The sequence below is a fragment of the Podarcis liolepis genome, assembly GCF_965112155.1.
Source record: "Podarcis liolepis genome assembly, chromosome: 4".
Classification (NCBI taxonomy): Eukaryota; Metazoa; Chordata; class Lepidosauria; order Squamata; family Lacertidae; genus Podarcis; species Podarcis liolepis.
The window spans coordinates 97,000,110-97,287,314 of record NC_139558.1 but is presented as its reverse complement, the minus strand read 5'-3'; the positions used below and the strand labels follow the sequence as shown (position 1 = coordinate 97,287,314).

Here is a 287,205-nt window from a genome sequence, read left to right as displayed (position 1 = left end):
CAGATTAAATGCCAAATCTGCAAGCAACTGTGTGTCTCTTTATAGGTATCGTACACTAGGGGTTGGCAGCTGCAGGCCTGGAAACCAAATACAGTCTTTCTCTCTTTTGTTTTGTTTAACCCCCCCCCCCCATTATTAACTATTATTGAAATACTTTATCAAGAAAGTGCCGGCCAGGGTGTGAATCATCCCTGAGAATTTTCCTCACTCTCTTGAGGCAACGTTCTTCCGCGATGTCATCCAGCAGATTCACGGGACAGCCCATAATATCTTGTGCTGTGTTCACCACCCTCTGTCGGCACTTCCTATCTGTTGATGTCAAACCAGTGTACCACACCGTGATGCAGTAGGAAAGGGCACTTTCTATTATGGACCAGTAGAAGGAGATCATCAAATTGACATCGTTCTTCTGCAATACTCTGAGGAGATGGAGTCTCTGTTGGGCTTTCTTTACCACCTGGGTTGTATTTATTTTCCAAGTAAGGTCTTCACTGAGATAAACTCCTAGGAATTTAAAGGAAGAGACTCTCTCCACACAGCCCTCCCTGATGTATAGCGGGGCTAGTTCTCCTCTCTTCCTCCGAAAGTCCAACACCATCTCCTTTGTCTTGCTGATAAGTTGGAAGTTGTTCCCTAGGCACCATGAAGATATTTTTTGGACCTCCCCTCTATACACTGATTCATCTCCACCTGTTATTGAACCCATTATGTCACCATTATGCATATAGTATTATGTATATAGTACAGTGGTACCTCAGGTTAAATATTTAATTCATTCTGGAGGTCCGTTCTTAACCTGAAACTGTTCTTAACCTGAGGTACCACTTTAGCTAATGGGGCCTCCCACTGCTGCTGCGCGATTTCTGTTCTCATCCTGAAGCAAAGTTCTTAACCTGAAGCACTACTTCCATACACCCGCTGTATTAGTATCGCACTATTCTGCCTTGGTCAGACCACACCCGGAATACAGTGGTACCTCTGGTGAAGAACTTAATTCGTTCTGGAGGTCCGTTCCTAACCTGAAACTGTTCTTAACCTGAAGCACCACTTTAGCTAATAGGGCCTCCTGCTGCCGCTGCGCCACCGCCGTGTGATTTCTGTTCTCATCCTGAAGCAAAGTTCTTAACCCGAGGTACTATTTCTGGGTTAGCGGAGTCTGTAACCTGAAGCGTATGTAACCTGAGGTACCACTGTATTATGTATATAGTGGTGCCACCATTACGATGGTGTTATATAGGGGCTTCACTTCTGCTCATGTCATTTGCCAACTCGCTACTATTCCCCCTCATTAATCCCCTAGAACTTCCCTTTCCCGTCTCCTTCAACTACTTCCCAACCCCATTTAAGAACATAAGAGGAGGCTACTGGATCAGGCCCATCTAATCCAGCATCCTGTTCTTGCAGGGGCCAACCGGATGCTTATGGGAAACCAGCAAGCAGGATTTGAACACAAGAGCATCCCTGCGTTGCAAGGGGCTGGACCAGATGGGGTCCCTTCCAACTCTGCAATTCTGTGGTTTTACGATTCCCATCCTGTGGTCTCCAGCAACTGGTGTTTAGAAGCATCGCTGCCTCCAGCTGTGAAGGCAGAGCAAAGCTATGATGCCCAGCAGCCATTTCTGAACCTTTTTCTGCACTCCTTTACGATATGATACAATACGATAATCTTTATTGTCATTCTCCCATACAGAACAACGAAACTGAAAAAAATCTACATCAGACATTCAAAAACCAACAAGCCTGATATCCCAGCTATCCCAACCTGGTTAGCCCCGAAAAACTCTGATACCCCATAATTAAATACAATATACTCGTGGGTGGCGCTGTGGTCTAAACCACATAGCCTAGGGCTTGCCGATCAGAAGGTCGGCAGTTCGAATCCCCGTGACGGGGTGAGCTCCTGTTGCTTGGTCCCTGCTCCTGCCAACCTAGCAGTTTGAAAGCACATCAAAGTGCAAGTAGATAAATAGGTATCACTCTGGTGGGAAGGTAAACGGCGTTTCCGTGTGCTGCTCTGGTTCGCCAGAAGCGGCTTAGTCATGCTGGCCACATGACCCGGAAGTTGAACGCCAGCTCCCTCAGCCAATAAAGCGAGATGAGTGCTGCAACCCCAGAGTCGTCTGTGACTGGACCTAACGGTCAGGGGTCCCTTTACCTTTACTCCCAAAAGAGACTACCTTACACTGTGTTTAAAACCAAAATCACATTTGGATAGAAACTGTTTCTCAGGCGGCTAGTCCTAGTCTTTATAACCCTGGACCTTCTTCCAGGAGGCAGAAGCTGAAAGAGATCATTTCCGGGGTACGCACTATCCTGCACTATCTCTGCAGCTTTCTTATGGCACCTGGCAGCATAGATTTGATCCAAGGTGGGAAGAGTGCACCCAATTATTCTCTCCGCAGTCTTTGCACCCCTATTTACACCTTCAACCCCTTGTCCACGCTTCCTCCCCAGCCTCCTTTTCTGCAAACATCTCTTACCAGTTCTGGGCACCGTCTCTTTCTTTTGTAAGCCATTATATGGGCCTAAGTTGGCTGAAATTCTTTGCTAGGGAAAAAGTATATCAGGAGAGGAGAGGGAAAGAGAGGCTAACAGATGGCCACCCATTGAGTTTTATGGATGAACAGGGACTTGACCCTTGACCTTCCTGGTGTTCTCCCAGTATTCTGATCGCTGTGTCACAAATTTCCCATAGCTTGCAGAGAAGGAGCAGCGAGCCAAGATCTTCTGGAGGAGACACGGCTCCAGGCTGTTGCCAAACAACAGAAAAACACAACTGCATCAGATAAGCTATTTTATTACATGTAAACTGTTGGAAGGGTTCCTGGATCAGTTATATGCACATGTGAGCTGCAAGTGAGCATGACTCACGGCGATTGTTAAACAGCTGGGTGTTCCTCTGGGTGCAATTTGTCGGTGTTGGAAAAGAGATGCACACATTCGTCCAGCAAGCGTTCTGCATCGCTGTCACCTGTGGACTTCATAGCTGTCAACTTCCCCCTTTTTTAAAGGGAAATTCCCTTATTCCGAATAGGATTCCTCGCAAGAAAAGGGAAAAGTTGACAGCTGTGGTGGACTTGGGGGGAGGCAGCCGAACCTAGATCAACCGTCCTCGGGGGAAATGGAGGACTGGTTCCCACCTGCTTGGAAGCTGCTTGGTAACTCATTGATGAATTTCAGAGAAATGCAGGGGAAAGGATTGGATAACAACGTGTAACAGGAAAAGATGCAGAAAGCTGGTTTAAAAGTGTGTGAAAGAAAGTAATAGAAGTGGAAAGAAATTGCAATTGAGTAGATTGGAAGTCTAACACAAGGGTGGGGTGAGGGGTGAGGGGTGGTGGTGGGAAAAGGAAGTACCGTATTTTTTGCACCATAACACTCACTTTTTTCCTCCTAGAAAGTAAGGGGAAATGTCTGTGCGTGTTATGGAGCGAGTGCCTACGGGTGGCGGGGGGGGGGATCTGCTGCAGTTGTGAGCAGAGGATCCATGGTTCCCCTTCCTTCCCTCCTCCGTGGCTCGCTTTAAAACAGTAAAGTGGGAGAAGAGCTGCTGAGTGGGGAGGAGAGAGGGACAGAGAGCCTGCTTGCTTTAAAGGAGCAAAGCACGAGGGGAGGGGAGCCGCTTACATGAGTGTAAGCGGCTCCTGTCCGGTTGGCTCCTTTAAAGCAAGCAGGCTCTCTGTCCCTCTCTCCTCCCCACTCAGCTCGCTAAATAGCATTACTAGCAGCATCCTTCTCCACACACCCCATGCGTGCTCCTTGTCCCTTGAGTGCTTTTCCTTCCCTTCCCACTTAAAACGTGGTTACAAAGCACGGATCCACATGGATCCTCAGGATTTTTGCACTGGGTCACCCCAAATTCACCATCAGATCACATAGCATGTCCATGGCTACATCTTGCACCAAGAAAATCACGCACCCACTGTTCCCTGGGGTCGCAGTGGTGCAAAAACGTGATTACAAAGCATGGATCCACATGGACCCTCAGGATTTTTGCATTGGGCTACTCCAAACTCACTGTCAGATCACATGTCTGTGGCCACAGCATGAACCACAAAAATCATACATCCACTGTTTCATTTAGAATATTTTTTTTCTTGTTTTCCTCCTCTAAAAACTACGTGCGTGTTATGGTCTGGTGCGTGTTATAGAGCGAAAAATACGGAATGTGTGGGATTGCGTGTGGGTATGTATGAATATTTTTAAGGACTGTATGTTTGTATATTTGTAATATGTATGAATTAATGTTGAATTATTTTAATAATAATAATTCTTTTTTAAAAAAGAAAGAAATCGAGAGAGACAGAAATTGGCGTAATTGCCCAACCCTGGAGGGGAAAGGCTGCTTGTAGCTGACCTGTTTATTCATCATTCATTCTGTCTCCTTTGCAGGGAGGTGAGATGATGATGTATGAAGTGTGGTGCAGTGGTTAGAGTGTCAGCTCAGGACTGGGGGGATCCGGGTTCAAATCTCCCGCTCAGCCAGGAAGCTCACTGGTTTTGACCTTGGGGGTCAAATGAAATAAATAACCCCCATGCTTTCTAGGACATTTCCTCGTGTTAACGGAGAAATCTGCAGGCTCCCTTGGACAAAAAAACAAGGACACCAGCCTGGAAAACCAGAGCAAAACAGCAGCCAGTAGGCTTGGTCTTTATTGAAGACTGTCGCAACAGGACTCCCACCTGCCACAAGGTGGAACAAGATGGAAGCCCTGAACAAAAGAAGACCCCAACTTGTATTAGCTACTAATCCCCCATGCTAGGGACGTGGGTGGCGCTGTGGGTTAAACCACAGAGCCTAGGACTTGCCGATCAAAAGGTCAGCGGTTCGAATCCCCTTGATGGGCTGAGCTCCCGTTGCTCAGTCCCTGCTCCTGCCAACCTAGCAGTTCGAAAGCAAGTCAAAATGCAAGTAGATGAAAGGTACCGCTCCGGCAGGAAGGTAAATGGCGTTTCCGTGCGCTGCTCTGGTTCGCCAGAAGCGGCTTAGTCATGCTGGCCACATGACCTGGAAGCTGTACGCCGCCTCCCTTGGCCAATAAAGCGAGATGAGCGCCGCAACCCCAGAGTCGTCCGCGACTGGACCTAATGGTCAGGGGTCCCTTTACCTTTTTAATCCCCCATGCTACACCACTAAGACTACATCATGACTACATCATTGACACATCACAAAGAGGAGGGGTTCAGGGAGGAGTTGTGGTGGTAACCTGAGTGTCTTGTCACCTGCCTGGTTCCTCCTTTGCCCCTCCCCAAGATTACATTCCTGAGGACAAAGAGGAGTTCGCTGTTTCCTGCCCCCAGAGGGAAGGGCTGGTCACTGTCCTATGTTTCAGTCTGTACTGAATCCACTTCAATATGTGGGTCCTTTGTGAGTGTAATGATCTTCTGTCTAGGACCATCAAGGTTGGCATGCCAACTGGGTAGGGCTCTCTGCGGACGTGTCGGCTGCCTTGTGTCAAGTCCCCCCCCCCTTAGATAGTCCTTCCTTCATGGTGTAAAATAAAAGTGGAACGGTACAGATCTGATGTACGGGTGATTTTCTATGAAGCGCCGCGTATGTCGCGTGTGAGTGTGTGTAAGTGGTGTTTGTACAAACTGAATGATTGGGGGGGCGGGTTTCCTGCAACATTCGCCACCTTCCTTACCACCAAAAAAAGCCCACCCTTTGGGCAGAGGAGCAGGTTTGCTGTGCAGCCGCTCTGAACCGACTTTAACCGTGCAACTTGCCTTTGCCGGTGCGCATTCGAATTCCGCGCAAAAATAGGGACAGCCTGGAAGCGCCCGGAGGGGGAAAAGGAGAGAGACACTGAGAGGGAGAGGTAGTTGGCATGGCAACTGTCCAGCTCGATAAATCAGTCTCACCCACCCATTGCAAGGGTGCGGGCGTTGTTGGCGCATACGCGAGATGCCTCTCGCACCTCGGCCGAGCGCCTCCTGCGCGGATTTCGCATGCCGTACGGGGGAAGCATCCGATCCCACCCCACGTGTTCAGAAAGCGAAACATTCCAGATTTAGCCAAAGCCCTGCAAAGCCCCTCCATCGCTTCCTGGCCCTCGCCTGTCTCGCCCGACTTCAAAGAGAAATGGTGACTTAAATAGTCATTACTTCATCAATTGACATGTAAGGCAGCCTCTAGGAGAGCTCGGGTGATTGATGGTGGCCTATACTGACCTTTCCGGGGGGCCCACAAGCCCTGTTCCCCGCTTGACCAGCTGATCGCTCTGGTCAGGGGTCAAGAATCTGAACGGAAAGTCACTTTGATTCCAACAATAGACCATAGTCTGGCGCTTGTTGGTGGCTTATTTTCATTTTTTTTAAAAAAAAATAATACATGTTTAGCTATCTCGATCAAAGCTCAGGCTCTTTCTGATTCTGGCACAAAGTTCCCTGGACAAATTGTCATTCTATGCCACCTGACTTGATTTTTGGGCCATTTTGGCTCTTGACACTCGGGGACATATTTTCTGTTTTCCAAGCCAGTGGCTGGTGTTTTCGTTTTTGAGGGGGACTTGTGAATATGCCTAACGAGGCACGTCACCTGGGAAGCCGGCGGTATTTCATCGGGACAATAGGCCCTCAAAACGCGCCCGTTGAATTAAAATGATACGGGCTCTGAATAGATGCGTTATTGATCACCGAAAACTGCCTTGTGGAGCCAGGAACATAACTTCCAAGTCTTCCTTTAGGAGTCCGGCTGCTCCAGCATGAGAAAATGACAGCCAAGGGCTTCTGAAAATGCATACACAAGACGACTAATAATAATAATAATAATAATAATAATAATAATAATAATTTATTTATACCCCACCTATCTGGCTGGGATTCCCCAGCCACTCTGGGCGGCTTCCAACAAAATATTAAAATACAATAGTGCATCAAACATTAAAAGCTTCCCTAAAGAGGGCTGCCTTCAGATGTCTTCTAATAGTCTGGTGGTTGTTTTTCTCTCTGACATCTGGTGGGAGGATGTTCCACAGGGCGGGTGCCACTACCGAGAAGGCCCTCTGCCTGGTTCCCTGTAACTTGGCTTCTCACAGTGAGGGAACTGCCAGAAGGCCCTCGGCGCTGGACCTCAGTGTCCGGGCAGAACGATGGAGGTGGAGGTGCTCCTTCAGGTATACTGCCTTCGAAAAGTCTAGTGGTTGTTTTTCTCTTTGACATCTGATGGGAGGGCGTTCCACAGGGCGGGCGCCACCACCGAGAAGGCCCTCTCAGCCTAACCTACCTCGCCGGGCTGTTCTGGAGATCAAATAGAGAAAGGGGGAAACCACGTTCGCCGCCGTGAGTTCCCTGGAAGAAAGGTGGACAATGAATGTGATTTTTAAAAGAATTGTGAGAAAGGCCAGATTTGCGGAAGCAGAATGAAATCAATGCCACATGTTTGGCAGATCGGTTCTTCACCGAATGACGCTTTTCGAGCCGTCAACTGGCTTGGGGATTAATTTCCTTCTCTTTTGGCTGATGGCACAATGTTCCACTGTGAGCACATGTTTGTTCATGAGCTGGAGCAAGTTAACATTTTCATTTGGGCTGTTCCAACAGTAAGAAGGAGGGAGGGGGAGGGGATTATTCTCAGCAGAGCTCTTGGACGCTCTGCTAAATGCTGCGGCAGCCAATCATCTGGGCTGGAAGAAATCATTTACTTAACAGAGGTAAGCGCCAGCCAAGCCGTTTCCCCATGCAAAATGAGAACCAGCCCTGGGGTTTGAAAAGGGCGGTGGGGAGGCAGGGCAGGAACCGTGACTGGCAATAAAAAAACAAAACAAAACTGCACTCTTGAAAACCAAGTGAAAAAATTTACAGCCGTTATTGAAATATTCTGTTTATTTATTTCATGAAAATTATATACCACTTGATTGTTTTTTAAAAAAACAACTCAACGCGGTTTACAAAAAATATTATTATTATTCGTTAGCTGCTTTTTCTTGCCCAAGGCAATTAAAATCAATGTACGACCGACCAAATGACAAAACCTACACAGATATATTAAAAACCAAGGAGGGGAATACATTGAAAACATCCCACCCACTCTGAAAACGAACAAAGCAATGAAATTATCAGTAGAAACAACCATTCGGAACAGTTTGAAAAACCAGCAGTAAACTGAAAACACATTAAAACATATGCCAATGTTCAGCATGTCTGGGTAGGCATGTCTAAACAAAAATGCTTTTAGCAGGCACTGAAAATAAAAGTATGCCTCATTTGGGTCTTTTTAATTTAGAGAGGAAAAGCAAGGTGTATGATAAAGGTGAATAAGATTATGGAGAAAATAAGTATCCAAGTGTTCCTATTTTCCAGAGACAGTCCCAGATTTACAGAAGCCAGCCCGGTTTCTGATTTGATCCCAGAATGCCCCGCTTTTCCTTAGGACATCCCTATTTGCATTGGACAAATGTTGGAGGGCTATGGTAAGGTAAAGGTAAAGGGACCCCTGACCATTAGGTCCAGTTGTGGCCGACTCTGGGGTTGGGGCGCTCATCTCGCTTTATTGGCCGAGGGAGCCGGCGTACAGCTTCCGGGTCATGTGGCCAGTATGACTAAGCCGCTTCTGGTGAACCAGAGCAGCGCACGGAAACGCCATTTGCCTTCCTGCTGGAGCGGTACCTATTGATCTACTTGCACTTTGAGGTGCTTTCGAACTGCTAGGTGGGCAGGAGCAGGGACCGAGCAATGGGAGTTCACCCCGTCGTGGGGATTCGAACCGCCGACCTTCTGATCAGAAAGCTCTAGGCTCTGTGGTTTAACTCTCAGCGCCACCCACGTCCCTGGAGGGCTGTGGTAGGATGTTCCTATTTTTATCTGATAGATGTTGGAGGGACATCTCTGTTTTCATGCGAGAAATGTTGGAGAGTACGTATATAGGGCCATGCAGACCACAGCCTGAGCAGAGGTCAAGAAAGTTGGCGTCTGTGAGCCACAGAAACAAAATTATTCACATGCTAGTTTCCAGATATCCAGTTTAACTCGGTCTTTAACTTGGTCTTTAGCAGTAGTTTGGAGGTAATAATGTTTATTTCTGTTATGTACTGAGCTTGGATCCTAGAACAATAGGCAGGTAAGATCCTAGAAGGCAGCAACCTGATTGGTCTGCAGAAGCTGCCCAATCCGGCTCCAGGAGGAAGTGAATCAGCAACCTGATTGGCCTGCAGGAACAGTCCAATCAGGCTCCAGGAGGGGAGTTGAATCAGCCAATCACACGGGACCCATGGTGTAAATAATATACCTCGGGTTACATACGCTTCAGGTTACAGACTCTGCTAACCCAGAAATAGTGCTTCAGGTTAAGAACTTTGCTTCAGGATGAGAACAGAAATTGTGCTCCGGCAGCGCGGCAGCAGCAGGAGGCCCCATTAGCTAAAGTGGTGCTTCAGGTTAAGAACAGTTTCAGGTTAAGTACAGATCTCCGGAACCAATTAAGTACTTAACCCGAGGTACCACTGTATAGCCAGAGGTTTTGGGGGGAAAGCACTCACTCACTGTTTATCACGAGCTGAAATAAAGAGCATGAAATCAGCACTTAACTCCGAGTATATTTCAATTTCCCTGCTGTGAAAAGCCTTACCTGCTGTTTCCTACAAATACCAGAGACGCTCTTAAAAGTTCTCTCATCTTCCAATTTCCCCTCTCCCCTCGCACAATTTGCTCTGGCCGATTACACATGCACACACAGAGAGCCACTATTTTGTGGGGTGGATTAGTGCAGAAGAACTGGGGCTCCTCATGTACCCCTTACATTACAGGGACGGCCCTTTGGGTTCCCACCAACTCATTCCCATGATAATGCCCATGACTGAAATCCATGGGGAAGGACAGTGAATGTGATTGTTACCAATGTTGGATGCCATCTCCACGCTCTGCTGAGCTGCAGCAAGACCCCAGAGGGTCCCAGCAGCTCACCCAGTGTCTGTGTTCCTTTGGAGAACTGAGACATGGCGGAGGCTGTTGTAGCTTTTAAGAAAGATGATCTATTTGCCTATTTACTCCTTCAGTCTGCAAGGAAGGAGTCCAGATCTTACAGCACGGTCCTTCCAAGAGGAGCTTGTTCCCCGCAGCAGTCCAAGGCATCTCTCCCAGACAGCCTGCGGCCAACCTGCCCAAGATGGATCCCAATCTTTCTTCTTCTTTCTTCTTCTCATTACAGGTAGGTAGCCTTGTTAGTTTGCCGTAGTAGAAACAAAATAGAAAAATTCCTTCCAGTAGCGCCTTAGAGACCAGCTAAGTTTGTTATTGGTATGAGCTTTCGTGTGCATGCACACTTCTTCAGATACGTATCCAAACAATGACTATCATCAGTGCAGGTAAGAAAAAAATATTAGTTTTAATTTTTATCATCTACAATATGGTCTTATTTATTTTATAATACGGTACATTGATTATTGGGACGCAGGGGGCGTTGTGGGTTAAACCACAGAGCCTAGGACTTGCTGATCAGAAGGTCGGCGGTTCGAATCCCCACGACCGGGTGAGCTCCCGTTGCTCGGTCCCTGCTCCTGCCCACCTAGCAGTTCAAAAGCACGTCAAAGTGCAAGTAGATAAATAGGTACTGCTCTAGTGGGAAGGTAAACAGTGTTTCCGTGCGCTGCTCTGGTTTGCCAGAAGCGGCTTGGTCATGCTGGCCACATGACCCAGAAGCTGTACGCCGGCTCCCTTGGCCAGTAAAGCAAGATGAGCACCGCAACCTCAGAGTCGGCCACGACTGGACCTAATGGTCAGGGGTCCCTTTACCTTTACATTGATTATTGCTTTCAATTTATGGATCAACGGTCTCATTAGATAGTAAAATTCATGTTAAATTGCTGTTTTAGGGCTAGTTAAAGGTAGGTAGCCGTGTTGGTCTGCCGTAGTCGAAACAAAATAAAAAAATTCTTTCCAGTAGTACCTTAGAGACCAACTAAGTTTGTTATTGGTATGAGCTTTCGTATCTAAAGAAGTGTGCATGCACACGAAAGCTCATACCAATAACAAATGTGGTTGGACTCTAAGGTGCTAACTGGCAGTGGCATAGCGTGGGTTGTCAGCACCCGGGGCAAGGCAAGTAATTTGCGGCCCCTAACCCGTGGATTTGCGCCCCCTAACCCGTGGATTTGCGCCCCCTAACCCTAACCCCCAGATGTTGCGCCTGGTGCGGCCGGCCCCCCCTGCACCCCCCACGCTACGCCACTGCTAACTGGAAACAATTTTTTTATTTTTCTTCCTCTCATCACCCCTTGCTCAAAAACTCTCTCTTCCTGTCACTTCAAACACACATCCCATCACCTTGGCAACATCTGTCTCCCCAGACCAAAGGCTTCCTCTCGTATGACCCCTTTGGTCATGTTAAAAAATTTAGTCTTTGCTAGGCCAGCCAAGCTGGTTTGCAGAAGCCAAGCCAGGGATTCCTTGTCTAGCCTAGCAGCTTGTACTTTCATCCATATCCCAATTAAACAAATTGCTACCATTTATTACTTTCTAAAGTCTGGGGGTCTTTCTCCAAAATCTATAACACCGCCTTAATGGGTGAATAACCAAACTAATGAGGTTTTAAGAGCAAAAAAAAAAACTGAATGGGGGGAGGGACTGCAGATTTTTACCCCAGATTGAAGCAAGGACACATGTATTTGGAAAATGTAACGCCTAGGCGCAAATACCAGCAGTATTTGTCAACCGGATTCCAGCCCAACGAGTACATTGCTCGCATTTATTTGCTGCGGCTCAGATTACAAAGGGAGCCCCATGCCTCAGTGATTTTTGGATTACCGGAGATATCGTCTCACGAGTTTCCTTTACATCCAAAGCCTGCTTAAAGGAAGCTTCTAAAAGGATTTGTTTATTTATCTCAAGGTTTGCTGGCCATTCAAGAAGGGAACCAGCTAATCTCTAGGAAGTACCACACAACCTGGGCCAATTTGTCTTGAGATCGAGTCACAGGCTGGTAACAACTGCCACCTTTTGCCTCGGGACGGTGCATGAAGATAACAACAACAACAACAACAACAACAACAATTTATTATTTATACCCCATCCATCTGGCTGGGTTTCCCCAGCCACTCTGGGTGGTTTCCACCAAAATATTAAAATACAATAGTCCTTCAGATATTAAAAGCTTCCCTAAACAGGGCTGCCTTCAGGTGTCTTCTAAAAGTCTGGTACAGTGGTACCTCGGGTTACAATCGCTTCAGTTTACAGACTCCACTATGCCAGAAATAGTACCTCGGGTTAAAAACTTTGCTTCAGGATGAGAACAGAAATCATGCTCCAGCAGTGCGGCTGCAGCAAGAGGCCCCATTAGCTAAAGTGGTACCTCAGGTTAAGAACAGTTTCAGGTTAAGAACGGACCTCCAGAATGAATTAAGTTCTTAACCTGAGGTACCACTATAGTTGTTTTTTTCCTTTGACATCTGGTGGGAGGGCATTCCACAGGGCAGGTGCCACTACCAAGAAGGCCCTCTGCCTGGTTCCTTGTAACTTCGCGTCTCGCATGGAGGGAACCCCCAGAAGGCCTTCGGCGCTAGACCTCAGTGTCCGGGCACAACGATGGAGGTGGAGATGCTCCTTCAGGTATACTGGGACGAGGCCATTTAGGGCTTTCAAGGTCAGCACCAACACTTTGAATTGTGCTCGGAAACATACTGGGAGCCAATGTGGGTCTTTCAAGACCAGTGTTATATGGTCTCGGCAGCTGCTCCCAATCACCAGTTTAGCTGCCACATTCTGGATTAATTGTAGTTTCTGGGTCACCTGCAAAGGTAGCCCCACATAGATCGCATTGCAGTAGTCCAAGCGAGAGATAACCAGAGCATGCATCACTCTGGGGAGACAGTCTGCAGGGAGGTAGGGTCTCATCCTGCGTATCACATGGAGCTGGTAGAGAGTTGCCCTGGACACAGTATTGACCTGCGCCTCCACGGACAGCTGTGAGTCCAAAATGACTTCTAGGCTGCGCACCTGGTCCTTCAGGGACACAGTTACCCCATTCAGGACCAGGGAGTCCTCCACACCTGCCCGCCTCGTGCCCTGGTGAGGCATTGGCAGTTCTCCGCCTTCTCTTCTTTTCCAGAAGGGTTATCCAGTTTACTAGTGTGTGTCCTGCAGAACAAGAATGTATAAGAACATAAGTCCTACAGGATCAGGCCAGGGGCCCATTCTGGCTCACACATCTGGGCTTTAAAGTTCCATGTAGGTTTTTTAATCCTGGGAAAACCTTTGTTTCCCTACTGAATCACAACAAAGAGCCATCAAGTTTCCCAAAGATTGCTCCAATTCAGGGGCAAAACATGGTTTGGCACCCACGTCTGGCATCGTCTTCTCACAGCGGCCAACCACATGCCCATGGGAAACCCATGAACAGGACCTAAATGCAGTAGAAGTCTCCGCAGTTTCCAGCAGCTGCTATTCTGAAGCATACAAAAGGACCGTTCCAACACTTCTGTCACAATAAGCAGCAGGACAGGATCAAATTTGACAATACTGCAACTTCCAAGCAGCAGCCTTGGGCCGGGACTTGGTCATGAGGTCATGTTTTTAGCCCTGACAGCTGCAGAAATATGACGTTCGCCCTGTCTGGTGACATCCCAGAAGACAGTGGATCGGGGGCGTCTTGCCCATAGAGGCAAGTGGTGCGGGGCGCCAGGGTGCCAAGTTCTGGAGGGCGCCAGGGAAGAGGCGGAGGCTGGGTGCGACACCTCCCGGCATCAGCTTGCCCGCCTCGCTGAAGCAGCGCCACTTTCCCCGTCCTCCAGCTGCCGCCCGCCTCCTCCAGCCCCGCAAAGCTGCTGTCAGCGCCGTAAAAAAGTTGGCAACTCTGGGAAATGGGTGTGTGTGCCAGAGGGATCTTTGCACCACGGCGCCAGATATACTTAAGACGGCCCTGCAGTGGATGAAGGAAAGCAGAGCTTTTCTGAGGTTAAGGAGCAATGGATACTGGCCCCAATCCCCTCCCTATCTCCTAAGCAAATACAGTGGTACCTTGGGTTACATACACTTCAGGTTACATGTGCTTCAGGTTACAGACCACGCTAACCCAGAAATAGTACCTCGGGTTAAGAACTTTGCTTCAGGAGGAGAACAGAACCTGCGTGGCAGCAGCAGGAGGCCCCATTAGCTAAAGTGGTGCTTCAGGTTAAGAACAGTTTCAGGTTAAGAACAGACCTCCGGAATGAATTAAGTACTTAACCCAAGGTACCACTGTTTATAATAATAATAATAATAATGATAATGATAATGATAATGATAATGATAATGATAATGATAATGATAATGATGGGTTATTACTTGTAACCCGCCCATCTGGCTGGGCTTTCCCAGCCACTCTGGGCGGCTTCCAGCAAAGATTAAAAATACATCAAAATGTCACACATGAAAAACTTCCCTGAACAGGGCTGCCTTCAGATGTCTTCTAAATGTCAGATAGTTGTTTATCTCTTTGACATCTGATGGGAGGGCGTTCTGCAGGGCGGGCGCCACTACCGAGAAGGCCCTCAAACAGTACCTCTCAAAACCCTAGAAGATCGAGAAACTCATTACGTCAAACAACGAGGAAGTTTCCAAATTTTGCTCACAAATGTCTGCTGTATTTAGAGAGCCTAGGACTTTTTGAAATAATCTACAGGCAGATGCAAGCCGAATAGACACTGAATTTTATGTTTTGGTTTCTTCCCTCGCACAGAACGGCAAGCAGATTTTTACTCTTCCTTTCAGGCACCAACTGTCCTTCCCATCTACTGAGATGAATTAGACTTTGATTAACTGTGGGCTTTCGGAAATATTGCCCTGGACTTGATAATGGATCTGTCATAAACATAGCATCATCGTTCAACACCCCTTTTCTTAGGGACAGGAAAGTTGCCTTTTGAAATAATATTTCTTTAAAACCAGACGTTCTCGGGATGCAGAAAATTGTGCCTCCAATATCAGTTTCTGCCCTTTGTACTAAGAGAATGCTGTAGTCTACAATTCCCAAACACATGTGTTATGAAACCAGATTCAAAGCGGCAAAGTGGCTTGGTCATGATGACGACTCTGAAGGCAGGTTAATAAAACAAACCAGGCTTATCAGCTTCGGGATTGAAGTCCTGGATCCCAAAGAGGGAATGGTTACCAGATGTCCGTTCTTCTTAGTACAAAAATGATGGTTCCTTTATCCTCAGGCTCATTTCTGATGTTATGCATGTCTATGTTTGTTTGTTTAAAGGTTGCAAAAGGCCCTGGGATCAATGGGCAGGATGAAAAAATGTTGCCGGCAAATAAGTAAAAGTTTAAAGAATGGGGATTACCGTATTTTTCACTCTTTAGGACGGACCCGACCATAGGACGCACCTTGTTTTAGAGGGGGAGAACAAGGGGGAAAAATTCTCCCCCTCTCTGCTCAGCGCCCCTTCAGCAAAGCGGCAGGAGAAACGGGGCCCCTTCCATTTCTCCTCCCTCTTCGCTGAAGGGGGGCTGCGCAGAGAGGGAGAGTTTTTTTCTCCTTGTTCTCCCCCTCTAAAGCAAGGTGCGTTCTGTGCGGTCAAGGTGCGTTCACCCGAAGCCTCCGGAGCACAGTGGGAGTTCCCGCTGCGCTTTGGAGGCTTCAGGCGGCTACCTTGGAAGCCTGGAGAGCGAGAGGGGGCGCTGTGCACTGACCCCTCTCGCTCTCCAGGCTTCAGTGAAGGCAACCCGAAGCCTCAGGAGCGTTGCGGGAGTTCCCACTGGGCTCCGGAGGCTTCGGGTCCTTTCAACCTGCTCTTTGGGGCTGACGGAGGGAAGTGCTGCTTTCCCCCACCGCCAGCCTCAAAGATCCCTGAAGCCTTCAGAGCGCAGCGCGAATTCTTGCTGTGCTCCGCAGGCTTTGGGTTCCTTTTGCTGAACCCGAAGCCTTTGGAGCGCAGGGGGAACTCACGCTGAGCTCCGGAGGCTTCAGGCGGCTATCCCTGAAGCCTGGAGAGCGAGAGGGGTCGGTGTGCACCAACCCCTCTGGCTCTCCAGTCTTCAGCGAAAGCAACGCGAAGCCTCCGGAGCGCGGAGGGAGCGCTCCCTCTGCGCTTCGGTGGCTTTGCGTTGCTATCGCTGAAGCCAAGAAGCCTGCGTTCGCTCCATAGGACACGCACACTTTCCCCCTTAATTTTTGGAGGGGGAAAAGTGTGTCCTATAGAGCGAAAAATACGGTATCCTAGATTGTTGCTAGGTGCTGAAAATATTGGGAGGTGACCCCTGGGTTAGAGATTGGGGCAGGGCATAGCAATATCTTAAAGAGGTCTATATTTGGAATTCTACCTGCCAATGTAGTGGGTAGCGTGTCAGACTCGGACCTGGGAGAGCAGGGTTCAAATCCTGAACTCGGGCCATGAAATGCTCACTGGGTGACCATGGGCCAGCCGCTGCCTCTCAACCTAGCCTTCCTTGCAAGGCTGTTGTTGTTGGTTAAATGAGGAGGGGAAGAAGCATGCATACCACTCCTTGGAGGAAAAGGTAGGCTAGAAATCAGATAAATAAACAAACAAACACCAAGCTGGTATTTTAAGAGAGCGGGAACCTCAGATGAGAAGATGCACACATCTTGCCTGATCACCTGCAGACAGTTCTTATTCAGCATAGAATAATAATAATAATAATAATAATAATAATAATAATAATAATAATTTATTTATACCCCGCCCATCCAACAAAGTATTAAAATACTTTGTTCAAATATATAAAAGGATGTCACATAGAGGAGGGAGAAAGGTTGTTTTCTGCTGCTCCAGAGAAGCGGACACGGAGCAATGCATCCAAACTACAAGAAAGAAGATTCCACCTAAACATTAGGAAGAACTTCCTGACAGTAAGAGCTGTTCGACAGTGGAATTTGCTGCCAAGGAGTGTGGTGGAGTCTCCTTCTTTGGAGGTCTTTAAGCAGAGGCTTGACAACCATATGTCAGGAGTGCTCTGATGGTGTTTCCTGCTTGGCAGGGGGTTGGACTCGATGGCCCTTGTGGTCTCTTCCAACTCTATGATTCTATGATTCTATGAAAATACAGTAATGCATCAAACATTAAAAGCTTCCCTAAACAGGGCTGCCTTCAGATGTCTTCTAAAAGTCTGGTAGTTGTTCTTCTCTTTGACATCTGGTAGGAGGGCATTCCACAGGGCGGGTGCCACCACCGAGAAGGCCCTCTGCCTGGTTCCCTGTAATTTGGCTTCTTGCAGGGAGGGAACCGCCAGAAGGCCCTTGGCGCTGGACCTCAGCGTCCGGGCAGAATGATGGGGGTGGAGATGCTCCTTCAGGTATACTGGACCGAGTCCGTACATATCCTCACACATTTCTCTGATGAAAATATTCCATAATGATAATGTTACTATTTATGCCCCACACATCTTACCGGGTTGCCCCATCCACTCTGGGCAGCTTCCGACATATATAAAAACATAACAAAACATTGAACATTTCAAAAAACCTTCCCTATACAGGATTGCCTTCAGATGTCTCAGGGGTCGGATAACTCCATACCCTCCAACATTTCTCCAATGAAAATAGGGACATCCTAAGGCAGGGGTCAGCAAACTTTTTCAGCAGGGGGCCGGTCCACTGTCCCTCAGACCTTGTGGGGGGCCGGACTATATTGGTGGGGGAATGAACGAATTCCTATGCCCCACAAAGAACCCAGAGATGCATTTTAAATAAGAGGACACATTCTACTCGTGTAAAAACACACTGATTCCTGGACCATCTGCAGGCTGGATTTAGAAGGTGATTGGGCCGGATCCAGCCCCCGGGCCTTAGTTTGCCTACCCATGTTCTACAGAGAAGCAGGACAATTCCAGGATCAAATCAGAAACTGGGGCAGCTTCTCTAAATCAGGGATGTCCCTGGAAAATAGGGATACAGTGGTGCCTCGGGTTAAGTACTTAATTCGTTCCGGAGATTGTTCTTAACCTGAAACTGTTCTTAACCTGAAGCAGCACTTTCGCTAATGGCCTCCTGCTGCCGCCGCGCCACCGGTGCATGATTTCTGTTCTTATGCTGAAGCAAAGTTCTTAACCTGAGGTAATATTTCTGGGTTAGCGGAGCCTGTAACCTGAAGCGTATGTAACCCGAGGTACCACTGTACTTGGAGGGTCTGGAAGCAGTGATATGTAAGCCTTCTGGGAGCACCACAGCTTGCTGGATTCGCAGAACTAAGTAGGCAGAGAATATGCACCTGAAATTCAAGGATCAGGAATCTTTTCCTGATAAGTCCCACTGAGCTTAACGGGGCTGACTCCGAAACAAACATGCACAGGATCGCCTCCTTCGATGCCCGGTTTCAAAGTACCGTAAACAGAGTTTCCAGACACCCCAAAACTCGTGAACCAGCATGCTGGCTAGGATCCGAGAGGGACTGGAAAGGTTTCAGGGAACGCCCGTGGCCAGAGCTCAGCACTTCTGCACATGTGTCTTTGGTATAGGAACGTCTGATGCATTATGAAATCAAGCCACAATAAGTCAAGGCCTAGCTTCCCAGAGTCTCCCCCAGCTGCAAAATCTTCGGCCCCTGCGGGAATAGGAAGGGGAGAGGGAGGAGATGGGTTGAATCAGAGAAACTTAAATCTTGCTGCGTCCCCTCCCTGTTTTATGTAATTGGTGTCATTTTTCTGGGTTTTTTTCTTTTTCTTTTTTTGTGCAATTGCAGCTGGAAAGACTTAAAATGTCAGGCAGGGACAATCGCTGCTATTGAGGCTTGAGGAGCAGCTGTACGGAGAAATCCTAGCCGGCCGAGGGGGGGGGCGAAGCTGGGCTCCATTTAACTGGTAATTAGCCAACGCATTTGGAGAGAGTGAAGGTTTGGGGGGTGTTATGTAGTGAGCTGAATAGGATCCGAAAGGCAGCAGTCTGATTGGTCCTGGAACAATAGGATTCAGAATGCAGCAGTCTGATTGGTCCTGGAACAATAGGATTCAGAATGCAGCAAGTCTGATTGGTCTTAGAACAATAGGATCCACAATGCAGCAAGTCTGACTGGTCCACAGGAGCCACCCAATCCAGCTACAGTTGGAAGTGAATCCGCAACCTGAATTCCCCAGCCACTCTGGGCGGCTTCCAACAAAGATTAAAATACATTAAAAGGTCACACATTAAAAACTTCCCTGAACAGGGCTACCTTCAGATGTCTTCTAAATGTCAGGTAGTTCTTTATCTCCTTGGCATCTGGTGGGAGGGCGTTCCACAGGGCGGGCGCCACTACTGAGAAGGCCCTCTGCCTGGTTCCCTGTAACTTGGCTTCTTGCAGTGAGGGAACCACCAGAAGGCCCTCAGCACTGGACCTCAGCGTCCGGGCAGAATGATGGGGGTGGAGACGCTCCTTCAGGTATACTGGACCGAGGCCGTTTAGGGCTTTCAAGGTCAGCACCAACACTTTGCATTGTGCTCGGAAATGTTAGAGCACCGGATCAGATCATTTTCTTTTGGTTCCATCTTTTGCGTTCGTTCAGGTGTGTCACAAAGGGGGTGCGGGGGTGCGGTCCACCGGGTGGATCATCATTGCGGCGCTCGAACCCCCAGCAGATTTTCGTGATTGGTGCAATCGGCGTCGTAAAAATCCGCCTGTTGATCGCGCAGATATGTCCGGTGATCAGCCTGGCACCCCCTGGCAAGTGCCGTTCTCACCCCCCGGTGGGCATATTTTCGTGATTGGCAGAATGCTAAAAAAAGCTCAAGGGATGCGGGTGGCGCTGTGGGTTAAACCACAGAGTCTAGGGCTTGCTGATCAGAAGGTCGGCAGTTCGAATCCCCGCGACAGGGTGAGCTCCTGTTGCTCGGTCCCTGCTCCTGCCCACCTAGCAGTTCGAAAGCACATCAAAGTGCAAGTAGATAAATAGGTACAGCTCCGGTGGGAAGCTAAACGGCGTTTCCGTGCGTTGCTCTGGTTCGCCAGAAGCGGCTTAGTCATGCTGGCCACGTGACCCAGAAGCTGTACGCCAGCTCCCTCGGCCAGTAAAGCGAGATGAGCGCCACAACCCCAGAGTCGGCCACGACTGGACCTAATGGTCAGGGGTCCCTTTACCTTTAAGTAGTGAGCACACGCACAAGTCTCAGGAATCATCAGCATAAAAGGGGAGTTAGAGAAAGGCAGACTGGAAGAAATGAGTGAGTCGAAAAGGCACATTTGAAGGTCTGTACTGAATGGACCATTTGTAGTTCCATAGGAGCAACCAGAGTGCCACCACTGAAAAGGCCCTGTCACTTGGGTCTGCCTTGATTGACTGGACCTAATGGTCAGGGGTCCCTTTACCTTTTTAAAAAAGCTCCACAACTCTGGGCAATGTTCCCAAAAATTGCAATGTGGGGGGGGGGACCAAAAAAAATGGACCTGACCTTGCTACGCCTCTGTGTATGTTTTGGTGCATTCAGCAAAATGTAAACAACTCAGATAGGGAATCCAGGAAGGATAATAGAATAAGAGACCCTGAGGTCATCTGCTTCAACCACCTGTAATGCGGTTATCACTGATAAAGGATCCCTGACAGATGTCCATCCAGCCTCTGTTACAAAATCTCCAAGGAAGGAGAGTTCTAAGGCTCTCTGTCGAACAGCTCTTACCACCAGAAAGTTACAGATAGGTAGCCGTGTTGGTCTGCCATACCAAACTTAAAACCATGGAGAGACCTGGTTTGAACAAAGACATTGGATTCTTATCCCATTATACATGACTAAGCCATTTCTCACCTTCTCACCCCTTGCCTTTTCCTGTAAGAACTATTACAGTCGTTAAGAGTCGTCAACAGGCTCATCTCAGCTATCTACCTATCTCCCATTCCCACCACCCTTCTGAGTAATACCTCTCCCCACCTTCTCACTATGTAGAAGGATCTGGCAACTTCTGTTTCAGTGTATCTGAAGAAGTGTGCATGCACACGAAAGCTCATACCAAGAACTAACTTAGTTGGTCTTTAAGGTGCTACTGGAAGGAATTTTTTTATTTTGACCAGAAAGTTATTCCTGATGTAGAGTCAGAATCTCCTTGCTTGTCGTTTGAATCCATTCGTTCTGGTCCTCTCTTCTGGAGCAGGAGAAAGCAAGTGTGCTCCATCTCCCATTTGATAGCTCTTCAGAGATTTGAAGATGGCTATCGTATCACCTCTCAGTCTTCTCTTCTCATCTGTGGCTCTCTGGAGTTCTCCTCCCAGAACTGTCATTCCACTTGGCTGCTGCTGAAGGACAAGTGAGATAGTGAGGTCCCCTCCATCTTCTCACCGGGGCCCTCCTTTGGTGGCCATACCACCTGGCCATTATGTAATATTATGCAGGGCCCCAGAATTTCTATGTTTTCCTCCTCCCTCCCCAGGGCTTGGCCAAAAGAGTCCCGGGAACTGTGAGTGTAGACGATAAGCAGTAAAGTTGGCATGTTATATTCAGCTGTAAAGTTTACCTGCTGCATGACTGAGCCCCAAATTAAATCCTTAGATCTGCACCAACTTTCAAGTCAAGTCACGGGGCATCAGTTTCAAGATTTGAGTCCATCCTTTATGCCAAAGTTTCCCACTTGCCTCTCCCTGCTAACTTATTAGGTTTAGAGACAATAACAATAATTTTTATTTCGGTTACAGACCAGTTCCAGCCCACATACAATATCAAGGAAGTCATAAAACACGATAGAGATAGATTTGAATTTGCAATTAGGTATAACAGGACACTTGTTAGGTTTTTATTTTATTTTGCATGGAAGAGATGGCCTGCAATCTGTACAGCCCAGACACAAGCAAACAGCCTAGCATCAGTGAGGACCAAGTCTCCATCTTTGTACTGTGTTCCAGGTGGGTGTCCCCCCCCCCGCAAGGTGCAAACGCCCCTGCTTTCTGTGCAAAATCTCCCAGGTCCAATCCCTGGCACCTGCAGTTTAGGGGGTTTCCATTGTCAAAGCCCTTTGAAAACTGAATGTCAAGCTGTACTGAAAGTGAAGGCAATCTCACCCGGTGCAGCAAGTGTACATTTGCTGCATCATTAACTAAACAGAGATGACTAGCCTAAAAAGATTTCAGTCTGCAAGCCATGACCCAAGTTCCTCCATCCTTATCTTCAGCCCTGTAAACACAACTCTCACGCAGAATAGCTGCCTCTTCTGGAACAAAGGCAAAAACAGCGCGTTCTGGCTTTGTACACCTGAATATTTCTGACCGTAGTTTTAACGCTGGTTGTTGCAATTGCTCGGGACAGGCAGAAATTCAAGGGGTGCAGACAGGAAATTTGGCTTCCAGGTGGAGAAATCAAAATTAGAAACAGAACTGTTAGAACCTAATACTAAGAACTTATCAAGAATGTATAACTTGCTGCTGAAATGGAATACACAAGATGAAACAGTGAAATCAGCTATGATAAAATGGGCACAAGACATTGGTCATAATATTATGTTTGCTGACTGGGAACAGTTGTGGACCACCGGGATAAAATTTAAGGCATGTAATGCCTTAAGAGAGAATATTATGAAAATGATATACAGGTGGTACATGACCCCAGTCAAGCTTGCAAAAATCTATCATTTGCCCGATAATAAATGTTGGAAATGTAAAGAAACTGAAGGTACTTTTTTTCACCTTTGGTGGACATGCCCAAAGATTAAGGCCTTCTGGGAGATGATATATAATGAAATGAAAAAGGTACTTAAATGTACCTTCCCTAAGAAACCAGAGGCTTTTCTCCTGGGCATTGTCGGCCAATTGGTGTCAAAGAAAGATAGAACTTTTTTTATGTGTGCGACAACAGCTGCAAGAATACTCATCGCAAAGTATTGGAAGACACAAGATCTACCCACCATGGAAGAATGGCAGACGAAGGTGATAGACTATATGGGACTGGCCGAAATGACTGGCAGAATCTGGGACCAGGGGAAAGAGACAGCGGAAGAAGATTGGAGGAAATTTAAAATCTATCTTAAGAAATATTGCAAAATTAATGATTGCTAAAATGTTGTGGTTATAGTGAATAGGGGATTATAGAAGTAAAATATCATGTAAAAGAAAAGAATGAGGAAAAAGTAGATAAAATTAAGGGGGAAGAATTTGCTGAAACAATTTGTGAATTGGGATGCAGAAAGGGGAGGTATGGGGAAGTCGGTGAAGTAAGCTTTAAGAAAAAAGGTTTTGAAATTATGCATGTTTGTTTTTGTGTGTGTATTTGTGTATTGTGTATTGTGTATTGTGTGTGTGTTTGTTAAAATTTGTGAAAACCAATAAATATCTTTAATAAAAAAAAAGAAATTCAAGGGGTGCAGGTAGCTTTGTCAAGCCTCAGCTGTGGACTTGCAAAACGTTGGGCTCACTTGCTGCAAGACATTGACCCACCAGGTTAAATCTATTATTTATATAAAATTTTATTAGCTTTTTAACATATCATTTTCAACAGTAATTAAACATACTTTTACATCTTACTCAATGTTTTTTACTTCCATCAATCCTGTCTGAAAATTTTCCAATCTAGTCTCTCAGTATGCATTTCTTATCTTCCCTTTTACATTTCAAACTCATAACCAGTATCTCTCTCTTTTTCTACTTTGTAACACTTTGTATATTTCTCCTTACAAAACTTCTTGTAGTCCTACTCACGTAATTTGTTGATTACAGCTGCTCTTCAAATAGTTCATATACTTCTTCCAATCTTCTGTGAATCTCTGGTCCCGCAGGTTTCGAATCCTTCCTGTAATTTTGTCCAGTTCTGCATAGTCCATTAATTTCATCTGCCATTCTTCTTTCGTCGGAATTTCTTCTTGCTTCCATTTCTGGGCTAACAATACTCTTGCCGCTGTTGTTGCATATAAGAACAGTTTGACATCTTGTCTATTCCCCCCCCCCCCGTCACTGCCCTAAGGAGCTCAAGACAGCATGTGGGGCTGGCCACCCCCTGTCCTAGGACTTGCCGATCAGAAGGTTGGAGGTTCGAATCCCCACGACGAGGTGAGCTTCCGTTGCTCGGTCCCTGCTCCTGCCAACCTAGCAGTTTGAAAGCACGTCAAAGTGCAAGTAGATAAATAGGTCCCGCTCCGGCGGGAAGGTAAACGGTGTTTCCGTGCGCTGCTCTGATTCGCCAGAAGCGGCTTAGTCATGCTGGCCACATGACCTGGAAGCTGTACGCCGGCTCCCTCGGCCAGTAAAGCAAGATGAGTGTCGCAACCCCAGAGTCGGCCACGACTGGACCTCACTAACCAATACAACATTCCTACTCGCTGCCAGGGGTGGGAAGATCTGTTCATTTCAAATTCTCTGTTTCTCATTTCCCCTCCCATCTCAAATTTGGTTCTCCACATGTCACAGCAATTTGTGAATATTATCATTATGTCTTTTCAAAAACTCACCAGCTTTTTTAGTGTGAATTTCTCCCAGTAAACACATTTTTCTATGCGTTCTTGACCACTGTGCCTGCATTTACAAGCCGTTTCCCATAATACAATGCATTTCTCCATGTCGTTTGCTCTCAGATCCTCGTTTCTGTGAACACTTTCCCCAAATAGAATACAGTGGTACGTCAGGTTACATACACTTCAGGTTACAGACTCCACTAACCCAGAAATAGTGCTTCAGGTTAAGAACTTTGCTTCAGGATGAGAACAGAAATTGTGCTCCGGCGGCACGGCGGCAGCAGGAGGCCCCATTAGCTAAAGTGGTGCTTCAGGTTAAGAACAGTTTCAGGTTAAGAACGGACCTCCAGAACGAATTAAATACTTAACCTGAGGTACCACTGTACGTTTTTGCAAACCTTGTTTGCTTGGAGAACTGCTTCGCAAAATTCAGATCCTTGAGAATTCCAAAGGGTGGTTATGTTTCAGCTCAAAAGTTGTTTTGGAAAGTATAAAGTGGACAGATTTTTTGTTTTAATGCATGCTGAATTTTATCTCTCCTCCCTCTCTACTCACCATACACCACACTGACACAATTACACCGCTGATGCTCATTATTACCTAATAGGCCTGAAACCTAATAAGCGCTACACTATGTTGGCTCTGGGACGCAGGTGGCACTGTGGGTTAAACCACAGAGCCTAGGACTTGTCGATCAGAAGGTCGGCGGTTCAAATCCCACAACGGGGTAAGCACCTGTTGCTCGGTCCCTGCTCCTGCCAACCTAGCAGTTCGAAAGCACGTCAGAGTGCAAGTAGATAAATAGGTATCGCTCTGGCGGGAAGCTAAACGGTGTTTCTGTGTGCTGCTCTGGTTCACCAGAAGCGGCTTAGTCATGGTGACCACATGACCCGGAAGCTGTATGCCGGCTCCCTCAGCCAATAAAGCGAGATGAGCGCTGCAACCCCGACTGGGCCTAATGGTCAGGGGTCCCTATACCTTTATGTTGGCTCTCAATAGGCCCTCTTCCCCGCATGATTCTTGCATACTTCTTTTTTTCAGTTTTTATTTACAAGTACCTTTCATCTGATGAAACTGCTCTGAGAAGTTAGGAGAGGTGTCTTTGTGATTGACATAAATAGTAAATAAACTTTCATTTCTACCCCACCTTCCAGGTTCAGAAAACCGGGCTCAGGGCGGCTAACAACAAATTTAAAACGCAAGTGATCATGCTCTTCTGAAGTTTACTATACAGCGGAAAGGAGCAGCCAAGCATACTAGGACTCAATTTCTTGACTTTAAGAAAGCCGACTTCATAAAACTTAGGGAAGTGCTGGGTGAGATCCCATGGACAGTAATACTAAAAGGAAAGGGAGTTCATGATGGCTGGGAGTTTGTTAAGAGGGAGATAGTAAAAGCACAACGTCAGGCAATACCAATGAGACGGAAACATGGAAGGTGCCTAAAGAAGCCAGGGTGGCTATCTAAAGAACTTTTAACTGAGTTAAGATTAAAAAAGGATGTGTACAAAAAATGGAAAAGGGGGGAAACCACCAAAGAGGAATTCAAACAAATAGCCAGCACATGTAGACACAAAGTCAGAAAAGCTAAAGCACAGAATGAACTCAGGCTTGCTAGAGAGGTTAAAAGCAACAAAAAAGGCTTTTATTGGTATGTTCGTAGCAAAAGGAGGAACAAAGAAACAGTGGGGTCACTCAGAGGAGAAGATGGTGAAATGCAAACAGGGGACACAGAAAGGGCTGAACTCCTCAATGCCTTCTTTGCCTCAGTCTTCTCCGATAAAGAAAACAATGCCCGACCTGAAGAATTTGGAGCAAATGATTCAGCAAAGGAAACACAGCCCAGAATAACTAAGGAGATAGTACAAGAATACTTGGCTAGTTTAGATGTATTCAAGTCTCCAGGGCCAGATGAACTGCATCCAAGAGTATTAAAAGAACTGGCAGATGTGATCTCAGAACCACTGGCAGTCATCTTTGAGAATTCCTGGAGAACAGGCGAAGTCCCGGCAGACTGGAGGAGGGCAAATGTTGTCCCTATTTTCAAAAAGGGGAAAAGAGAGGACCCAAATAATTACCGCCCAGTCAGTCTGACATCAATACCAGGGAAGATTCTGGAGCAGATCATTAAGCAAACAGTCTGTGAGCACCTAGAAAGGAATGCTGTGGTCACCAATAGTCAGCATGGATTTCTGAAAAATAAGTCATGTCAGACTAACCTGATCTCGTTTTTTGACAGAATTACAAGCCTGGTAGATGAAGGGAACGCAGTGGATGTAGCCTACCTTGATTTCAGCAAGGCATTTGACAAGGTGCCCCATGATATTCTTGTAAAGAAGCTGGTAAAATGGTCTTGACTATGCTACCACTCAGTGGATTTGTAACTGGCTGACTGACCGAACCCAAAGGGTGCTCATCAATGGTTCCTCTTCATCCTGGAGAAGAGTGACTAGTGGGGTGCCACAGGGTTCTGTCTTGGGCCCGGTCTTATTCAACATCTTTATCAACGACTTGGATGATGGACTCAAGGGCACCCTGATCAAATTTGCAGATGACACCAAACTGGGAGGGGTGGCTAACACCCCAGAGGACAGGATCACACTTCAAAACGACCTTGACAGATTAGAGAACTGGGCAAAAACAAACAAGATGAATTTTAACAGGGAGAAATGTAAAGTATTGCACTTGGGCAAAAAAAATGAGAGGCACAAATACAAGATGGGTGACACCTGGCTTGAGAGCAGTACATGTGAAAAGGATCTAGGAGTCTTGGTTGACCACAAACTTGACATGAGCCAACAGTGTGACGCGGCAGCTAAAAAAGCCAATGCAATTCTGGGCCTCATCAATAGGAGTATAGCATCTAGATCAAGGGAAGTAATAGTGCCACTGTATTCTGCTCTGGTCAGACCTCACCTGGAGTACTGTGTCCAGTTCTGGGCACCACAATTCAAGAAGGACACTGACAAACTGGAACGTGTCCAAAGCAGGGCAACCAAAATGGTCAAAGGCCTGGAAACGATGCCTTCTGAGGAACGGCTAAGGGAGCTGGGCATGTTTAGCCTGGAGAAGAGGAGGTTAAGGGGTGATATGATAGCCATGTTCAAATATATAAAAGGATGTCACATAGAGGAGGGAGAAAGGTTGTTTTCTGCTGCTCCAGAGAAGCGGACACGGAGCAATGGATCCAAACTACAAGAAAGAAGATTCCACCTAAACATTAGGAAGAACTTCCTGACAGTAAGAGCTGTTCGCTAGTGGAATTTGCTGCCAAGGAGTGTGGTGGAGTCTCCTCCTTTGGAGGTCTTTAAGCAGAGGCTTGACAACCATATGTCAGGAGTGCTCTGATGGTGTTTCCTGCTTGGCAGGGGGTTGGACTCGATGGCCCTTGTGGTCTCTTCCAACTCTATGATTCTATGATTCTATAATTGATGCAACAAAAAACAGCATAAAATACAGTATAAAATGTGAATAACAATAAATTCAGAATTCAAAAATCAGTTTAGGGGGGAAATCCATCTAATAAACATTAGATGATCACCAGGGCTAGCTGGCTAAGTTAGTCCTATTTGGGCCAGTGAGGAGACCAGGGGAGAATTAGCTATGGGATCCCAGAGCGGGTAATCTTCATAAAAAGGGGAGGGGGAGGGAAGGAAGGAAGGGGAATAAAAGATCAGGCTAAGTTCAATTTGAAAGCCAGGCGGAATAGCTCTGTCTTACAGGCCCTGCGGAAGGAAGTCAAATCCTACAGGGCCCTGGTCTCATGGGACAGAGCATTCCACCAGGTCGGAGCCATCACTGAGAAGGCCCTGGCCCCGATAGAGGATAATCTAACTTCCTTAGAGCCTGGGACCTCTAAACTATGATTATTCATGGACCTTAAGGTCCTCTGCGGGGCATACCAGGAGAGGCGGTCCTGTAAATACGAGGGCCCTAAGCCACAAAGGGCTTTAAAGGTCAAAACCAGCACCTTAAACCTGACCCGATACTCCACCGGGAGCCAGTGCAACTAGTAAAGCACTTGGTGAATATGCTCCCATGGCAGCATTCTGCCACTCGCTGCAGCATTCTGCACCCGCTGGAGTTTCTGGGACAGTTTCAAGGGCAGCCCTGAAAAACCCGTGTCCAGCGCTGCTCTGACAAAGAAAAATGTGAGTTCAGAATGTGTGTTTGTTGAAGGTGCGCTGCCATCTTTCAAAACAAAGAGTCTCACAACTCCTCAAAGGCTGGCCAATTTGATTCTGGCATCAGCTGCTGTGGGCCAGAGACCCCTTTATCAAAGACATGACGTGTCATTAATCCTCTAATTGCAGGTATATGAATGCTTTATGGTAAACAAACATGAGTTTGACCAAACTGCGGGAGGCAGTGGAAGACAGGAGTGCCTGGTGTGCTCTGGTCCATGGGGTCACGAAGAGTTGGACACGACTAAACAACTAAACAACAACAACATGGTAAACAACAGGTGTGGGGGTGTCGCAAACTGTGGGGTCAGAGGGAGAGGACTTGCAACAAACACAGATTGTAAAAATCAATTAGATCTGAAACTTAGCACAGAGGCCCTTTAAAGTTGAAAGGTGATGAAAGGATCCGCTTGGCAACGCCAAATTAATTCGCATCTGTCATGGGGAAGTAAACCATTGTCTCCATTTAGACGCAAATGAAGAGCAATGGACTTCTTGATGAATTGTCATCCGGCACTTTTTGCCCTTCTGAATTTCCTTTGTTCAAGTGTGACCACCTAAAGATCAGTGGCAGATGGAAGTGTTCTCCTACTGGGGTACAACAGCACCGCTATCTCTGATGCCAGGTTTCAGTCCATTGATTCGGGGCAAAACTGCTGGATGGCAATCCATCAAGAAGTTTGGCTTTATTCAGATGGGCTTGAATGGAGACAATGGTTCTCTTCCTCAAGGCAGACGTTAATTAACTCGGCATGCCTAAGCAAATTGCCTGATCCCCTCTGCCTGCTGTTGCGAAGAGTCGCTGTGCTTTATTTGCATACATCCTGCCTCTAATTGAATTGCTCCTGCCTTGCTTATCATTTCCCTCTGACCTCACCGCTCACAACTTCCCGCACCCTTGGCACTTCATGCTTCTGAAGAAATTTGATGCCACTTTTGTTGTTTAGTTGTTTAGTCGTGTCTGACTCTTCGTGACCCCCTGGACCAGAGCACGCCAGGCACTCCTGTCTTCCACTGCCTCCCGCAGTTTGGTCAAACTCATGCTGGTAGCTTCGAGAACACTGTCCAGCCATCTCGTCCTCTGCCGCCCCCTTCTCCTTGTGCCCTCCATCTTTCCCAACATCAGGGTCTTTTCCAGGGAGTCTTCTCTTCTCATGAGGTGGCCAAAGTTTTGGAGCCTCAGCTTCACGATCTGTCCTTCCAGTGAGCACTCAGGGCTGATTTCCTTCAGAATGGAGAGGTTTGCCTGATGCCACTAAGGTAGTATAAAACACACATACACACAAACACACATCTAAAGCCCATCCACTGGTTGGCATCCATCTGTCCCCAGAGACAACTGTTGGAGAGTTACAGCGCCGGCTGTGACTGTAGATGAAGGAGAGTGCAGCCCTCGCTGAAATGAAAGATGAAATGGAAACAAAATGGAAACATCTGGGGGGGGGGGACCTTCTATAATAATATAGTGGTACCTCGGGTTACATACGCTTCAGGTTACATACACTTCAGGTTACAGACTCTGCTAACCCAGAAATAGTACCTTGGGTTAAATGTTATGTACTGAAGTTCTCACCCTGGGCCAGCAGGAGGATACTGTAGATAGTTTTCACTGAGGTCCACATATGTAAATAAGGAATTGAAAGTGACGTTCAGTGATTGGATAGTTACAGAAAGTTGTTACTGTTGCTTTGTAGTTGAGCTCTATATAAGCAGGTTGGCTGAACCCTTCAGTTCAGTTCTGTTCTTGCCTGTGAATAAACAAGAGCTGTTTGAAGAACTGCTGTGTCGTCTGATATGTTCACCCACAACTTAACATTAAGAACTTTGCTTCAGGATGAGAACAGAAATCGTGCCCCGGCGGCGCGGCAGCAGCAGGAGGCCCCATTAGCTAAAGTGGTGCTTCAGGTTAAGAACAGTTTCAGGTTAAGAACGGACCTCCGGAACGAATTAAGTACTTAACCCAAGGTACCACTGTAATAATAAAATTTTATTTATACCCCCCCCTCCCCGGCCAGAGCCAGGCTCAGGGCGGCTAACACCAGTAAAAATTACAGTAAAAACATAATGGGGGGACCAATTTAAAATGCAGGTTAAAATGCAATTTAAAATGCAGCCTCATTTAAAAAGTAGCCCACAGATCACATAAAGGGAGGGAAACATAAGGGTCAAACTGAGTACAAACCAAAGGCCAGGCGGAACAGCTCTGTCTTGCAGGCCCTGTGGGAAGAAATCAGATCCTGCAGGGCCCTGGTCTCATGAGACAGAGCGTTCCACCACATCGGGGCCAGTGATGAAAGGGCCCTGCTTCTGGTTGAGGCTAATCTGACTTCCTTAGGGCTCGGGACCTCTAGAGTGTTGCTATTTATGGACCTTAAGGTCCTCCGCGGGGCATACCAAGAGAGGCAGTCCCGTAGGTACGAGGGTCCTAGGCCGCATAGGGCTTTAAAGATCAAAACCTGATCCTGTACTCCACCAGGAGCCAGTACAGTTGGTAAAGTACTTGATGAATGTGACCCCGCAGCAAGGACCCTGTAAGGAGCCTCGCGGCGGCATTCTGCACCCACTGAAGTTTCTGGGTCAGCTTCAAGGGCAGCCCCGCATAGAGCGAGTTACAATAATCAAGCAACTTTGTTATTGTTGTTTAGTCGGGTCCAACTCTTCGTGACCCCATGGACCAGAGCACGCCAGGCACTCCTGTTTTCCACTGCGTCCCATAGTTTGGTCAAACTCACGCTGGTAGCTTCGAGAACACTGTCCCACCATCTCGTCCTCTGTCGCCCCTTTCTCCTTGTGCCCTCCATCTTTCCCAACATCAGGGTCTTTTTCAGGGAGTCTTCTCTTCTCCTGAGGTGGCCAAAGTCTTGGAGCCTCAGCTTCAGGATCTGTCCTTCCAGTGAGCACTCAGGGCTGATTTCCTTCAGAATGGATACGTTTGATCTTCTTGCAGTCCATGGGACTCTCAAGAGTCTCCTCCCACACCAGAATTCAAAAGCATCAATTCTTCGGCGATCAGCCTCCTTTATGGTCCAGCTCTCACTTCCATACATCACTACTGGGAAAATCATAGCTTTAACTATCAAGCAACAAGCAAATCTAACTATTGCTAATACTAATAACTGATAAAATGGTTGGTTCAGAAGAGGGCATGGGAAGAAGCACATCAGGAGATGCTGTGGCCATTCATTCAGGGACGAGATTTCCAAGAAGAGAGGAAAGCAGCTTGTCCAAACTCAAAATAACCCAACGTCCCCAAAAAAGCCATACGTATATAATAACAGAGTCGGAAGAATGAGTCCTCCATTTGGGTTAGCTGTATCCTTCTAATCAGATAGTCACTCAGTTACCTCCTCCTACGATTTTCGGTCTAATTTAAAGCATGTGGAGCAATTTTCGCTAGAAATTGGAGATAGCACCAGGAGGGCTGGGAGGAGGAAGAAGATGACAAGAAGCCCCATAACTCAGTGGAAGAGCATCCTCTTTGCCTGCAGAAGGTTCAATTTTCCGCTAGAATCTTTCAGGTGGGGCTGGGAGAGACTCCTGTGGTCTAAAGCACTGAGCCTCTTGGGCCTGCTGAACGGAAGGTCGGCGGTTCGAATCCCCACAATGAAGTGAGCTCCTGTTGCTCTGTCCCAGCTCCTGCCAACCTAGCAGTTTGAAAGCACACCAGTGCAAGTAGATAAATAGGTATCACTGCAGCGGGAAGGTAAATGGTGTTTCTGTGCGCTCTGGTTTCCATCACGGTGTCCCGTTGCGCTGGAAGTGGTTTAGTCCTGCTGGCCACATGACCCGGAAAGCTGCCTGTGGACAAACGCTGGCTCCCTCAGCCTGAAAGCGAGATGAGCGCTGCAACACCAAAGCGGCTAGTAAGCCTGATCTTTATTAACTGTTGCAACAGGGTCCCCACTCGCCACACGCAGGAGGGAGGAGGAACCCAGAACATCGGTGCGCAAGCTCTTATATAGACTTTTGAAATTGCCCACCCTGTAGCCCAAGACCATCCCCTTGAAACATCATGCATACATCACAGAAGGAGGCAGGCCTACAGCAGAGGAGGCGGTCTATAGCTGAAACCCTGTCTGACAGGAAACCTGTTGATGGGTTTAAAGGTAAAGGTAAAGGGACCCCTGACCATTAGGTTCAGTCGTGGCCGACTCTGGGGTTGCGACGCTCATCTCGCTTTATTGGCCGAGGGAGCCGGCGTACAGCTTCCGGGTCATGTGGCCAGCATGACTAAGCCGCTTCTGGCAAACCAGAGCAGCGCATGGAAACGCTGTTTACCTTCCCGTCAGAGCGGTACCTATTGATCTACTTGCACTTTGACGTGCTTTTGAACTGCTAGCTTAGCAGGAGCAGGGACCGAGCAACGGGAGCTCACCCCATCGCAGGGATTCGAATCGCCGACCTTCTGATCGGCAAGCCCTAGGCTATGTGGTTTAACCCACAGCGCCACCCGCGTCTCATTGATGGGTTTTCCTGGCTGTTAATGGGTTTACCTGGATAGCCTGGCCATTCTTTTGTGATGGTAAATAATAACACCCACTGAGCCCTAGTGAGCACTATTTAGTAAGTGAAAATGCCTGACTATTTTGCCTGCCTCTCTCGCGAACACTTTGGTCCCAAACAGTTTGGCTACATTTCATCCTCTTCCCTGTGTTTTTATCAGCATAGGCCAACGTAAGTAAGTCAATAGCCCCTTTCTTGCTGCGTGTTCAGTCATTGCAACAGCGCTATATGTGCCGACAAATGTCACCTCTGCAAGACCCCTGTGTCTGATAACAGCAGAGCTTTCTCTGCCGTCCTTGGCCCCTGTCCTTCCCTCAAGCCACAGTTTCCAGGCCCTCTATCACATCAGGTCTAAACTACACCCTGTGCATACTTATCTATTTCCTGGTGTGCATGTTCTAAAAACAAAACAAAACACAGCCATCCGAGACTGAGGCTGCTTCTGGGCAGTCTGTTTATTGAGCTCAAAACCTGATTTGTTCGCAGGGAGATTACACGGTGCCTGCTATTTAATGAGCATTTGTTCTGATTTGTTTCCGGGGAGGTTAGATGATATTGTGACAAAGCAGGGTGTTATCTCACACTTTCCAGTGTATTTTCTCATCATCACTTTCCTTATTGCAGAAAGGTACAAATAGGTCTAGGATGGCCATATTTCAGAGAGTGAAAATCCAGAGACAAGAGTTGTTGAGCTTTCTTTGGCAAAAAAATCTAGACTTCCGACATGGGTTGTCATACGTCTGGAATTTCTCAGACATTTCATAGATTTTCGCCGGGACACTGTTTCCGACTGCCATATTCTGTCTATTCCATCTATGTCCAGGAAATTCCAGACGTATGACAACCCTAAGATAGGTAGATAGATGGATAGATGGATAGATGGATAGATGAAAGTGGGTTTGCTGTGCAAGATCTCCCAATCAACTATAGTTTCTCAACCTGAATTTATTGCCATGTAACTGAATCCCATTAAGGGGGAATAATGAATGTCTGGAAATGCCCAGAAGCTGTGAGTTTGAATGAGGCACAGAAAGAGAAACTGCCTGATCCTTGTCACCCTCCTCCAGTTTGTTTTCAGCTCATAATCACCCTCCCCAACTGCTCTTTCATCCACAGAAAAAATCCACGATGTATGATCTGTATGAAGTGTGAGGGGAGGAAGGGGAAAATTAATAAAATCTAGACGCCATACAGAGAGAGAAAGAGAATCTTTTGGGTAATAATAATAATAATAATAATAATAATAATAATAATATTTATACCCCACCCATCTGGATGGGTTCCCTCAGTCACTCTGGGTGACTCCCAACAGAATATTAAAAATAGAATCAAACATTAAAATCTTCCCTAAACAGGGCTAGCTTCAGATGTCTTCTAAAAGTCTGATCGTTGTTTATTTCCTTGGCATCTGACGGAAGGGCGTTCCACAGGGCGGGCGCCACCACCGAGAAGGCCTCCTGCCTGGTTCCCTGTAACCTCACTTCTCACAGGGAGGGAACCACCAGAAGGCCCTCAGAGCTGGACCTCAGTGTCCAGGCTGAATGATGGGGATGGATACACGCCTTCAGGTCTACTGGGCAGAGGCCGTTTAGGGCTTTAAAGGTCAGCACCAAAACTCTGAATTGTGCACGGAAATGTACTGGGAGCCAAACCCCCTCTAATTTATGCCCTGCATGAGCTTCCCCATGTCTTTCACACTACCAACAAAAAAAATGTTTATTTATTTTTATTGTATTATATTAATATCCCACCCTCCCTACGTAAGGAGCCCACGGGCAACAAATGCAAGAGGATCAAAAATGAAATGAAAAACATCTAAAAACAATAAACGGCCTCGGCCCAGTATACCTGAAGGAGCACCTCCCGCCAGATGTCAAGGAGATAAAGAACTACCTGACATTTAGAAGACATCTGAAGGCAGCCCTGTTCAGGGAAGTTTTTAATGTGTGACATTTTAATGTATTTTTAATCTTTGTTGGAAGCCGCCCAGAGTGGCTGAGGAAACCCAGCCAAATGGGCAGATTACAAATAATAAATTATTATTATTATTATTATTATTATTATTATTATTATTATTATTACTACTACTACTAGTACTAGTACTACTAGTACTACTATTATATGCAGAATTCATCATGCGAAAGGCTGGATGAATCCCAAGCTGGAATTAAGATTGCCGGAAGAAATATCAACAACCTCAGATATGCAGATGACACAACCTTGATGGCAGAAAGTGAGGAGGAATTAAAGAACCTATTAATGAGGGTGAAAGAGGAGAGCGCAAAATATGGTCTGAAGCTCAACATCAAAAAAACGAAGATCATGGCCACTGGGCCCATCACCTCCTGGCAAATAGAAGGGGAAGAAATGGAGGCAGTGAGAGATTTTACTTTCTTGGGCTCCATGATCACGGCAGATGGTGACAGCAGTCATGAAATTAAAAGACGCCTGCTCCTTGGGAGAAAGGCGATGGCAAACCTAGACAGCATCTTAAAAAGCAGAGACATCACCTTACCAACAAAGGTCCGTCTAGTTAAAGCTATGGTTTTCCCAGTAGTGGTGTATGGAAGTGAGAGCTGGACCCTAAAGAAGGCTGATCACCAAAGAATTGATGCTTTTGAATTCTGGTGCTGGAGGAGACTCTTGAGAGTCCCATGGACTGCAAGAAGATCAAACATATCCATTCTGAAGGAAATCAGCCCTGAGTGCTCACTGGAAGGACAGATCCTGAAGCTGAGGCTCCAAGACTTTGGCCACCTCATGAGAAGAGAAGACTCCCTGGAAAAGACCCTGATGCTGGGAAAGATGGAGGGCACAAGGAGAAGGGGACGACAGAGGACGAGATGGCTGGACAATGTTCTCGAAGCTACCAGCATGAGTCTGACCAAACTGTGGGAGGCAGTGGAAGACAGGAGTGCCTGGCGTGCTCTGGTCCAGGGGGTCACGAAGAGTCGGTCACGACTAAACGACTAAACAACAAATAAACAGAGAAAAACAGTGGAGTCCCTCAGAATGTAGCAGCCTCTCCTTCCTCGGAGGTTTTCAAACAGAGGTTGGGCAGTCATGTGTCAGGGATTCTTCAGCATTGCAGGGGGTTGGAGTAGATGATCTTGGGGGAGCTCCCTCCCAAATCTACAATTCTGTGATTCCAGGGATCCGAACCCACAATGCCCTTCGGCTGAGGAGCTAGGCTTGCCCCCAGAGCCTTACCCAGGGAAACCCCCCCCCTTTGATTTGATTTCCCTTTTGCCTTGAAATAGCGCTCTCCATCACACCTCCTGATTTATCCTGTTTCCAGGGAGGTGGGGCGAAAGAGGTAGGGAGAGAAAGCAGGCTCCTTTGACCGTGGAAAAGGTCACAGCTGGGAAAACACAACCGGAGGGGGGGGGAGTTTGGCGGGGTAGGATTTTCCGGGGACAGAAAGCCGCCCGGGCCTCTCTCGGCACAATCTCTTCTTTATCCAGCCGCTGCTTGACATGGGAGTCAGGAAGTGACGGGAGCAGAGTTCAGGCGCAGACTATGCGCCAGGAATGATAACAGTCCACAGCGGAGGCGGTGGAGCCTTCGGAAACATCACGCACAGCACTTGTGTCACCTCCAGTGCCAGATTTATGTGTAAGCTAAACAAGCTATAGCTTAGGGCCCCATTCTCTTGGGGGCCCCCAAAAATTTAAAGGGGAAGAAAATTGGAGGTACATTTCCAAAATACAATCATACCTCGGGTTAAATATGCTTCAGGTTGAGCGCTTTCGGGTTGTGCTCCGCGGCGAGCCAGAAGTAACGGAATGTGTTACTTCCGGGTTTTGCCGCTCGCGCATACGCAGATGGTCAAAATGACTTCACGCACATGTGCAGAAATGGCGAATCACAACCCACGCAGGTGCACAGACACGGGTTGCATTCACTTCAGGATGTGAACAGGGACCCGGAACAGATCCCGTTCGTATCCAGAGGTACCACTGTATAAGATAAGAAACAAATAAAATAAAACCTACATGCAGCAACAGTGTTTTGTGTTGTGTAGGCTCCTAGGATGTAAGTCATGGGCCCCACCTGCTAGCCTGCTCCCTAAATTATCACTGGTTTGCTCCTTTCTATATATAGGGTGCCTACATTCTGCATGGACTGCTAACATGGCAACATGTGCAAATGGCTTGAGATACCTGTTAGGGCCATAAATTGCCATGTAGCATATATTCAACACAAAAAACAGTGACCATTTGTTGTTGACAAAGGACAGCTGGACATATAAAGGGCCCCACGACCTTCAGTAGGTTAGGGCCTCATCAAACCTAAATCCGGCCCTGGTCACCCCTTCTAGCCAGATCCGATGTAAACAAGCCAAGTGACTGCTAGCCATGGGTGGCACCTTAATGACTGGGGTTGGCACCTGTGCCAGACACAGGTTGTTGTTTTTTTACATGATGAGATCCTCTCTCTAAGCAGACCTCTTCCTGTCAACCTTGGCTCCCTTGCCTTCATATGGTGACCTTGGGTTCATACTGTAGATATATATAATTTTTATTAAACTTGCTGTTTTGCAATTTAGAATACTCATTTAAACAACCTTAAAATATTAATGGCTTCCTGTCTTCTCTTTCCATGGTTGATTTTGCATACAGTGGTACTGTACCTCGGGTTAAGTACTTAATTCGTTCCGGAGGTCCGTTCTTAACCTGAAACTGTTCTTAACCTGAGGTACCACTTTAGCTAATGGGGCCTCCTGCTGCCGCTGTGCCACCGCCGTGTGATTTCTGTTCTCATCCTGAAGCAAAGTTCTTAACCCGAGGTACTATTTCTGGGTTAGCGGAGTCTGTAACCTGAAGCATATGTAACCTGAAGCATATGTAACCCAAGGTACCACTGTATTTTACATAAATTAAACCATTCAGTATTCCATTATTACATCTATCAAAACTGATTCACACTGCTGAATTTATCTTAAGGCTGCCCACGTTTTCAAGTGTACACAATTTCCCCCATATATTCAATAAACATTTTCCAGTCTCCTTCAAATGCATGTTCATCTTGTTCTCTTATTCTATATGTTAAGTCTGAAAACTGCGCATATTCCATCAGTTTAAGTTGCCATTCTCTTTTAGCTGGGACCTCGCTCGTTTTCCAACACCAAAATGCTTTTCCCACAGGGGATTTTCTCCAGCCTTTATTCATTTGAGCTGCCCTTTCCTGAACCTTTTCCAACTCTGCAATATTCTTTTTGGGGATGCTGGCTAGCAAGTCCCAGGAGAGTGGGGGAACGTGCTGGATGACTGACAAGACTGCAAGGATTGCCCAACAACCAGGTTGAATTGCATAGGTAGTGAGGGGAAGAGTTCAATTATACAATTTCTCCCCGGCAGGGAAAGTTCCAAGAGCATTTCTTTATTTATTTACCGTTTGACCTGCCCTTTGTGTAGATTACCTTTGGAAAGAGACTGTTTGTGCTTTGAACTCCGTTGCCCTGTCGTGAGAAGCCTGGGCTGGCAGAGAAATAGCCCGGCTGAGTTGAAGATTGGCTAGGAAGATAATTCAGAATCCTCGGTGTCTGCTTGTAAACAGCTCTTAAGATGACTGCGAAATTTCAAAGGTTATCACAGGGAGATAATGAGGAGCAGATGAAGGTCCATAGGGAATGCGTGAGCGCGCGCGCACACACACACACACACACACACACCAGGCACAAAAATATACCTGAAGGAGCGTCTCCACCCCCATCGTTCAACCTGGACCCTGAGGTCCGGCACCGAGGGCCTTCTGGCGGTTCTCTCCCTGCGAGGTTGCCAGGAACCAGGGCCTTCTCAGTGGTGGCACCCGCCCTGTGGAATGCCCTCCCGTCAGATGTCAAAGGCAGCTCTGTTTAGGGAAGTTTTTAATGACTGATGTTTTAATGTATTTTTTATCTTTTGTTGGAAGCCGCCCAGAGTGGCTGGGGAAACCCAGCCAGATGGGCGGGGTAGAAATAATAAATTAATTATCACCATCATCATCATTATACAAGGAATGCTCTACATGCCCAAGTTGTGGAATATTTATTAGTGGTATAGTCTAAAAGTGTGCAGATAATTGTAAATAAATAGCATGGACCGTGCTCCAAGCCCAGGTAGGCCCTGAAGCAGACAGGGACTGATGTTCGCAGCATAATGAGGTGGTCTGAGGTAATCTTCTTTCTTCTCTGGCGATCCCTCGTAGCCGAGTAAGATTGTCTTCCATGAATGTGGTCTTAACGGTGTGTCTGTAAGTGACTGCGGAGGCCAATTTTGGATCCACACTTCCTTCCACAGTGGGGACGTAGGTTTCTGGGTGGGAGTTCATCACGGTGAGGGTTTGCTAAGCGTGCCTTCCTCTTAGCACATTTCGCCCTTTCGTCCTGAGTTCGAGTGTCTTCAAAGGCTATTCTCCAATCAGAGCGCTCACAGACTGGGGTAGTGCAGTGCATGGGACTGTACCACTTCAGATGCAGTTGGTGGTATGTGAGACTATGCCACTTCAGATATGTGGGACTGGATGTCATGGTTTGCTGCAGACGAAGGGTGGGTGGAACTAGCTGGGGAATCTTCAAGGGAAGAAGCTTCAGAGCCCAGGGAGTGGTGGTGGGAGGACGATGAGGGGTCAGAGGGAGAAGGAGGAGCAGACTGGGAGGAGGAGGTGTCGGAAGATGGAGAGGGAACAGGGATCAGTGAGCGGGGAGAGTCTGTGGCAGAGAGAAGTTCAGAATCAGATGCTGAAGGTGAAGGAGACCAAGAGGCAGAAGTGAAGAGAGGTGGAGAAGCACAAGCTTCCCTCCTCCCCCCCCCCCCCAGTCTCCCAGAACCAGGAGAGGTATGAAGAGGGCAGAGGAGAGGTTGGCTTCATGCAGACACAGTCTCTAATTACTTGGGGAAAACCTTGGAGAGGAGGAGACATAGACAGCTATGAGGAGGCGGGGACTTTTAGTCTCAGCAACTGATCCATAGGGACTGTGAGGTCGAGATAGAGCGTACAGTGGTGCCCCGCAAGACGAATGCCTCGCAAGACGGAAAACCCGCTAGACGAAAGGGTTTTCCGTTTTGGAGGTGCTTCGCAAAACGAATCTCCTATGGGCTTGCTTCGCAAGACGACAATGCCTTGCGAGTTCCTGCAGGTTTTTTTTCCTCCCCCCCCTTTTTTCTAAGCCGCTAATCCGCTTATCAGCTGATCCAATCAGCAGATAAGCCGCTAAAAGCCACTAAAAGCCGCTAATAGCGCTAATCCGCTAATCCGTCAATGGGCTTGCTTCGCAAGACGAAAAAACCGCTAGACAAAGAGAATCACAGAACGGATTCTTTTCGTCTTGCGGGGCACCACTGTACTGGCAATTTGGGTTTTAAAAAAGCAACATGTAGTCTTAGGAGAAGCAGTTGTGGGAGTTGGGGATATATAGTCCAGAAAAGAGGGGACTGAGAGGAGGTACAGTATGATAGACTTGCTGATCAGGTTGGCGGTTTGAATCCCCGCGACGGGGTGAGCTCCCGTTGCTCTGTCCCAGCTCCTGCCAACCTAGCAGTTCGAAAACACACCAGCACAAGTAGATAAACAGGTACCACTGCAGCAGGAAGGTAAACGGAATTTCGTGCGCTCTGGTTTCCGTCACGGTGACCTGTTGCACCAGAAGTGGGTTAGGCCTGCTGGCCCTGTGACCCGGAAAGCTGTCTGTGGACAAACGCTGGCTCCCTCGGCCTGAAAGCAAGATGAGCGCTACAACCCCATAGTCACCTTTGACTGGACTTAACCGTAAAGGGCTCCTTTTCCTTATACCTTTACCTTACAGTATGATAGTTATCTCAAGGGCTGTCACATAGAAGCTTGCTTTCTCCTACCCCGGAGGGTAGGGCCCAAACCAATGGATTCAAGTTATAGGAAAGGAGATTCTGACAAAGGGCTTCCTGACAGTAAGAGCTGTGGAAGAACAGTGGAACAAACTCCCTCAGGAAGTGAGGTGCTAGTGGGGTGCCACAGGGTTCTGTCTTGGGCCCGGTCTTATTCAACATCTTTATCAACAACTTGGATGATGGACTCAAGGGCATCCTGATCAAATTTGCAGATGACACCAAACTGGGAGGGGTGGCTAACACCCCAGAGGACAGGATCACACTTCAAAACGACCTTGACAGATTAGAGAACTGGCCCAAAACAAACAAGATGAACTTTAACAGGGAGAAATGTAAAGTATTGCACTTGGGCAAAAAAAATGAGAGGCACAAATACAAGATGGGTGACACCTGGCTTGAGAGCAGTACATGTGAAAAGGATCTAGGAGTCTTGGTTGACCACAAACTTGACATGAGCCAACAGTGTGACGCGGCAGCTAAAAAAGCCAATGCAATTCTGGGCTACATCAAGAGGAGTATAGCATCTAGATCAAGGGAAGTAATAGTGCCACTGTATTCTGCTCTGGTCAGACCTCACCTGGAGTACTGTGTCCAGTTCTGGGCACCACAGTTCAAGAAGGACCCTGACAAACTGGAACGTGTCCAGAGGAGGGCAACCAAAATGGTCAAACGCCTGGAAATGATGCCTTATGAGGAACGGCTAAGGGAGCTGGGCATGTTTAGCCTGGAGAAGAGGAGGTTAAGGGGTGATATGATAGCCATGTTCAAATATATAAAAGGATGTCACATAGAGGAGGGAGAAAGGTTGTTTTCTGCTGCTCCAGAGAAGCGGACACGGAGCAATGGATCCAAACTACAAGAAAGAAGATTCCACCTAAACATTAGGAAGAACTTCCTGACAGTAAGAGCTGCTCGACAGTGGAATTTGCTGCCAAGGAGTGTGGTGGAGTCTCCTACTTTGGAGGTCTTTAAGCAGAGGCTTGACAACCATATGTCAGGAGTGCTCTGATGGTGTTTCCTGCTTGGCAGGGGGTTGGACTCGATGGCCCTTGTGGTCTCTTCCAACTCTATGATTCTATGATCCTATGATTCTATGATGGGCTCTCCTTCCTTGGAGGTTTCCAAGCAGAAGCTGGATGACCATCTGTTATGGATGCCTCAGCTGAGATTCCTGCATTGCAGGGGGTTGGACTAGATGACCCCGAGGTCCCTTCTGTTGTAAACAAAAATCTGCCCTTTTTCCCTTATGGGGTATCCAAGAGCCCATATAGAGTCCTTACATAGGTTCCCTATTGGTAGGAGAAAATAACAGAGGCCAACCAGGGAATATTGAGAAGCAAAGCAGCTAGTAAGCCTGATCTTTATTAAACTGTCGCAACAGGGTGCTCCCCTCACCTGCAGGAGAGAGGAGGAGGACCCAGAACCCAGGTGTGACCGCCCTTATATAGACATTTTAAATTGCCAGCCCTAGAGTCCAAGACCACCTCCAGATACATCATACCTACATCACAGAAAGGGCGGTCTACAACAGAAATCTGAGTGCATTGTTTACCTCCCATCTGGCAGGTTACCTGTTAATGCGTACTTGATTGGATTGCCTGGGGAGCCAGGCCAGTCTTTTGTAATGATAAATACTTGGTTCCTGAGCCAGGTCACAGGCTCACACCCTATGCATATCTTAAATGTGCCCTTAAGACAGGATTTGTGAAGGAAAAGGTAATGGGGAGGCTTTTCCATTTTCCTTTGACGTTGCAGGGAAAACCTTTGGTCAGTTTGGGAGCCAAAATGGCTTCATGGCTGTTTTCCTGTGCTGCTTCAGACATGTGGTTTATATATTTATGTACGTCTTTGCTTGGTACATTTATGAACATTTATTATATATATAAGACCTTAATATATATATATTATATACGGTATATAAGACCTGTACACGTGAAGGAGCGTCTCCAGCCCCATCATTTAGCCCGGACGCTGAGGTCCAGCTCCGAGGGCCTTCTGGCGGTTCCCTTGTTGCGAGAAGCCAAGTTACAGGGAACCAGGCAGAGGGCCTTCTTGGTGGTGGCGCCCGCCCTGTGGAACACCCTCCCTTCAGATGTGAAGGAAATAAGCAGCTATCCTATCTTTAAAAGACATCTGAAGGCAGCCCTGTTTAGGGAAGTTTTTAATATTTAACGCTGTACTGTTTTTAATATTTGATTGGGAGCCGCCCAGAGTGGCTGGGGAGACTCAGCCAGATGGGCGGGGTATAAATAATAAATTATTATATTATTATTAAATTCTTATAACAATTCCAACACTATGATGCCAACTCCCACCAGCCACTGCTGGCACAAGCACCAGGTAGCATGAGGCTGCTGCAGAAGATGGAAAGTGAGGTTGTACCCCAGAGGCAACGGGCCTCTGACTCAGCGCTATTTTGCTAGATAACCGGCTCATTAAACTGCTTAGTTAATAAGTCGCTAGCAGGTCAAGGAAGGGCAATCCTTTTGACAATCAACATTTCCCAATGCTGCAAAGGCTCTACTTTGATTTGGCTAGGATGAGCCAACAGCTCTGTGACAGGTCAGATGAATTCAGATTGTAGCACCCGACCCAGTCCACACCCAGCGTAAGCAAAAGAGTTTGTATCAATGAGTGACTGAATGGGTTCAGGTTAACTTTGCCCAGATCTTGAAGGGCAAGGGGCAAGCCACAAACTTAGGAGGCATCAAGAAGCTTGTCTGTTTAGTAACATATCTAAGCACCATCACAGGGGCGTCAAAAAATTGTGTGCAATCCCTACTCGGCTGCACACTTTTAAGTAAAAACATAAAAAAGACTTATAAGGAACAAGTAGGCCTTTTGCCTTTTGCCTATCAACATTCTCACCCCCTTGCCCAATATTGTTATCCTGACTGCCAATGGCATGCCCTCCAACATTTCTCCGATGGAAATAGGGATATCCTATTCCATGGGACGCGGGTGGCGCTGTGGGTTAAACCACAGAGCCTAGGACTTGCCAATCAGAAGGTTGGCGGTTCGAATCCCCGTGACAGGGTGAGCTCCCATTGCTCGGTCCCTGCTCCTGCCAACCTAGCAGTTCAAAAGCATGTCAAAGTGCAAGTAGATAAATAGGTACCAGTCCGGTGGGAAGGTAAACGGTGTTTCCGTGCGCTGCTCTGGTTTGCCAGAAGCGGCTTAGTCATGCTGGCCACATGACCCGGAAGCTGTATGCCGGCTCCCTCGGCCAATAAAGCGAGATGAGCACCGCAACCCCAGTCGGCCATGACTGGACCCAATGGTCAGGGGTCCCTTTACGTATTCCATAATACCTTGGTTTTCAAACAGCTTAATTCTCAAACATTTTGGCTCCTGAATGCCGCAAACCCAGAAGTAACTGTTTGGAAGTAACTATTTTTGGAAGCCGAAATCCGACGGGGCTTCCGCGGCTTCCGATTGGCTACAGGAGCTTCCTGCATCCAATCAGAAACCGCGCATTGGTTTCCAAACATTTTTGAAGTCGAACGGACTTCCAGAATGGATTCCATTCGACTTCCAAGGTACGACTGCAGTAATAATAGTAATAATAAATGGGAGGAATGGATTTGTAAAAAGGGAGGAATGGATTTGCAGACTAAATAAATACTTAACTCTGGCAAAACTAACAGCTATTATAAGAAACTAATCGAATCAAAAATTTAAAAAGGAGTGGGAATGTTTTGATGAATATATGGTAAAATGTGGCTCAGAAAAAGATATGCTAATATGCCTGAGGGAAGGTAAATTAGTAAGGAAAGATAATAAGAATATACAGAAGATTTGAGAAGATTGTAAAATGCAAAGATAAATGTAATCTCAGAATGTAGAGGAAATGGAGTGGGGGCGGGGGGCGGGACAAAAGATGTGGTGTGATATGGAAAAAAACCCAATAAAATGTTGTATTGAAATTCAAATTGTTGTTGTTGTTATTTTATTTTTAATAATAATAATAATAATAATAATAATAATAATAATAATTATTATTATTATTATTATTATTATTATTATATTTATATCCCATCCGACTGGGTTGCAGCAGCCACTCTTAGTGGCTTCCAACACATATAAAAACATAATAAAGCATGGAACACTAACAGGCTTCCCTATTCAGGGCTAACTTCAGGTATCTTGTAAAGGCTGTATACAGTAGTTACTTATTTCCTTGGCTCTGGGGTCACATAACTCCATACCCTCCAACATTTCTCTGATGAAAAGAGGGATGTCCTAAGGAAAAGTGGGATATTCCGGGATCAAATCAGAAACTAGGATGGCTTCTGTAAATCCATGACTGTCCTGGAAATAGGGGTATTTTTATGCCTTTTTCCGTTTTAAAAGGGATCTCCCCTACTCCAGGCCTAATTGCTGCAAAGAGGTGTATGCCCCAAGCGTGGGGGCAAAGAGGCTACATTTCAGGGGTTCAGGGGGGCAGAAAGGAGCTATGTACGTTTCCGAGCACAATTCGAAGTGTTGGTGCTGACCTTTAAAGCCCTAAACTGCCTCGGTCCAGTATACCTGAAGGAGCATCTCCACCTCCATCATTCTGCCCGGACACTGAGGTCCAGCACTTGAGGGCCTTCTGGCGGTTCCCTCACTGCGAGAAGCCAAGTTACAGAGAACCAGGCAGAGGGCCTTCTCAGTGGTGGCACCCGCCCTGTGGAACGCCCTCCCACCAGATGTCAAAGAGAACAACAACTACCAGAATTTTAGAAGACATCTGAAGGCAGCCCTGTTTAGGGAAGCTTTTAATGTTTGATGTATTACAGTATTTTAATAAAAAAATTCCTTCCAGTAGCACCTTAAAGACCAACTAAGTTAGTTCTTGGTATGAGCTTTCGTGTGCATGCACACTTCTTCAGATCAAGTATTTTAATGTTTTTTGGGAAACCACCCAGAGTGGCTGGGGAAGCCCAGGCAGATGGGCAGGGTATAAATAAATAAATTATTTATTTATTTATTTATTATTATTATTATTATTATTATTATTATTATTATTATTATTATAAATTATTTATTTATTTATTTATTTATTTATTACTACTACTACTACTACTACTACTACTACTACTACTATGGAACAGGACAGAGGGTAATTATGGTGATGAGAAAATCCTGGTCCGTGGTTTAATTCCCCACGCAGACTTGACCGTTCTTCCCGAGGGCAGAGATTTCTCTTGGCCTGGACCCTCGGCTGCTGGAAGGAAAAAAGGCAGATAAATGGTCGCCATGGTGACCAGGCCTTGGCCAAGCTCTGAGACAATGGACCAGTGTGAAGGAGCCATGGGGTGGGATGCCTCCAGTGGCTCTGAGCCCAGAAGACCCCAGGATCATGTCAGTCTCCCGGAGACAAAATGAAGCTGTCCTTCAGCAGCAAAGTGGCGTCAGGAACTCCTGACCCCACCGCCATTTACAGAGTCCTGAATTTTAGTTATGAGTAAATTTGGAGGCGGGTGCAAAGAAGAGAAACCAGTCAGTGAGCAGAAGAAGAAGAAGAAGAGTTTGGATTTGATATCCCGCCTTTCACTCCCTTTAAGGAGTCTCAAAGCAGCTAACATTCTCCTTTCCCTTCCTCCCCCACAACAAACACTCTGTGAGGTGAGTGGGGCTGAGAGACTTCAGAGAAGTGTGACTGGCCCAAGGTCACCCAGCAGCTGCATGTGGAGGAGCGGGGAAGCGAACCCGGTTCCCCAGGTTACGAGTCCACCGCTCTTAACCACTACACCACACTGGCTCTCAGTTTTTTGGGGGAGGACGTTGGGAAACAGAGGTAAAGCTTCAATTTCTCACCAGACTTCACAGAAGGTCAGATAAATGGATCCCTTAGTTCTGTATTGGTGCCAATAAGTGCAGGGTTCCAATCTTAGAAATGTAGAGTTGCCAGGGATGTGGGGCACAATATCATGATGGTGGATTGGGAGAAATTGTGGAAAAAGGGAATCAAATTTACAGCTTGTAATGTATTAAGAGAAAAATTGATGAAAATGATGTACAGATGGTATTTAACACCAGTGAAGTTAGCAAAAATGTATCATAAGCCGCAGGAGCCGCGCAACCTTTAAAGAGCACCGTCGCTTTGGGGGGATTTTCCCCAAGGAGGGAGAAGGGACTGACTGGCCGAGTCAGTCCCTTCTCCCTCCTGTGGGCTTTTGCGGGAGATGGGGGAATTCCCCCACCACCTGCAAAAGCAGCGCGCTCTTTAAAGGGTGCACGGCTTCTGCTGGCTTTTCTACAAGGTGGGGGAATTCCCCCACCTCGTAAAAAAGCCCGCAGGAGCCGCGCAGCCTTTAAAGAGCGTGCCGCTCTTGGGGGCTTTTCCCCGAGGAGGGACAAGGGACTGACTGGCCGCGTCAGTCCCTTCTCCCTCCTGGTCGAAAAACCTGCAGGAGCCGTGCGCAGCTTCTGTGGGCTTTTTGCGGGAGGTGGGGGAATTCCCCCACCTCCCGCAATAGCAGGGAGAAGGTCTGGGAGAAGGGGAATCATATTTCCCCCCTTGATTTCCCCCTCTGAAAACTAGGTGCGCTCTATGGTCAGGTGCGCCCTATAGAGTGAAAAATACAGTACTTCTGTGAAGCCAGGGGTCTCCCATCTTGTACTTTTGCAGCTGTTTCTTGCTGCTTAAATGTAAAAGCTTACACTTGTCCCTACTGAAATTCATTTTGTTGGCTGTAGACCAAAACAAACAGAGGGCAAACCGAAGGCTGTTGTGCACTTTTATTTGGTTGCTCAGAGTATAAACGGGACAGAATAGAGTGGCTGGGAAATGGAACCAAAACAATCCATGCTGCAACTTTTTGTTTCAGATGCCCTGCTTGTAGATAACATTTCATGAAGCATTTAATGTGCATGCTAGGTGCCGTTAACAGAATATTTTTTTTCAATATGCACAGGATCACAATCTTTTTTTTAAAAAAAAAAGCACAAAACCAAAAAAAGGAGAAAGAGAGACTTTCACAAACAGTGGGGAAAGGTAACAGAAAAGGACCGACAATAAAGTAGGAAAGGCATTTTTGAAAGCCATCAAGAATGGCAGCGCAAAAAGAGAAAAAGTGTCATTTTCATTTCTGCTGTTCTCCTCCTTCCTTTCAGCGTTTTCCCAAAGTGTTTGCAATTAGGAAAGTGCGTTGCGACAGAAGAGGAAGCTACCCGCTGCGGAGAGCTCTCTATACCCCTTCCTGGGTTTTTATTGTCTGAGTCAGCTTCTTCATTCCAGCTGCAAGCTTTTATTATTCCAAGAATTATTGTGCTTTGGCTCAGGCTCCTTGCGGGCTCAGGGGGGAACAGAGACTCTGAAGTCTGCCGTGCAGATGGAGTCCAGCCCAGGGGCTGAAGAGCACCGTTTGAACCAGATCTTTATGAATTTAGCTCCGAGGGGTAGGGCTGAAAACAAAAGAGGAGCTGCGCTTCTATTCCGTTTGCAACTCATTGCGTTAAAAGCATGTAAGAGGAAGGCGACTTATACTGAGTCAGCGGGGGCTAGCAAAGCAGGTCTGACTCAGCATAAGATGCCTTCCTCTACATGTTTTTTAGTCAGACTTAAAAAGCAGAGACATTGCCAACAAAGGTCCGTATAGTTAAAGCTATGGTATCCCAGTAGTGATGTATGGAAGTGAGAGCTGGACCATAAAGAAGGCTGATTGCCAAAGAATGGATGCTTTTGAATTATGGTGCTGGAGGAGACTCTCGAGAGTCCCATGGACTGCAAGAAGATCAAACGCATCCATTCTTAAGGAAATCAGCCCTGAGTGGTCACTAGAAGGACAGATCATGAAGCTGAGGCTCCAATACTTTGGCCACCTCATAAGAAGAGAAGACTCCCTAGAAAAGACCCTGATGTTGGGAAAGATGGAGGGCACAAGGAGAAGGGGATGACAGAGGACGAGATGGTGGGACAGTGTTCTCGAAGCTACAAACATGAGTTTGACCAAACTGCAGGAGGCAGTGGAAGACGTGAGGGCCTGCTCTGGTCCATGGGGCGTGCTCTCGTCCATGGGGTCACGAAAAGACGGACACGACTAAACAACAACAACAACAACTTCGCCAGCCTCTGCCAACCTGCTAGGCCTCTCAGATGTTTGCACAACAACCCTCCATCCATCCCAAGCAGAAGGCATAAATGTGCTGGGCCCGAGGGCAACCCATGAAACGCGGTGCAGGTCTGGTCCAGAATCGGAAGGTTCCGCTGGGAGTCAGTCCGACAGAGCCAAGGCAGGAGACGAGGCAGGAAACCAGGCAAGGACAGGTACAGGATCTCAGACAGGATCTAGCATACAGCAATGTCGCTCCCGCAACCTGGGGCAGGGTTTGACAGCCTTTGTCAGGGTAGCGGCTGGTCCTGATCCCCCAGCGACTCACCTCCCTGTTTCGCCCGAAGGCGAGCACTCCTCCTGCGAGTACTCTGGTCTCTCCTTCTCTCAGACCTCAGTCTCTGCAGCTCAGGAGACTCCGGTGGGTTATTAGACCCAGGGGCCGCCTCAGCCTCCCCTGAGCCAACTGGTAGTGGAGCAGCTGTGAGTGATGGCCCAGCTGGAGGCAACGAGGTCATCCCCGCATCTGGAGCCAGGGCAGGCTCAGGCCCTAGCTGGTGTTTGTTGCAGGGGAACCTGTGCTGACTGCGACTCTTCAGGATCAGGCCCCAGAATTGGTTCAGGTGGTGCCTGAGGCAAAGGATCCGGTGCGGACTGAGACTCCTCTGGTTCCGAGTGTGAGCCCAAGTCCCAGATCATCAAAATAGAGAACTGTTGTCCAAAACATCTGGAGGGTGTCAGGTTGGTGTCGAGTCTGGTCTGCATGTCCTAGCAGCAGTTTTCTGGGGCTTCAGGTAAGGAACATCCCCAGTCCTTACCTGGAGATGCCTGGGACTGGACCTGGGACCTTCTGCTTGCAAGAAAGATGCTCGTCCTCTGAGCTATAGCCCTTTGCCAGCATCAGGAGTAAGCAGATTTGTTAGTGGGTGCAAAGGGGAAGGAGAGGTGGAAACTCCCATTGTGCTAGCATGACTCCTTTTGCACCTACTCATTTGGATTGCAGGGGGTTGGACCAGATGATGCTTTGGGTCCTTCCCATGTCTACATATGTGGAAGGAGAGAGAGAGGGGGGATTTGCGTCCAAAATCCCCCATTACTGCATAATATTTCTCTGCTACTTAGTGTGGGAATTGTCAGGAGTCCAGGTTCCCAGCTTGATAACACAGTAAGCGTAGGTAATTAAAATGGAGGATTTATTGCAAAAACAAACAGATAGCTCCAGACGGCTCTAACAAAGCCTCCGGCACCATACTTAGGATGACCCTTCTGAAGACTCCTTCCAACGTTGGCAGAAGATATTGAACTTACGACCCTTACGTCTCGTTTTGCTTCCTGTCTAACAGCCGTCCTATTTCTCCAACTCTTAGGACTTAGTGAATCAGCTCCAACCTCTTCTTGTTCAGAGGAGCTGTCTCTGAGTTTGTTTGCGCCATTTTGTGCTTCATAGAATCATAGAATCCTAGAGTTGGAAGAGACCACAAGGGCCATCGAGTCCAACCCCCTGCCAAGCAGGAAACACCATCAGAGCACTCCTGACATATGGTTGTCAAGCCTCTGCTTAAAGACCTCCAAAGTAGGAGACTCCACCACACTCCTTGGCAGCAAATTCCACTGTCAAACAGCTCTTACTGTCAGGAAGTTCTTCCTAATGTTTAGGTGGAATCTTCTTTCTTGTAGTTTGGATCCATTGCTCCGTGTCCGCTTCTCTGGAGCAGCAGAAAACAACCTTTCTCCCTCCTCTATGTGACATCCTTTTATATATTTGAACATGGTTATCATATCACCCCTTAGCCTCCTCTTCTCCAGGCTAAACATGCCCAGCTCCCTTAGCCGTTCCTCATAAGGCATCATTTCCAGGCCTTTGACCATTTTGGAGCTTCCTGTGAGCTTTGGCTGTGTTCCAGCCTGCTCTCAGCCACAGCCTTATCAACCCGCCCATCAAGGTCAGGAAGAGCCGAAGTCTGCAGCTGCTGGCTCTCCCCTGCCTGACTAACATCTAAGCCTCTCTGTTCCTGGCTGCTTCCTGCCATTGGCTGCAAACCTTTGCTTGGAGATGGCTCATTCCTGACAGGAATGTTGTAGATATTAGGAGAGGATATATTGATTTAATAGTATCCTTCCTAACTTACGCTTGTGAGTCAGCAGCCGAGCGACACTCCCCAATATATAGCAGGGAGCTAGTTGGTAGATTCGTTTGCATCTCTTTACTTAAGCAATCCAATCTGGCTTTGTTCAGATTGGAGTATATTCCTGGTAAGACCCTTTTTATCCCACCTAAAAAGAATAAAGACACAAGAAACCTCTTTTAAAAGTAACTACAGTGGTGCCTCGCAAGACGAAAATAATCCGTTCCGCGAGTCTCTTCATCTAGCGGTTTTTCCGTCTTGCGAAGCAACCCTATTAGCGGCTTAGCGGATTAGCGCTATTAGCGGTTTAGCGGCTATTAAAGGCTTAGTGGCTTAGCGGCTAAAAGGCTATTAGTGGCTTAGTGGCTTAGCGGCTTAGAAAAAGGGGGGGAGCGAAAAAAAATGGCAAGACTCGTAAGACTTTTTCGTCTTGCGAAGCAAGCCCATAGGGAAATTCGTCTAGCGAAGCAACGCAAAAACGGAAAACCCTTTTGTCTAGCGGGTTTTTCGTCTTGCGAGGCATTCATCTTGCGGGGCACCACTGTAGAAGTTTACTCACATTCAGTTCACAGTGGAGCCCTGAAGGCAGGCTTTAGCTTGTAGTTACAGATACAGTGTGGCTTACATCCTTCCAAGGATAGGCCCATGTGCTGCTGGCAGAGAATAAAAGACATCAAAAGAGGAAGGTGGTTGAGTGACTGGACCTTTTGTGGGGTCTCCCAAGGTCATGCCCACCTACGTTTCTGAGCACAATTCAAAGTGTTGGCGGGGACCTTTAAAGCCCTAAACGGCCTCAGCCCAGTAGACCTGAAGGAGCTTCTCCACCACCCATCGTTCAGCCCGGACACTGAGGTCCAGCGCTGAGGGCCTTCTGGCAGTTCCCTCAGTGTGAGAAGCCAAGTTACAGGGAACCAGGCAGAGGGCCTTCTCGGTGGTGGCTCCTGCCCTGTGGAACGCCCTCCCATCAGATGTCAAGGAGATAAACAACTACCTGACTTTTAGAAGACATCTGAAGGCAGCCCTGTTCAGGGAAGTTTTTAATGTGTGACATTTTAATGTATTTTTAATCTTTGTTGGAAGCCGCCCAGAGTGGCTGGGGAAACCCAGCCAGATGGGTGGGGTACAAATAATAAATTATTATTATTATTATATTTATTATTATTATTATTATTATTATTATTATTATTATTATTATTACTACTACTATTAATATTATATACCTGGTCACATGCAGGGGGAGGATGCTCCAGACCAGGTGTAACAGGAAGTTCAACTGGCTGGATCAACATGCCCCTGTCTGTGTCCACTCTAGGCAAACGAGGAATGTTGTATTTGACTGCTCCACTGGATTACATCCCACACTTTCTAATCCTGAAATATCTCTAAGGTGCCTGAATGGAATCCGCCCTTCGCACCACATGTACACAGTTGGCTGACTTACATAGACGAATACATGAATCTGAGAAGGAGGGGAAAAACTTCCGCAGTTGCCGGCCACAGCATGTGTTAAGCACATCCCAAATATTGATTCAGCAGTTGTTGACAAAGGTAAATGTTGAACTTTGGCCTGACGGATGCCTAATATTTACACAGAAGTACTGTTACACAAAATGCATGGTTTTGATAACAATTCGTTACTGTATAATAATGAAGAAGAAGAATGCCCAATTCCTGTGGGTGAAATTTTAGGAATACCCTCTTCTTTCTCTCTAGTGTGGATTTTGCACAGTTCAGATAAATCAGAACCAGCGGCAGTTTCCCATAGGGGAACTGCAGGATACAACAGAAGTAAGCAATATCACAACACGGATTTATCTCAGAAGTTTCTTCTCAAAGGAGGTAGGTCTCTGAGCACCTAAAGCAGGGGTCAGCGTCTCCACCCCCATCGTTCTACCCGGACACTGAGGTCCAGCACTTGAGGGCCTTCTGGCGGTTCCCTCACTGCAAGAAGCCAAGTTACAGGGAACCAGGCAGAGGGCCTTCTCGGTAGTGGCACCCGCCCTGTGGAACGCCCTCCCAACAGATGTCAAAGAGAACAACAACTACCAGACTTTTTGAAGACATCTGAACGCAGCCCTGTTTAGGGAAGCTTTTAATGTTTGATGCATTGCTGTATTTCAATATTTTGTTGGATGCTGCCCAGAGTGGCTGGGGAAACCCAGCCAGATGGGCGGGGTATAAATATTAAATTATTATTTATTATTAAACCATCTCCTTCCTTCAAGAGCCAACATTTGTAAAGGCTGCAAAACTGCACAGCAACGGTGGCGAAGGGGGAAGGAAGCTGTCATCCACCTCTCTCACTTTGCAGATTGCACTTGGCAGCCAGAAGTGTATACACAGCAAATACTTTCCTAAAGGTTTCCCCCTTTGCCTGGTCCCTTATGTAATCTTGGTTCATCCATCCTTGGCTCCGAACGATGCATAAGGGAAGTCACAGTGACTCACCCTCGGGGTTTTGCGTTGTCAGATTCTTTTCCTGTTTGCAGCTGGAATTGGAATTGCATATGCCTTATTGTTCGTCCAAACCAAACCACTGGCCTGAATGGCAGAAAACCAGCTCGTCTCCCTTTTGGGGCCGGCCGGTGTATAATCCTGATGCAGACCTTCTAAATCTACGCGCAACCAATATCACGAAGACATGGAGCAGCTGAGATTATGGCTGCTGGCCTCGCCCATGGTGACTATGCATTTGATCAGACCTTCCTGATCCTGCATGCAACCAACCTCTCCTTGGCCTTTTCATGCCTCTTTTGGTTCTGGGAGTGTCAGGGGCTGGTCTGGATCGGAAGATTGGGGAATGCAATCTCAGGGAGATCAGCTCCTAACAGAAAAGGAGGGGAGAAATTGGGAAGGGGGGCCCTGCTTCCAGCTTTTCCAGAAGCAGAGAGACAGGCAGAGACAGAAGCTGCACAGTTGAGAGAGGAGCTGTCCAGCTATTAGATAGTAGCTAAGCAACCAGCAGGGAGGGAGCAGCTGGGCGATACATCAATCGAGAGTGGGGGAGGCACCTCCTCCCTCCTCCTGAATTTGGAGGTCCGAGTGTGTCAGAGAACAGGGAGGAAGGGACTTCCCATTGGCATGCTTCTTGCTGCAGAAGTGAGGAGTCAGAGTCTTCTTCTTTAGCGATCCCTCGTAGCCGAGTAAGATTGCCTTCCATCAACACAGTTTTAACAATGAGTCCGTAAGTGACTGTGGAGGCCAATTCTGGATCCACACGTCCTTCCACAGTGGGGACATTGGTTTCCGGGCTGGAGTCGATCACGGTGTGGATTTGCCAAGCGTGCCTTCCTCCTAGCACGTTTCTCCCTTGCGTCCTGAGTTTGAGTGTCTTCAAAACCCAAACACCTTTGGTAAAGGCTGTTCTCCAACTGGAGCGCTCACAGGCCAGTGTTTCCCAGTTGTCAGTGTTTATACTACCATGTTTATGCCTATTTGTGCTTGCAATGAAGCAAGGGTTTTCTGATAAACAACAGACCAATAGAGTTCAAGGAAAATCACCTTTATTTCGTAACTGCAGTTATGGTCCCCAGTCCAGACGGACTGAGGCCATGTGTGCAGCTCAGTCCAGGCTTTTATACATTTCGAAAGGGACGCCCACACGATATAAGAGCCTTTAGAACCATCTCTCTTATGATACCAGATGAGCAACAGGTCAAGAAGGTCATTACAGCATGCAAGCATGTAGTGCCAATTTCTTACATGGCTTTCCATTCTTCCCTTAGATCAGCGGTTCTCAACCTGTGGGTCCCCAGGTGTTGTTGGACTACAACTCCCATCATCCCTGAGCTCTGGCCTTGCTAGCTAGAGGTGATGGGAGTTGTAGTTCAACAACATCTGGGGACCCACAGGTAGAGAAAGGCTGCCATAGATCTCTTGCCAAAGATACCAGTTGGCCAGCTTCCCAGCTTTTCTGGGTTACCCTTAGCATGCAAGCATCTCTAGCTACGCTTAGCATGCAAGCATCTTGAATCACACTGACCTAACTCTGACCTGGGATGCGGTTGGCGCAGTGGGTTAAACCACAGAGCCTAGGACTTGCTGATCAGAAGGTTGGCGGTTCGAATCCCCATGACGGGGTGAGCTCCCATTGCTCAGTCCCTGCCCCTGCCAACCTAGCAGTTTGAAACCACGTCAAAGTGCAAGTAGATAAATAGGTACTGCTCCGGTGGGAAGGTAAACGGTGTTTCCATGTGCTGCTCTGGTTCACCAGAAGCAGCTTAGTCATGCTAGCCACATGACCCTCGGCCAATAAAGCGAGATGAGCGCCGCAACCCCAGAGTCGGCCACGACTGGACCCAACGGTCAGGGGTCCCTTTACCTTTAACTCTGACCTAGCTTGCATGGATTCAATCACTCACTGTTCATTCCTTACAAGTTTCTAACCTGGGTCAGCTTTACCTGTTAGCGAACAGCAAATTACTGCAGAGGGAACATTTCCCTTTGTTTTCAAGCTTAGGTACATCTGTAAACTTGGTTATTTTCTACTCAATTTTGTGGTTCAAAATAAATTTGATTTGGCTCTTCTTTCAGCAACATAACGCTGTAATAAAAGGACTACAAATCTCCCAAATGCCTGTTAATTCTTATTGGTGAGCTACCAGAAGGGAGAGGGGAATCTCTGTACTTGACAGGGAGACAAGGGGGGGGCAACTTGTCACAGCAGGAGGGGGAGACACCTAGGACTCTTCACCCAAACTGACTCATCTCTTGGCCTCCCTCATCCCACACTCCTACTTCAGTTTCTGCCTCCAATTCTGGACTTTTCTGTGCCACAGACTCCTGCTGTTGCCAGGGCTAGAGTCAAACGCACATCAGCAAAAAAGGAAGCAGATCTCCATTGTCAGTGAAGTTAACTCTTTATTCAAGGAAACAGACAGACAACTCGGCCTAGTGGTCTCAGCAATGCTTCCCAGTAAGTGTTGCCCCTGTCAAAAAGATCCCTACTTCCGTCAAAACCAAACGACTTCAGATCCAGTTTTCAGGCACACCTGAAACACTGTACAGGCGCAGCGTCAAACTTTGATGTAGCGTAGACCTACAGAATTTCTGCAAAGGGATCTTTTAGGCTCAGATTGAAAGAAGTTAAAATTTCGCCGCTCTTGCCTTCGGTATCTGGACAGAGTGCATTATGGGAAACCAATGGCTGCCACCTCTGTGACAAACTAGCATCACAACTGAAAGTGAAAGAAGTTGCTTGGTATTCGGCAGGATCGGTGATTGAAATTCCACTGAGAAAAACGGAAGGTTTTGATGTGCAAGAAAAGGAACTCTTTCTCTGATGAAAACATCATTAAAAAAAAAATTTATTGGTTTTACAATTTTTTTATAAACAATACAAACAAATAAAGAAACAAACATGTATAATTTCATATCCTTTTTTCATAAACCTCACTTCCTCCGACTCCCCCAAACCTCCCCTTTCTACATCCCAATTTCCAAAATTGTTTCAGCAAATTCTAAACTTAATTTTATCAACTTTGTTCCTTATTTATTCTTTTCTTTTGCTTAATCTTTTGTCGCTGTAATCTCCTTTTTTTCTAAAAACCTCAACATTTTAGCATTCATCAATTTTATAATATTTCTTAAGATAGATTTTAAATTTCTTCCAATCCTCCTCCGCCGTCTCTTTCCCCTGATCACAGATTCTGCCGGTCATTTCAGCCTGAAAACATCATTTTTTAACAGACAAGAGAAGTTAACGGAACTCTTCTTAACAGGCTCTCAAATTTATGGCCTGGGTGGAAGAATTGCGGTGTCAGGCTTTATGGCCTGTGCTATGGATTTTATAGCTGGCAGGGAGTGTTATGATAATACCATCTGACCTCCTGTACAAAATAAGCCGGAGTATATTACTCAACAGAGCATTTATGGAGCCCGTAACATCTGACTGCTCTGGAAACTGGGCTCAAAAGTGCCTCTCAGCTGTCACATTTAATTCCTTCCCTGTTGCCATTGTGAATCATTTCTTTTTCTTAATTTTCATTTGTATTTAATCCAAACAGCAGAGAAAGTCTCAAGAATCATTGCAGGAAACCATTACTTTCCTTGTTCTGATACCGAGTAAACATGCAGATTTGTCGATTATTAATCTTTATATAATGGATGTTGGAAGTTTGGGGGCAACTCTGCTTGCCGAAAAGGGTTTGTGGGGGGTTTAAGCAGATCGAATAAGGGACCTCCAGATTCCTAGACTACCCCTGTACCTTTAACCTCTATACCAGGGGTCAGCAAGGTTTATCTTGCCTGGGCCGGATTGGTCCCGTGGAGATCCTACCGTGGGCTGGTTCGCACTTGCACCCGCGATTTCCGGCGTCTGCGTGACGCGAATTCCAGCGCCATAGAAGCGAGTCCCCACGCAGAGCCACACCGGTTTAGGGCAGCGCGTGAGTGGGCAGCTCAGTTCGGGGGTGGCTTGTGGGCTGGTCAAACAACCTCTGCGGGCTGCTTCTGGCTAATGGGCCTTAGGTTGCTGACCCCTGTTCCATGCTGACCTCTCTGTCCTTTAAAGTTTAGACTGATACTACTTAGGTTTCATCCAGTTTACAATTTCCTCCTCCTCCTCCTCCTCCTCCTCACACTTTTCCTGGACCTCGAGGTCCAAAGTCATCTTGGATGTGAAATAAAAAATTAAAGTTTTATATACACACACACACACACACAGTGGTACCTCAGGTTAAGTACTTAATTCGTTCCGGAGGTCCGTACTTAACCTGAAACTGTTCTTAACATGAAGCACCACTTTAGCTAATGGGGCTTCCTGCTGCCGCCACACCACCGGAGCATGATTTTTGTTCTCATCTTGAAGCAAAGTTCTTAACCTGAAGCACTATTTCTGGGTTAGCGGAGTCTGTAACCTGAAGTGTATGTAACCTGAGGTACCACTGTGTATGTATATGTATATGTATATGTATATGTATATGTATATGTATATGTATATGTATATGTATATGTATATGTATATGTATATGTATATGTATATGTATATATATGTCCATAAATGTACCAAGCAAACACATACATAAAGATTTAAAGCACATGTCTGAAGCAGCACAGGAAAACAGCCCTGGAACCATTTTGACTCCCAAACTGACCAAATGATTTCTCTGCCAAGCCAAGGAAAATGGAAAAGCCTACCCATTGTCTTTTCATTCACAAATCCTGTCTGAAGGGTATGTCTGTGTATGAATAGGGTGAGCCTGTGACCTGGCTCAGGAACTAAGTATTTATCATTACAAAAGACTGGCCAGGCTCCCCAGGGTATCCAATCAAGTAAGCATTAACAGGTAACCTGCCAGACAGGAGGTAAACAAGGCACTCAGATTTCTGTTGTAGACCACCCTTTCTGTGATGTATGTATGATGTTTCTGGGGGTGGTCTTGGACTCCAGGGCTGGCAATTTAAAATGTTTATATAAGGGTGGACACACCTTGGTTCTGGGTCCTCCTCCTTCTCCTGCATGTGAGGGGAGCACCCTGTTGCAACAGTTCAATAAAGATCAGGCTTACTAGCTGCTTCGCTTCTCAATATTCTCTGGTTGGCCTCTGTTGTTTTCTCCAACCGATGGAGAACCTGCAAAGGACTCTATACGGGCTCTTGTGTCCCCCATAAGGGAATAAGGGCAGATTTACGTTTATTACAGATGTGTCTTCTGAGAACAAAGGGACATTATGGCTTCTCTGTTTCTCCAGAAAATTAGCTCATTAGGACTTTAGAACTCTTCCCAATGCAGAAAGTATTTCTCTAAATAAGCACACTAGGTCTGGTTCTGTATTTGTTTTGACTGAAGTTGGGCTCTGAGCAAGGATTCGTTTCCCTGACTTAACTTCTGCTGTTGCCTACAAACTCTGCACGCTAACAATGGGAGACAGGGCTCAAGGCAGGCAGATCGTGGCTTGTTGGTAGGCTATTGGCCAATCCCTGGGGAACCACAAAGTTACTGACTGTGACTGCTGGCTGCTGGGATTCTTGCTGAGTCAGACAAAAGGATAGAGGTCTTCACATAGCATATCGTTTAACTATGGCATTTGCTTCCTCAAGATGAGCTGATGGCTACTTGGATGGCTTTAAAATGGGGCAAACCCATGGAGGATAAAATGCCATCAGTGGCTGCAAGTTGATATTAGGGATGGGGAGGAAATGAACCTACGCAATTCACACTTTGTGCAGCAATTTGCAGCCGTCCTTCAAAAGCTGCAGTTTTCTGAATTTTGCAAGGACAGTTCCTCCGGCCAAGCAATGTGTACAGAAACTGCGCACATCGCTAGGCGGGCACAAAAATGTTCATGTTTGTGAAACGGCATTATAAATGCATGATGCTCAGGGAAATAGCTTTGCAAAAACACATACCAATCTGTATATGGGGAGAAATTTGTTGACAGGTTTTCACGTGTCCTGTTTTAACAAAATTGCAGATTGGTGCGAAAATGCTAAGAATGGGAGATGGGGGTAAATCAGAAACTGATAGGAACCAAAATTGACCAGTTTGTCCATCCCTAGTTATCATAACTATGTTCTGACTTCTAGTTTTTCTTCATCATTGTCATAATTTATTATTGACATGCCGTCCATCTGAAAGGGTTACCCCACCAACTCTGGATGGCTTCCAACAATAAAACAGTAAAAGCACAAAACAACATCACACCCTTAAAGCTTCCCTGAACAGGGCTGCCTTCAGATGCCTTCTAAAAGTTAGTTGTTTTTCTCTTTGACATCTGATGGGAGGGCATTCCATAGGGCGGGTGCCACCACCGAGAAGGCCCTCTGCCTGGTTCCCTGTAACTCGGCTTCTCGCAGTGAGGGAACTGCCAGAAGACCCTCGGAGCTGGACCTCAGTGTCTGGGCTGAACGATGGGGGTGGAGACGCTCCTTCAATCTACAGCACATGAGCTTCCCTCCTCCCAGCCCACCCTCCTTCCTGTTTGCCATTCCTGCCAATCACTGAGAAGATCTTTGTCTGGATGAGTGGCAATGATCCCCCGGTCTCATTCCTCCTCCAAGCTCAGCAGAGGGCTCAAAGGAGGACCAAGTGAGAGAACTGAGGTTTCAGATCATTTTGCAGGTTTCCTTGCAGAGGCGGCTGAGCTCAGGGACACAGAAACTGCAGAGTGAGTCTTGACGCGCCTTGCAATGAGGCTGCGCTACCCCAGCCGACAGAGCTAGGGCCTTGGCGCACAAGTCTCCTTGCTTCCGACAGCTGTGCTTTTCTTCCAGAGATGTTTTGATATGCTAATCGGTCCCTGTCATATCTCATAAAGGCGTTTTGCAGATGGAGAGGGCCCTTTGCTTGAATGTAATCTGTCTGAGCAGCGCTCTTTTTTTTTTTTTGCCAAATCGTTTTTATAAATTTTCCAAATTTTACCAAATCGGCCACAATTTAAGACAAATCTAATACAATTTCCCCCCAAACCGGTTTCCTGCAATCCGTTCTTGATGCGTCCAAAGTTTCCTCTTGTTGCTGCTTTATTTTCCTAATTGTTCGCATTCCGTTCGTTACAGTTAACCTTATAGTACAATGGTTCCTTGTTGTTTTTATTTATCCTTAGCCATCAGCAATCCACTTGCCACTTCCGGCACGTACAATATTTTAATATTTGCGGGATCTGCAAGTGAGTTACTCCGCAAATTATCAATCCACAATAAACCGGTACTTATCATTTCTAAAATAAATTCCTTTCCTTCCTTCTGCATGCATAAAAGCCCATGCGTTCGCTTTTACTACATGTTTTCCCTTCTTATCTGTGCAGTCCCCTCTATCCAAGATCCTGTCCAGACCTTTTGCTTGGATGTAATCTAAGCGCCACCCTTTCTCCCTCTCTTGAAGATGAAAGGATTTGGTGGTCGGTAGTCGCAACTGTGAAATGGCTGGCATGTGTCATGGGCTGGCTGGACGCAGAGGAAAGGTGGGAGGAAGCAGCTGGGGAACCCCCAAGGGAAACCCCAGAGGAGGAAGGCTCAGAGTTGGAGAATTGGTGGTGGGACACTGAGGAGAGATCAGAGGGAGAAGATTGGAAGGAGGGGCTGGATGCAGCAGGGGAAACAGGGTTTAGTGAGCAGGAAGAGCCTGAGATAGGGAGCAGTTCAGACTCTGGCACTGAAGCAGAGAGGGGACTTCTGAAGAATTCAGGGAGTCTCCCTCTCCTGCTGTGACAATCTCCCCTCTGCTCTGATCTCCAAGAACTCGCAGAGTAATGAGAAGAGCAGAACAGAGGTCAGAGGTGTGCAGGCACCATTGGGAAATATCCAGGAGAGGAGGAGCCCTAGAAAGTGTGGAAGGCAGGGACCTTCTACAAGTTTTTTATTACTATTATTCATTTTCACTTTTAACATTTACCATCAGACACAAATCTTAATCATTTTACAAGTAGGATTCTCGGAATCCCTGGACATCCCTCCACCCATCCCTGGTTTCCCCAAATATTCTTTCCAAACTGCATCTTAACATATTCTCCATATTTTCCTAAATCTCAATTTTTATCATAATTCTCGCTTCATTGCAAGTGCTTTTAAAATGCTGCCAATGTTTCCAATTGCTTACAATGTTCTTTCAAGTAACTTATAAAATTTCCCCGTTCTTTATTAAATTTATTGTCCTCCTGATCTCGGATTTTCCTGGTAATTTTCACCAGTTCGGTGTAGTCCATCATCTTTATCATCTGTTCTTCTATTGTAGGTAAATTGTCCTCCTTCCATCTCTGGGCAAGTAGCATCCGCACAGCGGTAGTGTAGACCGCCTCCTTCTGTGATGTATGTATGATGTTTTTGGGGGTGGTCTTCTTGAGCTACAGGGTCGGCAATTTAAAAAGTCTATATAAGGGCTGGCATACCATTGTTCGGGGTTCCTCCTCCCTCCTGTGTGAGCACCTTGTTGCAACAGCAGTAATAAAGATCAGGCTTAATAGCCGCTTTGCTCCGACTTGACCGTGGTTGATCTCTGTTTCCTTCTTCTGACCAATAGGTAACCTTTTAGGTTCTTATATGGGTTTCCCAGCAAGCCTCCTACAGGCAGGGAAACGGGTTTGCTGAATTCCATTTTCAGAAGGGACCACAAGGGACATCTAGTCCAACCCCCTGAAATGCAGGAGTCACAGCAGAATCATTCATGACAGATGGCCACCCATCATCTGTTTGAAAATCTCCAACAAAAGAGAGCCCAACATTTCTTGTGCCACTCTGTTCCACTGTCATACAGCTCTTGCCGTCAGAAAGTTCTTCCTGATGTTGAGTCAGAATCTCCTTTCTTGTAACTTGAAGCCATTGCTTCGCGTCCTAGCCTCTGAGTCAAGAAAAAAGCAGCTTGCGCCATCTTCCATGTGGCAGCCCTTGAGATATTTGAAGATGGCTATCTCCTCTCAGTCTCTTCTTTTCCGGGCTAAACATGCCCAGCTCCTTCAACTGTTCCTCAAAAGGCTTGGTTTCCAGACCCTTGATTATCTTGGTCACCCTCTCTGCACACGTTCCAGCTTGCCAACATCCTTCTTAAATTGTGCTACCCAGAACTGGACCCAGGACCAGGTGTGGTCTGACCAAGGCAGAATAGAGTTGTACAATTATGTACATTTAAGATGTCTTGCCAACAAAGGTCCGTATAGTTAAAGCTATGGTTTTCCCAGTAGTGATGAATGGAAGTGAGAGCTGGACCATAAAGAAGGCTGATCGCCAGAGAATTGATGCTTTTGAATTATGGTGCTGGAGGAGACTCTTGAGAGTCCCATGGACTGCAAGAAGATCAAACCAATCCATTCTGAAGGAAATCAGCCCTGAGTGCTCACTGGAAGGACAGATCCTGAAGCTGAGGCTCCAAGACTTTGGCCACCTCGTGAGAAGAGAAGACTCCCTGGAAAAGACCATGATGTTGGGAAAGATGGAGGGCACAAGGAGAAGGGGACGACAGAGGACGAGATGGTTGGACAGTGTTCTTGAAGCTACCAGCATGAGTTTGACCAAACTGCGGGAGGCAGTGGAAGACAGGAGTGCCTGGCGTGCTCTGGTCCAGGGGGTCACGAACAGTCGGACACGACTAAACAACAACAACAAGATGTCTTCTGTCAGGAGTGTGTGCAGGAGCCAGGCCCTGTGAGTAGTACGGCTTCGCAGGACTGGGGCCTTCCTAGGTTTGTTCTGGAGAGGCAAGGCGTGGCCACACAGGTGAGGCCACTTGGTAACTCACTGCACCTGGTGGCAAGCGCCGGGAAGGGATATAAGGTCAGCATTTCCCTTTGGTGCTTTGCCACAGCAACACATTTCCTGATCCTCAAACCTCAGCTTCTTGACTCCTTGCTTCTTGACCCTTGGACCCTTGACTTCGTGACTCCCTGTTTCTTGACTCTCGGACCCCTGGCTTCTGGACTCTCATTCCTGCTCCTACCCCGCCATCTTGCCCACAGTCCCGATGTCCTCGGCCGGGATTTCGATCGCCCGTAGACATCTTCCTTTTTTAAAAAACCAAATGAAACGAAATTGGTTTATAGGTTAACAAATAGTGCCACTATTTCCTTTCTTCTTCAGTCTTTGAAACTGAAATTGCTATTTACACTAATGAAGGTCTGCAAGGATTGAACAACCTTTTCTCCACCTCCCAAGTGCTCGCCTCCATTTCCCTCCATTTAATCAGGGTTTACTCTTTCAGTGGAAAACCCAGTAAAACAACTTGTCAGCAACATACTGTTTAGGATATTGGAACAGCATTTTTGCAGCCCCCATCTGGAAACATCCCATTTGTCTTGAATAAAGCGACAAGATTCACATGCTTACACCTAATACAGAAGAAGCCTCTTGCCACCCTACTCATTTTGCCCTGGAGACACAGCAAACAGCTTGACAGTCCATAATAATCCAGGCTGAAAGATGCCAACCTTCTATCTCACAAGTCCCAGGCACCCCAGATGTTTAAACTGCATCCTGGGAAGAGGGCCTTCTCAGTAGTGGTGCCCATCCTGTGGAATGCCCTCCCATCAGATGCCAAGGAAATAAGCAGCTATCTTATTTTTGAAAGACATCTGAAGGCAGCCCTGTTTAGGGAAGTTTTTAATATTTAATGCTGTATTGTTTTTAACACTCGATTGGGAGCCACCCAGAGTGGCTGGGGAAACTCAGCCAGATGGGCGGGGTATAAATAATAAAATTATTATTATTATTATTATTATTGTTATTATTATTATTATTAGTTATTATTACAGGGCTACAGTTCCTAGCGCTCTTAATAAACTACAGATCTCAAGATTTTTTGCGGGAAGCACTGTGTTTAAACAAATAATGTGATGGTGACCACAGACTCTGGGTTGTCAACAGTTCAGCTGAAAATGAAACCAAACCCAATGTGTTTTTGTTATTGTTCTTAATCTACCAGAAACTCCAATTGTTGATGGTGAGCTTCCTATGAACCTCGGGGAAATCTCAGAAGTTGCTCCTTGTTTTTTGAGATACCAAAAAGCAGCTAGCCCTCATGAGGAACCAGGATGCAAATGCCTTCAGGCTTCACCATTCAGGTCAATTTTGCCATGGCTGAATGTGTTTTGTTGTTATAATTCATGTTAGTCCAAGGCAGCAAGGAGGAGGAATGTAAGCTTACATCGTCGGGTGTGCCTCAGATTACAAAATGTCTCAGTGAAGTCACCAGGGTGGGTTCATCTGCGATAGTCTGGGCTGACTAATGTAATTTTCTGTAATGACCTTTCTTGATGCATCAGCTAACCCGCGCCAGCTTAAGCAAGGGTGCAGAGCAGATGTGTTTGTAACAATGGCAACAGCAGTGTTAATATTTGCTGCTGCAAACTTTATTACAGGGATGCCCGGGGAGACTGAAACAAACAAACTTTAGTAAATCTGGTGCAACTGTTAGTACGACTCCAGATGGCGGCTGCCTGAGGCTTCGATACTCTTGCTGGTGTGCCCCTTAAAAGGTAAAGGGACCCCTGACCATTAGGTCCAGTCATGGCCGACTCTGGGGTTGCGGTGCTCATCTCGCTTTATTGGCCGAGGGAGCCGGCGTACAGCTTCCAGGTCATGTGGCCAGCATGACTAAGCCGCTTCTGGCGAACCAGAGCAGCGCACGGAAATGCCGTTTACCTTCCCGCCGGAGTGGTACCTATTTATCTACTTGCACTGGCATGCTTTTGAACTGCTAGGTTGGCAGGAGCAGGGACCGAGCAACGGGAGCTCACCCTATTGCAGGGATTTGAACCGCCGACCTTCTGATCCACAAGTCCTAGGCTCTGTGGTTTAACCCACAGCACCACCCACGTCCCTTGCATGCTACCTATTCATAGAACACTTTGGTCCCTGCTAATATTACAAACACACTGACAATAGAATATGGAAGGTGTGCAGAGGAGGACGACCAAGATGATCACAGGTCTGGAAACCAAGCCTGATGAGGAACGGTTGAAGGAGCTGGACATGTTTAGCCTGGAAGAAGAGGAGATAGCCATCTTCAAATATCTCAAGGGCAGTTTCATGGAGGATGGAGCAAGCTTGTTTTCTCCTGCTCTGGGTGGTAGGACTCGAACCCAGGATCGTTGTCTCCGTTGGGAATTCAGGCATGTTGGAGACTGCTTATTTTACACATGGGTCTCAGTGGAGGAAGAGAGCTTGCAGTATTACACCTTGATCTCCACAGCACTGGAGTCCAAGCAAGACATCATGCACACCATTTCCATGTCTCTGTCCCAGCCTGGCAAGATGGTTCTGCCCCCAAAAGCCTATGCAATCTGTTCTGGCCCTGTCACGGTCTGGTCTATGGGCGATCGAAGTCCCGGCTGAGGATGTTGGGACCGGGGGTAAGATGGCGGGGTGGGAGCAGGAATGAGAGTCCAGAAGCCAGGGGTCCGAGGGTCAGGAAGCAGGGAGTCACGAAGTCAAGGGTCCCAGGATCAAGAAGCAAGGAGTCGTGAAGTCAGGGGTCCAAGGATAAAGAAGCAAGGAGTCACGAAGTCAAGGGTCTGAGGGTCAAGAAGCAAGGAGTCACGAAGTCAGGGGTCCAAGGATAAAGAAGCAAGGAGTCACGAAGTCAAGGGTCCGAGGGTCGAGAAGCAAGGAGTCATGAAGTCAAGGGTCCAAGGATAAAGAAGCAAGGAGTCACGAAGTCAGGGGTCCAAGGATAAAGAAGCAAGGAGTCATGAAGTCAGGGGTCCGAGGGTCGAGAAGCAAGGAGTCATGAAGTCAAGGGTCCAAGGATAAAGAAGCAAGGAGTCACGAAGTCAGGGGTCCAAGGATAAAGAAGCAAGGAGTCACGAAGTCAGGGGTCCAAGGATAAAGAAGCAAGGAGTCACGAAGTCAAGGGTCCGAGGGTCGAGAAGCAAGGAGTCATGAAGTCAAGGGTCCGAGGGTCGAGAAGCAAGGAGTCACGAAGTCAAGGGTCCGAGGATCAAGAAGCAAGGAGTCATGAAGTCAAGGGTCCGAGGATCAAGAAGCAAGGAGTCATGAAGTCAAGGGTCCGAGGATCAAGAAGCAAGGAGTCATGAAGTCAAGGGTCCGAGGATCAAGAAGCAAGGAGTCATGAAGTCAGGGGTCCAAGGGTCGAGAAGCAAGGAGTCGAGGTCTGAGGATCAGGAAGCAAGAAGCCAAACACAGCAAGGCTGGAGGCGTGTTGCTGTGGCAAAAAGCCAAAGGGAAATGCTGACCTTATATCGCTTCTCGGCTCTTGCCACCAGGTGCTGTGAGTTACTAAGTGGTCTCACCTGTGCGGCCACGCCTTGCTTCTCCAGAACAAACTTAGGAAGGCCCCAGTCCTGCAAAGCCCTACTGGTCACAGGGCCTGGCTCATACACGCACTCCTGACAGTCCCAAGAACTTTGGCTAAATGTCCCCTCTCCTTCTCCAAACCTTAAAAGGGACACATCTTTCCTGTGTGATGTCTTCTCCACTCTTTGCTGCAGGGATGGCCAGTTGGCCTTAATGGCCAATTCCTTAATGGCCAATTCCTGGCTCCCTATTGCTTCTCAGTGGCTCGGCACTTATCTCACCTGGCTGGGCTGGTTTGCATGAACTAACTCAGGAAATTCTTTCCCGGTACCCATTCTGCAGCCCCTAACCCCAGCTGTTACTGGGCACCAACAGGAGGCACTTTGCACATGGTCGGAGTCTAGTTGACCCATATCCGTGTAGTGGAAGCCTACCCTGTACAGTGGTACCTCGGGTTAAGAACTTAATTTGTTCTGGAGGTCCATTCTAAACCTGAAACTGTTCTTAACCTGAAGCACCACTTTAGCTAATGGGGCCTCCCACTGCTGCCACTGGAGCACAATTTCTGTTCTCATCCTGAAGCAAAGTTCTTAACTTGAGGTAATATTTCTGGGTTAACGGAATCTGTAACCTGAAGCGTATGTAACCCCAGGTACCACTGTACAGATCTAGGCTGAAAACTCCATTGAATTAGTTATGCTCTGGTGGAGGTTAGCCGGTTTAGGAATATTTAGTATAAATCCACCACTTCCAGGATAAAAAGAAAAGGTAAAGGACCTCTGGATAGCCACAGTGGGTGGATTCAAACTGCCAACCTTCTGATCAGCAAGCCCAGTGCTTTACACCACAGTACCCCCCACTTTGTGGCTGACTCAACCTACGTCCTTAGCAAGCAGCACCAAATTTATCACCAAAATGAAAGAAAGCTGGAATAATTGTTCCACCTCATCCCAACCCGTGTCCCAGGACCTCTCTCTGCCCTCCACCAAGCTGTTACTTGGGGGGGGGGGTGGAAAAGAGCCCAGACCCTCCCCTCCCCCCTCCCACAGATGTTCCCTTCTCTGCATCCATCTGCTGAAACTTTCTACCTCCCCCCCCAACCGCTCGCCACCTCCACCTTATGTCCCTAACATACAAACCCACCCCCTCCGGAGTTGGGTGGGTGGAAAAGGAGTGGGAGCGAGCGAGATCCAGCCACCCCCTGTACAGTGGTACCTCGGGTTACAGACGCTTCAGGTTACAGATGCTTGAGGTCACAGACTTCGCTAATCCAGAAATAGTACCTCGGGTTAAGAACGTTGCTTCAGGATGAGAACAGAAATCACACAGCAGCGGCACGGCAGCAGCAGGAGGCCCCATTAGCTAAAGTGGTACTTCACGTTAAGCACAGTTTCAGGTTAAGAACGGACCTCTGGGACGAGTTAAGTTCTTAACCCAAGATACCACTGTACCTCTGCTTTTGAAAGACTGCCCCCCCCCCTTATCCTTGCCTGCAGTACACACACACACACACACACACACACACACACACACTTATCTCTCCTTGCAAAGTTGCACCCTCATTTCACGGGCATAGCCAGGATTTTTGTTAGGCGGGGGCCCAACGAGTTGATGAGGTGTTTTGAGGAAATCTCCCCCCAAAGCTTTTTTTTGGGGGGGGAGATGGGTGACAGGCTTCTGCGGGGGGGGGGAGCAGAACATCCGTTAATTGCTGTATTTTTTGCTCTATAAGACGCACCAGACCACAATACGCACCTAGAGCTGGACCATAAAGAAGGCTGATCGCCAAAGAATGGATGCTTTTGAATTCTGGTGCTGGAGGAGACTCTTGAGAGTCCCATGGACTGCAAGAAGATCACACCTATCCATTCTGATGGAAATCTGCCCTGAGTGCTCACTGGAAGGACAGATCCTGAAGCTGAGGCTCCAAGACTTTGGCCACCTCATGAGAAGAGAAGACTCTGGAAAAGACCCTGATGCTGGGAAAGATGGAGGGCACAAGGAGAAGGAGATGACAGAGGATGAGATGGTTGGACAGTGTTCTTGAAGCTACCAGCATGAGTTTGACCCAACTGCGGGAGGCAGTGGAAGACAGAAGTGCCTGGCGTGCTCTGGTCCAGGGGGTCACGAAGAGTCGGACACGACTAAACGACTAAACAACAACAACCAAAGCCACCCGCCCAACTCAGAGAGACGATCCCTGTGCGCCTCTCTCCGCGCGCGCGCAGCAGCAGCCCAAGTGCGCGCCCTCTCCAAACCAGCTGGCGGCCGCCTTGGTTGGGCGCGCGGGGCGGAGCTGTGCACTTTGGAGACGCTCCCCGCCCGGGGAAGGCAGGGAAAGAGGAGTTGCAGCCGCCGCCGCCGTTCAGCTGGTGCCTTTGGAGAGGCAGCCGGCACATGCTAGCACAGAGCGCGCGCCCGCCCGCCCGGCCGCTGGAGAGGTGGAGATGCGGGGAAAGAAGGAGGGATTAGTGCACTGAAGGGGGAAGAAGAGGAGGAGGAGGGGTTGCATCGAGCAGAGGTGAAAGGCTGATCCCAGAGGGGTGTGTTTTGTGTGTGTGCGCGGAGAAAAGAGATCCAGTTCTCCTGCTGGGGACTTCCACAAAAAGAGACAAGCCGAGCAGCCGCGATTTTGCAAAGCGCTGGCCGTGGAGGCGGCAGCTGCTTCGGCTACTTCGGAAAGCTGCTTTCCTTGTGGATTCCATTGCAAGCCTCGCTTTTTTCCCTCCCCCTTCTTGCTCCTTTGCCGGTTGGGTTGTATTTTTCTTTTGGAAATTGCGTCTTCCCAGCCCCGGTCTGCTCCGCTTGGCGAGGAGCTTGGCTGCCGAGGAGGAGACGGAAGCAGAGAAACCTCTCCTCCATTGCAAGTCTCCGAAGCCAAAAATTATAAAACAGGAAGGTGAGCGGCCGCCTGTGCTCTTCTTGCAAAACTTTCCGATTTTGGCAACCCTCTCTTGGAAGTCTTTTTGTGAGGGAAGGGGTGGGGGTCGGCGCTGGCTTGCTCTGCCGGCGACCCGAACTTGGGAAAGGGCGGGCGTCAATGCGACTTGGATTCGCATCGTTTGCGGAGAGCAGGCGCGGGGAGGGACTCTTTCCAGGTTGCAAGAGCTGGAGAAAGGCAGACAAAGGTGAGCTTTATGAAAGTTGCGCCGCGTTTTCCCCGGAGCTCGTTTCCCCTGACGGGAAGGCAGGCTCGCCACATCTCCTCCATCATGGGCGCATTCAGACGTGCTGATGTCCTGCATCTTTCCCCCTTTCATTCATTCATTTTTTTAATTTTTTTTACTCGATGCTAAACTACCACGTTGGATACCTGGTCTGTTTCCTATCCATCCATCCATACTTGGGGTGGGGATTTTTAAAGCACCCATTTCTGTCCCCGGGGGTGGAACAAGCGTACACACACACACACACACACACACACACACACACACACGTGCTTTGAAACTTAAAGGGTCGGTTTCCAGAGAAACTGCGATGGAGTGAGCTGATCAAAACCGAGGGACGCCCTTGAAGCCGATCTGTTCAAGAGAGGTGTGTGTGTTTGTTTGTGTTTGTTCCCTTCCTGAAATCAAAGGCATTCATTATTTTCCAGGACTTTTGCAAAGTTCTGGCTTAAGAAAGGATGCTTTCAAATGGAACTGCTTTCTTGCCTGCTGAGTGAGGAGCTTAAAACATTTCACTGCGAAGAAGCTATTATTATTATTATTATTATTATTATTATTATTATTATTATTATTATTATTATTTTGCCTTGCCAGTGTGTTTATTAGCCTTGGATGCAGCTAACACGTGTTAGTGTGTGGAATGAATTCATTGGATTCTTTAGGGCTGATTCCTTAGGTGTTTAGGTAGTTACATACTTAAGACATTTAAAGTGTAGAAGTCAAACATTGTAAGGTGGTGAATGGGTCATTAAAACGAAGGGGCAAATGTGTGTTTGCATGTACACACACTGGCCTGTTGGTCTACTCTGCACGCACCCAGCGATGCCTTGCACATGTGAACGGACCAGGAACAGAACTTCGAAACCCACTATGTAGCTGCGAGGGAACGAGACATGTGGGTAGTAGAATAAGGTGGTGTGGTTCTGAAATGGGGAATGGACTGTACAGCTGGAGGTCAGAGTTCATGTTTTTGGATGCTCCCCGCTTGCAAGTTTCTGCGCAAGGTGCAGGTTCACCTGGAACATTAACCCCCAAATAAGTGGAGCGGTGGGGGAATAATGATTTGAGCGAGCATTTGAAAAATGGCCCCGCCTTATTCCAGTTGTACAATTCGCTCCGCCACTCCAGGATTAGCAGAATTGAGTTTCATGTTGTCCATCTTTCACTAGCCTGGTTCCCTCCAGATGTTTCGGACTGACAGCCTGGAGTGCTCAGTTTGTGAGAGCGTGGTGCTGATAATGGCAACCTTGCAGGTTTGATTCCCATGCAGGACAACTGCATATCATTCTACCCGGACACGGAAGTCCAGCACCAAGGGCCTTCTGACGCTTCCCTCACTGCGAGAAGCCAAGTTACAGGGAACCAGGCAGAGGGCCTTCTCGGTGGTGGCACCCACCCTGTGGAACGCCCTCCCACCAGATGTCAAAGAGAACAACAACTACCAGACTTTTAGAAGACATCTGAAAGCAGCCCTGTTTAGGGAAGCTTTTAATGTTTGATGTATTACAGTATTCTAATTTTTTTTGGAAGCCGCCCAGTGTGGCTGGGGAAGCCCAGCCAGATGGGCGGGGTATAAATACATTATTATTATTATTATTATTATTATTATTATTATTATTATTCCTGCATTGCAAGGGGTTGGGCTGGATGACCCTCGAGGTCCCTTCCGACTCTAGGATTCTTTCATTCTGCAAACCATCTGAAAGCGGGTCTACATTAAATGGAAGGAGCTCCTTTCAGTGTTTCAGACGGGGCAGTTCCCATCCCTACCTGGAAGTGCCAGGGATTGAACCTGGTGCCTTCTGCATGCTAATCAGGTACTCCAGAACCATAAGCTCATAAGAATCCGCCTTCGACTGAGTCAGACATAAGTGGGTCTCCTGAGCTTCAGACAGCTGCCCTTCCCAGCCCTACCATAGATGCTGGGTTTCGAAAATGGGTCTGCACTCCAAGCAGGTGCACTGCCTCTGAGTTGCTGGGACCCTTCTGTTGCCTCACTGAACTGCACGTGTGGAGAAATCGGGTGATACCAATGGGAACCAATTTCTTTCTTCTTTGGCAATCCCTCATAGCCGAGTAAGATCGTCTTCCATAACAGGGTTTTAGTGGCTGTGGAGGCCAATTCTGGATCCCCACGTCCTTCCACAGTGGGGACATTGGTTTCCAGGCGGGAGTTGATCACGGTGTGGATTTGCCAAGCGTGCCTTCCTCTTAGTGCATTTCTCCCTTGCGTCCTGAGTTCGAGTGTCTTCAAATCCCATAACACCTTAAGTAAAGGCTGTTCTCCGTTAGGGAGGAGGTTTCGCCTCCTGTCAAGTCTGAAAGGGAATTCCGCTGGGTGAGGAAACCTGCCTTCCCAAGGCAAATGAAATTGGCTAGACAGTGGTACCTTGGGTTACATATGCTTCAGGTTACATACGCTTTAGGTTACACACTCTGCTAACCCAGAAATAGTACCTCGGGTTAAGAACTTTGCTTCAGGATGAGAACAGAAATCGTGCTCTGGTGGCGCAGCGGCAGCAGGAGGCCCCATTAGCTAAAGTGGTGCTTCAGGTTAAGAACAGTTTCAGGTTAAGAACAGACCTCCGGAATGAATTAAGTACTTAACCCGAGGTACCACTGTACAGTGGTACCTTGGTTCTCAAACGCATTGGTACTCAAGCAACTTGGAACCCAAACACTGCAAACCCAGAAGTAAGTGTCCCGGTTTGCGAACTTTTTTCGGAATCCGAACTTGCTCTGTTTCGAGTATTACGTTTCCGTTTAGAGTGCCGCACTTCTGATTTGAGTGTTACTCTGACGTCTGTCTGTTTCTGCTATTTATTTTGTGCTTTTGTTTTTGCGGCTCTTTTTGTTTTGTTTTGGTGACTGTGTGGAACCCAGGCCAGCTACTGATTGATTGTGTGACTGCAGTACATCGTTTATCGCTTTCATTTTACGGATCAATTGTCTCGTTGGATCGTAAAATTCATGTCAAATTGCTGTTTGAGGGGTTGTTTTTAAAAGTCTGGAACGGATCAATCCGTTTTGCATTGCTTTCTATGGGAAAGCGCGCCTTGGTTTTGGAACGGACTTTTGGAACGGATTAAGTCTGAGAATCAAGGTACCGCTGTATTTCTAGAATCTTGAACTGCTCCTTTCCTTTGGCTCCCTCTTTCCACTGTCTGATCTGGGTTTCTCCTCTTCCTGGAAGTGTGCTAGCAATTGCCACGGTGGCTGCAAGTAATATGATCGGCGGCTGGCGTTCTGGTGCCTGCCTCCAGTGCCCAGTCTTGGCTTTCAAACATTGCCCCCTTCTCTGTTTTCATGACCACCCACCCACCCACAGCAACCCTCCACCTTGCAGTTTACCCTCCTCTCTCTCCCTTCTCCTTCCTCCCCCCACCCCATCCCCCAAACAGGCCAAATTATCGGGAAAAGAGTTGTGTAATTGAGTAGGAGCCTGTTTCTGGGACCTTTGCTGTAAAAACTTCCCTAGTAAGTTATGACAGGATTAAAGGGATTCCTGAATTGAGGGAGGGGGAACCCCCTTCTCTGAACACAAAGCTTGAGAGAGGTTAAAAAGTTTGCTCTTGGGAGATAAGCCCAGACATGTCAATTGCCCTGTCTGGACTGAAATTCCAGGACGTAAAAATAGAGATCTTGGCTGGGTTTGGGTGCAATGCTTGAATGTCTGCGCCAAAGAAGAAAGCAGGAATCGCTCAGAGTTTTAGAATATCCTGTCTTTGATGTAAGAAGAGATCATTGTTTCTGGGTTTTTTACATGGCACATTCCTTGGAGGTTTTTGGGCAGAGGCTGGATGGCCATCTGTCAGGGATGCTTCAGCTGTGATGCTTGCATTGCAGAGGGTTGGACTAGATGATCCCTGAAGGTCCCTTCCAACTCTACAATTCTCTGATTCACTGCCTGTGGTGCCTTGCTGTATTGTGCACAGCCTAGGAGAGGTGGGTCTCTGCTCTCTAGGAATCTACAATCTGAAATTGTCATTGGAGAATGAGGAATAATAATAATAATAATAATACAGTGGTACCTCTGGATGCGAACAGGATCCATTCCGGAGCCCCATTCGCATCCTGAAGCGAACACAACCCGCATCCGTGCGCCTGCACATGCGCAGGTCACAATTCACCGCTTCCGCGCATGCGCGTGACTTCATTTTGACCGTCTGCGCATGGGCGAGCGGTGAAACCCGGAAGTAATGCGCTCCGTTACTTCTGGGTCACCGCAGCGCGCAACCTGAAAATACTCATCCGAAAGCTACTTCGACCTGAGGTATGACTGTACAGTCATGCCTCATGTTACGTCCGCTTCATGTTACGTTTTTTCAGGTTACGTTCCCGCGGCAACCCAGAAGTACCGGAAAGGGTTACTTCTGGGTTTTGCCGCATGCGCAGAAGCACAAAATGACGTCACGCGCATGCGCAGAAGTGGCAAATTGCAACCCGCGTGTTCGCAGATACGCCGCTACGGGTTGCGCTCTTTTCATGTTGTGAACGGGCTTCCAGAACAGATCCCATTCGCAACCAGAGGTACCACTGTAATAATAATAATAATGATATTTTATTTGTACCCCACCCATCCCAGCAGGAGCCAGGCTCAAGGCAGCTAACATAATAAAACTACCGTATCTTTTGCTCCATAAGACACACCTTTTCCCTCCTAAAAGTAAGGGGAAATGTGTGTGCGTCTTATGGAGTGAATGCAGGGGGGAGGCAGGCGGGAAAAGCCCCCAAGAGCCACACACAAGCTCCACGCAGCCAGTCAGTCCCTTCTCCCTCCTCATAGAAAAGGCTGCAGGAGCCGCACGCTCCTTAAAGGGTGCGCGGCTCCTGTGGCCTTTTGCGGGAGGTGGGGGTATTGCCATACCCACTCACAGCTTCTCCCGGCTGGAGAGGTTGCGCGCGTCTAAAGAGGAAGCCAAGACAGCCAGCGAGATGGATCCCGCTGGCTGTCTTGGCTTCTTTGCTCTTTGAGGGGGGGGGGATAATTTTTTTTTCTTGATTTCCCCCTCTAAAAACTAGATGCGCCTTATGGTCCGGTGCGCCTTATGGAGCGAAAAATACGGTAACACAGTATACAAAGAACATAAGAACATAAAAACAGGCAAAGGAAGATGAACAGGCATGAGTGTCAAGTGAGAAAATAGCATGGCATGGCCTTCAAGGTGGGTGGCTCTGCTAGGTTGGACCAGCTGGGCCTTCTCAGTGGTGGCTCCCTGTTTGTGAAATATCCTCTCCAAGGAGGCCCACTTGGCAGAGTCATTGCCTATGTTCAGGCACCAGGCAAAGCCATTTTTATTTACCCAGGACTTTTTTGCCCTCAACTTGGAGGGTTATTGGATAAGTGTATGGTCTCTCATGTGTGGGACGCGGGTGGCGCTGTGGGTTAAACCACAGAGCCTAGGACTTGCCAATCAGAAGGTCGGCGGTTTGAATCCCTGCGATGGGGTGAGCTCCCCTTGCTTGGTCCCTGCTCCTGCCAACCTCGCAGTTCGAAAGCACATCAAAGTGCAAGTAGATAAATAGGTACCGCTCTGGCGGGAAGGTAAACAGAGTTTCCGTGCGCTGCTCTGGTTCGCCAGAAGTGGCTTAGTCATGCTGACCACATGACCCGGAAGCTGTCTGCGGACAAACGCCTGCTCCCTCGGCCCATAGAGCGAGATGAGCGCCGCAACCCCAGAGTCGGTCACAACTGGACCTAATGGTCAGGGGCCCCTTTACCTTTTTTATGGCCTCTCATGCTTTCGGTGGCGTGAGTTGGATATGTCTTTTTGTGACTATTTACGCACTTTTTAGGTTCTGGTTTTATCCTTGTTCCTGCGCACGGTGATATTTGTTGCTATTTCTTGTTTTGCATTGTAAGTCGCTTCGAGACACTTTGAGGTAGCAGTTGATGGGAGCTGGTCAAGTGTCTGGCTGGGCAGCTAGCAGCGAGGGACGAGGACGCCGCTCTGGTTTCTGCGGCGGTAGACAGGGGAAGAAGTCCACCTGAAAAAGTTGTGCCCACGGGTACTAATATGGGTGCCCCCTGCGATCCTATTGCAAGGGGTTGCACTAGATCTGCCCCTCAGTGGTCCCCAGCAACTCTACAGTTCTGCGATCCTATACATGTAGACGAGTCAAGGCCTAGATTTCCAGCATGGACAGAATTCATGCCTCTGCAAGAAAAAAAAATTGTCATATTTAAAGAAAACCTCTGGTGAACTTTGCAACCGGGCAAGAAAATGGGGAAAGGTTTATTAGTCATGCCTTAGTCAAAAGGAAGTCCGAGACAGATGAATCGACTCTGAGCCATTGTGCGTTTGGGGGTTTTTTTTGGGGGGGGGTATTTTAAAAACATAAACAGACGGAAGCCTTATTCTGCTGATTCAGAAACCGAAAACAGGCTGTGCATACCTTTAATGCACATTCTTTCCCTCAAAGAGTTCTGGGCAATGTCAGTTAGTCCTCTCAGGGTTAAGAGGTCCCAGCAGCCCTTAAAGAATTCTTTGAGGGGGGGAGAATATGGTTTAAAGATATATAAAGGTGTACACAGCTTTGGTCTGCGTTAGCCTTAATAGAAGAAGCAAGACAAATTCTGCATAGAGGTGCAAAACCACCACACATTTAGGGCTCCCTTCCATACAATCTATGCATCGCTTCTGCATGGTCTGAAGGAGTCCAGGAAAGACTAACAGGAACAAGAACAGGCAGAATAAAATATATAAATCAAAAATGCATTAAAGCAATTATACTGAAACGGCAATGGGGGCCAGGTTCGTGTTACTATTAGCAGGTAAAGCCCGCCCGCTAAAAGCATTTTTGCTTAAGACAAGCCTACCCAGATATTTAGAAAGTTGGTGTGAGTTTTAATCTGTTTGTTGTTTATTCTTGTTTTAACTTTCCTAAAGTCTTACTGACGATTTTATTGTTTGGTGTTTATACCTGCAAACCGCTTCGAGGTTTCTTTACAATCAAGCTGTGTATGAAATTGATGAAATGAATGAAAACAAAAAGCAGCCTAAAATAACCCCCGCACCCATCCAAACAATAAACCACCCCAAAATGGACTGTTACTTATTTTCCCAGGCATTTGGAGAGACCCATGTTATTTGTCTGTCATCCCTGAGACTGTAATGTTTGCCAAAGAGGCTTTCCTGGGAAGAACATTCCACACTGGGGCCACCCCGGAAGAGACCTCTCATCTCACCACCCTCTGAGCATCTCTTGGGAGTTGGTGCCCCTGGTGAACGTCCGTTCTCCTTGCGGCAACTGAGGATATGTGTCAGACAAAGTTGGAGTCTTGTCTCCCTTGGTCTAGTAGAGCTCTCCTTCCAGACAACTTGGGGAGAGGCAGGTTTCCTGTTCATGATTGTTGTCTTCTTCTTTGGTGATCCCTCGTAAGATTGTCTTCCATGAAGACGAACTTAACAATGAGTCCATAAGTGACTGTGGAGGCCAATTCTGGATCCACACGTCCTTCCACAGTGGGGACATTGGTTTCCAGGCAGGAGTTGATCATGGTGGGGGTTTGCCAAGTGTGCCTTCCTCTTTCTCCCCTTCGTCCTGAATTCAAGCGTCCTCAGAGCCCATGACACCTTTGGTAAAGGCTGTTCTGCAACTGGAGCGCTCGCAGGCCAGTGTTTCACGGTTGTCGGTGTTTATAATACATTTTTAAAGATTTGCCTTGAGAGAGTCTTTGAACCTCTTTTGTTGACCACCAGTATTATGCTTTCCATTTTGGAATAGAGTACAGTGGTACCTGGGGTTACATACGCTTCAGGTTACAGACTCCACTAACCTCGGGTTAAGAACTTTGCTTCAGGATGAGAGCAGAAATTGTGCGGCAGCAGCAGTGGGAGGCCCCATTAGCTAAAGTGGTGCTTCACGTTAAGCACAGTTTCAGGTTAAGAACGGACCTCCGGTACGAATTAAGTACGTAACCAGAGGTACCACTGTAGTTGCTTTGGAAGCCGATAATCAGGCATCCGCAAAACATTGAATTGAACAAAACTGATGTCGAAAAATCATTGCTTTGACATGGGTGATATTTGCTTCTTCCAACACACTGGCATTAGTGAGCCTGTGGATGTTGTAGTGTTGGCTCACTGTGGGATTGGTCATAGCAGAGGATTCCAAGCCATGTTCCTTGGAAAATTCTCTGGGGGGCAATGAATGAGATGATCAATGATGATGGATGAACGTCCTTAAAAGACCAGCTGCCCCACCCTGCTGAACTTCCTTTGCAAATGTGCAGCTACAGAGGAGGGATGGATGTGTCCTGCAAGCCTGGCCGGTAATTATTGCAAGTGGGACTTGCAACAAAATTTTGCAGTGCATCCTTGCCTCCTAACAGGAGTGCTCATCTTCAAGGTACCAGCCAGCTGTGCTCTTCTCCATCAGATCATCACCCCGTCTTCTGTTTTTAGGAGAGCTTGCTGGATCAGGCCAGTGGCCCACCCAGTACAGTGTCCTGTTCTTGCAGTGACCACCCAGATGCCAGTGAGAAACCAGCAAACAGGTCCTGAACACAAGAGCAACTCTCCCCTCTTTCCATCAACTGAAGTATTGCTCTAGCTGTGGGGGCAGAATGTAGCCGCCATAAATGGTCTACAATGTTCATCAGCTCGAGGCTCCGTACAAGTTGCAGCCCATGCTCTTGGCTGCTGTGTTACACCATCTCTTTGCAGGGTGGGGACACAACTAATATTTACATGCAATTGAGGTCACTGTGGCTTCCAGCAACTGCTATTCTGAAGCAAAAGGTAAAGGGACGCGGGTGGCGCTGTGGTCTAAACCACTGAACCTCTTGGGCTTGCTGATCGGAAGATCAGCGGTTTGAATCCCTGTGACGGAGTGAGCTCCTGTTGCTTTGTCCCAGCTCCTGCCAACCTAGCAGTTTGAAAGCACACCAGTGCAAGTAGATAAATAGGTACCGCTGCAGCGGGAAGGTAAACAGCGTTTCCGTGCGCTCTGGCTTCCGTCACTGTGTCCCGTTGCACCAGAAGCGGTTTAGTCCTGCTGGCCACATGACCCGGAAAGCTGTCTGTGGACAAACGCCGGCACCCTCAGCCTGAAAGCAAGATGAGCACCACAACCCCATAGTTACCTTTGACTGGACTTAATCATCCAGGGGTCCTTTACCTTTACCTATTCTGAAGCCTCCAACTGTTGCAGATTCAATCACCTCATGGGCCACATGCCTAGTAGGATGTCTCTTCCAACTCTACGATTCTATAATCCCACTTCAGTTGTTGTCCTCAAAATCTTAGTATTCAACCCTCCCCTGCCCTCAGCTTTCTGAAAACTCCCCTTGTATTTTTAGGCAGCCTCCTTTTCCGTCAGCTGTCACACCTGAGTTTGCTGTTAAGAGGGAGTGATGGTTTTGTTGCAGTGTTTCCTTGATTTACCTGTGGCTGAAAAGAAAAGAAAAGTAAGCATTAAAGCCAAATATCCCATAGCTCACGTCTTGTAGTATTGTCTGTTTGTTGGGGGGCGGGGCGGACATTATAAAAAAATACAGCCAGTTCCGCAGGAGGATACTCCGTGCAACTAAAGGCTTGATCTGGGAGAAGGATTTTTTTGGGGTAACTTAAGTAGCCATGGAAGGACGCAGGTGGCGCTGTGGGTTAAACCACAGAGCCTAGGGCTTGCCGATCAGAAGGCTGGCGGTTCAGATCCGCGCAATGGGGTGAGCTCCCGTTGCTCGGTCCCTGCTCCTGCCCACCTAGCAGTTCGAAAGTACGTCAAAGTGCAAGTAGATAAATAGGTACCACTCCAGCGGGACGGTAAACAGCGTTTCCATGTGCTGCTCTGGTTCGCCAGAAGCGGCTTAGTCATGCTGGCCACATGACCCGGAAGCTGTACACTGGCTCCCTCGATCAATAAAGCAAGATGAGCGCCACAACCGAAGAGTCGGCCACGATTGGACCTAATGGTCAGGGGGCCCTTTACCTTTACCTAAGTAGCCATGGCCTACTGTAAGCTATAAGGGTACTGCAAACTCTACTCTCCCAGCACTGAAGGGTCGTTGTAGGCTTCTGTCTCAGCCCACTTTGCAATGGGATACAGGCAATGGACAACAATGCCCAATTGTACCTTCTCAGGGTGAGTCTAGTCCAGGCCTCCCCAAACTCAGCCCTCCAGATGTTTTTGGGACTACAACTCCCATCACCCCCAGCTAACAGAACCAGTGGCCAAGGATGATGGGAACTGTAGTCGCAAAAACATCTGGAGGGCCAAGTTTGGGGGTGCCTGGTCTAGTCTCTTGCTTCTGCACAGCACAGCAGCATTCTTGAAAACCACTCAGAGCCCGGCCTGCAGTTTTCTGTGTGAACTACACTGCAGGGGTCCTGTTAAGTCACCTCTTCCTGTGACTGTTCCAGTCTTCAGCCTGGAACTGCATTTGCCTTGGCAGGGATTTTATAAAAATTGCACCACAGTGTTACCTTGGTTCTCAAACTTAATCCGTTCTGGAAGTCCGTTCCAAAACCAAAAGCGTTCCAAAACCAAGGCGCACTTTCCCATAGAGAGTAATTCAAAACGGATTAATCCGTTCCAGACTTGTAAAAACAACCCCCAAAACAGCAATTTGACATGAATTTTACTATCTAACAAGACCATTGATCCATAAAATGAAAGCAATAAAGGATGTACTGCAGTCACACAACCAATCAATCAGTAGCTGGACTGGGTTCCACACAGTCACAAAAAAGCCACGAAAACAAAAACGCAAAATAAATAGCAAAAACAGACAGACCTCAGCGTAACACTCAAATCGGAAGTGTAGCACTCAAAACGGAGCACGTTCAGTTTCCGAAAAAAGTTTGCAAACCGGAACACTTCTGGGTTTGCAGCGTTCGGGTTCCAAGTGATTTGAGAGCCAAGGTACCACTGTAAATAATAACTGTGTTGCAGAAGGACCTCTTCTTCCTGCTGCTACATTTTGTGTTCGCAACAACAACAAAACGTTACCAGTTCCAGTTGCATCAAAGTCTTTACTTTTTCTAACTAACCCTCGTTGGTGCCTATAAGCAGCTCTCTTTTCCATCCCTGGGAACATTTAAAAATAGCCTCTCAGTGTGAGCCAGGAAGTGAGACCTATCCAGACAATGAGATTGTTCTTTCCGTATATCTCTGTCTCTGTCCTCCTGTTCCAGCCACCGCAGGGAAGGCTTTGACTTCCACCAGTCTGTCTCATCCTCTTTTCAAACCACCTAAGTTGGTGGCTATCCGTGAAGCACATTCTGCAGATTAACAATGGTCTGTGCCCTCCTTCTTTCTGTCTAGCCTGAATCATCCAACGTTCATTTTTATTATTATTGTATGTTCCTGAGTTCCATTGTTATGTGCGAGGGGAAAGAAATCTCTTTCTCTGCACCATAATTTTATACGCTCCCTGTCATGGTTCCCCCATCTTACCCTCATTTCCCCCAACTTAAAAAGGGAGAATTGCACCTTGATCATTTTTGGATAGCCATTTCTGAACTTTTTCCAGCTCTGCCATTTCCATCTGACACCATCTGAACTTTTTCGAGTCTTCCAAGTGTGGTTGCACAAGGTGATTTCTGTTAGCGGTTTTTTGCTATTGCAATCAAAGCGGCTTGCGAAGGAGAAAAGGAAAGGGAAAGAAAACCAAATTTAAACGTCAAATAGCACTTTAAAATGATAGAAAGCACGACAGTGGCAGTCTTCTCTCTTTGGCGATCACTCATAGCCGAATAAGATTGTCTTCCATGAACACGGTTTTAACAGTGAGTCCGTAAGTGGCTGTGGAGGCCAATTCTGGATCCACACGTCCTTCCACAGTGGGGACAGAGGTTTCTGTCCAGGAGTTGATCACGGTGAGGGTTTGCCGAGCGTGCCTTCCTCCTAGCATGTTTCTCCCTTGCGTCCTGAGTTTGAGCATCTTCAAAACCCGTGGCACCTTTGGTAAAGGCTGTTCTCCAACTGGAGCGTTCGCAGGCCAGTGTTTCCCAGTTGTCAGTGTTTATAATGCATTTTTTTAGATTTGCCTTGAGAGAGTCTTTAAACCTCTGTTGTTGACCACCAGCCTTACGCTTTCCATTTTTAAGTTCTGAATAGAGTAGTTGCTTTGGAAGACGATAATCAGGCATCCACACAACATGACCAGTCCAACAAAGTTGATCTTGAAGAATCATTGCTTCAACACTGGTGATCTTTGCTTCTTTCAGTACACTGGCATTAGTTCACCTGCCTTCCCAGGTGATGTGTAAAAATTTTCGGAGATACGATTGATGGAATCTTTCAAGGAGTTGGAGATGGTGTTTATAAGTGGCAAACCCAGAAGTGTTTCGCTGCTCGCACATGCGCAGAAGTGCTAAACCGCACCATGCACATGCACAGAAGCAGTGCTCCGGTTGCGAAAACTTCGGGATACGGGCGGACCTCCGGAACGGATCCCGTTCAAAACCGGAGGTACCACTGTACGTACTTAATTCGTTCTGGAGGTCCATTCTTAACCTGAAACTGTTCTTAACCTGAAGCACCACTTTAGCTAATGGGGCCTCCTGCTGTCGCCGCTGCATAATTTCTGTTCTCATCCTGAAGCAAAGTTCTGAACCCAAGGTAATATTTCTGGGTTAGCGGAATCTGTAACCTGAAGCGCACGTAACCTGAAGCGTATGTAACCCGAGGTACCACTGTACTTCCCTTGATCTGGATGAGGATTCGCGAACCAGCCTCTGGAGAACTCGGAAAGCGTGTCATTAAAAAAGTGACCTGCGTTTTATTTAAAAGGTGCATCGGCGAGAGGCAACAGTGCTTCCTAACGCCAGCTACTGGAAACCTCAGGAGGAGGAGAGACTGCTTTTGTGATTGAATCCTCCTTGCAGGTTTGCTGCAGTCATCTGCTTGGCCAGGAATAGGACAGGAGGCTGGAGTAGATGAGCCGTTGACCCCATCCATCTGCAGACCTCTTCTTCTCCTGAACTCCTGAATTCCATCTCTCTTCCACGCCACTGAACGCAAGCAGCTTTTCCATGAGGCGTGGGACTTTTCCCACTCTCCCTTAGCTGGTTCCTCCACTGGCCCTCCTGTGGAAGGAGGAGGAGGAGGCAGCGTTTGTGCAAAGGAGGGGCCTGCGCACACTTTTTTGAAGACAAGTATTCCTTTTACATTTGTCTTCGCAGTTTCTTGAGAGTTTCAAGCCAAGCGAGGCAGGACACACAGAGAGAAGGCCGGCCGTGTGTCACTTTTTGGCTGGTTCTTTCTCTCAGTCAATTCCTCACCAATTTTATATATATATATAGTTTTTTAACATATTTAACAATGAAGTTCAAACTCGTTTATGAGAAAATACAAAACACGATTGTACAGAAAAAGGAAAGAGAAAAAAGAACAGAGAAAGAGATCCATTATCACATTATTTTGTGCCAGATTTTGGATGAAGTACAGTGGTACCTCGGGTTACATATGCTTCAGGTTACATACGCTTCAGGTTACATACGCCGCTAACCCAGAAATAGTACCTCGGGTTAAGAACTTTGCTTCAGGATGAGAACAGAAATCGTTCTCTGGTGGCGCGGCAGCAGCAGGAGGCCCCATTAGCTAAAGTGGTGCTTCAGGTTAAGAACGGACCTCCGAACGGACGAATTAAGTACTTAACCCGAGGTACCACTGCATAATGATTTTGGAGCACCAAGACTTATATTTTTTGCAGGGGGGGGCGGTTTGCAGAGGGACAGATACCCCAAAGCGGGTAGGCACGGATATAAGATCGGAAACGTGAAATTCAGACTGCAGTGAGGCCCTCTGACAATCCGAGCCTTGCGACGTGCTTACTCAGAAGTAAGTTCCGCTCGGCAAAGTGAGGTTCCCTTCCTGCTTCGTCTGCTTACAGCCAAGGCTTGATATTTGACTTACCTCTGTGGTTTTGCTATGTAGCTGCTCTGCAAGAGTGCCTGCCTGGCAGAATTTGGCTCAGCAGGCTATTTGAAATAATCCTTCGTTTGGGACTAAAATAGATGTGTGCACGGCTTGAAATGCAGGCCAGGGTCTGCCCTTCCCTGTCGATAAACTTTAATGAGTCCCGCAGAGACAAAAGTTGCTGTTTCTCCGGTGGCATATAGTCATACACTGGGCAGTACGGTATAGTGGATAGAGCAGCCTCCCTCTGCCCCGGCAACCTGGTGTCCTCTAAAGGTTTTGAATCATACTCTCAGCCACAGCCAGGATGCAGTGTTAGAAATTAGCTGGGCGCGTTTTGCTACTGGCACAGGTCCAAATGCAGAGATTCCTGGGCACCAGGTTTGACCCCAGTTTATAAACCCCTCGGCTTTAGTTCATGGTTAATATCATTTCCATTTCCACTGAGAGTGTCTCTCCTTGCACACCAGACAAGTGAATTGTTGTAAGAGCAAGTTGCAGTCAAGCAAGGTACATCTGTACAGTGGTACCTCGGGTTAAGTACTTAATTCATTCCGGAGGTCCGTTCTTAACCTGAAACTGTACTTAACCTGAAGCACCACTTTGGCTAATGGGGCCTCCTGCTGCCGCCGCGCCACTGCTGCAAGATTTCTGTTCTCATCCTGAAGCAAAGTTCTTAACCTGAGGTACTATTTCTGGGTTAGTGGAGTCTGTAACCTGAAGTGTATGCAACCCAAGGTACCACTGTACCTTGGTTGATGAACACCTTGCGAGTTGAATGTTTTGGCTCCCAAACGCCGCAAACCCAGAAGCGACTGTTCCAGTTTTCGAATGTTCTTTTGGAAGCTGAACGTCCGGTGGGGCTTCCGATTGGCTGCAGGAGCTTCCTGCAGCCAATTGGAAACTGGGCTTTGGTTTCCGAATGTTTTGGAAGTCAACCAGACTTCCGGAACGGATTCTGTCCAACTTCCAAGGTACGACTGCAGTTGAGATCATAGAATTGTAGCATGGGGGGGGACACCCCTGAGTTAATCCAACCCCCCTGGTGAAAAGACATTCTGCTGTGGCGACTGCAACCTAGATTTCATGTGCCATCGGGCACCTAGCTTGCATATCTGAGTTTCTAACACCTCCAGCATGCAATACCTAGGATTGATGGGAGTTGTAGTCCAAAACATCTACCAGGCCTCAGGTTGGGGGAGATTGGGCTATAGTGTTGAATTCATAACTCATTCAAGGATTGAGCTTGGATCTGGGCTCTTGAAGTGGCCACATTCCTCCTGAATCTCCTTGGCCAATATCTTGGGGAGCCGATTTCCCCAGTAAATTGGAGTAAAAAGGTAAAGGGACCCCTGACCATTAGGTCCAGTTGTGGCTGACTCTGGGGTTGCGGCGCTCATCTCACTTTATTGGCCAAGGGGAGCCGGCGTACAGCTTGTGGCCAGCATGACTGGTGAACCAGAGCAGCGCACGGAAACGCCGTTTACCTTCCCACCAGAGCAGTACCTATTGATCTACTTGCACATTGACGTGCTTTCGAACTGCTAGGTTGGCAGGAGCAGGGACTGAGCAACGGGAGCTCACCCCATCGCGGGGATTCGAACCGCCGACCTTCTAATCGGCAAGTCCTAGGCTCTGTGGTTTAACCCACAGCTCCACCCGCGTCCCTTCAAAATTAGAGTATTCAAGTATTAAAGCCTGTTGCCTTCTTCCCAAAGCCCGGGAAGCTTCCCAGCTTAGAGAGGGAGACGTGATGCTCATGCTTGTGATGTCAGGATGTCCCAGCGTTGGCCCCGCCCCGCCCCCGCCAATCACCCTCGCAAGCTGGCGCCTCTGCCCTTACAAAAAAATTCACCGCATGCCACTGATCACAAGCTCATTTGTGCAAGACCCATGCAGGTGCTGGGGAACATTTGCAAGGGGCGATGTTCAAGGCAGCCATGCAATTGTCCTGTCGTACGTTGTTTCCAATGTTTCGGCACAGAGACACACTCCCTTGTGTGCATCAGCCCCCCCAAGCCCCTCGTGGCACCACAATAGTCCTTTTGTCTTTTTGAGACGGTGGACCAACGCTTCTGGAATCCTGCCCAGACACCGGCTGGCTTGTTCCACTTCCTTGCCTTGGCAGGTGGTAGCTGTAGGAATCTTTCCCGCAGGTTGGCACCTAGCCTGTGGTCAGCCAGCCGTGCTCAGGGCAGGCAGTTCAGCTTTGGGCACGGACAGGCTCTGGAACGATGTCTATGGGCTGAAGGCATCAGTGTCAGATTGGTTTGCAAAGCGGCACAGCAGATCCCCAATGGGGACACCTCGCAGCTGCAGGAATCTCACCCGTAGATCTTGCAGCATCTGAAACGGCCGTTTGGAAACCCTGCCCTCGGAACCGTTGAGGCTTCTCAACGGTTCCTCGTCGTTAAGATCGCTTGCGGTAAGCAAGCGTCCCTGCAAGCTTGCCGGTTCTTAGCAATGCCCTGTGGTGCAACAGCCACAGGCGAGGGCTTGAGCACATCTCAAGGCGTTCTAGCCCAGTGTTGCGGCCTGGTTGGAAGCAGTGGTGTAGCGTGGGTTGCCAGAGCCCATGGCTGCACAGAAGGGTTGGGTGGAAGGTAAATGGTTGGAATACACACATAATGCAGGCATGGCCAAACTTGCCCTCCAGCTGTTTGGGGACTACAATTCCCATCATCCCATACCCACTGGTCCTGTTAGCTAGGGATGATGGGAGTTGTAGTCCCAAAACATCTGGAGAGCCAAGTTTGGCCATGCCTGGCCTAATGGCATCCATGTCACCCAGGAGATCTCAGTCACAGAGATAAGAAAAGTTGTTCTGTTGTCTGGAGAGGTCATTTGCTTGTTTGCATGGAGAAGACGTTTTCTGTGGATGCATGCAGCTATATTGAGGCAGCACCAGGTGTTGAAATTTTGCATCCCTTTCAATTTTGTGCCCGGAGCAACCACCCCCTTGGACCCCATGCTACACCACTGGTTGGACGCAGAAGAATGGTGGGAGGAACCAGCTGGGGGACCCCCAAGGGAAGAAGGTTCATTGGCCAGAGAGTGATGGTGGGACAACGATGAGAGGTCAGAGGGAGAAGACTGGGGGTGTCGGAAGCTGCGGAGGCCACAGGGTTTAGTGAGCAGGGAGAGTCTGTGGCAGAGAGAAGGCCAGAATCGGAGGCAGAAGCAGAGGCTGGAGAGGAAGGAGGCCAAGAGACGGGTCAGGCTGGTGAAGAGTCACAGGTGTCTCCCTCTCCTGCTGCAACAAGCTCCCCTCCTCGCTTGTCTTCCAGAACCAGAAGAGGCATAAAAAGGGCGGAGGAGAGGTTGGCTGCATGCAGGCGCAGTCTCCGATTGCTTGGGGGGGGGGGACCCTGGAGAGGGAGAGGACTTAGCTGGCTGTGGGAAAGTGGGGACGTTCAGTCTCAGCAACTGATGTATCGGGCAAGACCCACCTGCGATGAGATTCTTGTGCTCATTCGGCCTGACACTCCTTTGCCAATTGTGTTTTTGCTAATAAAGACTTGACTCTTGTTGCATGGTGTGATTTACTGCTGGGAGGAGTAAATCCACTGTTGAACAGGTCCTCCCCTCTGAACATTCTTCCTAATTCAGTGGTACCTCAGGTTAAGTACTTAATTCATTCCGGAGGTCCGTACTTAACCTGAAACTGTTCTTTCCCTGAAGCACCACTTTAGCTAATGGGGCCTCCAGAGCACAATTTCTGTTCTCATCCTGAAACAATGTTCTTAACCTGAAGCACTATTTCTGGGTTAGCGGAGTGTGTAACCTGAAGCGTATGTAACCCGAGGTACCACTGTATTTAGTCAGAATCCTTGTCACCTGAATCCATTGGTTCAGATCCTGCCCTCTGGAGAAACAGAAAGCAAGCTTTCTCCATCTTCCATGGGGAGAGCACTTCCCATATTTCAAGATGGCTCTCGTATCAGTTTCCTTTTCTCTGGGCTAAACCTGCCCGGCAGTCCCAGCCTGCGCTCCAAATAAACAAAAACCGCATCCCAGAAATAGAGACGTTTCCTCAGTTTAATTAACCTGATTAATCGGTTAGAGCCGTGCGTAAATTGCAAAGCAGACTCCTGATTGTCCCTGAGGCCAGCTTATTTTATCTTGGAACATTTTGTCTCTGCTGCGATGCCATGCCCCTCCTATCAGGAACTGGGAGGCTGCAGGAGCTGCTTGAATGATCTGGAGAAGTTGATGGAGTGCCGTCTTTCTATCCCGCTCCTGTGATCTGGGAGACCTGGGTTCAAATCTCCACTCGGCCAGGAACTTACCGTATTTTTCGACCCATAGGACGCACCGGCCCATAGGACGCATCAAGCTTTTTGGGGGGAAAATAAAGGGGAAAAAATTTATTTGCCCCCCAGGCGCTTGTGGGGCCGGCAGCGGGGAGAAGCGCTCTTCTCCCCGCCGCCCGTCTTGAGATCAGGTCCGGGGACAGCGGGGAGACGCGCTGCGCCTCCCAGCTGTCCCCGGAGCTTGTGGGGCAGGCAGCGGGGAGAAGCATTCTTCTCCCCGCCGCCCGCCTTCAGATCAGGTCCGGGGACAGCGGGGAGACGCGCTGCGCCTCCCCACTGTCCCCGGAGCTAGTGGGGCTGGCGGCGGGGTCTCCCCGCCGTCAGCCTCCAAACCACTTTGGGAGACAGCGGGATGGCGGCGTTCCGCCTCCCTCTGTCCCCCGACCTTGTGGGGCTGGCGCTGGGGCTCTCCTGAAGCCTGGAGAGCGAGAGGGGTCGGTGCGCACCGATCCCTCTCGCTCTCCAGGCTTCAGCGAAAGCCTGCATTCGCCCCATAGGATGCACACACATTTCCCCTTCATTTTTGGAGGGGAAAAGGTGCGTCCTATAGGGCGGAAAATACGGTAGTTGGGTAACCTTGGGCCAACCACTCACTCTCAGCCTAGCCTACCTCAGAGGGTTGTTTTCAGGAGAGAATGGAGAGGGGAGAACCACATAAGAGCTCCTTGGAGGAAAGATGGGAGATAAATTCCTAATTTAAGCACATAGGAAAAGCCTTGCTGGTTCTGGCCAATGGGAGCCCATCTAGTTCAACATCCTGTTTTCTCCATGGCCAGCCAGATCACCACAGCAGACCCTCTTCCCTCCTGCAGTTTCCAGCAACCTGATCAAAGGATCAGGTGATGGGGAATGACCTTCTGTGGCTCTGACCCTGAAGGGCAGCTGCCAGCCAGAGTACAGCGTGCTGAGCTAGACGGACCAAACTTGAGGAAGGCATTGCACAAATTCATGGGAGATAAGGGCTATTGATGGATACTATCCACGGGGGAGAGGCTCTGCTTCCACCACCAGAGGTGGGACACCAGAGCCTGATCCAGCAACCTATTCTTTCATTGTTAAGTGTATATTCTCTCTCTCTTAATTCATTCATTTACAACAAGTAAACAAATTGCATGATTTAAATCACATCATTATTATTGACTTCCCTTCTCCCTCCTTCCATGGCTCATTATAATTTTCCCCTTTCTGCTGCATATTCAAAGTACAGTGGTACCTCGGGTTACATACGCTTCAGGTTACAGACTCCGCTAACCCAGAAATAGTGCTTCAGGTTAAGAACTTTGCTTCAGGATGAGAACAGAAATCGTGAGGCGGCAGTGGGAGGCCCCATTAGCTGAAGTGGTCTTCAGGTTAAGAACAGTTTCAGGTTAAGAACGGACCTCCGGAACGAATTAAGTACTTAACCTGAGGTACCACTGTACTCCTTTTTCTTTCTGTTTCACCATCTTACCTTATTTTATTCCCCCGCCACCCCCGCTCCAATTACAGTGGTACCTCAGGTTACATACGCTTCAGGTTACAGACTCCGCTAACCCAGAAATATTACTTAGAGTTAAGAACTTTGCTTCAGGATGAGGACAGAAATCGTGTGGCGGCAGCGGGAGGCCCCATTAGCTAAAGTGGTGCTTCAGCTTAAGAACAGTTTCAGGTTAAGAACGGACCTCCAGAACGAATTAAGTTCTTAACCCGAGGAACCATTGTAGTCTGATCCTGCTAATGTTTCTAGTCGTTTACAATGATTTTTCAAATATTCCACCCATTTCTCCTATTCTTTCTTAAAAACTTCCTTCTCCTGGTCTTGAATTCTACTCGTTAATTCAGCCATTTCAGCATACAGTGGTACCTCAGGTTACGTACTTAATTCGTTCTGGAGGTGTGTTCTTAACCTGAAACTGTTCTTAACCTGAAACACCACTTTAACTAATGGGGTCTCTAGCTGCTGCCGGAGCACGATTTCTGTTCTCATCCTGAAGCAAAGTTCTTAACCCGAGGTACTATTTCTGGGTTAGCGGAGTCTGTAACCTGAAGTGTCAGTAACCTGAAGCGTCTGTAACCCAAAGTACCACTGTATTCTGTCCATTTCATCTGCCAATCCTCCTTCGCTGGAACTGCTCCTTCCTTCCACTTCTAACTGGAGATTCCCCGGCCCTTTCTGGGTGCAAATAAAACCTCTCAAACCCACATCTTAGCTGTGATCCCTCTCCCAGTTGAGGCCAGAGTACCGTTGGCTTGTGCAATAGCGAGTTGGCTGCGGTTGAAGCTGCCCTTCCCCTTTTCTGTGCCTGCTGAGGACGTCTGACAGACCCATCGCCTCTTCCAACTGCTTTGTGTGTTGCAACATAACGTTCACAAGTCTGCCAAGGGCTGTGGGGAGATGAGGCACTTTGGCTAAGGGCTTGTGGCATTGTGGTGTTCAACCCAAGCTCTTCATCCTCCTCCTGTCTGGCGGCGAGGCTGCCTCAAACTGGCGGCTTTCTAAGATTTTCCTTCCCCTTCTAGGGTTTATTTTCTTGGAACTTGACAGCAAAAGGTCCTGGCTGGCGCAATCTGGGAGATGGGAGTTTAGAGGAGTGGGGCAAGTTGGCATTTGCAGGTATATCGTACAAACTACTGTTTATAGCAGGGATAGGCAAGCTAAGGCCCATGGGCTGGATCCGGCCCAATTGCCTTCTCAATCCAGCCCGCGGACAGTCTGGGAATCAGCGTGTTTTTACATGAGTAGAATGTATGCTTTTATTTAAAATGCATCTCTGGGTTATTTGTGGGGCATAGGAATTCATTCATTTTTTTCGTTCATTAGCTAAAGTAGTACCTCAGGTTAAGAACAGTTTCAGGTTAAGAACGGACCTCCGGAACAAATTAAGTTCTTAACCCGAGGTACCACTGTATTCCGGGTGTGGTCTGACCAAGGCAGAATAGTGCGATACTAATACAGTGGATGTATGGAAGTAGTGCTTCAGGTTAAGAACTTTGCTTCAGGATGAGAACAGAAATCATGCTCTGGCGGCGCGGCAGCAGTGGGAGGCCCCATTAGCTAAAGTGCTGCTTTAGGTTAAGAACAGTTTCAGGTTAAGAACGGACCTCCGGGACGAATTAAGTTCCTAACCTGAGGTACCACTGTACAGGGAACCAGGCAAAGGGCCTTCTCGGTGGTGGCGCCCACCCTGTGGAACGCCCTCCCACCAGATGTCAAAGAGATAAACAACTACCTGACATTTAGAAGACATCTGAAGGCTGTTTTTAATGTGTGACATTTTAATGTATTTTTAATCTTTGTTGGAAGCCACCCAGAGTAGCTGGGGAAGCCCAGCCAGATGGGCGAGGTACAAATAAATAATTATTATTATTATTATTATTATTATTATTATTATTATTATTATTATTATTTATTTAATTAATTTACCTGGGCATTACATTCCAAGGAGTTTAAGCAAAATTGCGTATATTGGGGGCACCATTGAAAAAGCCCACAAACAGGACAGCCGCTCCCTCCAAACCTTTTTGCTCACAGTCCCAACTCTCCACGAGCCGCAAGGGCAGTGTTAGAAAGCGCACCTTAAACCCTAGGTTATTGTTGCCGCAACAGAATTCCTAGGCGCCTTTTTTAAAATCGGTGAGGTTTATTTTTTATTCATTTCGTTTTGATTCCACTTTATATTTTAAAGAAAAAAGAATCTCTGTTTTAAAAATATTTTTATTAGGAATTTCAACAAAACATTTTATCAAAAAATATATCATCCTTAATCCCCCCCATTTCCCCCCTCCCCATAAAGTAACCTCCCCTCCCCCCCCCCAGACTTCCCTCAGCTCCTCTCTCTGGTTTATCAACAAATGTTATTCTCTGCATGTTGCAAAGTTGTATAGATCCTTAATTTGTCTGACTAGCTGTTGTCAATAAAAAGTTTGTGGTTGTTTATTCAAAACCTGCCAAGGAGTCCAGTTCATTGTGTTGTTTCTTAAGTACTTTGAAAAGGGTTCCCATTCATCTTTGAAGTCCCAGTTGTCGCATAGTTTGTGTGTCAGTTTTGCCAATTCTGCGTAGTCCATCAGTTTCTCTTGCCATAGTTCGTTAGTCGGGATTTCCTCGTTCTTCCATCCTTGCGCTATTAAGACTCTTGCCGCTGTTGTCGCATACATGAAGATATTTTTCGCTTTCCTTGGCAGGTCTTTTCCTACAATCCCTAACAGAATCTCTTAAGTGTTGTGCAAAACATTAAAACAGAAAAGGAGGGGGACAGGGGGGAATGCAATGAATAAGATGTACCTGCTCCAGAAAACTGGAGGGGCCAGGCAAATTGAGAGGTCCATCGTTCATCTGGCCCCCGGAGATGTCCATGTGGTCACAATTTGAACCCGTGCCAGTAGCAAAACGTGCCCGGCTAATTTCTACCCCTGTGCAAGGGCTCCTGGGATTGAACTCACAAAGGCCCGCGGGATTGCTAGATGACCTTTTTGGGCTATTTTTGCCATTTTTGTGGCGATTCGTGCAAAAGTCCCGCGGAGAATTGAGTCAAACCAAAAGCCCCACCCGCCTGGTGGGATATCAAGAGTCAGTGTGGTGTAGTGGTTAGAGTGTTGGACTAGGACCTTGGGAAACCAGGGTTCGAATCACCACTCAGCTATGAAGTTCACTATATGACCCTGGACCAATCACTTTATCTCTTAGCCTAACCTACTTCACAGGGGGATAAAATGAGGGAGAACTGTGTGGGAAAGGTGGGATACGAATGCAATTAATAATAGTACTAATAATATTGTTTGAACCTGAGAGCCTGCTCTCCCTTTTAAGGTTCTTGTAAAAATATTTCGGCTCCTAACAAACCTGAATTTCAGCTCCCAACAGACCTGAATTTCAGCTCCTAACAAACTGAAGTCTCAAGCAGTGGGTGGTCTTTTTTTGTTCTTTACCTCCTGTTTATAAGACGAAACCTGTCATGAAGAGGTGCCAGGTCTGCAGGTTTAATCCCTTTCCGCTGTCTTCAGGACGTTTTCACCCTGCTGCGACCTAAGTGCTTTCTCTAGACCTGCAAGTGTGTTAGAGAGAAGCTGGGTTTTGTATGTCTTTCTCTCCCCCCTCCTTTTCCCGCCACTGAGTTCCTCTCAATGCGCTCAGAGCCAAAACTTGCAATCAGCTTTTTTTTTTTTCTTTTCATTTGGGGAGTTTAAATAAAAGGCACTGCGTACTGTGATAGGAATTTTGAGGTCTTAGATATATGGTAATGTTCATAAGCATACCAACCAAGCACGTACATAGATCAGTACAGGAAGACCGACCTGGAACCATTTTGATTCCCAAACTGACCAAATGTTTTCTCTGCAAGGTCAAAGTGGGAAACCTCCCCATTGTCTCTTTCCTCACAAATCCTGTCTTAAGGGCACATTTCAGATATGAATGGGGTGTGAGCCTGTGACCTGGCCCAGGAACTAAGTATTTATCATTACAAAAGACTGGCCAGGCTCCCCAGGCAATCCAATCAAGTAACCTGCCAGACAGGAGATATAAACAACAACAGGAGAAACAATATTCAAATTTCTGTTTTAAGACCGCATTTTCTGTGATGTAGGTATGATGTATCTGACGGATGGTCTTAGGATACACCCCTTCTGTGATGTATATATGATGTTTCTGGGGGTGGTTTTGATCTACAGGGTGGCAATTTCAAAAGTCTTTATAAGTCCTTGCGCACCTTTTTTCTGAGTGCTCTTCCTCTCCTGTGGGTGAGGGGAGCACCCTGTTGCAACAGATCAATAAAGATCAAGCTTACTCGCTGCTTTGCTTCTCAATATTCTCTGGTTGGCCTCTGTTATTCTCTCCTACCAATAGGGAACCTACGTAAGGACTCTATATGGGCTCTGCGATACCCCATAAGGGAAAAGGGCAGATTTTTGTTTACAACAGTGCGATGGGGCGAGGTTCAGGTAGGAAAATGATTTTTTGGGTGGGTGGGAAAGCCAATCAGACACAAGCACAGGCAATGCCTGTGTCCCGTTCTGGGTCACTGTCGGATGGAGGAGGGAATGTTTTTGTGTCTTCCACAGTGCGGGGGGGGGGGGGGATGAAAACCATGTGTTAGCTTTTGCAAGATATGTACAAAAGCCCCTTTACAAATGATTTTTTGGTCGGTGGACCCGGAACCAAGAGGGCTAGGTTGCCAACACGGTGCCCTCCAAAAGGTTGTATAAATCTGGAAGTGGAGGAAATAAATCGGAGGCACTGAGGTCCAGTGCTGAGGGCCTTCTGGCTGTTCCCTCGCTGCGCGAAGTGAGGTTACAGGGAACCAGGCAGAGGGCCTTCTCGGTGGTGGCACCCGCCCTGTGGAATGCCCTCCCACCAGATGTCAAAGAGAAAAACAACTACAGTGGTACCTCGGGTTAAGAACGTAATTTGTTCCAGAGGTCCGTTCTTAACCTGAAACTGCTCTTAACCTGAGGTACCACTTTAGCTAATGGGGCTAACAGAATGGGATTTCTGTTCTCATCCTGAAGCAAAGTTCTTAACCCGAGGTACTATTTCTGGGTTAGCGGAGTCTGTAACCTGAAGCGTCTGTAACCCCAGGTACCACTGTACCAGACTTTTAGAAAACATCTGAAGGCAGCCCTCTTTAGGGAAGCTTTTAATGTTGAATAGATTATTGTATTTTAATACAGCGGTACTGCGGGTTACAGACGCTTCAGGTTACAGACACTTCAGGTTACGGACTCCGCTATCCCAGAAATAGTACCTGGGGTTAAGAAGTTTGCTTCAGGATGAGAACAGAAATTGCGCAGATGGCGACAGCAGGAGGCCCCATTAGCTAAAGTGTTGCTTCAGGTTAAGAACAGTTTCAGGTTAAGAACGGACCTCCGGAACGAATTTTATTTTAATTTTTTAATTAAGTTTATTTTAATTATTATTTATTAAATTTGTATACTGCCCTTCAGCCATAGAGTGGTGCCTCGCAAGACGAAATTAATTCGTTCCGCGAGTTTTGTCGTCTTGCGATTTTTTTCGTCTTGCGAAGCACGGTGTCGGGAAAGTTTTGGAAAAGCTTCAAAAATCACCAAAGTCTTTAAAAACCTCAAAAAAGGCTACCACACCGCGTTCTATGAGTTGCTCCTCGAAGTCAAGTCGCAACTGTATTAACGGTGTTAAGAAAAAGGAAACAAACTTGCAAGACATTTCCGTCTTGCGAAGCAAGCCCATAGGGAAAATCGTCTTGCGAAGCAACTCAAAAAACCAAAAATCCTTTCGTCTTGCGAGTTTTTTGTCTTGCGAGGCATTCGTCTTGCGAGGTACCACTGTATATTTTTTTAAACAGCAACACACAAAATACATGATAAAGATAGGAACAAAAACACACCAATAACTCCCTTCTCCCACAAAAACATCATGGGTTGGGCACAAAAAAATCCTGCGTTGTGGGGGATTGGACGAGATGACGCCTGTGGTCTGTTCCAACTCTACAGTTCTATGATTCTGGGATTTTAAAGGGTATCGGAAGTTAATTAGCCAAAGGGTTGGTTGAAGGGGAACTTGAGTTTGTCAGCTTGTAGACAGGGATGTGCTCCTGTTCTAGCTGCTCTGGGAACCTTTTGAAAAAATGTGTTTATTCTTTAAATTCTTTTAAAAATGTATTCTTTACATTTCCCCTGAACACCCCCCCAAAAAAATACAAACTTACCTTTCCATGCATGCACCACGACTTCTGCAACATGTTCTATTCAGTGATTCAGAAGTTAGTACAGTGGTACCTTGGGTTACATACGCTTCAGGTTACAGACTCCCCTAACCCAGAAATAGTACCTCAGGTTAAGAACTTTGTTTCAGGATAAGAACAAAAATCGAGCTCTGGCAGCGTGGCGGCAGCAGGAGGCCTCATTAGCTAAAGTGGTGCTTCAGGTTAAGAACAGTTTCAGGTTAAGAACGGATCTCCGGAACGAATTAAGTTCTTAACCTGAGGTACCACTGTATAAACCTTCAGGACTCGTCTTGGGGATGGGTTTTTGTTTTGGGGGGTTTTTTTTGGAGAATTTGCCTGAGATTTCTTTGTTTTTCCTCTTCCCTCCCTAACCCTTTCCCCTTGTGTGTCGTGCGTTTCAGATTGCAAGCCTGCAGGCGGGGGGACGTCTGGTCTGAATTGATTCTACTCGAGCCGCAATGGGGGGCCTTTTTGAAGCGCAGGGTAGAAACTCTCTAAATAAGTGAAGTTTTGTAGCTGCAGGGACTCGTTCAAGAGGAAGCAGGGATGCCACCCATTTTGGGGGCTAAAAAGCAGGCATCTGGGGTTAATTAAGGGCTGAGCATGAATTTTTTCTTCCTCTCTTGGCGGCTGAGTCTGTGTTTGCTTTTGGTCGGCTTATTTGTCTTCATAGCTTTCTATTTGTTTTCTTGGAGGGATAAAACCACTCCTCTCTCCCCCCCCCCCCAAAAAAAAAGAAGAGCAGGCAAACTCAGGAGAACCGTAAATCGCCCTGAATAATGTTCAGACAGTGAAGGAGATCATTTAGGGCCTGTTTGCCTGGAAAGGGTCGGAAATCTATTCTGAACACAGGACTGCTGAGCTCAGGGGTGTCAGCAGGCAGGTCAGGATGAGATTCACTGAGCTGAGCTTGGATCCTGACAAGACAGAAGTACTGTTTCTGGGGGACAGTGGTCAGGCAGGTGTGGGGGACTCCCCAATCCTGAATGGGGCAACTGTGCCCCTGAATGACCGGGTGCAGAGCCTGGAGTTCATTTTGGGCTCACAGCTGTCCATGGAGGCACAGGTCAGTTCTGTGTCCAGGGCAGGTGTCTACTAGCTCCATCTGGTACGCAGGATGAGACCCTCCCTGCCCGCAGACTGTCTCGCCAGACTGCTCTAGTTATCTCCCGCTTGGACTACTGCAATGCGCTCTACGTGGGGCTACCTTTGAAGGTGACCCGGAAACTACAACTAATCCAGAATGCGACAGTTAGACTGGTGACTGGGAGCGGCTGCCGGGACCATATAACACCGGTCCTGAAAGACCGACATTGGATCCCAGTATGTTTCCGAGCACAATTCAAAGTGTTGGTGCTGACCTTTCAAGCCCTAAACAGCCTCGGCCCAGTATACCTGAAGGAGCGTCTCCACCCCCATTGTTCAGCCCGGACACTGAGGTCCAGCTCCGAGGGCCTTCTGGTGGTTCCCTCCCTGCGAGAAGTGAGGTTACAGGGAACCAGGCAGAGGGCCTTCTCGGTGGTGGCACCCGCCCTGTGGAACGCCCTCCCATCAGATGTAAAGGAAATAAACAACTAGCTGACTTCTAGAAGACATCTGAAGGCAGCCCTGTTTAGGGAAGCTTTTAATGTTTGATGCATTGTTGTTCTTTAGTCGTTTAGTCGTGTCCGACTCTTCGTGACCCCCTGGACCAGAGCACGCCAGGCATGCATTACTGTACAGTGGTGCCTCGCAAGACGAAAAGATTCCGTTCTGTGATTCTCTTCGTCTAGCGGTTTTTTCGTCTTGCGAAGCAAGCCCATTGATGGATTAGCGGATTAGCGCTATTAGCGGCTTGCGGGGCACTACTGATATTCTTGCGGGGCACTACTGTATTTTAATACAGTCATACCTCGGGTTGAAGTAGCTTCGGGATAAGCATTTTCGGTTTGCGCTCCGCGGTGACCCGGAAGTAACGGAGCACGTTACTTCTGGGTTTCACCGCTCACGCATGCGCAGACGCTCAAAATGACGTCATGCACGGAAGCGGCAAATCGCGACCTGCGCGGATGCGGGTTGTGTTCTCTTCAGGATGCGAACTGGGCTCCGTTCGCATCCAGAGGTACCACTGTATTTTGTTGGAAGTCGCCCAGAGTGGCTGGGGAAGCCCAGCCAGATGGATGGGGTATATATTATTATTATTATTATTATTATTATTATTATTATTATTATTATTATATATATATTACCTATGTAAGAGGCTCGTTTATAAGTATATTTTGGGAATGTTCTTATGTTTCATTCTTTCTGCATGCCCCGTGATCATATTATAAAGTAGCTGTGATCTGTGTTATAAATCAAACCCTGCTAGGGGCTGCCTCTTTTTGATTTCTAGTGTATTTCTTATCAATAAGAAATTCAGTGCAGTGTGAACAAAGTGTGGCCTGGGGTGTGTGTGTGTGTGTGTGTGTAGTTTGAGAACCACTGCCCAGGCATATCACTGCTTTGAACGCTCACGGCTTCCCCCAAGGAATGCTGGGAACTGTAGTTTGCTAAAAGGGTGCAGAGAGTTGTTAGGAGACCCCTACATCCACTCACAGAGCTACAATTTCCAGAGCGGTTTACCAGTCAGTCCTTCTTCCTCTGGGATAGCTCAGTTGGTAGAGCATGAGACCTCTGGGTTGCGGGTTCGAGCGCTGCGTTGGGCAAAGCCCGCATTGCAGGTGGTTGGTCTAGATCAAGGGTCAGCAAACTTTTTCAGCAGGGGGAGGGTCCACTGTCCCTCAGTCCTTGTGGGGGGCGGGACTATTTTCTTGGGGGGTGGGGGGGAAATGAACGAATTCCTATGCCCCACAAATAACCTAGAGATGCATTTTAAATAAAAGCACATGTTCTACTCATGTAAAAACACCAGGCAGGACCCACAAATAACCCAGAGATGCAGTTTAATAAAAGGACACATACTCCCGGTATGCCCCACGGAGAGCCTCAAGGTCCATAAATAGCAACACCCTAGAGGTCCCGGGCCCTAAGGAAGTCAGATTAGCCTCAACCAGAGGCAGGGCCTTTTCAACACTGGCCCTGGCTTGGTGGAACGCTCTGTCTCATGAGACCAGGGCCCTGCAGGATCTGATTTCTTTCCGCAGGGCCTGTAAGACAGAGTTGGCCTTTGGCTCGGAGCCAATTTGATTCCCTCCCCCTCTTTCTTTTTCCTTTCTCCTCCTGTGATGAGGCTGCATTTTAATATTTTAATGTTTCAATATTTTAATCTTGTTTTTAAGTTGTATTCATTCAACTTGTTTTTATTATTGTTTGTTAGCCGCCCTGAGTCCCGCCTTGGCTGGGGAGGGCGGAGTATAAATAAAAATTATTATTATTATTATTATTATTATTACTCATGTAAAAACACGCTGATACCCGGACCGTCCACGGGCCGGATTTAGAAGGCGATTGGGCCAGATCTGCCCCCCAGGCCTTAGTTTGCCTACCCATGGACTAGATGGTCATAGAATCATAGAGTTGGAAGAGACCACAAGGGCCATTGAGTCCAACCCCCTGCCAAGCAGGAAACACCATCAGAGCACTCCTGACATATGGTTGTCAAGCCTCTGCTTAAAGACCTCCAAAGTAGGAGACTCCACCACACTCCTTGGCAGCAAATTCCACTGTCAAACAGCTCTTACTGTCAGGAAGTTCTTCCTAATGTTTAGGTGGAAACATTCTTCCTAATGTTCTTCCTAATGTTTAGGTGGAAACATGTCCTCTGGTCCCTTCCGACTCTACAATTCTGATTCTCCACCCTCATCACTTATTAGCTTTTATGGTTGAGCATGATATTTGGCAAGCAGCTTCTTGCTACTCTCCTTGAGGCTTCAGCTTAAAACAGCTAAACGTCTGCGTCCGTCCGTCTCCCCCCCCCCTTTTTTTTTTTTAACATGACCTGCGTCGGAAAAACAAGAGCGGCAGCAAATCTGTGTGTAACTAGCTGTGGAGTCTTGACTTAAATGCAGGTGGACAGATTAATCAGTGCTTTTGGCGGGGGGAGAGAAACCCAACAACCCAGGAGTCTATTAAAACTTGACAAACAGCAGGTACGGTTTTGGGGGGACGTTTTTTAGAAGGGGGATGCTTTAAAGGGCTGGCAAAGCGAGGCTATTAAAACAACATCACTCGAGGTTTGATTTATTTCCTACAGCTTTATTCACTGCTGGGCTGCTGTCTCTCTCTCTTTCCTGTTTAAAAATAGAAGGCCCTAATGATCGTTCCTTTCCTCCCGAGGCTGTGGAATTTATCTCTATTGTCTGCCGTCATTTTCAAATAGCTCTCTCTCCCCCCCTGCCTTCCCTCGATCTCTTTTTTCCTTCCGCTAAACTTTTCCACCTCTGTAAATTCACACTGGGGTCCGACTGCTTCGGTTTTTGAGATCAATCAGGCCAGCTCCAAAGTTTATGGCTGTTAATGGCGCTTGCCAGGGGTATAAACTGCCTTTCCTCACCTCTCCCAGAGAAAAGAAGAGAGCGCTGCGTGGCTATTAGGAAGTATTGACCCCGTTGGGTTCAATTATTTGAAACGGGGAGTGCCATTTGTTTAAGAAAAAAGGGAGAGGAGCCTGATTTTATTGTCAAGCATGCAGAAATGGCATATTTCAAAGTTCAATAGGCTTTAAAAATCCATCCACTCTCATCAGGGAGCCCACAGGGGAAATGTGCCCATTATGGTCACCGCTTTCAGAGAAACAAAAACTTTGGCATAGAACCGTAGATTTGGAAGGGGTTCCGAGGGTCATCTAGTCCAACCCCCTACTGTTAAGTTGTGGGTGAACATATCAGACACAGCGATTCTTCAAACAGCTCTTCTTTATTCAGAGGCCAGAACAGAACTGAACTGAAGGGTTCAGCCAGCCTGCTTATATAGAGCTCCAGTACAACGTTACTGTAACAACTTTCTAAAACTATCCAATCACTGAACGTCACTTTCAATCCCTTATTTGCATAACTATCTACAGTACATAACACCTACAATGCAGGAATGTTTGGCCCACAACCCTGAGATTAAGAGTGAGTCTCATGCTTTGCTGACTGAGCTATCCCAGCTGAATCACTGTGGTAAGAGCATGAGACTCTTAATTTCAGGGTTGTGGGGTGGAAAACCATGGCAAACGGCACTTATGCCAATTCTGAGATTTGTTTCAGAAACTTGGAGGAAGTTGAATCCAGATGGCAGCTTGAGATGAACTCAGGAGAGAGGCACCCGACCAAACAAGCAGAACCAGGGCAAAGATGCAACCAGCCCTGTTTGCAAAGCTTGTTTGAATAAAGGAGTGTATCACGGCGCGAGCGCACGTATTTTCTCAGTGCGTGACACCAGCGCATAGGAGCGTGCTAGACTTTGGCAAGAAGGGCACACGCCAAATTAATATTCCACCTTTCCCCCAGAACTGGGACTCAAGGTGGCTCACGGAAATTAAAACGCCAACCCCGATAAAATGCAGAAAGCTAAAAACGTATAAAAGATAATAGTTGAAAAAAGTTCGATCAACACAACTGGCACTACTATTGCGCCACATAATTCCCGTTCCGCGTTTGTAGGAACTCGTTAACTTTGGAGCTACCTGCCTATTGAGATCAATCACGCGCTTTCACTGTACTCTTTTCGGTGCCTACCAGAATTTTTTTTTGCTTTGACAAGCCTACTCAGATGCATAGGAAGTTGAAGGTAATATTAGTCGGTTTTAGTATTTTAACTTTTGTATGTTTTAAGTCGGGTTGTGAATTTTTCTCGTTTTTATTCTATCTTTGAGGGTGGTGGTTGTTTACAATCAATCAAGCGGTGTATAGATCTCATGAAATAGATAAAAAACTACTTAAACAATTGGAACAAAAAGCAGATTTTGCCAGAAAATGCAGGTGGTGGTTGCCTGGGCACTCAGGTGAAAATTATGGCAAGCAGTGGATATGTGGGAATCCGGACAAAGTCTGGAAACCAAACGCCATCTAGAAACCAGATCACTTCATTTTCAACTTCCAAATCAGGGTAATTTTGTAAGGACCACCCCTGCTTTTGAATATTCTTCTCGGAACTATCCATCTCGCTAATTGTATCTGCTTCACGCTGCCGCTATTTGGTGACTCCTCCTGACGTTCCACTTGTGTTTCCTCTTTGCAGATTCCAGCAATGCCTTTCTTAATCTGGTTCAACCTGCTGCTGCTCTCCCCGAACATTGGCGCTTCGAAGACTTGCTTCCCAGGGTGCCACTGTGAAGTGGAGAGCTTCGGTCTCTTCGACAGCTTCAGCCTAACCAAGGTGGACTGCAGTGGGATCGGGCCCCACATCGTGCCTGTCCCCATTCCTCTGGACACGACCTACTTGGATTTATCGTCAAACAACCTGGACTCCATCAACGAGTCCATGTTGACCGGCCCCGGATATACCACGCTGGTTAGCTTGGACTTGAGCTACAATACGATCTCCAGGATCTTTCCCACCACTTTCTCCAGACTCCGCTATCTGGAATCTTTGGATCTGAGTCACAACTCTTTGGTGGCCCTTCCAGACGAATGCTTCTCGGGATCGCCTTTGGGGGATGTCGACCTCAGCAACAACTTCATCCTGGACATCACCACCAACATCTTTGCATCCAAAGGTCAAGGGAAGCCCATCAACGTGGACCTCTCAAACAACTTGATCAGCCTCGTTTCGAGACACCAGGGCAAAGCCATTCCCAACATCCAGAGCTTGAACCTGTCTGGAAACAGGTTGAAGAGGATCCCCGACCTTCAAGGAATCCCTCTCCGGTTCCTCAACCTTGACGGGAACCCAGTGGTGTCCATTGAGAAAGGGGCATTTCAGGGGCTGAAAGATTTGATCCACTTGTCTCTCAGTGGGATTCCCGACCTGGCGGAGATTTCACCGTACGCCTTCCAAGACCTGCCAGCTCTCCAAGCGCTCGATTTGTCCAACAACCCCAACGTCAAATCCTTGAACGCGGAGGTTTTCTACAGCCTCAATTTTTTGCAGGAGCTCAACCTGTCTGGCACAGGGGTGGCAAACTCTGTATCCAAAACGATGCTGAAATTTCTGCCTTCCATTAAAAGCATCACCCTTGGGAAGGATGTAAAGTGCATTAAGACGATCCGGGAAAGCCAGTACCACAGACAGACCGGGCTGACCAAGAAAGAGATTCTAAGTTGTCACGACAGCCATGGGTCAGTAGCAGCAGCGCCCTATGCTTTGTGACAAGGGTCAAGGAGATTGTGTGGATGCCTGGACTTCAATAAGCCTCAAATGTGCCTTCTGTAAAAACTGTTAATTTATATATTTTGTATAATTCAATACTTGATTACAATGATTGATTGGAGACACAGGTTGTGGTGCGTGAGTTAATTTGATTTCTTCTTCCATCTCCCAAATATCTCCCCTTATTAAGCCTGGCAATATCCCTAACTAGGAACGATGGGAAAGACACACGTCCTCCAGTGGTTGCCTAGATCTACAGGTCTTAGAGGACCACATGCTGAACATGAGTCAACAGAGTGACACAGCAGCCAAAAAAGCTAATGGTATTCTAGGCTGCATCCACAGACGTCTAGTGTCCAGGTCAGGGGAAGTAATAACACTGCTCTATCCTGCCTTAGGGATGCGGGTGGCGCTGTGGGTTAAACCACAGAGCCTAGGACTTGCCGATCAGAAGGTCGGCAGTTTGAATCCCCATGACGGGGTGAGCTCCTGTTGCTCGGTCCCTGCTCCTGCCAACCTAGCAGTTCGAAAGCACGTCAAAGAGCAAGTAGATAAATAGGTACCACTCTGGCGGGAAGGTAAATGGTGTTTCCGTGCGCTGCTCTGGTTTGCCAGAAGTGGCTTAGTCATGCTGGCCATATGACCCGGAAGCTGTACACCGGCTCCCTCGGCCAGTAAAGCGAGATGAACGCCGCAACCCCAGAGATGTTCGCAACTGGACCTAACGGTTAGGGGTTCCTTTACCTTTTTAAGGAGTCTCAAAGCAGTTAACAACCTCCTTTCCCTTCCTCCCCCACAACAAACACTCTGTGAGGTGAGTGAGGCTGAGAGACTTCAGAGAAGTGTGACTGGCCCAAGGTCACCCAGCAGCTGTATGTGGAAGAGCAAGGAAGCGAACCCAGTTCACCAGATTACGAGTCCACCACTCTTAACCACTACACCACACTGGCTCTGTGGATGCAGCAATGACCTGCAAATGAAAACAAAACAAAACAAAAGCCTGCTTCTGTGAATGCCAGGAAGAGACCATCCGTTCCCAACAAGTAGGGCTGAATTTACATGACACGAACGGGAAATGGCCGTGCAGTTATTCCCTTGTGGGAAATGGCCTCCTCTTCCTTCTCTATCATGAAGCAGCAAACATCAAAACAGATTAGAAATCAAGGCTATGGAACAAAAATGGAGGGAAGCCCTTAACACATAGGGCTTTTGTCATGCACCTCTTTACTGTACCCTTTGACACCATACAGAGCCGGCCCTGGGGTTTTCCTGAACCCTTCTTTTAATACGCCATCCCTAATCCTAACGTCCTTCCCTACCAGAACATCAGGGCAGGCCTTAAACGAGTAGGATAAATAAAAGATGACGCCCATTGCTTCCTTTTTAGCAAGGGAAGCTATTGGCACGTTCCCGTTAATTGCCGTTTTGCCGCGCTGGGAGTTCCGGCATGCATTTTGAAAGGACCATTAACCTTTCCTGTTCCTCTTTTGAGTCGCATCTCGGGGCTTGGCCAGCTTGAAGGCAAACATTATGAGCCTCCCCTACTCCTTCTCAAAGGCCTTTGCGATGCCCTGTTCATTTTCAACTGAGCTGACGTTTACGCCCAAGCACTTCCTGCCTCGCTGGTAATTGGCGTCTGGTTGCTACATTCTCCGCAGGCACACTTAAAACTCCAGCCACGAATTCAAACTTGCTGTGATGGCAGAGATTCTGTGTGTGTCCAAACTGCCCCAATAACACAAAGATGGTGGTGGGAGCGAGTAGAGCAGGAGGCTCTTAATCTCAGGGTTCGAGCCCCACGTTGGGCAAAAGATTCCTGCATTGCAGGGGGTTGGACTAGATGACTCACGGTCCCTTCCAGATCTACCATTCTATGATTCTGATGTATAGATTTTGCATCATAGAATCGTAGAATTTTTTTAGGAACCACAAGGGTCTTGAAGATAAGATGGTGTTGTGATGGCCTGGGACTCGGACTCTGAACCAGAGGAGTCTCGGTCTGCACAGGATCCTTTGCCTCAGGCATCATCTGAACCAAGTCTGGGGCCTGATCCTGAAGAGTCCCAGTTTGCACAGGTTCCCCTGCAATAAACACCAGCTGGGCTGAGTCAGGGGCCTGAGCCTGCCCTGGCTCCAGATGCAGGGATGACCTTGTTGCCTCCAGATGGGCCATCACTTACAGCTGCTCCACTACCCGTTGGGTCAGGGGAGGCTGAGGCGGCCCCTGGGTCTAGTAACCCACCGACGTCTCCCGAGCTGCAGAGACTGAGGTCTGAGAGAAGGAGAGACCTGAGTACTCGCAGGAGGAGTGCTCGCCTTCGGGCGAAACAGGGAGGTGAGTCGCCAGGGGATCAGGACCGGCCGCTACCCCAACAGAGATAAAAGGCTGTTGGACCTCGCCCCGGTTTGCGGGAACAACATTGCAGTATGCCTGAGATCCTGTACCTGTCCTTGCCTGGTTTTCTGCCTCGGCCCTGTCAGACTGACTCTTAGCAGAACCTTCGGATTCTGGACCTGTCCTGGACCGTGTTTCACAGGTTACCCCCAGGCCCGGCACAGATGTGCCGAGCCCTCGGTCTCTCAAATACAGCTTACTTCCCCAGAGGACTCTATCTGAGGCTTCTCTGATACCAAAAGTATGCATGGCCCTCTATATATTGCTGGACTATAGCTCCCATCACCCCCAACTAACATGCCCAGTGGTCAAGGATTATGGGAACTGTAGTTCAATTATATTAGGAAGGCATCAGGTTGGGGAAAGCCTACTTTAGAATTTTGTCATTGAGGTGCTTCAACCCCTTGACCGGTTTCCAGAAGCAATTGCCTTGCCTGTTAGTGGCCACTTGACATTTGAGGTCACAGGAGCGTGCCAGTCAGTAATTGCACTCTTCAAAGTTGGAGTTAACTCTTTATTAGCAACAACATGATCTCCACTGACTTGATTGAGTGTCGGGCCTAATGGGAAGAACAGCTCATTGCTGGTGGTCATCCTCCATGAAAATCAGTTGCCGAGACTGAAAGTCCCCAATTCCTCACAGCTGCCTAAGTCCCTTCCTCGCCAGGGCTTTCCCCAAGCAATCGGAGACGGCCTGCATGCAGCCTCTCCTCTGCCCTTTTCATGCCGCGTCTGGTTCTGGGTGACCAGGGGAAAAGGAGCTTGTCGCAGCAGGAGGCGGAGACCCCCCTGGTTTCATTCCTCTCCTGCTTCCACTTCCGATTCTGGACTTCTCTTGGTCACAGAAGCTTCCTGCTCACTAAACTCTGTGACCTCTTCAGTTTCTGACACCGCTTCCCAGTTTTCTCCCTCTAGCCACTCATTGTTGTCCCACCACCTCTAATGGCTTGGGACTCGGACTCGGAACCAGAGGAGACTCAGTCTGCACCAGATCCTTTGCCTCAGGCATCAACTGAACCAATTCTGGGGCCTGATCCTGAAGAGTCCCAGTCTGCATAGGTTCCCCTGCAACAAACACCAGCTGGGCCGAGTCAGGGGCCTGAGCCTGCCCTGGCTCCAGATGCAGGGATGACCTTGTTGCCTTCAGCTGGGCCATCACTTACAGCTGCTCCACTACCGGTTGGGTCAGGGGAGGCTGAGGCGGCCTCTGGGTATAGTAACTCACTGATGTCTCCCGAGCTGCAGAGAGTAAGGTCTGAGAGAAGGAGAGACCCGAGTACAGTGGTACCTTGGGTTACATACACTTCAGGTTACAGACTCCGCTAACCCAGAAATAGTACCTCGGGTTAAGAACTTTGCTTCAGGATGAGAACAGAAATTGCATTCTCCCTCAGCAGGGGGCCCCATTAGCTAAAGTGGTGCTTCAGGTTAAGAACAGTTTCAGGTTAAGAACGGACCTCCGGAATGAATTAAGTACTTAACCAGAGGTACCACTGTACTTGCAGGAGGAGTGCTCTCCTTCGGGCAAAACAGGGAGGTGAGTCGCCGGGGGATCAGGACCGGCCGCTACCCCGACAAAGATAAAAGGCTGTCGGACCCCGCTCCAGGTTGCAGGAGCATCATTGCTGTATGCTAGATCCTGCCTGAGATCCTGTAATTGCCCTTGCCTGGTTTCCTGCCTCGTGCTCTGCCTTGGCCCTGTTGGACTGACTCCCAGAGGAACCTCCGGATTCTGGACCGGTCCTGGACCGCGTTTCATGGGTTACCCCTGGCCCCAGCACACCACCACTCCCTGGGCTTTGAGCCTTCTTCCCTTTCGGGGTTCCCCAACTGGTTCCCCCCACCCTTCCTCTGTGTCCACCCAGTCCATGGCAATTCCACTCGCAGGACCTGTATGTATTTTAGCAAGTGCCAACTTACATGAGGCATTCCCTCCTGCATGAGAAGGAAATGTGCAGAATACTGTAATTATATTGCTTTGTCACTCAAGCAGTGCTGGGTTTAATGAACTTGGGAGTCTCCCATTTCTGCAATAATGCAATAGCACTGGGGAAGCATTGCAGAACCACTCATAATGTGGAAGGTCCACCGCTTAATAAGAATTAATAAATACACCACTAATCCACTAATGGGTCACCGGTGGCGCTGTGGTCTAAACCACAGAGCCTAGGACTTGCCGATCAGAACGTTGGCGGTTCGAATCCCCACGACGGGGTGAGCTCCCGTTGCTCGGTCCCAGCTCCTGCCCACCTAGCAGTTCGAAAGCACGTCAAAGCGCAAGTAGATAAATAGGTACCGCTCCAGTGGGAAGGTAAACGGCGTTTCCGTGCGCTGCTCTGGTTCGCCAGAAGCGGCTTAGTCATGCTGGCCACATGACCCGGAAGCTGTACGCCGGCTCCCTCTGTCAATAAAGCGAGATGAGCCCCAGAGTCGGCCACGACTGGACCTAATGGTCAGGGGTCCCTTTACCTTAATACACTATTGCCACATCAATTACCAATTGCAGAACACACCCACAAAAACAGGGGGAAACCCACTATCAGTCTGGAAGGGACCAATAATGTTCTTCCTTAACCTCCTGACCAAGGCTGGCGCAAGACATTTTGCCACCTGAGGCAAGAGAGAAAATGGAGGCTGCCCTGCTGCCGCTGCCACAAACTCCTGCCGCCTGGGGTGACTGGAGATAGCCCATGGAAGCCCCAGCGTGCTAAAGGCAGTGGGAGGAGGAAAAAAGGAGGCTGGAGAGGAGCAGGTGGTGGCGGGCAGCATGGTATTTGGGGGCGCAAATCTGCCACACCACCCAACTGTCCCCAGGCTGCCACCTGAGGCTAATGGGTGGGCCGGCCCTGCTCTTGACTGGTGTGTCTTCAGAGTTCTATGGCAAGAGTGGGTGCCTCTGTTAAATGTTAGCTATCATTTGCATAGGTAAAGGTAAAGGGACCCCTGACAGTTAGGTCCAGTCGTGGCCAACTCTGGGGTTGCGACGCTCATCTCGCTTTATTGGCCGAGGGAGCCGGCGTACAGCTTCCGGGTCATGTGGCCAGCATGACTAAGCCGCTTCTAGCGAACCAGAGCAGCACACGGAAACACTGTTTACCTTCCTGCCGGAGCGGTACCTATTTATCTACTTGCACTTTGACGTGCTTTCGAACTGCTAGGTTGGTGGGAGCAGGGACCGAGCAACGAGAGCTCACTCCTTTGCAGGGATTTGAACCGCCAACCTTCTGATCGGCAAGCCCTAGGCTCTGTGGTTTAACCCACAGCACCACCCGCACCATTTGCATAGGTACTTATTAAAAACAATTAACATTTTTTAAAAAATGTGTTTCCCACTTAATCAGGGTTGCCGTTTTAGTCAACTGACGGCGCTTTTAATCATGAAACAATTAAGTAATTTACGTTTCCTAACCGACACAGAATTTTTCACTGAATAGTTTTGAGAAAACTATTCAGTGCTACTAAAAAAATCTTTTGTTCTCCTCGTACTTTCTACAGAAAGCCTCTCACTTTTGGGATATTTGAGACTCTCCTTCAGCTTAAATAGAGCTCGCCACGTGTGACACCTTTCCCTTCATTTCTCGCCCCCTCCCCTTTCACAAATGTTTCCTTTGAATGCTGTTTCTGTTCCAAAACAAATACAGGAAAGCCAATTTACTAGCTATAACCATTCTCTTCTTTATAGCAATGTAAATACTCTCTGGGGAATTCCGTTTCTTGGAAGGAAAAGTAAACGGCTTCCTTGGGTTTCTCTTTTGTTGTATTTTCACAGGAGGGTTGGGGGTGGGGTATGGATTTTTTCGTAATAAAAAACAACTAATACCCTTTGTTATAAGAATTTTAAGGTCTTATATATTTAAAGTAAATGTTCATAAATGTACCTAGCAAGCACATACATAAATGTACAGACCACATGTCTGAGACCCACAGAAAAAGTCCTGAAACCATTTGTCACTTCCAAATTGACATCAAATATTTCTCTGCAAGGTCGATGGAAATGGGGAACCTCCCCATTGTCTCTTTGCTCACAAATCTCAAGGGCACATTTAAGATATGAATAGGGTGAGCCTGTGACCTGGATTCAGGGATTGAGTAGTTATCATAACAAAAGAGTGCCCAGGTAATCCAATCAGGTAATCTGGCAGACAGGATAAAAACAATGCACTCAGATTTCTGTTGTAGACCGCCTTTACTGTGATGTAGGTATGATGTATCTGGGGGGTGGTCTTGGGCTACACCCCTTCTGTGATGTATATATGTTGTTTCTGGGGGTGGTCTTGGACTCCAGGGCGGGCAATTTAAAATGTCTATATAAGAGCTTGCACACCTTTGCCCTAGGTCCTCCTCCTTTCTCCTGGGTGTGGGGGGAGCACCCTGTTGCAACAGCTTTAATAAAGATCAGGCTTACTAGCTGCTTTGCTTCTCAATATTCTCTGGTTGGCCTCTGTTACTTTCTCCTACTGATGGACAACCTACAAAGGACTCTGTAAGGGCTCTTGTGTACCCCATAAGGGAAAGGGAGCAGTTTTTGTTTACACCACCTTGCAGTGGTCTAGAATTTCCACTAGTTTAAACAAACTACCATATTTTTCGCTCCATAAGATGCACTTTTTCCTCCTAAAATGTAAGGGGAAATGTCTGTGTGTCTTATGGAGCGAATGTGTGATCCCTGGAGCTGAATTGCCCAGGGGTGAAAAGCAGATCGTGTTTTTTTAGAAAGAGGGAAGAGGGTGTTGAAACAAAGCTGCTGAGTGGCTGATCGGCAAGCGATCGGAGGGAGATAAGGGACGCTAACGATAAAGGAGGCTGCCTGGGAGGAGGGAGGTAAAAGCCCATGGATCCTCAGGATATTTGCATTGAGTCACCCCAAATTCACCATCAGATCACACAGTATGTCCATGGCAACAGCCTGCACCAAAAGAAATCACACATCCACTGTTTCATGGGGCTGCAATGGTGCAAAAACATGGTTACAAAGCACAGAACCACAAGGATCTTCAGGATTTTTACATTGGGCTACCCCAAATTCACCGTCAAATCACATATCATGTCTGTGGCCACAGTATGAACCACAAAAATCATACATACACTGTTTTGTTCAGAATATTTTTTTTCTTGTTTTCCTCCTCTAAAAACTAGGTGCATCTTATGGAGTGAAAAATACAGTTCCAGGAAAATAGCAGCAGAAGCAGTTCTTGACATCAGTTGAGCACTGTGCCCTAGGTTAAACTTTCAGAGTAAATAGTGTAAAGACGGGTGCCATTCTGATTTTCTTCTGGGGTTTATTGCTGTGTAGATCATAGCATCGGTACAGTTGGCCCCAGTATGAACTATCTTTATGGAAGTGAGTCATGGGGAACTTACAACCCCATGTAAGTGGGTTTTTTTTTTGCAAAGATCCACACATATTTTTTTTAAAAAAGAAGTATAAATGCACAGGGTGGCTGTGTTAAGTTCTTAGTGAGGTAATGAGTTGAGCCACATTCTGCCTTTCCTACCTTGTCTCGAAACTGGTGCTCTGAAAGCCCACTCATTCCATGCAATCCTTTTGGGAAGATGCTTATACCGTCCTGTGCCAGTTCCAAGCCCTAACCTATTGCCATGGTCTCCCACTGTACTTCTCCCATGGAAATATGAAGCTTACATAATTATCGGCCACATTGATTTTTGTCTGTTCTGCTCTTGTGACGCTGGTAGTTGAATCAGCAGCAAACAGGGTTCAAAAGGAGTCCATTAGCTTCGTACAAAAGGCGGGCGGGTTGCCAGCTTCCTTTATTAATTTTGTTTAATTTGATCATATTGCTCGATACGTCTTCGCTGAGTCAGTGACTTGGGGTTGCTCCTGAATGGTACTTGTGGGGTTGATGCACAAACTCCCCACGCACGCTGGATTTTGCACGGGACAGCTGCAATTAGGACCAACCCTAGGTTTTGTTTTATCAATTAAGAGCTCCAAGGAGCTGCTCTGAAGGTCAGGGAAGCCTCGCGGAGAGAGAGGCCATTTTAACCTCTTCCTCCTGTAACTGTTCTTTGATTGAAGCCCATTTCCCCCATTGAACCAGCCTGGTTAGCTTCTGCGCCATCTCAGAACAGTGAATTCTTGTCCGATTCAGGCAGCAAAATGCCTTGGGCAGGCCCTGTCCTTTTGCGACTGATTTCTGGAATTTGCCTGCAACAAGGTAGAATGCTGCCGCAGGTTTTTGGCTCAGAACAAGGACCGGTTCAAAGCAGAGGAGAGCATGGTGCATAGATCAGACAGAGATGTGCTGAATCAGGCGCAGCCCTCTCTACAGAGCAACTGGTGTGGGGTCTCTGGTTTGCAAAACACTGACAGCGTAGGTGCAGAATTTCATTTTAACATTCCAAACCAACAAAGGACAATAATGATAATAATAATAATAATATATTATTTATACCCCACCCATCTGGCTGAGTTTCCCCAGCCACTCTGGGCAGCTCCCAATCGAGTGTTAAAAACAATACAGCATTAAATATTAAAAACTTCCCTAAACAGGGCTGCCTTCAGATGTCTTTTAAAGATAGGATAGCTGCTTATTTCCTTCACATCTGAAGGGAGGGTGTTCCACAGGGCGGGTGCCACCATCGAGAAGGCCCTCTGCCTGGTTACCTGTAACCTCACTTCTCGCAATGAGGGAACCGCCAGAAGGTCCTTGGCGCTGGATTTCAGTGACCGGGCTGAACGATGGGGGTGGAGATGCTCCTTCAGGTATACAGGACCGAGGCCATTTAGGGCTTTAAAGGTCAGCACCAACACTTTGAATTGTGCTCGGAAACGTACTGGGAGTCAATGCAGATCTCTCAGGACTGGTGTTATGTGGTCCCGGCGACCACTCCCAGTCACCAGTCTAGCTGCCACATTCTGGATTAATTGCAGCTTCTGGATCACCTTCAAAGGTAGTCCCACATATTGGGGCAAATGGCATTTGACTTGCACTAGAGCTGAGCATTCAAAGCTAGGCAAACTGGTATATCAAACTAGGTGAGGCTGGCCTTACCATGAGACAAAGGTGACAGATATTTGGTTGGGGGTGAAGCAGTGGCAGTCGTCTGACTGCTCCTCCTAAGCACCCCCCCCCAAGACCAGTGCTTCTGTTGGGGGACAGAGTTGTGTACTATATGTCCTGGCCATCCTAAACTAGCTTTGCTGCTGCAGAGGACAACTTACCTGGTCATGAGTCTTGAAATAAGAGTTAATCTCCAGCCCGGTTGGCTTCCGATGTGGTGGAAGACAGTATCTCTTCACAGCTATTGAAAGAAGAGGCAACTTTTATTCCAGCGGGCTTCTGAACAGGCAGGAGACGCCATCTAAGTCCTTGGGCTCAGGCGGCAAAATGTCTTGAGCCAGCCCAGATACCAGTTAATTAATAACTGCAACATCATAGCTAGTGATAAATGTGCTTCTCGTTGCTCAAGAGGACTTGATTTGGAATCTGTTTTATCTCCAAGAAAATGCAGAAAGTTTTTTCAGTTCCTGTTTTTGAAAGGAAGAATAAAACACTGGGATTTCTTTTTAAAAAAGAATTAATTACCTAGATTTATTTACACCCTGGTTTGATGTTGCATTTATCCACAGTTGTTAAATGAGCAGGTTTGAGTCTTTTCTTTCGCTTCCTCTCTTCCATGTGAAAATAGCCGCGTTGATTATTTCTGTCCCTTTGATTTCTCCAAAGGGTTCTGTTCACTCAGCCAATTAAAATTCTCCAAAGGGGAAGCATCCGAAACGTTTTAATGTGCTTGCAAAGCGCGGCAGGAACAGATTTCACGGGGCCAAGCTGTTGTTTGGAAAGGGGCGGGAGGCCTGTCATGCGGAACTTGCAGGAATTTATCAAATTAATTAGAGAATATTTTCTGAGGGTAATCAGAATCATTCCGCGCTGAAACAGGATGACAAAAAAAAATTGTAACAAGCAAATTAGGAAGTCAGAGATGAAAGAACAGTCTTTTGGGATGTTTAAGGGGTGCAGCTCACTGGAGGGACCCATAGCCGGCCCAACCCTTAGGTAGAATGAGGAGACCACCAGAGGCAGCTGAAGAGACAGCAAGTCGTTGATTATTTAAGATGCTAATATTGTATTTTAACTGCCAGGGAGAGGTGCTTGTGGGATGTTAAAAATACCTTGGCTAGGTTTGAGTACTACATACCTTAGCTCTGGGAAGGAGTGTCATACGCTTCTCTGCTTCGGGCAGCAAAATGGCTTGGGCTGGTTAGTGGGGTAATAATAATAATTTATTATTTATACCCTGCCCATCTGGCTGGGTTTTCCCAGCCACTCTGGATGGCTTCCAAAAAAATATTAAAATACTGTAATACATCAGACATTAAAAGCCTCCCTAAACAGGGCTGCCTTCAGATGTCTTCTAAAAGTCTGGTAGTTGTTGTTCTCTTTGACATTTGGTGGGAGGGCGTTCCACAGGGTGGGTGCCACTACCGAGAAGGCCCTCTGCCTGGTTCCCTGTAACTTGGCTTCTTGCAGTGAGGGAACCAGGCAGAAGGCCCTCAAGTGCTGGACCTCAGTGTCCGGGTAGAACGATGGGGGTGGAGACGTTTCTTCAGATATACTGGACCGAAGTCGTTTAGGGCTTTAAAGGTCAGCACCAACACTTTGAATTGTGCTCGGAAATGTACTGGGTAGGAGAGCTGAAAAGAATTCACATCTGGCAACACATGTGCCCCTTTAGTTGCAGATAGTACCTGGGTAGACGAGTCTAAAATGCCTGTAACACACATTTTCACGGCCCTCTAGCCACTATGGTGGCTCATTTCCCAGAAGTAAAGCATTTAGTGTTAACTCTGCAAGTATATACTCAGTTCACAGAGGACCTTAAGGTCCATAAATAGCAACACCCTAGAGGTCCCGGGCCCTAAGGAAGTTAGATTAGCCTCAACCAGAGCCAGGGCCTTTTCAACACTGGCCCCGGCCTGGTGGAACGCTCTGCCCCATGAGACCAGGGCCCTGAGGGATCTGATTTCTTTCCGCAGGCCTGTAAGACAGAGTTGTTCCGCCTGGCCTTTGGCTTAGAATCGGTTTGATTCCCCCCCCTTTCTTTTTCCTTTCTCCTCCTGTGAAGAGGCTGCATCCTAATGTTTTAATGTTGTATTTTAATCTTGTTTTTTTAATTGTATTTTAATCAAATTGTTTTTATTATTGGTTGTTAGCAGCCCTGAGCCCGGTCTTGGCTGGGGAGGGCGGGGTATAAATAAAATGTATTATTGTTAGTTCTGACCATACTAAGCCTACGAGAGCAGAAGCTTAGTTTGGTCAGAATCGAATACAGTGGTACCTCAGGTTGCATACACTTCAGGTTACAGACTCCGCTAACCCCGGGAGCTCACCCCGTTGCGGGGATTCGAACTGCCAACCTTCTGATCAGCAAGTCCTAGGCTCTGTGGCTTAACCCAAAGCGCCACCCGCGCCTAAATCAGATCTCTTCCAAGTCGTATGCCACTTAATGAGAGCTAACCCCAACAGCAGCACATAAATACTTCAAACAAACAAACAAACAGATAAACAGCAGCATTAAGGGACAGGGAAACTCCTCCTCCCTGGAAAAGTCCCATTCCAATGTAAAAGGATAAATTCATTTAATAAGCAAATCCATTTGCAGATGAAGAGATGCAGTTGCTTCCTGCCCTCCTCCCTGAAAGCAAATGCATCGTGCTGAGTGGCGGGAAAGAAATGAAACAGTCACATCACCTATTTACTGAGATGGGAGATGATGGATTGGAAATGACAGCTCTGGCCAATCAAGTCAGCGAGCTGATTACATCCCGAGCCTTTTGCCAATCTCAATAATCCCTGCAGCTATCCTGCCTTAATTATGACAGGGCTTCTACAGAGGTGCCTGCTCATTTGATTCCTGAAATGATGTCAGAGGAGTTGCTATGCTCCCAGCACTGTGGCTGTGACCGTCCTAAGCCAGGGGTGGACAGAAGGTTGATGAAGATCTACCAGTAGGAGTGGTTTGCAGTAGATTAGCAAGGGTGCCCCACCTACATTGGGCTGTGGATTATACTGTGTGAAAGTACAGGGATTGGACTAATGAGCCAGTTCTGAGCTTCTAATGAAAGGACCAGGAGCTCAGCTCAGTTCTGGAACGATAAATCACTAGGTTGCACCATCGCATTAGCTTTGCTCCCTCTTCTGGGAGCAACGCTCTGTTCCGCCAGACTTCCAGAAATGGCTTTTACACCATGTGAAATATCAGATAAAAGGCAGAAACTAACAGGTAGAAGAAACTGCCGTGTGAACGTAGCCCTAGGTTTAGCGTGTGCTCAAAGACGGCCTGTTCTTAGCTTTAATTAAAGAACAGGCTGTCTGTCTTTTGCACCTGGGATCCTCTGCTTTGCATGAGCTCTACAGCTCATCTATGGCCTTAATAAAATCCCGGCTGCTGGCAATGGAGACCAGCCCTAAGTTGCTTGACTAAAAGCTACGGTACTGCCCACTTTGTATTTCATCGAGAAACATCTCTGTTTCCTCTTTGAAAGACTGCCCTTTTTCAAACTAAAAAAATCACAGCCCTACCTACCTCTTCCTTTATCCAAATAGCCCTTTTCATTTCTGCAAAAGTGAAGGATAATGAGGTCTTTTATGGTGCCGTATGAGAGATTTCACTTAAGAACTGTGCACTCTATTGAACTCCATGCCGGTGAACCGTTCAATAGTTCCATTTCCCCCTTTTCTTCTCACAGCGCAAGGAGATGTTGGGGCGGTTTTGTGCGTCCGTCTCCATTTCTCCTGCCAAGTCTCCTGTTGGGAAGTGAAGGCAGCCTGTTTACTCATCTCCGGGCAAGCGCTGCCTTTCCTTGAGGGTCTGATCTGCATTGGCCCACTGCCCTCTACTGGCCTGTCCTTGAATAATAACAACACAACAACAACAAAAACAGAATCTGCTGGTACCTAGGAGCATAAGGCACTGCTTTCTATTAATTCAGAGCATTAGTACATTTAGCTCAATATTGTCAGCACGGACTGGCAGTGGCTCTCCAGGGCTTCAGACAGGTTTCGCACCCACTGCCTGAAGGCACCAGGGCATGAAGGTTCCTTTAAGGCAGTTCCAAAGTTGGGACCCACTGGAGAAGTCCTGAAGCTGTTGGGGAAAGTGGCAGCACCTCAAGAACACAGGTCCAGGAAGAGCAACATCGCTGTTTGACCAGAAAACATAGTGTGACCAGAAATAAGGCAGTTTTCTATGGTATGGATTCTTTCTCTCTTCTTCTGCCATCTCCTGTCTGGGAGGGAAAGTCCTGAAGAATTCTTGTTTAGTCATTTAGTCGTGTCCAACTCTTCGTGACCCCATGGACCAGAGCACGCCAGGCACTCCTGTCTTCCACTGCCTCCCACAGTTTGGTCAAACTCATGCTGGTAGCTTCGAGAACACTGTCCAACCATCTTGTCCTCTGTCGTCTCCTTCTCCTTGTGCCCTCAATCTTTGCAATACAGCAAATACCCAGCAAAGCTCTTTTGGTTCCTCTAGGTGGCACCATCTTAACAGTTTATAACCAGCAGCCTCATCCCTAGGGCTTAAGAGATGTAACCATTCCCATTAAAACCCATCCAAAATCATACAAGCTAGCGTCCCACAAGCAGAAATGTGCAAAAACTCCGCAGAGAAATGACATTCAAGCGTCACCATTTGCATTACTTCAAATGCTGGGGTAGGCAAAAGCCGGAGGGGAGGGAAGTGGGAAACTCCCATAGAAATATTTGCTAGCCTTATCGGAACTGTCCTTGGCTTTCCCTCAAATTCCTCAGATGTTTCTCTCAAGTAGCACCCTACGCAAACATTTCCGAAAGTTTCGCTTTCGGTGAAGGGTGCAAATAGCCAGCCTAAAAGTATCGCTCAACATTTCTGGGAAATGCTCAAGTTTGTTTGGATGTGTGTTTGAGGAATGGAATCCAAAACTGTGCTGCTCCAAAAGCAGCAGATGCTCTTTGGTGCCCAGATTCCATGTGTAGGAAGAGGCCATTCTCAGCTGAATTGAGAAGCCACTTAACATCTGTTTGTGGGAACGGTAGTACAGTGGTGCCCCGCAAGACGAAAAACTCGCTAGACGAAAGGGTTTTTTGGTTTTGCGTTGCTTCGCTAGACGAATTTCCCTATGGGCTTGCTTCGCAAGACGAAAACGTCTTGCGCTTTTTTCTTAAAGCCGCTTGAAGAGACGCAGTTGCGACGGACCGTGCTTCGCAAGACGAAAAGACTCGCGGAACGAATTATTTTCGTCTTGCGAGGCACCACTGTACTGGCTTCTTAACTTCAACCCATAAACTCATTCTGCTCAGCTAATCTGCTTTATATTTATTGATTGTTCTACATATTGTTTTAGAGCAGGTGAATGTGTGGTTCTCTGGGTGTCGCTGAACTTTAGCTCCCATCAACACCACGTTGGACAAAAGATTCTTACATTGCTGAAGGTTAGATGACCCTTGTGGTCCCTTCCAAATTTACTATTCTACAATTCTATACACCTTTTCTGCATTTGTAAGAACTCAACCATTTAGTGTGGGAACTACCTGCCTATTGAGATGAAGCCCTCCAGAGTGACTGAGGCAATCCAGTCAGATGGGCAGGGTATAAATAATCAAATTATTATTATTATTATTATTATTATTATTATTATTATTATTATTAAGCAGGTGGTGCCTGCTCCACTTTTTCCAATGCCTACATCTCTTTTGCAGGCCAATTGCTGTTGCTGTTTGACAACAAGTGGTGCAGAGGGAAGGAACAAATGAATGGATATGAAAGGAAGTAAATAAAATGGAAACAGATTTGACGATAAAGGCATGACAAGAAATAACCTACCCCACGTTTGGGACAGGTAACTATTTTCAAAGAAGGGCAATCTGACCTTTGCTGCAAATAACTAATTACTTTTATTTTAGTAGCAGGATGCCTAGTGGCACAGATTGCAACATCTGTGCATTTCTCCTTGGAAATGGAATGTATGTTCCATCGCTGTATCTGAAATATTAACCAAGAGATTACATATATTGAATAATGCAAATGATGTAGACAATTTTGTTGAAACACGGCATCCTTTTACAAAGGACTTTACTGATAAGCCTTAAGGACAGCTGCTACTGAAGTCACAGACTGAGCTTTGGCACATTTCAATAGACTGATCTAGCCTGGAGCAGGGAACATTGGGATGTTGTCCTTTCATTTTTCTTTTCCGTGTAATTATTGCATTATTAATTATTATTACTACAACGGGTATACCGCCCTATACCCACAGATCTCAGGGTAGTTCAAGTACTAACATGCCATAGAAGAAATCTATTCTGTAGACTGTAATTGTTGTTACGTATTAGGAAACAATAAAACTACCGTATGCTTATAGAAAAAAGGCACTACAAGTTCCAGCAGCACCGCTTTCAAAAGTTCTCCTCATGATCCCCTAAAGGCTGCAGTCTCCACCTCGCCATAAGCCGGTAGGTGGCCACACAGGCCCTCGCCCAGCCCCCCTTCCCAACCTTTTATTATTATTACTATCATCATTATTATTATTTATTCCTCTGCCTTCAGAGCCCACTGTCAATAAGCAGGCCTAGCCCCCCCCCCCCTTCTTCTTCTTTGGAGATCACTCGTAGCCGAGTAAGATTATCTTCCATAAACACGGTTTTAACAATGAGTCCGTAAGTGACTGTAGAAGCCAATTCTGGATCCACATGTCCTTCCACAGTGGGGACATTGGTTTCCGGGCAGGAGTTGATCACGGTGTGGATTTGCCAAGTGTGCCTTCCTCTTAGGACATTTCTCCCTTGTGTCCAGAGTTCGAGTGTCTTCAAAGACCATGACACTTTTTGTAAAGGCTGTTCTCCGACTGGAGCACTTGCAGGCCATTGTTTCCAAGTTGTCAGTGCTTATACAGTGGCACCTCGGGTTAAGAACTTAATTCTTTCTGGAGGTCCGTTCTTAACCTGAAACTGTACTTAACCTGAAGCACCACTTTAGCTAATGGGGTCTCCCGTTGTTGTTGCTGCGCCGCCGCCTCACGATTTCTGTTTCTATGTGAAGTTGTTGTGTAATTTCAATTCCGCCTGCTTTGAAGATTTGGGCAGGTATCCCATCAGATCCACTGGCTTTGTTGTTTTTCATTTGGTTAGTAGCTGTAAACAACTCTCCCAGATTTGGACATACTGCAAGCTCATCTCTAATTTGTTTTTGCGGGATTTGTGAGAGGACTTAAGCAGCTATGGGGTAGTTGTGATTAAGGAGATGTTGGTAATGTACTTTCCAGCGCAATGCAATAACTTCTTTATCTTTTAGAAGTGTGATACCATCTGCTGAGTGTACGCCATGATTTATTGGCCCATAGACGGTCTTTGTGGCTTTAAAGAAACTCTGTGCAACATGAGTTTCGGCTAAGTGCTGGCTCTCTTGAGCTTTTTTTTATCCACCAGGTGTTTTTTAGTTCTCTGGTTCTTCTTTGAACCTCAGCCTTAGCATTGGAATAGGTTTTTTTCTTAGTGGCACAGTTTCTATCTCTTTGCCAGATCTGAAAGGCCTTCCTTTTCTTGTCAATCATGCGTTCAATCTCACTGTCATTCTCATCAAACCAGTCCTGGTGTTTCTTGGTTTGGTATCCTATAGTTTGTTCACAGGCTGCAATAATGGATGTTTTTAGCCTGGTCCAGCGCATTATTATTGTTATTGTTATTATTTCTTTCTCTGCCTCTAGAGCTCCCTGTCAATAAGCAGGCCCTCGCCTAGCCACTCCTTCTCCCTGCTCAGCCTATTATTAATTAAGATGATCTCCGCAGGCAGCTGGATCGAGGCGGGTCGTGGCTGCTGATTATTCTAGACCTGTCAGCAGCCTTCGACATGGTCGATCACGAACTCCTCGACCACCGCCTTGCCGACGTGGGGATCCAGGGCACAGTCCTTCAATGGCTGCGCTCGTTTCTCTCTGGTCGGGGACAGAGGGTGGCGCTTGGGGGGGGGAATTGTCATCGCGCCACTCCTTGGTGTGTGGAGTGCCTCAGGGTGCGATACTCTCCCCGATGCTTTTAAACATCTTTATGCGCCCCCTCGCCCAGCTTGTCCGGAGTTTTGGGTTGGGTCGCCATCAGTATGCCGATGACACCAAACTCTATCTGTTGATGGATGGCCATCCTGACTCGGCCCCAGACACACTGGAAGTGGCTGGTTACGTGGGAGCCGGTTGAAGTTAAATCCTTCGAAGACAGAGGTCCTCTGGCTGGGACGGGACGATATGGGATTGAGGGGGCAACTCCCATCTCTTGCGGGGGTGCAATTAGTGCCAGCACCATCCGTTAAGAGTTTGGGTGTAATCTTCGATACCTCCCTCTCCATGGAGGCGCAGATTGCAGCTATAACAAAGGCGGCATTTTTTCATCTCCGCCAAGCTAAGCAGTTGGCTCCTTATCTCTCTCGCCCTGACCTAGCCACTGTGAGCCACGCAACGGTCACCTCCAGACTGGATTATTGTAACTCGCTGTACGTGGGGCTGCCCTTGAGACTGACCCAGAAACTCCAGCGGGTGCAGAATGCTGCGGCGAGACTCCTTATGGAGTCTTCGCTGCGAGATCACATTCATCCGGTGCTACACCAGCTGCATGGCTTCTGGTGGAGTACAGGATCAGGTTTAAGGTGCTGGTTTTAACCTTTAAAGCCCTACACAGCCTAGGACCCTCATACCTACGGGACTGCCTCTCCTGGTATGTCCCACAGAGGAATGTACGGTCTGCAAATAAAAACATCCTGAAGGTCCCATGCCTCAGAGAGGTTAGGCTGGCCTCAACTAGAGCCAGGGCTTTCTCGGCTGCGGCTCCAATCTGGTGGAACGCTCTGTCACAAGAGACTAGGGCCCTGCCCAGCGCCCCCTCCCTCTGCTTGGCCTACTATTAACTATTAATATTATTATCATCACTATTATTATCATCATTATTAGTTCTTTCTCTGCCTCCAGAGCAGTTCAGCCCTGCTCGGCCTATTATTAATCATCATCACCACCACCACCACCACTATTATTATCATTATTATTATTTCTTTCTGTGCCTCCAGAGCACCCTGTCAATAAGCAGGCCCTCTCCCAGCCCCCCTCCCCCCCTGCTTGGCCTATTATTTAATAATATTAATTAATATTATTATCACCACTATTATTATCATTATTAGTTCTTTCTCTGCCTCCAGAGCCCTCCTGTCAATAAGCAGGCTCTAGCCCAGCCCCCGCTTCCCCCTGCTCGGCCTATTATTAATATATATTATTATCACCACCACTATTATTATTATCATTATTAGTTCTTTCTCAGCCTCCAGAGGCCCCTGTCAGTAAGCAGGCCCTCTCTCAGGCCCCCTTCCCCCTGCTCGGCCTATTATTAATTATTATTATTATTATTACTATTATTACCATTATTAGTTCTTTCTCTGCCTCCAGAGCCCCCTGTCAATAAGCAGGCCCTCTCTCAGGCCCCTTCCCCCTGCTCGGCCTATTATTAATTATTATTATTATTACTATTATTACCATTATTAGTTCTTTCTCTGCCTCCAGAGCCCCCTGTCAATAAGCAGGCCCTCTCTCAGCCCCCCTTCCCCCGCTTGGCCTATTATTAATTAATATTATTATCACCGCCACTATTATTATTATCATTATTAGTTCTTTCTCTGCCTCCAGAGCCCCCTGTCAATAAGCAGGCCCTCTCTCAGCCCCCCTTCCCCCTGCTCGGCCTATTATTAATTATTATTATTATTATTATCTTCATCACTATTATCATCATTATGAATTCTTTCAGTGCCTCTATTCTATCCTCCTCCTCCTCCTTCCCAGTCAGGAGGTCGACGTAGTGAGGCCTCCGTGGCCATTAGTAGTGAGGTCGGCGGCCGCGTAGGCGCGGAAGGCGCGGCGGAGCGCGTAGGCCTCAGCCCGTCTCCATGGCGACGCGGAGGCCGGGCCCCGCTTTCGAGGAGGAGGAGGAGGAGCGGGCCTCCTTCTCCTCCTTGCGAGGCGGGCCTCTCACGCCGCCGCCGCCGAGGGCGGGGCCAGCTCGGCGGACGGCCCATCCGGGGAGCGGCGGCCGCCCTCCTTTTTCTTTTTAACCCCGCCGCCCTCCTTCCCTCGAGCCCGCCGGCCGCCTCTCTCTCTCTCTCCCTCATCCCGCCTCACCCGCCCGGCGTCACGCAGCGCCATGGCTCCCGCCGGCGACCGCGAGGGCTACTGGGGGAAGCCCACCTCCACCCTGGACTGGTGCGAGGAGAACTACGTCGTCTCCCACTACATCGCCGAGTTCTGTGAGTCGACGCGGGTCGGCGCGTTCAGACGTGCGCGGCGGCGGAGACGCACCAGCGCGGCCTCCTTAACGCGCGGCGGGGGGGGGGGGAGGGGGATTGACGGATCCGCTTCTTCCCCGACATCCCCTCAAGGGTTGGGGGTCGGAGGGTTGGGAGGCGTGATTTGGGAAGATCGTGAGCACCGCCCCCCCCCCCCGTGTAAAAGAATTAGGATTATTATCATTCCCTTAACCGTAATTTCGGCCCCCGGGTCCTTAGGGATTAGAGGCGGCTTCCAGAAAAAGAACCTCTAAATGCGTAGATGGGGCGGGAGTGGGAAAACTATGGCTGCAAAAACCACCATACGCGGGGATTTGGTTTTATTTTATTAAATTCGCACGCCGCCCCTCACCCGAAGGTCACGCAGGGCGGTTTGCAATGTAAGAATGCAAACATGCAATAGGTAACGGGGGAAAAGAGGGAAGTAGAATTCAAACCATGTGCATGTATATTATATATGCGCATATATAAAAATCAGTTAAAACCGTGCCAATAATTGCAATAAACCGCGGTGCACGGGCACCAGCCTATTATAATAATTTGTATGTATTTGCTGCATTTGCATCCTGCCCTCCCTGCCACCCTCCAGGGAGCTCAAAAGTGTTTCTCCTTCTCTTCATTGCAAATTTGCCTTGGGCAAAGCAATTATAAATAAATGAATCCCCACAACATCCCTGAAAGGTAGGTTAGGCTGAGAGAAGGCGGCTGGTTTGAAGCCCCATCTTTCCCAGGTCCTAGTCTGACCCTCTGACATCCGCACCACATTGGATCTGATTGATTTAAGAGAGTCACGCTGTGTCAGATAGTTGTGCCATGCATGCATTTTGCATGGGGAAGTAGCAAAAAGGCCCCTTTGCAAATTATTCTTCCCCTTCCGATTAGGGTTATGTTAGATTATTAGGTTGGAGAGAGACCGCACAAAACACCTTGGTGCCTGATGACTACCCCACTGTGGGTATCATAATTATAGACTTATACCAGGGAGGTTAATCCGAGACGCGATTATTCCTAATTGAAAAATTGCAAGGTGTCCTGTGATCCTTGGATGAAGGATCACAGGAATTGCCTCCCCCAGGGCTCAAGGTGGCTTGCAAATAAAATAAGAACAGCTAAAACAATAGGAGACATTAAGAAACAATTAAACATTGATGGATAGCAAATATATTAAAAACCTACAGATCATTACGATAAAAACAGCAGAGCGCCAGCGCTTTCATTAAAAGCAGTCAGTTCCCAAAAGCCTGTTGGAATAAGAGGGTCGTCTTCTTTGGCGATCACTTGTAGCCGTGTAAGATTGTCTTCCATAAACGTGGTTTTAACCTTCCACTTAGCTCACCACACCTGGATGGAGCTTGTAGGGGGTGGAATAGGGATGCCTTTTTGCAGGTGTGAGGAACCTGTTGCTGAACTTCGGTTGGCCACAGCGGCTGGGGCTGGTGGGGTTTTGGAGTCCAGCAGCGCCTGAACACCACAAGTTCCCCAGACTTAGTGGTATCCTATGCAGATGGCCAAGGGGACGTTTTGGAAACGTTCTAAATCAGCCACCCCACCCTATAGAATTTGGCTGGTGTGTCCTGCCAGATAGTGGTAAGAGAAACATTTTGCAGTGTAGATTCTCCGCTGGTTGCTTTTGTTTTAATACCCTGAATGTTGTCTAGTGCCACTTCACAGATAATATTTCAGGAAGGAAATGTTTTAAAGGATGGCACATCTTGTTTATCTGTTTTAGGTATCAGTAGCTTGCCTTTTTTAATAGTAATAATAAAAATACTCTGGGTGACAAGTCACCATAAGCTATAACACGATCAGACTTGTTGCTTTTGGCATCTCCCTGTCTCAAGAGACAGTGGAGTGCATATCCAGGGGTGAAGTCAAACCGCTGTGTTAACAGCACCAAAATGATCTCCCGGGGGCACAAGTCTGGGCAGTGTGTCTAGAGGTCCTGGGCTGCCCAGACAACAAGACCACCCCCCCTCAGCCTCACTGATGTGGCCCAAAGGAAAGCAGAGCAAGGTCAAAGGCCTGGAAACAATGCCTTATGAGGAACGGTTAAGGGAGCTGGGCATGTTTAGCCTGGAGAAGAGGAGGTTAGGGGGTGATATGATAGCCATGTTCAAATATAGAAAAGGATGTCACATAGAGGAGGGAGAAAGGTTGTTTTCTGCTGCTCCAGAGAAGCGGACACAGAGCAATGGATCCAAACTACAAGAAAGAAGATTCCACCTAAACATTAGGAAGAACTTCCTGACAGTAAGAGCTGTTCGACAGTGGAATTTGCTGCCAAGGAGTGTGGTGGAGTCTCCTACTTTGGAGGTCTTTAAGCAGAGGCTTGACAACCATATGTCAGGAGTGCTCTGATGGTGTTTCCTGCTTGGCAGGGGATTGGACTCGATGGCCCTTGTGGTCTCCTCCAACTCTATGATTCTATGATTTGGCACCAGCTTGGCTGCAAGAGTTGCCGGTAGGTGTACAAGGCGCCATCCAACTGTCTTAGGGACTCTGGATTTGTGTGGGGTTTATTCCTTAGCCTTTTCTTCCCCCCTAGGATATCCCGCAAGGCAGCAGAGGTTTAGGATCAGAGTTTTATTTCTCCTAGGTGGCCAACTTCCCAGGTGGACGAGCCCCATCTGCCCCTCAATTCCCTCTACAGCACATGCAGAAACTGCCCTCTTGACGGTTGGACCCACTGTTAAGTCTTGTCTGCTCAATCTGCCAGAGCCTGTTTTTGCATGCAAAGGAAGCCCTCGATGCACTGAGGGTTTGAGACCCATCCAATATCATCACCTGGTTTAACCTGCCAGTGGAAGCCATTCCCAGGGTGTGACTGCTTTCGCCTGCTGACAGCTCTAGACGCCTAATCAAAACTAATACCTGCTTAAAACCACCCAGAACCACAGTAACAACAAAAAAAACCAGATTCCCAAAACCATTCTGAACAACGCGCAGAAGAATCTGATGCGCTGGCAACACCCAGAGAATAGGATGCTGCCTCCAGCAGAGATCAGGATAGGTTAGAAATGCATAATGGTTTATTACAAACTTGAAAGTGAATGGCAAGGGTCGTCAGCACGGTGTCCTCATAATGTTGGATTACAAGTCCCATCATCATTGGCCATGCTGGCTGGAGCTGTTGGGAGGTGTAGTCCAATATGTGGAGGGCACCACATTAATGACCCCTGGTACAGGGCTTGTTCAGCTTTCTTAGTTTCCCTGTGACTCAACGCTGGTTTCATATCTTAGTTTATGCATTTGCATAACTTGAGATTTGAGATTCTTGAATCGCAAGAATGCTGAATTTTGGGGACATTGGTCTGCTCCTGCCAGGCACCTTAGTTCTTAAATAAGGCTGTGCGCTCGATGTCACTTGTTGCCGCTTAGTTGTGAGCTAACTGTTAGAGACCCCAAGGATCCCCATGGGGCACAACACTTTGTGATACTCTCTAGTGCTGTTGTGTGGTAGATGAGTCAGCCTTTCATAAATCCCAGATGATATTCTGCAGTGGAGGTAAATTCATTTCAGTTTCATTTATCGGAAGGATGTCTCGGGGGTATTTTCCAAAGGGCAAAGCATTGCAGTCCCTACATACAGAGATGCTCTAGAGCAGTGTTTCCCAAACGTTTTTGGGCAACGGCACACCTGCTTACCGGAAAAAAATCTCGCGGCACACCACCATTAAAGCCCCGCCCCGTGACGTCAGCGCGCAGCGTCACGCGGGGGGGGGACGCACAAAAGTGAACGTTTTTTCCCTTCCCCTTGCCGGGGTGGGAGGAGGCAGCAGAGCGAGGGCAGCTGAGGCGGCGGCGGCGATAGCGGGCGGAGGAGGAGCCGTCGCCGGGAGTTGCTGCTGCTGCTGTTGCTGCTGCTGCCTGGACATGCCGGCCTCCTCCTCCTCCGCTGTCTCGCGCTCCTCCCTTTTGCGCGAGCTGCCCCGCCGCTCGGCACCACCACCGCGGAGCCGCCCCCGGCTCGACGCAGATCCTCGCCGCCGCCGCCTCTCGCCGCCCGACTCGCCCGCCTCCCTCCCACGGCACACCAGCCGGTGTCTCACGGCACAGTAGTGTGCCGCGGCACACCGGTTGGGAAACACTGCTCTAGAGCCTATGACTTTACAGTGGTGCCTCGCAAGACGAAATTAATCCGTTCCGCGAGTCTCTTCGTCTAGCGGTTTTTTCGTCATGCGAAGCAACCCTATTAGCGGATTAGCGCTATTAGCGGTTTAGCAGCTATTAAAGGCTTAGCGGCTATTAAAGGCTTAGCGGCTATTAAAGGCTTAGCGGCTATTAAAGGCTTAGCGGATTAGCGGCTAAAAGGCTATTAGCGGATTAGAAAAAGGGGGGGAGCGGAAAAAAATCGGAACACTCGCAAGACGTTTTCGTCTTGCAAAGCAAGCCCATAGGGAAAATCGTCTTGCGAAGCAGCTCAAAAACGGAAAACCCTTTCGTCTAGCGGGTTTTCCGTCTTGCGGGGCATTCGTCTTGCGGGGCACCACTGTACTCTTTTGAACAGAGTGCTGGAGCAGATGGAAATTAGCATCTCCCTTTTAAATGTTTGTCAACTTCATATGCATCCCTTCGCATTCCCTAAGGAAAGGATGTCATGGCAGTTAGTTGTCAAATAATGGTCTGGAATTCCCTTCAGGCTCACACACTCCCTCCTCTCCCCATGTGTACGGATTCCCTCATCTCATGCCTGGTTTGTCCTAGTCAAAGTTTGCTGTTCTGCTCCAATTGGGGAAGCTTTGGTCCACACTAACAAGGAATTTAATCCAAACTGTGATGTGAAACACAGTTTCTGCCACAGAGGCAATTCCCAATATGCTGATTGCAGTTCACCTGATTTGGGCGATAGGACAGTTTATAATTTGAGCAAGCAATGAAGTACACTATACCAGAGCCCTGCCTTTGTTAGTGCATTTCCTCAATCCTACTTAATCCCAGGGTGCAAGTCCTTAACCTGATGAACACGTCCTGCCTGTATGGTTCCCTTCTTAATTTTGCTTTTCCCCATCCCACTCTTTGCATAAATTCCCTTCAAAAACTAAATGGATCCATCCAGAGGCCAGGGCAGCCAACAGTCGCAACTATTAGGAGTCATTCAGGGGCCTCTGCACAGATTCCCTTAACACTATTGGAGGTTTTCAACCTTCTTGAGTCCAAGGCTGCCTTGACCAACTACATTCCTTCTGCAGCTCCCCTGTGGAGAAATGTCCTCCGAGCCTCAAAAACCCAGCTATGCCACCCCTTGCCTGCAGAGCTGGCAGCCCCTCACCCCTTTTCAAGCAACCTCCCCTGTGGAGTGTTCATAGAAATATTCATAGAAATATTCATAGAAATATTCATAGAATCATAGAGTTGGAAGAGACCACAAGGGCCATCGAGTCCAACCCCCTGCCAAGCAGGAAACACCATCAGAGCACTCCTGACATATGGTTGTCAAGCCTCTGCTTAAAGACCTCCAAAGAAGGAGACTCCACCACACTCCTTGGCAGCAAATTCCACTGTCGAACAGCTCTTACTGTCAGGAAGTTCTTCCTAAGGTTTAGGTGGAATCTTCTTTCTTGTAGTTTGGATCCATTGCTCCGTGTCCGCTTCTCTGGAGCAGCAGAAAACAACCTTTCTCCCTCCTCTGTGTGACATGCTTTTATATATTTGAACATGGCTATCATATCACCCCTTTACCTCCTCTTCTCCAGGCTAAACATGCCCAGCTCCCTTAGCCGTTCCTCATAAGGCATCGTTTCCAGGCCTTTGACCATTTTGGTTGCCCTCCTCTGGACACGTTCCAGTTTGTCAGTGTCCTTCTTGAATTGTGGTGCCCAGAACTGGACACAGTACTCCAGGTGAGGTCTGACCAGAGCAGAATACAGTGGCACTATTACTTCCCTTGATCTAGATGCTATACTCCTATTGATGCAGCCCAGAATTGCATTGGCTTTTTTAGCTGCCGCGTCACACTGTTGGCTCATGTCAAGTTTGTGGTCAACCAAGACTCCTAGATCCTTTTCACATGTACTGCTCTCAAGCCAGGTGTCACCCATCTTGTATTTGTGCCTCTCATTTTTTTTGCCCAAGTGCAATACTTTACATTTCTCCCTGTTAAAATTCATCTTGTTTGTTCCCTCAGCCTCTTCTATCCCCTTTCCTTGGGAGTCCTCTGAGCAGCCCCTGCCCCTGGTCTCTGAGGGGGCCCCCAACCCCAAAGAGAGGTGCCTCTTGACGTTGCCCCACAGGGGCCTGAGAAGATTCCCCCAGCCTCAGGGACCCGGCAGAGACTGGCCAAAGATGAACATGAGGCAGCAATGGCGGCAGCAGGTGCCATGGGCTTGCATGGTGGAAAGGCTCCCCTTTGGTGCCAGACACTCAGCTCCCAGGCAGGCATTGCACACAGCAAGCACAAGAAAGCCCAGTGTGACGCCTGCCTGCCTGCCTGCCTGCCTGGCGTCCCCCTTACCCATCCATTCCCAACAGCAAGAGCTGGGCTCCTTCACCCACTTGCTTGCTTACCCTGAAGCCGCTTCAGCTCCTGGCAACCAGCACCGCCTGGCCAGCTTCTGCAAGAAACGACCACACAAGCCTTTGAGAGGCGAGAGGGCATCAGAGGAGGGAGGGAAGGAAAGAGGGACGGAGGCCAGAGTTGCCCGCGGCACCCCGACCATCATTCACGGCACCCCAGGGTGCGATGGTTGAAAGCCACTGGCGTACTGAATCACACCCTGCTTAAATAGCCACAGCTTTTTCAAGGAGAAAGGGCTTTGTTGAAAATATGACGCAACTCTGATTTCATATTTAAGTACTGTACAGTCTGTAACTCCTAGCGACTTGCGTTTTAAGAATTGTATTCAGGGCCACATGTGGAAATTTCTTTACTCTGGAAGATAGGATCGGATGTATGGCAGCTGATTGTGGGAGCCCGAAACTGCTGTGCTCAGCGTAAAATTGACACTGTGACATCAGATGATTGAGGAGTAGGTGGCCCTCTTAATTAAACTTGCCCCATGGGGGAGATAAGAATCTGGAACATTGGCCAGATTGGGATCGAGTTCCTGTTCCCGATCCCTACCTTATAAGCACAACCTTCACCCATAGTTACCTGGGGCAATACAAGTTTGGGGTCACGCAGTAAACCTCCCCCCCCCCTTTCTCTCATGGTTGCCATTTACTGCTGTGTGTGTCTTGGTGGTAGGTGACCAGCAAAGTACTGTTTGCCCTCTGCCTCTTCATCACTGGCTTATTTTAAACTATATAACCTGCCCTTTCAGTTTGCAGGGTGGCATACTATACCATAATACTGGATTGGTGAGCATCGGGAGTAGAGATTCACTGCCTCTCCTACGTTAGAGCCGTTTCACCATACGGGCCCTACCTTCACACATGTCCAACAAGTCATAATGCAATAAGTGTTTTGCTTATTGCAATTTACGGCACAGATGGAATTGTTTTAAACACATAACATAGTCTCAGTAATCCTCACAGAAACCCTCCAATGTAGGGCAGCGTTATAATTCCCATAGTGTGGAGGGTGGCATCATCTGAGTTTGTGGCGTGGCTGAGGTCTCACACCCTTATTGTACAATCCTGTTTGTCTACTCGGAAGCAAGCCCCATTGGGTTCAATAAGACTTATTCCCGGTTACATTTGTACAGGATTGCTGCCATGCACTCTGTGCTGCACCACTTTGACCCCAAAGGGGTCCATGGACAAAAGCACACTTTGTTCTGGTCAAACAAGCAGTCAACATTTATAAGAATTATGTACTCTTCTTATAATAAGTTACTAGCTGTAGTCTCATCAAGACCTGTAGCCTAGTTAATGCCGGTAAACTATCAAACCCTTCAATTGTTAAAGTGGAAGTCACAGCTACCCCATAAAAAACAGCCACCTCCGTTACCAGACACAAAGACTGAAATCCAATGTGTGCAATATATAACTATAAATTATGTAAAAAAAATTCCTGCCTTTTCTGATTGGTTGTAGTCTAATAGGTAAATTAGTATAATGTAGCAATGATGTTAGACGCCATCCTTTATATAAGAAATACTTGGACTAGTTAATAAGTTGTATTTGCACCATCTTTTGAAAACAGTTAGGGTCAGGGAATGCCCAGAGGACCTAAATTGCCATTTTGGACTTCTTAGGGGCTCACCTTAATTCGTTTAGCAGTTCAAGCTTTGTCCATGCACAATTTTCAAGCCCGTTCCTGAAAAGGGACTTAAAGTTCAGATTGAATGCTACCCTGTCCAGATTGAATTATTTTATGATTTCCTGTATCCAGATTTTACTTGCAGTTCTAATACAGAATTGAGACATGTAAATGAATACCAGGTGGCGTTGATTAAAGTTTAGAACAGCTGAATATTGGTGCAAATCCCTAGGGAAGCTTTTGTGCAGTTTTGCCATTGCGGAAAGTACAGTAGCTGTACAGGATCCGTGTTGCTAGACTCTTGCAGGTTAGCGGCTTCTCCCACAGTCCTGGAAACCACATCACAAGTTTTGGTCCGAATTGTCAGATCATTATTTCTACCATTCCCCTTTTTACCCAACTATGGCCAACAGCCAAGGGAAAGCGTAGCCTGAACAAGCAGTCGCTCTTCATAAACAGTAAGCATTCTTGCATTCCCTCAGACTAGGTCAGTGGTTCCCAGACTTCTTTTCCCCATGGACCGCTTGAAAATTGGTGAGGGTCCTGGCAGACCACCTGCCTCTTGTGGCAATTGCAATTCGCAGTGCTAGATCATTTTTGTTGCTTTTTTTTTGTTTCTTAAATACTGTATTTTATTGTTGAATTCATCAAATTCAAATTGCAATACAGTAGAATGCAATGTAATAAAATTAGTAAAATACAGTTTAAAAAATCCATATGAATGTGCCATCTTCAACTACGAACCCACACCGTGAAGCAATGAAACCACTGGGTATGTGGGAGAGAGCGAGCAAGGCTGGAGGAGGAGATTTGCAGAACAGATGCTTGGAAAATCCAAGAAACCTTTAGTGAGGCCACATCATCATAGCTTTAGCTAGAACCCCACACGACATACTGCAGAGGCGGCATTTGATATGGTTTGCTAGTAAAAAGAGTAGGAATATGGTTGCTGTAACCGCAGCTGTTGCATGCTGGCACGTGCCTGAATTCAGACCCTTTGTGGCTGGGGAAATTTTGACCCCTGCCCTATTCTCTGAAGGCTGCTCCACTCAACAGAGTGTTATTGTTCTGGTGATTCTAAGCCGACATGCCATTTCTGCTGGTAAAATGACAGCGTTGGGTCTTTGTGACTCAGCCGCACAAGTCTGTCCTAGAGTAATCTTGGGCTGATGTCACTTGGCATTTGCAGAGATCTGAGCAGGTACATGGAGAATAAACGTTGAGCAATTCAAGCATTCCAAGTCTGAAGAGTTAGGTGTGTTAGAGATGCTATCAGGTGCAAGAAGAACAGTTACACCCAATAATTCTTACAAGGACTCAAACCTGTCGTTAAAACCTCCTTGTTAGAGGCCTTGAAATTGGCCAGTGTAACAGCAGTCCCTAAAAAGATACTCGGGGGGGCGGGCAAATTGATGAAAATGACACATCCGTTAACATCTGTCTTGGGAAGGCATTATTTAAACCTGAGATACTCAACATATAGAACAGGGTTTCTGAGCCACATCCTTCACTCGCCCTGCTTCACATTTTCCTCAAGTGTTTTGTCTGACTGAAACACTTTCTTAAGCAGTTTGTGGAGTGGTTAGAGGGTCAGACTAGGACCTGTGAGACCAGGGTTCAAATCCCCCACTCAGCCACCAGTAAACTCAGTGGGTGACCCTGGACCAGTCACAGTCTCCCAGCCTAGCCCACCTCACAGAAGATAAAATGGGGTGGAGGAGAGCCACGTATGTTACTTTGAATTCCTTAGAGGAAAAGTGGGTTTAAATACAACAGTAAATCCTGTGATAATGTCTCTTGCTTTCCTGAGTGGAGGGAGGTGTGTGTTGACATTTTTGACTTTTGTGTGGCTGGAATGTAGCCCACTGTACAAAGCCCATTTCTCTACCCACCCACCCCCTTTGGCTGGCCCCATGCACCGCTGGTATATGTGACCCTGCAAAATATTCCCAGCCCCTGGTAGAGAAGAAGCAGCGTTGCTGAGGAAGGATGAGCATGGCTTCTGCAGAGGGAAGCCTTGCCTTTCCAAGCTTTTAGAATTAATTCTGTATGTCAACAAGTGTGTAGTCAGGGATCATCAACCTTTTTCAGCCTTGGGCCAGTCCACCGTCTCTCAGACTATGTGGGGGGCCGGGCTATATTTTGGAAAAAGAAAAAAAAAGAATGAATTCCTATGCCCCACAAATAACCCAGAGATGCATTTTAAATAAAAGCACACATTCTGCTCATGTAAAAACACCAGGCCGGCCCCACAAATAACCCAGAGATGCATTTTAAATAAAAGCACACATTCTACTCATGTAGAAACACGCTGATTCCCGGACCGTCCATGGGCTGGATTGAGAAGGCGATTGGGCAGCATCCTGCCCCTGGGCCTTAGGTTGCCTACTCCTGAGTGTAGATGGAGCAATTCATTAGACATGGCATTTCAGAGGATTCTGACAGAGTCTGCCACCAAAGCCTTCTGAGTAAGCTTGTAAATCATGGGATAAAAGGACGGGTCTTTTCTTGTAAGGGGTTAACCAACAGGAAGCAGAGGGTATACATAAACAGGCAGTTTTTACAATGGAAGGAAGTAGAGAGCAAGGTCTCCCAAGGATTACATTGAGACCATTTATTTGTATCAAGTTGGGAATGAGTGGCAAGGTAGCAAGGTTTGGTTTCAGGATGGGAAAACTCAAGGTGACTGGACATTTCCAAAAGAATCTCTCCAAACTGGGTGAATGGGCAACATGATAACAAACAGGGCTCAATGTAAGAGACTTCAGAAGTGATGTGCATAGCAGCAAAGAAACCTAATTACACACACACATACATGTTGTTGTTGTTTAGTCGTTTAGTTGTGTCCGACGCTTCGTGACCTCATGGACCAGAGCACACCAGGCACTCCTGTCTTCCACAATTTAGTCAAACTCATGGTGGTAGCTTCGAGACCACTGTCCAACCATCTCGTCCTCTGTCGTCCTCTTCTCCTTGTGCCCTCCATCTTTCCCAGCATCAGGGTCTTTTCCAGAGAGTCTTCTCTTCTCATGAGGTGGCCAAAGTATTGGAGCCTCAGCTTCAGGATCTGTCCTTCCAGTGAGCACTCAGGACTGATTTCCTTAAGAATGGATGGGTTTGATCTTCTTGCAGTCCATGGGACGCTCAAGAGTCTCCTCCAGCAGCATAATTCAAAAGCATCCATGCTTCGGCGATCAACCTTCTTTATAGTCCAGCTCTCACTTCACTACTTGGAAAACCATAGCTTTAACTATATGGACCTTTGTTGGCAAGGTGATGTCTCTGCTTTTTAAGATTATATATATATATATGGTGTGAACTGGTTGTGATTACCCAGGAAATAATTTTTTGGGCTTCTCATTGATAGCTCACTACTCCACAAACAGCAACTTCAGCAAAAGGAACTGCCAAGAAAGGGACTGAAAATGAACTGCCGGTATAATTCTGCCTCTGAATTAGCTGCATTTGGAATGTTTTATGTAGTTATGGTTGCCTCGTCTCACTTAGGGTGTATCAGAGCTGGAAAAGATGTAGAAAAGGGATAACCAAAGGATTTTGAACTGTGTCTTCAAGAGGAAAGGCTAAACTTAGCATTTGGGGCTTTTAGTTTAGAGGGGGGAAATGACAGATATGGGGACGTGACAGACTGCATGGAGTAGGAAAAAGTCTCTTGGGATCATCCAGTGAAATTGCTGGTTGAACAAAAGAAGATTCTTCACACAGTGCATAATTAACTTACGGAATTGATGCTGTGGGATGTTGTGCTTGGTGTTACGTTCGACAGCTTTAGAAAAGGGGATTCATAGAGAATTGATCCATCATTTGCCATCCGCCACGGCATTTAATTAACCTCTGGCTATTGTTGTGGGAGGGTGGAGAATTTTGCATTCATGCCCTGCTTTGGGGCTTCCCGGAAACAGCTGGCTAGGCACTGCTGGAAGCAGGATTCTGGACTAGATTCTCCCTTGGCCATTCAGCAGTCGTCGTCCCCCCCCTCTCTCTGGCCACTGTTCCTTTGGTTCCTCTTCATCCTGGAAGGCATTTCTTCCCCCACAATATTATCAGCTGGACTGCAGTTCTTTGTTTTAATTCCTCGTGCTTTCAGCAATCCACCCTACGAAGGGTTAGTCAGGAAGCATTATGTTCTGTGTCCGACTGATATAGTGGGAGAACCTTGAATGGGCAAAAACTCCGTCACCCGAGCTGGAATCTGTCCAAGGTACAACGCGGGAGTCATCCGTGGTTAAGATCGTGCCCTTGTGGTTTTCAGCCTGCGGCATTTTCTAAACCCAAGGTTAGAACTCTGGGTGCTGTCAGAAGGAAGAAGTACTGTCCAGTTAGTTGTTGTTTAGTATCTGAGGAGGTGCACGAATATCATTCAGAATAATTCCTAAAAATAGTTCTAGCTTGTGGGATCTTCAGCACCATGTAAACATAGTTTACGGTCCAGTGTTAAAAACTCTAGCATTGCAAGAATGTTCCTAATTCTTGAGAAGTAACATCATATGTTTGGATATCAGTACTTCAGATTCCAGAGTACTAACTTCAAGGTTTCAGCTGCCTTTTTGCTTTCCTCCCCCTCCTTTTTTCCTTTCCAGCTTCATTAAATTAATTTTTTGTTGTTGTTTAGTCATTTAGTCGCGTCCGACTCTTCGTGACCCCCTGGACCAGAGCATGCCAGGCACTCCTGTCTTCTACTGCCTCCCGCAGTTTGGTCAAACCCATGCTGGCAGCTTCGAGAACACTGTCCCACCATCTTGTCCTCTGTCGTCCCCTTCTCCTTGTGCCCTCCATCTTTCCCAACATCAGGGTCTTTTCCAGGAATTCTTCTCTTCTCATGAGGTGGCCAAAGTATTGGAGCCTCAGCTTCAGGATCTGTCCTTCCAGCGAGCACTCAGGGCTGATTTCCTTCAGAATGGAGAGGTTTGATCTTCTTGCAGTCCATGGGACTCTCAAGAGTCTCCTCCAGCACCAGAATTCAAAAGCATCAATTCTTCGGTGATCAGCCTTCTTTATGGTCCAGCTCTCACTTCCATACATCACTACTGGGAAAACCATAACTTTAACTATACGGACCTTTGTCGGCAAGGTGGTTTTAAATTTTGCTAAATCTATTATTTTTGTTTCATACACTCATTCACCTGTTGCTTTATTAATTACTATTTAGCTTTGATTTTTCTTCCATTCCCTGTTTAAAAAGGCAAGAAAGCCCTTGTATCATATCAAAGGTCCGGCTGGTCAGCTTCGAAGACCTTTGACATGCCATGAGGGCAAACACACTCTCCTCCTGTTTGCCTCCCAGCAGCTGGCATTTGGTGGCATATAGCCTCTGAACGTTTGTGTGCTTTTATATTTATTTCAGATCTTTATAACCAGCAGTTCTGAGGGAGGCTTACAGGATAAAAACAAACAAGTTAAACTAAACAACAGTGAAATGGATAATACAGCAGCATCTGATGCAGAGTAGAGATCATCTTCTGGCAGCAAATCCAGTACAGTGGTGCCTCGCAAGACGAAAAGAATCCGTTCTGTGATTCTCTTCGTCTAGCGGTTTTTTCGTCTTGCGAAGCAAGCCCATTGAAGGATTAGCGGATTAGCGCTATTAGCGGCTTTTAGCGGCTTATCTGCTGATTGGATCAGCTGATAAGCGGCTTAGCGGCTTAGAAAAAGGGGGGGGAGGGGAAAAAACCCAGCAGGAACTCGCAAGACATTGTCGTCTTGCAAAGCAAGCCCATAGGAAATTCGTTTTGCGAAGCACCTCCAAAACGGAAAACCCGCTTGCGAGGCATTCGTCTTGCGGGGCACCACTGTAAATTAAATACAGTAGTACCTCGGGTTACATACGCTTCAGGTTACAGGCACTTCAGCTTACAGACTCCGCTAACCCAGAAATAGTACCTCGGGTTAAAAACTTTGCTTAAGGATGAGAACAGAAACCGTGCTCCAGCGGCAGCAGGAGGCCCCATTAGCTAACGTGGTTCTTCAGGTTAAGAACAGTTTCCGGTTAAGAACGGACCTCCAGAACGAATTAAGTACTTAACCCGAGGTACCACTGTACATATCATGTGCACATGTGTGGAATCTAGGCATTCCATAGCATTTCCTGCTAAAATATCGACTTATTTGGTGTCCAATGCCATTTCCATTCATATTTTAGTAGATTAAACACTTCAGTAGGGCATGACGTTAGTTTCAACCAACCTGCTTTTGAATATTCTGTCTTGCAGCTAAAAGCGTGGTTGCCATATCCTGATTCTGAAGGCGATATGACACAGCTATGGCCAACCTTTTTGCGGTTGCCCTGCGGGTCACACAGGCAGTGTAGGAGTGTCTGCCGCTCACGCTTGCAAGCGTCCGTGCCTTGGGATCCTTTTGCCTCTTGTCTTCTGAGACAGGGAGCCTTTAGCGGAGTGGTATCCTGAAGGTCCCGGGTTCAATAGCTGGCGTCTCCAGAAGGATCTTGGGTTTGGGAAACAACTGCGTTCTTCTGCATTCTCAGTAACGCGCATGCAGGGGAAAGAGAGCGACGGCAAGAATATGAGGGAGATTGCTGGCTCCTCTCCACCCCACCCAAACCACAAGAAGGGAAATCAGCTGTTGGCTTATTCTGGGGGCATTATTGCAATGTTGTCTTTTTTTAATTAAGATCAAGCAGCACTTTCTGTTTCTCCTGCTGCTGCTGCTTGTGTTGCGATCCGGCCACCTCAGCTGTGCCAGCTATCCTCAGATATACAGGGGTACCTCAGGTTAAGAACTTAATTTGTTCTGGAGGTCCGTTCTTAACCTGAAACTGTTCTTAACCTGAAGCACCACTTTAGCTAATGGGGCCTCCCGCTGCCGTTGCGCCGCTGAAGCACAATTCCTGTTCTCATCCTGAAGCAAACTTCTTAACCCGAGGTACTATTTCTGAGTTAGCGGAGTCCGTAACCTGAAGCATATGTAACCTGAAGCGTCTGTAACCTGAGGCACCACTGTATGCTAATTGCCAAACGGTACCTTAAACCCAGTACCGCCATGATATGTCTAGGCACCACCCCCCTCCCCCCAGTGAGGGGATGAGTTGCTGTTAATTTCATCTTTATACCACTTTGTATTTTATATTTTAAAATCTCAAAGCGGTTTACAGCACATTAAAACAGAAAAGCAGGCGATTCAGAGTAACACAAATTCAAGCTTCTAGGAAAATATTTCAGATCCTTCTCTACGTGACCTTTTGCTTTTCCCATATTTATTTACCGACTCACTTTATAGAGCTGCCTCATGGCAGAAGGACTCTGGGAAGCCCGTGTGGTGTAGTGGTTAGAGTGTCGGACTAGGACCTGGGAGGTCTGGGTTCAAGTCCCCACTGGGTCATGAATCTCACCTTGGAGTCAGTCGCAGCCTCTTAACCTCCATCACAGGGTCGTCGTAGGAATTTACTGGGAGGGGGGGTTTGAACCATGTACTCCTTGGAGAAAGATATGAATGGAGAAAATAAGCTCTTCTGCTGACCTGCTAAAGAAAGCTGGAGGGGTCAGCCAGATGGATATGTCAGTCACCAAAGTGGTATTGTTAATATTCCAGAATGAGCTCCTCCTCTCAGTGTCACCACTACCAGTTACCATACAGGAATACAGTGGTACCTCGTTCCGGAGGTCTGTACTTAACCTGAAACTGTTCTTAACCTGAAGCACCACTTTAGCTAATGGGGCCTCCTGCTGCCGCTGCGCCACCAGAGCACAATTTCTGTTCTCATCCTGAAGCAAAGTTCTTAACCTGTGGTAATATTTCTGGGTTAGCGGAGTCTGTAACCTGAAGCGTATGTAACCTGAAGCGTATGTAGCCCAATGTACCACTGTACGTGCACCCCCATTCCTCATTCACAAAATGTAGTGCCAATTTCCTAAGGCAGTGAGCATTTTTTCTCAGTGCCATTTAAAAATTCCAGGAACCACCATCACCATTCATAAATTCATGTGGATGTGCCAGGTTTTAAAATGGTTCTCTGCACTATTTCACTAAGGTCAGAGAGTGGAAATCTTAAAATTAGAATAAGGAAAGGGGTGAAGGAAAGGAGAAGGGAAGGTAAGACGGCTGCTATGGATATGGTACACTTTTGCTGGCTTCTGGGCGCTAGTGAAGGGAACTGAAGGGAGACCGCATGTTCGAAAGCGTATGCTAACCCAAGGAATAGTGGCATGTGGGTGGCTTGGAGTAAAGAACTGCTTGCCTTCTCTCTCTATCCACCTTAGAAATCCTGGGTGGCGAATTGGCAGCACCTGCAGTGTGAGATTCCTGCCCCCAGCTGTTTGGATGGGAAAAGTTCAGAGACTTGGAAGTAGCAACTGCCACTTAGTGAGCAAAATGAAATTGCATAAAGCTGTATAAAAGCTGGCATGCTTTCGAACCTAGCGAAAGCTTCCTTCTGAACTTCTCTGGTTGCTCCGCCAAAATATTTGGAGGACTCTTTGCCCGACTGCCGATTTCCCTGACGCATAGATGTTGTGTTGCTGCAACATATCATGTGACGTGTGGCGGTGCTTATCCCCTCTTGCGTAACAGCATCCACTGCGGGCAGGCAGTTTTAGAATGTGTTTTTATTATGTACAGGACAAGTGAGCAGCTTAGGAAGAAAGCTAGTTATTCAAATGGCTATGGAAATCCTGATTATTATTTTTCTTGTAATAGAGTGTTTGCATGACGGGTGCTTTATTTAGAACTCGTGCATCTTGTGCAAATACGTGACAAATGATACACCGCCACAACCAGTTGTTCTTCCCATGCGCCATTTAAAAATCACGGTTAAGGAAGCTTAACGGTGGTTTGGTGTGATGCCTGGATCGTTGAACCATAGTGGTGGCTGAGCAATTCACCTCCAGAAGTTGCTATTCCGGAGTCCTTTGTAGAGATTCCAGGTGCCTAGAAAGCTTTCCTGAGTTGTAGCTGGTTACAGATAGGTAGCCGTGTTGGTCTGCCATAGTCAAAATAAAAAAATTCCTTCCAGTAGCACCTTAAAGACCAACTAAGTTAGTTCTTGGTATGAGCTTTCGTGTGCATGCACACTTCTTCAGATACACATGTGATCTGTGTATCTGAAGAAGTGTGCATGCACACGAAAGCTCATACCAAGAACTAACTTAGTTGGTCTTTAAGGTGCTACTGGAAGGAATTTTTTTATTCTGAGTTGTAGCTGTTGGAGCAGTCGGCAGGCACCATGAAGGAAGGTCTCCAGCAAGACCTCCTTGCCGCTGTCATCACCTCTTGTCAAACAGGCTGCGGACACTCGGAGCCACCGCAGGAAAGGCCTGTTCTTGTTTTTCCACCCTCTGTATTCTCATGGAGGGGGTAAACGAGGATTATTGTAGAGTCCAAGAGAGATGATTAGCGTAGAGTCCAAGAGAGGCGGTCCTTGCTGTTCTGGGCTGTTAAGGCTTTATAGGGGAAAACCAGTACAGTGCTACCTCAGGTTACAGACTCTGCTAACCCAGAAATAGTGCTTCAAGTTAAGAACTTTGCTTCAGGATGAGAACAGAAATTGCGAGGTGGCGGCAGCGGGAGGCCCCATTAGCTAAAGTGGTGCTTCAGGTTAAGAACGGACCTCCAGAACGAATTAAGTTCTTAACCCGAGGTATCACTGTACTTTGAATTGGGCCTGGAAACGGACAGTCAGGGCAGTCAGGCCAGGTTCGGTGTAATGCAGTCCAACCTTGGTTGTCGAACGTACCGTATTTTTTGCTCTATAAGACTCACTTTTTCACTCCTAAAAAGTGAGGGGAAATGTGTGTGCGTCGTATGGAGTGAATGCAGGCTGCGCAGCTATCCCAGAAGCCAGAACAGCAAGAGGGATTGCTGCTTTCACTGCGCAGCGATCCCTCTTGCTGTTCTGGCTTCTGAGATTCAGAATAGTTTTTTTCTTGTTTTCCATCTCCAAAAACTAGGTGCGTCATGTCTGGTGCGTCTTATAGAGCGAAAAATACAGTGATCTGTTCCGGAAGCCCGTTCGGCTTCCAAAACGTTCGACAACTGAATCACAGCTTCCGATTGGTTGCAGGAGCTTCCTGCACTCAGCGGAAGCCGTGTCAGACATTTGGCTTCCGAAAAATGTTTGAAAACCGGAGCATTTACTTCTGGGGTTTTCAGCGTTTGGGAGCTGAAATGTTCTGAAACGGAGACGTTCGGCAGCTGAGGTTTGACTGTATGCTTAAACTGTCTTGCTCCAGTGAGCAACCTGGTGATTGATTTCTGAATTCCTTCTAGACCCCCATGCAACCGATTCCCCGAACCCTCTGGTGCAGCTTTTGTGGATATCCAGGACACTTTAGCAAGGAGATGGCCCCTTTGCATGACTAGACCGCAGCTTGTGAAGTGTTGGATCTCAACCAGTATTTTTATCCACATTAAAAAATATAAAAATATCAGCATCATATTTTAAATATCAGTTATCATTACAGTGGTACCTCAGGTTAAGTACTTAATTCGTTCCGGAGGTCCGTTCTTAACCTGAAACTGTTCTTAACCTGAAGACAACTTTAGCTAATGGGGCCGCCCGCTGCTGCCGCGCTGCCAGAGCACAATTTCTGTTCTCATCCTGAAGCAAAGTTCTTAACCCGAGGTGCTATTTCTGGGTTAGCGGAGTATGTAACCTGAAGCGTATGTAACCTGAAGCGTATGTAACCCGAGGTACCACTGTAGTAGCTGAAGCAGAGGTATGCTGCCTTAAAGCGAAGCTAGACAAGCAAAGGTAAAAGTTCATTTGTTTGTGGCCAGGATTTCTTCAGTCTCTGGTTTAGTTGCTGAAACTCTCCCTGCCTAATCCGCCGGCTTCCATTAAGCTGTGCAGAATTGGTTTGCGATACTTCTCTGCCCTTAATAGCACACGCCTGATAACATTGTTTTCAAGAATGAGCTTTCTTCCAGGAACAATGTGGCCATGCCTTGACTCTTTTCCCCCGGGGGTTATGGGGGAATGGCATTTTTATGACGAGAAGCCACCTGTGGGCTATTGTCAGGTTGTGTTCTTGGGTCTGAAAGGTTCCTGTTGAGCGTTCAGAGTTTTTAGGGCAGCGTGAGCCATGCTGCGACTAATGGATGCAGCTAGGCTGGCAGTGCAAAACTGGTACCCTCAAAAGTGTTAACATTTGACCATATACAGTGTGTGTCTGCGTAACAGCATCTTACAGGTGCAGGAAATGGGGGAGTGGGGAGTTAACATATCTCACGAAAGCAGTCAAAGGCAACTTCAGATGATTCAATTTCCTGCACGGAGGTCAGTTTCCATGTAGGAAATGTGTCATTTGTAGATTTCTATGTGTGTGGCAGGGTCCTTTTCACCAAAAGTCACAGAATTGTAGAGTTGGAAGGGACCCGAACATACAGGTATTTCCATAGGCGCCGACTCCATGGGGCCTGAGGGGGCCCGAGCCCCCTCAAAAATTCGTTTGGGGGGGCTCTGCCCCCCCAATAATTTAATAAAATTATTAGGCACCTTGCCAAAAACCGCGCAGGGGACTCCGGCGCGCGCCTCCCAAAGTGACCAGGAGCTCCTGAGAAGGGGCGGGCAGGTCGGTCAGTCAGAGGAAGACCCCCAGCGGCGGGACTTTAGAAAGGAATGGAGCCGCGGGGCCGAGGAACGGCGTATTCGTCGCCGGCGAGGGACCGGGGTGAGGGGAGAATGGAGGGGACGGGAGTTCCCGCCGCCGGAGCGGGCCTTTTGTTCTGGGTTCGGCTAAGGTGACGTTGGTAGGAGGGGGTGGCCGCCTCCCGGCGCGAAGCCTGGGGAGGGCAGGCCAGTTCTTGCATGCAAAAGCACCACTGCCATCCTGCCGCCAGTATGGACCCCGGTATGGGCCCCCCCCAATATTTTTTATAAGTTGGCGCCCTTGGGTATTTCCCATTCTGGCAGAAAATGTTCTCAAGCCATGCTTTAAAGCAGGCACGGGTTTCATGTTGGTAGCTGGATCGTTCTCCCCTCAAGATCTGCTTTAAACCATTGGCCTTCAACTCATGTGTCAGGACCAATTGGGGGTTTGCACCAACCGCAGCACTGCAATTTGGACTCGGGGAGAAAACGTGAGAAGGGTGTTCCATTATGTAAAGGTGGTTCCCAGGTGTGGAAAGCTTTAGGGTGTGTCGCTTGAAATGATGCAGACCATGTAGGGAATAGTTCTCTGCTTAGGAAGGAAAAAAAAGGTAAAGCCTTAGAATGCCCCTGAAAGTGTCTAGTTCAGTTCTGTTGGACATTTAGGTAACCCTTTGAAACCATTCTCCATCTCCTTTTGAGCAGGAAAGTCGGACTGGTGCCCAGGACTGGTGCCCCTTGCAGATTCCCTTGCGCGGAGGGTGGAACTTCTCCGTAAATCCTGCTCTTGGATATAGTCTAGTTAAATGGCCTCCCCACCTCACAAGAAAGTAGTGCATCTTTAAGAACATTTTTAAATAGAGTGGTACCTCTGAATGCAAACAGGATCCGTTCCGGAGCCCCGTTCGCATCCTGAAATGAACATAACACGGATCTACGCGTTTTGCCACTTCTGCACTTGCGTGTGACGTCATTTTGAGCATCTGTGCATGCGCGAGCGGCGAAACCTGGAAGTAATGCGTTCCGTTACTCCCGGGTCACCGCAGAGTGTAACCCGAAAACGCTCAACCTGAAGCGTATTCATCCTGAGGTATGACTGTCTGTTATATAGCAATGTACCTCAAGTAAGTCACCTTTAAAAAAAAGGAATTACAAATTTGTGCTTTTGACTTTCTTACTTCCAAGAAACCAAGAAAGTTTTGAAGACATCTGAAAGCAGTGCTCTATAGTAAAGTTTTTAATGTTTTATCATAGTTTTAATATTCTGTTGGAAGCTGCCCAGAGTGGCTGGGGTAGCCCAGTCAGATGGGTGGCATATAAATTTATTTATTTATTTATTTATTTATTTATTTACAAAGGCCCAACTTTGATAGCCATGTTCAAATATATAAAAGGATGTCACATAGAGGAGGGAGAAAGGTTGTTTTCTGCTGCTCCAGAGAAGCGGACACGGAGCAATGGATCCAAACTACAAGAAAGAAGATTCCACCTAAACATTAGGAAGAACTTCCTGACAGTAAGAGCTGTTCGACAGTGGAATTTGCTGCCAAGGAGTGCGGTGGAGTCTCCTCCTTTGGAGGTCTTTAAGCAGAGGCTTGACAACCATATGTCAGGAGTGCTCTGATGGTGTTTCCTGCTTGGCAGGGGGTTGGAATCGATGGCCCTTGTGGTCTCTTCCAACTCTATGATTCTATGATTCTATAACTTAACAGCAGTCACCATAGGGCATATACCTGCAGAAAACTTAGGTGTATTTTCTATTGGGATAAGTGTATTGGTTTCCCCCAAAGGAGCCAGGAAATTGTAGTTTGTGATGGCGCTGAGATTTTTATTTGAGATACCCTCCCTGAATAACACCTCCGAGCTTTCATCGGAGAGAGCGAGCTTATTTCTACAAAACAATTCGAAAGCTATGGTGTGGCTGTGCCTTCAGTGCTCAGGTGCTCCTGAGGAATAATTGTATATGGCTTGAAATGCAAGTGTTCTCCCCGCCCTTTGTCATGGGGCAAGTTACCCTGCTGCCCCTTATTTACCCGTGCCTGCTTGCAAGGTGAACTATACCTTCCTTTTGAACTTCTTTTCTTTGGGGCGGTTAGTTGTGTGGTGCAAAAGCACCCAAGACGATGGAGCAAGGCAAGTCAAAGAAGCACGCCACGCCACCATGAAATTTTCCTTTGATACATGCCTGTGTTGATGGCATTTAGTAGCACATGGAGAAAGAGAGTTTCTTTCACCCAGCCAGCCACCCTCACGCTTCGGGGCTTACTTGAAGAATGTCTTCTAAGCTACCAAAATACCTTTACCTTGATTCTACTACCTCCAAACAGTTTCATAGTGCCTTTCTCCCCTCCACCTTGAAAGAATGGGCGAGGAAATGTTTACTGCCCAGATTATACATGAAAAATGTTTATTACTACTGAGAGTGGGCAAGCAAACACTTAGTAAGCCACCTGAAAGTGTGCCTTGGAATTGGACATTTTTTCCGGCACTTTAGCCTTGGTGATAATTCTCCTCGGGTCTCCATCTATCAGGGATTCTTTAGCTGCAATTCCTGCATTTCAAGGGGCTGGACTAAAAGACCCTTGAGGTCCCTTTCAACTCTACAGTTCTATGATACTGTGGTTAAGAACACTTTAAAAGATGTGAGTTGCTGGTTGGATGTGGCTTAATAATAATAATAATAATAATAATAATAATAATAATAATAATAATAATAATAATTTATTTGTACCCCGCCCATCTGGCTGGGTTTCCCCAGCCACTCTGGGCGGCTTCCACAGAGACCAAAAATGTCACACATTAAAAACTTCCCTGAACAGGGCTGCCTTAAGATATCTTCTGAATGTCAGGTAGTTGTTTATTGCTTTGACATCTGATGGGAGGGCGTTCCACAGGGTGGGTGCCACCACCGAGAAGGCCCTCTGCCTGGTTCCCTGTCACCCCACTTCTCGCAGGGAGGGAACCGCCAGAAGGCCCTCGGCGCTGGACCTCAGCGTCCGGGCAGAACAATGGGGGTGGAGACGCTCCTTCAGGTATACTGGGCCGAGGCTGTTTAGGGCTTTCAAGGTCAACACCAAAAAAATAAAAAAAATTCCTTCCAGTAGCACCTTAAAGACCAACTAAGTTAGTTCTTGGTATGAGCGTTCGTGTGCATGCACACTTCTTCAGATACACGGCCAACACCGACACTCTGAATTGTGCTCGGAAACGTACTGGGAGCCAATGTAGGTCTTTCAAGACCGGTGTTATGTGGTCTCGGCGGCCACCCCCAGTCACCAGTCTAGCATAATAATGATAAATTTTATTTATACCCCACCCTCCCTGGCCAGAGCTGGGCTCAGGGCAGCTAACACCAGTAAAATTACAATAAAAACATAATGGGGGGGGACCAATTTAAAATACAGGTTAAAATGCAATTTAAAATGCAGCCTCATTTTAAAAGTGGATCAAATCCGTAAGGGGAGGGAAATATAAGGGTCAGACTGAGTCCAAACCAAAGGCCAGGCGGAACAGCTCTGTCTTTCAGGCCCTGCGGAAAGAGATTGCAAAATCTCTTTAGAGATCCTCCTTAATTTCGAGCATAGCAAGGTGGCGATGCTGGACCTCTTGTTACCTGACCCTGACGTCAGGTAACCTGTCTGCTGCCACTGAACATGGTTTTTAGAAATCATTCCTTGAAGCTACTGAGAGATCTTTATCAATAAAACTGTGTTATCTTTTTTCAAATGCCAGTGGCATGATTGTGAGGAGCAGCAATCCCTTCGCTTATTTTAAAGGGAAAATGTTACACTACAAATAAGAGTTATTCTTGCATATCATCTCCTGTGCTAGACCGTAGAAACTCAAGAAAGCTCTTAATAGCCATTTTGAATGTTTCATCAATACCAGCTTGTATGAAAAATAAACCTTTTTCTTCTTAAAAAGGGCAGAGAAGCTTGGGATAACCTCAGTTGTTTTATTCTCTGTATTGTTGGAAGTCTTTTTCTCTTCTTTTTTGCTGAGTAGATTTTAAATCGTCTAAAGTTTGCTCCTTAGTCACTGCTAATCCCTTTTCGCTTTGCTGTTTGTTTTTCTCATGCAGGGAACACCGTTAGTAATTTGATTTTCATTCTACCTCCAATCTATGGTGCAATTCAGAGTTACAGAGATGGCCTCGAAACACGATATATAATAGCTTATTTGTGCGTCGCAGGTAAGTGGGGCAGCTTGTACTTTATATCCTGATGGTGTGGGGAGTCAGGTGACTTTTCGAGTGACAAGCGGTGACAAGTTTTATCCTTGCTTTCCCCAGATTATGTCCCTATGGCAAAGGGAAACCAAGATGCTTTCCTTGGAGCCTGTTTGCTGTTTTTAAAATGGCCTGGTGTGACCATGTCCCTGACTTTCCTCAAGCAAGAATCCCTGTAACTGTGAGGCATTGTTAAGTACTCTTCTGCTGGGAACAGCTTAAAAAGAGTCTTTGGCATTGCACCACTTGTTAAGAAAAGCACACCTTGAATAGTTGTTGCTCCCGAAGGAGAGTTCCTGAGAGCGTTCGCACAATTAAGTCCTAGTAAGGAGATGCCTAAGTGTTGTACATTCACTCCTCTCTTTGCTTGAGTAGAGAAACAAACTAGAAAACTGCAATTAACTGTAGCTTCCCATTCTAGAGGAACCGGAACTACGATTAGTGGCTTTCAAACAAGCCAGGACTTGTTTCAAGGAACAGAGCTTTTTAAAAAAAATCCATAAGAGATGGCTATAAGTATTCTCCAGGTCAGGTCTAATTATTCTTCCACACGAATGTGACTTTATTTTTTAGAGCGCAAGAGGTGGGGGAGTTGCAAAGGTAGCTAGTGTGTGCCAACATTTTCCCAAAAAGGAGGATTAAAATGAGCCTACCCTGCCCTTTGGAGAAGCATGCTTAATGGACTTTGTAACCAAGCGAAAAATTACAGTTGCCAACCTTTCCTGCCCTGGAGCAGGAGAGGTTGTGAGGACTGCCTTGTCTGCACAGCATTGTATCTAATGTTGTGCGAGCATTGTCCCACTTGCACAATGGGATTTCCCTTTCCTGTCCCTGCTTACCCCCCGAAATCTGCTCCAGGGCCCCCCCCCCCCACTGCAGATTTAGAAGATGCACGGCGGGGTGTGGACTGCGTAGGAGAAAAGATGGAATTTCTGTTACACCAGTGGAACGGCACCATTGGGTACACCCTAGGGCAGGCATGGGCAAACTCTGTCCCTCCAGATGTTTTGGGACTACAACTCCCATCATCCCTAGCTAACAGGACCAGTGGTCAGGGATGATGGGAATTGTAGTCCCAGAACATCTGGCGGGCCGAGTTTGCCCATGCTTGCCCTAGGGCCTTCCTTCCAACTTTGGAGCTTGAGATGGGGAGGGGACCACCATGCAATTTCCTGGGTGATCCCTGACCACCTTTGCAGCTTCAGAGCTGGGAGGAAGCACTTAATTTGCTGTTACTTACCTATAATATTTTTGGGTACCGCCTTTCCTAAAACCTCACATGCAACAAATAAAGTTGTAAGCAGCAGCATACTAGCCAGGGCAAATTGAGAATTCCATTTAAAACCAACTGGTATTACCATATTTTTCGCTGTATAAGACGCACGAGACCATAAGATGCACCTAGTTTTTGGAAGAAGAAAACAAGAAGGAAAAAATTCTGAATCCCAGAAGCCAGGACAGCCAGCAGGATCGCTGCGCTGCGATCCCGCTGGCTGTCCTGGCTTCTTGCTTGGCCATGCGCAGCCTCTCCCGGGCAAGGGGAGCCTTCATCCCCTGCCCGGGAGAGGCTGCGCATGGCTAAGGCTCCCCCAAGAACCACGCTCCCTTTAAAGAGCGCGCGGAGTGTGTGTGCGGCTGTTTAAAGGGAGCACTGAGCAGAGCCTCCCGCCTGCATTCACTCCATAAGACGCACACACATTTCCCCTTACTTTTTAGGAGGGGGAAAGAAAGTGCGTCTTATGGAGCGAAAAATACGGTAGCTGCCAGCAAAGACCTGGGGAAATTAACACTTTTTTTTCCCAAGTGCTGGGAGGACACCTGTGTTGACCCTAGACTTAATTTTTTTTGGGGGGGGGTGTTTCACAGAGTAGGTGCCGCAGCAAAAAAATGCCCTTGCCCTGGTCACCTTGAACTGGGTCTCTGCAGCTTGCTTAATAGGCCAGAGAGCCTCATTAGTTGATCTTGCTGACTGGGTCGGTCCATATGGGAGAAGGCGCTCCGTCGGCTCGCCAGGTCCCAACTTGCTTAAGTTAGTATTGAAAACTTTAGGCTTGGTCCGACCGCTTTGACAAGCATAATTGTTGGAGTCTCTTTTTCTTCATTCCCCACCCTTTTTGTGTCTTTATACCTCATTCTTCGTCCAAAGAGCTTGGGGGATCTCGTGGCTAGAAATAGGTTTTCTTGCCAGGCAGCTTGCAAGACCAGGCAGGCTTTGCTTCAGTAGCAGAGCTGCGCGTGTATCCTCCTCCTGTTACCCTCCCTGCTCTCGACAAGAACCCAACATCCTGGACTACACAGAGAGCCAGTGTGCTCCCCGCCTGGTGGACTTCTTTAGCCCATTTTTCGGTTGGCCGTTCAGTTTCTGAAAACTCCTTGGGCGAATAATTTCATAGGACCTGCTGGGAGAGCAAAGAAACCAAGGGAAAAGTTTCCGCAAGTGTTTAATAATGACGTCTCAATTAACTTGTCGGGTGAAACAGCCCCGCCTCCTGAACAGCCATTTTAGGTTTGCTGCCTTTTCTCACTCATCAATACAAAGTTGGTTTGGGTACAAGGAAGACCTTGGTTTATCTAGCCCAGTGTTTCCCAAAGTTGGGTCTCCGGCTGTTTTTGGACCACAGTTCCCATCATCCCTGACCACTGGTCCTTCTAGCTAAGGGTGATGGGATTTGTAGTCTAGAAACAGCTGGAGACCAAAGTTTGGAAAAGCTTGGTCTAGCCCAATATTTTCTATTTTGATTGGCTCCAATCTTGCTGCCCAGTTTCCTCCTTTCACTTTAGGAGCTTGTAGGTCCACATTTGGCGGCAGGAAAAAGGGGGTGTTTGGAATTGTGTGTATTCCATTCAGGAATTCATTTGACTTCCGTGGAAAGGCCCTGAAATGAACTCTGGTAGATTTCTTAGCATAGGTTCCAACTGTGACCAATTCTTGTTGAAGGTCAATGTTACAGTGGCCAAGTATTTTGCCTACAGCATGCCTGCCTTCCCTAACGCTTTCTTCCTTGGATTTCAGCCGTAGGTTTGGGCTCGTGGTGCTTTCACATGACCCTAAAGTATGAAATGCAGGTTAGTACTGCTTTAAAATGTCCACACGCCTTTTATGGGTGTGTGTTTTTTCTTCCTAGAACTCTTTATGGGGTGGTTGGAGCAGTTGTAAGTTTTTACTACAGACAAATCTAAATAAGCAAATACCCTGTCTGCAAAATAATAACAGTACCAAATGGTTAAAATGTACTTTCTGCAAAGTACATTCAGAAATCTTAAAATAAGACAGAAGCCATTTTAAAAACTGAACATCACTGACCTAGAATAAATAAATATGAAGAGCCAGTCTGTGAGCATGTTACTTGGGGAAGAGGAGTGGTCTGTCGAAATTGAGACTAGCTTGGCTGCGAATATGTTTCAGGTCCTGTGTAGCATAGTGACTAAGAGAAATATCCCTAGGTGCTCTTAGGCAAGCCAGTAAGCGTTGCCCAAATGCCGTTGATAACAGGATGCCCAGCTGCTATACTGGGGAGTCTATATCATTGCACAGCTTAGTATCTCCTCTGATAATGGCTCTTGTATTTTTTTATTATTATTATTATGTGATGGTCAGAGTTTATCCAGCCAGCCAGCTTGGCTGGAGCATGTACATTAATTTATCTCTTTGAATATAGCAGTTTCCTCCTGTTGGTGCTTGCTGTCCTCTTAACTGCTGGTTAATTGACCGCTATTGTCTGCCATCGTGGAGCATGGCCTCTTACTAGACCTGGTGGTGCCTTTACAATCCCACGCAGGGAGAGAATCCCGTTCCAGACTGTCTCTGACCTCCTTGATCACTTCACAAAACATTGTGTGTCGCTCTTGACTCAGCGCTGCCATTAAAAAATGCAACCCTAGATCACCTCCTCCTCCCTGAACCTTCTGTGGATTAAATTGTAAATGCTTTTCTGGTTTTTTTCTTTGTAGCTGTTGGATGAGCTGCCCATGATCTACAGTTGTTGCATGTTTGTCTACTGCCTGTAAGTATTTGTCTCGCTAAAACCTAATGCCAATTGCCTCTACTTTGTAGGTAAAATAATCCGTTCCGCGAGTCTCTTCATCTAGTGGTTTTTTCGTCTTGTGAAGCAACCCTATTAGCGGATTAGCACTATTAGCGGTTTAGCGGATTAGCGGCTATTAAAGGCTTAGCGGCTAAAAGGCTATTAGCGGCTTAGAAAAAAGGGGGGAGCGGGGGGGAAACGGAACACTCGCAAGACGTTTTCGTCTTGCGAAGCAAGCCCATAGGGGAATTCGTCTTGCGAAGCAGCTCAAAAACGGAAAACCCTTTCGTCTAGTGGGTTTTCCGTCTTGCGAGGCATTCGTCTTGCGGGGCACCACTGTATGGGGGGGGAGGTGTTAAAATGACCACTGGGCCACAGAGCACTGAACCTGCAGTGCTCATGCCAGACTGCAAGCCATTTCCTCTTACCACCCATTTTTATAGTTGCTGGGAAATTTTAGGATCCCCCCCCCGGCAACATTTGCGGGAAAACTGATGGACACGGGGCATGGAGCATGCAGCCCTTTTCCTATTCACTGGTTCTCCCCTGCAATGTGTGTGTGTGTGTCTCTCTTCCTTTTAAAACCTTTCTGGAAGCACACCTGGCATAGGTGAAAGGTGGAGAATATTTGGGGATGCACGAGTTCCAAGCATCCCTCCTTTGCTGATTCTTCTTTCCGTGCAGGATAGTGTCTACTAGTCCTAACGGTTACATAAAACCTTTTGGTTACAGTGGTGCCCCGCAAGACGAATGCCTCGCAAGACGGAAAACTCGCTAGACGAAAGAGTTTTCCGTTTTGGAGGTGCTTCGCAAAACGAATTTCCTATGGGCTTGCTTGGCAAGACGGCAATGTCTTGCGAGTTCCTGCTGGTTTTTTCCCCTTCCCCCCCTTTTTTCTAAGCCGCTAAGCTGCTTATCAGCTGATCCGATCAGCAGATAAGCCGCTAATAGCGCTAATCCGCTAATCCGTTAATGGGCTTGCTTCGCAAGACGAAAAAACCGCTAGACGAAGAGAATCACAGAACGGATTCTTTTCGTCTTGCGAGGCACCACTGTATATGGTTGTCTGTCTCTTGAGTCCCTACTGCCAGGGAACCATTGACATGGGAGGGATGTTTCTTTCATCAGCTGGTTGTGGGCTTCCAAGAGGCAGTGGTTCCAAGAGGCCACTGTGCTAAACAGCTCGCTTGGCTAGATGGACCTTTGATCTGATTCCACTGCACTCTCGCCGTCCGCATTGCGGAGGTAAATGCAGGCTTGAAAATGCACAGCAGTTGGATATAATCTCAGCTAGGATATTTAAGGTTAGTAGTTTGAATCCCAATGATGGGGTGAGCTCGTGTTGCTCAGTCCCTGCTCCTGCCAACCTAGCAGTTTGAAAGCACGTCAAAGTGCAAGTAGATAAATAGGTACCACTCCGGCGGGAAGGTAAACGGCGTTTCCGTGTGCTGCTCTGGTTTGCCAGAAGCGGCTTAGTCATGCTGGCCACATGACCCAGAAGCCTGTACGCTGGCTCCCTCGGCCAATAAAGCAAGATGAGCTCCAGAGTCAGCCATGACTGGACCTAATGGTCAGGGGTCCCTGTACCTTTACCTAGGATTTTTCTGTCTTGTTTTCAGCAGGACCTAGGAAGTTGTATGAAGGAAAAGAAAGCAGCCATTTTCCAGGAGTTTGGCAAGAGGCCCAATTATGGATGACATGCAGCCTGATTATAGTCAGAACTGTGTGTGTGTTGTGCAGTTTTACAGACTGCGCCATTGGTTCAGAGTTCAGTTTCCCCAAAAAATCTCTGCTTCCCCTTTTCGTAAAGCAACAAATTTCTAACCTTTGTGTTCACAGCGGTGCACTTGAAAGTGACTAGGCACCGGCTGATGAAATCCTGGAAGCTGTAATGGTTGAACAGCTGTTTAGAGCGTGGTGCTGAGAATGCCAAGATCGCAGGTTCCTTTAGGTATCTGAGGATAGCTATCAAATCTCCCGGTCATTTCTTTATCCGGGAAAACATCCCTCCACCATTCCGCATAAGGGTTGGTTAATAATAATAATAATAATAATAATAATAATAATAATAATAAAAAAAAAATTTATTTGTACCCAACCCACCTCTGTGGGCGGCTTCCACAGAGACCCAAAATACACTAAAATGTCACACATTAAAAACTTCCCTGAATAGGGCTACCTTAAGATGTCTTCTGAATGTCAGGTAGTTGTTTATCTCTTTGACATCTGATGGGAGGGCGTTCCACAGGGCGGGCGCCACTACCGAGAAGGCCCTCTGCCTGGTTCCCTGTAGCTTTGCTTCTCACAATGAAGAAACCGGCAGAAGGCCCTCGGCGCTGGACCTCGGCGGTTTACAGACCCTTGATCATCTTGGTCACTCTCCCTGGGACTCTCAGGTGCTGAATCTTGCAAAGCACCATAGTTTGTGCTTTCATGATAGCCCTGTAGACCTGCGGAGTCTGAGCATCACTTAGAACAGAATGACAAAATCTCCATCTTGGAGCAAAACTTGCTGCCTGCAGAACCTACGCAAAGTTTCTGCTCGGCTGCACACCCTGCACAAAGAGCAATTATAACCTGGCCGTGCTACGTAATTTTCATGGCAGTAAGCAGCTGAACGCTCCTGCCCAGCTTAATAGCCGTGTCTTTCTTCACTTCATTTTGTACTCTCTGTTCTTTTCCCCCGCCTCCTCTCACAGGTAAGTTCAGAACACCTGTACCTGCCTCAGTGTCTTCCTCCAAACGATAATGTTTTTCCTTCACCCCATGATGAATTATGTTTATGGTGATGTATTGTTTTTTAGAGAGGAAAATGACACCATGAAATAGTTAACTTAGAATGAGGGCAGGCAGTCCACTTCCAGACTGCCACTGTTTGGCGAGCAGGGTTTAGTTGTGCACTGGCAGATGAAGGTTGCACCGTGAAAGTGGACTTGGCGCTCTTTTGCAACAAACCTGCTTACAGAACGAACAAACAGAACTTTTGTGATGACCAGATTTGGCAGGGAAATGCCCTGGAAAGTGTGGAATAAAGGCACTGACGTCTAACTTCAGTGCAAAGAAATTGTAATGAATGCTCAAGAAACAGGCTGTCTGGAAGAGCCACAAATCCTTTTTTTACAGTTGCCCTACAAGGCTTTGGTTCCTATGGTTGTCCATGCATTTATTTCGTCCCACTGTTCCGTGAAACAGGTCTGGGAGGTTTTTGAAAATGCAGAAACCCATCCCTGCTTCCCAGAACAGATTATGCACTGAGTGCATATTGCACAATCTTTCAAATCATCTTCAGCGTGGAAAAACATTTTCTTTAAAGGACTATATTGTTCCTCCTGCCTTGCGTTAGTATTTAAAAATTAGTGGGGAGGGAGGGAGAGACATACTCCCGAGTTGGGGTGTCGGCCAGTTCTTGCATGTTCCCACCAAGCAAGTGTTGTGAGCTTCTCCCCCTTTCCAGTCACCAACAAAAGAAACTCGACCTGTTCGCCAGCCTTAAAAGACCTTGTAATAAATGCCTTTGTCACTTCTGCCTCTCATCACTGTTCATCTTTGTGTCTGTTTCAGGTATGAATGTTTCAAGTACAAGAAAACAATCAATTATCCCCTCCTGTTTATACTAATAGGCTACAGCATTGGCGTCAGCATAGTAAGCAGCACAGTTTGGTGGTTTCTTTTTTAGATGACTTCTCCTCCTGCTCCTCTGCCCCTGCCCTTTGCAAATTGCATCTGTGAATATCCTACAATAACCCTCTCCTGCGCCCAGTTGCAGATGACTCTGCAGCCATGAGTAGCACAGGGCACTCCTCCTGGCACTGGGAAAAATAGCAGTGGGGGGAAAGGAAGGACAAGGTGCTGCCAATCTGATTTTTGAGTGATTTGCTGCACCCTTTTGTAGTTCAGTGTCAGAGCGCTTGCATTAATAATAATAATTTTATTATTTGTAACCTGCCCATCTGACTGGTTGCCCCAGCCATTCATTTCAACACCTATAAAAACATAACGAAACATTAAAAAGCCTCCCTAAAAAGGCCTCATTCACATGTTTCTAAAGGTTATATAGTTACTCATCTCATTGACATCTGGTGGAAGGGCTTCCCACAGGATGGGTGCCACCACCAAGAAGGCCCTCTGCCTGGTTACCTGTACCTTCAATTCTCGCAGTGAAGGAACCGCCAGAAGGCCCTCGGAGCTGGACCACAGTGTCCGGACTGAACAATGGTGGTGGAGACGCTCCTTCAGGTATACAGGGCAATGGTGAATACAGTGGTACCTTGGTTCTCAAACTTAATCCATTCCGGAAGTCTGTTCCAAAACCAAAGCGTTCCAAAGCCAAGGCACACTTTCCCATAGAAAGTAATGCAAAATGGATTAATCCATTCCAGACTTTTAAAAACCCCTAAAACAGCAATTTAACATCAATTTTACTATCTAATGAGACTATTGATCTATAAAATGAAAGCAATAGCCAATGTACTGTACTATAAAATAAATAAGACCATATTGTAGATGATAAAAATTAAAGTTTTTTATTAATCTGCACTGATGATCGTCATTGTTTGGATGGGGGGCTTTTATCCATTTCCACAGTCACACAATCAATGAATCAGTAGCTGAACTGGGTTCCACATAGTCAAACAAAAACAAATTAACCCAAAAAGCCTCAAAAACAAAAACGCAAAATAAATACCAAAAACAAAAGCGCCAAATACCGTGGTCTCGAACTTAATCCATTCCGGAAGTCCATTTGACTTCCCAAATGTTCGAAAACCAAGGCGCAGCTTCTGATTGGTGCAGGTGCCCTGGAAACAATAGCCAACAGCCGCATGGGCCATTCAGCTTCCGAAAATCATTCGAAAACCAGAACACTTACTTCCCGTTTTCGGGGGTTGGGAACCAAGGCGTTTGAGAACCAAGGTACCACTGTATACATGGCAAACAGAGAATTCCCACAGAGCTGCTATAGATGCATTCAGAGCTGTAGAACCTACAGAGCTACTTTATTCTGAGTCAGGCTGCTAGCCTATCTGGCCAGTGCTGAAGGGCAGCAGCTCAAACAGAAGCCTTTCCTTGTCCCTGAGGGCATTCTAACTGGAGGTGCCAGGGACCGTATACAAAGCATTTGCTGTGCCCTGCAACCCTCCCTTTGCATGCCGCGAGCTGTCTCAGGTATGCCCTGTGGTCATTTGTAGCCTGGGATCTCCTTCCCCAATACAGTGGTACCTCGGGTTAAGTACTTAATTCTTTCCGGAGGTCCGTACTTAACCTGAAACTGTTCTTAACCTGAAGCAACACTTTAGCTAATGGGGCCTCCTGCTGCTGCCGCTGTTCCGCTGGAGCACAATTTCTGTTCTCATCCTGAAGCAAAGTTCTTAACCTGAAGCACTATTTCTGGGTTAGCGGAGTCTGTAACCTGAAGTGTATGTAACCTGAAGCGTATGTAACCCGAGGTACCACTGTAGTCACTTAGAATGAGAGCATTGGGCTAAAATGCCAGCCAAAGCCACAGTCTGACCCAGGAGTGCCACCACACCACACCTGGGCATCACACCTGGGCATTCTCCTGTTCCCATGCCACAGATTGGTCACCTGCGGTACACACCAGCAACAGCTGCCTTATGCATATATTTCTTTGTGTTTCCTTTCTGCAGGTCTACCTAAATTGGAAACAGCCAGTGTTTCATCAGGTAAACAGTTGCTCATTTGTCGGTTTAAACAGAGGGGATGCAATCGGTCATCGTTTCTCGGGCACGACTGGTGGGAAATCAGTGCTTCTTGGCACCGAATCATTTGCCGCACAACCCGTTCTCTCAGGTGCCATGCTAAAGTGATGCTCGGGCCCTGCATTGCAAACCAAAGTCTGTTGGGCGCAAGATCAGAACTAGAGATGTAATACTCAAGCTTGGAGCATCATTTTCTTTTCCTTCCACTCAAAACTGTAGTCAGGCATCTTACCGCATCCTGAGTAGAACGTAAGAGGGCTGCTGTGATTTCCCAGATCCATCACAGCCCAGTTGATCATCCCTTTGCAAAGAAATCAAGTTCTGTAGTGCGCAACTGCCAGCTTAGTCGTATCTGTGGGTGGCTAACATTTGATGATTGGCATACAGCAAGCAGACCTATTTTGTGGCTAAATCTATGGGAGAAAGTCACCCCCATCAAGAAAATATCCCACTCTGTTGCTTCTCTTCCTTTTACATCCTCCAAACTGCTTGGAGCCTCTCCCTTCCACCCCCCGCCAGCTTCCACTGATGTGTAGTACCACCACAGGCATGTGTTCATGCCAACTTTGTTGCACCTGGTGTTGCAACCTGGTTTGGGTAGTTCTGCAGAGAGGAAGGAGAAAGATACATTGTTGTTGTTTAGTCGTGTCCGACTCTTCCTGACCCCATGGGCCAGAGCACGCCAGGCACTCCTGTCTTCCACTGCCTCCCGCAGTTTGGTCAAACTCATGCTGGTAGCTTCGAGAACGCTGTACAACCATCTCGTCCTCTGTCGTCTCTGGTTAAGTCTATGAAGAATGGTTTTGGTACCAGACTGAAGGTGCAATCCTGACTAGGGAGAGGGCTGCACTGAATACAGTGCAGTTTACTTCTGGGAAACATGCATAGAGAAAAATATTTAGATTTCCTAGGCTGCTGCCTCAAATTTCTAAATGCCCAGGCAGCCAGTTAGGTGGGACAGTTTACTATCTCTGCTGCAAGAGACAAAGAACTCAGCCATCTATTCTCCTCTTCCCCAGCAAATGTCTAACATTTCTGAATGGATATGGGTTGGGGTTTTTTTGGGGGGGGGGGTTAAGAGCTACTTTTTGGTGTTAACATACTTGTGTTGGGTAAAATCACACCTGTGTAGACAAGCTGCTGATAATTCAGATGTGCCAAATTAGAGACTGCAGGTCGGGCTGAGAAATTTGCTTAATTGTGAGCAACGTTCAACCCTGCCCTCTGGCGATGTGTTTTTAATAGCAGAAGCTTTGTAAGCTTGATATAAATAACGTACCTTGGCAAGAGAGCAGAAAGCACTCCTCGTTTACTGCAATTAATTGGCAGAACACATGCAGACATGACTGCGTTCCAAGTGCGTCTGGAGTCTCTCATTATGCCGTGCTATTTTTGATTTCCCGTATTTAGATGCATAATTTCTGCATTTTAGAATTGCAGCAACTAGATGCATGAACGTACGTCGCCACAGCATGTCTTCCAAATGGATCAGTATACAATATAATCTGTTACCTGTCTTTTGAAAGAATCTGCTCTCTTGCTGCTGCCTCACCAGCTCCTGCTGGTTCTTCTCCCGCCTCTTCCTAGTTTGACAATCCCTGTTCCTGTGATAAATGTCACAGCGAGCACACTGGCAGATTATACGTTCTGGCTATATTAGAGAACTAACCAGCAAGATACTTCCCTTTTTGTAATTGATATGCACAGGCTAATTTGCACGTTGGTTTAACGTTCTGGAACGTAGTGTATTTTTTAGGGGAAGAGTTTTTTTTCAGCTGTGGAAGACAGTGGAAGCAAAGAAATTTAGCAAAGAGTGAGGTTGACACCGCAAACGTTGAAGGGACAGCTGTAGAGGGGAGCTACAGATATTGGCAGTATACCTGTGAATTGTTGAGGGTCAGGGTCTCTTGACATGTCAATCACAATGCTACTTGGATCAATAAATGGGAGAGAGGGCATTTAAAGTCAGATGACCATTGCAAGCCTACTTTCCAAGTGACGTGGAGGGAGAGGATAGAAGCTTGGGGAAGAAATCCTGGGCATATTTGTGATGATGTTCAGAAGCACAGGTCCAAAGGAGGGCCTGAGCAAGTGGTTTGATGCAGGAACACCAAAGAAGGATGTCAGAATCACAGAATTGTAGAGTTGGAAGGGGAGCTTGACGGTCATCTAGTCCAACCCCCTGCTATGCAGGAATCTTTTGCCCAACATGGGGTTCAAACCCACAACCCTGAGATCAAGTGTCTCATGCTCTACCGACCGAGCTATCCAATAATAAATGTCAATAATATCCAATAATAATCATAATCATAATAATCATAATTTATTATGGTGACAGAAGTCACGAAATTAAAAGACGCCTGCTTCTTGGGAGAAAAGCAATGACAAACCTAGACAGCATCTTAAAAAGCAGAGACATCACCTTGCCAACAAAGGTCCGTATAGTGAAAGCTATGGTTTTCCCAGCAGTGATATATGGAAGTGAGAGCTGGACCATCAAGAAGGCTGATTGCCGAAGAATGGATGCTTTTGAATTATGGTGCTGGAGGAGACTCTTGAGAGTCCCATGGACTGCAAGAAGATCAAACCTCTCCAATCTTAAGGAAATCAGCCCTGAGTGCTCACTGGAAGGACAGATCCTGAAGCTGAGGCTCCAATACCTTGGCCACCTCATGAGAAGAGAAGACTCCCTGGAAAAGACCCTGATGTTGGGAAAGATGGAGGGCACAAGGAGAAGGGGACGACAGAGGACGAGATGGTTGGACAGTGTTCTCGAAGCTACCAGCATGAGTTTGACGAAACTGCGGGAGGCAGTGGAAGACAGGAGTGCCTGGCGTGCTCTGGTCCATGGGGTCACGAGGAGTCGGACACGACTAAACAACAACAACAATTTTATACCCCACCCGTCTGGCTGGGTTTCCCCAGCCACTCTGGGCAGCTTCCAGCAAAATATTAAAATACAATCATTCATCAAATATTGAAAGCTTCCCTAAACAGGGCTGCCTTCTAGATCTTTAGTAAAGAAAGGTGGAGAGGCCCTGATGCCTTTGCCAACGGAGGGAGAACACAGTGGATGTTATGATGGCTTGTCCGCCCCAGGCAAATGTGTATACCATACTTATAGGCAAGACAGTGTACGGCAGTCTGGCCAGAACCTCCCATCAGCCCACCTGACCCACGAAGGCGTAGGTGGCAACTATCCAAGGTTTCTAGAAAGCTCACCTCTCTAGGCCAAGAGCCCAGCACAGATAAACGCAACATCAAAGCAAGCCAGTTAGCATAGATCAGAGCAAGTCAGTGCAAATATATACGAGCTCATCATTGCAACAACTACCAGTTAATTGCGGGGTTATCTTGGCTACCAAGACGGTGCTTGCAGGCCTCCCGGAACAGTTCCCCTTTTGTTCAGCACAGAGTGGGAGGCACAGAAACTGATTTTCACAAAAGCAAAGATGCGGAATGACAGTCCGAGCGTCGGCTTTAGCGGCAAATGGGGTGTTAAGGGGGAAATCGCGATTGATTTCGCAGGAATCGTTGGGTCACACTGCCAACTAACATATTACACGAGCATTTAAAAGCAAAAATTGTCAGGTGCGTGAACTGGAATAACATGGTCTTGGGAGGCAGTGGGGGGGAATCAAAGTCAGTTTATTTCAGTTTTTCTTTTTCCCTCTTGTAAATCTGACTGGTCCCTCCCTCTTGGGCATGCGTTTTCTTAAAGCAATGGAAGGCTAAATTTTAGCTAGCCTTCCATATGTTTGCCGAAGCGCAACACCTTTCATGCAGGGAAGTATAGCATTCTATTCATTTACCTGCAGAGGGGAGAGACCCAGAGAAAATTAAACCTTCTTTCCTTCTGCTTTGTCGTACAGGTTATGTACGGAACGCTGGTGGCTGTTCTAGTACTGCGATCTGTATATATAGTCTTATGGTAAGGAACGGGTTAACATTAAAACGCTTGCACTTGATCATTTGTGGGAGGGGAGTTATTGGGGTTTTTCTTTTTTGTTTATTATGTTTGAATGTTCTCTTTTTTTTTTTCATTTTTAGCCAACAAACAAACCTGAGTCAAAAATAGTATGCAGCCTTCAGGCTAGGCTTGTTCAGCGAGGACATGGGAGAGTTGCGGAGGGATCCAGAACTGCAGGCTAATTCATAGAATCATAGAATTGTGAAGTTGGAAAGGGGCCCCAGGGGTTATCTAGTCCCTCTGCAATGCAGAGAGGGCCCCCACTCTGGCTGGCGTCCACCTGGCTACATATTGACCTCTAACGGCCTAGTACCCACGTACCTATGGGACCGCCTCTCCTGGTATGCCCCGCGGAGGACCTTAAGGTCCACAAAGGACAAAACTTTGGAGGTCCCAGGTCACAAGGTGGTTAGATTGGTCTCAACTAGGGCCAGGGCCTTTTCAGTACTGGCCCCGACGTGGTGGAACGCTCTGTCACAAGAGACCAGGGCCCTGCGGGACTTGACCTCTTTCCGCAGGGCCTGCAAGACAGAGCTGTTCCGCCCGGCCTTTGGTTTGGACTCAGTCTGACCCTTATGTTTCCCTCCCCTTATGGTTTTGATCTATGGGCTACTTTTAAAATGAGGCTGCATTTTAAATTGCATTTTAACCTGTATTTTAAATCCCCCCCCATTATGTTTTTACTGTAATTTTACTGGTTGTTAGTCGCCCTGAGCCTGGCTCTGGCCGGGGAGGGCGGGGTATAAATAAAATTTATTATTATTTTTATTATTGTTAACTAAAACTGAAATGGATAGTCAGAATAAACGGGGGGGGGGTGGAGCAGCTCTATGAGGAAAGGGTTCATCATTTGCGGGTTTTTAGTTTCAAGACAAAGCGAGTGGATGAGGGGACATGATGGAGGTGTGCAGAATTACCCAGAGTTTGGAGAAGGTGGGTAGCGAGATATTTCCCCCCCTCCCCCCAAAAAAACCCTCTGTCCTAGTACCTCGAACCCAGGGACATCCAACCGAGCCAAACGTTGGGAGTTTCAGGACAGACGAAAAGGAAGGGCTTCTTCACATAGTTGAACTGCGGAGTTTGATCCCACAAGAGGCTGTGATGGCTACCAATTTGGATCGATTTAAAAGAAAATTAGGCCAGTCCATGGAGGATAAGAGCATCGGTGTCTTCTAGCCGCAATAGCTGTGTTTCACCTCCACTGCTGGAGGCGGTGCATTTTCTAAATACCAGTTGGTGAGAGCGGCAATTGGGGAGAGGGCTGTTGCTCTCAGGTCCTGCTGGTGGTCTTCCGAGAGCGCAGGAAGCTCCCTTCGCCTGAGTCAGACCACTGGTCTTCCTTTTCAGCATTGCCAACACGACTGGGAGTGGCTCTCCAAGATTTCTGCCATGCCTGGAGAGTCCGGGGATTGAAAATGGGAATTAGATGGGCCTTTGGTCTTGATCCAGCAGGGCTCTTCCCTGTTGTTAAATCTGCTTTAACGTATTGAGAAAAAAATCTCATTTGCTTCTCTCTAGGGTATACCCGTGGCTGAGGGGCCTAGGCTATACGTCCCTGACAGTATTTTTGCTGGGGTTTTTCCTTTGGAACGTAGACAATATTTTCTGCGATAAACTGAGGTAAGTGAACCGCAGCGTGCGATTCTTCTCGTTCACTGACTTTGCGGTTTGGGGGTGGGGATTTAACTCCAAAACCCCATCGTTTTTAATACTGTTTTTGAAATACTGACGCGGGTGGCGCTGTGGGTTAAACTACAGAGCCTAGGACTTGCCGATCAGAAGGTCGGCGGTTCGAATCCCCGTGACGGGGTGAGCTCCCGTTGCTCGGTCCCTGCTCCTGCCAACCTATCAGTTCGAAAGCACGTCAAAGTGCAAGTAGATAATTAGGTACCGCTCCAGCGGGAAGGTAAACGGCTTTTCTGTGCGCTGCTCTGGTTCGCCAGAAGCGGCTTAGTCATGCTGGCCAGATGACCCGGAAGCTGTACGCCGGCTCCCTCAGCCAGTAAAGCGAAATGAGCACCGCAACCCCAGAGTCTGCCACGACTGGACCTAATGGTCAGGGGTCCCTTTACCTTTAACCTGCCCTGAGACCTTGGGGTGAAGGGCTGGTAACAAATCGTCGACGATAATGGTTGTAGTTGGCAACCGTCTGTCTCGAGATATAATAATAATAATAATAATAATAATAATAATAATAATAATAATAATAATAATTTATTATTTGTACCCCGCCCATTTGGCTGGGTTTCCCCAGCCACTCCGGGCGGCTTCCAACAAAGACCAATAATGCACTAAAATGTCACACATTAAAAACTTCCCAGAACAGGGCTGCCGTCAGATGTCTTCTGAACGTCAGGTAGTTGTTTATCGCTTTGACATCTCCTGGAAGGGCGTTCCACAGGGCGGGCGCCACTACCGAGAAGTTCCTCTGCCTGGTTCCCTGTAGCTTTCTTTCTCGCAATGAAGGAACCGCCAGAAGCCCTCGGCGCTGGACCTCAGCGTCCGGGCAGAACAATGGGGGTGGAGACGCTCCTTCAGGTATACAATGGAGTGTGCCTCCGGGGGTGAAGTCAAAGCGCTGTGTTAGCAGCACCAAAGTGACCTCCCTGGAGCGCAAGCCTGGGCAGTGCGTCTGGAGGTCCGGGGCTGACCAGATGAGACTTCCCTCTCGTTCCCCGGGAACGTAACCCCCGCGTAAGTGGAAAATTGCCTATACAACATTCAGTACTAAACCACCCATGGGCCCCTTGGCATTGCGTCACCCTTGTACACTCTGTTCTAAATTGTAGCTCCTAAATCATAGCTTCACTGTCTCAGTCTGTCCAGAACTGTAAAAGGCAAAGGATGGTTAAGTCCAGTCAAAGGTGACTGTGGGGTTGCGGCTCTCATCTCGCTTTCAGGCCGAGGGAGCTGGCGTTTGTCCGCAGACAGCTTTCTGGGTCATGTGGCCAGCAGGACTAAACTGCTTCTGACACGACGGGACACAGTAATGGAAACCAGAGCACACAGAAATGCCGTTTACCCTCCCGCCACAGCAGTACCTATTTATCTACTTGCACTGGTGTGCTTTTGAACTGCTAGGTTGGCAGGAGCTGGGACAGAGCAACGGGAGCTCACCCCGTTGAGGGGATTTGAACCGCTAACCTTCTGATCGGCAAGCCCAAGAGGCTCAGTGGTTTAGACCACAGCGCCAGTCGTGTCCAGAACTGTACTCTTGCAACTCTTGTGGAATTTGCTGCCAAGGAGTGTGGTGGAGTCTCCTACTTTGGAGGTCTTTAAGCAGAGGCTTGACAACCATATGTCAGGAGTGCTCTGATGGTGTTTCCTGCTTGGCAGGGGGTTGGACTCGATGGTCCTTGTGGTCTCTTCCAACTCTATGATTCTATGATTCTATGATTCTATGATTCTAACCGTAGCATTTGAAGGTAGACCACACAGTTGGGAGAACGATAGGGTGCCATCTGTCAGACTGTAGTCAGCATTGACAAACAGTATTGGAAGATTCTGGGTTAGGAGGTTGTGGGGAGAACGTGGTTTTCCCCCCCACCCCCAGTTCTAAGGTTGGGGGGGGGGGAGCTGGGTTTAGGAGGGCAACTGTGTGTGGCCAAGGTCCCCTTGCAGCTGTGGCATTTAGCTTCCATGGTAGAGAATTACAGAGACTTGAAAGTTACCTAAACAACTGGTGCAACAACTGCATGTCTTTGATCCCGCTGCTCCAGCGATTGCATGCGCTCTAGAGACTGTGTTGGACTGAACGCGAGCAGCTGTTTATCAGACAGTCCTGAGCTACATGGAAGATCTAATCTGAGTGAGCTTCAGCCAGAGAGATTGCTTTAGTGACGTTACGTCCACCTCATTGGGCTGCAAATGGGCTGTGAGACGTGCTTTTGTCAGACAAGTCTTTTTCCACGGTCTCTTTCACAGCCACCGGGGGTGGAATAAACTGCCCTGTAACCCACACAAATGTCAAATTGAACATGCGGTTGCAAAAAGCCGTGCTTGTCTCCGCTGACGCAAGGAAGCCTCATTGCACACAGAAAGGTAAACCGGGTGCACCAAAAAAACTACCGACACCTTTGACGCTGGTTCCTGTGCCAGGCAAGCCCACGTTTTCCTCGAGTGTGCAGCTTTGACGAAGGTCGCCTTTTAAACTTGGCCTCCAGTATATATTCTGCAAGAGAACAGAAAGCACTGTTTCAGCAAGCTGCCAGACAAAGAAAATGTTCAGTTAGTATCGCCAGATCTTCCTAGGAAGCAGACACCCAGGAAACCGGACATTTCTGGTCTGACAGGTATATAAATGGAGCGGCTTAGAGGCCCAGGTTGTGACTCTGTCCTCTTTTTTTCTCTCTCCACAGGGGTTTGCGGGAGAGGCTACCTCCGCTTGTGAGCGTCATGACGCAGTTTCATGCCTGGTGGCACATTCTTACAGGCCTCGGCTCCTACCTTCATATCTTGTTCAGGTGAGACAGCCTCCCCTTCTCGTGGGCTCTGGGGAGGGGGGACTCCCGCCCCATGTGCTGCCAACTTCATAGCTGTAAACCATTCCCCTTCCTTCCAGAAGATTAAGAAGCGTGACTGCTTTCTTGGAAAAAAGTTCTGTTAATAAGATTCGGAGCTGCGTCCGGGGCTGTATGCATTGAAGAGGAGCAGCAGTGGGTGACAGGTGGCAAGGGGGTTGGCAGGGAGGAATGGCAGCTACTGGTGCAGCGCCGGCCCTGTCATTAGGCAGAATGGGGCAGCCGCCTCAGGCAGCTGACATGGGACTCTTCTGAAAGCGCAACAGAATAAATAGCAATTTATTCTTATTTTATTTTTCACTGCCAGGAAGGGGAAGAGAAGGCCAGTGTGGTGTAGTGGTTAAGAGCGGTAGTCACGTAACCTGGGAAGCCGGGTTCGTGTCTCCACTCCTCCACATGCAGCTGCTGGGTGACCTTGGGCCAGTCACACTTCTCTGAAGTCTCTCAGCCCCACTCACCTCACAGAGTGTTTGTTGTGGGGGAGGAAGGGAAAGGAGAATGTTAGCCGCTTTGAGACTCCTGAAGGGGAGTGAAAGGCGGGATATCAAATCCAAACTCTTCTTCTTCTTCTTCTTCTTCTTGTGGGTAGGGCAGGGCTGGGCAATATCTGGTTTTCAACTTCTTGATAAATCATTAGCTAAACATCACGATGTGCTGATATATCACAATGTCCGCAATAAGGGTGGAGCTATGTATAGTGGTACCTCTGGTTGCAAACGGGATCCGTTCTGGAGGCCCATTCGCAACATGAAAAGAGCGCAACCCGCAGCCGCACATCTGTGCACGTCATTTTGCGCTTATGTGCATGTGCGAACGGCGAAGCCCGGAAGTAACCCTTTCTGGTACTTCCGGGTTGCCACGGGACGTTACCTGAAAGAACGTAACATGAAGCAGACGTAACATGAGGTATGACTGTAGAGGCATTCGCTGGCTTCATGGTTTTCCCCGCATTGTGATTTTTGCTTAGCACACATGCACGCACATCATGATTTGTGATACGTTGCCAGGTCAAAAAATGAAACTGATGACGCGCTATGGACTTCAAACTGGTTTTGGACGATATATCGCCCAGCCCTACTTGTGGGGTTAACTCATCCAGGTGCCACAATAATTTGACTATACAGCTGGACTCGTGGGGGCAGAGGAGACAATTGCCTTGGGAGGCAAAATGCCTGAACTGGCTCTGGCTATAGCTTTGCCCACCTGCCCTCTGCACCTGAGCTCTGAATACCAGCTGCTGGGAATCGCGAGCTGGGAGAAGGTATTTGCACCCTGCATATTGGCTTCTCATAGACATGTGGTTGGCCAACTGGAAGAGCAGCGTACCAGACAGGGTGGGCCCTTTGGCCTGATCCAGCAGAGCCAGGCTCCTCTTACGATCCCCCACCTCAGTATCACTGCACAAGAGTCCCAGCTTCAATAATAATAATAATAATAATAATAAATTTTATTTATACCCCGCCCTCCCCAGCCAAGACCGGGCTCAGGGCAGCTAACACCAAATATAAAAACAATTGATTGAAATACAGTTTAAGATTAAAATACAACACGAAAACATTAAAATGCTCTCATTTCAGTGGAAACTCAAATCAAAAACTTTTTGGGGGATAAAAACATCAAGTCTTCACCAAGGCCAACTATCTAGGCTGGTCCAACGTGGGCCAGGAAAAAAAGCCAGGAAAGTCCCCAAACAGGAGTTCCAACACAGAAGGAGAAAGGACAAAAGAAAGAAAGAGGGGGAGGGAATAAAATTGATTCCAAGCCAAAGGAAATCAGATCCCGCAGGGCCCTGGTCTCATGAGGTAGAGCGTTCCACCAGGCCGGGGCCAGTGTTGAAAAGGCCCTGGCTCTGGTTGAGGCTAATCTGACTTCCATAGGGCCCAGGACCACTAGGGTGTTGCTATTTATGGACCTTAAGGTCCTCCGTGGGGCATATCGGGAGAGGCAGTCCCGTAGGTACGAGGGTCCTAGGCCGTGAAGGGCTTGAAAGATCAAAACCAGCACCTTAAATCAGAAGCTCCGCTCAGCGGTGGGCTTCCCTGTCCCATCAGATGCTGGCCCAGTTGACCTCCATGGTTCCCTGCCAGGTTCTCTCACAGTCCCAGGTACTCAAAACAGGAAGCTGGCTGCTTTTGCCTTTGTAGAGTTGGAAGGTTACCCCGAGGATCATCTAGTCCAACCCTCTGCAGTGCAGGAATCTTTTGCCCAGCGTGGGGCTCGAACTCCCAACCCTGAGATTTAAGAGTCTTGTGCTCTGCCGACTGAGCTGCCCAGCAGCTCCAGTGTTCATTTGAGTTGGGGCCGTGTTCTGTCGTCTCACCTAAGCGGATGTACCCAATCGCTTGTTTTAATCTTCATTTCCTTCTCTCCACTCTCCTCTCCTCTTTAGCTTATATTCAAGGACACTTTACCTGAAGTACAGGCCAAAGGTCAAGGTAAGGAACTCTACAGTAATTTACGGCTTGTGCAGGTGACGGGGCTTGTTAGGACAGAAGTGTATAAGACTGGTAGTGATGGATTATATTTTTTTTTTCCTTTTTTGATTTGCTTTTCACTGTAGGGAAAAACAAAAGATACGGCATACATAAAATCTGCAGTGTCAATTTAACATTGAGAAAGAAGAGAAAAGGGCACACGCATCCTGAGCTATATTATTCAAAAAACATAATGAACCACTGTCATTCCGCCCCCACCAATAAATTTTATTGAGTTTTAAAACCTGCTTGAGTCCTTTTGTAGTGAGTTAATTTTGTCACCAGCACAATGGTCCACATCTGGAAGGGACCTCTTGAGAAATGAAGGGATCCATAAGCGTTTTCCAGTTAGCTCCTTGTGCCCACCTGCGGCTTTAAGGAGATTTATTGCATCTTCTAAATGCGATTCATCGACCAGGCGATCGAGGTAGCGCCAGCAAAACCACTTCGGGGTCTCAAGCCATTAAGCAGCCAGGCGTTTTAAGCTGAAGCAGTTCTGCAGGAATTTTGGATTAATGGACGCAACCAAATTGCATAGAAGGAAGGTGCAGGTGTTGAGGCACAATTGATCTTGCAGCCTGGCAGGTTACGACGATGTGCTTTCTTTGAAGTAAGATTCTGTAATCTTCAGGCTCAGAGGCTGCGTTCAGGACAAAAATGTTCTTTTGAATTGCTCCAGCAAGGCCCTTAAGTTTCCCCGTCTCCACATGTGTAGACAAGGACCCATAGCTCAGTGGTGGGGCGCATGCTTGCCATGCAGAAGGTTGCCAGTCCCTGACATACCTCTCTTGTTAGCAGGATCAGGCAAGGAGTCCTCTCTCCCTCCCTATTTTTCTCTGAACCTGGAAATTTTTTGATAGCCCTGGAATTCTTTTGCCAGCCACTGGACTTCCCAAACTGTGGTCTGTGGACCACAGGCTTCGTTCAGGCAGACCAAAGCGAGTCTGTGAAGAATGCATACAGTTTGAGTTCTGTGGAATTCAGATTGCCATACAGTAAAATACAATATAGGAGATAAAAGAATGCAGCGTGTGACAACAGGTGCAAAAAAATAATAATTAAATGATCTGCCAAGACCAGCAATTTTCCAGTGGTCCATCGAGGGGGATTTTCAGAACCACCAGGGTAAACAATACCGGGCTGGATGGATAAATGATCTGTTTTCCAACTGCCTCCTTAGTTCCCGCAGCATTTATTACATCCCTGGGTTTTTGATACGGCGCTCATTTTTTCCCCTCTGTTTAAACGAAGCAAAGTTTTCATTGACAAATCAATAAGAACAGTAGGTTCAAAACTTTTGGATCAGTTGAAAAAACATGTATCCCTCGTGGATTTGAACTGCTTTTAAAATCCACCTTAACGTCTTGCAAATCCTTCGTGGCAGCTGGCTGTTTTGCAGAGAGTACCCTCCCTGCTCCCCCTTCACAAGGGGCCCTGCGTGTGTCAGCATAGAACAAGGGGCAATCTTTGACTTCAGAACGATTCGTTTTCTTAGCAAGCGTAACTAATCAATGCACAATCACTTGAATAGCATCTCTGTTTTTGCATGTGTGCATTTATCCCAAACTCTAAGCCAGATGTTAGGCTCTCTAGATGTGGGACTCCCAGCTCCCTTGGTTCTGTTCGCCGGAGCCATTAGCGACAGGACTCCAAGAGCATCTCAAATTTACCATGGTGCAAGTGATTCTGAAGTCTCTCAGAAGCTGCTGCTTGCATTTCAGTGCCTCTACTGGGCAGCAGCACATTGGCTTCCCTTGAAACAAAAGTTCCAGTTTCAGAGATTTAATTTTGTTGGAACCTCAATGGGGGGGAGAGAATGTTAAACACCAACCCCTACACTGCTCTTGCTTCCTATTTACATAAAAAAACAAACCCCAAGCATGTTGCTTGCATTCACATGATTAACTTGACGCCTCGCTTGCCTTTTTTTTTTATTTTATTGATACAGCAAGAAGAAAAAAAAGAAAAAACACAAATACCAAATTACACACAGGAATAACCATAGACACATAATTTTCTTAACGAACAATGAAACATAAATTGGTCTTAACACTAAAGACCCAACCTCCTGTCTATTCCATATTTCGATTTTATATTACTTATTGCCAATAAACACTTTTGCCATAATTAAACTTTTTCTTAATATATCTAATTTCTTACATCTACCTTGCAAGTATGCCTGAAGTTCCTCGAATGCTGCAACAGAATTTAAACTACTATATTTATGTTTCGAATATTCTTTGAAAACCTCCCATTTTGAGACAAATTCCTGTTTTGATTTATTCTTTATTTTTTCCGATAGACCGTCTAATTCGGCATATTCTGTCAGCTTTTGGATCCAAACTTGTATACAAGATTGGACGCCTCGCTTGCCTTGAGGGTTTCTCTTGGGGCCTAAGGCACAAGCCTCTTTAAAAAACCCATCAGAACATGGCTGTTTTGAACATTGTTCTGAAACATTGTTCTGAACCACCAGAACGACGTGTCCCACAACCGTAATGAAACAGTTTGCACCCTTTTTTCGTGTGTGGAGGCAACAAGGACACACTCCGGGCGATAATATTGCTAAGTCTCAATGGGGTGGTTGTCGCTTTCTCCCGTCCCTATTGTTGGGACATGCCTAATTGTCTTGAAAATCTTCCACTTGAAAATGCAGCACTGAACTCACACACAAGGCAGGCATCCAAGCGGGAACCTTTCCAAATACCGTATTTTTTGCTCTATAAGACTCACTTTTTCCCTCCTAAAAAGGAGAAATGTGTGTGCGTCTTATAGAGCGAATGCAGGCTGCACAGCTATCCCAGAAGCCAGAACAGCAAGAGGGATTGCTGCTTTCACTGCGCAGCGATCCCTCTTGCTGTTCTGGCTTCTGGGATTCAGAATATTTTTTTTCTTGTTTTCCTCCTCCAAAAACTAGGTGCGTCTTGTGGTCTGGTGCGTCTTATAGAGCAAAAAATACGGTACTTTAAAATAGGTTTGCCCAGTGCCACAGTTGGAAAAGCTTCCAAGAGACAGCCCCGCTGCTAAGAACTTGCTTCACTTTCGCAGAATGCTCAGTGCTTTCTAGGGCAAACAGAAGGAGGAAGAGCTAAGCTTTGGAAGTCCTTGCCAAGTCATTTGCTTGGACAGACGGAGGGGTCAAGGGGAGTGGGGCAGCGTCTCCAGCATGCAGCACTACAGCATTTTAAAGCTTCGTGTCACTGGGTAGAGATAAAGGATTGTCTTGCTTTCTCGCTTTGCTGTTTTGTTTAGGCTGTTAAGGAATTTTCTGTTTAGTGATTTAACTGGTTTGCTTTTAGATGGGTGATGACTGTTGTTGCTGTTTCCTTGTATTACCCTTGATGTTGTAACCCGCTCTGGCCTTGTGAAATGCATAAAAATATAATAAAGTAAATGTCATTTTTGAAGGTGCCTTTTGATCGAATAACTGCACTACTTTTCATGTACATATTAATTTTCTTAACAAGGTTTGTATAGCAGGTACTCTTAAAGAAAGCATAAGGCGGTATAAAATTCTAAGCAAACGTAGGAATTAAAAACAGACTTTAAAAGCAGCAGACAAAGAAGTATAGAGTTGGAAGGGACCCCAAAAGTCATTCTTGCAATGCCGGAATAACATAATAACATCGTCAAAATGCAAAGAAAATCAACAGTGTGAAAAACAGGTGTACATGTTATAATGATGTGTCTGGGTAGGGTTGCCTAAATGCAACCGTTTTTTGTAGTGCCATGGAGGTGCTTGCACTAATATTAAAAACCCAGAAGTCCATGCACCCCCAGCTGGCAAATGGGGCCACAGGGTGCCGCCCTCCGCAGTCCCTGAAGCAGTTGGAGTAGAGCATTCAGTTTCTGGTAGGGAGGCAAACTTCCTTCAGCAACTGCACTCCTCCTTGGGCTGATGGCTGGGGCCAGGCCCGTCTCCCCTCCTGCCTTAACAAAGGTGCCTTTGTTCTGACGACAAGAGGTCCCTAAATGGCTTTCTCCCAGTGCTAGGGTTTGGGATCCCAGGATTGCAGCAGTGAGAACGCTTCTCTGCCCATAACGGCTGCTCTTGCGCCTATCTCCAGGCCACGTGAATTGCCTCTTCTAACGTGAAGGTTAACATCTTTCCCAAGCCGGCTAAAATTCCTGGTTGCTTGTGCCCTGAGTCCAGGAGATGCCACGGCTCAGTGGGAGAGTATCTGCCTTGTGCATATACATTCAGAAGGTCCCAGGTTCAGTCCTTGCGGGCATCTCTAGGTAGGCTTGGGAGAGACTACCTGCCTGGGACCCTAGAAAGCTGCTGTCAGTGTTGACTATACTGAGCTAAATGGACCAAGGGTTCGACTCAGTATCAGAGTATCAGACATGTACAGTATGACAGCTCTCCATCTTTTTTTGCTTATTAAACCAATAAAAGTTTTTCAGAAGAGAGAGTCACCCGGATGCTCTTGTGTATAAACACTGCGTAAACTGGAATTACTATTTACTAATCATGTTCATTCCCTGGCTCCTGTGTCTTTTAACAGCAGCTTGGTCTGTGGACATTAGCAAGTGACGATCTGCTTGCTTGCGTGCTATGAAAACCCCCTGGCCTCTACAGATCAAGCTGCTTTTAAATGGACAGGAGCAAAAACCAGAACATTTTGTCTGATCAGTTGGCAATCTCCAGGGAGGTATGTGTGTTGTGTTTCTATGTTTCGGCCCAGCAGTCTTAAGAACCCCTTTTCTCCCTTCCTTTCAATAGTTTCTCTTTGGGATTTGGCCTGTTCTCTTAGTAGAATCGACCAATAAGCAAGAATCTGCGAAGAAGCAATGACGAGGACATTTGACCAATGCTGAAGAGACAACTTACCCCAGATGCATCAGGAGAGTCTACAATAAACCACTTGGACTGGCGTGTTGAACGTTCTTGCAAAGGAATATCCCCCTTCCCTTCCCTCTGGAGCTGCAGAGAATCTGTAGAAACAAGAGCCAGCCTATCTACAGAAGCCACGTTTAGAGGTTTTTCTGTGCTTCAGGTATCAAAATGAGGGCGTGGGATTTCTGTATACAATACTTTTGGAGCTGCTGGGCTGGCAGATTGTGCTGCTCACAGAAAGCAAGTGTGCTTTCTGTTCTTGCCGGTGGGTTACAGAGGTTTTCATGTGGCTGGCCAGAATTTTCATTTGTGGGTGAAAACCTAACGCGTCTGAGCATCATTGGAGCTAGACAAGAACAGACAAGACCATCTATTTGATCTTTATAAGGGGTCTCTGTGTTCCCGGGCGCACTCTCTATGTCTGCTGGTACATCCGAACAGTCTGGGGATTTACTCTGGCTTTCCAAAAAATGGTTTCTTTAGCAATTTGCACACGATAAGGGGAGCTGGGGTAGGAGTGTTATTCTCTTAATTGAGTGATATGTCCTGTTTCCTTTACAGACAGTGGGATTTTAATTTGATGGGGGAGTGTCTTTCCACGTGCAAAAGGCTTGTGAAATTTGCTGTTAAGTCAGTGATACTCGCACCATAAACAGAATTCGTCCACCCCAGTGGTTACTTGTGGAACCAATGAAACAGTATTAGCTAGAGAGGTGTGACCCAGGATCCCTTGTGGAACAGTAGAGGATGCTGGGACACATTTCTCTGATCACTGTGCAGCTGCAAAATGTTTTGAACCAGAGTAGGAGAACCACCCCTTCGAAAACCACTCCCTCGCCATGGGATAATTGTAGGCCAAAGGAACAAACCTGCCTTAGCTCTCGCCCTCCGACCAATTGGAGATGTGAACTGTGAAGCTGGACTTTCATGGCAGTCCTAAATAGTTACCTGGAGGTAACCAATCGCCGCTTCTCGTTCCCAAACAAATTTAATTCATACCTGCCTGCCTTCCGGAGTACAAAATCCATGCACAACTGTTCAGATGCGCACGTGACATCTTTTGAGTCTCTTATCTCTCAGCCTAACCTCCCTCACAGGGTTGTTTTGAGAATATTCGGTATGCCACCCTGATCTCCTTGGAGGATGGACAGAATAAAAACGTAGTAAGAAAGTTAGGATTGTGCCTTCCTGAAACGAAGAAAAGTGTCAATTGGCCAGCTGCGCTTTTCTTGACTGTTGCTTCAGAGGTTGTTAAAAAGAGACGTATACCTAATTCGACAGTTATGCTACCTGAAAGCTGATGGGGGTGTGCATGTGTTTTGCCAATTTGTTAGACATCCCTGAATGTTGAGCAGGGATTTTTGCCTTGGGTGCTTCTTACACTGTGAGGAGCTAAGAATTGGGCTGTTCGGCTTCTGGCGGATTCTGCCGGATGGTGAAGGAAATGTGGTTTTGTTGCATTGCTTTTCTTCCCTGCATGCTTTGAGCTCCTTTGTGCTTTGGCTAAAGTCAGCAGCCTCTCTTGAGCTAATGAGGCAGCTCAGTTTGTTTAAGAAGCTCCTGAATGGCACTGGTACCCGAAACCTCCACACCCCTTAAGAAAAAAGGCACAGGCTATTCCTAGCCAGGACACCCAGAACAAACACTCATGCTATTTTTTTGCTCTGCTTTTGCTTCTCTTCGTTTGGAATATTTGCTGCCTTCCTGAGTTTTCCAGCCACTTAAAAGGGGAAGAATCGCAAAAGTGCATTTTTCCACCCACACCTTGTGCTCATGCAATAAGAGTTCCCACGCGGTTGAGATTAGGGGTCACTGCTTCTTAGATTGAACTCCCCATGCATAAGCCGCTCATTGCTATCTCCCCCTCAACCCTGCAAGCTGGCTGACAGGCAAACGCTACAACCACCTGTCAGACACCTGATGCTCTTATGACATCAGATGATTGACAGGTGCATGGTCCCAGCTGACTGACAGCGTTGGCCTGTGGGGGGTGGGGGAAATGGGAGTCAGGGGCCAAAAAGGTTGCCCACCCCTGCTCTGCTGCAAAGGACTGCATTCACAAGATCATTTTCCCTGAAGTCTGAGGAAGGGCATTGATTCGTGTTTGAAATTTGCCAGGTGCATTTTACACCTGGCTATCGGCCTCTAGGGACGCGGGTGGCGCTGTGGGTTAAACCACAGAGCCTAGGACTTGCCGATCAGAAGGTCAGCGGTTTGAATCCCCGCGACGGAGTGAGCTCCCGTTGCTTGGTTCCTGCTCCTGCCAACCTAGCAGTTCGAAAGCACATCAAAGTGCAAGTAGATAAATAGGTACCACTCCGGCGGGAGGGTAAACGGCGTTTCCGTGCACTGCTCTGGTTCACCAGAAGCGGCTTAGTCCTGCTGGCCACATGACCCGGAAGCTGTTCGCCGGCTCCCTCGGCCAATAAAGCGAGATGAGAGCCGCAACCCCAGAGTCGGCCACGACTGGACCTCATGGTCAGGGGTCCCTTTACCTTTACCTATTGACCTCTAGTGACCAAGTTCAGATGCCCACAGCCAGGATGGCTCCTAACGTCTCCCCCTTCTGGAGGCGCATGGCTGGGGATCCTTGGAGCTGGACTGTTTTCACACGCTAGCAACACACCCTGTAGAATCCTACCCGCTATTTTATATCCACAGAATCAGAACGAATTTCAGAAAACAAAAAGCCGCATTGAAAAATACGATATATATTTTTTTAGCCTCCTGGTCCCAAAAATGGCATCTAGGCATTCCGTTTTAGCGACTGGTTTAAGCAGCCACTTGGCTCCTGGCTTATGCACCTGAGTTTCCAACACTGCTCATGGTTGACTTCCCTCTGGCTTTCTTTTGGCTCTTATGTGAATTGGCCAGCCTGCGAATCATGTTTGGTATCTCATCCTTGTATTCGGTTACAGATCAGTGATGTGCAATGTGGCCTCGTGAGTCTCAAGTCTCCAGGCTGTCAGTAGCCAATGGCATTTGCCTCTCTCGGGCCCAAACCCCATCAGCCCAAAAACCCATCTCCCACCCTGTCCTAGCACATTGCTTGTAGGGGCATAGGCACCTGCCTTGTGCTCAGCCTAGATTGCGGGATCCCTATCTAGTTCTGTATTGTCTACACTGACTGGTAGCTGCTTTCCAGGATTCAGGCAAGATCTTGTTTCCCAGTCCTGCCTGGAGATGCTAGGGATTGAACTCTTTTGCATACGTCCTGTACAAATCCACCCAATTGACCATGCTACTCCCACCCCAAAAAGCACATGTTGCAAACACTGCCTATGCCAGGCATGGGCAAACTCGCCCCCCCAGATGTTTTGGGACTACAACTCCCATCATCCCTAGCTAACAGGACCAGCGGTCAGAGATGATGGGAATTGTAGTCCCGAAACATCTGGAGGGCCGAGTTTGCCCATGCCTGGCCTATGCTGTTTCCCCGCAGTTCTAGGTATCTTGGAATCACAGATAGTAATAATAATTATAGCCAAGATCATGAAGGCTTGCAGCTTGCTTTAGGAGTACCAATTCCGCACCAAATAGTGGGTGAATGAAGAAAGTGAAGAGTCTGCCAAGTCACATTTTTCTGCCGTGCAGCTGCCCATCCAGACTTCTTCGTCCTGCGGTTTCCCTCTCAACCTTACTCATATTTGGCATGTTTCTGAGAGCGAGTCGAAATTGCGGGCTCCTGATTTGGAGCTGTTTTGTAGCAGCGTGATAAGCGGTTACGCGGTAAACAGTAAGAAATCCCAGCGTGTCTCTCGCTCTTTGCTGTGCAGAGAAACAGGGCTGGCTCAGCTGCTTTGAGAGCGGCCAATGTTTTGCCCACGCAGGGAGGGCAAAGCCCAGCACAGAGGGAGAGTTGTGTAGGTGCCATTCAGAGCTCTCTGCAGAGAAATTCCATAACTTGCCTACCGCCCACCACAACGTGCCGTAGCTGTTAACGCTTTTTATACCAGAGCAAGACATTCCAGGTGCTGTTTCCGTGGTGATGCCCTGGAGCGGGCAGGTGCCGTGGGCAAACTCCTGGCATCAAGAAATAAAAACACCCGGAGCTATTGCATGGCCCTGCCTCCTTCCCAGCCACCCTTCGTTGGAGGGCTCTACCCCATCTCCCCATTTGGATGTGATTGGAGTGACTGGATTCAGCTGCTCCCAATTTTATTTTATTTTTTTAAAAAGCCCGTCAAAGAAATATTCCTGGTTTTATGGGAGTCACTATTGGGGCCAATCCTCTTTCAGGAGATGTGCTCAGAGCCCACCAGAGTGGCTGGGGACAAATAAATAAATAAAACAAAACTTAATTTGCATTAGCCAATGGCCATAGCAACAGCAAAACATTACAGTTTACACAGAAATAGAAATTTAATATAAAGCACATTTTAAAGTCCTGAATCAGCCGTCAGTTAGTGGCCCTAAATCTGATATTTTTTCATACAAAGGGTGGCAAACGTATACCATCAGCCCTAGAAGTCTTCCAAGCTAAACCCCTAGCCTAGCTACTATACGGGGCTCCAATTTGGACTGGTAACCACCTTAGCACTTTGGAAGCTGTTAAAGTTTCTAAGGCAGTTTTTCCCCCCTGTACCGCCATGTGTCCCAAACGCATAATTGAGACTGGAGGCACGTCTCCCTTCAGTAGAAGTACGGACTTGGCAAAGAACTTTTAACTGGGGCAAATGCCTCTTAAAGTAAGCCTTTTAGGGGTGTAAAATTTGCAGGGGCCGCAATAGAGCTCTGCTAGCTAAGGAAAGGGGCCTGTTTAAAGTGAGTCGTCTTAGCACACCTGTTTGCATCTCCTGTAGCAAAATCTGGCGCGGCTAGGGCATCTTCTTCACTTTATGTAGTCGAAAAGAGCAATGCTTGGTCCAAATGTATTCTAAAAACCGCCGCCGGAAGAAAAGAATGTAATATTTTCAGACCGGGGGTAGCCAACATGGAGCATGGACATTTGACTCCTAACACAGCCGCAACGGTCGGGGATCTGTGTCTACGTGGGCTCCACGTTGGCTACCCCTGCTAAAGACTGTGTGCCTCTGAAATCCCTTCTTGGCTTTACTGAACCTGTGCAATACTGAAAGTTGTGTGTGAATGCTTGGGAGTTTGTCTCTTATCAGGGGGAAACCTAGGCTGCCTTCCCCCAGAAGGAAGATAAATGGCATGGATAAAATAAAAGCGGAATTATGTGTGGTGTCCCTAGAAAATCCGCCCCTCCTGCTCTTTGTGTGTTGAAACTCTGCTTTTTTGGGGTGGGGAGTTAAAGCCTTATTCTGAGTCTTGTTGATGCTCTTCCCTGCCACACACTGTTTGCTGCAACAAGAAAGAGACGCACAACATTAGGAAGCCTATAAATGCTGTGTGCACTTTGCCCCTGAGATGCTGCCAGCTAAAATGTGGAGCCCGGAATTTAAAGGTTGTATTTACTATGATTGTATCTTCCCAACCAGAGGGCCCGTTTTTTAAAAAAGAAATCACTCCCTGTGACCTGCAGCCAGGAGGCGATGAGCTACAATCTCCACCCCAGCTGGAATGTATCTTAAGACTATATCCAATATGGAGCCAAAGGCTGGGGTTGGACCCCTAACGAGGGGAAACAATTCACATCTGCAAGGAGCAAGGTCTTTGCCCCTAACTTGGCCATCCCCAAACTCGGCCCTCCAGCAGTTTTGGGACTGCAACTCCCATCATCCCATTGGTCAGGGATGATGGGAACTGTAGTTCCAAAACAGCTAGAGGGCCAGGTTTGGGGGTGCCTGCCTTGAAACAATCTAGTTCTGCTCTCTCTAGCTGTGTACGGTCTCACCTGTGAAAGATCTGAATCTTCTCCCCAGGTGAACCCAACAGCGGGAACTTGCGGAACTTCTTTCAGTGCCACAAACCGTTGAAATAGTTTTGTGTGGAGGAAAGTGGGACGGTGAACGTTGCCCGTTTATTTGCCAACCTGGATTAGCTGCCCAGTCTAGTCATTAAAAAGAAATCAAGAGGAACATTCCCCATATCTCAAGACTTGTTTGTGGTGTAATGTTTGATTTGGCAATGACAGTAGATGTTGCTGCAGGGATATTTTTTGGGTGACCCCCTGTTTCCAAAGACCAGGCGTTGTGTCACAATATCTGACGGCATCCCTGTGAGGCACACAGATTGTATTCTGCTCTTTTTTAAAAAAAATAGCCTTTTCTCAGTCATAATGACAATGTGGATCATCTGAGGAAGGAACATGGGATACCGCCACATACTGAATCTGAGCATCTGATCTGATGAGCGGCTGAACGTACAGCTAAGCAATTGAAGATTGGGACAATGTTGGTACTTGAATACCCAACAGTATTAAATAAAAGCCCTCCTTAACTTCTGAGAAGTTTGCACAACTGTATGTGCTCCTTAGCGAAGCGTCTTCCCATTCTGCCCGGGGGAGAATCAGGGATGCAGTCGGCCCGTCTTCACAAACCAGGCGGTTTGGCCTGCAGTTTATTCTGGCAACGGCAGTAAAATATTTGCCAGTGACTCTTCTTAGCGGAAGCTGAAAGTGGGGCGTTGGAAGGAGCAGGGGGAGGCAGCTTGGGTTCAAAACGTGCCATGGATGTTCACAGCAAGGCGGTAGTGGTGCACATATCAGACGCGCATGAAATGCAGAAACCTTCCGCACATGATCTTTAGGTGAGGTAGCAAACCTGCTTCTGCTCTGCACCACTTCAGGCTTCTGCGTGGAGAATTAATTTATCCGCGGAGAACCATTTCAGCTATGCAACCTCCTCGCTTGAAGGCTGAAGGGGTTCAGTGCAGGCTCACCTAAACTGCCTTCTCTCCCAATTTTGCTGAGCAAATCCCTGGTTCCTGAGCTTTTCCAGTTTCCGCTTCCTCGGCTCAACTTTCCTTTCCACACCTCCGACTCTGCTCCGTGGGATCTCTGCCTGTTTTATCTGTCCCGTTGCGCCAGGAGTGGGGATCCTTGGGTTTCGGGGAGCTGGTCCTCTGTACCTGGTTCCCTGAATTTTCCCCAGGCTGTACAGTCATACCTCGGGTTACAGACACTTCAGGTTGCGTTTTTTCGGGTTGTGGACCACCAAAACCCGGAAGTACCGGAACGGGTTACTTCCGGGGTTCGGCGGTCGCGCATGCGCAGAAGTGCTAAATCGCACTTTGCGCATGCGCAGACGCACTGAATCGCAACCTGCGCGTGTACAGACACGACGCGGTTTGCGGACATGCATCCCGCACAGATCATGTTCGCAACCCGAGCGTCCACTCTACTCTTAATCCTGCCCTGCTCTATCCCACCCTTGGGTGCTTTTGCCTGGCTGAAATACAGTGGTACCTCGGGTTACATACGCTTCGGGTTACATACGCTTCAGGTTACAGACTCTGCTAACCCAGAAATAGTGCTTCAGGTTAAGAACTTTGCTTCAGGATAAGAACAGAAATCGTGCTCTGGCGGCAGCGGCAGGAGGCCCCATTAGCTAAAGTGGTGCTTCAGGTTAAGAACAGTTTCAGGTTAAGAACGGACCTCCGGAACGAATTAAGTACTTAACCCGAGGTACCACTGTATGTCCTTGAACTCTTGAGACGGATGCCTCTTGCGCTCCTTGCCGAAGAGAGAGTTGGGTGAGCCATGCGTAGAAACTCGTCTGCTTGTACAGTGCTCTGCCCACTTTTGACCCCAGAAGGTCTGGAAAGGAAGGTGATCCTCAGAATGGAAAATGCTCCCCACCCTACCTCTGTATTACACTTTCTGTATTTATTGCTGCTTATCCCTCTGTGCCATTAACGCTTTCCCATGTGCAAAGTACTGCTTTGCTTCCACGTTAAAGAACCAGCATCCAGATTTCCCAGGGCGTGGTAAGGGGGGCGGTCCATTTTTTTCTGGTTTTACTCCTTTACCCAGAAGCCCCCTCTCAGTTTCCTACTGCAGCAGCGGATCTTGCCCGTCAGATTGGCATCTCTTTGGAGTATTCCTCGGACCTCCCTGTTTCCGAAACCCTCTAAAACGAGTATTGCTTCCTTCTTGTCGTGTCAAATGAATGTTTGATTATTGGACACACTTTTTAATGCACTGATTTTAAGATGTCGCTTATTATTATTTTGTTTAAAATGGAAATGGAACCGGGCTGTCGAAAGGGATGTGGTTGGATATCTTATGTCAAGTGACCAAACTTGGTTTTTTCAACCTTTTTTTGTTGTTTTCGCTGTTGTTCTGGACCTGTGGGATTATTTTGTAAAGAAACGTTTTCCTTTACAGACGAACTTAACTGTGGTTGTATCACGAAACAGCAGAAAACTGTATATAAAGGCCATTGTGATGAATACTCTTCAAGCATTTTGATATACTATATTGAAATCTTTCTATGGGACTCATTTCTCAACAAATAAGCTTATAATATATAATGCTATTTTGCAATAAAAGTGGCTTTTTCAGATTTAAATGACGTATTTAATCAATTTACCCTTTCAGCATTAATTATGACTTTCTAGCTAATAATTATTAAAGGATTTTTGATTTAATTAAGGACTCCATTGTTCGTTCTTTCCCCCCTCGCTCATTTTTTTGAGGTGTGCCTTCATGAGTTTTAAGGTTCCTTTTCTTGCACCTGTTGAAAAAATTCTGGGTAAGTAAAAGTAGAGGTCTATATACAAATACACACAAAATCTATTGTTTGTGATGCTCATAGAGGTCTTAAGAAAATTTATTAAATAAAAATTGAGTTGAACCTTTATAGCAGAAAAGACAGGAATATACAAAAATCCAGGAAAGGAAACTCTAAATATAAAACATTGATAAAGTAAAGGTAAAGGGGCCCCTGACCATTAGGTCCAGTCGTGACCGACTCTGGGGTTGCGGTGCTCATCTCGCTTTATTGGCCGAGGGAGCCGGCGTACAGCTTCCGGGTCATGTGGCCAGCAGGTCTAAGCCGCTTCTGGCGAACCAGAGCAGTGCACGGAAACACCGTTTACCTTCCCGCCACAGCAGTACCTATTTATCTACTTGCACTTTGACGTGCTTTCGAACTGCTAGGTTGGCAGGAGCAGGGACCAAGCAAGGGGAGCTCACCCCGTCACAGGGATTCGAACCGCCGACCTTCTGATCTGCAAGTCCTAGGCTCTGTGGTTTAACCCACAGCGCCACCCGCGTCCCAGCAAAACATTGATACATCAACATAAATCAATAAACTCTACATACATCAAAATAATACATCCACAACATGTAAGGAACTATGCAATAAACTGTATAAAAAGAAAACCTCTGTATGGTGCATGAAATGTGCCTATATTTAGTCCTATTCCTTAGATAGCTAAAATGCCTGCTTAATATTTTCTTAACATCCATCGATCCAATTTTCTAGATCGCTTAAAAACCAAACACGTTTCAGCTGCTCTGCCTTCTTCAGTGGCCTATTTTGTTACACAGTGTCTAAAAATATATATATCAAAATGTATGTATAATGAAAAAACTAATTGACTAATGCGCTCCAGCTGCTTAAACTCAATTTGCCTACCAAATCACATCCAAATAGCTCCTTGGCTTGTGTCAAGGTCAAAAGCCAACATCTCCACCTGGCATAAGTTTGCAAAAAAAATGTCAGTCACCTGTCCTATGTAGTTTCTGTGTGTGTATGTCAGGCATAGGCAAACTCAGCCCTCCAGATGTTTTGGGACTACAACTCCCATCATCCCTAGCTAACAGGACCAGTGGTCAGGGATGGTGGGAATTGTAGTCTCAGAGCTTCTGGAGGGCTGAGTTTGCCTATGCCTGGCGCATGTTGCCAACATGGGCAGTTGAGCAAACAAACAGCTCTGCTTCCCTTTTATACTGTTATAGATTGTGGGGGGGGGGACTCCTCTAAACTCTAGAAATGAATAAATGCTAGGATTTTGATTAACTGAGATATGGGTTAAAGTACAAGCTACAGGGCTGCGCGAGACAGAGAATTCCTGAGCTGGCTTATGCCAACCAGCCTGGCTGGCTTGGTGAAGAGCATAGCTGTCAACCGTCCCTTATTTGGCGGGAAAGTCCCTTATCCCAGCACTGTGTCCCGCTGCTGTCCCTTATTGATGATGTCCCTTAAATTTCCCGGGTTTCAAAGGAAGCAGCTCCTCTCCCTACCTCCCTGCCGGTCAGGGACGAGGGAGGCTCCAATGTGTTGCTTGGCTGCGTTGCTCACCCAATAAGGAGTCTAAGAATGACTGGGGGGTGGAGCTTGCATGCCTTGTGCTGATCAAATGGGGACTCGCCTTTGCTCAGCGCTTCCCAGCGGAGAGGTGACATGATTTTCCTTGCTGCATCTCCTTTGTCCGGTTGCTGCGCTGTGGGAACCACAGCTTGAGGCTTCGTTTGGCTGCTGGCTGGGCTTTCTGCCTTTGGCTTGGAGGGGCTCAGAAGTTGAACATACCTGTGCTCTGAAAATCCCTTATTTTGGCTGCTGATCCCTTATTTTCGAGGCTACTGGTCCCTTATTTTCAAATCTGTAAGTTGACAGCTATGGTGAAGAGCAAATCTGTTGGCACGACAAAAAGTGTTGATGGGCCATCGGGGAATAATCTTTTGGCCTGGGGAATGAGATCTTACCAAGGTGGTGAGGGTGTGTCTGAGGTGACGGGAGCAAGGGCTGCTGGGAAGAAGAAGCAGGCAAAAGAGTGGAGATCCATCTTGGGCAGGCTGGCTGAAGGCTGCCTGCACTGCTGTGGGGTACAAGCCCCTCGAAATCACCATGGCGTAAGATCTGGACTCCTTCCATGCAGACTGAAGGCGGGGGAAAAGGTGAATGAACCACCTTTCTTAAAGCGATGAACTTATATTTCCAAAATATAAGTTAAAAAACAAATAAAAGAAAACCTACATTTTTTGTTATGTTGGCTCCTATGATGTAAGTCATGGGCCCCGCCTGCTCGCCTGCTCCCTAAAATATCACTGGTTTGCTCATTTCTATATATAGGGTGCCTACATTCTGCTATTTATAAGTATTAGTACAGTGGTACCTCAGGTTACATATGTTTCAGGTTACAGACTCCGCTAACCCAGAAATAGTGCTTCAGGTTAAGAACTTTGCTTCGGGATGAGAACAGAAATCGTGCTCTGGCGGTGCAGCAGCAGCAGGAGGCCCCATTAGCTAAAGTGGTGCTTCAAGTTAAGAACAGTTTCAGGTTAAGTACGGACCTCCGGAACGAATTAAATACTTAACCTGAGGTACCACTGTAGTTTGCATCATATATTTACACACGTTATTTCATGTTACGGCATGTTTCTAGAGACTAGATTATGAGTCTTTGCAAATTGCATTTCTAAAGGAACTTTTGTTATTGCCAAATGCCAATGTCTTTGCATTATTAAGTTTGTTCTAAATAAAAAAAAATTTTAAGTTAGAGCTTAATAATTATTTTACTGTTAATATGCTTCTTAACTGTATTTCACTATTAATATTCTTCTTAATTGTATTTCAGTTTGACAATTACTTTGATAAAATACATATTTTGTTACGTGCAAATGGCTTTGGATACCTATGAGGTCCATAAATTACCATAGGGCATATATTCAACACAAAACACAGCAACAATGTGTTGTTGATGAAGGACAGCTGGACATATAAAGGGCCCCACTACCTTCAGTAGCTTAGGGCCTCATCAAACCTAAATCCGGCCTAGGACCCCATGGGCTCTTGCCGCCGCTTGGCAGAGCACCCCACTTTTGTAACAATATTTTGCATGCTGATTGCAGCATAAGAAGAATAAGAATAAGAATATCTTTATTGTCATTGCCCCCTTCGGGGACAACGAAATTACTTGACTGCTCCATAAAAACACTAATTAAACAATACAGTATAATACAGCAAGGGAGGTTAGATGAATTTCAAAGTTCGGGCTTCCCATTCAGGGCCAAGATCGTTCTGGAGAAGAAGCTGTTCTTAAGACGACTCGTTCTTGTCTTCATCGTCCTGTATCTCCGTCCCGACGGCAAGAGCTCGAAGAGACAGTGACCAGGATGCGATGGATCTTTTACTATGTCCAGTGCCTTCCTATGGCACCTTGTGGCATAAATCTGCTCTAAGGTGGAGAGTGGGCAGCCGACAATGCTCTCTGCTGCCTTAACAACCCTGCACAACCCCATCCTGTCCTGGGTAGTACAGCTTCCGTACCACACACATAAGCCATAAGTGAGCACGCTCTCAATGGCACAGTGATAGAAGGCAAGCAGCAGTTTCTGGACTTGATGAGGCAGGTGTGGCCCTCACCTGTCCCAAGCCTACTCCAGTTGAGGAATCACACACCTTCTTCCAGAGGTGGGAGGCCAGCTAGGGAGCTGGGCTATGGGCTCTTGCCTGCCTCAGCTTCCTAGCTTGCCCCTCATCCTGATCCCTACACCTCAAAGCCTTCCGTGTTCATGGGGACAGGGGCCCCTGTGGCTCTGGTGAGGGGTTTTGCTGCTCTGATTCCTGTGCAATGATCCCCATCATCCTATGAGAACAGTAGCACCTTGGTTCTCAGACTCGGGGGGGGGAGGGGAGGGGGTTATGTTTTGGGGGAGGGGGAGGGGAAAAATAGGGGGCGGGATTTCAAGGATGCTTTTTTAAAAAAAATGTTGAAATTGCTAATAAATATTTTAAAAAGGAGCATGTCTGTTGAGCGTAGGGGGCATATGCCATGATTTATTGGCCCATAGAGGGTCTTTGTGGCTTTAAAGAAACTCTGTGCACAGGGCCGTCATAAGCATATCTGGCGCTGTGGTGCAAAGATCCCTCAGGCACACACACACACATTTCCCAGAGTTGTCGACCTTTTCCCAAGCCTCTGCAGGAATCGCTCTCCTCTCACGGAGGCTTGGGAGGCAAGCTGCACACCTGCCAGCCATATGGTTGACGGGGCACAGCTGGCAGGCGTGCAGGGAAAGGTGAGGCCGCCGGCAAAGCCGCGCAGCTCCCCCACTCACTGGGGTGCCCCTGAGAGGCTGGCGCCCTGGCATGACTCTCCACTAAGCCCTATGAGAAAGACAGCTCTGAATTAGGGATTGTAGGACAAGACCGGCCAAGGAAAATAAAGAACTTGTGTATGCTACAACAGTGGCAAGAGTCTTGATAGCACAAGGATGGAAGAATGAGGAAACCACAGCAAAAGAACAGTGGCAAGAGAAACTGATGAACTATGCAGAGCTGGCAAAATTGCGAGATAAGGACAACTGTGACTTAAAAGAAGAACAGGAACTTTTTACAAATTATTTAAAAAGATAGCAAAATGAACTGGACTCCTCGGCAGGTTTTGAATAAACATACACAAGTTTATTGAGGGTTAATATAGTATGACAGATAATAAAAGTATATGCACAATTTTACAGTATGCGGAGAATAACATGAGTTGAGAAATCAGGGAGAGGAGCTGAGGGAAGTCTTGGGGGGAAAGGGGGGAAATAACGAAGATGATTTGTTTTGATAATTTGTTATGTTGAAATTGTTAATAAAATTTTAATTTTTTAAAAAAGAGGAAAGACGGCTCTGTCTGTGCGTCATGAGTGTCAGCTAAGTGCTGGATCTCTCGGACTTTTTTTTATCCACCAGGTGTTCTTTAGTTTTCTGGTTCTTCTTTGAACCTCAGCCTTAGCGGGACATTCGCAGGGAAACCAAAATGCTTGTTTACAAAGCTATTGTACTACCAACCTTACTGTATGCTTGTGAAACATGGACCACTTATAAACGCCATCTCCAACTCCTCAAAAGATTCCATCAACGGTGCCTCTGAAAAATTTTGCACATCATTTGGGAAGACAGGCGAACTAATGCCAGTATCATAGTATTTTAATATTCTTTTGGAAGCCGCCCAGAGTGGCTGGGGAAACCCAGCCAGATGGGCGGGGTATAAATAATAAATTATTATTATTATTATTATTATTACTGGAAGAAGCAAAGATCACCAGTGTTGAAACAATGATTCTTCAACACCAACTTCGTTGGACTGGTCATGTTGTGCGGATGCCTGATTAGTGATACAATATGATACGATATCTTTATTGTCATTGTCTCATACAGAACAATGAAACTGAAAAATCTACATAAGACATTTAAAAAAACCCTAAAAACTCTGAAACCCCATTTTAAAATACAATATACTATAGAGACTCCTTATACTGCGTTTGGATGTCAGGCAGCTAGCCCTGGTCTTTATAACCCTATACTTCTTCCAGAAGGCAGAAGCTGAAAGAGATCATTTCTGGGCTGCGCACTATCCTGTGCTATCTCTGCAGCTTTCTTATGGCACCTGGAAGCATAGATTTGATCTAAGGTGGGAAGAGTGCACCCAATTATTCTCTTTGCAGTCTTTACAACCATGGACAACTACTCTATTATGAACTTAAAAACAGAAAGCGTAATGCTGGTGGTCAGCAAAAGAGGTCTAAAGACTCTAAAGGCAAATCTTTAAAAAATGTAGTATAAACACTGACAACTGGGAAACACTGGCCTGCGAGTGCTCCAGTTGGAGAACAGCCTTTACCAAAGGTATCATGGACTTTGAAGATGCTCGAACTCAGGACGCAAGGGAGAAGCGTGCTAAGAGGAAGGCACGCTTGGCAAATCCACACAGTGATCAACTCCTGCCCAGAAACCAATGTCCCCACTGTGGAAGGACATGTGGATCCAGAATTAGCCTCCACAGCCACTTACGGACTCACTGTTAAAACCGTGTTTATGGAAGACAATCTTACTCAACTACGAGGGATCACCAAAGAAGAAGAAGACAAGGAGAATGTGCTTAAAAAATGTTAAGTTGCAGAGTTGGGATTTCAAGTCACTTAACTGTTAGGTCAATGCTGCCACCTGCTGATAAACAATAATAATACCATGCACATGGTAGCTTGCATGTAGTGGTGGAGGGTAGGGTTAGGGGAGAGGTATTACCTGTGCTGGTAGACAAGTCGTGCTCCTTCTGGGGTAGATTGTCCACCTTTTGTGCCCGCGCTGCACTCAGCTGTCACCTGCGGCTCCTAGAAGCAGCCACGTCCCAGGAATGGCTTTGACTGGCCGGCTAAACCAGGTGAGGGTAGCCAATGGGTCTCAAACCCTCAGTGAGGACTATCCCTGCATTCAAAGACAGGCTCTGATGGATGGAGCGGACAAGAGAGTGTGTCTAACAGTCAAGATGGCGGTTTCTGCACATGCTGTAGACATAGCTGTCAACTTACAGATTTGAAAATAAGGGACCAGCAGCCTCGGAAATAGGGGATCAGCAGCCAAAATAAGGGATTTTAGTCAACCAGCTGAAATACGAAGTTAAAAGGGACCAGATAATTTGGGAGAGCAGCGCCGGTTTTTAGCCCTTCGTTTCCAGAGGTTGCTGCTCAAGACACCAGCCGATGAAACACTGCAATTAAATAACTACAAGCAGCAACCACTTTTCGCACAAAACAAAGTCCAAGCTACGAAGACGCTGCTGCAGTTCTGTATCTTTTCTCTCGTGCTCCATCTGCAGCTCTCAGTTCCATCAGGCGGGGCGGGGCGGAAGGGGGGAGGGAAATAGCGCCCGAAGTAAACCCGCAGATCAGACCATCTATGCTAGTCTAACACTACAAATCTATGGGAGAAGCGCTTGCGGTCCTTCCATTGTAGCCCTTGGAACACCTGCCCACACCTCCGCCTCCTCCTCCTCCTCCTCTCTCTGAACTGCTTTCTCTATGGTTGCCCTTGCTCTCCTCTCAAGGCTCCTCAGTCCCTGCGGGGAGGGGCTCCCGGGGGCCGAGGCTGGTGAGAGGAGGCCGGAGGGGGGCGGGCAGGGCAGCCAAACAACACAGTTGGAGCCTCCCTCCTCCCTGGCCAGCAGGGAGGGAGGGAGAGGAGCTGCTTCCTTTGAAACCCTGGAAATTTAAGGGACATCATCAATAAGGGACAGCAGCGGGACACGGCACTGGGATAAGGGAGTTTCCCGCCAGATAAGGGACAGTTGACAGCTATGGCTGTAGAGGGAAGTGAGAGCCAAGCTGGTGCCAAACGTCTTACTCTGCTTTCCTTTGGACCACATCAGCAAGGCCGAGAAGGGGGTCCTCTATATACGCTGCCCAGGCTTGCGCCTCAGAGAACTCACTTTGATGCTGCTAATGCAGTGGTTTGACTTCACCCCCAGAGGCATACTCCATTGCCTCTCAAGGTAGACACATGCAAACAGCATGTGTCCAACCAGTAGATTTCAATCTACCGGTAGATCCCCGGCTGATCCTGGCAGATCGCGGGATCGTGTACAAAAAGTTACAGGGGGAAAGCTTAAAAATTCTTAAAAACAAGAAGCATTTTTACTTGGATTTCTAGGTCAGGAGATTAATAGGCAAGATGTTAAATTGTTTTTATATGCAACAACTGCGGCAAGAGTATTGTTAGCCCAGAAATGGAAACAATAAGAAATTCCGACAAAAGAAGAATGGCAGATGAAATTAATGGACTATGCAGAACTGGACAAAATGACAGGAAGGATTCGAAACCTACAGGACCAGAGATTTACAGAAGATTGGAAGCAGTATATGAATCATTTGAAGAGCAACTGTAATCAACAAATTACGCTAGTAGGACTACAAGAAGTTCTGTAAGGAGAAATATACGAAGTGTTACAAAGTAGGAAAAGATAGAGATACTGGTTATGAGTTTGAAATGTAATAGTGAAAATAAGAAATGCATACTAAGAGATTAGATTGGAAAATTTTCAGACAGGATTGATGGAAGTCAAAAATTTGAATAAGATGTAAAAGTATGTTTAATTACTGTTGGAAATGATATGTTAAAAAACATATATATATATATATCTGTGCAATCCTCCCCCCAAAAGTTCAACAATATACATATACAATATGCAAGCCACCAGCTGGTCATGTTTTCCAGTGGCCAATAGGGAGCACCAGATCTTCATCAGTTACTTGGATACAGGATTCCCGCCCCCCCCCCTTTCTAACCCTGTAAGATTATAAGAACAATGAACTAAGCTATTTGATTTGTGTGCATTTGGAAGGAGAATACTGAACCAAGAAGAGGGTTCTTAAGACTTCGAGGGGAAAGGTCATCTGTACCCAAGAATTCGGGAACGATGAAATTAATCCAGCAGAGTGGATACTTCTTTCCTTTGATAGAGTCAAAGGAAATCTTCTTTGCAAGGTTGGTTTTATTTCTTATCGTGTTTTACACCTTGAACCTATGCCATCAGCAGTAAGCCACCATCGAGTGCAAAGGAGAGATTATTCCCAGGAAACTGCATATAACAGCCTTTCTTCTTTTCTCTTTTTGCATATGCTATTTTGTATTCATATATTGTTAAAGGTAAAGGGGACCCCTGACCATTAGGTCCAGTTGCGGACGACTCTGGGGTTGCGGCGCTCATCTCGCTTTATTGGCCGAGGGAGCCGGCGTACAGCTTCCGGGTCATGTGGCCAGGATGACTAAGCCGCTGCTGGCGAACCAGAGCAGCACATGGAAATGCCGTTTACCTTCCCGCCGGAGGGGTACCTATTTATCTACTTGCACTTTGACGTGCTTTCGAACTGCTAGGTTGGCAGGAGCAGGGACCGAGCAACAGGAGCTCACCCTGTCGCGGGGATTCGAACCACCGACCTTCTGATCGGCAATTCCTAGGCTCTGTGGTTTAACCCACAGCACCACCCGCGTCCCTCATATATTGTTGGCCAAGCAAACAACAACAACCACCCCAAACCAAATAACAATGAGAACCTGGACTTTCCTAAGAAAAGTCAGTTGAGGGTCCTCCTTATTTACATCTGGTGACGCCGACTCATCTGAAAGGGTCCCAAGTGCTGAGTCAGCTTCACCCCTGCCCTCCCCTTCCTTTCCCCCTCACCTCTGTGACACCCCCCTTCTCCACAAGGATGCTTCAGACCTGACAGCGCTCGGCAAATTTGATCTTAATGTCCCCACAGTTGGCGCTGGGGCAGCTGACGAGGCAGGAAGGGTTGAATTAATGGCCTTTTCTGCTTTGCGAAGCAGAAGGCAGCTGCGTCGCATTTGCAATCGAAGTGGGGTTTCCGCCTGCAAGCTGCTAGGCTTGCATCGCCTCCCGATCAGTAACCTTCTCCCTGTGCCACCAAACAGCCTAGCATCACCACGTGGGGTGCTGTTTAGAGGCAGGGCCTGTCACTGCTTCCATGCACGAGGGAGAAGATTTACCTGTTGAGTTTCTGCCTGCTTTGTGGTCCAACTGTGCACGCTGAGGCTGGGTAGAACAGGTAGCAACTTAATACAATTGTCCACACTAGAATGTGGTGCTGATAATGCCAAGGTTGCAGGTTCGATCCCCAGAGGGGACAGCTGCACATTCTTGCATCGAAAGGGATTGTAAAAGGTGATCCACAGGGTCCCTTCCAACTCTACAGTTCTATGATTCTATTATCTTGGAGGGATTAACATCTAGACTAGTGACTGGCAGCGGCTGCTGTGACCATATAACACTGGTCCTGAAAGACCTACATTGGCTCCCAGTATGTTTCTGGGCACAATTCAAAGTGTTGGTACTATTAACTAAATAGTCTTTAAATTTCGTCCATTCTTCCTGATACTCCTCCTCCTTCTGGACTCTTCCGATCAGATCAGCCAGCTCCAAAAAATCCATCATTTTCATCTGCCAAGAAATCCCTCTTGGATCTGGTTTCTCCCTTCTGTCACTGCAGAGATTTGGATAGGGAAAAGTTCAGAAAAGGTTCACCCAAAAGTTCAAGCGGCTACCTTATGAAGGAAGGTTGCAACATTTGGGATTTTTTAGGGTAGGGAAAAGGCGAGTAAGAAGTGACAAGATAGGTGTTTATAAAATTATGCATGGCAGGAAGTCCACAGAGAAAAGTTTTTCCTCCTGTTACCGGAAAAATCCGAGGGCTCCCTTGGACAAAACCAAAGACACCAACCAGGATAACTTGGAGCAAAACAGCAGCCTGTAGGCTTGGCCTTTATTGAACTGTTGCAACAGGGTGTTCCCCTCACTTGCAGGAGAGAGGAAAGACCCAGAAAAGTGGTGTGCAAGACCTTATAAAAACTTTTGAAATTCCCATCCTCTAGGTCAAGCCCACCCCCAGAAACATCATGCATACATTACAGAAGGGGTTGACATCATGCATACATTACAGAAAGGAGGGGTTGAGGGAGGAGTTGTGGTGGTAACCTGAGTGTCCTGTCACCTGGCTTTCCCCCTCCCCATGAGTTACTTCCAGGAGACAAAGGGGAGTTTGCAGTTTCCATGCTGAATCCACTCCTATATGCAAGTTCTTTGTGATCTTGATTGTCTTCTGTCTGGGATCATCAGGGTTGGCATAGCAACTGGGCAGGGCTCCTGTGGATGTGCTGGGATGGTGAAGGGATTATGGCTGACCAGAACCAAGCCACCCCCCTTTGATAGTCATTGTCATATGGAGTAAAATAAAAATGGAACAGTGCAATCCAATGTATGGTTGATTTTTCTATGAATTTATAACAGAAATGTGGCGTATGTAATGTGTGAGTGTGAGTGTGTGTGAAGTTTGTACAAACAGAATGATTGGGGTGGGGGGGTTCCTGCTACACTCCCTCTCACATAACACTAGAACTTCATATGGGATTTGTTGTTGATTAGTCGTGTCTGACTCTTCATGACCCCATGGACCAGAGCACGCCAGGCACTCCTGTCTTCCACTGCCTCCCGCAGTTTGGTCAAACTCATGTTTGTAGGTTCGAGAACACTGTCCAACCATCTCGTCCTCCATCGTCCCCTTCTCCTTGTGCCCTCCATCTTTCCCAACACCAGGGTCTTTTCCAGGGAGTCTTCTCTTCTCATGAGGTGGCCAAAGTCTTGGAGCCTCAGCTTCAGGATAGTACAGGAAAGCAATCCTGAAACCATTTTGACTGAAACGCCAGTGATGTCATGGGGTTGCTTCCAGTTGTATTTGCATCAACAAGCTCCTCCCATTGGTTGTTAACCCTGATATGACTCCCAGCTGTGCAGGGTGGAGTCTGGTATCGCTGTTTCATCCAATGCCTAAGCCAATACTACTCACATGCTGTAACCAGTAAAAGTTGTGGCCTAATTTTGCCCATTAACCTAAAATAATGTGTCTGTGTGTCTTATTTTAATCATATTCAGGTGGAGGGTCCTCAACTCACAACCCCAGAGTCGGCCACGACTGGACCTAACGGTCAGGGGTCCCTTTACCTTTACCTTTATGGATGTGCAAAGGGAGTTGCATTGTCCTTTGATGATGGGTACTTGAGAGGTGCCTGGAACATCTTTTGCCTATGCTAATCTTGTACCAAGAATATGTCTGGACATGTTTGCCTATGCTAATCTTGTTAAACCCTGTCTACCCCTCCCCTTTTGTGACATGCCAGTGATGTACAGATGATGTATCAATGATGCTGCACAAACTGTGTTTTGGGTGATTGCAGTAAATTTTAAAAGAGGATGTCGCCCCATGTTTTGGTTCTTACTGTTGAGCAACAATAAAGATCACGGTCTCCTGACTGTTGTTTTGCTCCAAATTACTTGGCTGGAACTTCCTTCTTTTACTGACCGCACGGACCCGCAGGGGACTTCCACCCCGATGAGCTGGGCTGCTGAGTAGTCTCTCACCCCAGAATTTTTCCTTCTCAATAATAACACACCTGAGTAAACATGGGCACGGCTGGGGTTGAAAAGGTAGCACAAGCCCCTGCTACCCAGCGCTTCCAAAGAGTTATTCACGAGGTTTCCAACTTATTTACCAGATCCTGCTCCTCTGCCTTTAACAGCAGCTTTGTTTCCTCGTTTTAATCAGGCAGCGGTGCTTCTTTCATTTCCCTGCAAATACTTCCCTTGTTGATTTCTCCAGATCAAGGTGTTCTTAAATGTACAGGTCAGATTGTCTCTTTTTTTTCTGGTCAATTGTCAGCCTTTAACAAAGGGGTAGGAGAAAGTTTAATACCCAACCAGTTTGAAACTCCCTTTGAGGCCTGAAACAGGTTGAATATTAACCTTTACTTCCCGGTTCCCCTCCGTTTCCCCCTTGGCTGGGATCTCCCCTTTTAGGTGAACCTTACTCAAAGAAAGAAGGAAAGTATTATTATCAGATTCCCTACTATTATAGCAGGGAGGGTAGGGAACTGTTTTGCCCTTGCCGAAGGAATGTGAAATATACTCGGAGTCGAGAGTGGATTTCATGCTCTTTATTCAGCTCATAGTGGTGAGGAGGAATGGAAGTTCCCCCAGAATGTCTGCTTTATATGCATTATTTACACAATGGGCCCCACGTGATTGGCTAATTCCGGCATTCACCTGTAGGCTAATCAGGTTGCGGATTCACTTCCACCTGGAGCTGGATTGGGTGGTTCCTGTGGACCAATCAGACTGCTGCATTCTGAATCCTATTGTTCTAGGACCAATCAGACTGCTGCCTTTTGGATCCTATTGTTCTAGGACCAATCAGATTGCCGCCTTTTGGATCCTGTTCAACTCAGTACATAACAGAATGGCTTTGCTGTGAGCCCACAAACACACAGCGGCTCCTGCCTTAATTTTCCTCTCTGTGTTGTGTGTTTTGTTGTGTGTTGTGTTGTGTTAGAAGCCACAACCTCAGCCCAAGGACATCTGAATGGCACTTCAGACAGATAATGAACCACACAGGCATAGCAAAAGTTCAGCTCCCAGTTATGAATCAAAATGCGCGCGCGCGCGCACACACACACACACACACACACACAAACAAACACACACACACATCCACTTTGTCTCCCAGTACGTTTCAAAGTGTCAGTGCTGACTTTTAAAACCCATCAGCCCCAGCTAGCTCCGCTGATGGGAGTTTTAATCTAGAAACACCAGGGAAGAGGCCAGCTTGGCAGAGGGTGACCCCACCTGGAGTCCTGTGTCCTGTGTCAGGGAAAAAACAATGCTGTCCCGGGTTGTAAATACTGCGGAGAGAATAATTGGGTGCACTCTTCCCACCTTGGATCAAATCTATGCTTCCAGGTGCCGTAAGAAAGCTGCAGAGATAGCGCAGGATAGTGCACACCCCGGAAATGATCTCTTTCAGCTTCTGCCTTCTGGAAGAAGGTATAGGGTTATAAAGGCCAGGACTAGCCGCCTGAGAAACAGTTTCTATTCAAATGCGATTTTGGTTTTAAACGCAGTGTAAGGCGGGTGGCGCTGTGGGTTAAACCACAGAGCCTAGGACTTGCCGATCAGAAAGTCGGTGGTTCGAATCCCCGCGACAGGGTGAGCTCCCGTTGCTTGGTCCCTGCTCCTGCCAACCTATCAGTTCGAAAGCACGTCAAAGTGCAAGTAGATAAATAGGTACCGCTCTGGTGGGAAGGTAAACGGCGTTTCCGTGCGCTGCTCTGGTTTGCCAGAAGCGGCATAGTCATGCTGGCCACATGACCGAGAAGCTGTATGCTGGCTCCCTCGGCCAATAAAGCAAGATGAGCGCCGCAACCCCAGAGTCGGTCACGACTGGACCTAATGGTCAGGGGTCCCTTTACCTTTAAGGTAGTCTCTATGGGAGTATATTGTATTTAATTATGGGGTATCAGAGTTTTTAAGGGGCTAACCAGGCTGGGATAGCTGGGATAGCAGGCTTGTTGGTTTCTGAATGTCTGATGTAGATTTTCAGTTTTGTTGTCACTGCCTTGCCGTGGCAAAGGGGCTTGAATAACTCAGAGAAGCTATGAGCTATGCCATGCAGGGCCACCCAAGATGAACAGGTCATAGTGGAGAGTGTTGACCAAACGTGATCCACCTGGAGCAGGAACCGGCAAGCCACTCCAGTATCCCTGCCAAGAAAACTCCATGGACAACAAATCGGACAATGACAATAAAGATTATTGTATCGTCCAGTTCTGGGCGCCACAAAATAATTATGATATGGACAAGCTGGAACATGTGCAGAGGGCAACCAAGATGATCTGGGAACGAAGCTTTACAAGGAACCAGGGTTGGGCCGGACAGACTCCAAAAGGGCTGCTGCTGCCCAGCAGACAGTACTGTCCACATTCTTTTAAAGTGCTTTTAATTGTGTTTGTTTAAATTGTTTTAAACTGTTTTCATGTGTTGGGGGTGTTATTCAGCTGGTTCTGTTTATATTTTGGTTATGTATTTTGTGTTTTCATATTGTGGTTTGGGCTCGTGAACCGCCCTGTGACCCACGGGTCTGGGGCGGTATATAAATTTAATGAATAATTATAATAAATAACGGTTTAGGGAGCTGAGTGTGTTGAGCCTGGAAAAGGGGAGACTGAGAGGAGATGGGATAGCCACCAGATATCGTCAAGGGCTGTCACACGGAAGAGGGAACAAGCTTGTTTTCTGTCTGACAGTGGAGCAGACTCCCTTGAGAGGTGGTACTTCATTGGAAGTTTTAAAGCAGAGTTTGGATGGACATGGATGCTGGGGTTGGACTAGATGACCCTGGGGCCCCTTCCAACTCTACAGTTCTATTATTCTTTTACCTGTTGTTGTGTTGTGTTCTGTTGTGTATGTGTTGGGCTGTAGTTACAAGCAAAGGGGAAGAAGCTCTCCAAAAAGATATAGATCATGGGTAGGCAAACTATGGCCCGGGGGCCGGATCCAGCCCAATTGCCTTCTAAATCCAACCCGCGGACAGTCTGGGAATCAGCATGTTTTTACATGAGCAGAATGTGTCCTTTTATTTAAAATGCAGCTCTGGGTTATTTGTGGGGCATAGGAATTGATTCATATTTTTTTTTTCAAAATATAGTCCACTGCCCCCCACAAGTTCTGAGGGACAGTGGACCAGCCCCTTGCTGAAAAAGTTTGCTGACCTCTGTTATACAGTGGTACCTCGGGTTAAGTACTTAATTCGTTCCAGAAGTCCGTACTTAACCTGAAACTGTTCTTAACCTGAAGCACCACTTTAGCTAATGGGGCCTCCTGCTGCTGCCGCGCCGCCAGAGCACAATTTCTGTTCTTATCCTGAAACAAAGTTCTTAACCCGAGGTACTATTTCTGGGTTAGCGGAGTCTGTAACCTGAAGCGTATGTAACCCGAGGTACCACTGTAGATCTATATTTAAACCTGGCCGTTTGCTTCAGGAAGTGATAGTAAGCTAATGCTCATTTGGTTGAATGCAGCTGGAAAAAATGCAAACTGACTTCCTGGTGTACTGCAAACTAAAGACGCACACTCATACTGTTAACCCGAGACTGCCTGGGGGAGAAGAACATGAGACGAGTTCAGCAGGATCAGGCCAATAGCCCATCTAGTCCAGGATCCTGTTCTCATAGTGGGACTCATCCTGAAGAGCGGCTGCCAGTTTGTGCAGACAGTACTGAGCTCGATGGAGCTGACTGCAGAAGGCAACTTTCCAGGTTCCTCAATCGTCCTGATGAGTTCTTTCGAAATCTGTCGTCCTCCTTCTTTATAGCAACCTATTTTTCAGGCTGCCTTGAATCAGGTGTTCCCACAGCGTTTGAAAATGCCAATTTGCAAACCGCAGGAGAGATATACGTACACTGAAGTTCTACCTCAGCTAGTTTCTCACTGCCAAAGTTGGCGAAGCAGAGATACTCTGGCTTAAGTGGTTTGTGGATCATGGCCAAAATTACACTCTTAAATCCTGAAACATTTAATATTCTCCAAACCCATACCAATTGTTCAGGTTTCAAGAAACAGCAAATCATGCCATTGTGCTGGTGTACTGTCAAGCAGGTGAAAGAATACAATTTCTTCAGGATCCCTTCAATAAAATCCCTAAATCAGGGTTGGTTAACCCTTTTTTTAAAAGCTTGAGAGGGCCACATTCACCCTCAGCCTATTCACACACATGTGAACAAACACACAGCCCTGCCATGTCTGATCTGTGCAGATCAGCTAAAGAGATCAGCTAATCATAGAATCATAGAGTTGGAAGAGACCACAAGGGCCATCGAGTCCAACCCCCTGCCAAGCAGGAAACACCATCAGAGCACTCCTGACATATGGTTGTCAAGCCTCTGCTTAAAGACCTCCAAAGTAGGAGACTCCACCACACTCCTTGGCAGCAAATTCCACTGTCAAACAGCTCTTACTGTCAGGAAGTTCTTCCTCATGTTTAGGTGGAATCTTCTTTCTTGTAGTTTGGATCCATTGCTCCATGCCCGCTTCTCTGGAGCAGCAGAAAACAACCTTTCTCCCTCCTCTATATGACATCCTTTTATATATTTGAACATGGCTATCATATCACCCCCTAACCTCCTCTTCTCCAGGCTAAACATGCCCAGCTCCCTTAGCCGTTCCTCATAAGGCATTGTTTCCAGGCCTTTGACCATTTTGGTTGCCCTCCTCTGGACACGTTCCAGTTTGTCAGTGTCCTTCTTGAACTGTGGTGCCCCGAACTGGACACAGTACTCCAGGTGAGGTCTGACCAGAGCAGGATACAGTGGCACTATTACTTCCCTTGATCTAGATGCTATACTCCTATTGATGCAGCCCAGAATTGCATTGGCTTTTTTAGCTGCCGCGTCACACTGTTGGCTCATGTCAAGTTTGTGGTCAAGAGATCAGCTGATCCCCAGTCACCAAATTACTTGTCAGCTGACCAGGGAGGGGGAATTTGTATCGGCACCAGGGATGCTGTAATTGCATCCTGCATTGAAGATTTGGCATTGAGGATGGGGGTCAGGCTAGAGGACGTCCAAGATCCCTTTGCTACCCCAACACGCTATGACTGCAACCTCAGGCCCATGCACGTAAATGAAAATGCACAAAACATGTCCATGTGGTGTAGGTGTGTAGTCATGTTGATATGTACAGTATAGGTAGGTATTATATAGAGTAATGTAGGTATGCTTTATGCTATGAAAATAAGGTAGTTATTTGTGTGTGTGTGTTGTGTAAATGGTGGGACGCAGGTGGCGCTGTGGGTTAAACCACAGAGCCTAGGACTTGCCGATCAGAAGGTCGGCGGTTCGAATCCCTGAGACGGGGGTGAGCTCCCATTGCTCGGTCCCTGCTACTGCCAACCTAGCAGTTCGAAAGCACGTCAAAGTGCAAGTAGATAAATAGGTACCGCTCCGGCGGGAAGGTAAACGGTGTTTGCGTGCGCTGCTCTGGTTCACCAGAAGCGGCTTAGTCATGCTGGCCACAAGACCTGGAAGCTGTACACCGGCTCCCTCGGCCAATAAAGCGAGATGAGCGCCGCAACCCCAGAGTCAGTCACGACTGGACCTAACGGTCAGGGGTCCCTTTACCTTTACTATTGTGTAAATGTGTATGTATGTGTTTTATATGTTAATAAAAATTAAAAAAGAAAGAAAATGCACCGAACATGCAGTGCTCATGATCTGACTTCTGTGGTCTTATCCCGTTCCACAATCACTGACTGGACCGTAAGAGTTGCTGGATATATCTCAGCCGAAACTGTTGCGTCATCTTCTTCCATCTATTTTTAAACTTCTTTTATTGCATGTAGCAGCAACATAACAGCATTCTGTGGTCAAGCCATACAAAGATAACATTGAGCTGCACGATAATAAAGGATGTCGTCATTGCAAATGGAGTTTGTGTGTTTACACAGGGCGTATTACTAATACAGTAGATGAATGCAACAAAATCCATGGTACAGTGTTGCTGGTTCTGCTTTCTTTTCTTTTCTTTTTAAAGTAACTGGTATGGGTGGAGAAACCTCTGCAGCAATGCACAGTGAAGGGATGGTGGCCTGACTCTGACTCTTGCTGAACATTGTCGTTTAGTCGTGTCCGACTCTTCGTGACCCCCTGGACCAGTCCACGCCAGGCACTCCTGTCTTCCACTGCCTCCCGCAGTTTGGTCAAACTCATGCTGGTAGCTTCAAGAACACTATCCAACCATCTCGTCCTCTGTCGTCCCCTTCTCCTTGTGCCCTCCATCTTTCCCAACATCAGGGTCTTTTCCAGGGAGTCTTCTCTTCTCATGAGGTGACCAAAGTCTTGGAGCCTCAGCTTCAGGATCTGTCCTTCCAGTGAGCACTCAGGGCTGATTTCCTTCAGAATGGAGAGGTTTGATCTTCTTGCAGTCCATGGGACTCTCAAGAGTCTCCTCCAGCACCATAATTCAAAAGCATCAATTCTTTGGCGATCAGCCTTCTTGATGGTCCAGCTCTCACTTCTGTACATCACTACTGGGAAAACCATAGCTTTAACCAGGCATAGGCAAACTCGGCCCTCCAGATGTTTTGGGACTACAACTGCCATCATCCCTAGCAAACAGGACCAGGTGAAAGAATACAATTTCTTCAGGGTCCATTCAATGACATCCCTATATCAGGGTTAGTTAACCCTTTTTTTTAAAAAGCTTGAGAGGGCCACATTCACCTATGCACACGCTTACATGTGAACAAACACACAGCCCTGCCATGTCTGATCTGTGCAGCTCAGCTAAAGAGATCAGCTGATCCGCATTCACCAAATTACTTGTCTGCTGACCAGGGAGGGATGATGGGAGTTGTAGTCCCAAAACATCTGGAGGGCCAAGTTTGCCTATGCCTGGCTTTAACTCTACAATCCTACGATTCCACTGGTGGGAGCCAGGGCATTCTATCGGGAAAGGCAAACGAAAGTTCTTTATGCAATTCATAAATTCCGCGGAAGAATTCAATGCAATCCATTCTGTGGAAGGTGGCAATATTGCTACGTGACATCCTCGGGATCTAAGCAGGGCTTACTCGCGAGTAAAAGCAGCCCGAGGAAGGAGCGTACCCTTAAGAGTCCCTGGGCGACCCGCTCTTGCACGTGCCTAAGTTAAAAACCCCACGGAGTTACTTTCCCCCGAGCAAAGGACTGAATGAACGAATTCTGTGAATGGAAACGCTCCCACGCATAGCAGCTGCCGCTTGCTAGGCGCATGCGCCGACTGCAGCCCCTCCCCCTCCCCATGCCCCGCCCATTGCCTCCCGAAGCCCCGCCCCGTGCAAGCAAAGTCCTGGAGAGAGGGGAGCTCAGGAGAAAAGAGACCAGATTCTGCAGGAGCTGCCTTTCCTGGGAGGAAGGTAAGGCAAAGCGGATCCGGAGTGAATCCGGTTTCTCTCTTGTGCATGCGGTGTGTGTGAGCTTTGCAGCAGCCCCCCACTCTCCTGTGTCAATGCCATGGGACTCGAGGGAGGGAGAGAAAGCTGCTCTCTCTTCCCCCTCTGGACCCGCAGAAAATCTCCTGCATCTGCACGCATCTTGCATGTGTGTATGCGCGCACACGCAGACAAAGCGAATGGGAAAAGCGCGGGGTTTGCGGAGACGCATTCGTCTTTCGTTTTCTGTTCTTTGGAAAACGGGGAGGATGCAGATGTTGGGCTGATGAGGGGAAGGGGAGAGGATGAAGAGACTTCCTTGCCCACAGAAAACAAAAGATCCTTCCCTTTTTGCTTTAAAGTCTTGTGACTAGGATATTGGTGCATGCTTGCTTGGTGATTGATTGATTGATTGATTGATTGATTGATTAAGAGGAAGGCGGTCAGCAATCGGTAAGAGGAATCCATCTACCTGGAAGGAAGTTCTGCTGGGTCCAGTGGGGCTTTACTCTCGAGCAAGCTCTCCTTGCAGGAGGAAGAGCAGAAGGCTTGCAACTGGGATCCTGCGATCTCTTTGCACTGCTGTTCGTTTGTGCACGCGCAAAAACCACACAAACACACCTGCGATTTTGGGAACATGCTTCGTTTTAGATCGCTTTCCCCTCAAAACTCTGAGGTCTTCGACACGCTCTGTGCTTCCCTGAATTGCAGTGAGTTTCCAGGGGGTCGATTTTGCTTCCTCCTGGGCAGAAAAAGTCCTGTATCGTCTGGATGAGGCGCGTTATGTAACAATTGTCTCCAGGTGTTCAGGTTGAGAGGCGAACTCACCTGCCAATGTCCTCTGTCCCCCCAATCAACATCACGTTCCTTTCGTTCAAAAGCATTTTTTAAAATCACCTTTTATACAAAGTAGCTAACATGGTGCTTTTCCGGATGAAGACGTATCCTAAATGATAAACCCCTATCCTGGAAGCTGTTTCTGCTAATAATAATAATAAAAAAATAAAATAAAAATAAAAATAAATTTTATTTATACCCCGCTCTCCCCAGCCAAGACCGGGATCAGGGCGGCTAACAACCAATAATCAAACCAAGTTGATTAAAATACAATTTAAAAACAAGATTAAAACACAACATTAGGGTGCACCTTCTTCACAGGAGGAGAAAGGAAAAAGAAAGTCAGAAAAGATCTAGCTTGTTTGCTTGTCTTAGAATTGTAGAGTTGGAAGGGACACCAGTGGTCATCTAGCGTAACCCCCTTGCATCTGCATGCAAAGTAAAATTGGGGTGTTTTTTTTGTTGGGGGGAGGGGCCGGAAGCAGCATACGGATATGTGAACCGAATTGTTGTCTTAGGCGATTATGAGCCTACTTTTGTCAGAAGGTACAGGGCATATGCGTCTCTAAAGAGTGTGTTTTGATAGTAAAATAACTGCAAGGCAACAGAAAAGATTGAATCAATGCCTGCCGCATTAAGTCACAGCCCTCCCTATTTAATAAATACCTCCCATTAATCCACAGACCAGTGTTTCCTTTTTTTAAAAAAAACAGTTTATTAACCATCTTATTTTACATCTGTATACATTCTCTTATTACATCGCATATCTTATTTATAGCATAACTTCCAACATGTATACAAAGTTTATATTCAAAATTTATATATCTATAAAGAAAAACACAAAACTATTCCCAGATCATATATATACCAACACTACAGACTTCCTGTCAATCACGTTGTAGAATCCTTTTTTTACAGATGAATGTACTCTTATTGTTATATATTTCTTTGCATTTTATCTACTACATTCGTATATCAAATAGCACCCTTCATCTTGTTTCTCAATTCGATTTCTCTCCAACGTCAATCAAATGCCAGCATAGATAGAGAACCTTTACTGTATTTTTGAACATATACCGTATTTTTTGCTCTCTAAGACTCACTTTTCCCCTCCTAAAAAGTAAGGGGAAATGTGTGTGCGTCTTATGGAGCGAATGCAGGCTGCGCAGCTATCCCAGAAGCCAGAACAGCAAAAGGGACCGCTGCTTTCACTGCGCAGCGATCCCTCTTGCTGTTCTGGCTTCTGAGATTCAGAATTTTTTTTTCTTGTTTTCCTCCTCCAAAAACTAGGTGCGTCTTGTGGTCTGGTGCGTCTTATAGAGCGAAAAATACGGTATCTTATATCTATCCCAGTGTTTCCTACTGTACTCTGTACAGGTCCTGGAAGTCGAGTTTCTAGTCCTTGTGATAGAGGGATTGTGTCTCAAAAGAGAGCCCTGGGAGTTAAAAAAACAAAAGCAGGGTTCTCTCCTAAATAATAAAAGGCATATATAGAGTTATTCTCTCCCCCTCCACCCCTAACTGGTGATTTTAGACTAGATGATGTCTTGCTTGTGGAAGAATCTCCTCCTGAGCAAAGGGTGTGACTCTCAAGAAATTAAGCATCCTCATATATGGCATGCGGGTGGCGCTGTGGGTTAAACCACAGAGCCTAGGGCTTGCTGATCAGAAGGTCGGCGGTTCGAATCCCCGCGACGGGGTGAGCTCCCGTTGCTCGGTCCCTGCTCCTGCCAACCTAGTAGTTCGAAAGCACGTCAAAGTGCAAGTAGATAAATAGGTACCACTCTGGTGGGAAGGTAAACGGCGTTTCCGTGCGCTGCTCTGGTTCGCCAGAAGCGGCTTAGTCATGCTGGCCACATGACCTGGAAGCTGTATGCCGGCTCCCTCGGCCAGTAAAGCGAGATGAGCGCAGCAACCCCAGAGTCAGCCACGACCGGACCTAATGGTCAGGGGTTCCTTTATCCTACTTAACAGGGGTTTTGCAGTTTCTCTGTTCCAAGCATTATCAACTCTCTGCTTTCGTTCTCTTTTTGCCCATCTCAAAGCTTTCCTCGGGGGTTTTCCTCTGAAAACCCACCAAACCACTTCCTGTCCTTTCACATGACTTGAGACGATCCAGAATTTATTTTTCTTTCCGAGGCAAGCAGGCAATCTGCATTCCTGGGTTGTGTGCACTCTGGATACATTGAAAGCAGTTTTGAAACACATTTGCCTTTCATGGCTTCCCCCCAGAAAATGCTGGGAACAGTTGTGCCTTGAGGGGGCTGGGAACTGTAGCGCTACAGTGCAAGCTACAGTTCCCAAGATTATTGGGCCCGGGGGGGGGGGGAGTCATATGCTTTAAATATAAGGTGTGTATGCAGTCCTGAGCCACGCTCTCTATTCTGCTAGCTTGGCATTCTCCAATCTTCCCATTAAATGCAGACGGGATGCTTTTAAGACGGGGTCTCTGGCCCTGTTGGCACATGCAAGTCATTGCTTGATGATGTATCAAGGGAGGAAACAGGCGCAAAATCCATTGCAAATTAAATGGGTTTCACTTCGCTTCTGATCTGATGCCCCACCTCCACCCCCACCCCAGTTGAGGAATATTCAGTATGTTGGCTGATGGCTGTGTCTGTGGGTCAGCCCCGACATGCAATTTTATTGCTGGAGGACATGAAGTTAGAAAAGATGAATGTGCCTCTGAGCACTGGGAGAGTGCATTCCTCGCCGCCAGGGTGGATTTGATTTAAATAAAATCGATTTAAATCAGAAAGACTTGATTTAAATAATTTCTTTTTACAGAAAGACTCATTCTTGCTAGTGTAATCTGAATATTTACAGCCAGATGAAGGTTTCATTTTTGGAATAATAACTTTTCAGAGTAGCTTTTACAGTTATATCAAAAATTACTGATTTTGTTATACTGTTAGAAATGCATAGGGACAGATAATTATGAAATTGTTGTGAGGTTTAAGAAGTTAACTGTTTATGTTTGGACAACTTTTCCGCTGGAAGGAGAAAAACAATCATTTCCTTAATAGCAATTTAAACAATTTATTTAACTGAAACTATAACATTATAGCATATGTATCCATGTTTGTTAACTGATGTGGTTAAACAATTTAAAAAACCCACAAAACTTAGACTGAGTTTTCGCACACATGAAAAACTTAAAACAAATCCTTATTTCCTGATGAATAGCCTTTGGACTATAATGTAACTTAAATAGAAAACTATCTTTAGAAAGATTTTCCCTCCAAAAGCATATAATTTTTTTCTTTCTTCTTTTCTTTTTCTTTTTCTTTTTCTGTTATTTCTTTATATATCTGACTTAGTATCTGTATCTGTAAAAAATGTAATAAAAATATTTTTTTAAAAAACCAAAAGCATATAATTTTTAAAATCCGACTTAATTTTTAAAAAATCCGATTCAAATAAATAAAATTCTGATTATTATTTTTTTGACCATTGATTTTTATCCATCCTGATCACCGCAGAGTGGTCAGCAGTCAGAGGGTAACAACTTTCAGTTCATAAAATGTTTCCTCTTCTGGTTTTTTTCCCAGGAGGAAAGGACCCAATGTGGAAACCAAAAAGGGAGAAAGTCTGCGGTGGGCAAAATATTATTCAGCCCAAATTGTTTCGATAACAGAGAGACTCCAGTCTCCAGTAGCATCTTTGGTTAAAGGGATCAGACAGGAAGTGAGGAGGGGAGACCTCATTGTATAACCCCTAGAGCAGAGTGGGGAACCAATCCCCTGCCCCCAAGGCTGCACCCCCTTGTAGACTGTGTTAGAAACTCAGATATATAAGCTAGGTACCAAAAAGCACCTGAAATCTAGGTTGCAATCGCCCTAACGGAATGTCTATTTGTCAGGGCTTGGGCTAGATCAAACTCAACCCTCCAGCTGTTTTAGGACTACAACTCCCATCATCCCTAGCTAACAGGACCAGGGGTCAGGCATGATGGGAATTGTAGTCCCCAAGCAGCTGGAGGGCTGAGTTTGGGGATGCCTTTACTAGATTCTACAATCCTACGATTCCATGATCCCAACTGCATTGCTTGACTGCAGCTTGCTCTTAGAACAGCTCCCTTGTCCCAGTATGCGAGAAGGAAAGAGACACACAGTGGAAATGGAAATGTTGTTAACTACAGTGGTACCTCTGGATGTGAACAGGATCCGTTCCGGAGCCCTGTTCTCATCCTGAAGCGAACGCAACCCGTGTCTGCGCATGCGCGGGTCACGATTCGTCGCTTCCGCACATGCGCGTAACGTCATTTTGAGCGTCTGTGCATGCGTGAGCGGCGAAACCCAGACGTAACACACTCCGTTACTTCCGGTTCGCCACAGAGCGCAACCCGAAAATGCTGAACCCGAAGCTACTTCAACCCGAGGTATGACTGTATATGGATTAAGGCAGAGGTTTATAAACTGGGGTCGCCAACCTGGTGCCCAGAAATCTTCACATCATCGCAATTGAACCCGTGCAGGGCCAGATTTAGCTTTGATGAGGCCCTAAGCTACTGAAAGTAATGGGGCCCTTTATATGTCCAGCTGTCCTTGGTCAACAACAAATTGTCACTGTTTTTTTGCATTGAATATATGCTATACAGTGGTACCTCGGGTTAAGTACTTAATTCGTTCCGGAGGTCCGTACTTAACCTGAAACTGTTCTTAACCTGAAGCACCACGTTAGCTAATGGGGCATCCTGCTGCCGCCGCGCCGCCGGAGCACGATTTCTGTTCTTATCCTGAAGCAGTATTTCTGGCTTAGTGGAGTGTGTAACCTGAAGCGTATGTAACCTGAGGCACCACTGTATGGTAATTTACGGTATCTCAATTTAATAGGTATCTCAAGCCATTTGCTCATGTTGCCATGCAACCAGTCCATGCAGAATGGAGGCACCCTATTTATAGAAAAGAGCAAACCAATGATATTTTAGGGAGCAGGCGAGCAGGTGGGGCCCATGACTTACATCCTAGGAGCCTACGCAACACAAAACACTGTTGCTGGAAGTAGGTTTTATTTTATTTGTTTTTTATCTTACATTATGGAAATGTACATCCAGTGGGTTTTTTCCTTTAATTTTTTTGGGGGGCCCCCAAGAGAGTGGGGCCCTAAGCTGTAGCTTGTTTAGCTTATACATACCGCATTTTTCGCTCTATAACACGCACCCGACCATAACACGCATGTAGTTTTTAGAGGAGGAAAATCCGTAGGCATGCCACCCGTAGGCATTCCCTCCATAACACGCACAAACATTTCCCCTTACTTTCTAGGAGGAAAAAAGTGAGTGTTATGGGGCAAAAAATACGGTAAATCCGGCACTGAACCCGTGCCAGTAGCAAAATGCGCCTGGCGCCTGGCTAATTTCTAACACTGCTCGTAGGGAATCTTCGAGTGGGGAGGGCACAAGTCAGGAGGCGAAACTGGGCAAAGCAATTGATGCGACTCTTGGCTTGGGGCCAGTAGACAGCATCGCAATCGCCCAAACCTGAGGTTCCCATCTCTGGTATGTGTGTGTGTGTGTTTTGTGTGTATCGATATGGGGGTCTGAGAATAGAGATGAGACTTATTCCTGTATCCTGCTGCACATATGTCACTTAGACAGAGCTGCCAGGGTGTCGTGAGACAGGTATTTAATTAGAGGCTCCTGGGAGATCTCTTGCAATCCTGCTTCCACTGAGTTGCTTATGAGTTCAGGCAATTGTGCTGACGTCTCACTCTGTGTTGGGAGCGACGGTGGAATTCCGCCTCTTGGAGCTGGATCTCTGTATGAGTTGCTGTTCTGCTCACGCTTCCTCCCATCTTCCCTTGAGTGCACCTCCTGGTTTTTATTTTTATTTTAAATAACTTTTTGTTAGATTTTCCACAATGATAAAACAAAGCACAAAGCAAAATGATACACGAAAACAGAAAAAGAAAACGGGGGACGGGGGACGGGACAATAAACAGATAAACAATAACAACAAACTTAATTCTTCACAAATCCAACCTTTTAAACATCTTGGTTGACTTCCTCAAATCCCTCCCTTCTGAGTTTCCTTGTAATTAAAAGTAACAGCTTTCCAATATCATGATTAAACTAAAACAATTTCCAATTATAGTCCACCTTATTCACTTTTCTTAACATTCTAAATCCCATTTATTTAATTATAACTTAGTTTAATCCTAGGCCTACTGGTTTCTTTCAAGTAATTTCTAATTTTTTATATTACAATATTTATTCAAATAGTCCTTAAATTTCCTCCAGTCCTCTTGAAACTCCTCTTCTTTCTGGTCACGGATTCTTCCAGTCAGGTCAGCTAGCTCCGAAAAGTCCATCATCTTCATCTGCCAATCTTCCACTGTTGGTAATTCTTGTGTTTTCCAATTTTTGGCAAGTAATATTCGGGCGGCCGTTGTGGCATACAAAAATAATTTAACATCTTTCTTGGGCAATTCCAAACCTATTATTCCAAGAAGGAAGGCCTCTGGTTTCTTAATAAATGTATATTTCAACATTTTTTTCAGTTCATTATAAATCTTCTCCCAGAAGTCTTTCAGCTTCTGATTTTAATTCACAAAACACTGGCATGCCGTATAGTTATCTTGGTGGCATGGGGGGGGGGAGAGAAAGAAATTCAGATCAGCACCTTTTTGGGTGGTGGCCTCCGACTCCCCTCCTCCTTTGCTAAATTTGCATGAGAAAGAAGCATTATTTCATGGAACTTTGAAGTGTCAGGCATAGCTCTAATGGCTTTAGCCGAAACGTAGCAGAGTTTTCCTGCACAGCGAAGAAGCTAGTCGAGGTGGAAATGACTAGTCAGCTAGACTCAGAATAACTATTTACAGGATTTATTAAAAGGAAAAAATAAAACCAGCAGAGTTTCTGCATACAAAACAAAGCAAAATAAATCCTTTCTTTCTCTTTCTCTCATAACCATACACAGCACTCCTACTCCTACTCCTAACACACCTAACACCAAACTGTGCTAGCACTTCTAGATAACAGAGTTGAGTGCTGGTCGTTAACCAATCAGAGTAAGTAGTTTCTAGGTCAAGCAGACCTTGGCTTTCTGCCAAGAGTAAATTGACACTGCCTTGAGTTAATTGTGTGAAGCCAGAATCTGCAAGTTCCCATGAGAATCAATTAACAGAAACTGAACATTATTTGTAGCCAATGCATCGCGGGCTCTCTGTGTGTGGTGTCCACGACAGTTTTGCCCCTTTGCGGATGTGCTCCTTGGCCCCCAAAAGTGGGCAACCTCACTGCTAAAGTCGTTTTCCGCCTGCGCCAAGGTGGAAAAGCTGGCGATTTCATGGATGTATTATGCGCTTAACAGCTTTGCTATGCCGGAAGTGGTTATTAGAAAAACTATTCTGCCTCTAACTTTCTAACTTTCTGAATTGTTATTATTCTTATTTTACCTCTGTTCAGACTGGAAGAGACGGTGGGTGTCCAATTCTGGCATCCAATGAAAAGGGATTTTGTTGAATGTAGCAGAAGCCAAGGCAGTGCAAGAAGGAAATGCAAACAGTCCCTTCACTGTTGGTTAAACCACCGAGCCTAGGGCTTGCCGATCAGAAGGTCGGCGGTTTGAATCCCTGCAACGGGGTGAGCTCCCGTTGCTCAGTCCCTGCTCCTGCCAACCTAGCAGTTCGAAAGCACACCAGTGCAAGTAGATAAATAGGTACTGCTCCGGCGGGAAGGTAAACAGCGTTTCCGTGCGCTGCTCTGGTTCGCCAGAAGCGGCTTAGTCATGCTGACCACATGACCCGGAAGCTGTACGCCGGCTCCCTTGGCCAATAAAGCAAGATGAGCGCCGCAACCCCAGAGTCGGTCACGACTGGACCTAATGGTCAGGGGTCCCTTTACCTTTTATATATATATTTATTGATTTTTTAACATATCAGTTCCAACAGTCATACAACATATCTTCTCTTCTTATACAATATTTTAGACTTCCGTCAATACCTCTGATGATTTTCTGATCTTTATCACTTATTCTGCATTTCTTAATTTCTATATTACATTTAATTATCCTGAACTAATAATTCTCTTCATAGTCTTTCTTGCAGTATTTCAAATATTCCACCTTACAAAACTTCTAGCAGTCCTACTAGCGTAATCTGTCCATCACAATTACTTTTCAGATAGTTCATATACAGTGGTGCCCCGCAAGACGAATGCCTCGCAAGACGGAAAACTCGCTAGACGAAAGAGTTTTCCGTTTTGGAGGTGCTTCGCAAAACGAATCTCCTATGGGCTTGCTTCGCAAGAGAACAATGTCTTGCGAGTTCCTGCTGGTTTTTTCCCTCCCCCCCCCCTTTTCTAAGCCGCTAAACCGCTTATCAGATGATCCGATCAGCAGATAAGCCGCTAAAAGCCGCTAATAGCGCTAATCCGCTAATCTGTCAATGGGCTTGCTTCGCAAGACGAAAAAACCGCTAGACGAAGAGAATCACAGAACGGATTCTTTTCGTCTTGCGAGGCACCACTGTATTTACTCCAGTCTTCTAAGAATCTCTGATCGCAAACTGTCCCTTCCTTGGAGGTTTTTAAACGCAGAGGTCACATTGCCACCTGTCATTCATGATCTAGCTGGGATGCCTGCATTGCAGGGGGCTAGACTAGATGGTCGTAGGGGTCCCTTCCAACTCCACAGTCCTGTGATTCTTGAGGTGATAACTTCCTGAGACATTTCATGGGCGCTATGCAGTTGCTGGAAATGCTGGCACCCATGGGTGCCACACCAGTGACCTCCTGGGACCCCTTGCACAAAGCAGAGTAGCTTTAGATCAGGGGTCAGCAACCTTTTTCAGCCGTGGGCCGGTCCACCGTCCCTCAGACCTTGTGGGGGGCCGGACTATATTTGGAGGGGGGGAATGAACGAATTCCTATGCCCCACAAATAACCCAGAGATGTATTTTAAATAAAAGCACACATTCTACTCATGTAACAACACCAGGCAGGCCCCACAAATAACCCAGAGACTCATTTTAAATAAAAGGACAATTCTTCTGTATTGTTTTTAACACTCGATTGGGAGCTGCCCAGAGTGGCTGGGGAAACTCAGCCAGATGGGCGGGGTATAAATTATTATTATGATTACTCTTGTAAAAACACCAGGCTGGCCCCACAAATAACCCAGAGATGCATTTTAAATAAAAGGACACATTCTACTCATGTAAAAACACGCTGATTCCCGGACCGTCCGTGGGCCGGATTTAGAAGGCGATTGGGCCAGAATCCGATCCCCGGGCCTTAGTTTGCCCATCCCTGCTTTAGATGGCAAGAACTTTCTAGAAGCAATGGCTGGCAATTACTGTGCTCTTGCAAGGTTGGAAATAAATGTCTGTGCTTTGCGGTTGCCAGAGTCATAAATATTCATCTCCTTCCACAATAATAAAATACAGTATGTGACCCATAGTGCTGTTTTTTAAAAACGCTTGACTTCAAGACAGATATTCTCCCCCACCCGTCCCCAGTAGCTCAATCTTTTATGCAGGAAGGAAGCCATAACTAGAGAGAAGGCTTCTTGAGTCAGTTGGAAGAGATCCTGTGTGGGTACTCTAAAATAACCCCACAGTATGGACAAATATGAACTTGTGTGTGTGTTGTAGATGTGCACTTAATATAATTAACTGGTGTTTTAAAAATCAGATTCATTTAAGCAGCAACAACTCTTCACTATATATCTAAAAAAATAATAATTAGGGAAAAGTAGTATGCACCAACAGGTATAGCCAGCATTTGAAATTTGCAAGGCACATTTTGCACCTGGCTATTGGCCACTTGGGACGCGGGTGGCGCTGTGGGTTAAACCACAGAGCTTAGGACTTGCTGATCAGAAGGTCGGCGGTTTGAATCCCCGCAACGGAATGAGCTCCTGTTGCTCTGTCCCTGCTCCTGCCAACCTAGCAGTTTGAAAGCATGTCAGAGTGCAAGTAGATAAATAGGTACCACTCCGGCGGGAAGGTAAACGGCGTTTCTGTGCGCTGCTCTGGTTTGCCACAAGCGGCTTAGTCCTGCTGGCCACATGACCCAGAAGCTGTCTGCGGACAAACGCCGGCTCCCTCGTCCAATAAAGCAAGATGAGCGCCGCAACCCCAGAGTCGGTCACAACTGGACTTAATGGTCAGGGGTCCCTTTACCTTTTTATTCGCCACTTGCGATTAAGTGGTACCTGATGTCTCCACCATCTGGAGGTGCATGCCTGGGAATCCTTGGATCTTGTCTGTTTTCACACATTAAAAACACACCCTGTAGCATTCTATCCTTGACATTTTATCTGAACAATCAGAACGAATTTCAGGAACCAAAAAGCCTTATTGAAAAATACGACTTTTGAGCCGTCTGGTCCCAAAATGGCAACTATGCATACTGTTTTGGCGACTGTAACCCGGACTTAAGGAGCTGTTTAGCTTGTCTTCTTCTTCTTTGGCGATCCCTCGTAGCTGAGTAAGTTTGTTTTCCATAAACATGGTTTTAACAATGAGTCCATAAGTGACTGTGGAAGCCAATTCTGGACCCACATGTCCTTCCACAGTGGGGACACAGGTTTCCGGGCAGGAGTTGTTCATGGTGTGGATTTGCCAAGCATGCCTTCCTCTTAGCACCTTTCTCCCTTTTGTCCTGAGTTTGAGTGTCTTCAAAGCCCATGACACCTTTGGTGTAAAGGCTGTTCTCCAACTGGAGAGGTCACAGGCCAGTGTTTCCCAGTTGTCAGTGTTCCTACTACATTTTTAAAGATTTGCCTTGAGAGAGTCTTTAAATCTCTTTTGTTGACCACCAGGATCACACTTTCTATTTTTAAGTTTCTTTGAGTACAGTGGTACCTCGGGTTACAGATGCTTCAGGATACATACACTTCAGGTTACACACTCCACTTACCCAGAAATAGTACCTCGGGTTAAGAACTTTGCTTCAGGATGAGAAAAGAAATTGCGTGGCGGCGGCGCAGCAGCAGGCGGCCCCATTAGCTAAAGTGGTGCTTCAGGTTAAGAACAGATTCAGGTTAAGAACGGACCTCCAAAACAAATTAAGACGATAATCAGACATCCGAACGACCATGACCCAGTCCAACGAAGTTGAATTTCTAATACTGAATGTAGCTCATCAGGAAGTCTAGACAACCATGAGGTTAATTAAAGTGCACCCTTTTATTTACAAGAGTTACCTCAGTGTTCCCAGGTTGTGGCTTGTTCCACCGCAGCCAAAGTGACTGACCTCTATGGCAGAAAGTTCCTTTAAAGTGAACATACTACCTTTGGCCAGGATGTAAAAAGAAAAGAAAAAAGAATTGTCCAATGTCAATACATTATTGAACCATTCAGAGGAGCAAACACCTCTGGGACGCCCGACACCTTTGCCAAACAATTTTCTCACGTTGCTACTCTCCGAAAACATCACCTCTTGGGTGTGGCAGGCTAAAGCTCCTGAGCTGGCTAGTGATACTTTCACAGGACCAGTAAATGATGGTTTGCTGTTTTTCTTTTAATGGCTAAACACAGAAATGTAACAGGCTTAAATCCCCAGACGAGCTTGTTCCCAGCACAGCGATTCAGCGGCTGGGGGTGGCATGGAGAGGTTCAGTGGGCAATTTCGACCAGTTATGCAGAAAATATGAACACGACACCTCTGTGCTGTGGAATAGGTGCCAATTTTAAAGCCCGCGGTCTAGACAGCTATTGTTTAAAAGAGGGAAAAGTCAGATGAGGGTGAGGATATTGAGAATCAGCCTAGCTTTCCTGCATCACTGGCCCAAATGCAATGATCAGTTTGGATGGGGCACGAAATCCTCTCCCTTCTTGAAAATGTGTGTTTTTTCATGCTATTTTGGGGCTCTGATACAGGCTGGGGAGTCCTGATGTTGGGAAAGATGGAGGGCACAAGGAGAAGGGGATGACAGAGGACGAGATGGTTGGACAGTGTTCTCGAAGCTACCAGCATGAGTTTGACCAAACGGCGGGAGGCAGTGGAAGACAGGAGTGCCTGGCGTGCTCTGGTCCAGGGGGTCACGAAGAGTCGGACACAACTAAACAACAACAAAATTTGGTTTTCGCCTACCTCGTAGCAATCGTCACAAGCTTGTTAGGGTTGCGGTTAGGCATTGTTTGACCTTGTGAGGGGGGGGGGGAGGTGTGGCCATCACCTGCCCCTCCAAGCTTAAGGATATTCTGTTAAAGGAATCTGGGAGTGCTGATCTTGTCCGAAGCCCTGGTCGGGGGCTAGGGCCATGACCTGATCCCGACGGGAAAACCAGGGGGAGCTCGAGTTGGTCTGCATTGACAGGGCTCCCCCTTCCGGTGGTTTACCCTTACCGGACTTCCTGCGCATTGGGCAGAAGTCAGATATAGTCGGGTCCATTCAGTGCCTAAGCCAATACCGCTCACATTCTGTAATCAATAAAGTTGTGGCCAAATTTGCCCCAAACCATTAACCTAATACCCGTTTCCTTGTGTGTGTTAACTCTCAACGAGGGGGTGGCTTCGGGGTCTCGACATGCAAGAAGAGGCTGGTGGATCAGGCCCATGGCCCGTCTAGTTCAGCATCCTCTCCTCAGAGGGATTGATGATTCCTCTGGGAAGTCTGAAAGCATGACCTGAGCACAAGAGCATTCTGTGCCCCTGTGGCTTCCAGAAACTGGTACCCAAAAGCATGACTGACCATGGAGGCAGAGCGTCGCCATCAAGCCACCAAGTTCCATAGTTTAAATACACACTGCAGAAAGAAGTACTTGCTTTTGTTGTTGTTGTTGTTTAGTCGTTTAGTCATGTCTGACTCTTCGTGACCCCATGGACCAGAGCACGCCAGGCACTCCTGTCTTCCACTGCCAATCTTCCAACCTTTAGCTTCCTTGGATGTAAACGAGTTCTTCTGTTACAAGGTAAAGGGACCCCTGACCATTAGGTCCAGTCGCAGACGACTCTGGAGTTGCGGCGCTCATCTCGCTTTACTGGCCGAGGGAGCTGGCGTACAGCTTCCGGGTCATGTGGCCAGTATGACTAAGCTGCTTCTGGAGAACCAGAGCAGCGCATGGAAACGCCGTTTACCTTCCCGCCGGAGCGGTACCTATTTATCTACTTGCACTTTTGACGTGCTTTCAAACTGCTAGGTTTGCAGGAGTTGGGACCGAGCAACCGCCGACCTTCTGATCGGCAAGTCCTAGGCTCTGTGGTTTAACCCTCAGCGACACCCACGCTGAAAAACGTTGCTCTTTCCACTTTATCTATCCTCTGTGTGTCAAGTTTCTTTTTTGGGAGTTTCTGCCGGGCTGAAACTTCTCGGTTTTTTTCTCTGGGCACACCAATTTGCTCCGGCATGTGTGGGAACTGCAATTGTGAGTGCCTCAAAACATTGCAACAAACCTCTGTTTTGCATCTAGCCTTAGGTTACCAGACAGTCCCCGGATTTCCAAATTAGTCCCCATGCAAAATCCATTGAAGTTGAAAATAATAATAATAATTTATCATTTATACCCCGTCCACCTGGTATAGTGTCCCCGGATTCATTGACCAAAATCTGGTAACCTTAATCTAGCGAGTCTGTTGGTGGAAGTTAGCCATTGTTTCCCAAACTCTGCTCAAAAACCAAACTAACCAAAAGCGCTACTTTAGAAGTTGGGGGAGAATTTTTCAGCTTTCCCTCAGTCTTTCCTGAGACTTATCTGATGAAGTTTATCTTTCTCCCATCACTACGAATTACGACATGTTTTTAGCAACGGAGAGGCTTTGGCTATTAGCTTCTGTGTGTATATGTGTGCTTTGCTCTGTTTGGAAACAGGGCGCTGTGAGTTTGTTCAGTGCCGTTCTTATTGATCTGGAAACACCCTGAGCTCGGGGTGTGCTCTTAAAAAAGATAACATTTCCCATGAACAAGTGGAAGAATGCAGTGACTCAGTGCAGCGGACTGTCCTGTGTTTTACAACGTGGGAGGGAAGAGGGCACAGAGAGAACCTGTCCCTCTTGTGTACACTGTGAGTTTCCATCTTTGTTGACCTGTGTTTGACTAGGAGGAGGGAATGGGGAGCCTCCAGGCAGTCTCTGCTTTTCTGCAAATTAACAAATAAATGATTGGAATCTCCCTCCCGACACTTCCTTATGGCGTAAAGAAATACAGTGGTACCTCGCGTTAAGTAGGTTCCGGAGGTCTGTTCTTAACCCGAAGCACTACTTTAGCTAATGGGGCCTCCCGCTGCCGCCATACCACCGGAGCACGATTTCTGTTCTCATCCTGAAGCAAAGTTCTTAACCTGAAGCACTATTTCTGGGTTAGTGGAGTCTGTAACCTGAAGTGTATGTAACCTGAGGTACCACCGTACAAGCCTACTGTGGAGAGAAAGGGTGAGATGTGGGGCTTGTTAGCTGTGAGCTAAATTCATGTAGCCAATACTAATACCAATAATCTTTTTTCATGTTTATATGCTTAATTTGGATTCAGTCTAGAGTCATATACTAGCCATTCTCTCTTTTTTTTGTATATAATTTTTCTGAAATTTTCTGGTTTTCAATTTAAAACGCAAATTTTTACATCCTTAAGATATCAGTGACTTCCCTTCTTCTACAGTGGTACCTCTGGTTAAGAACTTAATTCGTTCCAGAGGTCCGTTCTTAACCTGAAACTGTTCTTAACCTGAGGTACCACTTTAGCTAATGGGGCCTCCCGCTGCCACCACGCGATTTCTGTTCTCATCCTGAAGTCAAGTTCTTAACCTGAGGTACTATTTCTGGGTTAGCGGAGTCTGTAACCTGAAGCATCTGTAACCTGAGGTACCACTGTAGTTGCTTTGGAAGACGATCATCAGGCATCCGCACAACATGACCAGTCCAACGAAGTTGATGTTGAAGAATCATTGCTTCGACACTGGTGATCATTAATGAGCGACTCCAGCATCTCTGAGTAGGATATGTCTACCCACTATTTAACAGTACTATTTCTGGGTTAGCGGAGTCTGTAACCTGAAGCATCTGTAACCTGAAGCGTCTGTAACGCGAGGTACCACTGTATTTCCATGCTTCATTTTACATACCTGCATATTTTACAAAAACCGTACCATTCAGTATTCCATCATTGCATCCATCAAAACTTGTTCACACTGTTGAATTTACCTTAATGCTGCCAGCGTTTTCAGCCGTACACAGTTATTTCCCATGTACTCAATAAACGGTTTCCAATCTTCTTTAAACATACGGTGTTCTTGTCCTCTTATTCTATATGTTAAGCCTGCGAGTTGGGCATATGGCTATTCTCTACCCTTCACTGTTGGACAAAGTCTGCCTCTGAATACCAGTTGCCTGGGAATTGTGGTTGGGGAGACGGCTGCTTTCTTCAGCTCCTGCTTTTGGGGTTTTGCACAGGGATCTGGAGGACCAGTGTGAGAACAGGGTGCTGGGCTGGGGAGGCCATTGGCCGGATCCAGTACAGCCAGCTCCCCTAATGTCCTCGTGACCTAAACATACTCTGGGGTTGCGGCGCTCATCTCGCTTTACTGGCCGAGGGAGCCGGCGTACAGCTTCCGGGTCATGTGGCCAGCATGACCAAGCCACTTCTGGCGAACCAGAGCAGCACACAGAAACGGCGTTTACCTTCCCGCTGGAACGGTACTTATTGATCTACTTGAACTTCGAACTGCTAGGTTGGCAGGAGCAGGGACCGAGCAACGGGAGCTCACCCCGTTGCGGGGATTCGAACCGCCGACCTTCTGATTGGCAAGTCCTAGGCTCTGTGGTTTAACCCACAGCACCAGCCGCGTCCCGGTGCTTGGGCTTATTCACCTGCAAATTCCAGCTGCCGTTTTCTGCGGCCACCATTGTAGGTCAATGGCCTTTCATAGAAGCGAAAGTTTCCCAAGCCCTGAAACCTTGAGAAATGGCGAAGACACTGGAGGCCTCATTGCTTCATTGGATCAAGACTCCTTCTTGCTCAATATTCTGTGGTAGGCAGGCAGTGTGGCCATCGAGGTTCCTCTTGGGGAATGTGTTCATTTATTTATCTTGGGGAATGTGTTCATTCATTTAAGGGAGCTGGGCATGTTTAGCCTGGAGAAGAGGAGGTTAAGGGGTGATATGATAGCCATGTTCAAATATATAAAAGGATGTCACATAGAGGAGGGAGAAAGGTTGTTTTCTGCTGCTCCAGAGAAGCGGACACGGAGCAATGGATCCAAACTACAAGAAAGAAGATTCCACCTAAACATTAGGAAGAACTTCCTGACAGTAAGAGCTGTTTGACAGTGGAATTTGCTGCCAAGGAGTGTGGTGGAGTCTCCTACCTTGGAGGTCTTTAAGCAGAGGCTTGACAACCATATGTCAGGAGTGATCTGACGGTGTTTCCTGTTTGGCAGGGGGTTGGACTCGATGGCCTTCGTGGTCTCTTCCAACTCTATGATTCTATGATTCTATGATTTTTCTTCCGCCGTGAGCTTGTACTTCTGTGATGAGTGCAAGTGCAAAAATGTATACTCTTTTATTTTTGCAAATTGGGGATTCTGCTCTGGCAGTTGCAGTATTCACATGACCGGGAGCCTGAATAAAATATCTGGCCAAGGTTTTAAACTTTCCAGTTGTAACAATCTGCATTCACTTAAACTGTTGCACTGGGCTTCAGAAGCAGCCAGCGGTTTTATCCGAGGCTTTGGCGCAAACATTTATGCTGTTCTCTTGGGCCTGTTATGAACCTTTTTGGATTAGCTGGCTGGGGCTTGCACGGTCTCTCGAATTTGCAATTCACGCCCCCCTCCCACCCCTGCTTTGTGAAGCAGAAAGACATACAATGAGGACTTTTCATGTCTGGAAATGGAAGGCTGATGAAAACTGCAGCTTATTTCTATGGAAATGAATAGAAAAATGAATAACTTTCATAGTCCTCCATATGACCAATTCTTTTATATTTAGAGGACATCTAATTCTTAAGGCAGGATATTCGCAGAAGACAGTAGGCTGCTTTGCTTCAAATTAATACGAGATTCCTTGCAAAACCCCTCGCTTTCTTGTCCTGAGTCGACCCCCAAACCTCCTCGGGTATCAATTCTTACTTTTCTCCACCTAGGCTCATGCCTGTATCCTGACTGCTTGTTACCACTTTGTGCTTCAAAACGGGGCGCAATTTTTTATTCTTGCACCAGAGCCTTGCAAGTTGCAGGTGGACTGTCAGTGTCATTCCAGTCTGGGTGATTTTTAAGGTGCTGGACAGATTGCACAGTCCAAATTCATTGGTTATTTGGCCAAATTAACATTAACAAGAAAGAAAAGCAGAAAATGCACAATAGGGGGGGAAACCCCAATATTAACTACCGTATTTTTTGCTCTATAATACTCACTTTTTCCCCTCCTAAAAAGTAAGGGGAAATGTGTGTGCGTCTTATGGAGCAAATGCAGGCTGCACAGCTATCCCAGAAGCCAGAACAGCAAGAGGGATCGCTGCTTTCACTGCACAGCAATCCCTCTTGCTGTTCTGGCTTCTGGGATTCAGAATATTTTTTTCTTGTTTTCCTCCTCCAAAAACTAGGTGCCTCTTATGGTCTGGTGTGTCTTATAGAGCGAAAAATACGGTATATAGTTTGGAAAGCTGTATGTTTGGGCAGAATCCATCAGTGGAAACCTTGCGCAAGAGGAATAACATTGTTTTGGGTGGAAGATGGACTGCAGCAGAACAGAAACAGTGCTGCTTGAGATTAATGTTGGATAGAATGGAGAACGATATATCCCAAATGTGGGTACCCCATGGTTTTGCCCTCTGTGAGGATGAGCTAAAGTGAAGCTGGTTCTTTCTTAGCAGCTACAGGATCTGCTCCGGAGTGTTAGGCCTAGTAAGCACAGCACCTGTTCCTGGTAGATCTTGCCCCTATGAGGCAGCTGCAGAGGCTGAAGGTCCCAAACTTCCCACAGCTCCCTAAGCCTCCTCCCACCCCGCAGGTCCTTTTGAGACTGTGCCTGCTTGCAGCCAACCTCTCCTCCTCCCTCTTCATACCTCTCTTGATCCTGGGATACCAAGGGGGAAGGGAGCTTGTTGCAGCAGGAGGGGGAGACTCCCTGGCATCTTCACCAGCTTGACTTATGTCTGCCTCTTGGCCCTCCTCCTCTCCAGCCTCTGCTTCTCTCTCTGCTTCTAGAATTCTCTCTGCCACAGACTCACCCCGCTCACTAAACCCTGTTCATTCTTCAGCTTCCGCACATCCTTCTCTCAATCTTCTCCCTCTGACCACTCCGCAGGCCCTGGGCCTTTCCTCCTTGGGGGTTTCCCAGCTGGTGCCTCCCACCATCCCTCCGTGTCCAAGCCAGTCCGTGACACCCTCTGTGCTCCCAAAGCCATTTTTCTGCCCCTCGCAAGGTGAAGGATGCTTCCTCATCACCAGTTTGGGAACAAGATCAGTTGTCAGATTGGTCGCCTTCTGTCTCCAGGGCGGCTGACTACCAGCTCCATCTGATACACAGGCTGAGACCCTCCCTGCCTGCGGACTGTCTCGCCAGAGTGGTGCATGCTCTGGTTATCTCCCGCTTGCACTACTGCAATGCGCTCTACATGGGGCTACCATTGAAGGTGACCTAGAAACTACATCTAATCCAGATTGCGGCATCTAGACGGGTGACTGGGAGCAGCTGCCGAGACCACATAACACCGGTCCTGAAAGACCTACATTGGCTCCCAGTACGTTTCCGAGCACAATTCAAAGTGTTGGTGCTGACCTTGGAAGCCCTAAACAGCTTCGGCCCAGTAGACCTGAAGGAACTACTGGGGGGTTGGACTAGATGACCCTGGGGTCCCTTCCAACTCTACAATTCAACAATATTCTACAATACAAACAGCCTCGGTCCAGTATATCTGAAGGAGCGCCTTCACCCCCATCGTTCAGCCCGGACACTGAGGTCCAGCTCCGAGGGCCTTCTGGTGGTTCCCTCCCTGCGAGAAGTGAGGCTACAGGGAACCAGGCAGAGGGCCTTTTTGGTAGCGGTGCCTGCCCTGTGGAATGCCCTCCCATCAGATGTCAAGGAAATAAACAACTATCTGACTTCTAGAAGACATCTGAAGGCAGCTCTGTTTAGGGAAGTTTTTAATGTTTGATGTTTTATTGCTTTATTATTATTATTATTATTATTAATAATAATAATATTCTGTTGGGAGCTGCTCAGAGTGCCTGGGGAAACCCAGACAGGTGGGTGGGGTATAAATTTATTATTATTATTATTATTATTATTAGAATGAGGGGAGGGGACCATTTCCCCCATTGCCTCGGGCAGCGAAATTTCAGGGTCACGCCAACCGTTTGAACTGGAAGTGACGCCTTTGCATTGTGCATGCAAAATAGCAGCAGCAGCAGCAACAACAACAGGAGGTCAAACAGAGCCTGGACTTTTTGGTCATACTGATGGAGAAATCACAGGTCTTCCGATTTCCTCTGGGCTGAGTAATGCCATTTCTGTGTCTGCAAATTCCAGCTGCTCTTGAGAGAAAGTAATTAATCAGGAAGTCCTTGGCTCGGATCCAGGAGGCCTTTTTAATTAAAAGGGGGGGGGGGAGAGCAGCTTGTTCAAGAAGCGCTGCTAAATCTTAGTGTCATCCATGCAGAGTAGAATATCTACATCTGTGGGGCACAGAGTGGCATTTCTCTCTTTCAGCGGGACTTGCCAACATCTGGCATTTTTGCCTCCATGCGCCGAAGGCTCTTGTATCTGTGTAAAAACAAGCCTCCTCCCGATTTTGACTCTGGTCTCACTCACCAGAGGCATGTGGCCCTCCAAATATTATTCAGAGAGCAACGCAGGCTTTCTCCATCCTTGCTCTAGCGTTAGTGAGTCATTGAAGTGTCTAAGAAACCCTTTGCAGTGCCTGTCAGTGTGGGAAATGGGATGAAACAGCCCTCTGTGCTTATGCAGAGGCAGAGTCAATATTGCTGTGCCTCTGGGAAAATTCATTTACGTGTTTGGCACTGGTTTGGAGTGAATCGGACAATGTCGGGTTTTGGAGGGATACCCATGGCCCCCAGTTTGAGGATCAAGAACTCAGTTTGTTGGCAGAGGTTTAAAGACTGTCTCAAGGCAAATCTTAAAAAATGTATTACGGTGGTACCTCTGGATGCAAACAGGATCCGTTCCGGAGGCCCGTTCGCATCCTGAGTAGAATGCAACCCACGACTGCGTGGGTCGCGATTCGCTGCGTCTGCGCATGCGCGTGATGTCGTTTTGAGCGTCTGTGCATGCGCGAGTGGCGAAACCCGGAAGTAACACGTTCCGTTACTTCTGGGTTGCCGCGGAGCGTAACCTGAAAATGCAAGGTATGACTGTACAGTGGTACCTCGGGTTACAGACGCTTCAGGTTACAGACTCTGCTAACCCAGAAATAGTACCTTGGGTTAAGAACTTTGCTTCAGGATGAGAACAGAAATCGTGTTCCGGTGGCGCGGCAGCAGGAGGAGGCCCCATTAGCTAAAGTGGTGCTTCAGGTTAAGAACAGTTTCAGGTTAAGAACGGACCTCCAGAATGAATTAAGTTCTTAACCCGAGGTACCACTGTATAAACACTGACAACTGGGAAACACTGGCCTGCGAGCGCTCCAGTTGGAGAACAGCCTTTCCCAAAGGTGTCATGGGCTTTGAATAGTAGATAGGTAGCCGTGTTGGTCTGCCATAGTCAAAATAAAAAAATTCCTTCCAGTAGCACCTTAAAGACCAACTAAGTTAGTTCTTGGTATGAGCTTTCGTGTGCATGCACACGAAAGCTCATACCAAGAACTAACTTAGTTGGTCTTTAAGGTGCTACTGGAAGGAATTTTTTTATATGGGCTTTGAAGACACTCGAACTCAGGACGCAAGGGAGAACCGTGCTAAGAGGAAGGCACGCCTTCTCTTGGAGGCCCCCCAAAAAATTTAAAGGGAAAAACAACAACTGGGTGTACATTTCCAAAATACAAATAAAATGAAACCTACATCCAGCAACAGTGTTTTTCGTTGTGTAGGTTTCTATGATGTAAGTCATGGGCCCCCAATCACTTTAAGTTAGAGCTTAATAATAATTTCACTATTAATATAGTAAAGGTAAAGGTACTCCTTCCCCTAACAGGCCAGTCGTGTCCGACTCTAGGGTTGTGCGCCCATCTAACTTAAGAGGCCGGGGGCCAGCGCTGTCTGGAGACACTTCCGGGTCACGTGGCCAGCGTGACTAAGCCGCTTCTGGCGAACCAGAGCAGCGCAGAGAAACGCTGTTTACCTTTCCACTGGAGTGGTACCTATTTATCTACTTGCACTTTGACGTGCTTTCAAACTGCTAGGTTGGCAGGAGCAGGGACCGAGCAACGGGAGCTCACCCCGTCGTGGGGATTCGAACCGCCGACCTACTGATCGGCAAGTCCTAGGCTCTGTGGTTTAACCCACAGCACCACCCGCGTCCCTTCAATAGCAATAGCTTAGGGCCTCATCGAACCTAAATCTGGACCTGCCCGTCTCTCACGTGGTACCCCTCTTCCTTCTGTCCTGCAGAGGCTGCCGGGAACAATGTTCTCGTCCGTAAAGCCATATGAGAATCAGCGCTATGCTGCCTTGAAGAAAGACTGCCAAAGGAGGAAAATCCTCTTTGAGGACCCCTTGTTCCCGGCCAACGACGACTCCCTCTTCTACAAGTCGCGAATTCAAGGTGTGCAATGGAAACGGCCAAAGGTAAGGCGAAGCTTTGCGGGGATGCTTTTAAAAGGAAATGGGTATAACATTGAATATGATGCTTGGGTGAAATTGTGGGATGAAGGCTTAAAATTTACGGCGTGTACTACTTTGAAAATGATGTACCGCTGGTATTTGACACCTGTCAAGCTAGCAAAAATGTACAGAATGAGTGTAAAGTGAAGGATGGAGATTTCTACCACATGTGGTGGACATGTGAGAAAATGGAAAAAAATACCCACAAAAGAAGAATGGAGGATGAAATTGATAGAATTGGATAAACTAACTGGAAGAATTTGAAACCTGCGGGACCAGAGATTCACAGAAGACTGGTGTAAATTTACGGACTATTTGAAAAGTAATTGTGATGACCAGATTATGTTTGTAGGTTTGCAAGAAGTTTTGTGAGGTAAATTATTTGAATTATTGCAAAAATGGTTAAAGAGGTGGATTGTGAGTTAAGATAATTAAAGGCAATAGGAATTTAAGAAATGCAGAAGAAATGATAAAAATGGTGGATCATCAGAGGTGCTGATGGAAGTCCAAAAAGACTGTATAAGATGTGAAGTTCTGTGGAATGTATAATAATTGGTATGTTGAAAATAATAAAAAATTATACATATATATAAAAAAGAAAGTCTGTGTGCAAGAGATACGGTAATACTCTGGGCGCTCCTGCTTAGTGGGCCTGATCCTTACCTCCCTTACTCCTCGTGGGAGAGGTTTGGCATGTTGGTCCCCTGGCATCGCAGCAACATTAGGTGACGACGGTGGGGACTTCCAAGCTGCCGCCTTCAAAGCTGGTGCAAAGCCATAAAGGCCAACATGGCAGATAATTTGTCAGAAAGGTACAGTGGGCTCTGCAGTCAGTGTTAGAAACTCAGGTGTATAATCTAATTACCAAATGGCTCCTTAAAACTAGGCTGCGGTCACCACAATGTCTAGAGGGTGGGAGCCCCCAATGGAATTATATTATTATTATTATTATTATTATTATTATTATTATTATTATTATTATTACCTAATTCCATTTCTATACTGCTTAATATAAATAATAATATAATAATAATATAAATATAACCTCACGTTACGGAACCCTCTGGTTATATAAACTTCAGGATGCGAACGCAGCAAACCCGGAAATATTTTTTCGGGTTTCGCCACACGTGCATGCGCAGAACAGGCACCTCCAGTTGCAAATTCCTTGGGATCTGTCCGGAGCTCCGAAATGGATCCCACAACCGGAGCTACCACTGTATCAATATAAATAAATTATTTATACCCCACCCATCTGGCTGGGTTTCTCCAGCCACTCTGGGCAGCTCCCAACAGAATATTAAAAACATGATAAAACATCAAACGTTAAAAACTTCCTAGTTCAGACCCCTACAGTAGCTTTAGACAAGCCGTCGTTCTTTTGACCTCAGTCTTGCCACCTGCAGTATGGGCTGGAAGCACTGACCAAGCATGGACGGCTGGTTGGACGTATTACTGACAACACATATGAATGTCTTCTGGCGTTTTGCTGTGTGCTATAGGGTTCTTCAGCCATCTTGCCTCTCCACCACATGGATATGATGGCGGATCCTGACCATAGGGCAGCCTCCCTTAACCTGGCTAGGTATTTTGGAATACAGCTTCCATCATCCCTGACCATTGCCCATGCTGGCTGTGGCTGATGGGAATTGTAGTCCCTAATATCTGCAGGGTAAAGGTAAAAGGACCCCTGACCATTAGGTCCAGTCGTGGCCGACTCTGGGGTTGTGGCGCTCATCTCGCTTTATTGGCCGAGGGAGCCGGCGTACAGCTTCCTGGTCACGTGGCCAGCATGACGAAGCCGCTTCTGGCGAACCAGAGTAGCGCACGAAAACGCCGTTTACCTTCCCGCCGGAGCGGTACCTATTTATCTACTTGCACTTTTAGCATGCTTTCGAACTGCTAGGTTGGCAGGAGCAGGGACCGAGCAACAGGAGCTCACCCCATCACGGGGATTTGAACCGCCGACCTTCTGATCGGCAAGTCCTAGGCTCTGTGGTTTAACCCACAGCGCCACCCGAAAAGATTGCTTCTCCAGGCAGTCTCTTAGGCCTAATAGCGAAACAGTACAAAACAATTGCTCACATTACGTTTTCCTAGGGTGGGTCATTTTGGCACCAATTGGGTGTCTCTAAATGAGCTTAGTGCGTTAATTTGATTTCTGAATTGATGTGCTTTCCGGCAAACTGCATAAACGTGCATTTCTCAAGAGAGACGCTCTTTCCTTCCTCCTCCCCCTCCTGTTGCCTCAGCTGCAAAATTCGCCCAGACGAACAAAGCACTTGAATCTCAAGAAGGACAAGGCAATAATTGTCTGTTTTGGTCAAGGATGGGAGAGGGAGCACGGAGGGAAGTGGAAGCTGTAGCAGATGGAGTCACTTTTGCCTCATTGTTGACTGGCGCGTCAGAGCGTTTCCCATGGCTGTGAAGAAACCCTTTTTCTTCTCTCAAGGATGGTTTTCGTTTTGGAGTTTCCCCCCGCCGTTGGGGCTCCCCGTGCCACTGTGGACGTTGCCAGAGTCCTGGAAAGAGTTCAGAGAGAGAGAGCCATAGCAAAAGAGAGGCCAAGGACTGCCTCCTGGTATTCTGGACTACATCTCCCATCATCCACAGCTGGCAGAACTGACCGATGGTAGTACAGAAACCTGTTCCCCAGTGTTGATGTGGGGAGCTGCTGGCCAAAAAGAGAAAAATAAACGAGGAGATAAAAAGCGCTACGTGTTAGGGCCTTTTTCAACCTGTGGGTCCCCAGATGTTGTTGAACTACAACTCCCATCACCCCTAGCTAGCAAGGCCAGAGCTCAGGGATGATGGGAGTTGTAGTCCAACAACATCTGGGGACCCACAGGTTGAGAACCACTGTTTAGGCCAAAGAAAAGACGATTATTATTGGAGGTGGGGCAAGATTAAAAATGACGACAGTTCTGAAATATTAAGGATATCTGGGAAGGCAGGAGGGCAAAATGAAGCCAAATTTCTTAGGACAACGTGCCCCCCTGTCTTTTTCGCAACATGTTGAAGAAGCTTAGGAACGTGTGGCGCTTTAACTCCCTCACGACTCTGTGAGGTAGATCACGCCAAGAGACAGTGACCAACGGCAAGGTGATTTTTGAACCCAGTTTTCCATGAGCCAACAGTGTGACGCGGCAGCTAAAACGGCCAATGCAATTCTGGGCTGCATCAATAGGAGTATAGCATCTAGATCAAGGGAAGTAATAGTGCCACTGTATTCTGCTCTGGTCAGACCTCACCTGGAGTACTGTGTCCAGTTCTGGGCACCACAGTTCAAGAAGGACACTGACAAACTGGAACGTGTCCAGAGGAGGGCAACCAAAATGGTCAAAGGCCTGGAAACGATGCCTTATGAGGAACGGCTAAGGGAGCTGGGCATGTTTAGCCTGGAGAAGAGGAGGTTAAGGGGTGATATGATAGCCATGTTCAAATATATAAAAGGATGTCACATAGAGGAGGGAGAAAGGTTGTTTTCTGCTGCTCCAGACAAGCGTACACGGAGCAATGGATCCAAACTACAAGAAAGAAGATTCCACCTAAACATTAGGAAGAACTTCCTGACAGTAAGAGCTGTTCTACAGTGGAGTTTGCTGCCAAGGAGTGTGGTGGAGTCTCCTCCTTTGGAGGTCTTTAAGCAGAGGCTTGACAACCATATGTCAGGAGTGCTCTGATGGTGTTTCCTGCTTGGCAGGGCGTTGGACTCAATGGCCCTTGTGGTCTCTTCCAACTCTATGATTCTATGATTCTAAGTCTCTGGGCTACTCACTGCACTGTAAGGGCTAGGATAATTTGTGGCATTTCTGGGGCTATGGATGTTTTGCTTTCAGAAACTGGCATGTGTTGAGACTGGGAAGGCAGCGCACTCCTGCTGAGGTTCCCCCGTGACTGGTATTGAGAAAGATGAGAAACAGAGGCCGCTGTGAGAACAAGCCTCTGGAGTAGATTAGCCACCACGGACTGTTCTTAAAATGCAAAAAAAAAGGGGGGGGGATAAAGATGAACAGAATCACGAGGTTTTGTGGCAAAAAGACCCTTAGCAAAAGCCCTCTTCATGCAGTATCTTCGACGGGATTGCTGAATTTTTTGAGTTCATACCAGCACTTTGATAAAGGAAAGCTGGTTCCAGCGATAGTTCTGAACATATCGTTAAAGGAGCGTGTTTTCCGCTCCACCGTTGATAACAGTGGCAAGCGCCTTTCTCTCTTAACCTCTTTAATTAATCTTCCAGGGTCAGTTGTGCAGCGCGAGGTCTCTCAACGAAAGGACATGAACTGCTTTTTGTCGTTCCTAGGAAATCTCTCCCCCCTCCCCGCACCTCCCATAGCTTTGAAAAGCTTGCACAATGACAAATGTCCTTAGCTCTTCCCCGCAGGGCGAAAGCAAGCGTTGTTTTTTGCTGTTGTTGTTTTGGTCAGCCGAGGTTCTGAGAATTGTGTAGGCTCCACGTTCTCAGGTATGTTGGAGATCCCGTTTGACCTGCAGCAGAAGGAGTGGGCAGAATCAACTGGCCATTGTGGGAGCTACCGTATTTTTCGCCCTATAGGACGCACTTTTCCCCCTCCAAAAATGAAGGGGAAATGTGTGTGCGTCCTATGGGGCAAATGCAGGCTTTTGCTGAAGCCTGGAGAGCGAGAGGGGTCGGTGCGCACCGACCCCTCTTGCTCTCCAGGCTTCAGGAGAGCCCCATCACCAGCCCCACAAACTCGGGGGACAGCGGGAGGTGCAGCGCACCTTTCCCGCTGTCCCCCGACTTGGCTAGAAGGCTGGCGGAGGGCTTTCCCCTCCTCCAGCCCCGCAAGCTCCCAGAGCGATGCCAAAGCTGCACGCAGCTTCCACGTGGCTCTGGGTCCCGTTCTGGGGGCTGGGGGAGGGGGAAGCTCCGCTTTCCCCGCCCCCAGCCCCACAAGCTCCCAGAGCTATGCCAAAGCTGCCAAAGCCCGAGCTTCCCCAGCCCCGCACCTGGGGGGGGAATAATTTTTTTCCCTTTATTTCCCCCCCCCCCAAAAAAAATCTAGGTGCGTCCTATGGGCCGGTGCGTCCTATAGGGCGAAAAATACGGTACATGCCACATTCCCACCAGAAAATCCTTATTTATGGCCATCTGTGTGTTTTGGTGCTGGAGGAGACTTGAGAGTCCCATGGACTGCAAGAAGATCAAACCTCTCCATTCTTAAGGAAATCAGCCCTGAGTGCTCACTGGAAGGACAGATCCTGAAGCTGAGGCTCCAATACTTTGGCCACCTCATGAGAAGAGAAGACTCCCTGGAAAAGACCCTGGTGTTGGGAAAGATGGAGAGCACAAGGAGAAGGGGATGACAGAGGACGAGATGGTTGGACAGTGTTCTCGAAGCTGCCAGCATGAGTTTGACCAAACTGCGGGAGGCAGTGGAAGACAGGAGTGCCTGGCGTGCTCTGATCCATGGGGTCACGAAGAGTCGGGCACGACTAAACGACTAAACAACAACAGTGTTTTTTGGTTGCTTTCATTGTCTTTATATCATCACTAGTTGGTTGGCGTCCGTCTGCCTTTGCGGGTGAAGTCAAACTGTTGGAGAGTTGCAGCTCCTGCTGTGGCTGCAAAAACGACACAGGAGAGACATGTTTTGTTGCAGCTGGGGCAGATGAAGGCGTCCAGTTGTTCTGCCGCAGATGCACCAAGCCATTACTTCTCCCTACGCTTTCTCCCAGTGGCTGTTCCTCCTCTGGTCACTGCTGTGGTCATCTGCAACTGATTTTCACAAGGCAGCGTTGACGTTTCCAGGCTTCGTGTCACGTTTGCAGGCATCTTTTTAATGCAGAGTCGGTCAAGCCCAGTGGTTTTCAACCCTGAGGTGCCTTGAATGGTGATCAGGGGGGTCGCAGGAAATTCTGGCCTCTGTCCCTCGCTCCTTCCCGCCCTCCTTGATGCCCTCTCACGTCTCTGCCTCCCAAACACCTGTTGGTTGCAGCAGCGCTGGCAATAATAATAATAATAATAATAATAATAATAATAATAATAATAATAATAATAATTTATTCATACCCCGCCCCTCTGGCTGGGCTTCCCCAGCCACTCTGGGCGGCTTCCAAAAAAAATATTAAAATACTGCAATACATCAAGTATTAAAAGCATCCCTAAACAGGACTGCCTTCAGATGTCTTCTAAACGTCTGGTAGTTGTTGTTCTCTTTGACATCTGGTGGGAGGGCATTCCACAGGGCGGGCACCACCACTGAGAAGGCCCTCTGCCTGGTTCCCTGTAGCTTTGCTTCTCGCAGTGAGTGAACCGCCAGAAGGCCCTCGGAGCTGGACATCAGTGTCCGGCTAGATTGATGCGGGTGGAGACGCTCCTTCAGATATACTGGGAGCTATAAACTCCCTAGGCAAATGGTGTCTCTGGAAAGCACCCCTCTTGGGGGCAGTGGGGGGCAGATCAGAGATTGGGGCAGTGTGGGTATGTGGAGGTTGTCTGTTAGCTCAGCTTATCTAGTGACCTCCAGCGGTTGCAGACTGCAACTTCAAGCAGCGCTCATGTTTTGCATGCTGCACGACGGTCCCAGGTTCAAAATCCTGAAGCCCACCTGCGCCACACCTGAAATTTGATGTGGGCATCAGGTTTGGGGCAAACACCATAGTGACTATGAAGGAACAATCAAGAGCTTAATTCATAGGACTGTAGCGTTGGAAGGGACCCCGAGGGTCATCTAGTCCAACCCCCTTCAAAGAAGGAATCTCAACTCAAGCATCCATGGCAGAAGGCCTCTGCTCAAAAACCTCCAAGGAAGGAAGGTCCACAACTTTTTGTGGGCATCTGTTCCACAGTCAAACAGCTCTTACTCTCAGAAAGTTCTTCCTGATGTTTAGGCAGAATCTCCTTTCTTGTAACTTGAAGCCATGGGTTCGAGTCCTGCCCTTCAGGGCAGGGGAAAATGAGCTGGCCAAAGGTGAGGTAGACCTCATTCCCCCCCTTTGAAGGACTAAAGTGGTCTAGGTCGACAAATCCTCTGACCGTGCATAAAGCGGCTCAGTGTTGCCCATACTGGTGTTGAAATAACGAAGGAGAAAGTTGCCAAAACAAACGAAACCCGACGATGTCCAGAAATAGATAAGGATGACCTGTTGGGCACGTAGCTCCCACAAGGGTCAGTTGATTCTGCCCACTCCTTCAGCTGCAGGTCTAACAGGATTTTCAACATACCTGAGAATGTGGAGCCTGCACATTTCTCGGAACCTCGGCTGATACAAACCGAAGGGCCAAAGTCTGCTTTCGCCCTGCAGGGAAAGGCCAAACGCATTTGTCATCTTGCAATTTTTCCACCAATATGGGAAGGAGGGGCAGTTTCTGGGAACTGCTGAAAGCAGCTCACGTCCTTTTTGCTGGGAGACCTCGCCTTGAACAACTGTCCCAGGAAGATTAACTTTAAAAGGGTTAACAGTTTTGGCCATGCTTCTTTCTTATCAAGGCAAGTGTAGTCATATAGTGAGGGGAGAGGACCGTATTCACTCATACAAACCGGCCTAAGTTTTGAGATCTCTAGGGGAGTCCCTTCTCTCGGTCCCACCACCCTCAAAGGCATGCTGGTTAGGGACACAAGGCAGGGCCTTCTCGGTGTTGGCTCCTCCCAGGTAACTTTGGAACTCTCTCCCTGGAGAAGCCAGACTGGTCCTGTCCTTGTTGTCCTTCTACTAGCGAGTGAAGACCGTCTTGCACACGTCCTCCAACATTTCCACACCAAAAACTGGGACACGCGTTTTCCGGGACGCACTTCCAGGCGAGTCACGTGACCCGCTCCACGATCTCGCCCTGAAAAAAGTGCTTTTCTTCAGAGTGGGATCGCAACACCCAAAATGGCTTCCGTGATCACGTGTGGGAAAATGGGATGCCCTGTTTTTTTCTGAGACAGTTGCGAATGGACTGCTTTTAATGACAGGGCTGGTGATGGGTGCTGCACTGTTTTCATTGTGATTATTTGTATGGTGTGTGTGTGTGTATAGGTGTGTGTGTGTTTTAATTTAATTGCTTTTCAATTATTGTGGGGGTTTTTTACCTGTTTTTACCTGTTTTTGTTTTTATCTTTCCCTGTTAGGGAAAAAGGCAGGTAATAATAATAATAATAATAATAATAATAATAATAATAATAATAATAATTAATAAATAAATAAATAAATAAATAAATAAAATAAATAAAATAACTGTAGTAAATAATAAAAAATAATAAAAATAATTTTTTTAGTTGTATGTAAGAGAGAGAGAGTGGGTGGAGACAGGAGTCATAGTGTGGTAGTGGCAAAACCTGCATAATTTTGGGAGAGTTTTTCCTTCAGGGACAGAGCTGCTTATTTTACACAGCCTTAGACGCAGGACAGACCATGTGCTTGATGTTCCAGGGAGATAACTGGTTCATTCCACGGCTATGTACTGTAGAGATTGCCCGTAAAGAACGGTTTCGATTTTATCCTGTAACTAAACTGCATTATCGCACACACACTGCAGCAGCGATTCCCAAACTCTGTGGTGCATAGAATTCAAAATGCAACACAATAAAATCCAACATAAGAAACGGAAGAAGCCATTGAACGCGCTGTTTTAAAAAGTGCCGTTTTAAAGCAGCAAACTAGCGACTGGACAGAATAATCCCCCCAGAGGCCTGGGTAAACAGATGAGGTTTTTATAAGATGCTTGAGATATCCAGTAGGTGGAGCTTACAGAATCTCTCTTTGGAGAGGATATTCCACAAGGCTGGTGCTACAGCCGAACAGGCCCTTGACCCCATCTGGTCCCTCCGCTCCTTCGAAAAGAAGTTTTACAGAGAACGGGAAATCGATTTGCAGATTTCCAGTGTCCTCCCCTCCACGCACCAAAAGCAAGAGGCGGAAAACCATGGCACCCGAAAAAAAAGTTATAGCATTAGTTCTGCAAACTTGTCCAGTTTGCATGATTTTATAAAAGAGGCTGACCTAATTCAGCTTTTCCTGGCTTGAGAGCTTAGGGAGCCTGCGTGCCAAATTCTTTTCGGGGGTTGTTTTAGAGCAAGATATACCGTACTTTTCCGTCTACAAGATGCCCCCATATATAAAATGCCCCCTATTTTGGGGGACTGAAATTTCAGAAAATGGGAGGAGATGGTAAAAAGTTGTTGAGCTTTTTTTTTGGGGGGAGGGGGGTTACGAAGGGTTGTTGAGCTTTTATTAGGTGGGAATGCCGAAAATTGCTCACCCGCACGTGTTGCGAATTCCGCCTCTTGTCTGTCCCCTCGCCAATCGCCCACCCAATTGCCGCAGCCTCAGCCAATCAACACCACCCATTGACGCAGCAACCAATAACACGCACAATGGCCACTGGCAGCCGCGGCAGCAACCAATCAAACGTCCACCCTATGCATGTATAAGATGACCCCCACATTTTAGCATGATTTTAAAGGGGGAAAACCTAGTCTTATACAGTGGACGCTCGGGTTGCGAACGTGATCCGTGCGGGATGCACGTTCGCAACCCACAGCAATCGCAACCTGCAGCGGCACGTCTGTGCACTGGGTTGTGATTGGGTCTTCTGCGCATGCACAAAGCGCAATTTAGTGCTTCTGCGCATGCACGACCCCTGAAACCCAGAAGTAACCGGTTCCGGTACTTCCGGGTTTTGGCGGGTCCATAGCCCAAAAAAACGCAGCCTGAAGCGTCTGTAACCCGAGGTATGACTGTACACGGAAAAGTACGGTACGCAGCACTGCCCATAAGACAGGATGACGAAGAACCATCAATGATAATAATAATAATAATTTATTATTTGTACCCCGCCCATCTGGGGTTTCCCCAGCCACTCTGGGCAGCTTCCACAGAGACCAAAAATACACTAAAATGTCACACATTAAAAACTTCCCTGAATGAGTGCTCTTTGGGTTTGGTCGGTCAACCAGCTACAGCTACAAATCACCCACATTTTGCCTGCTTGTTCACAAGAATATCACGGGGGACTTTATCAAAAGCCTTACTGAAATGAAGTCCACATCCTCCCCCTGATCCACCAAGCTTGAAACGCCATCATTACAAAAATGAGATTTGTCTGGCATGAGTTGTTTTGGGGAACCCCAGGCTGTTTATCAAAGGGAAAAACTCAGTGGACTGAGCATGTGATTCCAGCATTGCCGGGGGTTTGGCTAGATGACCCCTTGGCTCCCTTCCAACTCGACGATTCGACGATTCTGTGATGTAAATCTGGGCCTGATCGACAGCTCAGACAAAACGGCTGCAGCTGCGTTTGCTGGCAAGGCGAACTCAGCGTCCTGAGAGTGAAGGTCATTCGTGGGCCTCGATGTGGGGAGGAGGGCGCATTGCTGCTAATCAAGTGTGTGCCGAACATCCTTTTGCCTTCCAGCTGTGCATGCCTTGGTGAGAAGCCAAGGTGAGGCGCACAGCCACGAAAGTGGAGCAGCGTTATCAGCAAAGCCGCACGGCTCAGCCAAGCGAAGGGTGTTAATTTGAGTGGTTTCATGCATGGATGAGAGCAAAGAAGAGGATCCGAGGCCCGGAGCGAAATGAATTCCTGCATTTCACACCTGCCGAGGTGTGCAACCCGGCTAGCGGAGCAGAGTTAACAGCAGGTCCAGGAAGCCTACTTTAAAAATAAGACAGGTATATTCACGTTTGCCTGTTGTCTTTGTCCATGGAGTTCTCTTGGCAGGGATACTGGAGTGGCTTGCCCGTTCCTCCTCCAGGTGGATCACGTTTGGTCAAAACTCTTCACCATGACCTGTCCATCTTGGGTGGCCCTGCACGGCACAGGTCATAGCTTCTCTGAGTTATTCAAGCCCCTTCGCCACGGCAAAGCAGTGATCCATGAAGGGGTAGTATGTATGGAGGTGAAAGCTGGACCATCAAGAAGGCTGATCACCGAAGAATTGATGCTTTTGAATTCTGGTGCTGGAGGAGACTCTTGAGAGTCCCATGGACTGCAAGAAGATCAAACCTCTCCATTCTGAAGGAAATCAGCCCTGCGTGCTCACTGGAAGGACAGATCCTGAAGCTGAGGCTCCAAGACTTTGGCCACCTCATGAGAGGAGAAGACTCCCTGGAAAAGACCCTGATGTTGGGAAAGATGGAGGGCACAAGGAGAAGGGGACAACAAAGGATGAAATGGTTGGATGGTGTTCTCGAAGCTACCAGCATGAGTTTGACCAAACTGCGGGAGGCAGTGGAAGACAGGAGTGCCTGGCGTGCTCTGGTCCAGGGGGTCACGAAGAGTTGGACACAACTAAACGACTAAACAACAAAATTCATGTTTGCCTGTTGTCTTTGTCCATGGAGTTTTCTTGGCAGGGATACTGGAGTGGCTTGCCGGTTCCTGAGTTTGACCAAACTGCGGGAGGCAGTGGAAGACAGGGGTGCCTGGCATGCTCTGGTCCAGGGGGTCATGAAGAGTCGGACACCACTAAATGACTAAACAACAACAAATTCATGTTTGCAGGCAGGTTTGCGGCAATGAGGACACTTTGCAAATGTTGGTTTGCAACCTGCCCCGTCTCAAAGTCTTGGAATAGGTGCCGGAAAGCCGCAGAAATGAATTTTTCCAAAATTTGGGGAATGATTTATAACGAGCTTAAGAAAATGTTCAAATGCTCCTTCCCTAAAAAACCCTGTGAAGCTTTCCTGCTAGGAATTATGGGTAATGAAATCCCCCCAAAACTTCAGGAGACTCTTTATGTATGTTACAGTTGCTGTCAGAATTCTAATCACAAAAGGCTGGAAGGGAGAGGATATTCCACCTAAATCAGAATGACAAAACAAAATCAGAGAGTACGCTGCGCTGGCGAGATTGTCAGCGGGGCTAAGAGACGTTGCCGATGAAAAATTTATCAGAGAGTGGGATATATACCGAGTGCATGTAAAAGAATGCTGTCAAAAGATCAATACGCTGGCAGGTCTTGATTGAGCTTCTGTGTGTAAGTAGGATGTTTTTATAAAATGAAATTTATAGCCAGTCAAATAACACAGAGAAAGTAAAGTTTAAGCACGTATTTAAGGAACTTAATTCGGGAATGCAAGGGGAAGATCGGAGGTCTTGTCAAATTTAACGTATTTTTCGCCCCATAGGACGCACCGCCCTATAGGAGGCACCTAGTTTTTTTGGGGGGGGGGAATAAAGAAAAAAAATATTTCCCCCCCAGGCACGGGGCTGGCGCGGGGGAAGCCTGAGCTTCCCCCGACCCCAGCCCCCAGAACAGCCTGCTATCCGCAAGCCTAGGGAGCCGTGCCGGTCTCCCCAGGCTTTCAGACAGCTGTGTGAAGCTCTTCAGCGCGCCCGAGGCTTCAGAATGCAGGCAGCTCTGCGCAACCCTCCGGAGCCCGGCACAAAGCTTCCGGGCTCCGGAAGGTTGCGCAGAGCTTCCTGAAGCCTGGAGATTGAGAGCCTCTCGCTTTCCAGGCTTCAGCGAAAGCCTGTCTTCGCCCCAGAGGACGCACACACATTTCCCCTTCATTTTTGGAGGGGGAAAAGTGCGTCCTATAGGGCGAAAAATATGGTAATCACAAATGGATGTACAGTGGTACCTTGGGTTAAGTACTTATTTCGTTCCTGAGGTCCGCTCTTAACCTGAAACTGTTCTTAACCTGAAGCACCACTTTAGCTAATGGGGCCTCCTGCTGCTGCCGCGCCGCCGGAGCCCGATTTCTGTTCTTATCCTGAAGCAAAGTTCTTAACGTGAGGTACTATTTCTGGGTTAGTGGAGTCTGTAACCTGAAGCGTATGTAACCTGAAGCGTATGTAACCCGAGGTACCACTGTACAAAGGAAGTATTAGTTAAAGAATGAATAACATCTATTGCATATTTCTGTTATAAAGTTTTCAACCAAATACTAATACTACTACTAATAATAATTTATTATTTGTACCCCACCCATCTGGCTGGGCTTCCCCAGCCACTCTGGGCGGCTTCCAACAAAGATTAAAAATACATTAAAATAAAGCATTATTTATTTATTTTTAAAGGAAAGCAGCAGAAATGCTTTCAAATGAAGGCCAGCCCGTCCTTGCAAGGACCCCATGGCAAACTTTGAAGCTGTCAGGCCAAACGATTGCTATGCTCCCCATCCCTTGAGGCTGCGTAGGAGGAACTGGCTCCTGGTTTTAATATTTCCTGCTTATTTTCCTCCTTGCAGTTCCTCTGCTTGGCTTTCCATTATGTTCAAAACAGATGCGGTCGCAGGAGACGCACATATATCATCCTTCAGCATCCTTTCCACGTGCAATTACTTTGGCGGATGTTTTCCGATGCAAAAGGAAAGGGGGCCACAGTTTGTGTTGATTTGTAGACCGGCAGCCAAAGGTTTTGGTCTCCCTGTGGGATGAAAATCCCGCAGATTCTTTCTTTGCCAAATGAATTTCATTGATTTTTATCCACCCTGCAGGCCGTGAAGTTCACGGGCCAGCCACTGCCTCTCGGCTTCTAACCTACCGTATTTTCCGCTCTATAGGACGCACTTTTTCCCCTTCAAAAATGAAGGGGAAATGTGTGTGCGTCCTATGGAGTGAAGACGCCATAGCCCCGCGACCCTCTCCCGGCTGGAGAGGTGACGCGCGGCTATGGCAGGAGCCTCTCCGCTGCGCCTTTCCACTGCTCCCTGACCCGCTCTTTGGGGCTGGTGGTGGGCTTCCCCCCGCCAGCCCCAAAGAGCAGGTCGAAAGTAACCTGAAGCCTAGAGAGCAAGAGGGGTCAGTGCACACCGACCCCTCTCGCTCTCCAGGCTTCCAAGGTAGCCGCCTGAACGCACCTTAAACGGCACCTTGTTTTAGAGCGGGAAAACAAGAGGGGGAATGTTCTCCCCCTCTCTGTGCTTCACTGAAGGGGCGCTGGGCAGAGAGGGGGAGAATTTTTTTCTCTTGTTCTCCCCCCTCTAAAACAAAGTGCGTCCTATTGTCCGGTGCGTCCTATGGTGCGAAAAATACGGTATGACTAAGGTTGGGCGGGGGGGGGGGGTTAATTGGGGAGTGGGAGAACCATGTATACCACCTTGAGGAATGTGGAGGAAAAGGTGAGAGAGAAATGCAAGAATAAATCAATAATCCTCTACCCAGTTGTGAAGCCCACTGGGTGGCGTTGGGCCAGGGTAGTTCAATAAAACCTCCATGTACAGTGGTACCTTGGGTTACATATGCTTCAGGTTACAGACGCTTCAGGTTACAGACTCTGCTAACCCAGAAATAGTACCTCAGGTTAAGAACTTTGCTTCAGGATGAGAACAGAAATCGTGCTTCGGCGGCGCGGCGGCAGTAGGAGACCCCATTAGCTAAAGTGGTGCTTCAGGTCAGTGGCGTAGCGTGGGTTGCCAGCACCCGGGGCAAGGCAAGTAATTTGCGCCCCCTAACCCGTGGATTTTAGCAGGGGGCAGAGAGCTGCGAGTGCGAGCGCCCCCCCCCAGATGTTGCACCCGGTGCGGCCGGCCCCCCCTGCACCCCCCACGCTACGCCACTGCTTCAGGTTGAGAACAGTTTCAGGTTAAGAACAGACCTCCGGAACGAATTAAGTACTTAACCCGAGGTCCCACCGTACAGAGGCTATGCTCTGCTGCCTCCTCAGTTAGAGGCAAAATTGCTTCTGGGTACCAGTTGCTGAAAACTACAAAGGATGGAGAAGTCTCTTGTGCAGCAGCAAAAAAGAGCTCATGCTCTTCTAGCTGCATCAACAGAAGTCTGGTGTCCAGATCAAGGGAAGGAATAGTCTCGCTCTATTCTGCCTTGGTCAGACCACACCTGGAATACTGTGTCTGGTTCTGGGTGCCACAATTTAAGAAGGATGTTGAGAAGCTGGAAGGTGGGCAGAGGATGGTTAAAGGTCTGAAAACCAAGCCTGATGAGGAATGGTTGAAGGAGCTGGGTATGTTTAGCCTGGAAAAGAGGAGGCTGAGATAGGGTTACCAGACGTCCCCGGTTTCTGGGGACAGTCCCCAGATTTGCAAATCTGTCCCCGGCTCTGGCTGGCTTCAGGAGCTGCTCGCTGCTGTGGCGCCTGGCATTTTTCCTCTCCGGAAGTCCCCATATGATGTGTCCACGCAACAGCAGCTCCTGAAACCAGCCAGAGCCAACTGCACTACCAGGCTGGCTCTGGGCTGCTGACTGCCGCTGCCACTGTCAAAGGGGAACCGGGGACATCCAGCGGTACAGATCTCCTGCCCCCTTCCCCCTTTGTTTTGACTTATTGGGGGAGTCACAGGTGGGTGGTGTGCCGTTGCCCAGTTTTTAAAAATCTCTGCGCATTTATGTTTCACAGGGTGCGAAAGAAGGTCTTTGCACCTTTATACAATACGCATGTGTGCTTGGGCCCAGGATCTTTTGCCTCACCATCCCCACTACTGACTCCCTGTTGCTACTCAGCTTCAAAAAAAAAATAAAAAATTAAAAAAATTAAAAAAATGTCCCCGGATTTATTGAAAAAGAATCTGGTAATCATAGACTGAGAGGAGATGGCCATCTTTCAATATCTAAAGGGATGTCACATGGAGGATGGAGCGAGCTTGTTTTCTCCAGCTCTGGAGGGTAGGACTCGAACCCGTAGCCTCGAGTTACAAGAAAGACGATTCTGACTCAACATCAGGAAGAACTTTCTGACGCTAAGAGCTGTCTGACGGTGGAACGGTCTCCCTTGTGAGGTTGTGGACTCTCCTTTCCTAGAGGTTTTAAAGGAAAGGTTGGGTAGTCACCTGTCATGGATGCTTTTGTTGAGATTCCCGCCGGGGGTTGGACTAGATGACCCTCGGGGTCCCTTCCAACGCTACAATTCTATGAATCCTGCTTGCTGGTTTCCCATAGGTGTTAACGGAGAAATCTGAGGGCTCCCTTGGACCAAAAACAAGGACACCAGCCAGGAATACCAGAGCAAAACAACAGCCACTAGGCTTGGTCTTTATTGAAGACTGTTGTGACAGGACTCCCACCTGCCACAAGGTGGAACAAGATGGAAGCCCCGAACAAAAGAGCCCCCAAACTTTTGTTAGCTGCTAATCCCCATGTTACCCCCCCAAACTACATCACTCATACATCACGGTTACATCATGAAAGGAGAGGTCTGGTGGCAGTAATCTGAGCATCCTGGACCCTGCCCCATGGGTCCCCTTGCCCTCCACCAAACACCCATCAAGTGTAATAAAAAAGATATTTACATTTCCCTGTTTCCCAGCCAAGTTAATCACGCCCTTTTGTCTTCATCTGGGTTTGTTATTTCTGGAATGGCTACCTGTCTGGCACTCAGGTATCAGGATGCCAGGAATTATCACTCAGGCAGAGGGGCTGCTGAGTAGCTGAGCTCACATGTCTATATGAATTTCTGAAGTTTCCCAGTGAGCCAGTACAGAGATACATTTATCAGGGAGTTCTTACATTTGGTATCGTGCAGCAGAGGCCCTTTGAATAGATAGGAAGAAACTGTGATGAAGTGTTTTGTGGGGACAAATCGCAAAAGTCAGAAAAGTGATTGCGCTGGTTTTGGTAGTGGGCTGCATGTGCACGATATCTGCTGGAGGGGCAACCCCCCCAACCTATACATAAATTCCTGCAACACAGGCAATCCCTTTGGAACAGGATGGTGGACCAGATGGGCCATGGGCCTGATCCAGCCGGCTCGGTTTACATCCTTAAGGAAATTCAGGCAGCCTAAATGCTCCCTTCTTGCCCCGGTGGGGAGTGAATATCAGTGCAGTAAAGCCACACAACCCGCCTGCTGCCAGATCGTAACATTTCTCTTTCAATTAGCCTTGTGTGGTTCCGAGGAGGCGATCCATCTTGGCTGTGGTGCTTGCAAGAGCCTGCAATCCGTAATGCCTGCTTAATGGAAAACAGAGCTCTCTTTCTGAGCATCCCAAACTTAATATGCAATCTGTGTGTTCGTCTGTTTGTCTTGTTCTGCGACCTGAGACTTTGACACAAGCCAGCAAGAGCCTGATTGAATTGGACTTGGGTAGGGGCTGGTTTTTCTGTTGTTGTTTTTATGCTTGAAGGGAATATCCTGGAGAGGGCAAATTTGCTTCTTCATCATTCGTGGTGCGTGGTTTGGATTGCAGCGTCTGCTGTTGGAAAGTGACTTCTCTGTCATTCAGAGCCGCTATGGCCTAGATTGGAAATTAATTCATCCCAGTGTTTATTTGTATGGCCTTGGGTGGGAGGTCCACTCTGTTGTAAACAAAAATTGCCCTTTTCCCTTATGGGGTATCCAAGAGCCCATATAGAGTCCATACATAGGTTCCCTATTGGTAGGAGAGAATAACAGAGGCCAACCAGAGAATATTGAGAAGCAAAGCAGCTAGTAAGCCTGATCTTTATTGATCTTTTGCAACAGGGTGCTCCCCTCACCCGCAGGAGAGAGGAGGAACCCAGAAAAATGGCATGCAAGGCCTTATAAAGACTTTTGAAATTCCCATCCTGTAGATCAAGACCACCCCCAGAAACATCATACATACATCACAGAAGGGGTATCCGTGTATCTGAAGAAGTGTGCATGCACACGAAAGCTCATACCAAGAACTAACTTAGTTGGTCTTTAAGGTGCTACTGGAAGAAAAAATTTTTTTTATTTTGACTATGGCAGACCAACACGGCTACCTATCTACCACAGAAGGGGTGTAACCTAAGACCACCCCCCAGATACATCACACCTACATCACAGAAAAGGCGGTCTAAAACAGAAAATTTGAATATTGTTTATCTCCTGTCTGGCAGGTTACTTGATTGGATTTCCTGGGGAGCCTGGCCATTCTTTTGTAGTGATAAATACTTAGTTCCTGGGCCAGGTCACAGGCTCACACCCTATTCATATCTTAAATGTGTCCTTAAGACAGGATTTGTGAGGAAAGAGACAATGGGGAGGTTTCCCACTTTGACCTTGCAGAGAAAACATTTGCTCAGTTAGGAATCACAATGGTTCCAGGTTGGCCTTCCTGTGCTGATCTATGTACGTGCTTGGTTGGTACACTTATGAACATTACCATATATCTAAGACCATAATATTCCTATCACAACCCCCAGCCTTAGTTTGCCACCTGTAAGGCAATCCTTGTTGCAAAGGGGAAAGCTGAGGGTCTTGTAAAGAGGAATGTCGGTTATTAGGGCTGCAAGCATTGATCGGTGGATAAATTGCCTAAAATTTGGCTGATGTCAGCTGGCGGGCTGCTAATTAATTTGCAACATATTATTGGCTTGTTTCGTAGCATCCCTGTGACATGGAGCGAAGAATCGAAGGCTAAGCAAATGAGGAAGGGATTGAATTAATCTCCCTTAAGTATCCGTCACCTGCGCTGAGGTTTCGCGGAGGTGCAAATTTTAAATTTAAATTGTTGGTGGCTCACCAATTCAGCTAAAAACTAACAGGCAAGAACATGAGAAAATGGAGTCTCTGTTGGGCATTCCTATTCCTCGGGGAAAAGCCCCCAAGAGCCACACACATGCTCCACACAGTTCTTTAAAGGGAGCACGGAGCCTCCCGCCTGCATTCGCTCCATAACACACACACATTTCCCCTTACTTTTTAGGAGGGGTAAAGTGTGTCTTATAGAGCAAAAAATACGGTATATTGTTTTTCCAAGTGAGGTCCTCACTAAGGTAAAATCCCAGGAATTTAAAGGAAGAGACTCTCTCCACACAACCCCCCCCCCCCCCGATATACAATGGGGCTAGTTCCCCTCTCTTCCTCCGAAAGTCCAACACAATCTCCTTTGTCTTGGTAATATTTAGGTGCAAGTTATTCTCTAGGCACCATGTACAGTGGTACCACGGGTTACATACGCTTCAGGTTACAGACTCCGCTAACCCAGAAATAGTACCTCGGGTTAAGAACTTTGCTTCAGGATGAGAACAGAAATCGTGCTCCAGCGGCGCTGTGGCAATAGGAGGCCCCATTAGCTAAAGTGGTGCTTCAGGTTAAGAACAGTTTCAGGTTAAGAACGGACCTCTGGAACAAATTAAGTACGTAACCAGAGGTACCAATGCGCTCTACGTGGGGCTACCTTTGAAGGTGACTCGGAAACTACAACTAATCCAGAATGCGGCAGCTAGACTGGTGCCTGGGGGCGGCCGCCGAGACCACATAACACAGGTCTTGAAAGACCTACATTGGCTCCCAGTACGTTTCCAAGCACAATTCAAAGTGCTGGTGTTGACCTTTAAAGCCCTAAACGGCCTCGTTCCAGTATACCTGAAGGAGCGTCTCCACCCCCATCATTCTGCCCGGACGCTGAGGTCCAGCGCCGAGGGCCTTCTGGCGGTTCCCTCATTGCGAGAAGCAAAGCTACAGGGAACCAGGCAGAGGGCCTTCTCGGTAGTGGCACCCGCCCTGTGGAACGCCCTCCCATCAGATGTCAAAGCGATAAATAACTACCTGACATTTAGAAGACATCTTAAGGCAGCCCTGTTCAGGGAAGTTTTTAATCTGTGATATTTTACTGTATTTTTGGTTTCTATGGAAGCCGCCCAGAGTGGTTGGGGAAACCCAGCCAGATGGGTGGGGTACAAATAATAAATTATTATTATTATTATTATTATTATTATTATTATTATTACCACTGTAGATACTTTTTGAACCTCCCCCCGTACACCGATTCATCTCCACCTGGAATTAGACCCATTATGGTGGTATCATCTGCAAACTTAATAATTACAGTGGATGGATCAGATGAAATACAGTCATATGTATACGACGTGTTTCAAATGAGCCTAGTTCAGTCCCTTGATGTTCTGTGTCTGCTCACTTACGTTCTTTGTCAAAACTGTCCGGAAAGCGGAGGAGGAGAGGTCAAACGGCGACTCGGGTTCCCTGCTCGGCATTTTCCTAAGCAGATGTTCCCTGCTCTGTGCCGAGATGATGCTTTTATTATTATTATTGTGCAGGAATCTGGTTTCTGGCACAGGATGTTTCAGGGCCTTCCAGATATTTGGGGGAGAAACTGATCCTCCCAGCTCAGTATTGTTGACCCTGGGCGGCCGTGCCTCTTCTTCATCTCGTGTTTTCTTTCTCCTCTCTGCGTCCAGGACATCTGTGACGACCCCCACCTCTTCGTGGATGGAATCAGCTCTCACGACTTGCACCAGGGCCAGGTGGGGAACTGTTGGTTTGTGGCCGCTTGCTCCTCCCTGGCATCGAGAGAAGCCCTGTGGCAAAAGGTAACGGCGGACCTTGGAAATTGGGTTGTTGCTTGTTTACTCTAGGAGCATTGGCAAGGCAAATTTCGCTTCTTGCAAAGCCGAGCTGTGTGGGCTTAAGCCCACAAAACCCGGCTCCTTGCAAATCTCCACCACTTCTTGTTTTGAAAACTCAAGTCTCTAGTCCTCATGAGTGGGAAGGAAAGTCTGGAAATGTTTTGAAGGATCTCCAAAGCCAGAACAATGCCAGGGGAGGAAAGACAGGGTCTGAAAGACTTCTGCCCTCTTTTGAGCTTCCCTGCAATCCTATCCTTTTGATGGCTTTGTGATTGGGCCCAGACTCCTTCAGATAAGATGCAACAGAATTTTGGAATTGAACATAAGAAGAATGCTGCTGGATCAGACCAAAGGACCATGTTGTCCAGCATCCAGAGACCCAATGAAATTATTGAAATACCAGACCCTCCAAGTGCCCCAATTTTCCAGGCAGAGTCCCAGAATTACAAAAGCCATCCCAACTAATTCAGAATGCGGCAGCTAAACTGGTGACTGGGAGCGGCTGCCAAGACCATATAACACTGGTCTTGAGAGACCTACACTGGCTCCCAGTACGTTTCCGAGCACAATTCAAAGTGTTGGTGCTGACCTTTAAAGCCCTAAACGGCCTCGGTCCAGTAGACCTGAAGGAGCGTCTCCACCTCCATCGTTCTGCCCGGACACTGAAGTCCAGCTCCGAGGGCCTTCTGGCGGATCCCTCATTACGAGAAGCCAAGTTACCAGGCAGAACCAGGCAGAGGGCCTTCTCGGTATTGGCCCCCGCCCTGTGGAACGCCCTCCCACCAGATGTCAAAGAGAAAAATAACTACCAAACTTTTAGAAGACATCTGAAGGCAACCCTGTTTAGGGAAGCTTTTAATGTTTAATAGGTTATTGTATTTTAGTGTTTTGTTGGAAGCTGCCCAGAGTGGCATAATAAATAATAAATAATATTATTTTAATAATAATAATAATAATAATTATTATTATTATTATTATTATTATTATTATTATTATTATTATTATCCCAGTTTCTGGATTGATCCCAGAATGTCCCGCTTTTCCTTCACTGGAGAAATCTTGGCTGAGATGGAATAGGATGTCCCTGTTTTCATCTGAGAAATGTCGAAAGGGATGGAACAGGACTTCTCTGTTTTCACCAGAGGGGATGAAATACAGATAAAATCAACAGATGTTAAGAACAGTTCGGGGGTTGTTGTTCCTTCGCCAAAGCGGTGCCATCCAGAAATTTTGGACCATAACTTCCATCAGCAGTGTGCTGCCTGGATCCGATGGAAGCTGTTATCCAAAATTCCTGGAAAAGCCCAGGCTGGCAAAGACCGTTCCAATGGAGGCGACCGCATTGATGGAAAAAGTTAAGCCTTCTCTTCCTGCCTGCCATGGGTCTTCCGGATTCAGAGTCCCCCATGGTTTCGATGAAAGAGTTATGCTTTTCCTGCCCTTCCTGCAATGCCTATCCTAGCCGGGCTTTCTGCTTTGCCCTTCCCCTGCGGTATCCGCCCTGAATCCCATCAAGTAGATTATGCCGTTTGTCTGTTGGCTGTTTGTTGGCCGGCTGCCCATGACTGCCGCTGCCTGAGCCATGTGCCGAATGGGTGGGGGATACGCAGATACACATCAGCACATGAACACACGCACTACAATCTTCATTATGCACTGCTCAGACACTGCACCCTTTCACACCGCAGTAGATAAGGTACGTTTCCGAGCACAATTCAAAGTGTCAGTGCTGACCTTTAAAGCCCTAAATGGCCTCGGTCTAGTAGACCTGAAGGAGTGTCTCCACCCCCATCGTTCTGCCCGGACACTGAGGTCCAGCTCCGAGGGCCTTCTGGCAGTTTCCTCCCTGCGAGAAGTGAGGTTACAGGGAACCAGGCAGAGGGCCTTCTCGGTGGTGGCGCCCGCCCTATGGAACACCCTCCCATCAGATGTCATGGAGCTGAATAACTATACAGTGGTACCTCAGGTTACATACGCTTCAGGTTACAGACGCTTCAGGTTACAGACTCCGCTAACCCAGAAATACTAACTCAGGTTAAGAACTTTGCTTCAGGATGAAAACAGAAATCGTGCAGCGGCAGCGGGAGGCCCCATTAGCTAAAGTGGTGCTTCAGGTTAAGAACAGTTTCAGGTTAAGAACAGACCTCCGGAGCGAATTAAGTTCTTAACCCGAGGTACCACTGTATAACCTTTAGAAGACATCTGAAGGCAGCCCCTGTTCAGGGAAGTTTTTAATTCTGTTGGGAGCTGCCCAGAGTGGCTGGGGAAACCCAGCCAGATGGGCAGGGTGTAAACAATCAATTCTTCTTCTTGGCTAAAGAATATTCAGGTAAAGGTAAAGGGACCCCTGACCATTAGGTCCAGTCGTGGCTGACTCTGGGGTTGCGGCACTCATCTCGCTTTACTGGCTGAGGGAGCCGGCGTACAGCTTCCAGGTCATGTGGCCAGCAGGACTAAGCCGCTTCTGGCGAACCAGAGCAGCGCACAGAAACGCCGTTTACCTTCCCGCCGGAGTGGTACCTGTTTATCTACTTGCACTTTGACGTGCTTTCAAACGGCTAGATTGGCAGGAGCAGGGACTGAGCAATGGGAGCTCACCCCATCATCGGGATTCGAACCGCCGACCTACTGATCGGCAAGCCCAAGAGGCTCAGTGGTTTAGTCCACAGCCCCCCAATCCCACAGGACTGCATATGCATTTGTTTGCTGGGGTGTATGTGAGAGAGTGGGAAGAGGAAGGAACGTACCCCCTCCTGAAAGCTTTACTGCTTGCTGGGAATCATAGAATTGTAGGGTTGGAAAAGACCCCTAAGATCATCTATCCCAACCCTCTTCAAGGCAGGAATATTTTGCCCAACCTGGGGCTTGAACCCACAGCCCTGAGACTGAGATTCTCTACTGGCTGTCGCCGGAGAGGAGAGCACTGTTGTGCTCAAGTCCTGATTGTGCGATTCCCACACGGTGTCTCGTTGTTCCACTGTGAGAGCCGGAGGCTGGAGGGATTATTCTCTGTTTCACTGTTTACCGTATTTTTCGCCCCATAAGACGCACTTTTCCCCCTCCAAAAATGAAGGGGAAATGTGCCTGCGTCCTATGGGGCGAATGCAGGCTTTCGCTGAAGCCTGGAGAGCGAGGGGGGTCGGTGCGCACCGACCCCTCTCACTCTCCAGGCCTCAGGAAGCTCTGCGCAACCCTCGGGAGACTGGCTCTGAGGGTTGCGCAGAGCTGCCTGCAGTCCTGGGATCAGCGCAGCTTTGCGCCGCCATCCGGAGCGGGGCGCTAAGCTCCGCCCCGCTCCCGGTGGCCGCGCAGAGCTGCCTGCCATCCCGGGATCAGCACAGCTCTGCCCATCGCCAGCCCCACAAGCTCGGGGGACAGCGGGGAGGCAGAGCGTGCCTTCCCACTGTTCCCCGACCTGGTTCTTCCAGCCCCGCACCTGGGGAATAATTTTTTTTCTTTATTTCCCCCCCAAAAAACTAGGTGCGTCCTATGGGCTGGAGCGTCCTATGGGGCGCAAAATACGGTAATTTTCGAGTCTCAGCCTTTGAGCTTTGCAAGGGCTTTCAAAGGAAACAGATGGATTCATACAGGGGCAATAGGCTGCCAAGGTCTAGAAGTTGCAATGACTGTATTCCAACCTCTGGCACCAGAAATTGAAGTGCCCAAGGCGCCCGAACAAAAATATAATTTAAAACCCTGTTCCTGTTTGTTATCTTCACCCCCATTGGAAAAGATGTTTGTGACAGCTGCTGCCCTCCAGTGGACAAACGCTGGGTTTCTGCCTGTCCGCACTTAGCAAATTGTGTTTCTGATGTGTTCGTCAGGTCATAGAATTGTACACGAGGGTCGTCTCGTCCAACCCCTTGACATGTAGAAATCTTATCCCCAACGTGGTTCTTGAAGCCACGATGCTGAGATTAAGAATCTTGGTACGTGCAGATGACTAGAAACTTTGAAAACCTGCTATTGCCAAATCAAGTTCATCAGTTTTGCTGAGTTAACCTAAATAACTTTAACTGACTTTTGAAGAAATGCCCAATGCATTGTTACTGTTTTGAATTATTTTGTGTTATTACTTTAGTGCAGGGGGTCAGCAAACTTTTTCAGCAGGGGGCCAGTCCACTGTCCCTCAGACCTTATGGGGGGCCGGACTATATATTTTGTCGGGGGGGGGGGAATGAATGAATTTCTATGCCCCACAAATAACCCAGAGGTGCATTTTAAATAAAAGGACACATTCTACTCATGTAATAACACGCTGATTCCCGGACCATCCGCAGGCCGGATTGAGAAGGCGATTGGGCCGGATCCGGCCCCCGGGCCTTAGTTTGCCTACCCATGCCTTAGTGGGTCACGCTATTCTGAATAATGCTTCTTATTATGGGTTGGGGGAACCGGGAATGAATTTATGGTGGCTTGAAAAAAAATTGAGAGCCAAGTTCGGTGAACTTGAAGTATGGGACGTCCCAATAAAAAATTATAATTTGGCAGAATATTCAGACTGTATGATGGATTTGTATAATTTGGAATATTTAATGTGATTTGATTGGATTGTTAAAATGGAAAATTTAATTTAAAATATTTTTAAAAAAAGAAAAGAAAAGTTTGAGAGCCACTGGTTGTGATCATCCTTTGGCAACCTGGTGCCCTCCTTTGGGGGAGGGGAGTGTTTCTAGAATTGCTCTATCCCTGAAATTGTGGAGAGCCACTGCTGCCAGTCAGTGCAGGCACCATTGAGCTACATGTACCAGTGGTCTGTTTTTGTAAAAAAAGAAAAGAAAAGGTAAAGGACCTCTGGACAGTTAAGTCCAGCCAAAGGTGACTAGGAAGTGTGGCGCTCATCTCGCTTTTTAGGCTGAGGGAGCCGGCGTTTGTCCACAGAGAGTTTTTAGGTAATGTGCCCAGCAGGACTAAACCGCTTCTGGCGCAACGGGACACCGTGACGGAAACCAGAGCGCACAGAAACGCCATTTACCTTACCTGTTTATCTACTTGCGCTGGTGTGCTTTTGAACTGCTAGGTTGGCAGGAGCAGGGACAGAACAATGGGAGCTCACCCCGCCGCAGGGATTCGAACCGGTGACCTTCTGATCGGCAAGTCCAAGAGGCTCGGTGGTTTAGACCACAGCGCCACCCGCGTCCCTTTACCTTCTGACTCTGTATGAGGCAGCTTCCTATGTTCCTACATTGGCCATCTCTGGAGTAGACCTGCTTGACTCTGGAAGGCCGAGTTATTATCGTTTAGCAGGGTTGTTGTTTACATCACTACTGGGAAAACCATAGCTTTTACTATACGGACCTTTGTTGGCAAGGTGATGTCTCTACTTTTTACTTGTGACATTATGTGCTTCCTGCGCCGGCTGCCATTCACTGCCTGCCTTCTCCCCCTGTTTGACTTCCTTCCTGAGCATTGAGTTCAGCTGCGCAAATTGCCTCCCAATCTGCTCCGGTCTCTTGGTCCTAGGAGTCTCCATTCAAAGAGGAGAAGAGGACCCATGAGGGCCTCATTATTTCAGACATTGCCATCCCTCCCCCAGCAACCCGATTTTTGTTTTGTTTTGTTTGTTTGCTCGATGCTAACTTTCCAATCCCTTTGCTCTCCCGGTGGGAGCAGAGAGCATCGCTTGCCTCTCGGGAGTCTTTTTGTATTACTTGGATGGGGTTGAGGCTGGAAACTTTTTTCTCTGGCTTAGCATTTTTGGACAGACAGCCTGCTTCGTGCCCAACTTTACAAGATGTGCAGGAATTCAGTTGGGGTCATGCAGGTGTGTGCAACTTGGAGACTTTCAGGAGTGGCAAAGTCATCTGATGGAGTGTCAGAGTACAGTCATACCTCGGGTTGAATGTGCTCCGGGATGAGCGCGTTTGAGTTGCGCTCCGCGGCAACCCGGAAGTAACGGAGCGCGTTACTTCTGGGTTTCACCGCTGCGCATGCGCAAACGCTCAAAATGACGTCATGCGTGGAAGCGGCGAAACGCAGCGCGCGCAGATGCGCCGTCGCATCTTGCGTTGCGTTTGGGATGCGAACGGGGCTCCGGAATGGATCCCATTCGCATCCCGAGGTACCACTGTACAGTGGTACCTTGGGTTACATACGCTTCAGGTTACATACGCTTCAGGTTACAGACTCCACTAACCCAGAAATAGTGCTTCAGGTTAAGAACTTTGCTTCAGGATGAGAACAGAAATCGTGCTCTGGCGGCGCGGCAGCAGCAGAAGGCCCCATTAGCTAAATTGGTGCTACAGGTTAAGAACAGTTTCAGGTTAAGTACGGACCTCCAGAACAAATTAAGTACTTAACCCGAGGTACCACTGTACCGTATTTTTCGCTCCATAAGACGCGCTTTTTTCCTCCTGAAAAGTAAGGGGAAATGTCTGTGCGCCTTATGGAGCGAATGTGTGATCGATTGCTGGCTCCCTTTCCAGCCCTGGCCCCTTGCCCAGTCCTCCATTTTTGAATGTTATGCAATGGAGGCTGTTTGTTTCCCCGGCGACATGTGACTGGCTGATTAGATTATCTGTCTGGAAACTGTAGAAAGGGCTCCCTTTACTTTCCTATGGAAGCTGCAGAACTGTGAGTTAAACCCCATAAAAATGGGATTTTTTCCCTTTCAAACTAAGCTCAACAACTTTGAGCTGATCCTCAAAAAAGGGGCTTTTCCCCTTTGCAAAAGAAGCTGCACAACTTTGAACCGGTCCTCAAAAAACTGGGGCTTTCCCCCTTTCCTCCTCTAAAAACTAGGTGCGTCTTATGGAGCGAAAAATACGGTAATCGAAAGAGCCTCCTTGCTCTTGCGAGCGAAGGAGGGGAGAAAGAGGCTTTCAAGTTTGTGCATGAGAGATCAGCCATGGGGAAACCTGAGAAAGAGGAAAGCAATCGCGCAGAGGCTGGGTACTTCTTTCCTTTCCTTTAATGGGGCTCCGACTTCGCACCGGTCCCTTAAGCGGTGACACTTCTTTGCGAGATTGGTTCTTAATAGTTAATCATAGAATTGTAAAGTTGGAAGGGACGCTGAGATCAGTGGTGTAGCGTGGGGGGTGCAGGGGGGGCCGGCCGCACCAGGCGCAACATCTGGGGGTTAGGGTTAGGGGGTGCAAATCCACGGGTTAGGGGGCGCAGATCCACGGGTTGGGGGTGCAAATTACTTGCCTTGCCCCGGGTGCTGACAACCCACGCTACGCCACTGGCTGAGATTGTCTAGTCCAGTCCCCTGTGATGCAGGAATATGCAGCTGCCCCAATACAGGGACCAAACCTGCAACCTTGGCATTATTAATGTTTTCTTGTGTTTTTAATATTTGGCTGGGAGCTCTCCAGATTCGCTGGGGCAATGCAGTCAGATGGCAGAATAGAAATAAAATATAATAAAATAAAATGAATAGCGTTCCTAATTAAAAGCAGCTCTGCAGGGTTTCAGTGTGTGAGAACGGACTAATGGGAGGAACAAAAGCATCTCTCTGGCCTAGGCATGGTCCTTAGCTGAGATGTTAGGATACCTGCTTCGCATGCAGAAGGTCCCAGGTTCAGTCTCTGGCTCTGAAGGAGTGTCTCCACCCCCATCGTTCTACCCAGACACTGAGGTCCAGCTCTGAGGGTCTTCTGGCGGTTCCCTCCCTGCGAGAAGTGAGGTTACAGGGAACCAGGCAGAGGGTCTTCTCGGTAGTGGCACCTGCCCTGTGGAATGCCCTCCCACCAGATCTCAAAGAGGAAAACAACTGTCAAACTTTTAGAAGACATTTGAAGGCAGCCATGTTCAGGGAAGCTTTTAATGTTTAATAGGTTATTGTATTTTAATATTCCATTGGAAGCCGCCCAGAGTGGCTGGAGAAACCCAGCCAGATGGGCAGGGAATAAATCATCATCATCATCATCATCATCATCATCATCATCATCTCTGGTCTCGAGCAAAAGGGCAATAAAAGATGTGGTGTTCCCATTACAGTGGTACCTTGGGTTAAGTACTTAATTCGTTCCGGAGGTCCGTACTTAACCTGAAACTGTTCTTAACCTGAAGCACCACTTTAGCTAATGGGGCCTCCCTCTGCCGCCATGCGATTTCTGTTCTCATCCTGAAGCAAAGTTCTTAACCTGAAGCACTGTTTCTGGGTTAGCAGAGTCTGTGACCTGAAGCGTATGTAACCTGAAGCATATGTAACCCAAGGTACCACTATATACCTAACCATTGGCCATGCTGGCTGTGGCTGATGTTAATTTGGAGTCCAGTAACTTCTGGAGGGTCAAAAGTCCCCTGCCCTTACTCTAACCACTACACCGGGAGCAAGGGCCCTTTTCAGTCTGACTGACCCGATCCTGAGGTCCTGCGCGGCTGGCAGGCTGCTTTGACAGGTGAGCAGAGCGCCCACCTGTCAATCACCTGACATAACTATGGCATCAGGCAACCGGCATTCCCAACCTGCAAAGGAAGACCCAAGCACTGCTGATCGATGGGGACCAAGCCTCGTGGACTCAGCTGCGCTCCAGAGTTCTCAGTCAGCGCTGTCTTCACCCCCCCTCCCCCTGGTTTTAGCTACACTCTGGGATTGCTGCCTGGAAGATCCAGAATGCAGTGGGGTCCCAACCGGGCTAGGAGTCAGCGCCGATCAGCTGGTCACCAAATTTAAATTTGGCAAATGCAAGCCCCGCTGGCCAAAGGACAATCTGGAGCGCCTGTGTTGGAGAGCAACCGGGGTGAGGCTGTTTGAGACATTTCTCTCCGCAAAGCTATTGGATTTGCATCAGGCCTCCCTCAGGAATGCAACTTTCCTTATTTCACAGCCATCAGCTGGGCCTCCAGAGAAGTACATGATGATGGAGACTGTTTCCGCTTTGAGGGTTGTTTTTTCCCCAGCCTCACAGGACTGTCCTGTAGTACAACATTGCTAGATGTTCCCAAACTTTTGCTCTTGGTCCTGTCGCAAGCACGGCAGGTGAGCAAGCACCTTGATCTACACCTTGAATATTCAGCCACTCATTATTGAGGGGAAGTGCGTGGAACAGGTCTCGGTGTTTCAATTTCTGGGAATGGAGCTGAGAGATGTCCTAACCTGGCTAGAAAACAGCAAAGACCTGATGAAGAGAGCACAGCAGAGGTTATATTTTCTGAGAATCCTCCGGAAAAACAATCTCTCAAAGGACCTGTTGATGGCATTTTACCATTGCACTGTGGAGAGTGTATTAACTTATGGTCTGTGTGTGTGGTTTGGGAGCTGCACGGTCAGGGGAAAAACAATGCTATCCAGGGTTGTAAATACTGCGGAGAGAATAATTGGGTGCACTCTTCCCACCTTGGATCAAACCTATGCTTCCAGGTGCCATAAGAAAGCTGCAGAGATAGCGCAGGGTAGTGCACACCCCGGAAATGATCTCTTTCAGCTTCTGCCTTCTGGAAGAAGGTACAGGATTATAAAGACCAGGACTAGCCGTCTGAGAAACAGTTTCTACCCAAATGCGATTTTGGTTTTAAACGCAGTATAAGGAGTCTTTATGGGAGTATATTGTATTTTAAAAATGGGGTACCAGAGTTTTTAGGGACTAACCAGGTTGGTATAGCTGGGATAGCAGGCTTGTTGGTTTTTGAATGTCTGATGTGGATTTTTCAATTTCGTTGTTCTGTATCGGACAATGACAATAAAGATTATCATATCGTAAACTTGTTTTCTCCTGGTCCAGAGGGTTGGACCCGAACCGATGGCTTCAAGCTACAAGAAAGGAGATTCCATCGAAGCATCGGGAAGAACTTTCTGACTTTCTAAAGAAGTGTGCATGCACACGAAAGCTTATACCCAGAACAAACTTAGTTGGTCTCTAAGGTGCTACTGGACAATTTTTTAAATTTATTTCAACTTTCTGACAGCAAGAGCTGTTTGATAGTGGAATGTTGTGGCATCTGCTTCCTTGGGCTTTTAAGCAGAGGTTAGATGTCCACCTGTGACATATGATCTAGTTGAGATTCCTTCATTGCAGGGGGGTTGGACTAGATGACCCTAGGGTCCCTTCCAACTCTACAATTCAACAATATCCTACAATACAAACGGCCTCGGCCCAGGATCCCCGAAGGAGCATCTCCACCCCCATCGTTCAGCCCGGACACGGAGGTCCAGCTCCAAGGGCCTTCTGGCGATTCCCTCATTGCGAGAAGTGAGGTTGCAGGGAACCAGGCAGAGGGCCTTCTCAGTGGTGGCGCCCGCCCTGTGGAACGCCCTCCCTCCAGATGTCAAGGAAATAAACAACTATGTGACTTTTAGAAGACATCTGAAGGCAGCCCTGTTTAGGGAAGCTTTTAATGTTTGATATTTTGTTGTTCTTTTAATATCCTGTTGGAAGCCACCCAGAGTGGCTGGGGAGACCTGGCCAGATGGGCAGGGTATAAGTAATGAATGGTTGTTGTTGTTACAGCGGATGCTCGGGTCGCGAACGTGATCCGTGTGGGAAGCACAATCAAAACCTGCAGCGCTGCGTCTGCGCACGCGTGGGTTGCAATTCGGAGTTTCTACGCATGTGCAAAGTGCAATTTAGTGCTTCTGCGCATGCGCAAGCGCCAAAACCTGGAAATAACCCGTTCTGGTACGTCCGGGTTCAGCACGGTGCGCAACCCGTAATTGCACAACCCGAAGCGCCCGTAACCCGAGGTATGACTGTATTATGAGGATGATGATGATTATTATTATTATTACTACTACTACTACAATTCTAGTTTCATGTCAGAGTTTGACATAAGGAGCTTGCAGTCTAATATTATCAACGCTGGGGAAAGCGTCAGATGAACAGGACGCAGGGGGGAAGAATATGGGGCTGTTTCCAGCATGAGCCTAGGCTTCTTTACATGCGTCGATGCCATACGGGGTGAGCAGAGAGGAAACCTGCTTCCCCCTTCTGAATTTCCAGCATATGCCCCTCGCCCCTGCCCCATCCCAAGAGGCAGGCCCCATCCGAGGCACATAGGAGACCTCGTTTAAACCTGACCGAGAATGCCACGTGCCTCGTTTGGGAATGGTCACTAGGCGCGTTGCCAGGGAAGCTGACATCAGAGGCTGCATCCCCTATAGATTTATCGCACAGCGTCGGGATCCGTCCCTCGCCTGCAAATGAGGCGCGGGCACCCAGAGGAAAGCCCCCGAGGGTGCTTCGCGTCACCGAAGCAAGTTGCCTAGCACCGCTGGGACAGGGGAGGGCCGGCCAGAGAGAGAGAGAGAGAGAGGAAGAGTTTGCAAACAGTGTCATATTTTTCTTCCTACGTCTCGGACGCTCGGAGGAAGACAGAGAGGCAGTGCTGCAAAACACGGCCGAGGGGAAGGGAGGAGAGGGCAAAACGAGGGTCTCGATGGCTTCGGAGGCGGCCGAGCTGGAGTTGCACTTGGTGCAGGACGTCGAACTGACCCGGTGCATGCGGCTGCGCGTTGAGAGCCTCCAGCAGAGGAACGAGAAACCGCAAGACGGGGAGAAGCTGCTGCAAGCCAACGAGTTCGTCTACCGGCTGGACTTCTCCCGCCAGCACGGCCTCCACTTCCTGCGCTGGAACGTGGTTCTGGAGAAGCCCGGAAAGGTCACCATCATCGGCACCTCCCAGCATTGGACGCCGGATCTCACCAATCTCATGCGCAGGCAGCTTCTGGAGCCTGTGGCCGTCTTCTGGAAGAAGGCAGGTGCCCAGGAGGTCGATTGGAACGAGGCTGATGCTCTGGAGTTTGGGGAGAGGCTGGTGGAGCTGGCCAGGATCCGGAAAGTCATGTATTTCCTCCTGGCGTACACAGACGGCCTGCAACCAGCCCAGCTCAAGTGCTCAGTCGTGTTCAAAGTCTGAGTTTGGCCTCTCTTGCCCTCCCAACTTCCTTAACTTTCTCCCCGCTGCTGTCAACTCTGTGGCTGCTTTCTCATTTTCTAAAACAAAATTGCACCGTGGATCCCGGGGCAGCTTATTTTCTCCTGCTTGCCACAGGTGCCTGCCTCAATTTGGGAAGTCTGCTTATTTCCTTCTATTTATTTCTTTGCTTCTCTAACTTGGAAGGCCACGCTTTTTCGACGCGCTTTCAACGTAGGATTCAGAGAAGCAGCTTAGGCAGCAAAGTTTCCTGCCGGGAAATGAGGTGCGTTTTCTGTTTTGAAGCTTTGGGACGGACCGACGCGCACACGGGCACAGACAGACCGCCGAGTCGAGAAATCCACGCAACGCTGGTGCAAAAAGACCCCCTGGCAATTGCAGAAGGCTGGATGAAGCAAGGGCACCCCTGGGTGGCTGACTCCCATCTTGCCCCAGTTCTTTACACCGGGAGAGCTGCACATCTGCACAGCTCTGACTACCCTCCAGAGCAAAGGGTATATCATGGAGCCAAGGACCTCATACATGGGACCGTTGGGATTTTATTTTCCTTTTGCCTCTTTTGAAGCAAGCTGGTAGTCCTCATGGGTTCTGGGAGATATAGCTTAAAGTAAGGGGTAAAAGGGGAAGAGTCCAGTGATGAAGATTTGTTGACTTATTTCTTTTCATCTCCCCCCTCCACCCTCACTCCGGCAACCCGCAGTTAGAGCATTTTTATCACATAGTTATAGATATCTCCGCCCCCCCCTAACCCCCCCCCCACATATACAGTGTTTAGCATGAAGTAGGTGTTGTTGTTTAATCGTGTGCGACTCTTCGTGACCCCCTGGACCAGAGCACGCCAGGCATTCCTGTCTTCCACTGCCTCCCGCAGTTTGGTCAGACTCATGTTAGTAGCTTCAGGAACACTGTCCAACCTTCTCGTCCTCTGTCGTCCCCTCCTCCTTGTGCCCTCCATCTTTCCCAACATCAGGGTCTTTTCCAGGGAGTCTTCTCTTCTCATGAGGTGGCTAAGTACTGGAGCCTCAGCTTCAGGATCTGTCCTTCCAGTGAGCACTCAGGGCTGATTTCCTTCAGAATGGATAGGCTTGATCTTCCATAGCTTTAACTGTATGGACCTTTGTTGGTAAGGTGATGTCTCTGCTTTTTAAGATGCTGTCTAGGTTTGAAGTAGGTACCACTTTGCAAATTGGGAGCCGAGGCTCAGAGAAAAGAACCTGGTTTCCTGGTGATCTGTGGCTGGGGGGTGAATTAAGTCGCCCCCCCCAAGATCACATTTCCCCTCTCCTGTACCCCTAAGAGTTAATTATTCCCTGCCTTTTGGAAACAAGAGAGCCTGCCCCAGTTGCACAAGGTGTATAAAATCTTATAAATGTAAAACTACTTTCTTTTTAAAAAGCATTTGCAGATTGGAGCTGTTGGAACTTACTGGAAATTTATTCTTTAGGCGGGAGGCAGAAATGGAAGCCTGCTGCTATAAAAACCAATGTTTCTGTGCATCTGAGAATCCTTCTGCCAGTGAATCTGGATTTTTATTTATTCGTTCATCCATTCCCTTGTGGCTGTATTTATTTTTTGTTTGTTTGTTTGTTTCCTTACGGCTGTAGCTCACTCCTCAACTTCTTCAGGTAGAGCTGGGACCACCTTTCTCCCTGACACCTTTGCAGAGTTGCTGCTGCTGCTGCCAGTCCGTGCAGACATTTCTGAGCTAGATGGCTCTGGCTTGCCATGAGGCAGCTTCCTAAGTTCTTAATCTTTGAGACATTTTCCCAACCGCCCTGGCCGCAGGTGTTCAGTCGCTCAAAGCTTTTGATAATCCCATTGAAGAAACTGGAATACGAGCCCCTTCCCAGTTGGAGAAACGGAAAATAGCATGTATATTCCGCTCTCATGTTTTTTCAAAATATCAAAAGCAAAGATCTTTCGCGGTCCCGCAAGGCCTCAGTGGTGGTTTGTTTTTTCCAGCAAGGCTTCCCTGCTCATGAGCATCCTTCCCTGAGGCCAAATGGAAGCAGATTTTTGCCGCTCTGGTTCCTGTTAGGTTGTGACAAAGTCGTTGCCCCCTTTTTGTGCAGAGTGGGTCGAAGGGAAGTAAATAAAAAGAGTGGAACAGAGGAGTTATTAGGGGTGACCCGTGAGAACAGGGCCCCAGATCTCCTGTCTCCCCCCTCCTTTTTAAAAAATTGAATTATAAACACAGGAGGCTGCCTTGTCATAGAATTGAGTCGGAATCTCCTTGTAATTTGAATCCACGGGTCTGGGTTCGAGTCCTGCTGTCCGCAGCAGCAGAAAACAAGCTCGCTCCATCCTTCAGGTATTTGAAGATGACTATCGTATCACCTCTCAGTCTCCTCTTATCTGGGCCAAACCTACCCACCTCCTTCAACCGTTCCTCATCAGGCTCGGTTTCCAGACCCTTGATCATCTTGGTCTTTGCACACTTTCCAGCTTGCCAACACCATTCTTAACAGTGGGGTGTGTCCAGTTAACTAGGGGGACTAAGCTCGGCCCCTAAATGTTCCCGGCAAATTAGAGTATGAAAGTATTAAAGCCTGCCACCTCCTTCCCCAAACTTGGGAAGCTTCTGCCTGGCTTAGGGAAGGAGGCACGATGCTCTTGCATGCAATGGCAGGACGTCAAAAATGTCATGTGTGCAATGTTGCCCCCCCCCCAAAGCAGGGCAAGTGGTCAGGGATGATGGGAGTTGTAGTCTCAAAACATCTGGAGGGCCGAGGTTAGGGAAACCTGAATTAACACATGCAAATTTTACGCCATGGACCTGCATCCCAAGTGCTTTGTTTGTTTGTTTGTTTGCAAAGCCCCTAGGGGCGGAGTCTTCCAAGGCCAGGGGGAGGAGCCTAAAACTTTCTCCTTGCTTTTTGTGTGTGTGCAAAGGTTGTCCTGAATGGGCTTCCGTAGCACCACGTCCTTGGGTGCCTGGTGGTGCCACGAGATGCGACTGCAATATGTGCGCCTGGATCTATATATTCCTTTTCTGGTGCTGTGGCTTTTGGGGGGCCAGGCCATTAGCTCAGCACCTCCCTTTGCAGAGTGTGGGCCCTCCTAGATCTATGGCTTTTCTGCAGCTCAGCTGCCGATTTCAATTTCTCAGCGACGTCCAGCATCTCTGTGAGCTTCCAGATCGCTTTATAAGTAATGGCATTCGTGAACCGGTGGCTTTCGTGTGCCTTGAAAAGTTCCACAGTCTTCGGCCGGCCATCGTTTGCTTGCTTGAGAAACAATTAGCCCTTTGGGGAAATAATTGGAAAGGAAATGCGCCGTGAAGCTTGGCTCCGCTAACTTCTGTGCTGAGGGTTCATCAGCAGGTGGTTTGCCCCGGGGTCACAATCCTGCCTCAAATGACACAACAATCTATGGCAATTGCACTTTTTAAAATATATCGCCATTGCATTTAAATGCGCCCATCTGCAATGTAGCAGCCTGTACTCTCAAAGCTTCCTTCAGAATAACCTTTTTGTGTAAAAAAAATATTGTAATAAAAGATAAATATATATATATTATTATTTGGAACGCAATTTCCAGCTCGTGATCTTTTTTTTATTATAAGGGTGAGGTCCTCTTTTGACTGTCCCTTGTTGGTTTCAGAATATCGGGGTGCTGCCTTTGCATTTAAAAACGACACCGGAATTGTGCCGTGGTTGAAAAACAACCGTAGCTATAACAACTACAGTGGTACCTCTGGTTACGTACTTAATTCGTTCCGGAGGTCCATACTTAACCTGAAACTGTTCTTAACCTGAAGCACCACTTTAGCTAATGGGGTCTTCCGCTGCTGCCACACCACTGCAGCGCGATTTCTGTTCTCATCCTGAAGCAAAGTTCTTAACCCAAGGTACTATTTCTGGGTTAGCGAAGTCTGTAACCTGAAGCGTCTGTAACCCGGGGCACCACTGTATAGGTTTTCTTAGTATATCGTAGAGCAGGAAGGGAGGGGATTCACTCGAGGCTGCTGTTCATCCCTGAAAGATGTCCAGCCTCTGCTTAAAGCTTGGGTAGCAGAGACCTGACCACAACCTTCCAAGAACCGGTCTCTTCCCCTGTCAATCAACTTTTGCCACTGGGAAGTTTCTTAACTGAACACTGCCCTTCCATTCTAGCTGTTCTCTCTGGAGGAACGGAAGGCAGATCTGCCCCATTGCCTGTGGGGTATCCTGTCAGGCACGGCCGGATTTAGGTTTGATGAGGCCCTCAGATACTGAAAGTAACAGGGCCCTTTATATGTCCAGCTGTCCTTTGTCAGCAACAAATGGTCACTGTTTTTTGTGTTGAATGGGTGGCGCTGTGGGTTAAACCACAGAGCCTAGGACTTGCTGATCAGAAGGTCGGCGGTTCGAATCCCTGCGACGGGGTGAGCTCCCGTTGCTCAGTCCCTGCTCCTGCCAACCTAGCAGTTTGAAAGCACGTCAAAGTGCAAGTAGATAAATAGGTACCGCTCCGGCGGGAAGGTAAACAGTGTTTCCGTGCACTGCTCTGGTTCACCAGAAGCGGCTTAGTCATGCTGGCCACATGTCCCGGAAGCTGTACGCCGGCTCCCTCGGCCAATGAAGCGAGATGAGCGCCGCAACCCCAGAGTCGTCTGCAATTGTACCTAATGGTCAGGGGTCCCTTTACCTTTACCTTTATATGCTAGATGGTAATTTATGGACCTAATAGGTATCTCAAGCCATTTGCACATGTTGACATGCAACCAGTCCATGCAGAATGGAGGCACCCTATATATAAAAAAGGTAAAGGACCCCTGACCATTAAGTCCAGTCTCGAACGACTCTGGGGTTGCAGCGCTCATCTCGCTTTACTGGCCAAGGGAGCCGGCCTTTTTCCGCATACAGTTTTTCTGGTCATGCGGCCAGCATGACTAAGCCGCTTTTGGCGAAACCAGAGCAGCGCAAGGAAACGCCGTTTACCTTCCCTTCAGAGTGGTACCTGTTTATCTACCTGCACTTTGACGTGCTTTTGAACTGCTAGGTTGGCAGGAGCAGGGACCGAGCAACGGGAGCTCATTCCAGTCACAGGGATTCGAACCACCGACCTGATCAGCAAGCCCAAGGCTCAGTGGTTTAGACCACAGTGCCACCCACGTCCCCTATATAGAAATGAGCAAGCCAGTGATATTTTAGGGAGCAGGCTAGCAGGTGGCGCACATTACTTACATCATAGGAGCCTGCAAAACACAAAACACTGCTGTATGTAGGTTTTATTTTATTTGTTTTTTATCTTATATTTTGGAAATGTACATCCAGTGTTTTTTTCCTTTAATGTTTTTGTGGGGGCCCCAAGAGAGTGGGGCCCTAAGCTGTAGCTTGTTTAGCTTATACAGTGGTGCCTCGCAAGACGAAAACAATCCGTTCTGTGATTCTCTTCGTCTAGCGGTTTTTTCGTCTTGCGAAGCAACCCTATTAGCGGCTTAGCAGATTAGCGCTATTAGCGGCTTAGCAGATTAGCAGCTTAGCGGCTAAAAGGCTATTAGCGGCTTAGCGGATTAGAAAAGGGGGGGAGCGGAAAAAAATAGGAACACTCGCAAGACGTTTTCGTCTTGCGAAGCAAGCCCATAGGGAAATTCGTCTTGCGAAGCAGCTCAAAAACGGAAAACCCTTTCGTCTAGCGGGTTTTCCATCTTGCGAGGCATTCATCTTGCGGGGCACCACTGTACGTAAATCTGGCACTGACCGCCAGAGTACTTGAAAGAGGCTGTTTTGTCTCCCCTTAACTTTTTTTACGCAGGGGTCTGGTAGTCAGGTACCCTGAATGCAGAGGTTTGCGATTAGGGGAGGGGGCACGGGGGGGGGTATTTTGCTTCCAAAGCCCTTCTGACCTCACATCCGCATGGTACCTTTGAAGCATTCCGGCTGTAGCTTCCACCAGAGATTCCAGAGATTTTTTATGTGAGAATGTCAGGAATTGTATTTAAAAAAAACACCAAAAACCCTTTCTTTCATTTTTAAAAATCAAAAGAAAGCATCAATTAAACATTACATCCAAGTATTCAAAAATAAAAGTAAAAAATACATAAAAAGGGAAAATATAAAAGGGGGGGAAGGGGAGGGAGAGCACAAAAAAGAACATGTACACAAAATTATTCCAAGGATACAAACAGTAATTTGAAGATCCTATATGCCAGGTTTTCAGAAAGAAATACATTTATAAACTTTCTTTTCTTTCTCTTTCTTTCTTTCTTTCTTTCTTTCTTTCTTTCTTTCTTTCTTTCTTTCTTGTCATTTTCTTTCTGTTCCGGAAAACTAGTTTCAATCCCTGCTATATTAGTTTCTCGAGGGAACTTCTCTTAAGTAACAAATGTTCTGTATTTATTTATTAAAATCACCCCCCCCCCCCGGGAATCGTAGTCCTGTGAGGGGTTACCTAACAAGTCTCAGCATTCTGCAATTCCCGTGATTATTATTTTTTTGAGGGGGGAAGCCTTGACAGGCCCCCTCTCCCTGTTGAACTTCTGACACTTGTTGAAGACAGCAGAAGTATTTTTTATGGCTCCAACTGAATTTACACTTATGGCACACTGCTTAGAGGCTACAGTGTAAAGCAGTATATATTTTAAAAAATAAATGCAACACCCCAGAATCTCTGACCATTGACCATGCTAGCTTGGGGGGTGGGATGGATGGGATTTCTAGTAATCCACCGACATCTGGAGTGGCACAGATTTGCCCCATCCTTGGTCTGCAGCGACATTTGCCCCTGAGATGCAGATGTGGCTCATTGGGTTTCTAGGGGTCGTGTCCACAAAGCCACTTCCGAGCTTGAGAGGAGGTGGGGTTGCGGGCTTCACACCCTCCCCACATGTGCAGGGGCTGGCTCATAGCCCCCGCGAGACTAGGGGAATCCTCGGACACTTCATCTCCCTTGCCAGCCAATCGGCTGGCCCGGGAGGCGTGGCCCGCGCTATTTAGGGCCCGCGTGGCCGAAGATTTCCCTTTTTCCACGCTCCATCTGATCAGGTTTTCTCGCCTGCCCGCCCTTTAAGGTTTCCCTTTGACCTTGCTATGGACTTCGGTTGGTCGCTGTCAAGGGGCCCGGTACGAATTTTTTACCACTCGGCAAATTGGCACCGGCCATTTGGTTTTTCGCCTACCTCGTAGCAAATTGTCACAACTTTCTTGGCATTGGCAGTTAGGCATTGGTAAGGGTATTGTTATGCAGATTGGGGGGGGGGGAAGCGCCATCACCTTCCCCCATATCGAAGGGTAGTCCGAGAAAGGATTCTGGGGGGTGTTGCCCCGTCCGAAGCCTATGGACTCCCCCTACTGGTGGTTAACCCTTGCCGGTCTTCAAGCAATCAGGCTGAAGCCGGTTAGTCGATAGGACCAATGCCTAAGCCAATACCACTCAATTCCTGCAATCAACAAAGTTGTGGCCTATTTCGCCCATTAACCTAAAATACTGCTGTCTTGTGTTTTCATTTCTGAGGGGGAGGCGGGAACTCGCCACGCAACGATCGCCGTGCAAAAAAAGATCAGCGCATTCACTTTAAACTCTCCTTCCTAAAGGAGAGGAATTCCTTTAGCAATCTGAGATGACGTTTTGGTTTCCTCCCTGGGACTTCGTAGTCCTTTGCTTAAAACATAAAAAATGCCTTAAATTCACTTTAATTTTAGATTGGGGTTCTTTTAGAAAGCGATACTTTAAAAAGTCTTGTTGTTGTTTTCTTACACCAAAAAATCATTTTTAAATTTATGTTTGATTTGATTTTTTTAGCGATTTGCTCCATTTCACCGTGTTAAGGCTGTCCTTTGACACACAGTTCAAATATTTTTGCGTTGACACTCCCCCTATGCCCTGCATCTTTCTCCCCCTTTATTAATATATGGCTCTTGGATATCGGCATCAATATTAAACAGATTTCTTCTCCATATGCCTCTCTCTGGCATTGAGCGGGGCATATTTCTTCTGTATTTACAATGCATCAGTAGCTAATGGACTAATGGACCTTTCAGGGGTTACGTTTACAATGGATTTGCCCCCTTTCTCTGACCGCAAGAAGCTATTAGCGATTCCACATTTGCTTTTATCTAGATCTTCCTGAGAGAGGGCTAGGAATCTTTCAGCCAGTCATTGCTAGTATATCTGGCACTGCCAAGAAAAGCGTTTTTACCCTGCCCTTCGGCCAAAAAAGATTCTTGGAGCCATTCGCAGTTCAGTAACAAGCAAGGCCATCTCTGCCACTCAGGCATAGGTAAAGGTAAAGGGACCCCTGACCATGAGGAAGCCGGCATACAGCTTCCGGATCATGTGGCCAGCATGCCTAAGCCGCTTCTGGCGAACCAGAGCAGCGCACGGAAATGCCATTTGCCTTCCCGCCAGAGTGGTACCTATTTATCTACTTGCACTTTGAGGTGCTTTTGAACTGCTAGGTTGGCAGGAGCTGGGACTGAGCAACGGGAGCTCACCCTGTCGCGGGGATTCGAACCGCCGACCTTCTGATCAGCAAGTCCTAGGCTCTGTGGTTTAACCCACAGCGCCACCCGCGTCCCATGCCACTCAGGCATACAATCTAACAAAAAGGGGGAAATGAATGAGGAAGAAAGAGGGAAACAAGCAAACTTGGGTTCTTGGAGTGACTCACAGTCCAGTAACAAACAAGACCATCACAGGCTCACAATCTTAAAAAAAAAGGCACGACACAAAAGGAAAAAATACTGAGGAGGGAAGAGGAAAACAAGGAAACTTGGGCACTTCATTCTTGATGCGGCCAAGATTCTTACAATAAAGGTCTTGACAGACCCCAACAAAGTTGTTGACTGCTGCAGTAATCTTCCTCGGTGCAATGCAGCTGGAATTTATTGATCTTTGCTCTTCTGGCTGGAATCTGCTGGTTCCTTTGGCCTGACCCCCATAGCGGTTCCAGCGTTAGTCAGGGAATATGCCTGGAACATTTTCCAAGGCCCAAGCCATAGGGATGTGTGCTAAGTCCCTACCTGTATTCATTGTATACATACAACTGTGTATCATCTGACCCATCTACTGCAATTATTAAGTTTGCCGAGGACACCACCATAATGGGTTTAATAACAGGTGGAGACAAATCAGCGTATAGTGGGGAGGTCCAAAAAATATCTCCATGGTGCCTAGGGAACAACTTGCACCTTAATATCAGCAAGACAAAGGAGATGGTGTTGGACCTTGGGAGGAAGAGAGGAGAACTAGCCCCGCTGTACATCGGGGAGGGATGTGTGGAGAGCCTCTTCCTTTAAATTCCTAGAAGTTTATCTCAGTGAAGACCTTAAAGGTAAAGGGAACCCTGACCATTAGGTCCAGTCATAACCGACTCTGGGGTTGCAGCGCTCATCTTGCTTTATTGGCCGAGGGAGCCGGCGTACAGCTTCTGGGCCATGTGGCCAGCATGACTAAGCCGTTTCTGGCAAACCAGAGCAGCGCATGGAAACGCTGTTTACCTTCCCGCCAGAGCGGTACCTATTTATCTACTTGCAGTTTTACATGCTTTCGAACTGCTAGGTTGGCAGGAGCAGGGACCAAGCAACAGGAGCTCACCCCATTGTGGGGATTCGAACCGCCGAACTTCTGATCGGCAAGTCCTAGGCTCTGTGGTTTAACCCACAGCGCCACCCGCATCCCTTAGTGAAGACCTTACTTGGAAAACAAATAAAACCCAGGTGGTTAAGAAAGCCCAACAGAGACTCCATCTCCTCAGAGTATTGCGGAAGAACGATGTCAATCAACATTTGATGATCTCCTTCTATCGGTCCACAATAGAAAGTGTGATACGCTGGTTTGACATCATCTGATAGAAAGTGCCTACAGAGGGTGGTGAATACAGCACAAGATATTATGGACTGTCCTGTGAATCCGCTGGATGAAATAGCGGAAGAACGTTGCCTCAGGAGAGTGAGGAAAATTCCCAGGATTGATTCACACCCTGGCCGGCACTTTCTTGATCTCCTGCCCTCGGGCAGAAGATATAGAAGCATGATAGTCGCACCAACAGGGTAAAGAATGGCTTCTATCCTTGGGCTGTTAGGCTGCTGAATGAAAAGATAACAAGAGGGCAACTGACTTTCGGGTTTGGTGGGTGTGCGTCAGTAAATGAGGGGAATTAAGACTAAGAGAGCTGAGTGGGGGGTGCTTGTGTAATCTCACTGTATACAAGTTGTACAAGTGACAATAAAGTATTTCAGTTCAATTTCAATACTGCTTGATTGTTTTTTCCCCCAATGCAGTGCCTTTCGCGAGCCCAAGGCATCTTGCAAAAACAATGCAAAATTGACCCGCCTGGAAAGAGAGACCAAGTTAACAAGCCGAGCACGGCAGGTGGAAGAGATTAAAAGTGTCACAAAAATAGAGGCCAGCTAGATCAGTTCCTGAGAAACGTAAAAGTTCTCCCACCTACTGTGAAATGCTTTCCTGGAGGGAGGGATCCAGTGGATTCCCTGGGGTTTGGAATTATACCATGCAGCTGCAGCAACGGGCATAGACTGTTCACTAAATCTGACCAGCTGCACTTCAGATGATGGTGGTATAGAATCATAGAATAGGGGAATTGCAGAGTTGTAAGGGTTCCTGAGGGCCATCTAGTCCAACCCCTTCAATGCTGGAATCTCAGCTAAAGTATCCATGACAGATGGCCACCCAACCTCTGCTTGGAAACCCTTGGGGTCCCATCAAACCCTACAATTCTATGATCTGATTGGATAAGGCAGGCTTAAGGTGGTCCATGAAGTTTATGGTCCTATTCGGTGGGCTGGTGTGGAGGACTCCCTGGTCCTGAATGGGGTAACTGTGCCCCTGAAGGACCAGGTGTGCAGCCTGGGAGTCATTCTGGACTCACGGCTGTCCAGGGAGGTGCAGGTCAATTCTGTGTCCAGGGCAGCTGTTTACTAGCTCCATCTGGTACACAGGCTGAGACCCTACCTGTCCACGGACTGCCTCGCCAGAGTGGGGCATGCTCTAGTTATCTCCTGCTTGGACTACTGCAATGCGCTCTACATGGGGCTACCTTTGAAGGTGACCTGGAAAATACAACTAATCCAGAATGCAGCAGCCGGACTGGTGACTGGGAGTGGCCGCCGAGACAATATAACACCGGTCCTGAAAGATCTGTATTGACTCCCAGTACGTTTCCGGGCACAATTCAAAGTGTTGGTGCTGACCTTGAAAGCCCTAAATGGCCTCGGTTCAATAGACCTGAAGGAGTGTCTCCACCCCATTGTTCAGCCCGGACACTGAGGTCCAGCTCCGAGGGCCTTCTGGCAGTTCCCTCACTGCAAGTGAGGTTACAGAGAACCAGGCAGAAGGCCTTCTCGGTGGTGGCGTCTGCCCTGTGGAACACCCTCCCAGCAGATGTCAAGGCAATAAACAACTATTTTACTTTTCAAAGACAATTGAAGGCGGCCCTGTTTAGGGAAGTTTTTAATGTCTGATGCTGTATTGGTTTTAATATTCAGTTGGAAGCTGCCCAGAGTGGGGTATAAACAGTGGCGTAGCGTGGGGGGTGCAGGGGGGGCCGGCCGCACTGGGCGCAACATCTGGGGGTTAGGGTTAGGGTGCGCAAATCCACTGGTTAGGGGCGCAAATCCACGGGTTAGGGGGCGCAAATTGCTTGCCTTGCCCCGGGTGCTGACAACCCACGCTACGCCACTGGGTATAAATAAAAATAATAAATACCCCAAATGGGCGGGCTATAAATAATAAATTATTATTATTATTATTATTATTATTATTATTATTATTATTATTATGAAGCCAAATACTTCTTAGGAACAGATATACTTCCCCCCCTTTTTATTTCTGACATAGAGGTGAATATCAATGCTTCTGTAGCACCATCAGCACACAAGAGGAAGGCATTGTTGAGGGTCAGCAAACCCCAAAATTTGCAGGAACACAGAAACACAAATCTTTAGGGAAAACAGTGAAGGCTCGGTGTGCTCAGTATCTACAGAATACCAGCTGACCAGTGGTGGGGATGGAATGGAGTACGTTGAGAAGAAGCACTCATTTTATCACGGTTCCCCATTGTTTTTAAGATTTCCCAAATTGTGTCCTTTTGCCAGCAAGCCTCCAAATGGGGCTTTCTGGAGGCACCTGCAGGCAGAAAGTAAGTACAGCATGTGAAAGAAACACTGGAGATCGATTGATAGGATTAATGTAGAAGATGATTTGCTCGAAGGCTGATGGGCAAGGAAGAACACTCCAATATTGCACATTGGAAAGAAGATAAGGTTTACCAGAGAAGAATGGCAGATCAAGTTGATGGATTATGCCGAAATGGCTAAAATGACCAGAAGAATCAGAAATCAGGAAGATCAACATTTTAATAAGGAATGGGGAATTTTTTAAATAATTTATCTTAAAAACCATTGTAAACGGTTAAAATTATTAGTAGGATTGGAATAACACTTGTAGTTTAATGGTGAATTTTGGACACAATGGAGAGGTAAAAGATTTGGATTGTTATAAAAGATGCAGGAGGAAATGATTAACAACAGGACCCACAAAGGGGAGGATGGAAGTCTAGGTGACTCCCTGGAATCTTGTTTTTAATGTTGTATTATGTTGGATATGTGATTGTAAAATTTTAATCTGAAAAACAAAATAAGTAAATTTATGTGATAAATATTCCACATTCCCTCGCACATTCTATATTAACTGTGCAAGGTCCCTCTCCCATTAATGGGATTTTTTTCTGGAAGCTGCAGCATACTAATAGAATTCCCTCTTGCCCTTGTAACTTAAGGAGCCCATGTGGTGTAGTGATTAGAGCAGGCATAGGCAAACTCGGCCCTCCAGATGTTTTGGGACTACAACTCCCCATCATCCCTGCCCGCTGGTCCTGTTAGCTAGGGATGGTGGGAGTTGTAGTCCCAAAACATCTGGAGGGCCGAGTTTGCTTATGCCTGGGTTGGAGGGTTGGATTAGGACCTTTTTAGGCTGGGGTTCAAATGTCCACTCAGACACCATGCGCCAGTCACGCTGCCTCTCGACCTACCTTGAAGGGTTGTTGTTGCGGGGGATTAAGTGAGGAGGAGGCAGAACCACATCTGCCACCTCAAGCTCTTTGAAGAAGAAGGCAGAATGTTAAAGCAATAATTAACAAATAATAATAATAGTAATAATAATAATTTATTATTTATACCCTGCCCATCTGGCTGGGTTTCCCCAGCCACTCTGGGCGCCTTCCAACAAAATATTAAAATACAATAGTCCGTCAAGCATTAAAAGCTTCCCTAAACAGGGGTGACAGCAGTCATGAAATTAAAAGATGCCTGCTTCTTGGGAGAAAAGCAATGACAAACCTAGACAGCATCTTAAAAAGCAGAGACATCACCTTACCAACAAAGGTCCGTATAGTTCAAGCTATGGTTTTCCCAGTAGTGATGTATGGAAGTGAGAGCTGGACCATAAAGAAGGCTGATTGCCGAAGAACTGATGCTTTTGAATTATGGTGCTGGAGGAGACTCTTGAGAGTCCCATGGACTGCAAGAAGATCAAACCTCTCCATTCTGAAGGAAATCAGCCCTGAGTGCTCACTGGAAGGACAGATGCTGAAGCTGAGGCTCCAATATTTTGGCCACCTCATGAGAAGAGAAGACTCCCTGGAAAAGACTCTGATTTTGGGAAAGATGGAGGGCACAAGGAGAAGGGGACGACAGAGGACGAGATGGTGGGACAGTGTTCTCGAAGCTACCAGCATGAGTTTGACCAAACTGCGGGAGGCAGTGGAAGACAGGAGTGCCTGGCATGCTCTGGTCCATGGGGTCAAGAAGAGTCGGACACGACTAAATGACTAAACAACAACAAAACAGGGCTGCCTTCAGATGCCTTCTAAAAGTTAGACAGTTGTTTTTCTCTTTGACATCTGGCGGGAGGGCGTTCCACAGGGCGGGTGCCACCACCGAGAAGGCCCTCTTCCTGGTTCCCTGTAACTTGGCTTCCCACAGCGAGGGAACCGCCAGAAGGCCCTCGGCGCTGGACCTCAGTGTCCGGGCAGAACGATCGGGGGGGGGGGGAGACGCTCCTTCAGTTAAACGTACCCCACTCTAGTGATATAATGCACTTTAATTCTAAAAAAAATGCTGGCAAACTCTGCTCGATGGCATAGGTACCTAACATGTCTCTTTCCTTCTCCCCGACGCAGGTCATCCCAGACTGGAAGGAGCAAGAGTGGTCGGCTGAGAAGCCGGAGAACTATGCCGGCATCTTCCACTTCCAGTTCTGGCGGTTCGGCGACTGGGTGGACGTGGTGATTGACGACCGCCTGCCCACGCTGCACAACCAGCTCATTTACTGCCACTCCAACTCCAAGAACGAGCTGTGGTGCGCGCTGGTGGAAAAGGCCTACGCCAAGTGAGTGAGGCAGCGTGGACTAGTGGTTAGAGTAGCTGGGCTACGTCCTGGGAGACCAGGGTTGAAATCCCCAATCGCCCATCACGAAGCTTTCCAGCCAGGGAAATGACTCCCATCTGAAGTCCTGGGGGGGGGGCTGCCAGTCAGTGTAGGCCTCACTGAGTTAGATGGACCGGAGGTCTGACTTGGCAGCTACTTGTTGTGTTCCTCTGGTTGTGAAATCCAGGCAGCATTCTCCCTATTTTGAGGGGCAGGGGGCTTATTGGGACATTGGCATTAGTATCTTTCCCTCTCCCTCGCGCTGCCCCACCAGCCATCTTTTCTTTAAAAAAGGTCGTTTGGCTATTTTCTGGATGACCTGGCCAGCAGCCATCATGTTTCTCTGTAATACCTCAATTCCAGACCATCATGCCCTGACAGTGTGTCGCCCTGGATACACCGTTGACAAAAATTAAAAAGATGCGAACTCATATTTCCCACTTGTTAACAAAGTCACTTCAATGACACAGAAAGAAAATAAATCCCGAAGGTAACTTGGCTGAGGAAACTGAACAAATCAATATACAGTAAAATTTGAGGAGAACCAATCAGAGGTTTTTGTCTTTCGTGGTTCAGGCCTTGTACGTAGCCAGGAAGACATTCAGTCAGACGTACAGAGGAAAGCCTCCCTCAGAACGATGCAGCCAATCCGAACGCTGCTCTGCCTGGCTATTAAGCATCGCCATCGCCTCCCTCTTGGTTCCCTGAGACTAGAATTAACCCTAAAGTTATGTGCAGAACGATCTCTGCTGCTGAACTTGCAACGCCTCTTGCCTCTAAGCATTTGCACCAGCTGTGTTTGCTATTAGAGGGCGTGATGTGTGGCATAGTGGTCTAAACCACTGAGCCTCTTGGACTTGCCGATTAGGAGGTCGGCGGTTCGAATCCTGGCGATGGATTGAGCTTCCGTTTCTCTGTCCCTGCTCCTGCCAACTTAGCAGTTCGAAAGCACACCAGTGCAAGTAGATAAATAGGTACCGCTGCAGCGGGAAGGTAAATGGCGTTTCCTTGCACTCTGGTTTCCATCATGGTGTCCTGTTGCGCCAGAAGCGGTTTAGTCCTGCTGGCCGCATGATCCGGAAAGCTGTCTGTGGACAAAGGCCGGCTTCCTCGGCCTGAAAGCGAGATGAGCACCACAACCCCATAATCACCTTGACTGGACTTAACCATCCAGGGATCCTTTAACTTTTACCTTTATGTGGCATAGTCTTGAGCTTATGCCATGGGTAGGCAAACTAAGGCCTGGGGGCTGGATGTGGCCCAATTGCCTTCTCAATCCGGCCTGCGGGCGGTCCGGGAATCAGTGTGTTTTTACATGAGTACAGTGGTGCCTCGCAAGACGAAATTAATTCGTTCCGCGATATTTTCCGTCTTGCGATTTTTTTCATCTTGCGAAGCACGGTGTCGGGAAAGTTTTGGAAAAGCTTCAAAAATCACCAGTCTTTAAAAACCTCAAAAAAGGCTACCACACCGCGTTCTATGAGCTGCTCCTCGAAGTCAAGTCGCAACTGTATTAACGGTGTTAAGAAAAAAGAAACAAACTTGCAAGACGTTTCCGTCTTGCGAAGCAAGCCCATAGGGAAAATCGTCTTGCGAAGCAGCTCAAAAAACAAAAAACCCTTTCGTCTACCGAGTTTTTTGTCTTGCGAGGCATTCATCTTGCGAGGTACCACTGTATAATATGTCCTTTTATTAAAAATGCATCCCTGGGTTATTTGTGGGGCCTGCCTGGTGTTTTTACATGAGTAGAATATGTGCTTTTATTTAAAATGTATCCCTGGGATATTTGTGGGGCATAGGAATTCCTTCATCTTTTTTTTCTTCAAAATATAGTCCGGCCCCCCACAAGGTCTGAGGGACAGTGGACCGGCCCCCTGCTGGAAAGGTTTGCTGACCCCTGGCTTACATCATGCCACTCCACAAACAGGGCATAATCTTTGTCGCGCCCCGTGTTCTTATTCTCCTCTTCCCCACTGCGTAGACTCTCGGGATGCTACGAGGCCCTAGACGGAGGCAACACAGCTGACGCTTTGGTGGACTTCACCGGCGGCGTCTCCGAACCCATCGACCTGCTGGAAGGCGGCTATGCGAACGACGAAGCCAAACGCAACGTCCTCTTTGAGCGGGTGTTGAAGGTCTACAACCGGGGAGGTCTCATCAGCTGTTCCATAAAAGTAAGGAGCCGGCAGTTCTTGTTGGCGTAACCGCAGGAGAGTGGGCCTGATCGTCTCCTGAATCTTAAGCGGTTCCCAAGAATCTGGCGCAAGATGTAAGCCATGCTTAACCCATTAGGGTTGGTGTCCACAGAACCACGGAATTGTAGAGTTGAATGGGACCACAGCGGCCGTCTAGTCCAACTCCCTGCAAAGCAGGAATATTCCACCCAACCTGGGACTCGAATCCGCAACCCTAAGATTAATAGGATACAATAGCCTATTAAACATTAAAAGCTTCCCTAAACAGGGCTGCCTTCAGATGTCTTCTAAAAGTCTGGTAGTAGCGTGTTGCGAAAGTAAAATGAAACGTAAAAACCACCACCAACAAAAAAACTTTAAATATTTTAGAGGCAGGGGACTCGTGAAGTCTTTAACAGGCACCAGAAGGCAGAATGCTATTTATTCCCCTTTGAAGAAGGGCATTCTGGTTTTGGTGCCACCACTGATCAGGCCCTGTTCTTCTGACTCACTTTTTCTGACGCCTCGGCGCTGTGGTGCTTGCGGAAATAATTCGTTGCCGAGCCTCGAGTGGAGGCTCACAGCTTTTTTCATCCTGGCTCCTTCACCTCCCCTCACCCTTTGCCAGTGTCCCTTGGGCGGATGTTTTTAAGTGCACTGTTTAATTATTGTGCTTCCTTTGTCCCCTCGGCAAGGCCACCTCTGCGGCCGACATGGAAGCCCGGCTGGACTGCGGCCTGGTCAAAGGGCACGCCTACGCTGTGACGGACGTGAGGAGAGTCCGCCTGGGCCACGGCCTGCTGTCCTACTTCAAGTCCGAAAAGCTCGATATGATCAGGCTGAGGAACCCCTGGGGGGAGAAAGAATGGAACGGACCCTGGAGTGACACGTGAGTATATCTGGGGGGAAAGCCCACTGGAAACGGGGGCCACCTTGTCTAAAAAGTTTTGGCCACGTTCCTACTGATGGGACAAACCAGTTCAGATGGTCCTTCCGTACAAAAAATAAAATAAAAACTGACCTCCCCGCACATAGAAGACTAGCCTGTCAGGGAAGAAAAGATGCTGGGCTGTTTTTTTTTTCCTCCCTGGCATTTACTTTGCTGTGTGGAAGGAGAGAGAGAGAGAGGCATCCCATAATATTATATTTTTAATTGTGGTCTCACTGACCCCCTGGAAGCATGTTGTGGACTGCTGGTGGCTCCCAACTTCATTGTTCCTCAGACAGATTGTATAAATACTATAGATATAAGCTGGTTCCACGCCCACACACCCACCCGGCCATTGTTTCCTTGAAATCAATAGAAAAAAATATGTACTGTATTTTTCCATGTATAAGATGACCCCATGTATAAGACGCCCCTATTTTTTGAGCCCAAAATTAAGAAATAAATTTATTTATATATTTCATTGCAACATTCCATGTATAAGACGACCCCCAATTTTAAACTTTAAAAAATTGGGGGGGAAATATAGTCTTATACATGGGGAAAAAACAGTAATATGTATGAGAAAAACAACCCATAACTACTTACTTACTTAAATTTGTATATTGCCCTTCATCCGAAGGTCATAGGGTAGTTTACTGCATAAATGCACCAATCAAAAGGCCAAATGCATAATAAAAACCAAACCAAACCCCATACTCCCCCCCCAAAAAAAACATTTAAAAGGACAGTGAATGTTAAAATTGATGGTAATTGCAGCCAGACAGGTTATAGCGAGTAATTGGAAAAATGCAGACGAGCTAGGCGTGAACCAACGGAGGGATAAATTGAAAAATATTATAATCTTAGAATATCTAACTGTGAAGATACATAAAAGGAAAGGGTTTAAGGTCAGCGAGGAGGAGGAGGATTGGTTTGAGAAGATACTGAATTACCATATTTTTCGCTCTATAAGACGCACCAGACCACAAGACGCACCTAGTTTTTGGAGGAGGAAAACAAGAAAAAAAATATTCTGAATCCCAGAAGCTAGAACAGCAAGAGGGATCACTGCACAGCTAAAGCAGCGATCCCTCTTGCTGTTCTGGCTTCTGGGATAGCTGCGCAGCCTGCATTCACTCCATAAGACGCACACACAATCCCCTTACTTTTTAGGAGGGAAAAAGTGAGTCTTATAGAGCAAAAAATACGGTATATGGGCAGGTTTGGACAATTTGGGGCAATTAAAATGTTAAAAGATAAATAAACCTTGTGGAGGGAGGAGTGTTAAGGTATATAGAATTGTACATGTGGTTGATTTGAATATGTTATTATTACTTATGTATTCTCAATGTATCAGCCGCCTGGGGGGTTTCACTATTTGTGCTTTGGTTGTTGGTAAAAAAAATTAAAAAGAAAGAAAAGAAAAAGGACAATGTATGTTAATCAGCCACAGGGCTTGTTGATGAGAAACATTTTCGCCTGGTGCCTCAGCCTTCTTTATGGTCCAGCTCTCACTTCCATACATCACTACTGGGAAAACCATAGCTTTAATTATACAGACCTTTGTTGGCAAGGTGATGTTTCTGCTTTTTAAGATGCTGTCTAGGTTTGCCATCGCCTTTCTCCCAAGAAGCAGGCGTCTTTTAATTTCATGGCTGCTGTCACCATCTGCAGTGATCATGGAGCCCAAGAAAGTAAAATCTCTCACTGCCTCCATTTCTTCCCCTTCTATTTGCCAGGAGGTGATGGGACCAGTGGCCATGATCTTCGTTTTTTTGATGTTGAGCTTCAGACCATATTTTGCGCTCTCCTCTTTCACCCTCATTAAAAGGTTCTTTAATTCTTCCTCACTTTCTGCCATCAAGGTTGTGTCATCTGCATATCTGAGGTTGTTGATATTTCTTCTGGCAATCTTAATTCCGGTTTGGGATTCATCCAGCCCAGCCTTTCTCATGATGAATTCTGCATATAAGTTAAATAAGCAGGGAGACAATATACAGCCTTGCCGTACTCCTTTCCCAGTTTTGAACAAAAAAATGTGTCATGTAACCACAGTTAATATGATTTCTGTGTTTCCCCTCATGTGTCCTCCTGCCGTTCCCGCAGCTCGGAGGAATGGCAGAAAGTCAGCAACAGCGAAAGAGAAAAACTGGGAATGACTGTCCAAGACGATGGGGAATTTTGGTGAGTTAACGTTGTGCATATGAAGCAAAAGCAGATGATTCTTTATCTCTCCCTCCATAGCCCAGTGCAACTCTCGGGTCTTTTCCTCAGAAAAAAAGCTGTTGACTTCCGAAATGTTCGAAAACCAAGGCGCAGGTTCTGATTGGTGCAGGTGCCCTGGAAACAATAACCGACAGCCGCATCGGACGTTTGGCTTCCAAAAAAACGTTCGAAAACTGGAACACTTACTTCCGGGTTTTCGTCGTTTGGGAACCAAGGTACTACTGTATACAGAATCATTGCTCCAGCTGTGGAAGTAGAGCAGAGCCATTGTGGCTTCTAGCCATCGATAGCTACTTCGCAGATCACAAAATCATAGAATTGTAGAGTTGGAGGGGCCTACGAGGGTCATCTAGTCCAACCCCCTTCTATGCAGGAATTTTTTGCCCATCCTGGGGCTCGAACCCACAACCTCAAGATGAAGACTCTCATGCAATCATCCTCAGATAGTGTTTCTGGGTCAGATTCAGTTAGCTGAAGTATCTTAAAGGTGGCACCACACCAGAAGAAAGGGATACAAGGCCCATTTAACCTGGCCAGGCTTTGAGTCGAGATTCGAACTCTTTACTTACTTATTATTGATTGAATTTATATACCACCCTATACCCGGGGGTCTCAGGGCAGTTCACGGAATAAAATCAAGATATAAAACCACAAAATACCTAATGAAAATAAAAACAACAACCCAATAACACCCCCTCAAAAAAAACAACACAACACCCAAATTTTGAAAGGGCATAGGATGTCAATCACATCAACCAAAGGCCTGGTTTAAAAGGAACATTTTTGCCTGGTGCCTAAAGGCGTATAATGGAGGCAACAGGCGAACCTCCCTGGGGAGAGAATTCCACAGACGGGGAGCCACTGCAGAGAAGGCTCTGTTCTCACATTGCCACCCTCTGGACCTCTCGAGGAGGAGGCACACGAAGGAGGGCCTCGGAAGATGATCTCAGGGTCCGGGTAGGTTCCTATGGAAAGAGGCTGTGCTTGAGGTATTGCGGTCCTGAGTCGAGATTCGAACTCTTCCCCACCACAGGATGACGTTTGAAGACTTCTGCAGGTACTTCACCGACATCATCAAGTGCCGCCTCATCAACACGTCGTACCTGAGCATCCATAAGACCTGGGAGGAGGTAGTCTTGCGGGGGGCCTGGACCAAGCACGAAGACCCCTTGAAGAACCGCTGTGGGGGCTGCGTCAACAACAGGGACACCTTCCTGCAGAACCCACAGGTGAGGCAGCAGTGAGTGGCAGGTGAGAGGGGGAGCAAGGTGTTCCTAAGGGGGCAATGCTTGTCTCTGCCACTGAGACTACCTTCCGCTGTCTGCAACGACTCAGGTTGCAACGGGCAAAGAAGGCAGCAGGATTCTCCGCAGCTCACATTCGTATGTATAATAATAATAATAATAATAATAATAATAATAATAATTTATAATTTATACCCCGCCCATCTGGCTGGGTTTCCCCAGCCACTCTGGGAGGCTTCCAACAAAACACTAAAATACAATAACCTATTCAACATTGAAAGCTTTCCTAAACAGGGCTGCCTTCAGATGTCTTCTGGAAGTTTGGTAGTTGTTTTTCTCTTTGACATCTGATGGGAGGGCATTCCACAGGGTGGGCGCCACTACCGAGAAGGCCCTCTGCCTGGTTCCCTGTAACTTGGCTTCTCGTAGTGAGGGAACCGCCAGAAGGCCCTCGGCGCTGGACCTCAGTGTCCGGGCAGAACGATGGGGGTGGAGACGCTCCTTCAGGTATACTGGACCGAGGCCGTTTAGGGTTTTAAAGGTCAGCACCAACACTTTGAATTGTGCTCGGAAATGTACTGGGAGCCAATGTAGGTCTTTCAAGACCAGTGTTATATGGTCTCGGCGGCCGCTCCCAGTCACCAGTCTAGCTGCTGCATTCTGGATTAGTTGTAGTTTCCGGGTCACCTTCAAAGGTAGCCCCACATAGAGCGCATTGCAGTAATCCAAGCGGGAGATAACCAGAGCATGCACCACTCTGGCGAGACAGTCCGCAGGCAGATAGGGTCTCAGCCTGTGTACCAGATGGAGCTGATAAACAGCTGCCCTGGACACAGAATTGACCACCCCCATGGACAGCTGTGAGTCCAAAATGACTCCCAGGCTGCGCACCTGGTCCTTCAAGGGCACAGGTACCCCATTCAGGACCAGGGAATCCTCCACACCCACCCACCTCCTTTCCCCAAGAACAGTACTTCTTTCTTGTCAGGATTCAACCTCAATCTGTATAGATTAAGTTTGTAGAGGAAAATCTGGGAAAAATTAATCGTATTAAGCACATTAAGGATGAGCTATGTAAGATGCAATGTAGACAACAACTCTAAGACTAAGAGATGATGAGTAGTGGGAGAGGGAAGTCACATGGGTATATTATTATGTAGTATTCTATATTTTTATTTTATTTTATAATTCTAGTTGTTTTAACCTGCTGGTCACCAATTCTTATCTCCCTGCTCTAATTCTGGCTTGCTTTAATATTGATTGTATTTTGCTTTTATACTTTTGTATTTTAGCTATTTTTAAACTGCTGGTCTATGACCGCAATAAACTGATTGATTGATTGATTGATTGAAGGGTGCTGAGTTCCCAGAGTCCCTTTGGAAGGGCGGATTGGCTGTGAAACTACCCTAGGAATCGCAAATCTGGGAGAGAAACAGGAGTCTCCTAAGAGCTCTCAGCTTATTAGAAAGTACAGGGCAGGCATAGGCAAACTCGGCCATCCAGATGTTTTGGGACTACAATTCCCATCATCCCTGTTAGCTAGGGATGATGGGAGTTGTAGTCCCAAAACGTCTGGCAGGCCGAGTTTGCCTATGCTTGGGACTGAGAGACTGGGGCCAGCTTAAGCAAGGAACGTGAGAACGTAGGAAGTTGCCTTATACAGAATCAGACCATTGGCCCAATTAGCTCAGCGTTACCCACACAAGCTGGCAGCAGCTCTCTCCAGGGTTTCAGGCCGGAGATCTATGCCAGCCATGCCTAGAGAACCCAAGGACTGAATCTGGCAGCTTCTGCATGCCAAGCGAAGGCTATGCCACTGAGCTACACCCCTTTCCGGAGCTCAGGCTGGGTAGAGATGGGGAAATGGCCTGAGACCTCTGTTGAACCGGGAATTCCCCGATTTGTAGCTCAGCCTCTTAGCCAAGTGTGGGTGGCGCTGTGGGTTAAACCACAGAGCCTAGGACTTGCCGATCAGAAGGGCAGCAGTTCAAATCCCCGCAATGGGGTCAGCTCCCATTGCTCAGTCCCTGCTCCTGCCCACCTAGCAGTTTGAAAGCACGTCAAAGTGCAAGTAGATAAATAGGTACCACTCCAGCGGGAAGGTAAACGGCGTTTCCGTGCGCTGCTCTGGTTCGCCAGAAATGGCTTAGTCATGCTGGCCACATGACCCGGAAGCTGTACGCCAGCTCCCTCGGCCAATAAAGCAAGATGAGCGCCGCAACCCCAGGGTCGTCCGCGAGTGGACCTAATGGTCAGGGGTCCTTTTACCTTTACCTTTACTCTTAGCCAAGAAGGTGCGCCAGGGAACGGTGGGCGCTAGAGCCCCTGGCTTGGAGGTTGTCAACCAACTGCCCCCCTCTCAAAATTAAACCCGTCTCATATTCCATTGCTTTTCTTTCCCGTCCAGTATGTTTTTGACGTGAAGAAAACAGAAGACGAAGTGCTCATTTGCATCCAACAGAAGCCGAAAAAGACCAATCGGAAGGAGGGAAAGGGGGAGAACCTGGCTATCGGATTCGACATCTATAAGGTCAGCAGGGTGTGTTTGTGTGAACCGCTGGCCTGTTTCTGCTTCTTGCTTCTCACCGTTAGTAAAAAAAAAAAAAAAGAAGAACATCAAAAAGATGGATTTATTTTACATTGGATATTCTTAGACTGAAATAATTGTTACAGTGTACATAATAAAAGAAATCTATGATAACTATATAAATATGTATTATTATTATTATTATTATCATTATTATCATTATTATCATTATTATCATTATTATCATTATTATCATTATTATCATTATTAATACCCCACCCATCTGGCTGGGTTTCCCCAGCCACTCTGGGTGGCTTCCAACAAAAAATTAAAAGCTTCCCTAAACAGGGCTGCCTTCAGATGTCTTCTGGAAGTCTGGTAGTTGTTCTCTTTGACATCTGGTGGGAGGGTGTTCCATATTACAGTGGTACCTCGGGTTACATACGCTTCAGGTTCCATACACTTCAGGTTACACACTCCACTAAGCCAGAAATAGTGCTTCAGGTTAAGAACTTTAGTTCAGGAAGAGAACAGAAATCATGCTCCGGCGGCGCAACAGCAGCAGGAGGCCCCATTAGCTAAAGTGGTGCTTCAGGTTAAGAACAGTTTCAGGTTAAGAACAGACCTCCGGAACGAATTAAGTTCTTAACCCGAGGTACCACTGTATATATAAAAATATAATAACATCACAAAGAATAAACATCAAAAGATAGGGAGAGAGAGAAAAGGAAAGGAAAAACAAACAAACAGCAAAACCGGAAAACTATTAAAAAAATAAAAATATCAATCGACAGTAAGCAGTGTTCAATATATTCAGATTTGTTGATTTGTTGACTTCCGTCTACACTTTGCTGTTTCAAGTCAAGTACAGTATTACTGTTTTTAATCTATGTTTCATTATTCGTCCCCACATTGGGCTTTGAAATTATTTTTCTGTCTGTGAAATGAATATAGACACAGACAAGTGTTATTATTGGGACCAAATTTCATCAAATGATTTTTATGACATTTCCATTCTTCGTTAACCTTATCTGCTGATTGGTAGATAAGGTCCTCTTTTAAAGCCACCTGGGTTGCCTCATGTGGCAGTGAGTTCCGTAGTTTCACACTCTCTTCTTCTTTCCTGTGCTTTATTCTGCCCAGGTGGAGCTGAATCGGACTTACCGGATGCACACCCTGCAGCCCAAGGTTGCCAGCTCCATCTACATCAATTCCCGCATCGTCTTCCTGAGGACGGACCTGAAGGAAGGGCGCTACGTCATCATCCCCACCACCTTCGAGGCCGGCCACGTGGGAGAGTTCCTCCTCAGGGTGTTCACAGATGTGCCTTCCGATTGCCAGTAAGCTGCTCTCCATGGAGCGGAGGCTTCCTGTAGCCTTTTGATCCCGGCTGGGACCATACAGTGGTGCCCCGCAAGACGAATGCCTCGCAAGACGGAAAACTCGCTAGACGAAAGAGTTTTCTGTTTTGGAGGCGCTTCGCAAAACGAATTTCCTATGGGCTTGCTTCGCAAGACTCTCGTCTTGCGAGTTCCTGCTGGTTTTTTTTCCTTCCCCCCTTTTTCTAAGCCGCTAAGCTGCTTATCAGCTGATCCGATCAGCAGATAAGCCGCTAAAAGCCGCTAATAGCGCTAATCCGCTAATCCGTCAAGACGAAAAAACCGCTAGACGAAGAGAATCACAGAATGGATTCTTTTCGTCTTGCGAGGCACCACTGTATTTGCACCTGTCTGCCTGCCCACCCAGCTCTTAGTGGGACTCTGATAATAAGAGGATTCTTGGAGTTCTGGGGCAAAGTCACTGACATCTGTCAGGTGTCTTCCCCCTCCTCCCTCTTTCCAGGGAACCAGGATGCATTTGATTTAAATCAAATCGATTTAAATCACTAGTCAGTATGACTTGATTTAAATCACCAGTCAGTAAGACTTGATTTAATTATTATTATTTTTACAGAAAGTGGATTTAAATCAAATCGATTTAAATCACTAGTCAGTAAGACTTGATTTAAATCTTTTTTTTTTATAATCTTAATATTTACAACCAGATGAAGGTTTCGTTTTTGGAATAATAAATTTTCAGACTTGATTTAAATCTTTTTTTTAATAATCTTAATATTTACAACCAGATGAAGGTTTCATTTTTGGAATAATAAATTTTCAGACTTGATTTAAATCTTTTTTTATATATAATCTTAACATTTACAACCAGATGAAGGTTTCGTTTTTGGAATAATAAATTTTCAGACTTGATTTAAATCACTAGTCAATAAGACTTGATTTAAATCATATATATTTTTATAGACAGACCCATTCTTGCTGGTATAATCTTAATATTTACAACCAGATGAAGGTTTCATTTTTGATGGAATAAATTTTCCAAAGAGTAGTTTTTACGGTTTTATCAAAAATTACTGATTTGGTTATGCTATTAGAAACACAAAGACAGGTAATTATGAAATTGCTGTTTCTATTTGGACAACTTTTCTGCTGTGCTTGATTGGAAGGAGAAAAATAATCATTTCCTTAAGAACAATTTTAACAACTTATTTAACTAAAACAATAAAATTATAGCACATGTATCCATGTTTGTTAACTGATGTGGTTAAACGATTTTCCCCCCAGAAAAAAATACTTAGACTGAGTTTTGGCACACATGAAAAACATTAAACAAACCCTTATTTCCTGACAAATAGCCTATAATGTAACTTAAATAGAAAACCATCTTTAGAAAGATTTCCCCCCCAAAAGCATTTTACTTTAAAAATCTGATTTAAATTTTAAAAATCTGATTTAATTTTTTTAAAAAATCCGATTTTTATTGATTTTTCTTCTTAAAAAATCATTGATTTTTATCCACCCTGTAGGGAGCTGACCCTGGATGAGCCCCCACACACCTGCTGGAGTGGGATGTGTGGTTACCCGCAGATGGTGTCTCAAGTCCACGTCGTCTCGGCTTCTGGGCTGAAGAACCAGGATTCGCAAGAAGGTACAGGGCCCCGATCCCACCCCCATTTCCAACCACACCCACGCGACACGCCCGAAATCTGCAGGGGGGGGGAGGAGGAGGAGGAGAGGGGGCACAGCTGTCAACTTTCCCCTTTTCTTGCGAGGAATCCTATTCGGAATAAGGGAATTCCCCTTGAAAAAAGGGAAACGTTGACAGCTAGGAGAGGGGGAGAGTCGCTTCAAAAGAGCAGGGGAGCTTTGGGCTGCTGACAAACTGGACTCGGGGCTTCGGCAACCATTGTCGTCGTTTTAATTCAGGCGCGGACCCCTACGTGATCATTAAATGTGAAGGCGAGAAGATCCGTTCACCGGTGGTGAAAAGCACTGTGACGCCAGAGTTTGATGTGAAAGGCCTCTTCTACCGCAAGAAGCCCGGGCAGCCCATTGTCATTCAGGTGAGGTTTCCTTTATCTTTTTTTTTTTTTTAATAAATAATATTTATTAAAGTTTCATAAACAATCAAAAGCTTCAAAGTTTAAACATAGAATACAAAAACCAAAAAAAAAACTACGAAAATGGGAAAATACAAAACAAAACACATAAAAATACACAATAGAGAATAATTAACAAAATAGAAGAAAAAAGAAAAAACACCAAAAAAACAAAACAGAAAAAAGATTAGTATTTTCATATCTTATACTTCATTCACTAGTTTCTTGACCTCCTCACACCTCCCTTTTTGTATTCCAGTTCAGATATTTAGTTCAGCAAATCCTTACCCTCTATCATTTATCCTTACTCAACATCTTAACCTATAATAAAATATATTTTCCACCATTGTCAATCCATCTTTACATATTCTTATTAATCTTTTAACCAACACCGCTTATTTTCAATCCAACATCCCTTTAACATTCATTAATTTTACAGTATTTCTGTAGATAGTCTTTAAATTTTTTCCATTCTTCTTCTACCGCCTCTTCTCCCTGGTCTCGGATTCTGCCAGTCATTTCTGCCAATTCCATGTACTCTGTCACCTTCATCTGCCACTCTTCCAGGGTGGGTAGATCTTGTGTCTTCCAATACTTTGCGATGAGTATTCTTGCTGCTGTTGTTGCATACATAAAGAAGATTCTGTCCTTCTTTGGCACCAATTGGCCGAGGTTTCCTTTATCAAAGGATCATAGTACTATAGCAGGCACATCCACGTGAAGCTGCAGCCAAGGCTGTTCATCCGTGGCACGATTCCGCAGAAGTGGCAATGAGCCACAGAATGAATCCAGCTTCCTAAACATTTAATTTCCATCGCTCTCCCCACCCTCTTCCTTCTCGAACACATCGCTTTCCTAGGCTACTGTAGTTCTTTCTGCTGCGGACTAAGAAGGCTGTTCTTTTTATCGCAGCCTAGCCATGTGCCGGGACGCGGGTGGCGCTGTGGGTTAAACCACAGAGCCTAGGGCTTGCCGATCAGAAGGTCGGCGGTTCGAATCCTTGCGACGGGGTGAGCTCCCGTTGCTCGGTCCCTGCTCCTGCCAACCTAGCAGTTCGAAAGCACACCAGTGCAAGTAGATAAATAGGTACCGCTCCGGCGGGAAGGAAAACGGCGTTTCCGTGCGCTGCTCTGGTTCGCCAGAAGCGGCTTGGTCATGCTGGCCACATGACCCGGAAGCTGTACGCCGGCTCCCTCGGCCGATAAAGCGAGATGAGCGCCGCAACCCTAGAGTCGGCCATGACTGGACCTGAAGGTCAGGGGTCCCTTTACCTTTACCTTTACCATGTGCAGCTTTTCTCTTCAATCATGAGGACTAGATGCTTAGTTTTTTAGATTTTGATTGGTCGGAGTCTGCTAGGTCCACCGTGGATGTGCACAGCCCTGGTCTATGGGTGCGTTCCTTCTCCGATGGTCCACCAACTTTTGCTTCTCTCCCTCCAGGTCTGGGACCATAACCTTATCAGCGACACCTTTCTGGGCCAGGTGAGCCTTGCAGGTGACCCCAACAACCTCCTGTCGATGCACATCCTCCACCTGGAGGACAAAGGCAGCAAACGCGTCAACGAGCTTCCGGGGACCCTGAAGGTGCAGTTGCTCACCAGCAACGTCCTGACTAACATCTAAAAGAAGAACGGTTCCCTTCGTGCCATCTGTACATCCGATCTCGCAATATGCAGCATATACGTTTATCTATATCTGTACCTGCATCATGTACTGTGCATGCCTTCACTTTTAAAAGGGGACCAGCGCGTTCGGTTTTGTTTTGTTTTGATTTTTATACAACGGTGCCTTTTCAAGAAGTGGGAAAGTGTTTTCAAATACAAGTCCCGGGCGTAATTTTACTGCCAGCTCTGGGCCTCTGGGCAGTATAAAGGAGTCCCACTCGGGGCTGTATGTTTACACAGAGAAATCTGTCTCTCATGCGCACATGCGTGGCTGGGGTTGGGCTTTGTACCCAGCCTGGGGAAAAAACCACATATTGCCAATCTGGGCAAAGGGCTCATTTCTTAATTCCCATATCCCCGAAGGTGCTGTCCCCAAAGGTGGGAAAAGGCAGGGAGGAGACGAGGCCTCGCTTGAAGGATGCTCAGGAAGAAACACCAGGAATTTGTCGCTTCGATGCTCCCTCCATGCACAAGTTGGGGCAGGCAAATTCTCTGCCCAGGACTTGCATCTGTGTTGTGATTTTGTGGCAGGCCGATAAGTGTGGAAAGTCTCGTACTCTCATTTAGATTTCTGTTTTTTTCTTCCGAAAGAGATCAAGGCTCTAGACCTCATGGGTGCAAACGTGTGGACGAAGCCAACTGAAATCTCAAAATGCCATATTTCCTGTAGCAGAACGGTGGAGCTTTTAGTGGCTCATGTCCGTCGCACCCGCTGAGTAGCAAAAACCCAGAATGCAATTGTACAAAATGAGAGGTGAATATTTAGACAGAGAGTCCATGATTGCCAGAGGTTGCAGAATTGGTTCAGCATTTCAGCTGCGTGGCTACATAAGCATCGCCATTTCCTGGGAAATCCTGAGCAAAAAGGGGGAGGTGGGTCTCATAAAGGGAATATAGAATGGTCTGGATATGCAAGACCTGTTGAAATGTCTCTGTGTGGGAGAGTGGTGGACAGTTTTTGTATAAAATGCACCGTCTGGAGAAAGTGGACAGGGCGAAGTTTTTCTTCCTCTCTTTTAACTTGGGGACAATTCGATGGATGTAAAGAGATTCAGGCCAGTCAAAAGAAAGTACCGTATTTTTCGCCCTATAGGATGCAATTTCCCCCCTCCAAAAATGAAGGGGAAATGTGTGTGCGTCCTATGGGGCAAATGCAGGCTTTCACTGAAGACTGGAGAGCGAGAGGGGTCTGTGCGCACCGACCCCTCTTGCTCTCTAGGCTTCAGGAAGCTATCCACAAGCCTTGGGAGCCCGCAGGAGTTCCCGCTGGGCTCCCTAGGCTTGCGGATAGCATCCTGCAGCCCGAAACCCGGGGAGCGCAGTGGAGCGTGCCCCGGGCTTCGGGCAGCTCTCCACAAGCTGTGGGAGCCCGGCGGGAAGTCGTGCCAGTCTCCCAAGGCTTGCGGAGAGCTGCCTGCATCCCGAAGCCTGGGGCTCAGGCTTCCCCTGCCTGGGGGGAAAATAATTTTTTTCTCTTTATTCCCCGCCCCCTCCCCCAAAAAACCAGGTGCGCCCTATGGGCCGATGCGCCCTATGGGGCGAAAAATACAGTATTTCACACAATGCATAGTTGGAACTACGTAAGTCGCTACTACAAGGTGCGGAGAAACCCAGTGACTTGGGTGACTTGCACATGACTTCCAACAAGCATTGAACTTCCATTACCATTTACAGTTACCATAGCAAGCGGTGGTACGGCTCAGTGGTTAGAGCATCTTCCCTGCATGCAGAAGGTCTCGGGTTCTGTTCCCAGGCAGGGCCGAGAAATATCCCTGCCTGAAGCCCTGGAGAGCAGCTGCCAAGTCAGTGTTGACAATACTGATCTAGATAGACTTTCCCATATTCCTGTGCACCCTTGGTCTCGCATACTGCAAGCATATGGAAGGTGCCTCATGAGCAAGGAGGTCGCTATCTCCCTGGTGTTCTGTGTGCTAGATTTCTATATGCAAGGAAGGTTTGGTTTTGATTTTTTTAAAAAGGTGATCATTTTGGAGAGCATTAGCAAAATGTGTTTCTGCATTGAAATGGGAGGGAATTCCATTTGGAGAGTTCAGCCACAGATTTAATTCCAACTTGTGCATTTTAGGGTGGTGTGTTTGTGTGTGTGATGGGAATATTACCCACAAGAAATAAGCCATAACATCAATAGGGCTTTCAATTTAATCTGTTTATTGGGACCAAAAATACCTTTAGATGTTTACTTTGGGGTTTGTTTGTTTTTAAATAAAAAGAACAGCTCAAATGTTTATTATTCTAGCCAAAACTTCCTTCGCTGTTTCCGCCCATTCTTTAGGGACATAAGAGTTGGGCTTTTGGTACTTGGAAATTGCTGTTTCTTCATAAAACTGAGATTGTTTTCAGAGAGGGAATTGACAATCGGGATCGGGCGTGTGATCCATAGGTGATGTTTCTGATTTAAGGCCTGCTGGTTCCATCAGTTGTTTGTACTTTATGAAGTCTTATCACTCGCACTTTATCCAATAAATGCCCCGTGACGTGTATGAATGCAAACTGAGGAAATGTATTATTGAGAAGTTGCAATTTTAGAAAATGTTGAAATTGCCTGGCTGTATGAGATTTGCTATTAAAAGCCAAAAAATGGCTGAGTCTTATCAATAAATTACATGACTTTGAGTTTTCTTTTTTTCTTTCTTCCCCTCCACGCTTTCACACATCATTTTCACATGCACACAAGAAGTGTGTTTCAGGATGGATGTGTGAATAGGGCTGAGCTAAAATCACCCCCTCAACTTTACAGCACAAGGTTCACATAGATAGCCATGTTGGTCTGACTCAGTCGAAATAAAAAAATTAAAAATGTCCAGTAGCACCTTAGAGACCAACTAAGTTTGTTCTGGGTATTAGCCTTCGTGTGCATGCACACAACTTCAGATACACTGAAACAGAAGTCACCAGACCGATTACGATACGATTACGATATCTTTATTGTCATTGTCCCTTGCGGAACAAATCTGACATCGGGAATCACAAGACAGAGAAGCCAGTAGGAGAACACGTCAATCTCCCAGGACATTCAGTACAGGATCTCAAAGCAGTTGTCTTATTACAAAAGAATTGCAGGAATAGACTTGAAAGAGAAATTGTTGAATTACAACTTATCACTAAACTGAAAACTATGGAGAGTGAAAACTTGGTCTGAATAGAGATATTAGATTCTTGTCTCATTACATATGCGAAAGCAGGAGCCAGCAAACTTTTTCAGCAGGGGGCCGGTCCACTGTCCCTCAGACCTTGTGGGGGGCCAGACTATATTTTGAAGGGGGGGGGGAAATGAACGAATTCCTATGCCCCACAAATAACCCAGAGATGCAATTTAATAAAAAGGACACGTTCTACTCGTGTAAAAACACCAGGCAGGCCCCACAAATAACCCAGAGATCCATTTTAAATAAAATGACGTTCTACTCATGTAAAAACAGTCTGATTCCCGGACTGTCTGTGGGCTGGATTTGGAAGGCGATTGGGCCAGATCTGGCCCCCAGGCCTTAGTTTCCCTAAAGTAAAGGGACCCCTGACCATTAGGTCCAGTCGTGACCGACTCTGGGGTTGCGGCGCTCATCTCGCTTTACTGGCCAAGGGAGCCGGCGTACAGCTTCCGGGTCATGTGGCCAGCATGACTAAGCCGCTTCTGGCGAAACCAGAGCAGCGCACGGAAACGCCGTTTACCTTCCCGCCGGAGCGGTAGCTATTTATGTACTTGCACATTGACGTGCTTTTGAACTGCTAGGTTGGTTGATCCCAACCATTGCAGTCAATCTCAATTTGTAGTTTCTCCCACTTCTGCCCACACTGTGGAGCTATTGTGCTTGGAATATTGCTTGTTGAGAGGAGATGGTTCTGTTTTTGTTTTGCATTTGCCCATCGCTTCGGTCTGAACCCAACATTGGCCTTCCTCCTTGTCCGAATGCAGATCTAACAGCAGCTGAAAAGTCGTTATTTTATTTTTTATTGAATTTTACAAGAAAAGAAAAAGAAACAAAGAACAATACATAACACTGTAAACACATTTATGTACATGTTTTCCAAAATGCAGACTAAAAAAGAAAGAAAGAAAATACTTTTCATAACCAATATTACCAAATTCGTGCTTCAAACATTACAATATATAAATCCTAGTTAAAACATTATAAAAGACTTCCACCGCGTT

The 287,205-nt window shown here is 47.2% G+C and overlaps 4 protein-coding genes and 1 long non-coding RNA gene across 10 annotated transcripts; all 5 read left to right on the top strand.

Annotated features, from left to right (window-relative positions):
• Positions 1-69,010: 69,010 nt before the first annotated feature.
• Positions 69,011-103,003, top strand: TSKU (tsukushi, small leucine rich proteoglycan). 3 transcript variants are annotated; one of them, XM_083499873.1, is made up of 2 exons: positions 69,011-69,541; positions 101,812-103,003. In XM_083499873.1, exon 2 carries the CDS (start codon positions 101,821-101,823, stop codon positions 102,880-102,882), a length of 1,062 nt encoding a protein of 353 aa, XP_083355999.1. In that variant the 5' UTR covers positions 69,011-69,541; positions 101,812-101,820; the 3' UTR covers positions 102,883-103,003. The 3 variants fall into 3 exon arrangements, with proteins under 3 accessions (XP_083355999.1, XP_083356000.1, XP_083356001.1); XM_083499874.1 differs by having other exon boundaries at positions 69,133-69,770; XM_083499875.1 differs by having other exon boundaries at positions 69,133-70,176.
• Positions 89,207-180,557, top strand: LOC310705448. The gene is made up of 2 exons (XR_014525293.1): positions 89,207-89,293; positions 179,477-180,557. It is a non-coding gene; the product is annotated as an uncharacterized lncRNA (long non-coding RNA).
• ACER3 (alkaline ceramidase 3) lies at positions 122,219-180,557 on the top strand. 2 transcript variants are annotated; one of them, XM_083499978.1, is made up of 11 exons: positions 122,219-122,551; positions 146,369-146,479; positions 149,529-149,581; positions 150,467-150,519; positions 154,102-154,183; positions 156,186-156,221; positions 160,130-160,188; positions 161,746-161,847; positions 164,586-164,690; positions 167,137-167,182; positions 167,308-167,469. In XM_083499978.1, the coding sequence occupies exons 1-11, from the start codon at positions 122,449-122,451 to the stop codon at positions 167,353-167,355; spliced, it is 798 nt and encodes a 265-aa protein (XP_083356104.1). In that variant the 5' UTR covers positions 122,219-122,448; the 3' UTR covers positions 167,356-167,469. The 2 variants fall into 2 exon arrangements, with proteins under 2 accessions (XP_083356104.1, XP_083356105.1); XM_083499979.1 differs by lacking the exon at positions 167,308-167,469 and adding an exon at positions 171,948-180,557 and having other exon boundaries at positions 122,221-122,551.
• A 19,316-nt stretch (positions 180,558-199,873) lies between these two features.
• On the top strand, positions 199,874-285,671 carry CAPN5 (calpain 5). 3 transcript variants are annotated; one of them, XR_014525183.1, is made up of 14 exons: positions 199,874-199,977; positions 222,273-222,449; positions 242,482-242,613; positions 268,589-268,797; positions 270,818-271,010; positions 271,706-271,899; positions 274,045-274,122; positions 275,198-275,393; positions 277,816-277,938; positions 279,079-279,275; positions 280,799-280,920; positions 281,199-281,335; positions 282,814-284,107; positions 284,589-285,671. XR_014525183.1 is itself a non-coding variant. In XM_083499644.1 (13 exons), exons 2-13 carry the CDS (start codon positions 222,288-222,290, stop codon positions 282,994-282,996), a joined length of 1,926 nt encoding a protein of 641 aa, XP_083355770.1. In that variant the 5' UTR covers positions 199,874-199,977; positions 222,273-222,287; the 3' UTR covers positions 282,997-285,671. The 3 variants fall into 3 exon arrangements, 1 of the variants encoding a protein (XP_083355770.1); XR_014525184.1 differs by having other exon boundaries at positions 282,814-284,307; positions 284,427-285,671; XM_083499644.1 differs by having other exon boundaries at positions 282,814-285,671.
• Positions 253,438-254,846, top strand: OMP (olfactory marker protein). The gene has a single exon (XM_083500070.1). The coding sequence runs from the start codon at positions 253,969-253,971 to the stop codon at positions 254,446-254,448; it is 480 nt and encodes a 159-aa protein (XP_083356196.1). The 5' UTR covers positions 253,438-253,968; the 3' UTR covers positions 254,449-254,846.
• Positions 285,672-287,205: the final 1,534 nt, after the last annotated feature.

Excerpts from the sequence above, each read along its gene's own strand:
- TSKU (XM_083499873.1), top strand. The coding sequence starts at position 101,821 with ATGCCTTTCTTAATCTGGTTCAACCTGCTGCTGCTCTCCCCGAACATT.
- ACER3 (XM_083499979.1), top strand. The coding sequence starts at position 122,449 with ATGGCTCCCGCCGGCGACCGCGAGGGCTACTGGGGGAAGCCCACCTCC. Across the intron at positions 122,552-146,368 it reads CCACTACATCGCCGAGTTCT|GGAACACCGTTAGTAATTTG; the intron begins GTGAGTCGACGC and ends TTTCTCATGCAG. Across the intron at positions 160,189-161,745 it reads TCTGTATATATAGTCTTATG|GGTATACCCGTGGCTGAGGG; the intron begins GTAAGGAACGGG and ends GCTTCTCTCTAG.
- CAPN5 (XM_083499644.1), top strand. The coding sequence starts at position 222,288 with ATGTTCTCGTCCGTAAAGCCATATGAGAATCAGCGCTATGCTGCCTTG. Across the intron at positions 280,921-281,198 it reads GAACCAGGATTCGCAAGAAG|GCGCGGACCCCTACGTGATC; the intron begins GTACAGGGCCCC and ends GTTTTAATTCAG. Across the intron at positions 281,336-282,813 it reads GGCAGCCCATTGTCATTCAG|GTCTGGGACCATAACCTTAT; the intron begins GTGAGGTTTCCT and ends CTCTCCCTCCAG.
- OMP (XM_083500070.1), top strand. The coding sequence starts at position 253,969 with ATGGCTTCGGAGGCGGCCGAGCTGGAGTTGCACTTGGTGCAGGACGTC.